Genomic DNA, 264236 nt, shown 5'->3' on the forward strand with positions numbered 1-264236 from the left:
CATCCATCCTGTGAGTTTAGCGCCAATTTGTAAATTTTGGAATGCTAACATGCTAAACTAAGATAGTGATTATGGTAAGCCTGGTATAAATCATCATGTTAGCCTCTTAGCATTTAGCTCAAAGAACCACTATGCCTAAACACACCACAGAGCTAAACTATTGCTCAGTGCTTTTGTAGTGATCTGTGTTTTAATGGAGGGCTTCACATACTTTGTTTTGAACTGTAGTAAATATTCACTCTGTTGCATTTATAATTTGCTCTAAAACAGTGAATTAATTAAGAGCGAGTCTGACAGTGCTCTGAAGTTAGTTGAGTATTGAATTGCTTCTGTAAAGTGGCACTTGGCAAACATTATGCCAGCAGACTGTGAGGTCGCCCGTGGTCGAACATGGTCATGAAGGTTTTTGGAAGGACAATGTGACAGCGGTGGTTAAGAACATCCGCATGTGCAGTCTTGTTATTAAGAAAATCAATGATATCTTTTCAGCTTCATGAGCCGAAACTACCAGCAACATGATTCAAAGCATGCAAGCTGACGCCATCTTGCTATTGTGTGGCCTGTTTGTTTAATCCAGCTTCTATGTCTGTCAGAAAAGTGGGCAATTTTCAAGCTGCAAGTGCTCTTAATATAAAATGTTGAAGTAGGGTGGCTCATTCCCAAATTGCATCCCCACCTTTCCTCCTTCTCTCCCACTTTTGCCTGTTTGAAGGGCTGGTTGGAGAGCTGTAACAGGAGTATCATTCACTGTAATGGTGGAGCGTCCTCCTCCACAGCCCTCACTTGGATCACTTAATCCACTTCAACAGTCCAGCGCTGTGCTCTGCGTGAACACAGCACGTTCACAATAGGAGGTTAGACAGAGACTGGCGCTGACCCATCAGCTTGCACTAAAATGCCACACTAAAACACTTGAAACCCTTGTTTCTCACAGCTCATTTAATATGGATTTGGAGTATGCCTACTGCAAACTACAAGTCAAAATCTAAAGCTTATTTGGCAACAAAAAGGTTGCCACACCATACTTCAACGTGAACAGATGATTTATTGTTATAATTATTGTGATGTTAGGGTTGTCCATACCATCCACCAGGGGTACAGCTTACTGTATTTAATTACTGTTTAATACAAGGGTTTAGGCGTTTAACAGTTGTTGTAGCAGTCTGTAGTGAATGTAGACAAAGAGAACGTTTGGGTGAAAATACCAGTCATGTTCTTAAATGTTCTCAATTGGAGTTCAGCCTTAGAAGATACAATGAGGATACTTCAGACAAGTATCTGCTTTTTGCTTGAGCAAAAAGAAAGAAAGAGATTCAGAAACACTGTGCAGGTTAAAAAGTTCAAAAGTAGGTTAGAGGCACCACAGAGAAGGATTTAGTCTTCAGTCCAGAGCTGGAACATAAACAAATCAAAGGACAAACTAGAAGCTGTGGTAGTTTTGCAACAAAACACTGCAAAGTTCCTCTCAAGGGCAGAGCATCTTGAAGAGATATAAAGAGTTATAAAGAGTTATAAAGAACCAGAGCTCAATAGGATAACCCATAATAGAGAATTAATGTCGGCTTGTAGCTGCCTTTTTCCAAGGTACTAGTGTAGTAACAATGTTCGATTGTCAAGGAGAGCTTTAGAATATTAATGCCCTAGATAGGCACAGAAAAGAGGCTGAGGCACAGAAAGAGGCTGACAATGAATCCATTAACTGGTTGCCATAAACAGATGTGTGAATGAAGTAATGAAATGTGTGGAGATCAGTGTACAAGTCAAGTGTTCTGTCATGAATCTGTCTCACAAGTCCATCACAGCCTCACTCCATTTTTCATTTCTTCTATATATAATCAAATGTCATGGGTACACTTCAAAAATATAGAAAATCCGTCTTTGCGGCATGCTGTAACAACATGGAGGAGAAACAAGGTCATTTTCTTCAGCTGTGCAAGTAGAAAACCGTTAAAAGATACTTAAAAAATGTTCTTCAATTGATGTTGCCTGTTCCATAGTAAGGCAGACATAAGTATCTTCAACATCTGGACACACTGTCATTGTGACAGAACTTTGTTGTAACGTGCGGCAATGAATCTCTCCACTTGCTCTGATGGGTTTGTGATGCAACCAGTGTTTGGTTTATTTCAGTGTTTTCATTGTAATTAATTGCACTGGACTATTCTTTAATAACATAAATACTAAATGGTGAAAATCGAGTACAAAGATCTTAGAGATTATCAGTTTGAACAGTGAATGAGGCCCAGACAAAATACTCCACACAATAATTTAATAAAATCAACCACAGACTAGAAAAAAGAGAGCAAAGGCATTTTGTATTAAAGAAAAAAAGCTCAACTAGCAACAGGAAGTTTCACTGTAAGCTTGAATTATTACATGTTTACAGTAAATTTATAATACCTTCATGAGTCCAGTCAAGCTAAATGCTCAACACATCATTACTGTACATAACATTATTTCTGTAACGGGTCATGTTAGCCAGCTAACTTGTAGCATTCAGATGAGACAAGTGACATTCAGGTTTGACTCTTGACATGAGCACGAGTACAACCAAAATGCTTTTTTTCCATTACTAGTGGGGACGAAAGTTTCAGGATATCAGATACAGTGCAAGAAGGTGTCACCAGATGTTATGACTCACTCTAGAGCAGAAAGCACAGCAGAGCAGAAGTGTATGAATGGTCATTTGAATTAGAAAGCAGAGCTGACTGCAGCAAACACAGAAATGTTTTAGGTTTAGAAAGAAAGCACAACATAAGGCAAACACTGTGAAAAACAAGCAACAATCATGACCAATGTACAGTGTCTCTATGTGATCACATAAATATCAGTTGTCCCTCAAGTTTCTCTTAAGAGGTGACTACACTGCAAAATGTCCCTTTGCATTCACTCCAGTGCAGTAACTATCAGTAGTCTCTTCAACTGTGTCTCATACTGCACATATTTGTACTTGTCTATCATGTCCCATGAAACTGAATAAATGTACAAAGACATCTCTAGCCTGCGATCTGAACCCTTCGTACAGATCTGTCTTTGTCACAGCTGCAAAAGAAAAAAAAAAACGTGCTCAGAAGAGGAGTTCATAATTGCATGAGAGTGGCTCAGGCTGACACAAATTCATCTTTTTCAGATCTTAATATCTATATTTTAGTAAAATTAGGCAGGCAAATTAGTACTGAGCGCGTCTGTTTTACCTTGTAAACCATTAAGCATTTTTTGGGTCATGGCTCTCATCACTTTTATCTTTTCTAAGACAGTCATTACTATCAGAAGGTGTCTTTATTCAAGGCAAGAGAAAGGAAGAAACTGAGTTCATGGAATAGTTTATGGGCTATATCACATATACTTCAAACGGCAAAAGGTGACATTATCAATGTTACAGGACAGGCCTGAGTAACATGACAATAACATGTTCTAGTACATAAGAGAGGAGCTATAGAGCTATAATATTTTCAATTTTTATAGACACTAGATCTACTGGAAACCTCCCTCTGTTTAGTTATAGCTTCTTTTCTTTCTTAATTTGCCATCTGAACACATCTTTTTCCATTCGACAGGTGAAGTAATGTAAGTTAAAGTTGAAATACGCAAGTTGTGGGACTGAAATAGCAATACACACGATATCAGTCTGTCTGTTTTTACATTTCTAAATCACTCAGTCTAAAAAAAAAACCCCAAACTGATAAACAATCAAAAAAAGCAGACTTTTAGCGATGTAAAATTATGAATCACACAATGGTTATGGGTATTAGCTAAACCAGGAGGTTGGGTTTAGGCATGTATATATTTTAAAATTATTATTTTTAAGACTGAGTCTCCAGGCAGTAATAAAGTTTAAAAGGGCTATGAGTTATTGATAAAATTAGAATCTAAAAGAGTCTTAAATCTCTGTTAATAATTACTGACTACTGTGTTTTTGGATGTACAGTATATATGTACTTATGGATGAGAGTCATGTGGGTGTAGTGTTGTAGCAATGCAAAAGAATTGCAGCGGCAAAGAGAACAAAATTTGAAAGCACAAAAAAGTTAGAGTGAGGAATAACGTAGCTCTAAAAACGTTAACAGCACCATGCTTCAAACAATCCCACTGAAGCAGAAGTAGCCATGAATAGCGTATTTCACATGTTCAGCAAAGCAGGTGAAACAAAGAGAAATTTGGTCCAGATTTTTTTTCAAAGAGGACAAAAGACATCTGATACAAACCCAGCTGGATAATATGGCGTGTCATTTGTGTTACTTTGCTGATTACTAATCCTTTTTTTTTTTTTTTTTTTTTTTTAATAAAATCAATCCTAAAATGCTGCAAGATTTACAGTAACTGTTGAAAACCACTCCAACAAAGTCCATCACGTTTCAGCTCTTGGTGTAGTTGAACACTCAGCAGGACAAAATGGAGTCAGAAGCGTAGCAGTATAAAGGCACTGGGTTATTTCTACAAGCCAACAGAATTAAAATCCAAGAGAAATCACAACCATGTCCGCTGACCACTTGTTTTTCAAATAAATGTCCAAAAGTCTTAACAGAAAATCCAGGCAGGAAATGTAGGGCCGGCTGACCTCCAAACACCAAACAGTTTTACTGAAATCTATCAGACAGAATCCAGTGAGCATCCAGCGGAATCTGAACTTAAGAGGCAGAACCAAGTGCAAAGGTCAGTCCGTAGTGAGGGCACTGAGGGCAATCTTGTTAGCTTGTTTGCTCAACGCCCACATGGTCAAAACACACACACACACACACACAGATAAACTGCGCTCACACACTCCCTCACAAGCTCAAATATGAGAAGATAACAAAAATGAATTAAAAAAAATTAAGGTTCACAGGTAGAAAATAAATGTTGGAGGCAACAGACACAAACTGTACTTTGGGAAATACACCTTTTAGCTTTCTTGTCAAGATTTAGATGAGAAGCTCACTCTCAAGTTTGTTCATTAGATATGAAGCGACAGCCAGTGCAGTGTATTTGGTTCTTCAGCTCTGCTTGCCTATCTGTAAAAGACACCACACGCCAATTGCCTATCAGCACCTTCAAAGCTCACCAATTAACACGTTATATCTTGTTTGTTTAATCATACAAAAACCATAGAGTAAAAATGACAAGTTGTGGTTTTACACACAGTTATGTGCCAGACTATTTCTTGACCAGCAGCAGTAACTACTGGAGTCACTGCTGGTTGCCCTGCAACTTCACAGGAATGACAAGACAACAAGCTGCTAATGGGCACATTTTGTTTTTTGGACAGAGCAAAGCTACCTCTGCCTCTTTCCAGTCTTCCAGTCGAAGCTGAGCTAAGTGTAGCTTCATATTTAATGTACAGACACGAGAGTGGCATGGGTATCCTAATTCCCTTCTGGACAATGCCACTGATTTCATCATGTGGGCTCTTTTCGTCAGTCCTTGTATGAGATGAATGTTATTAGTCAACAACCTTGTCAAGGTGAAGAGAGACATTAAGCAACCTTTTCTAGATAGGTATGTTCCACATAAAAAAAGAAAACCAAAAATGTCAGTCAACAAGACAAATTTTGTATGAGGCAGTAGCATCCTGAGCATGAAGGCAAGGCATAATCAACAAAAAAAGATTATACACAAGACACAAATATCCACAGTAAGCTGTTAACGAAACCTCTTTTATATTTGTTTTCAACAACACGTTCACATGTGCATAATGGTGTATCCTGCATCTTTTGGAGCACTGTGCCATCCTCACAAATTAACGCTACACGTCTGCAAGATGCTATTAGGCTCAGAAACAAGGGGGGCACACAGGCTGTCAGGATGTGAATTAGAGTCAGCAGCAGACTCTGAATAGTCGGCAACAACAACGGTGTGAAGTTTTGAGATTTGTGCCATGACCTTAATATTAACATTGTAGTCATCCCCTCATTTTTAGTTATGGTTACCCAGAGCAAAATCAGATGTTCTGGTGTCAGTCAGGAGTGGTTTGGCCTTGATCTGCCACCTAGTTTATATAATTTTTAAGTCTCCAGATATACACAAAGCACAAAGGCAAAGTACTGTATATGAACAATGATGCTTGTGTCACAGCTGCTTGTGTAAAAAAAAAAAAAAAGTAAGATGCTTACATAAAAGGGTTACATAAAGGAATGAAATCTGCCCAATACTGTAACAACAGCATCCATTCCAGATTTAGTGCACGTATACATTCACTCATCCTCACAACAACATAAAGCCACTCTTTGAAAACAACACCTCTGTGCTTGGTTCTGCTTGTTCGCTTTGATCCACGACCGGCCAGGAGGTCAAAAGGTTAAGGTCAGAGAAAGACGTAAAGTGTTTGGTTTGTTCCGTCTAAATCCATTTTATACATCAAAAATTGTACATGGGTGATGGAGATATCACAGAGTGTCTGTATGGAAGGGTGGCCTTGTTATTTAATGACCGCAGCCCTCTTAGTAGATGACCTCGTAGACTGTCGCTTTCTTATCTCCCGAGCCCGTCACAATGTACTTATCATCTATGGAGATGTCGCAGCTCAGCACTGAGGACGACTCCTTTGACTGTAAGGGGAATAAAAGATGTGTGAAAATGTAAAAAAAAAAAAAAAAGAAAGAAAAAATGTGCTTGACACTGAGAAAAAGCCAAAAGGGATGAAGGCCGTCTGTGTGACAGACAGGTGTTTGAACAGAAGACTTGATATGATTTGTCTTTTATTTTCAAGACCCTGATGAAGGCTTCTGGCTTAAATATTTGTGTTCTTGATGAATAGTAGTGTCCCAGAATGAAAGCTGAATGTGTGGTTACACTTTTACTTTTTAAGGTTTCTGATTCTGGTTAGGCTCTGGGTCTCTGTAAAGCGCTTTGAGACAATTTTGATTGTGGAAGGTGCTATATAAATAAAATTGAATTGAATTGATTTTGCTGTATTCAGCTCCCCCAGTTATGTGTACACCCTTACCAACTTTCCAATCTGTAATTAAACATTTAACTTTTTTTTTAATTGAATTTCTTTCCCAGCTTACAATCAGTGAGTAGAAAGGTGTTTGATATCTTGCTTAGAGATATTTCCATAAAATCTGTATTTGGCCTCTCAGTTGCCTGTTACACATGTTTATGTTCTTGTTCTATGTTCTTCCACACTTACCTGGAATATGCTGGCTCCATATGGGGTTCTCCATGCATTGAGCAGATTGTCTTTTCCTGTGCTCACAAACCACTTCCCTGCAGAGGATGGCAAACCACATTAGACCATCATCAAAAAAAAAAAAAAAGCATTTACAGCAGATTTTAAGCATTTCACTCAACAGTGATGCTAATGGATACAGATGCTAATGGACACTGACATATTAAAGCAGAATTATTATCTGGTTCCAAGGTCCGGCTGTTAATTCATTATTGTACTGTACTTTAGTACCTCAGTTATGGCAAGTAGATCATTTATATATAATGAAATGAAACTACACTTGCCATACATTTTGAAGAGCCAAATCATAGTGAGTAATAATGACTTATTATTTAAGAATACTTCTATCCAGGATACATTAGCTTCTGAAATTTAAGAAACTATGGAGATAAGTTAACAGACAGACACACCCTGAGATTCTCAGTGCAGTGACAGTTGTAGCAGAGTAGAAAACGTTGCATGTTGCGTTGAAAAAAAAAAAACATGACTATTAAAATCAGAGACAGAAGGAGGCTCTGGGGTTGAACCAAGAGAACCAGGGTGGAGTGTCTCAAATATACCTTGCGGGTGTGTAAAATGATTACAAAACAATGTTTTAAAATCCTCAAGCAGTGCTGCAACCCCAGCTTCTCATTTTAATCACTAGAGGGCGGATTTCTCCAGACTGAGCATGATAAATACGACAGCAGAATAACATGATCAAACACTAACAGTATGGACAGTACTTGTGTATTTTATGACTAAACTTTCTGTCAGATTTTAACAACTAGAAAACTCTAATTTTTTTTTTCAAAACCTTTGACTGATTTCACATTCATTATCTACAACAAAAGGGTGGCTTCAAAATTAAACAACTAGCTTGATGCACTTGCACCATTCATTTATACTGTAATGCTCTAATCATATTTGTGTTTTTATATCAGTCTCCTACACAAACCTACAAAACGTTGTCACATTTCCACATCCCTTGCTTGCCATGTAGCAACATAAACCTGCTACAAATTGTAATTTTCTCTGGTGCATAATATCACTCAGTAGTGAACTTAATGTAAAAGCAAGTCATCAACAGTCCTCATCAATTCACACATAATTTGATCAACAAGTAGCCAATTTCCCCAAGACTTGGTTCATGCATTCATTTCCTTCGATAATACTGTTTATCTTAATAGATTTGGTCATTCTTACCACAGTGAGCAAATCTGAGTGAGAGCACACAGCTTTCATGCAGGTGGAGCTGGTACTTGTCAGGTTTGGTGACATGCAGGACCTCCACATTACTGTTCTCCATCCCTACTGCCAGCCACTCTCCCGTTGGACAGTATCCCAGAGAGAAGATCTGTGACCAAGCCCAACAGTTATGGTTATGCCTCTTATAGTTTATATACATATACTACACCATCTCCTATATTAGTCTAGGAATGTTTGAGTGCACAAAGAATTTTCTTGTCTGTGGGGGCGGGCACTGAAATTAACATATCTACTGTATGAATATTGGCAAATGCCCACTGGATGCTTTTCTACACCATCATACATATTTCAGTCCCTGACATACTAATCTGTCAAAACAGATGGCTGTCTCACTTTCTGAAATCATATGCAACAATCTGTCCTGCAGGACTGTTGGAAAAAAGCAAAGGAATGAGGTGGGTGAATGATTCAGTCAATTCCCCATTGTTAAACAATTCTCTACAAAATTTCTTTCACATGATTAAAACCAAAAAACATACAGGGCATACATAAACATGATGGTTTGATAAAGCTGGTAAATAGAAATCTTTTTTTTTTGGCTAATACCTGTGATGTGAAGCTGTTTTTGGAGGTTTGAAAAGATATTATTGGAAAGCATGTGCTTTGAATCGGCTGTGTCTCTCCCTGTCTGCCCTGCCCTCTCTGAGCTCTCTTTAATGCACACTCACCTCCTCCTGTGCACACTGAGATTGTGAAATGGCTCTTTTCAGGAAAATTGCTGTAATGGTCTATTATTGCTGCTCTTCTCCTCACCTTAAAAAAAAAAAACCTAAATTCTAACTGCCAGTATTATTAGTGTTAAAGGCATTTGAGGACAGACCAGAAAACCAGGGCTCAGTCTGGCCTTTAGTGTGGGTTAAACGCTCTGAACTGAGTTTGTAAATTACTGCAATAAATCAAAGTCTAAGAGTGTAATCACACAAACTGCAAATAGCTGTGACTTGTCCTGTGACGCACGACTTTCATCAATCTGTGCATTTTAGTTTAATCACAAAATGGCAATAAAAACTAAATAAAGCTGTACAAAACGAAACCCTGTGGTCACATTACTTGCACCTGCAATCTACTGGTGGGACTGAACAAATCCTGCAACAACAAACAACAACAACAACACAACAACAACATGCCATAAAACAGGTAGTTTAAGTTAAGATAAATTATGTTATAATTGTACATTTAATAGGGTTAAAAGTGTGTGTTTGTGTGTGTGGAGTGTCCTGTGTACCTGGGAGGTGAAGTCATGCTGTTGCAGCTGCCGTCCCTCTCTTAGGTCCCAGGACCGGACAGTGTTATCCAGGCCTCCAGTCCACAGCTTGGTCCCATCATTAGAGATATCTATACAGCTGGCCCCATCGGTGTGACCCTGGAACTGCCTGCAGAAAAACACAGAGTCAGACAAACCCATATCCAACAACAGAGTGTTCATCAAATCAAAGAACGCATATGAATATCTGTAGCTTGTCTTAAAGAGAGGAGATGCTCTTGAAATGGCAAAAGGAAAGGAAGTGTCTTTACAGTTTTACTATGCAGGCCACAGGTTGCAAGATAAGAATACACAGAAATACACCCCGAGTACAGAGCATAGACAGATGATCAGTGACTGAGCGATAACCACACCTTCTGCCAGCAACAGGAGCCCTTATCAGTGATGCTGTGAGATGATTAAGTGGCTGGCTGAATTTAAAACCTACACACTTTCTGGCATACATCACACATGGATAAGAAACACTAGTGTAAGGATGCAAGGACCACAGTGGCCCACACCAACACTGTAGTAATTAATTACAGTAAGTAATTATATCATCAATCAACTTCCAAATTAAAATATTATAGACTGTGGGGTCTGTGGAAGATGGTCACATTTGTCAAGTTTGTAGGTTTACCTGTTTACCTCAGAGATTAAGAACAGGATTCAAGGAAGAGTTGTTTTTCTCATTACAGCTGCAAATCCAAACAGGTACCAAGTCAGCTAAGAGATAACTTTTGTGACAGACATTTTAACTCTGAAATGTGTTTTATTCATTTCATTTTCATCTATTTTTATTTTTTAGAAGGAAAAACAGAACAACAATAAAAAAAAAAAAACTACCAGCCTGACTCAGAAAAAAGCTGGTTTGCGGCAGGTTTCCTGTTGTTCCACACAATGAGAACAAAGAGGAATAAAAAAGCAAGAAGATGTAAAAGTGTAATAACTTACACAAAAGTATTATTCATGTATAAACAACGATTTGAGTTTTGATTTCTAGCAGTTAATCCTTTTTTCCAGTTTATGGCAACAGCTCAAGGCTCTTTGTTGCACATACAAAACACAATGTTTCATCTCAGCTTTGCACAAATGAAACTTGCTTGACTGATTATTTGATTGACTGATTTGATTGCTGAATTTGGAAAAATTACTTTGGCGTTTCAAGTGTATGTTTTCCTTAAGTTACGCAGACGTCACAGTGTATAATTGTTTGTCTTGCAGTAAGGTATGGCAGAATCAACTTTACTGTGATGCATTAGTGTAAGTATCAGATTGTGACTGTACTATGATCCCTACCCACACACACACACACCACACTCCCCGCTCCATACCTAACCAGAGTCTGGTTGTGAAGATCCCAGACAGCTATGTTTCCGTCGGAGCAGCAGGAAAAGCAGACCTTTGAGTCAGGGCTGATGGCCAGAGCGTAGCACGCAGGTGCTGACGAAGTTAGCTCTGCTTTTATCCGTGGAGTTGGTGTGGCCAAATCCCAGATTGACAGAGTACTCGCCTCGCCCCCGACAATGAGAGTCCGCCCGTCAGGAAGCAGTCGACAGGAACGGATGTAGTTATCTCTGTTCTGATGTGACAGACACACACAAGTGCTTTTCACTGTTGTTAAAAACGACAAATGCATAAACTAGTTGCTGGAAGCGTTAACTGCAGGTTGAACAATGAGAAATGCGTTGTATTTTCACCATATATGATGTTACATTGCAGTTTCATGTATGTAAGGGTCATTGTAGCTCACTCACAAGGCAGTCCAGCTGGGATACAGGGGTCTTGTTGCCCGGGTGACTGATGTCCCACACCTTGACGCAGCCCTTGCCTCCGGTGTAGACATGACGCGTCGGGTTACTGATGGTGACAGCACACACCACCTCCCCGTGGCTGAGAGTATTGATCTGTCGTGCGTGGCGCGGGATGCCAGGGCCGATCAGTGCATCCGGAGGGAAAGGCACAGGCTGCATTTGTCCATCAGCGCTCACGTGAAAGGAGTAGGCTCTGAAGGAAAGAAAAGGAACACAGAGAGGGATAAAGGATGGCGAGTAAATAAATGTTAATTTTGTGAACTTCCTTAGTGTAATTCTGACATTTGAGAATGAGGAGAGGAAACGTACGGTTTTCCCCCAGGGATGCCCGACAGGCTGGGAGGAAGGCCAGGGACACGTATGTGGTGGTGAGGATCAAATCCCACCTAAAGCGCATGAGAGGGTGACAAAGTTTAGAAGCAATTCAACAATACACAACTAATAAAGCAGCTAGAATTGAAATGATATCATAACAGAAGTGATTAATGTGTCTGTCTGTCACAGAGAAGTAAATCTGGTTGGTTGAAAAGTAGAAAGGTTTTTATACATTAAAGTTACATACAGTACACATAACTGTTGTTCCAGCAGCACTTAAATGATTGTGTTTCAGTGTAAATCAGATTCTATGTTTCACATCTAAAAAAAAAAGCCAAATTTAGCCTGGTTTTAATCTTGATATGTGGACGTTTATCTGCAAATCACACTACCTGATGAGATAATGCTACGCTCAGGGCACATTTTTCCATTTGTTTGCCATCTGAGGGTAGTTTTTCATTTCCTCTGATCACACACGGGGCATCAACAGTTGCAAATTCAGTCGTGAAAAATCACATCTTTCATTTTCCCAAATGAAACATCACATTATTGTGAACTAACTTGCCCTGTATAAGTTGTTACTGGCATTTTTTAAAAAACAAACTGTAATGTTTATTTTGGGCTTTGACTGAGTATGTAGGTATTAATGGTTACATATACAGAATTCGTGTGTTTGTGTGTATTCGAGTACCACTTGTGTACGTCCGTAAGCTGCAACTGCAGCAGCAGCCACCGCGCTCATCTGCGGGGAGATGTTATGCAGGCCGGTGTAGGCTGCACCCGCTCCACTAAGCTCTCCGTTCATGCCCGGGTGAGGAACCATACCGAACGGCCCAGGGTACGAGCAGGGTACTGCCAATGGCGTACGAAGACCAGGGGCTACGAGACAAAACACTGTCTGAGGTTAGAGTACCTACGTTATTTGTGTTGTGTTGTTTTAAAGAGGATTAATTTAAGATTTTCACCCCCACCATTCTCCTCTGTGCCCTTATTGAAGGATAACAAGTCGCAGACCTACTGCTGATGCAGCTTAAGCCAATCTACATCTACGTCTACTTTAAGATATATTATATTGTGTGCATAGGAAATTATATTCTCAATACAATCTATGAACAACACATGGCATTACTTGTTACATGGCCTTAAAAAGGTCTTTAACTCAGAGAGCCTATAAATTCAGGCCATGTTCTTGCATGCAGATGTTTTAACTGCACAAAGCAGCGGAAATCATGCAACACTCACCCAGTGTCTCGACACCTGTCGGTTTACCAGGTGCAGACCTCAGGCCGGGGGTGGAGGTGCTGCTGGGTGTTGGAGCATCCGAGCGGGACGTTGGGGTGCTGGACTTGGACACAGGTGTTGTGGATTTCTCATTCTATAAAAAGCAAAGTGATCAAAAGTTTCGAACACTAATCTAAACAGAGACTTCCGATGCAGCAGAGATCTCTTTCCATTGCGGTTTTAGAGCTAAACAACACAAACAGCTGCATCCACATTTAATAGCAGAGCAGACGCACTTAATAATACAAACACCAATGATGCTTTGACTGAGTTCATCACTCATAAAATTGATATTCTATAAAAAAATTTGTTACGTTTTCTGCATGTGATACAATATAATCCAGGATTTTTCACCTACGTGTCGCCCTTTATTTACATTTGACTTATAATTTATGGTCATCAAGAATTTTCCATTTTAAATACCAAACCTTCATTCTGTTCCAATGATTAGTTACAATTTTTACATTTTTCTAATGCCTAAATATAGAAAACTACCCTGAGAACTGATGAAAAAGAAGATCAGAAGGCTATAATTACCCAAATGACTCACCAAATTAATCTCTTTGGACTTGGATGAAGGTGTGCTGCTGGAGGAGGCAATGGAGGAAGGGCTCAGTGGAGCATCCTTCTTCAACAGACGACTTTTGTCCAATCCATTCTCCCGAGGAGAGTGGGCAGGACTTCCTCGAGGAGACACTGGATCCTTCGGTGGGTGAGCAGAGACGAAAATTAGATTTTTTTTTTTTTTAATGCAAAAGATGCCATGCTGTTAAAATGTTTTGTACCTCATTGGAGACATCCACCACCAAGTTGTCATCGCTCTTCTCTCCATCACTTTCCTGGCATGAACACACAGGAGAAGCATACTTTTACTTCTTTTCTCTGTGGTGAGATTTGTCTAAATTACACTGTAAATTACACAAAATCATATCCAAGTGTGTAGAGAAACTGCCCAGCCTGCCTATTGTTTCATTTTGGATAAAATAATGTCCACTTGCTAATATTTCACAGCAAAAAAAAATCATCCGCCTACATTAATTGTCTATAAAAACACAGATAATCCGTGCATTACCCAATACAACACCCTGTTAATCTGATATTAAATAAAATTATGCAAGTGGTAATGAGGGTTTTGATAAAATCAAGCATTTAATTAAGGTTATGAAAGAGGAGCATAAACTATTTTTATTCATTCCTCTGTCAATTTTCATGTGTTATTTTTTAACATTTGTTAGATAAAATAGTCAAAATGGCTCCAATGTCAAACGTTCACAGCGTTCAGTAATTTCAATACACAGTACAAGAACAGTGCTGTCTGTCAGGATGCCTGGATTACACTGAGTTTTATAATACAAAGTTGGAACTCTAAACTCTCTAAAATTGTGAATATTTCAGTTTAAACTCAATTTTGACAAAAAGTGTAGTTAATGCAGTTATAGCAGGACAGGGGCGATGCAGTCACACGAGAACCAAATAATTAATTTCCCCCTTTCCCTAATGTTTCTTTCAGAAAAACTGATGTTTAAATAATAAATCTTCTCTTCAACTCAGAAAAGACGAACTTCACCATCTTCACTCACATAGCGTGTGGAGGCCAACTCCTTATCATCTGTCTTCTGTTTCTTGCCATCGGAGGAGTAATCGCTTGAACTCCGGTGCTTATCTCCGGTCCGGAAACTGGCCGAGGGAGACACAGATGAGCTCTGGAAGAAACAAGAAACGTAAACTTAAAGGGAGCTGAAGAAAACATACTTATTTGTTCTAAAACACATCCGCTATGAACTGGACAGAACTCATCGTATAATAGTGGGGAAAACATGGTACAGAAAATTGTCTAAAAATATATGACATTTTATTGAGTTGAAGGCAGAAAACTAAAAGAAGAATAATTCAAAACCTGCTGAAATAATGAGCAGCTTAGACTGAGACATACAGTATATCTACATATATTTTATTGTGGACTGCGTGAACCGGCCTAAACGGACAATAGAACTTGTGGGTCGACTTAATAGTTTAAAAAGTCCTCCAATGGATTCCCAAGGCAAAACAAGCTGCTAAAGACCTTGATAGATTGAGTAAAATGGCTTATCTTACACCCTGAACAGGGTGAAAAGCAAAATGTAAGCTACAATTTATAGTCTACAAAGCTTCTGAATGTGTCAGGACTTTGCCAGTGCTGCTAAATAAGATCAAATCTGGCACTAAGAGTGCAGCCAGTCAGCAGTGTAAACATAAAGACAAAGATGGCCGATGCAGACACCAAATGACTTTTGTGATCCACTCCACGGCTGGATTTCCACATCACTTTAAAAACTCCTCTGCTTGTCAAAACCATTTCATTTTTACTGTATCACACAACACCAAAGCAGTGCTGCATCCTTGACAGCCTGACTACACCATCATGGCCTGAACTCAGCAGCATTATTTTATAACCGGGAGGAGGAGGGGGGCAGTTGGTCCATTGATGTCTCTCTTTTCTTTATCAAATATGGCATCCTTTAAATACCATTACTGAAGGATTAATCCTCTTTGAGAAGCAAAGATCAAAATAAGGTCAACTAAACATTTCCCCTCTTGCTCTGCCTGTCCCCGCTGATCTCTCTCTCTCATTGGGAGGCGCTCCTTACCCGGCAGACGACGGACAGAGAGAAGAAAAATAAAGCAGGACCTTTAACTCGACCTTTCCACTAACTCACGCTTGTAACCTTTCCACTGCCCTTTGCCGTGCTGCAAGTGTTGATGACAAAGATTCTGTGGGGGAGGAGTGAGGTTCAGTGTGTGTGCGAATTTATGTGTGTGTGTATGTATGTGCGCGTGCCCGGGCAGCCCTTGTACCTGTTTACATTTTAGTACTCCGTATGTGCAAACAATGTTGAGATGTCAGTGTGTATACAGGTGTGAGTCTCTTCTTGAGTGAGACAGAGCAGGTTGAGACCCTCTCTCTCCCTCTCCCTTTCCAGACTGATTAGATTAATTAGCCTGCAAATTAGCTCTTTCAAAAACATCAAGGCAAATTAATTTTGCTGCAGAGACAAATGAAGGCTCCGCCGGCAGCACAAGCATTGTGAGTGTGAAGAGCCGTGGGGTGTTGCTGGGTGAAAGTATTAATTTACAAGCACATCATAATTATATTTGCCTCCCATTTCAAATTGATTCTGCAAGTCCTGATAATGATACCTGTAACCTCCACTGTTGTACTTTTTTTTCCCCAGTTTTACAAACAGTTTGACTCCCTTGTGTCTCTCTAATAATTAGAGCTATGGAGGCAGATGGTGAGTAAACTAATTTTTATAAATAATAATAAAGTCATTTGGTATCATGAATTCAAGGTGGGCAAACTTTAAGTTGCCCACTGGGATTTTTAGGTTGTTTTATATATTAAGAAACAAAATAAAGGGGTGTACATTCAGTAAGGTAATTAGCTGAGTCTAAACCTGCAGCCATCACAGATGTTTTCAACATAATACACCATCATCACTATTATGTATATTTATTGTGAAGTTTTGTGTTATTTCTAATTACTTTTTTAAAGATTTAATTACTAATGCAAGTGTTACTGAAACCGATCCTCTTTTTTAGAATCACCCTGATCATAGTCACTTGTAGAGAAAAATTAAACTCAGAATGGTCACAAATGTGTATTATATGATCCACAAATGAAAAATAAGATTTAGAAATGTGTACAACAATTTGTGAGTATGTTCTGCTTTTCACAAGTGCGTGTTCCAATCCACACACGAATACCAAGCAATTTGAATGTATGTAAAACAATCTTACAAATGCACACATCACAACCTGAAAATAAATATTAATATTTTACTACAGATTTGAATCTTCAGCTTCACAGATCTGATCATTTGTGATACTGGGTTCAACTCAGATGGTCAAATCCATCACCTCTGATCCTCCTGTTTGTCTCAGTTTGTTTCTTATTCTGCAGACAATACAGCATGGAAGGCCAGAATATACACTGTATATGCATCCTACTATTTACAAGAGAAAAGAAGTCTGAGGGCCACTGCAGTGCAACAGCAACAGCATTTTAAAGGTCAGTCTTAATTTGAAAGCGTCCTCATTAGGAATTCATTTCTCCCCTTTTTCTAAACATACAGTAGTGCATAATCAAAGATGGAGACTTTGTTTAAGGGAGATTCTGCATGAGTGATTATATTTAAGGTCATTTAAAAAGAGAAGAATTTATTGCTTATTTGGGGGCACGTTTAGATGAAGGGAATTCATCAGATGGTGGACTGAAAGGGGAAAAATAAACCAAAAAAAACCCCAGGGAGCAAAAAGCAATGGCACTGATACAGTAACTGAACCAACAATTAGTTTCATTTGACAAGTGCACTCAGTCCTACCAACAACAACAACAACAGGCCTGAGGAGGCGCAGCCCTTGAACACACCATGACTACATAAGTGACTGCTTGTACTGGCAACAACGTCTACACCCACATACCTTTATCAGTGTGTGAGGTGCTAACGCCAAGGACATTAAGGCACAGATGTTCATGCAATTCAAAAGCACTATACCCTGTGGACTGTTGCCAAGGCAACTGTAGACCACTGACAAGGGGCTTATTGGTTTCATGAAGTGACTGTTGGCCGCCATGTCAAAGAGCAGCTCTGTGCGTGTGTTCTCACAGGGTGCTAATGAAGGGCATTCATCATTCTGGTCTCTCTATCTTTACCACTGATTTCTGACGACCTCACACACAAACACATGCGACACACATACACACACACGCACTGCTAATCGCTCCCATCATGGTGCCTACAGCTCCGAGTCTGTGTGTGCGTGGAGGAGGATATACTACATGGGGGGCAGGAGATAACATATTAAAACATTCCTCCTGTCCTGCTCCAAAACACCAGAGACCATAACCTGCTAAATGTGTGTGTGTGTGCGTGAAAGAGTGTGTGTGAGCTTGGGCAGCTGGAATAAAGAAATGCTAATCTGCTCATTGAGTATTCAACAAACCAAATGTTTGCCTTGGGAAAAAAAGCTCAGCTTAAGGGACTAATTACTACAAGCACTGGTTGTTAGGTTGATCCGTTGCGCTGCCTCTTTCTGCTCCCTCCTTCCTTCATTAACCAGACTTGCACTTTTTTTCTTTGCTCATCTTGGGGTTTCTCTTTCACCCAGGTTTTCCTTCCTATTTGATATATGATCAGATATTTTGAATACATAATTTTTTTTCTCCACAGCACAAGAGTAGAATACATAAATGACAAGTGGATCCGAAGATACTAAAGTTCTTATGGGAATTTATAGAAGATGGATGTTTTGTCTTCGCTTAATATCAGTGTGGTGAGATGGAGTCAAGATTTTTTAAAATATACAGTAGCATTTTAGAATGGATCATTTGTGTGAATATATTCAATTTAATTCAATGTTATTTATATAGCACCTTCCACAATCAAAATTGTCTCAAAGCGCTTTACAGAGACCCAGAGCCTGACCCCAGAGCAAGCACTTAAGGTGACAGTGGCAAGGAAAAACTCCCTTATATGAAGATGTGGAATCAGTTTCTTTACATCAAATATTTAATGTGCAAAAGTTAAAATGTAAGAATAATTTTCCACGTGAGACCTTTTTACCCAGTTTTACAGATGTTATGCAAAGAAATGATTGCCACACCATATTAACAGAGCATGTTTGTGCTCTCACAGTACAGGATATGTCAAACTTTGTGTGTTTAATTTTTCCCTCATTGTTGACACAGTTTTAAAGTAGGAGTTATGTCAGGTGTCATGTATCACTGTCACTTCATTCACTTCATGCCCTTTGCCGATTGTGCTTGATATTTAGTTGCAGCCACCAGCAGGTGTATTAAAAATCTGGTGGGGAATGTGGATGGAATGGGAAGCAACTGCTGTCTAATGTGTGAAAAATCAATTAATCAAACTACTTGTCTGGGTTTTTATTTATATTGCAGCATGTGTTATAAACAAACAGAAGCTCTAAAGTTGAGTGAGCAGAAACAAAACTATGCTCCAAACATGTCTTTTTGCAAACAGAAGAAATAAAGGACCGACTTACCTTGACTGAGTCTCTGTCTGAGAAGGTGACAGGAAAGAGACAAAAAACAAAATTACTGATTAAAGCATTTGTTGCCTGAAGAACAAGCACAAGAACGCGTACAAAGACACACACTAATTATCGGACAGATTTTGAAACACATATACACGCAGAACACCACCAGCAAAGGTGGATTTACAGTCTATTTACGAGTGTTAGGAGCAGCTCAAGGCTATGTTAGCCCTTACTACACCTAAATTTCCAAGTGAACTGATGGTGGTTGTGTTGCATTGTGGGTAAAGTAGGTGCCAGGTTTTGACAATTAAGAAGAAATAAAAGAGACAACATCTCTGGCTCTGCTGCATCAGTTTTTATCCTTTTTTTTAACTGTCCATTTTAATTACAATAATGTTATAGAAGCACAATGCTAAATCAGTGGAGTTAAAGATGCATCTGATGTCCTATTTCTACTAAAAGGTCCCTTTTAACCAAAGTGTCGCACAAACTGAGGGCAGTAAATCAAGAACTAGTAATAAATGAATAATTTTAACTTTAAATTAATAATCAGGAAGTAAAGGTAGTTTTAGTGCATTAAGTCATATTTGCTACAACACTCAGCTCTTAGCAGATAGAGGAGCTACACTTTTGCCATGTGCCACGTGCTGAGATTATCAGACCTGTTTAGATCAGGACTAGTAGCCTAAATAGATATGCCATGTACATATGATCAGCTGTTTGTCGGTCAGTCAACTCATCAACACGGATAATGGGAATACTGTCCAATGCTGTCCAATACTGTTGGTAAATTAAGGAGCCAAGTAAGTTACCAAATTTGCAACAGAATACATTACAGTAAATAAATGCATCTAAAACATCTTAAAAAATAAATAACAAAAAAACCTCTTCTTGTCCTGCATGTACGATCATATTCAGGAACTACAGCTAGAGATGGAATTACATTGTTATTGATTGCGCTCCTAATCGGGGTGAGTGTTACCTGGGTTAGCAGATGTTAGCTTTACTGCAGCTACAGGGCAAGGTTAAACACTCTGCTGCACTGTAAAAACCCTCACAGCCACACTGCAACAGAGTAATCAAGAGCTGGCACAGACTGTTTCGATCACACACACACACACACACACACACAGTCTCTATGTACGGTAATTAAATGCTTGAGCTCAAAGTCAGTGCTGAGAAGAATTAGAGAGGTTCTGTGTATACAAGAGGAAAGAGGCATCATGGTGGTTGTGTATCGCTCCCTATTAGGCCAATTAAAATGGCATAATGACAAATCAGTTTTTAATCACTGTAACTGCTGTTCATTCAGAGCACTAACAATTAAGCATCAGCCAGTACAAGTGGTGATATAATTCATAACTTTGACTGAATATTTTAGACGTGTAAAACTGGTTTGGGATCATTAACTGAACAAACGATAAAAGCTTCAGTATTTATTTCTATTAAACATATTTAGCATCCATTTATGAGCGAAACAAAACAGCAGTTTCTGCAAATTTGTATTAAATATGGCAGTTATATAGGGTTGCTACTGCATTTTAAAATATCTCAGAAAAACAAAATTATATTGCAACCTTTATCTAGATAAATAATCTGTTGCTGAACAATGAAAAATAGAAGATAAAATGCAACAATTTTGTTAAAATGTATTATCTTCTTTAAATTAATGCTTCTATTAAATAAAGATGGAGGAGGAGTATGTAACCAAACAAAAACAAAACTTCACGCAGACTGTTTGACACATAAACATACAGTGATGCATGCTAAGACTTTAGATATGAAGACGCCAACAGTTGCACAAAAATATCAACACCTACTGTACAATAAAGAGCAGTCCTTACCTCTCGGGTGTTCACTGTTGTTGTCGTGGTGTTTCCTCTCATCTTTGAGCGGCAGCTGGTGACTCAGGGCGGAGGAGAGCGCCAGCAGGCTGGCAGTACCGGCCCCGGGTGGCAGGGGGGGCTGGAGGCCAGCTGGGTGAGGCGTGAGCGGGACGGGGATGGCGTGGCCGTGGGAGAGGTGCTGAGCCTGGAGCTGCTGCTGCTGAAGCACACACAGAAACACAGATTAATGCTACATTTGGACTTGGCGGAAGACAAACAAGTAGCTGGGATGAGGAGGCAGACAAGATGAAAAACTGAGGAGAGAAAGAACAAATTAGCCATATGGTACGCAAAACATCTAGAGCCTCAACAGTGTTGCATTTCACAGGCTGATACCAATTTCTTCAAATTTAAAATATCTAAGTCTCTGTACACAAGTTCTAGACATTTGATTATGTGCTGGGTGAAAGCACAGCCTGAGTAAAAGTGAAACAAACTTTCTTACTGCAAGTTTATTTATTCATTTTCAACTTGTCAGGGTGCTCCTGATGAAGATCTGAGCAGACCAAAACATTAAAAATAAATGAATACACCAGAAGTAAGCAAGACAGAGTGTGGGAGCATTTAATAATTTTGTCATTTTTATTAGTTTTAAAAAATATATAGAACAGTATCATCAGCCCAAAGCTGTTTATTTTACTAAACATAAATTACTATTTCCAATAAACGTCTTTAATTTGACTTTAAATTTCATTATTGCAGTTGAAAAATGAACGTTTCACTGCCAAAACTGCTTCTAAATGACCTCAAACCTGCAGTTTCTTTGGACTTTCTGTACTGTAATTTCTTGTTACTTATTGGTTGATATGTACAGTGATAATCACATATCGATGATAAGCTAAATTCGGCTGATACTATCTGCCATGCCTTTGTAAATCACACAGATTTATGCTCCTTCTCAGGAACTGCATTTCTCTAAGGAACTTCACCTAGCATTGTCATCCCAATAAACAAGATAATCACAGTCCAGGCTGTTCTTGTTTGTGGTCTCCCAATGGCGGAAGAAGCTACCAAATGCTATCAGTGCAGGGGCATAATTCGCTATCTTCAAGAATCTCTTGAAGACTCATCTCTTGTGAGAGCACCTCCTCTCCTAACACCTCTAATACCCTAACATGTCTAACTAGCACTTACTGTGCACTTTCAGTTCATGTCTATAACTGATCTCCTTGTACTTTGTCTTATTGAATAGATTCAATGCTTAGTACTTACTTCAAAATCTCCAAGCGTTGTCTCTCACTTGTAAGTAACTTTGAATGAAAGCGTCTGACAAATGAGTAAATGTAAATGTAAATAAAAAGCTTTAAACCCTTGACACAAAGCATTTAACGGCTGGTTTTTGGAAATGGCACTAAAACCATTAAAAACATATTCTACTGTATTGATAATGACATTCTGCTGTGATGAACCAGTTTTTAAAAACCTCTTTTTCACTCTCATTGCAAATCTTTACAGCTAAAAATCGACCTTGTATCTTGACAACAGCTCCCTGAAGTTGAAAAATGTTGGTCAATTTATTAAACTTTGGTGAATGTATAAGGCAGAAATAGGTCAAAAAAACCTCACTCATCTTTGTTGTTGTAGATGCATTTGATCCATTCATGTCTTTCTCTTTAAGAGCATGCAACATACTGCATGTCCTTCATCATTATATACACTTTCTTCTTCATATTACTCTTTTTCTAGTACTCTCCCTGTACCTCTTTTTCAACATTTATCTCTGCTTGATCTGTCTCACAACATCTTCTGTTTCAGTGTGTGTGTGTGTGTGTGTGTGTGTGTGTGTGTGTGTGTGTGTGTGTGTGTGTGCGTGCAATACACCCACTCCTATGATGGCGTTGAGTTCAGCCATGGTGACCTGCTTGGCCCTCTCCACCGCCTGCACCACCTGCTGCTGGTGCTGAGAGAGACACACACACAGACAGAAACGATCAGAGGGAGTGAGATTCTGAAACTGAAACTCAGACTGGAAAAAAAGAAAGACTTGCTGAATTTGGACATCTGGATTTTAAAAAGGGGTTATGAAGATCACGTAATCTATGGACAAATAGAAGGAACAGCAACAACATTATTGCAAATGTATTCCTCCTATACAATTAAATAAAGATAGTGATGCAGTATATTTAAAAAAAAAAACAAAAAAACAAAAAAACCTCTGCACACCTGTGAATCACCGACCACCTCACATTTGTTTGTGGTTTTTAAGTGATACATTTTTCATTCAGACACATCAGTCTTCCTCTTTTCTAGCAAACATGAATCACAGTTAACTGGCAGTTTTAGCCAAGTAGCACATGGAAACTTGACATAGCCTAACACACCTGACAAACTGCTGTTTGGCCCATCACATCGTACTGTACTTTGAACCAGATTTTTTTTTTTTTTTTTAGCCTCTAGTTTCAGGACAAACACATCCACCACGCTGTTAAAATCCAGGGCTCTGACCAGACCCAGTTAAAATGCCATCAGACAAGAACCCGAGGCACCTCTGAGTCCTCACTGCAATTTGCTCTTTACTTGGTCAAACAAGTGCTCCTCCTCACAATATGATACTCACCGGTGCATTCACTAATGCTCAACGGACAGAGAAAATGAGCAGCTAATTAGGGTGTACTAGTTGATCAAGTGTAACTTGCACAGGCCAGTTAATTCCTCCTTTGGGGAGCAGAATTTGAAAACCAAACAGGTGGAGGTTCAAGGGAACGGTTCATGTTTGCTAATGAGTCCAAGATATACAGTAGTACAAGTGGCCAAACATCCTAATATCAACTACTACAATAATTAATGGAGAAACCTGGTGTGTAAGAGATCCTGAAAGCTTATAGAGTAAATCACTGTATGCATATAATTATAAACTATGTGCTCAAGGTGATGTTTCATTTTTGGGATAATGAAACATTTTCCATCCATCAGTTTTTCAATTAACATGTTTATGGCACAACAGCTGCAACCATAAATGCTATGCAATATACATCATATACATATATACACCAAAATGGTGTATATGCAAAAACTTCAACACAGGGAAACAGACATGTTTGACAGATAGACAGATAGATATCCAGAGAGACAGACATCTAACAGGGCAAAGTCATCCAGAGGGTACAGAGAAAGACAGATCCAGACAGTGAGAGAGAGCAGCAAGATTCATCCAGGAGAGCAAAACATCAAAGTAGGCCAGAGATGAAAGAGCTTATCAGGTGTGGAAATGAACCTGACCATCGAGTTCAGCTACACCTCTGCAGAGTCTAACCTGCCTGAACGTGACATACACACAAAAAGTTCCATCGGCCTGATGAATATCAGCAAAAAGCTTTTATACCGTTCTTACCAATAATTCTAAAAATTATAGACCTGGGACGGACGATACAAAAAGAATTTCCACAAACTGCAGTTTCTACAATCGCTGGGTAAGATGAGCACAAAGGACTTCAACTAAAATATAGAAAACAGGTGAGATTAAATTAGATATAACATCTAACATCCTTTTACACAGATAAGTGTAAAGTACACTTTTACACTCTTGCAAGAGAAAACAAGACTTTCAATATCCAAAGCTCCCTGCAATCATTAAAAAATATTTTAGAAAAACGCATATATGAAGATCCTAATTTGATGGATTTATTAAATGGCTAGTAATGTTCATATTTAACAGACATGACAGAAATGACCATCTGGCTAAATTATGCTGAACCTGAATTTTGACCTGGATACCAAAACTTTATTACTTCATTAAAAGAAAATTTTTTGAAATAGCCACAATCACCCAGGATTCAGTTCCAACTTTATTTACTAGTAGGTTTTTGATAGTTACTGTTATCAGTTTTTAAAGTTTAAGGCTCAAACCCATATGCACAATTATATGTATTATGCATAATTCTATGGTTGTGAATTTTATATCTGTAAAATATTTCTGAGCAATTATTTCTGGAGATAGTGGGTTGACTGACGCATCACCCTATTGGTGACAACAATGCTACTGTCAAAAAACATCTGAAAATGACAAAAATAAAAATGAAACAAAGAGCTCTCACAAACACAGTCGACATGATTTGCTGCACAATAATAATATGATTGTGTTACATTTCATATGCACACTCAGTAAATGAGGCTGTGCATCCAAACAAAGCAGTAAAAGCTGCTTCCTCTCCCTGCCTCCCCTCTCTGCGGGCCTCAGGGCTGTGTAGCAGCACCACAGTCTAATGCCATTATTCCTAATCCACCCTAAACCCTCCTAATCCATGGCTAATCTGGAGGAGAGCTTTGGCGTCCACACTCACTCCTTCCTGCTGTTCCCACCCCTCCATACACACACACACACAAACAGACACACACACTTTCAACTCCTCCAGAGGAAGGATTTATCAGCTAAACACACACGCACACACATACACACACTCACCTAAAGATTTCATAATAAACACACTGTATAAAACACACTTCTCACACCTACTACTGTATGTGCACATGTTTACTCACTTTAATGTGCATTCAGATGAACAAACACGCGCGCGCGCACACACACACAAAATAAACTCAAACACAAAAGAATTTTCTCACACATACTGGCTTCTGCATATGTTAGTGGGAGACATTTAATAAGTTCAGAGCATATCTGCCTATCCCGAGAAGGGAGGATTAGCCCGGGATAATCTGTGTGTGTGTGTGTGTACATACTAGTGTGTGTCCATATCTGTCTGTTTTGCCTCACAATCCACCACACACTTCTTCTCCTCCTTCTATGGTTCCTATCTGTCTTCTTTCCTTTCTCTCTCTCGCTCTCTCACCCACCTCCGTCTTAACTCACAGTGACAGGCATTTTTGAGTCTTACCTCTTGAGAGAGGAAGGGGATGACTTGGGCGCAGATTGCGTTCAGCCGTTTGACGATCTCCGCCTGTAAGACAGAAAGGTGGGCGCAGAAAACACATTCATCTTCAAATTCACTAACAGATGAGAAGACAGTCGTCCTCTGCAGTCAACCTACAACTGCTCACATCAATGCAGCTCAATGTGTGCTAAACTAAAGTAATAACCTACATTATTTTCACATAAATATCTGTAGGGCCAGTTCATACTAAACAGTAGTAATCTGACATATACACAATTGTTGAAAGGTTTTGCATTTGCTCTTAGAAACACTTAACATCTGGCGTGTTTTTCCTTAGCTCACGGGCAATTGTGCATTTTAAATTTCAGGAAGTTTAGCTAAGTAATTAACAAGGGAAGAACTGAGAGGATAACATGAGTAGAAATGGCCACAGAAAGAGCAAAACAAACAAACTAAAACTTCATCTGTTGAAAAATGCAGGAAAAGAAGGCTATCTGAGTACCACCCACACCGTTTGATGTAAAGATGATCTCTAGGAAGTGCAGTGTAGGAACACCACATTAATGAGCACCAATGTCACCAAAACAAACCCCACATTAGTTGTAAAGCAGGTTGTATTGGCCAAGAAATCTGACTAAAGAAGAGGACAAAGAGGTGCTGCAATCATGCTCTTATTTTTTCTCATTAACTACCCACACTTAAACAAAAATGGAAATGCTTTCATGTCAATCGGCAAGCAATTTATCATGTGAACAAAAAACTTCATAGAGATCACTCACACGTGGATGAAAATAATAACAGGTTAATTTTTAGTGATTAAGGTTTCAGGTTTTGATGATTCCCCCCAATCGACACATTTTTAGTAACTACACCTCCACAGACAAACACACATAAACCTTTTCACATTTCCCATGACAATAATACAAATCCACTTTGCAGCAGAGTAGGCTACAGCCAGCGTGCAGACTCCTTTATTGCTGTTGTCACTACAATTATTACTAGTCATTATGTTGTATTTGGAGCTGTAAAAGGCTTCAGGACTGGAATCTGTATCTGAACTACTCATAGAAATGCAAACAGAGATACTGCACAAACACACACACACCGGAGGATGAGGCTTTTTATGCCCCTGTCTACTAGTCATTATAGTTAAATATTTCATTTTCAAGTAGCTCTCACTTAGACTACATGATCAGCATTCTTGATGTAGAACATAACATCGGTAGATTTGCAATCTTGCAGTTGGTTGCTTGCAATGTCGTTGATCTTTATGTGATGTCTACACAATACACAGCATAAACGCCACACATTCCCATGACAGTTTCCAAAATGCTTTGAGTTGTTCAATTTTCATCCGACTGTTGCATCAGATAAATTTTAACAACTCTCATAAAAAGCAATCAACAGTGATTTTGTTAATTTGCTAAAGAAGAAAACACTTTAGATATCAACACTCAGCCATTCAGTCATTTCTCTCAAGATGCCAAAGACTTACTGTGTACCCTGCTGTCTAAACCATTCATGACAGAATAATAGAATAAAAATTATCGTGTCTGTCCAATGAAAAGCAGAAACAGAGAACAATAGGGTTGTTTCAAGCAAAGACAGCCAGCAGTGAATAGCTACCAGCAGACAAACTGTGTAGCATGGTATTAGGTTGTAACCGCTAGTTGCTGCCCTCATAGAGTGACCTATCAATTAATCATCCGTCATGACTCACCTGATCCATTTCCTTTGCTCTTTGCTGTCACGGAAATACTGGAAACCGCTATCAATGTATTGTTTAAAGACTCTGAGTAATAAAATACAACACATCTTCTTTGTAGCGTCCATGTTGTTTCACACATCAATGTTGGAGGAACAACTTCCCAGCTCAAGAAATGGGACCATTTGAGCAGCGTGTGAAAGTAACGTTACCACATTTCAATAAAATCTGTCTCAATGATAAGATTTGTGACTTTTTAAAGATATGCGAGAGACAATTTTGTCAGTAAGATTTAGCGCCAACTTCGGTTGAACTTCTGTACCCCACTTCCAGTGACTACACCACTTACTGCTAGGATGATTTGTGAATATAAACCCAGGACTTGGCTCACTTGAGAATTTGAAGGAGGAGAGGGAGATGGGTCCACTTAGACAGCTGAAGGAAAACATTAGCCACATGTAAGATTTTTGTAAACTTAAGCAGCTAAATTAAGAGGCAACTGGAAAAAACACAATCATGAACTGAGTTAATTCCTCTAAGTCCACCACAAATGCAGAAGAAGCCACATCTCTAACCTTGTCAGGAACTTGTTTCGTTTATGTAACCTTGACAGAGGTGAACTTTGCTCTGGTATCAGTGGTAACAGAAGGCCCCAGAGGCCATGAGAGCAAACCCACTGATACAAACCCCTCAGACAGAAGCACAAGCAACACTGCGGCAGAATCACACTCAAACACAACCATGTGCACACAGACACAAGCAGATACACACCTCCACAGCCTTCTCTGTATTCATCAGATGTTTTTACTGAACCCAAGGGTTGGCTTTTAAAGATTATACAGCACTCTCTCTCCCCACATCAGGTAGGAATTTTTTTTTTAAACAGGAAATTGCCTGATCCGCTGTCCCAAAGGGAGTGCTAGTAGTGCAACTCAAATCCAAACACAAACACAAGCAAAAGACACAGACTAGCACAGAAACACATACCAACAGGCGCACAGGGATGAACATCACCTCCTTTATTTGTAGGACTATATGCGTACAACTACATAACACAGTCTTTTCATTTGTGTGACACTGATGAACATTAGGGTAGCAATAAATAATTTTATGCATTTTTTTAATTACCATTTTTGTTTTGTGTGACCAACAGTCTAAAACCCACATCAGGTCATTGTCACATAACACAAAGGAACAAAGCAAAATCCTCACACTGAAGTGGCTGGAGCCATTCACCATTTGGCCCCTTGGCTTGAAATTTAACTAAAGCCAATAATCAATTATCATAATACCCGCTGATTAATTTCCTGTCAATCAACTAACCGATTAACCAACTAGTCATTTCAGCTCAAGACACTTGATTTTCAATAAAACATTTCAAAGTGCCCTCGGCTTTTAAGAACTGGAAGCAATAATATGTTTATTGGGTTTGCACTGAATACAGTTTGTAGGTTTGGAGAAAATGACACAAAATACTGGTGTAACTAGAAAAGGTAGCCAAGTTCTCCAAAAATGCGCTCAGCCAGAAAATACATATAACGGAAAACCAAACAAAAGGACATAAGCACTATTACAAACAAAGTCTTATTCACTCTTCAGACATTTTCAGTCAATCCCACAGACTTTAGAGGTAATGTACTCAAAAGGTTCCACTGACTACATTCATTCATTCAGTGTTCAAGCTTGATTTTTCACATACTGCTGCACAAACTATAATACTAAGTCAGGAAATACCCTAAGACATTTTTGACATCCGAGGGCTCTTAGTTTTTCTGATGTTTCTTTCCAGTGCTGAGTTTTTTAAGACAAGACTTTAGAGGCCATGAATGTTGAGAGTTTTGTAAGACACAGAATGAGGTCTAAGCACCAACTATCAGTAGAGTAAGGGAGCCATTTAGTGTTGGGGAGATGGGGAACTCGAGGGAGGGTTACAGTTCAGCCTACCTGTGATTACCTCAGAGCTGCAGCTGCACACACAAGCTAAAACACTGACATTTTCATTTTATATTTAACATTTATCCATGGAAGACTTGCAGTGCACACATGCCCTTTTTCAGCTCGGTTCTGCTTCACATTCATGCTCACCGGGGAGCTGACCAGTACATTTTAGCCTCTGAGAAACTCCACTGAAGCAGTTGGTTGCAGTTTGAGTGCCTTGCTAAACAGCACCTTAGTGTGAGGTCTTAAGGGAAAAGGAGGCCATGCTCAGTATTTTACAACAGGGGCATCAGCTGGCAATCCTCCATAAGGCTAACATCAACCCTGCAGTTGAAGAAGTGAATTACTTCTTCCCCTGGTCTGGAATAAAGAAACTGATTTTCAAGGAGACAATGCAATGATGGTATGACACCTACAGTGGTGAGGATCATGCTATATGAGTTGTTGTGGGCTGCCAGGCACCACCACAATTAGAACATCATCACCTATCAGGCTCCTAAAGTTTTAATGTACATGGACTGGTCAACAAAACATCTAACTTCACCATCAGAGACTGCTGTTCTTTTACCGCTTCAAACTGACAGTCAACGATTGTCACGACTGCTTCCTAACCGCAACCATGTTTAACCATGACAATCTCAAACCGTAATGTTTCCCTAAACCTAACCAAGTTGATTTTGTGACTAAACCCAACCAAACTTTAACCACAGCGTCATATCATGAAACATATTTATTTTTCCGAAACAGTTTTGGAAAGCACAGACAAAGAATGTCATCCTGCAAATAGGAGCGTCAGATCAGAAAACACGTCCATGTATTGTTCTAGAGGACGTTTGATGGGTTTTTTTGTTAGTGTTTAATTAGGAGGACTTGTTAGAGCACACACCGTAACTATCATCACTGATTTTGAAGTATTTTATGCCTCTTTTAGAAAGTAGAAGGTAGAGAGTTGACAGAAAATGTGGAGAGAGAGGAATGGGGAGTGACATGTCCCAAAGGTCTTTGGTAAGGCCAAACTGTGGACATTGCATTTATATAGTTAGAGCCTTGAGGCACTAGGGCAGCAGGGCACCCCAGCTCCAAATATTTAAGTGTATTAATGGCCTCACCCCTGACGTGATCTGTCAATAATAGTGAAAGAGTCAAGAAAAGAGGGGAAAAAAATTTGAAAAAAAAATGAGGTCAGAGGCATAGAACTACTTTTGGTCCATAATCATTTTCAGTAAAAGGCTCACATTTATTATCACAACTCACCACCAGATTTAATTCACAATCAGAACTTAGAGTTGTCACTACACAAGTGAAACAGCAGTTCAAATGAAAACATTCATGTGAATTGATTCGATTGTTAGATTCACCTGTCAAATTTATGTATATAGTATATTTAAACTATACTTAAAGTCATACATACCACCTATCACACGTAGATGTAAATGTTGACACGTATGTACAACATACATACATAGATACTACTACACTAGATCAGCCATAAAGATGCAGATGCTCCACAAACAACTCTACAACCTGAACCTCCAATCAATTCGTTTTGAAGAGCTGACCCTGAGATGTTGGCACAGAGGTAGGAACAAAAGCGCTGGAGCAGAAAAGGAAATGGAGATGCTTTTCCACGAGGCAACACAACCAATTTCAGGTGACATTTTACATCAATGGCAAACAGTCGTGACTGTCGGTCAGAGTGCAAGGATGTCAGCCTCTTTGGCAAACATGTCTGTTCACACTGCAGACACCAAAGCAAAAAAGCAGGGCTCTGTTTTTCCTCCAAAAGTGTCCTGTGGTTTGTGTAAACCTGGAGAGTTTGATTCTGCAGAGAACAGGCTTTAACTTTGACCTGGACCTGTCACCGTCTTGACAGTGTGTAAATAATAAGAAACGACTGGCCAGAGAGTCTTCTAAGGTTAGGACTCAAACCAGGTCGATCCATGGAGTTTATTGCTAGATTAGAGGACTCTGTGGTCACATAAAGCTCAGAAACCTCTGAGGTAATATCATGTGCAAGAATTTATCTTTGACCTTGTATGTGAGTGAGTAGAGAAATGTTCCTCAAGTTAAAAAAAAAAAAAGAAGAGAGAAATCAGTGAGCAGCAGCACCAGGTTAGTGAGAGCATGTAGAACATCAGACCTCCCATTTTATGGTTTACCCCTTGTGATCAGATCAACAACATGCAATAAATGGTGCGAACTGCCTGCGAACAGACCAGGAAAAGGCTAATGCAGAATTTACCATTGAATATGCTTTCATTATTCTCCTGAGAAAACCTACCTGTGATCTTTTAGCTTGTTGCACTACAATGATCTCTCTGAGATAACAGCATGTGTGAGCTTGTGCAGCAAAAACACCCCAGCTAAAACCACTTATCACTAAAGATGTTGCCCAAAAGAATGGAAAAACAGTTCAAATACTCCCACTTCAACTCCTAACAACAAAGAAATTAGATCAGGCAGGAGCCCTGGAGTCAGATTGGGTCAGATAGAAGATCAAATGTCCATCTCCCCTGTGGAGCTTTGTAAGCACCACATCAGCACCACTTTTCACCACCAGCTAATACACCTAATGGACCCCGCCATATAAAGGCTGTATTCCCTTGTGACTGTATGTGTGTGTGGGTGTGTGAAAGAGACAGCTAGATAGGTAAGGAGAGACAGGGAGGAAAAACAAAGGGGGCTATAAAGACTACAAACAGCTCAAGCTCAAGCAAAATGAGTGCTAAATGTAAAGATTAATGGAGGTTAATAAGATGCAACTTTTCTCAAAATTCGCAATTTCGTGAAACAGGCCCCCGGCACAAATTCTTTTTAAAATTATTCTCTGAATAAAATAAAAATTATTCTCTGAATAATTTTCAGAAATTACTATAGACTCACACAATCATTTAGGATAAGAAAAGCCAATGTTATATTAACAGCTGGGAAAGGAAATCAGCAGCGTTTCCAGGAAGTAACTGCACCCAGCTAATAGCTTGTCTGGTGCATAACATCACGCAAAACCCCAACTTGTCCTTTTTACACGTCAGTTTTTGTATGGCTTAATAGCTGAACAGGACAAGATGCAAACTGTTAATCAGTGAGCATCAGAGTTACTGGCAGGCAGTTTCTGTTACCTATAGAAGAAGCCAGTTTCCCCGTTTCCAGTCTTAATACTATGGTAAGCTAACCAGTTGCTGTAACGTTATATTTACCAAACAAATTCGGGAGCAGTATCAATTTTCTCCCTCTCAGCAAGGAAGAGAATAAGCATATTTTCTAAAATGTCTTCTCAGGACCACTCAAATTAATCTTAATATATATGAATGTAATAGACGGCCACTTTTTACCCAGCCTGCCACCATTTTCATATCATATGAGGAAATAATTACAAGAACATTGTTTAAAATCTCTATTTTAATTTTGTTCTAAATGCAACATTAGGTGACCAAAATCCACCAAATGAAACAAATGGCTCCTTATTTGCTGCAGTAAAATGAGTTGTCAGATCTCATCACAAACACTGCCAATCTTCAGTACCAAAATGTCTTATTACTTCCTTCTTTCACCACTTTCTCCTCCCTCCTCCTTCCCTTTTTCTCCCTATCCTTCACTTGCTTTATTCCTCTCTGTTTCGCTAATTTGCAATTGATTAGCTGTCCTCTCGCAGCTCAGTCCCATGCTCTACACCCCTTGTACCCTCCTCCCTTTTTATCCCTCCTCACCCCTCCCCGACCTCCCGCCTCCCCACCCGTCCTCTCCTCCGTCTACGAGTCAATTTCTCTTTAACGAGCGTTGGTACATTTCACTCCCTTGGCACCAGAGCCCTTCTGTGTAAATAAAACAGAGAGCAGAGCCAAAAATCAATGGGCCTATTACCCTCAGAAAATGCTAAACAAGCAATATTAGCAATTCGCTTGGTAGCGGTGGCCGACAGCCTTAATGGGACTGTAGCTCAACCACCCCCCCACCCCACCCGACAACATCACCTACACCCCCTCCACACCCGCCCCCCCACTCTTCAATCTCGGCATCCACTCAACAAGCCACACACGTTGTGTCATCATATTGAATGCTGTGGATAGAAAACACACATTAAGGCCCGTGCACGCTGGCACAAGAGTGCACAAACACAGCCTGCACATCGAAATCATTTGCTTCCAAGACTGACACACACACATAGACACAGATACACAGAAAACAAGAGCACATAGACAGCTGGCAGAAATTAGGGATTCACTCTCCAAAACTGTTTCCTAACAAAAATCATTGGGCACCACACAGAGCCCGCGTCCACATTTTATCTCTTATTTCTCCTCCCTTTTCCTCAATAAACACACACACACACACACACACACACACACACACACACACACACACACACAAACAGTAGCAGACAGCAGGATTTATAGTAGACACCCCATATTTCATCAGACAAGTCTGATTAGTGTGCCAGTAAAAAGCTGCGTGTGTGTGCACAAAAAACACACACAGACACACACACACACAACAGAAACAAACACAAAGACCAATACACACCTCCTAGTAAACATCTAAAATATATGAGCACATACACACACAAATAGCACACACAAAACTAAATAAACAACTACAGTCTGTGTACACCAGACAAACACACACACACACACACACACACACACACACACAGAGAGAGAGAGCAAGTAAACATGTACAGTCTACATACAGGCTGTTATACAGACACCCCACAACACACTCATACACACACAAAGCAAAGTAAACACGCAGTATAGATACACACAAACACAACATACACACAGCAAGACAAAGGCCAAGCATTTATCACATCCTCTCATACTTACAGGCACACACACACCCACACACACACTACACACACCATTTCTCTGGAAATGAATGTGTAGCTGGTTAGCTGTGGCCCATTTAGTCTGGCAGCTGATGTGTGGTTAACACAGACATTTATGCTAATGACCCTCCGTGTTTAAAAAAGGCAGCAGTAATGTAAAGGCTCGTTAAAGGCCAAATCCTCGTTCACTCAAGTCATTTTTCAGCCCATTTTCTCTTTCAATTAAACTGATGAAATTATTATTCACATGTGAAATTACTGCTCAACCTCACAAGGCAACAAAACGTGCAAAAATAGAACAAACGAGAAATGGGAGAAATTCTTAAGCGCTGCTCTTTTTTTTACCCCATAAATAAATAAATCTGATTTCCATTATGAAATATATCATCTTTAACATACATTCTGGGCTGTTTCTCCCTTAACAATAATGCTGTATCATTACAGTGAAGTCACGGCTAAGTATCTGATTTTCCTAAAAAATAATTACCCAGCAATTGAAAAACAAACCAAAAACAAAAAAACAAAAAAAAAAAGAAAAGAAAAGAAAGCAGAAGGCTGTTTAACAAAACTCAAAGCTGGTCTGAAGGTATTTCCAGAATCTTCCAATACTCAATTTTGTATGAAAATATCAAATACTGAAATTATTATCAATGTATACATACACTGATAATAGAGACCTCAAGAAGGGTTCATTATAACGGTGGTAAAAACCTATTAAAACATATGTAAAAACTACGAACATCAGTTTGTATAAAATGTGTGACCTTGAAAAACATGGTGGGATATTTGAAACTGACATCAGTTTGGCCTGCAGCAACTACAGGCTTTCAAAATTAAAATTTAAAACCAAAACCGCATGTTAATCTTATTTACCATCTGCATTCCTTTGACACCTAGCTAAGTGTGGAATCAGTTTTACTTCCTCTTGACACTGAAAAAACATTTCCTACCTGCTTGTGCATCTCGATGTTGAGCCCGTATGACATTTCGTAGTACTGTAAAAAACAAAGATCAAAGTAAGGTCAAACAAAGTGTTCTCTCTGTTCCTCTTTTTGCACGCACCGAAAATAAAAATGCAATCATGCACACACACACACACACACACATGCACAGAGGCAGTCAATGAAACTCACCATGACATAGTGTCTTTGCATCTCAGTTTTCTCACTGGCCAGTTTCTCACACTCCAATTTCAGACTGTGAGGCAGAAGGAAAATGTTATGTTAGTGTATCTCATGATCAAACCCAGGGAAATCTTCAAACACATTTTAAAGGAGAAAAAAAATCATTTATGACTAAATAAACTAAATAAATTATGATACTCTGCAAGGTTTCTTACATGTTTTGATGTTTCATCTCATGAAACAAATTTGCAAAATAGAACTGAAAAAATTAAAATGGAGATGTCACTTGTAGAACAGTGAGCCCTCTAAGTGACTACATCCTGTCACTTTAAATTTGCATTTCTAAATTTGAGTGCAACAAAGAAAGAAAGAAAAAAATAGTGTTGCTTGGATCGCACCAGTTTCCCCTGCAGACACAGACACTCAGGAGGTACAGTGCAGTAATTAATGGATCAATAGACGACCACACAAACCTCATCATATATTCTTACAGTGTGAGTGGAAGCCCCAAACTGCACCATCAACAAAAAAGCAACCATATAATGAGGATCCATTTTACAACTGTGGTTACACAAAAGCTTACAAACTCTTTCAGATGTTGTTTGTTTCTGGGTAGCTGTGATAAACAGAAAGCTTCTGCACATCTATTCATGAGAAAATCCTCAGGTGCATATTGTTATTAAATTGGTGCAGGTAAAGTTAGGATACCGACATACCAAATACAAACAAATGGAGAGATTTGAAGGACAGAGTCAATTATGGGTTATGGGTTATCAGTTTGGATAAACACTTTGAATCTCTTAAGTATTGTTTTTAAATAAGATGGATGTCAGTGCATTTTTGAGAGTGTCCAATTGGCTTAATCAGCTCATAAACTTGAATTTTTCTCAGTGAAAAGGCAAATCAGCAATATTTTAGACATGTTTCTACTTTTCAGAAGACATTTTACATTCTTCTAAATAAAGCCAGACATCCATAAAAACAGGAGGCCTTCAAAGAAAGTGATGTATATTCAGTGTGTATACCTGGCCCACCCTCACTCCCTTTTTGCTCAAATCAGTGTCTCCCTGCTGTTAGGGTTTCACTGGTATGCAGCAGTTTGATCATACACATGCAGCAGACACTATCCTTGGTTCAGCTCGTTCAACCCCAGGATTGGCCAAAGAACTGGACCACTGGTTCATCTCACCAAGTGATTGGGCAATAATTACAAGGTGGCCAGAGCTGAGCGATTATTATGCATTGGTATCGTGCTTATGGTTTTTCCCCGAGCTATGTATTTCACACTTCATCATGTCGGGTAAAAAAGTATTTCACACCACTTGCACTTGCAGAGAGAGGCGTGCATACCAAGGTTGATGAGGTTTACCTGTGGTTAGTCACCAGTGGGAGATGGACCAGAGACAAACGTGGACTACAGGAGTGTTAGCTCTATCCGCAGGAACTAAAGAGAATAATTTCATGGGATCTCCAGATGGATATTTACTTGACACTGAGCATGCTTTATGTCTCAATCAAATCCTTAACATAAATCACTTTCTGTCTTGTATTTCATGGCATTGCATCATGCGTTTCCCTGATATTTTGGTCATAATGTATGACTCATACATGACTAGTGCAAGGCAGGTCAACATCACAGACATTAACCTCCCTCTAACCTAAGCTGGGGGTTTCAGCTATGGGCTAAGGCCAACTGGCAGTGATTTTTACTATTGATTATTCTACTGATTATCTTCCCAATTAATCATTTGACCTATATAAGAGTTCATGATGACTTATTTAAAATGTCTGGCTTTCCCTGACCAACAGTCCAAAACCCAATGATATTATTTTATCTATTTTGTTTTATTTTTTTAAGAAAGAAAAACAGAAAATACTGACAATGAAGAATCTGGAACCACTTTAAGTTGCCCATTTGCGCCTGATAAATTTTCTGTTGATCAACTAATCGATTAAGCGACTGATGGCTGCAACTCTAAGGACCCAGAACAAAACACAGATCAGATTTACAATCACTCTTAAACCCAATGCGTAACGTTTCATTAACATTTTGTAAAGATATGGCCGATGATAAAAATGTTTCCATGCGGCATTAATGTCATGTTCCATCCATACTCTCACCTGTGATATTGGGCTTGCAGGAACTGGAACTCCTCCTTGATCCGGTCGCAGGACTCGGTAACAGTGAACTTGAACGGCTGCCCCGGCTGGTGGGGGACCTCAACCCAAACCAAACAGCATGTGCGGGAAGAGAGGAAAAACTGAGCCACCAAAGTTCAGTGTCATGACACACACACAGAGGCAAGACAGTAGATGACAATAGGCCTCTGTGATACGGATGGCCACTCAGTCTCCTTACACGTTAACCCACGCACACTCACAGACACACGCACATGCAGCTGCAGCAGTGTAACAATGAGCGCAATTGTCCGTGCGAGCGCGCAGTGGCACGGAAACTTGATCTAAACTGATTACGCATCAGGCGCGCGGCTGTTAATCTGCGCTGTTTTGACATACTGCCTTGGCTGCTACTGCTCTCTACTTACCGGATGCCGTGCCGGGGGGTACATCTTGCTCAGATCTCGAATCATTAAAAATGTATGGCAAAGTTCATCCACATAAACACGAAAACAAAATGCGTGAGCACGGATCTTTCCCCGTGCGTAAAAGGTCAGTCAGTGGTCGGTTTGCGGGCTATGTGCAGGTTCCGTGAAGAACGAAAACATCCTCGGACCTGTGGTTGGTCAAAGACAGTATTTCAAAAGTCCATTCAGTGTGATGATCAAACCAGGAGTTGCCTTAGTCTTCTCCAAAATCTCCAGCGCGTTTTTCTATGCGCACAAAGCTTTAAATTCTCCCCCTGAACTAACAACGAATCCTCTATTTTCTCTAAATTTCCCTACAAAGCATCGACTTCTGGCACATCATGACCCCGGTTGTCTGCGCCTGAGCTTCTCCACGGCGTCTCGTCGTCACGCATTTATCGGTTAATTTCCTACAGCTTCCGTTAATGTTGACATCCTCACACAGCACCGGAGGAGCGACCACCTCGCCGACTGTAGAAGCCTGCCCCTGCGAAGCCAAATTTAGAAGCAACCAGTCGTGCGAGCGCAATTACATATTCACAACAATTACAAGAGCCCGTACCGTGACGTCGGGACGTGTAGTTTAATTCATATTAGTCGATAATAAGCACTACAGATGTGCGTCCGCTGTAAAGAACTACAACTTCCCGGCTCCTCCGCGAAGTCCCCAAAGCCAATGGTGTGTGGTCTGAAGGAGGAGCGGCCATTAACGACAGCCAATACCGACAGAAACGGGCACATACTGCGCTCCACCCTCCTGCCAATCATCGATATGTTATCCAATCACCTCCAGCAGGGTGCGATTTATGCAGGCTCCCCACGTGGGGGCTCGGTCTGGTACTGAAAGATGTCACAGGGATTAATCTGGAAACTATCTGTTGACTTATGTGTTTTTTTTATAGAGACTTCCAGGCAGAGGCGAACATATGGCCCCTTGGTGTCTCGCGTTTTTCCTGTTTTTTTAATTGAATCGCCTATTACAACAACCTGCTATCAAGTCCACTTACAACCCTGCAATTGAACTCTCAGTCAGCTCCCCCACGTACCTCAGCCTGCTTGTATGGGATGTAGATCACATAGGGGGATGACAAAATAATGCAAACACCTAATTAAATTCAATTTAAATTATTGTTACTGCTACAAAGGCGGGGTTAATTAGGTTGCATGTGAAATAGATCTCTGTCAGTTCCCTTTATCCTGGTTCAGTGATGAATCCAACAGATGTTGGAAAGTGTTTACATGGTTTTCTAGCGTTTCCTTAGATATAAACAACTTTTCTCTCTTTTTTTCTTGACTGATGCACCTGCACTTTGGGTACAAATATTCTAGAAAATACAGTAGAGTACTAATCGGCAGAGCTCTCATAAATGCTACCAATTGCTATATAGTCTATTATGACTCATCAGCCACCTTTTGTGATTTTATGTTTTAGGTGTTTTTCTCTGAAACCATTTTGACGTATCACAGCAGCAAAAGCACAGATGTAAACAGTAACATTAACAATGGCTGAATTCCATTTAGCTGCTTCAGTTTCAGGGTCCTGGTGTTTCATGTCTGTACAAACTGTCCATCTCCATCAGTCTGCTGTTTTGTTGCACCTGTTAAGGCTGCACTTATACTGTTATGGTTCTGGAGTTCTAGAGTTGCAAATTGGGAGGAATCGCTGGTTTCAGAAGTGATGGTTCCCCATTTTCTATTCCCATTTTAACTTTGTCAGGGGATGGTCCCGGATAATGTAACAACCCTGCAGGTTGATGTTATGGCCACCTTTTTCCTTTAACGATTTCAGCTTTGTTAATGAGAAATCATGTTTTGGCTTCCTCATTTTGGTGTGATGGATGGGTCTAAATACTGCAATACCCAGGAGTTGCTGAGGAAAAGACACCAGATGCAAATCACGTCTCTGACTGGCAAATTCTCTTTTCAGTTTTCTAAACACTGTCGTCTTTGGCTCTCGCTTGTCATTTCTTGCCAAAATGCACATTGAGAGTCACAGTTAACTTCTCAGCCAAATTTTTATCGAACTGTGCTTTAACCATTTATAGCTTGTACTTTTTAATCAAAGTAGTTACTTGGTAACCTAGTTATTAATCGTTCAGACTGATTATTGAACCATAGAACTGCTCCAGCTGTGGGTCACATACAATGGCTGTTTATTAAGATGGAATGGACATGACCACTCCCCAAAAGTGAAGCCAAAACATCTTGATAGCCCCCTGGTGGCAAGCTACAGTATAGGTCATGAACCATGACCCCTCCATCTTAGCAGGTGGGACAAACTAAAAAATACATGTCAAATACATTTTTCCCAGGTTGGTTCCTGTCATTTTAGGAGTTCAAGTACCACGGCTCCACCCCCTGATCGCTGCTGCGCAGACTCGGCCTCCAAATGATGTCACCAGCACAAGACAGCAGAGCCTGCGTCCCAGGTTTTTTGGCTTCATTTTTATACTGTGGGAGGAAGTGGAGACGCATCGTCCATCTTTATATACATTATCTATTAAATTAATGGAACTTTTACTTCATAACCACGAGCAGCAGAAACAGCTCTGCCCACTTTGCAGCTCTATTAGTAAAAAGTGTTTGCTGATGTTACATAATTCCCAGCATTGTTCCACCTTATTTACACCCGGAGTCTGATCAACCAGAGTAACTGAAGACACCCGTGTATGTGTGGAGGGCCTTAAAATCATTTTACTATCCAATCAAAACACCTATTGCTCCGTTAACTGAAATACATCATCAGTGGGACTCAGTGCCTCAATCCACCTCCTGTAAGCACACACCCATTCAGCATGAGGGAATGAGTGTATACAGCACGTCAGCCTGCATTTACCGCTCTGAGTAGATGTTCAGTGTGTGTAGATGAAACACATGGTTGCTGGGTCAGCAGCTCGCCTAACCGCTGTGTTCAGTCGTTTAGCTGCACTAACTGCACTAAGTAACTGTCGAAAATCTTAATCACCTCATGCTGCATTACACTTCATTTCCTCTCTCTTTCTCTGAATTTGTTATCACCTCTTATACAGTAGCTATATTTCGGATTAGATTTGTGTGTGCCTAATTGTATATTAAAGCTGCTGTGCTGCTCTAACACGATAAAGCAGGGCATCTATCATCATTACGTTACCTTTTTTTTTTCCCTTGCTCAAATGCACACACAGGCGTACAAACGGTTATCCACAACGTGACACTACATCAATCCTCTCTCCTTGCCAGTCCGTCTGTCTCTCTGTCTTTCCTGTTGTCTCTGCCTCTCCCTCATACATACACGGGATTGTGCACACATACACACCGCCTCAGCCATTCAAATACACATCTCTATCTACCACACATACAAACTAATATCTCAGGTAAGCACAGGGTCTAAAGTGACCTGCTGTCGTGGTGCGTGAATCCACTAAGGCTCCGAAAAGGTAATATCGTGCCCTCCCTCTTTCCCCTCCAAGGGTTGAGCTGTGATGTGGGCGAGCAGGGGAGGTGCAGAGGTGAGGGAGGGGGGCAGGTGAGGAGGAATAAACAGATTTATTTGCCTGCGCCCCTCTCTGATTATTTTGCCCCTGCCTTTTGTTCCAGACCTTATGAAACCCAAATGTCAAGTGAGGCGAGGGCCTCATATCGAGCCCTGTCAATCACGACCCTCTGCGCACCTGAAGCCCTGACGCCGGATTATTGGCTTCAACACAAGGGCTGCCTTTGCCGCCAGCCACGATGCCTCAGACGATTCGACAGCCACATTTTTTTTTTTCTAAAGAGGAACTTCATTTGGCAGCTGATGCGCAGGAGATTGCACAGGAGCGTATTTTGAGGGTAGATGGGTAGCAGGCTGGATGTGTGTGGTTGTGTATGGGGGGCAGAGTGGCTTATTGTGGGAGGGGGGATTAAGGGGGAGGAGGTAGGCTTGTCGAGGGCTGTGGTGGGGAGAGGGTGGCGAGGAAACCCGGCCTTAACATCTTGCTCAGTGCACTGATCCCGACAAGCTATCAGCACCTGTACATATGTCTCGTAATCTCACTGCAGCGCTCTCTTTCTATCCCTCCCTCCATTTCCCTCTTTCACACACACACAAACACCCATACCTCACCTTTCTCCACCGTCTTCTTGTTTTTAATATTACTCCCTCCCTATCAATAACTTTAACATCCATGCATTCCAAGCACTGTCCACTGGTCATAGTATTTACCCTTTGCTGGGCTTCAGCTGCTGCTCATCAGAACCAGAATGCATCGATTTATCTGGCGAGCCGCATCCAATTCAAACGGTGCAGGAGGGGCAGCTTAGGTGAAAATGCATAACAGGTGCAGATAACAAATCATCAGCCGAGCTACATTCATTGCTGTGAACTCCCTCCTCACACCACAGCAGCACCAGTTGAAGAGGCAGAGTAAACATATAGGGCCTTGAGATTTTTTACTGAGAGGTTTTTTTTTTTGGTCTTTTTACTATTGTTTGACATTTTGTGAATGAAACATTTCGACAAACAGTGCAACATAAGTGCAACAGACAGCCTTATATCATTATTTTAGGGCGCTGATCATGCTAGTGATCAAATCTCACAAATGTGAATCTCCTCATAAACAGGTGGTATTCATCTGTCTGAGAAAAGCAAGTTATGACAAGTGGTGGATCCAAAACTTTAGGAAAGTCTGATGTGGCATGGCTCTACTCGATTGTTCGCTTTGCAAAATCCTCTCATCCATTTTACACAATACAGCAACTTCATTACACGTATGCACACACACACTGCTGCTTTAACTGAGAGGATACATACGTCTCGCTCACAAGCAAAAATATGTGTCCTGAGATGTTGTTATCACACATTGCAGGCTGATCAAATGCAGTGTTGTCTCACAAGTTTTAAACGTCATATCCTAACATGATAAATAAACTTTGAAACACTGTCAAAATCCAAAGAACAGAATCAAGGTGAGATGACCGGGCAGGTTCATTTCCATATAGCTCATTGTAAACACTGAGGCAAAACAAAGTGCTTTACATATTAAACAAACAATACAGTGTAAGACTTGAAACACAGTCACACACGTTTCCAACCGAATTCAAGATGTACACACTCTTCCTGGTTGTGACAATGATCCTGAAGGCTTTTGCTGTTGTCCTATAGGTCAGCAGGGTTACAGAGGTATATTTACTATAAGACAAGCACAGTGGTATTGTCCTTTCACCACCAAGCCATCCTCTGGGTATATAGAATAATAATATAGGACCTGTCTGTCATTGTCTGCGTATGTGTGTGTTTGCGTGTGTGTTGGGAGTTCAGTGTCTAACTAATCATACTTCAGTGAGCGCTAACCACTGGTCCGTGTTCTTAAATCTCCTGTCCTTACACCAAGCTGCGTCTAAATCCCCCATGGTGGCCCCTTTAACACGTCATTAATACCCGGCGGCCGCCCCTTTGAACAGGGAGCTTGTGTGAAGGGATAACCAGGCCTCCTCAGACACAGAGACAGAGAGAGGCGGGGGCAGCACAGTGCTAGATTTACTCTGCTACCAGCAGGTTAATCCTGCCTCCACACTGAGTGAGCGAGGGGAGGTGGTGTGTATGTGTGTGAGGAAGTATGTGTCTTTATCGGGGACAGTTAAGGATCGGCTCCATCACGGTAACGACTCTGGGGGAACATCAACATCTGGTGCTCAAAGTCATCCAGTCCCCCGAAAGGAACATACAGATTGCTGCCATTTCTTTATTAGATTACAAATGGATGAACGCAAGCTTTTGTACTGATAAAAACCGAAATAGCACGGAGCGTCCAGATGATAAACAGACCGAGACGCTGAAAGCAGAAAAAGGGAGACAGACAGAGAAGAAGAACAATTAATTACCAGGGAAGTGGTGACATCGAGAAGGGAGCTAATCAGAGCTACAACATCCCAAAACGTACATGACAGTAGTTTATGGCAGGCACTGTAGAAGAAGGTATCATGGATAACAGTTTACTTTAGGCCCCCTTATTCAGTATTAACAGTACATAAATTAAAAGTACATAAATGCTGGTTTACCACAAAATATAATGTATTTATGAGCAGACATAAGGAGATATTATTAAGGAACACCATTTATCAACAATTATTAATTGATTTGAGACAGCTTATTTTACATTATTACAACTATATTCATTCAACATGTGTTTATAGACCAGTCTTCATTTATGGGTGTCAACGGGAGGGGTTATAGTTGTTAACAATACATTAATAAACACTTATATCCGCTCACAACTACATTATAGTGGGTTTTAAACCTTTTTTTTTTTAAGTGTGTATATTTCTGATCAGTGTTGGCCTTAAAGCAAATTGTTGTGATGCTATACAAGACAATGGTTAAATATCTTTGAAAATGAAAATGAATACAGGGAAAATTAGAACTTTTATGCATCTCATAGCTGGACTAAAATGCATTAGTCCACCTCAACAACACCATATGAAATGTAATTATTGTTCAGTTTAGTGTATCACATTCACAAGGCAGCAATGAGGTTGCTAACTTTTCTTGCTGCTCTGAGGTAATTGTCCATAGAATTCACAGTGAGTGAGTGGGTGTGTTGATGATGTGTCTATCCTGCCTCCTATAGGACCAAGGCACCACCCCTCGCCTAAACCAAACGTAGTATTTCCAGTAGGTGAGAACGTGTCTGACACAGACAATCTCCTGTTGTGTACTACATGTCTGAAAGGGCAACTCTGGTCAGTGTTCGGACCTGATTATCCGGACATTGTCCAGAGTTCGTTTAAGAAAACGGCTTCAGATAGGCAGTTGGACTTTTAACATTCTGTCTCCTCTTCAGTCTAAAAGACTAATCAGCCACTCGGCAGGGCTCTGGCTGCTAACCAGGGCTAATTCTGCCTCCTGCTGGCTGGTGACACACACTGGGACAGCCATGATTGGCTGTTTAACACCAGGGGGTACACCTCTGATTGTCTGCTTAGCATATTTTCTCCCCTCATTCTGATGGCACATTCTCGCTCTTATCCTCATCGCATGGTGCAATGCAAAGGAAACAGGGAAATTATGTGGCGTATCTGCGAGTGTATGTGTGTTTTACATTGCATGTCACAGGATTGTGTTTGGGAAAACAAAAGGCCAAATTCATCACCATGCCAAACCTCCCTCCTCCCCTTTCCTTTCTCCTTTATTGTTCCCCCTCTTTTTTTTCTTCTTTTCCAAGACGGCACAGATCAGATAGAATGTCACCTCTACAAACTGCCGCGAGCTAATTAGCTGTTAGCCATGTTTGTGTTCTTGACTGATGACAGGATCATTTACTCTGGTCTCCAGCTGGCTCTGTTTGTCGGAGCCATCTCATTAGCATGGCAAATTAGTCCCACTCAGTCAGGGTTCTGCCTCGCCCAATGAGAAATGATTGGAATGCAAATCAATCAAGAGGGTGGGGAAATGAAAATCACTAAATTGTGGTGAAGAGGGAGGGATGAGAATATTGTGTATTTTGGAGGAGATAAAAAGTCAGCTTGCTTGCTGGAAATTATAGTCAAAAGTAGGAAGGGTCAAGATTGAACTAATTTGGGATGGGTCTGTTCCTTGCAGATGTGGGGTCTGAAGAGTGTGTTTGGCCAGTATCATTTGCCTTCACCTGAGCAAAAAAAAAAAACAAAAAAAAAAAAAACATTCAAGGACAGTGATTGCACTGCTGCATGTGATTGTTATTATTCTGAGGGAATTGACTGTAAATTGTAGGAACATTACTTTGAATTTGTGAGTTTAATTCCCCTAAAAGCTCAGCTTCATTCCCAATATCAAAACCCAGATTTAATCAACAGCAGCCATACATCAAATCAGTGCCAGGCCAACCAGGTACAGTAAGTCTCTGAATGAAATAAAATCCTGGAGGAAAAAAAAAAATCTATCAATAAATAAACAAGGTTCAGCATATTAACAAGCAGCATTGCCTGGCAAAGGAACCCTGTTTGTCATCATTGCTTCATAATTCTGCTAAGTGAGCCGTTAATACATTCCCAGCGTAAAACAATCTCTTTAATTTAATATTCTGTCATCAGGTTTTTCTCCTTATCAGCAGGAAGTTATTGATCACGCTCAGGGCTGCTTTCACAACAAGACAGCTGCATTTTCTCTGCGTGTCAGTCAAATCAGTAGCTGCATTTACATTTTCCTGCTCCTATCACTGTGATTGATTATGCGTCTGAAGTGGAGGAAAGTTTGCGAAGAGCATGTAGCACATGTCAGAACTCACACAGGGGCTTTTTTTTATGTCCAGCACAGAACAATAGATGACCAAGCCACTGGGGTTTTCTAGGTACATTTATGTTGTTAGAGGTACAGGAGGTCTTTGTCTGTCTCGCTTTCTCTTTTCTGTGTGTGTTTTACTCCTTCAAGTCAATCTCTGTGAAGCTGCCGCTATCTCCAGTTTCATTTGTCGACAGGCCTGGCAGCCAGGAGGGAGGGAGGGAGGAGCGGAGGGAGCCTGGTGGTGGAGAGAAGGAAGGAGGTGGAGAGAAGGAGGGGGAGCAGTAATGTAAGAAAATTGGAGGATTAGACGGCGAGCCCTCTTCCTGTCTGCTGCAATTCCCCCTCCTCCTCCACCTCCTCCTCTTCCTCCTGCTTCTCATGCCTCCATCCAACCCTCAGACTATAATAACACAGCCTGACATACTGACGACTAGCCCCCCTCCCTCTCTCGCCCTTATCCCTAACAGATCTGTCATTCCTCTTCCTTCTCCCTGGCTTCGTTTTCCTCTTCTTTTTGCAGATCCGAAACCTGGACTTCTTACTGTGTCTTTTTCAGTTAAAAGCAGGATTACACTCTATTAGTGTCTGTCCTTGCTCTATCTTTCTCGCTGTCATTCTCAATTACTTTGCTCACCTCCTGTCATCATCAGCCTCTCTAATCTCTACCAAGACCTGGTCTATGCTGTAAAGGATGTGTGAGATCTTCAAAACTAAGTTGGAGGCAGATTTTCATTGTCACTGTGTTTCTGCATGCGAGTAACAGGGTGAACAGATGTGGTGCTGACATGACACAAAGCGAGGAGGCAGTGGTGGTGGTGGTGGTGGAGGTGGATATGAGCAATGAGCGAGAGTTTCAGAGTGTACATGACGGGGTCTGAAAGGGCCTAAATGGATCTGCGATTGGACTCTCTGAGGTCGTCATCAGCCCAGATTGGAGGCCATTAGGGCCTATTTAAAAGAATTACTTCCAGGATGCAATCAAAAACCCTGATAGGTAATCAATGGCAACTAGATCAGGGCACAAAGGCAGTCCATGTGTCTCAATCAGCCACCATTCAGCAGGACAGGGGGATCAGTACTGGCCAGAAACTGCATTCACTTTTTGTAGTGCTTGCATGCATGCACACACACACACACTACACATACTATACAATCACAAACATCCGAGATACATGTACATATGCGTGCACACAAATACACACTGTTATAAAAGAGTACAATCTCTGGGACAACACTATTGCTAGAATATCTGCACACACACACACACACTCACGACAGTAAGGTGATCTGCAGATGGCCATGTTACCCTGCTCTGCTCGCAGACAGTGATTTATCAGGAGGCACGTAATGCCTCCAACACCATCCCCTGAGCTTTAAAAGAAGAATTGCAGGACATAAAGGAGAGAGATGGAAAGAACGATGGAGGAAGAAAGAGAGAAAGAGGGAGAAAAAAGATGAGTATGGAGGAAAGAGGGAGGAGGAGTAACGGGGGCATAGGTATGAGCGAAGGAAGGGAGGAGGTTGTAGACAGACAGGTTGATTTATTAGACCTTCTAGTTAACAGAGCCCTACACAGGCGCATAGTGTACACACGTACACATGCACACACATACAAACACACACACACACACACACACCTGCAGCTTCCATTGAGAGTGATGAGTGGGGAGAGGTTGGTAATGCTGCTCAATGATGCGAATGGCGTTTAGTTCAGTCTGAGTGCGCCCGTTTCTCCAGCCATGCAGGCTCACAATATGCCCCAGCAGGTGGACAGAGAGAGAGAGAGAGAGAGAGAGAGAGAGGGAGAGAGAGAGAGAGGGAGGAACAGAAGAGAGACAGGGAGAGAGAGAGGGAGAGAGAGAGAGAGAGAGAGAGAGAGAGAGAGAGAGAGAGAGAGAGAGAGAGAGAGAGAGAAAGCGCCAAGGACACAAATTGGGTCAATATGCCTGGTTCATAAACGGAGCAGAACCCTCAGAGCAGCCCGGCACACTGCGGGGCAAAATTAGCACCCACACCCGAGCTGGTGGGACTTCTGGGTGCACGCAAACATGCACACATACATATGCAAACAGAGACAGACGCTCAAGAATGTGCAATAACTCGATTTATTAGGTTATATACACCAGCACATATAAATGCAGAAACACATATACCAATAGGAACAATAATAGTCCTGACATGATAAAACACCATCAAGAAGGGGATATGAAACACACAGCGCTCCCTGCAATAAGATTACAGGCTATCAGCCCTCAGTAGATTTGCCAGCGGGAGTCCCCAGTATAATAAAATCAGATTAAAGGACAATCATATTTATTTCTAGTATATACAATATATCAAGGTTGCTCAGTAGCTGTTATTGTGATAGGCTGTGAAAAGGCGAGCCTCTGTGTACTCTCCTTCTTCTAAGTTGACGTTAGGCTGTGTTTAATGAGCTTCAGGTGTCAAGGAGTCGGGAATGTAACAGGATATGTTGGGGAGGCTTATTGATTTATTGTTTTTCAAGGAAGCTTTGGTACTTTTGTTATTGCCTGGCTGTCACTGGTAATGTCATTTCACCATCATTTCAGGTGAATAAAAGTTGAGGGACAATGTGTAAATGTGAGCCTATGATTGCTCTGCAGGTGGATAAAATATTATTAAGTAAGATGACTTGGAGAGGTTAAAATGACTTCTGACACATACACCTAACTCCTGTTCTGGGAATAGGAAAAGGTACAGTAATCTATGCAACGATTTTAATCAGAATAGACCCAAAGGAGAAAAAAATGAAATGGAACTTTGAAATAACAAATCCTAATTAGTTGGTTTCACCTCCATTATTTCCACCAGTAAAACCAGTTCTGTTTCTGCTGCTACTACTGCTTCCACGTCAGTTCACATAGCACACAAATATGGATGATAACAAATCATACCACAAGTCTACTTGTAAAGAAATAAATTGTCACGTCTGTCAGACAAGAGCTGAAAGTGAGAAGTCATTTAGCAGCCTACATTTTTATGATTTCTTCACAGTTGATTGTGCAAATGTTCCAGAGTTAAACAGTTTTTGGCCCAGATGCTCTCCAGTGGGAGGTCAAACAGTCTGTGCAGGTGTCCTTCCTCATTAATTAAAACCTCAGAAGGTTACCAAACCAAAGTAAGCTACATTGGCAGGAGACATACACAAACCAAAGTGATTGTTTACTAAAGTGTCAGCTCACAGCCTTGCAAACCCAAAGGTTCTGCTCGTATATGTTGCTCCATAATAAGAAAAATCTTTATCCTGAAATTATCCTGTTGTGAGTTTGAGAGCTATGTTTGTTCGATCGTTTTAACTTTAAATGTTGGAATCCTGTCTCACTGGACAAACAAGCTCTACAATTAAGTCACTAAACTACACATTACCACATCACATTCCAGAGACATTAAAATAAAAAACAATAGGTTTCTCTGAATGTACTGTTCTGCATTGTAAATTGCATTTTCCAGCCAGACCTTTAATAAGAATGTGAAAGTCTAAGTTACAACAAATGAAATAAACATACTAAAATCTAGAATGTGTGCATAAAGGTTTGCCTTTAGTAAACATGCTTCATTATTCTTTCAATATTGTGTATCCATAATAAAGCTCAACTACAAGAATAACCAGTAAGTATGCAGTGTTAGTTCATCCCTCTCATTCTGCACCGCAGGGTTTGAGGTCACTTTGCACCATTGCATACCTACAGGCACACAGAGATGCTCTTTTCCCTCCATACTTTTGCCTCCTCTGAGTAAAGGAGGCTCCATGCACGCTGCCCCCAGCCAGCTTTGTGCTTATGATGTGCTTAAGCTGTTTGTCTGCTTTGCTCATCCTGTCCAGGGAAAGCAACTGTCTAAACATCACTTGTGTCATTGGATCGTAAAGGTTGTTATCTGAGCCTGATAACACAAAAAAGGTTAAAAGCCCAAACAGATTTGATTGATTCCACCAGAGGTAGGACTGCTTTTTGTGCTGCGTTTAAGGTTAAAAGAAGAACAATCTCTGCAGTGACCACAGCATCCTCCAGCATCTTCAGATATTACTGTCTGTCTATAGGACCCCAACAAACATGGACTGAAACAATTTTTTAAGACAACTACTAAGATCGCTTCAACAAAACCGTGAGATAGAATGAACTTGTGGTAGTCCAGGGTTTACACACTTGAATCAAATCTCGTCAATCCACCAAATGTAGTAAAAATGTATTGCAGTCTATCATGTTGTTAAGTTACTTGGTAAATTAGAGGGCGCTGAACAAATTCTAATACGCATCTCTCAATTGCCATATGTATGAATCTCAAACTTAAATCTCTCTAACATGATCCCATTGGCAAGATCAAAGTTTGTCTCCAGACATGGACAAACATTACCTTTAATTTGGAGTCATGTTTCTGGTTAGGCAATGTACGGTGAGTTTTAGAAAGGTGAACCAAAACCAAATTAAAGCTGTGGGCTGTAAAACCAAACCAGTGAGCTAAAAGATGTTAAAATTTTAAAAAACCCTTTCATTACATGTATTAACTTGCTCTATTGTTGATGTAAAATTAATGACAAGAGCATAAAACGTGCATCATCAACCCAGGAGTTCTATAGCTACTTACTGTAATAAACCTCAAGATTACTTACAATTACAATTATTTTTATTTATTTATTTTGCTTAAATCAAGTACCAAATTTCCATTTTCTAAACATTCCAAAACATAAAGGTGTTGTATTAATCTAAAAACATACAAGCTCTAACCAAGCCTGCATTAACATTTGTAGTCCACTATTTTTAAACTCACAAAAATTGCAACTGTGCTTAATCATTCTCAAATAACAGCCTAACACGTAGAGCTGGGAGGCTCAGACATTTCAGTGGTCCACTCGCCCACACGACTAGAATGTCCCTCTCCTCTGCCTAAATGCCACACAATTATGAGTGGCTCCAGGTTTGGCAGGCCAAGATGGTTGGGGGGGTTGTTGAGGAGCGAGATTGCATGTGTGAGTGCATAAGTGTGTGTGTGTTTGTGCGCGTGTACACTGTGTGAACAGAGAAGTCATCTTATTTACCCACCTTGGTGTTAGGGGTGGCCATTGCCCGCCCAGCTAAATGCCATGCAAATGCTGCTGCTGCCGTCAAGCTGCCAATCACGCCAGTGTTGGCATTCACGGCATGCTGCCGGAGCATTTAGAGCTCCTGTGATCTTTACTAAATGAGAAATAACCCTAGCCTGTCCAAGCTGGCCGCGACGTTTAAACAACGCTATCCCCAAATTCCCACTGGAAAAATGCTGTGAAGTGAAGACAACGTATTGTGTCAGAGGAATGATAAAGAAAACAAAGCAGGAAGAGGGGAGGTGGGTGAATGTGTGGGTGGTAAGGGAGGTGTCTTACTCCCACAGTACAGCCTCATTATGATGATGTGATTTGCTGGAATGGCAGCAGTGGCTCTCGTCACTAATACCAGCTCCCCTGAGCCACGAAACAGCGCTTTATTAAACTTTATGAAAGGCTTAGCTGTCCAATTTATGAGCCTGCCTGCTGAGGACATGAGCATGCAGAGACAGAGGAAACACTGCAGCACTACATCAGATGAGATTACACAGAACAAAAAGTTTTACCCCTGACAGTACTTTTTCTCTTGCTTTATTCAGAAATGTAAACACAAGACATTGTGTTAGATTGTTCTTACAAGAAGCGAAAGGAATTGTATCAGCTTGCTTACTAAAATACACCCCACATCATACAGTTATGAAAACATTGATACTGAAGCTCTAATAAAAAGTATTTTAATATGTTTTTTAATAGTAGGACTATATTATCATAATTTCTGCCATCCAGTGATGATGATATTGTGTGTTAAAGACAGGTTTTACAAAAAAAAACTCACTATTCAAGAGATAGGTTTAAACATGAATTGCAATATACAGCTAACAATGAAGAGAAGGCAAAGTCAAGGTCACAATTAGTTTTCATCTTAATTACACAAACAAGAATTGAGATTGGGGGTCAGTGTGTTTACTAGTGTAAACAAAGGCTAAAACATTCAAGTTTTAGGAGGTTATCAGATAGCAAAGACGCTTAAATGAAGAATATTCCCACTCTTCCTTCCTCTCATTAAAAGTCTCATTGCAACATGAAGGTGTGATCTTAACAAGTTAGGAATGAATACAAGAAATTATAGAATTCAATATGTGAGGTAAGTATCTGAGTTACATAACTTTCAAAACTTAAATTAGGGTCGCATTACTTTGAGATTTTTTGCAAACACTGAGTTAGTAAGTTAGTGAGATTAACCCAAGTGTAAGTTAATATTTGTGCACAGATATTTACTTACTTACTTCTTGATGTCAGCTACACAAATTTAAACATAAATGTAAACAGAAGGGGATACTGAACACTGAGAAACCCCATATTTTACCTCTGCATGTAAACAGTCAACAGAAAAAGCGTTAGTTAGGTGGGAAGTGAACACTCTCTCTGATGCACCTGAACAGGGCCTTGAGCAATCGTTTAAAATTTTATGGTCAGTGGTGTCCAAGGAGCACGGTAAGGTTTTCTCATTGATGTTGAGAAATGGAGCAACTTCTCACCGAGGTTGTGTGAATTCATACAGGTATGTTCAGCAAGTTACTCATACACAGCTTTTTACTACACTTCACTTTGCAGGAATCAGAGTTTAGATGAGAGTCAGTGAGTGAGAGACAAGGGACCTATAGAGTAAATAAGCATAATTTTTACTTCCCTAAAGCACAATTAACAATACAATGTTTTCATTCGCACTAAAGACTGAAGAGTGATTTTATCAGGTGCAGAGATTTACTTTTTAATGTTAGTTAACTCTGGACTGGAACTTCTACGGTCCAATGCGATCACAGTTTTCTAAAATCTTGTTTACTCCCTACGCCTTATCTTGTTCAATGCTCTTCAGCAGTGGAGTGCAGTTACAACAAACACTTCAATTGCAGACTACGAAGCTTTTTCTCTCAAAAAAAGCAGATGATTACTCCCTATTATCCTCCCTTACACACCTAAGAAATAAAGATGGTGATGATTGCTTAATCCTCGTAAGTGGAGGCTTATACCATTCTTGGGTTTTCTGAAGGACTGGGTGTCTGGGGATGGCAAAATCGTCTAAATCGTCTAAATCGTCTATGTTTGGCGAATGAATTGACAGTTTACTGTACCGATAATGAATTTGATTATCCGTTCTGATACTCTGCACAGATTACACGCATGACAGTCATGATTATACGCAGAAAAAATGCCGACAGAGCTGGATGCACCCTGCTCAATCCACACCTGGTTGCCAAAAAAAAAGGCCTCATTAACTCCTCTGTCTTTGCTGACATTCTGTTATCACACACTGACAGGCACACACAGATAAACACTTGCATTAAATATTCACTAAAGTGTTTATGTTGGCAGAGATACAGTCGGGGAAAAACACAGTACACACACATGCACACACATGAGCACAGATCCCCAGGCGGTAATTAGTCTTGCCCCACAAGAGTTCCCTCCCTCATCTCACTTAGCTGTAGGTGCAAGTGAACTTCATCCTAATGCGCCGTCACTGGTCTCTCATCATACAAGAACATGTCAGGGTCACACAGAGGTAGAGACAGGTGCACTCACTCACACTCACATGCACACTTACACACTGAAAACACATAATTACAGAGCATTCTTTTATTTCCTGCTGTGAAAGGTAGAATCTCAAGACAAGAGGTGCCGTTTTACTTCGGTCTCTGTGTGATGAGAGCTGAAAACAGCGTCAGATTAATGACACATCCGAGATTTTAGTAAAGCTATTATTTGCTTGTTGTCAGATAGATTCAAAGCATGATTATAGAAAATATATTATACATAAAATATTTTTACTCAAAGAACTGAAATCTCTTCAAGATGAAAGCAGCTCATTAAATGTATAAATTTAGCTGTAAAGCAGATGCTTACTTTATCTCATCACTTCTCATCACTTCTACAGTTAAGGAGAATTTTACTTCTTTTGACAGTAATTATTTTTGAAGGTGTTATTGTACATTTGTGAAATGGAGAGTGGATCCATCATACAGTATCTTAGAAAGACACTACTGCATTAAAGGTTAATCTCATTTCATCATCTCATTTAGTTTACAGCCTTGTCTGTCATGCTGTTAGGCTGTAATTTTAAGGTGATGATCTCAATACATAATTTAACTAACGGTGTTAAATTAGTATTTAACATCGTCTTAACACCGTGTTAGTATTTAACACCGTCTCTACTGTCTCTTTAATTACTGCCAAATCACACTGTTCTTTTCAAGGAAACTTTTTGCAGATTGAAAGGAAATCATGTTGAAATAACATACCTGTAAAATAAATGTTGCTTAAGCAGAACTGAACTGATTCCAAAGTCATGAATTATTTTTTCATTCCTCTGAAAATGAGAAATTAGCATATTTTGAGACAAAACCTGCATGACAGCATCTGATCACAGTGTTTACAAACTCTTAAGTAATTTGATTATTCAAGGCATCTGGGATTAAGCAGACTTCTAAAATGTCAAACACTTAATGGTTTGCTTCTTAACAAGAGTTGACAAAAGCAAAGGAGAAAAAAACACTTCTTAAAAAAAATCTGACAGCAATGAGATGGTTGGCTCAAAGAGGCTGTGGCAAAGAAACTCTGGTTGAAGCTAAAAATGTGAATGCCCTCATTCAGCTGACTGAGTTGGAAGTGGGAAAGGAAAGCAATTGCTGACTTTAATTTCAATCAAGAGAGACTAACTGAAAGAAGAGTTTGAAGAGATTAGAAGAAATGAACTTATATGATATATTGTGAAAATTTGTATGTGATAAGTCTTGGAAGGGTTAGACCCCAGCGTGACATCAGATGGGGTCTAATCCATTTGAGTTTAGGATTTAGAGAAATCTGATTACCACAGGTAGATTTCTACTAGAGAAACTTGATTATTTGATGACAGGGGTTTTAGAGTAACCAGAATAAAATATGCGATGCAAATATAAACGCACTCCCAGATTTCTCTCATTACTATAACCTGATTTATCACAGTGATCTGGTTTGTGAAAGTAGTTAGTGACTCAGCAAAACCATAAAAAACAAGTGTGCAGTGATTCCATGCCATGACTTTGCCACCTGAGTAAGTTAAGCATACTTGTACCACAGTGCTGAATGAATGAGTGGCAAAATGACAACATAACACTCAAATCAATGGCACTCTGCTGCTAATGAATGACAGGGCTAATTGTGAGAACGGCTTGTTGCTCTTTGGTTTAGATAAATACTCCGACAAGTGAAGTGCTTTAATTATCCCCAGTGTGTTTGCGCCTGAGCGCCGTCGCCAGTGCTTCACTCGAGATGCCTGCAGAATGAGACAAGCTAATTAAGAGTGATTTCCCCGCTCCCCACTCATTAATAACACAACAGCAATTAAGAGGAGCTAGCGGAACATGGTGCATTTGGTGCTAACAAGATTAGCCTCATAGAGCAATGAGTTTATGAGGGAGACAGACACACATACACACATACACACACACAGTCACACAGGGAAAGGTAAAACTGGGAAAAGAGATTCATTTGAGGGAGAAAGATATTAGAAGGTGTTGGACAGAAGGAGAGAGATAGTGTGAATGAAAGTAATTGAAAAGAGAGTGAGGAGAAATGAGACTAAAATGAGACGAGGAGGAAAGAAAATAGCAGCAAGGAAAAGGCAAATGAAGTTAAATGAGTAAGACAAGGACAACGAAGGTGCAGAGACGGAGAGGGAAAGGGACAGAAGAAAGGATAGTAAAAAAAAAGAGAGAAATTCAAACAGAAGCTTTTTTTTTCCATTTTCCTGCATGAATCACCAGAGTGGCCTTTAAATGAGCTGTTGCATAAAGGACATTCAGTTTCATGAGCTCAGTGAATAATAACAGAGGCAGGGAAGAGACTTTGCACCACTGATCGTGACAGCATTTACCAACAATATTTCAGCCTGTGTGAGAGAGATTAGAGAGGTAATAAATAAATTCAGGATATAAAAATGCAGTATGTAGGTTCTGGTTACAATTAGGCACCTTTTTTTCTTTCATGTAAGTACAAGAATCAGTACATGGAATTAGATTGCCCCCTACATGAGTCACATGGATGTGGCTGGCTGTAAAAAGCAGACTCACCAGGCTTCATGGGATTCCTTTGCTACTAAATTAAGTCATGGGGTAAGTTAAATTAGGAGTTTGAGTGATTGGGAGGAGGACACAACTGCTGATGTCTGTCAATTTAACTGAGTCTACAGCCATGATAATTTTTCTGTGAGGCTGTACTTATTCATACTGGTGCTTTGAGTCATATGCTAATGACAGCACACTAACATGTTCCTAATGGCAATGCTAAAATGTTAAGCAGGTACAATGGTTACAACATTCACCACCTTTGTTTAGTAAATATAACATGCTTATATTTGGTAAGTAGCACTAAACACAAAGCACTAAACATACAGTTGCATTGGCTTTGCAAGTATTTTATCAGAAATCAAAGCACAGAACAAGTTTAAATTTTGACCTGATGGTGGTGCTAGAGGAAACTTTAAGGGGGTCACCAAAGTCATTAAAATTGAGGAGAGCATGTTAACGAACAAGTTAAAGCTGAATTAATAAATATTTTAATATCAAAAATTGATCAAGTGACCACTTTACTGTTTTGATTCACACTTTTCTCTAATCAGTAGGCCTACTGTTTTCAATAATAGCAATAGGCAGCTATTTTCAGCCATAAAGCTCTGATAAACTAATTGTAGGCTACCTTCCCAGTACCAAACAGCAAACAAGACAAAATCAGAGCGACCAGCTGGTGAACATACTGGAGCAGTTAACAGAGCCCAATATTTTCCTCAAGCGATGGTGGAAAACTGAGCTAGGTTGAGAGTGGATATTGGGCCTATATTCAGCAAGTGGACACTAACGTGACTCCAAATAAATGCTAATGTTGCTCTGTGCCTGCTAGTTGTGTGAATAGGCAACCACAAATTTTGGATAACTGATCTGTAGCAGCTAACATGTCAAACAGGGTACACTTAATGCACATGAAGTCACCATTTTCCACTTAAAGCTTTGCGTTTTCCTGTGAAGCTACTGCATTCAGTAGATTTTGGGTTGAAACACAATCATTCTTTTTTCTTTTTTTTTTGGAAAAGAAAATGTTGTGTAATGCACATTGAACTGTTCCAGGTATAAGGAGTAAACTAGTACAAGGATAAATTTGGGATTCAGTGATCTTCCTCTTAAAGCATACAGCATACAGTATCTATAGAAAACAGACCTCAAGGCCATGCAAACTGTGTGTGTGTGTCTGTCTGAAATACAGTGTAAAGGATGTCAGTCACAGTAACTTTTCATGCAGCAAGCATGGAGCTCTTGACAAGAGACTCAATCAGCAGCACTAAAGCCTGCCTCTGCCTCCTCTGCCTCTGCCACCCTACTTTTTGTGTCGACTAATCTCCACTGTAGGATGTAGAGGAGCCATTTGATATTGTCTTCCCCGGTGTTTTTCATTATCACCGCCTTACTGCAGCCTGCCGGTGGCATTACCTCGACATTAGTGGGCTTGACAGGACGAGAATCACCACACAATCCTGTCACAACCTCCCATCTCTGCTGTAACCCCACTCGCATTTCAAAGCCCCTCTGCCTCTTCTTATCTTTCACTTGCTTTTTCTCTGCTTTGAGGTGGATCTGCAGCAGGGTCATGGACAATACTTTTAGGAAAATTACTGAGAGGTTAGGCGTTTTGTCGGAATCCAAATTGCATTTAGGCAGAGAGCAGAGTATAAAGAACATGTCACTGTGCACCTGATAGAGACACAAGAGCAAAATCTTCATTGGAAAGACTGAAAATACAATGCCGAAAGCTACATACTATTTTCTCATATCCCCTTTACTTATATCCCTCTACTCAGATTGTTGAAATTAATTAACGACTGTAATAACTTCATGTAACAAGGATTTCTCTAAGAACGTGATCCATTTTGTAAAGTGTGTTTTTTGCCTCATTTATTATTTTTTGGCTGTCAATTATCACACTTCACAGTTCATTTCAGAGCCACAAGCAGCAATGTTCATGCATTGCAAACATGCACAAATCGTTAACCTGCTTGTTCCAATTAATGCATGACTGCTATTGATTCTTGCACCCTCCAGTGGCTGTTGTAACCTACAGCAGCATATTTTTTTTAAATGGACTGCACATCAACACAATCTTAAATCTGTACTTGTCATAAGAGCTTCATGCATTTGCATCTCTCTTTCTTCCAGTCCCTTTCTCCAGTATTAGTTCCATGGGCTTTTTGGGTTTAAAGATTTCTTGGAGTTGCAGTAAGGCATCCTTTTCAGTTTTTCATTCCTGAAACATACCTTGTGGTGTAGAGATAGAGATATGAGAAGAAATATATATCACACTAATCCTTTTGCATCATTTACTGTACCTCAGTTGCCTCAGGCAGCAGTGAATCTTATTGTATTTCAGCCTTAACTGGAGGTCCCCACCCAGCCACACAGACTTTCAAAGTTATCACCAGGGGCTCGTGTAACAGTATTCCCAGATTTCCTTTCCTAAGCCAGATCAGCAACAAAACAAAACAAAAAACCCTATAGAAAATACATGATTACTATAAGCTATTACTATAAGCTTGATATACTTGTACTTTAGGTGTTTAACTGTGTTGTTGCCTCAGTTCACACCTGATCTCATTTTTAACCATGCTACTGCCATGGCTCAATGGTTAGCAGTTGGTCAGTCCACCACTTTGGTTTTGACTGAAATATCTGTGAAATATTGTGTTTAGTGCTAAATAGTAAAGGTTAGCATTTTAATACACCAAGTTAAACATATTAAACTTGCATGTTAGCATGCTGATTTTAGCATTTGGCCCAAGGGATCACTGTGGTAAAGTTCAGCTTCTGAGAGCAGCTAGCATGGTGATGGACTTTTAATCTTGTTTCAAAATCCAAAGTTGCACCTTGATCCAAACATAGAATCACAAATTTTCAAGTTTCTATCTTGGACATTGTGACAGCAGGCGTCCTCTTCCTATGTTGCCAACCACAGTGGCTGTGAATTGTGTCAGACAATGTAAGTACAACTAGGAGCAGAGCCAAAAACACACAAGAAATAAACTGAAATAGCACAGCCATCTGCAGAGATGCAGTTGCTGAATTTGCAGAGAGCCTTGAGTCTTGGTACACTACAGATGAGCCACCAAATCAATCTACAGTAAATATGGAAGTAAAGGAGCTCAGATATGTGCTTATGCCCCTGTGGCTTTAATACAAAATTGCAAAGACTGATGACTGGACTAAAACGAGCATGATGCCAAAGCTCCTGCAGATGATGGGAGCATGAAGGCTTTCAAGGCTACAGTTACAGATGACCATGAACCGAGACAAGCTGTTACCGAGAGACTTGAGCCTCAGAAAGCTGCAGGTATAAATGTAAAGAAAATGATGAGGCAGTGTCTTTTTGTTCTGACAGAAAACTCATCTAGCTTAGAGCAATACCTCACTGGCAGAACATTTTTAACTTTCAGCACACAAACCTTCGCAGCAGGTCCAACATCTCCCGCTCAAGGGATCCACAGTCAACACCAGCACGCGGAGTTTCTCCCCTGCTCTTGGTATTGATATTTGCTAACAGCCAAAATTACTTTTTGGGAAGAATCATCAGGGATGTTATATAAAATAATAACTCCTGGATCAACTTTACCTTGTGTTTCATTACATTTCAAAATGAAAGTAAGAAAATAGTGAGTCGCTTTTTTTCCTGTGGTCACCAGCTAGTCGCTGAAACCAACTCAAACAGTGTCACTTTCAGAGGTTACACTTCATGATCATCTACCATCTAGATAGTTTATAAAAGATATTGTATATCAGGGAGAAAGAGAACTTTATGGGAAATGTCTTGCTTCTAGAAAAGTGGACTGCAACACAATACAGATACTAATATGCTGAGAGGCTACATACTTAACAGTTCAATTCCCACTTATTCCACCAATACAGCCATTCATGCTCTGATAGTTGTAAAGCACACAAGATGAAAGCACTAACAAAAGGATCCATCTCATGCTCTATTAACATCATGCCCACTGCACACTAATAGACTCTTTACAGAGGTCTGCATCAGGATGACAGTCATCTAGAGAGGAGTTAATCACCTAAAATGTCCAGCTCCTGGATATGATGAGCCTACAACAACAGCAGTAAATAGTATACTTTGTCTAATATATACATATTTTCAGTACTTCATTTATAGATTTGATTGTATTTGTTTATTTATTTATCTGTCACAGCGTTGACGCTGAGATGTGCATTTTCAGAGAGGAAACAGATTTAACTCTTTAGTTGAAGGGCTCTTGCCTGCGGTGGTGAGTTGAACTTATCAGAGAAACCACACAAATGAGTGTTCACGCAGGCGTGAGAGTGAGAATACAACACACTGAATCTTCTTTTTTTCAAGTGAGTAATTATCAGTAATTAGTAGTTTCAATACATGTTGTGATTGTCATTTTATGTGGGCAATAACAGGGATCCTTATAGAAGGAGTCAGATATTAATTTCATCACTTGAGTCCTTTGAAAACATACGTTTCTTGATAAACACTTCCACCTAGAGGTCATCTGCAGTAACTTGTGCTATCATATGTGGTGAAGCTCAAACGTGCTAGAAACCCCTCCCTCCCCCAGTGGACTGTGGGTTTTTTCTTTCCTGGGAGTCTTTAAAAAGGTTTTAAAAGCTACACAGGCCCAACATTGTAATTTCTCATAAATAAGGTGATGAATCAGACAGTGAGGAACTGCAAAGGAGCTGATGGCAGGCTTAGGGTTGTTTGTGACACTCGCATGCAAGGTAGGAAAGAGTCACAAAAACAAAGCAAATACACTCAAAACCGCTCACACAAATCCCACACTATACACATTTCAGGCTTTGTGGATCAAACTTACCTCTTCCCGCTGTTGCTTCCCCTCCAGGGAGGCCAAAGGTCAGAGTCAGACACAGTCCGTGACCATGGAGCTGGTACAGCTGCAGTGTCATGCAGAAGAACACCCTCAGCAGGGCTAATGCAGCAGGGAACTGGCCTCTGGACATCCAGATGGAGGACCATCCTGCCAATGTGCTGATGAAAGCTGACCTGTTCACTCCTACGTACAGAGGTTTTTCCTGTCAGCAGGCAGTGAAATAGTGGGAGGTGATTGCTTAACCTCACGGGCAAAAGAACAACTGTGATTGTAAAGCAGTTGTGCTGCATAATATTATTTAAGAGTACCTTGATACAAAGCTACAAAGAAAATGTTCCCTGCCCTCTGGCTCAAAGTTTCACTGCACACTGCATCAGACTTGTTAGACTTGTTGCTGCACCTATCAGTCACACAACTACTTTCAAGCACATCTTGTGGCCTTCCTCAGTGGATGAAATTGTTCAACAACAAGGAACATGCTCCTCACTCGGAGGAGGTTAGTAAGTCCTTGGGGTTTGTAAGTCCTGTTGTCCACAACAAAGGACATTGAATCAAAATAAGTTTTGAACAGGTTAAAATTATTGTGCAAGATGGCGCCAGTGTGTGTGGCCCACCGTCTATCACTGCAAACTTTATCTGTGTTTTTGCTGTTTTTAACAATTGTCATTCATTCAAAAAAGCAGACTGCATTTTGGTGTACGATCGTCAGACTATTCTGGATCTGCGTCTTTATGCCGATATTTCGGCTGAGTTTTATCGGGATGATCATAATACGCTGCCCCTATTTCTTTCCGGGATCCCAGCTCACTTTTGCCGCACCCCAGGGTAGTGATGGTCCTCTGACACCCGAGGCTCCGGCACATGCGCGGTAGCTCATGAAGCAGTTGTATCGAACCACTGTGCCGAGGTGTGGTTTGGTCACGTGAGTACTGACGTTTGAAGCACTTGAGTGACGTTCGAAGCAGGTGAGTGCTTCGAACGTCATGCGAAGTGCCTGATTGGTTCGGTTTGTCATGTGAATCAGGTAGCGGGATTGAGTGTGTTCAGGGATAGGATAGCTCTATGAAGTAGCGGTCATTTGAATTTTTCTTTGCAGAGTAGGTCGGTTTGTTGCGGTTGTTAGGTGTTAGTAGTAGTAGTGTTGATAACGTATTTTTGGAGAATCAGTGTACATAGAGCAATAGATATATAATATAAATTAGATAGATAGAGAGATAGAGAGTTATATAGATAGGTTTATAGATATATAGTCCTACGGGTTTTTTCCAAGGCTGGGGAAAAAACTTTAGAAAAAGTGTTATTTCTTAATAAAAACTCATAAACAGTTACACAAGCACACCCACTGCCCTGTTCTTTGAGCAAACAGTTACACAAGCACACCCACTATTTCTACCACTTATGAGAAAGGCCACACTCTCGATTTGGTTTTCTCTTTAGGCCTGAGTATTGACCAGATTTATGTTAAGGACAGCCTTGTGAGTGATCACTGCTGTATATTGTTTAATGCACTTTTTCCATGGCAAAAATGAATTGCTGTGTCTCAGGAGGATATACATATGCATCCACAGGGGTGCCTGCTGGGAAATGGGGTGGCTCCCACACTCACCCGACCCAGCCACCCCCCTGAGTCAGGGTGCCATTTATACACATGCATGCACAGGAGTGCATGCTGGGAGATGGGACTGATGACAAGAAATTACACTGCAAAATGTAAGTATTGTCAAGTTAGATTTATTGGAATGTAAATATATTTTGAACAAGTAACAAGAATTACCTACAGTATGCATATCAAAGTACTGTTAGTAAATTCATAAGAATAGTAACTCTGTGAAACACAGATGTACTCAAGACATTACTGGCAACAGTAGTGGTTAAAGCTTATTAGGAACAAACAATAGGTATTACAAAACAGGCATCTAAAGGTGCACCTTCCTGATCCAACATGGATCTCAACATGGGGTAAACTTTTTTTTTTTAACTGTACTGATGTAAGGAAATGCCCCTGTGTGACATGAGGCCTGTTTTATTGGTGCTCTTTGAGGAACTCCTTCATATAGGCAGCCAGGGCTTCAGTGTCCTCCAGTGTTACTGCGTTGTACAGAGATGCACGGATTCCTCCAACTGACCTGCAGAGGGAGACAAATTAAACCCTAACTTTGCATAACCTTACATGTGGAAAAAATTCAGGGCCCAGTATTCTTTCCAGTAATCCATGTAAATATTAATGGAACAGCAAGAAGAGGCATGTGTTTGACAAACTCACCTGTGTCCCTTCAGTGATATCATTCCATGTTTGGATGCTCCGTCCAGAAACTCCTTTTCCAAGGCATCATCTCCCTCTTTCTTCCCCACACGAAATGGTACATTCATGCGGCTCCGACAAGCCACGTCCACGGGACACCTGAAATAATAATAACAATTAATTATTATTATTAATGTAAACTGTAAACTGCAAAAAATTATGATAAAATAAAAAAAGGATTCAATGGGAGGGGGGACAGAGAGTTCTAACAGTGGTGTTTCATATAAAGAATGTTTAGTTTGGTCGGGAAATCTATACTCAAGTAACTTGTTTTTAATTCCTGTGTATGCATTACATAGATATGACTGTGTTTTGTTATGGTTATCTTGATTATAGCTAAATGATGATCATTTCATTTTAAAGATGCTGGCCTGTAGCCCTCTATCACAGCTTGACATTTTGTCAGGTTTAAGAGTGGTGATTCATGACTGAAATATAAATGAGAATTAATCAAGAGTCTGAGGTTTATGATTAAAGATCTGTGAACTAATGTCACTTGTTTTTCTTCTTAGCTCTTGGAGCCACAGTATGATGTATTTATTTTGTGAACCATCAGCTGGAGAGTTAGACTCAGCCAGGAATGCTCTGCAGTATTTCAAGCTGATACGGTTTTAAATCTTGACATTGAGTGACACTGACTGTGGACCTGGACTGCCGCTGATGGTTCTGAGTGAATAAAAGTCAGAGAAAAAGTTTTGACCTTCAGCCAATTTCCTGTTTTAACATCCCCCACTGAGGTTTTTTGATACTCACACATAAAAGCCATTAGAAGCGTTGATAATGTCATAAATCATGGAAGATTTCTGTTTGTTGAGACTTTCCATGGCAGCGCTGCCACCGTTGTTTTTAATCCACTCCAGCACCAGACCCATGATGTAGATACTGAACCGAAAAAATGATGAGGCAGATTAAAAAGCAGTCACACACAACAAAAGTGGTAAAAAGTAGTTACTACTTCTTTCTCACGTCAAAATTAAGTCACAAAATTTTACATTAGGATTGTGAAATATTTCTAAATATCCTTAAAGGAATAGTTTGATATTTTGGGAAATGGGCTTATTTGCTTCCTTGCAGAGAGTACTTTGTCAGGCTGCAGCCAGCAGCTGTTTAGCTTGGCTTACCATAAGGACAAGGGGAAACAGCTATCCTGGCTCTGTCCTTTTGACACATTATATGTGTTTTGTTTCATCCACTATGGTACTAAGACACCCTAAATCCACTGAGGAGAACTGGTGCTGTTTTCACACCAAATACTGATTTGTTTACTGCACTTTGTATGAAGTTAAGTGATAAATAAAAACTATTCATGCATTATTTTTGAAAGCACCCTACAGTGCCTAAATTTTTTACACAGTACTATAGATTTTACAAATGCCTGTGTTTTACCTAGTTGATAGTAATAAATCTCAATTTGTAGGAAACAGAGGAGCTTCTTATGTTAAAACCAGAGCTGAGTCTGTACCTGAAACATGGCGGTGTGTTGTAGAGAGAATTCATTTCAGCCTGCACCTTGTAGTCCAGGACAATGGGACACTCTTTCAGAGCGTGGCCTAACAAGTCCTCTCGCACGATGACCACAGTTACCCCGGCACAGCCGACATTCTTCTGAGCTCCAGCGAAAATCAGCCCAAACTATACAACGCAAGAGAACACATTACACAAGAAATATGACTTTGTATAAAACCAAGCTATCGACTCGTTGGGTGAAATAGTTCAGTTTGGCTTGCGGGGATCACAAGAGGATCCCAGGAAGTCAAAAGGTATTATCATCTGTACAGTGGCTATTTTAGGACATCTCAGACTCAGACATTGTCAGGCTTGGCTCAGCTTTATTCAGTCTAAGCTGTATGCACTTCGTCAGGCTCAGTTGTACAAAGGCTCAAATGTTGCTTAGCACTAAATGATGATCTTAGCATGTTTCTATGCTACCTTTGTTGTGTTAACATAGGGCTATCTAATAACATGCTGAACTTTATGGGTGCTGTTGTTGCCAAATCAAAGTCTCCCAATAGTTTAGGGATGATAAAAGTTTCCTGGGATGTTGATACAGTCAGTATGGAAATTTAGGGAAAAAGGACCCAGAAGAGAAAGAGTTGAACATTTTATTCAGTATCACTCTTTGTCCTCACCTTCGACACATCCACCGGTCGGGACAGAAAGTTGGAGGACATGTCGCTGACTAGGACCACACCGTTTGTTTCAGGTGTGAAGTTGTATTCCACACCGTGGACAGTCTCGTTGCAGCAGTAGTACACATAGGAGGCCGAGGGGTTCAGGGTCCAGCTGCTGGGGTCGGGGATTTCTGGAGAGAGCAACAGAAGAACACAATAAAACAGGAGTCTACAGCCATGATTGGAGCTCTGTGAGACTGAGCTGTCTTAAAATGAACATGCTCACAATGACAATGCTCACATGCTGATGTTTAGCAGGTATAATGCTCACCATGTTCACTACATGGTGAGGGATATAGGGTGTTAGCATGGTAACATTTGCTAATTAGCAGCTAAGACAAATTACAGCTGAGGTATGTTGACTGGTGTTGCATCTGGTGTGATCCCATCACAAGATGGTCTGTAGTTTTACCTACTGTCTTAGAGTGGATGGGATTGACTGAAACTGGGATACAGTGTCTAGAGAACACTGTGAAGTCGGGGGGCCAATAGCCTCTTCCCCACTTCCTACCCCCCTTATTCTGGTGCCCTTGCTCAAACCTTATCCATCTTCTAACTCTAATCTTGCATGGTGACAAACACAGATAGAGACCTGCCGAAGTACTCAAACCCAGCTCTGTGGTAGTGGGAGCCTCCAAACGTCAACCCCACTGAAAATCCCTATCAGACACAACCATGTGGAAGAGGCTGCTTGCATACCAGAGTCTTTCACTGGTAGTCGGCTCTATTTGTTTATTACGTAACAGTCTGGACTCACAGCCAATTTTTGAGAGGGACTGGCCTAATGTGGCATGAATGACAATGGCCAGCTCATAAGAGATGAAACTATTTTTTGATGTGGTGATGGTAACTGAAAAAAACATTTAATAGTCTGCCACTGCAGTCCCACAAAACACAGACTTACTCGTATAACTATCCAGCTTTGGGTGTACAACATTGATTTTGCCGTATTTTTCCGCTTCTTTCGCTGCTTTTGCCGACCACGTGCCGGTCACCAGGTAATCGGCACACTTGTCCTCTTTGAGGCCAATCAGGTTGAGAGGAACAGCACTGAACTGTCCAGACCCGCCGCCCTGCAGAAACATCACCTTGTAGTTGTCTGGGATATTTCTGTGAAGACAAAGGTCACTGATTGTTAAACTGGTTCATACTCAACAGAGATACAGTTTGCACAACATCAACAACAGATAAAGGATCTACATCCACTGGTGTGGATGAAATGTTATGATAGAAACACGCAGCTGTGTCTTGTGTCTCCATAGTTAAACTTTATGGTGAAGTAAATATTATTATATAACCAAGATTATTGACACCATTTAGTAAAAAGTAGATTAAAACAGACTGAATGGTGTCGGTTTCTTTAAGAATAACAGGAGAAAACAAACAAACAAAAAGAAAGCACCTGCTTGTACTGGTTCACTTGCCAACAGCATTGGCATACATAAAACCATAAGAAGTCTCCCTAACATTAAAGGTAGAATTTCTAAAACTCAACCTGTCTATTTTGATCATTTCTGAGATAAATATTGACTTTGGAATCAGTGAAATTTTAGCATAAAAGAACTCATTTTAAAACTGACATCCCTAAAAATATGAATATAAAAACCAAAACCACAAACATCTGAATATCAGATTAACACAACAGTATGTGCAAAGTTCAGCTCTTCCACATGAATCTTATGTGAACCGTGTGAAGAAACACACCTACTTGACTGACAAACATCTTAGCACAGCCAAGCCCTAAATCTTTCTGGCTTTTAACCATCAACAGTCTGACATGTATACACAAGAGAGTCTGAGGAGAAAATGATAATATTAATACAGAAGCCGAGAACTTGAACAGCACGGGAGAAAACACACAATTATTAAAGTGACAATTTTATTGTTCCTATTATTCTACTTGTCATCAATCAGATTTTATTATGATACTCTCCTGTATGCCTGGGTGTGCAGGTATTATGGAAGTGTTGCTCAAACTAAACATGAAATAAAAAGAAGTCACCTTAGATGCCCTGGGTAAGATGGTGCTGTCTCTAAAAAAAATGTAATACCAACATATTGTGAGCTGAAGTTGCAAGAGAATATGAATAAACACCTTAGTTTGGAAGTTTTACATGGTGCTGCAGCACAACATGAGGAGAGAAGTGAAAGAGGAGGATAATAGAGAAGAAGCGAAAGACACTTACAGCAACTCTCGCAGGAGACTCTCTGTTTTGTTGAGGATTTTGCTGAAGTCTGATGATCGATGACTCATCTCTGGTTTGAATGCAATCAAAAACATTTGAATTTAATTTCACTGTCATATAATGAAATCTATATCCACTGCAGCACAAACTACATCCTCAAAAGTGACCACACAATTGAATCAACACCTCACTAAACAAGTTTCAACAAAATCAGAACATAAGCTTCATGAGGGGAGGATTTATTGTCCCTAATTAACTGGCCACTGGGTGTATGTATTGATATCATTAAAAAAAATGCAATACTTTTCTTTCACAGTAACTTAAATTCAACCCATCTGGAGGTTCTACTCACCAAGAACGCTAATGCCAATGCCACTGTAGTCCAGGAGCTCCTTCTGTGCCTGGAGCAGCACCTGCAACAGGTCAAATATAAAAGTATTTCTGCAAACACTATCAGGAATGATGATGGGTTGTTTTTAAGAACCAGGTCACATTTAAATCAGTCAAGTAACTTCATTAAATTAAAATTGTTTCTCTAATTTTACACTTATGTCAGTGACAGTAATCTAATCTGTTTGTGAAGTGAGTGAGAGATGTGATTTACTCTTCTGTGTTTTCCTGCCATCTAGAGGCTGTTTCTGCTGCTGCCAGTGAAGCAACAAAGGAGCAGGTTTCCACATGAATGAATGAGGCTGATGCAACTCAACGCACTGTTTTCAGTCTGTTTGAGCCGCTGACAAATACCAAGCGACAACGGCACTGAAACCAGCAGCTGTTCTCTCACACGGCTGAAAGCCAGTCTCTGTCACAGCGAGGGGGGAAACCGGGCCGACGGATTCGCAGCGAATGTGCAAATGCTGAGTTTTGAATGTTGCTTTAATTCACCTCATTAGACAGCTCCTTTCCCGTGCTACTAACGTTACACAAGTAAAAATAAGGATCTGAACTTACGGACTGGGGGAGCTTTGCAGGGCCAGCGCCAAAGTTGATGGTTTGTTTCTGCTCCATGATGCGAACGATTTCCTGCGTCCAGCTGGTGGATGTTGTCTGATTTCAGAGCTGTGGACGATCTCTCCCCTCAGCCTCGGTTGCACCTCTGCTGTTCTCCTCCTGCTCTGGTCGGCGTGGATACCAATTACCGAGTTGGGAAAAACGTTGCGTTCAGGTGCTGCCTCGCAAACGCGCCAGTTCGACTTACAAAACGAGGCAGATATATTATCATGTGCGTGTCTGTGCTGTAACGATTAGTTGATAAATCAATTAGTCGTTCGAAAGAAAATTAATCCGCAGCACATTTGATATCCGATTTATCTCTTCTGTAATTTTAAGCATTTGTGTGCTTATTTAGATAATGTAGGACCGATCTTTGATATTGTACGTTAGTGGTACAAATTCTCTAACATATGTAGATAAAAATAAAATGATCAGATATATAATTTAATGGGACTTTTATGGTCCCTGGGGGTCTGTGGCAGTCGCTTTATGTAAACTCTGTGAACATACAAATATTTTCGGGATCACCTGAAGGTAGCACAAGGATGCCCCGAGAGCTGAGCCAGCTATGCCATTGGCTGGTGTCACGTGTCTGTTTGGTAAACGGCTGTCATTGGTGAATGTCGATTGAGAAGGGAAGTGATTGGCTCCGCTGACACGCCACAAAAAAGTCAGTGCGCACCAGAGACGCACAAATCAGGGAGACGCACGCAGCTTTAGTGTTAAACAGGTTTTAATTTCAGCTGTTAGTATAATAGTTAACATTATAGTATCATGAAAGAATCTTCAATAAACTGCCACCTCTCTGTAGCTGTACTAAAATAAACTTACTGCCAAATAAGTGAACTGAACGGTATTGATGTTTGCCTGCAGCAGATGTAACAACTACGGAAAACCTGTTTAAAATATGTGGCTGAGTTTGTTTCTTTGTAGTGTCCTATTGTGTAAGATGAAAGCTTCCTTTCTCTGACAAGTCATTTAGGTAACATACAGTAGCAGTAACCTTTGGCTGCTCTTTGATAATTTCACGTGTCAGTCACCAATAACCTCCTGAGAGGAAAAAAGGTTTTGCCTTTTTTTTTTATGATAATTTAAGTGTTGTGGGTGAAAGAATCATGTTGCATTTTTTTTCAAACACATTGTTTGTTTTTATCAGCTGTCCCTTGTAGTGGACATGGGGTCTTGCCTAGCAGTGACATCACCTGATGAGGAAGTGTATAAAAGCAAAACCCCGACAGAGGGAGGCTTGGACACCCTCACAGCCCCCCTTAGCCTGACTCCATTCACAGTCACCATGCTCTTCGCTCGTGGGTTTGACTCAGGCACACGCCTAACAAAACAGTTATATGAACAATACAATAAACTCTCATCAATGTACTGTTGATGTACTGTTCTGTTGAATTCTGAAACTTAAGCAATAAAGACAGGAGACATATAAGTTTAAGCAGGGCTGGACTGGGACAAAAAAACGGCCCTGGCATTTTTGGCTTAGACCGGCCCCTCATAATTAGCGATGCACAACGAACTAATTTATGTATGTGTTCCCCGAAGCAATGTATTTTACTATTGTTACGTCTTGGCCTAGGGGAAACCATGGCACAACATTTAAAGGAAAAATCCCAGCTCCCAAAAACCACCAGCAAACTCGCAGTATCTACACATTCAATGGTTTATTTTAAATGCATCTTGCACACAAGGTCAGGAGGGCCGGTCTCTAAGTTTAAAAAAAAACAAAACAAAAAAAACAAACAGCATCGGCCCCTAGGACTGTCGGCCTAGGAAAATGCCCGGTATGCCCGATTACCAGTCCAGGCCTGATGTATCATATTACTGTGTGTGGAATTGGCAAATTGGCGCCGTCCCCATGTCCCAGCATGCACCACCAGCATATGCATGTAGAAACAGCACCCTGACTCAGGATGGTGGTTAGGTTGGAAGAGTGTGGGAGTCGTCCCTAGTGATTGTCCTCTAACACTCGAGGCTCCGACACATGCGCGGTAGCTCATGAGGCAGTTGTATTGAACCACTGTACCGAGGTGTGGTTTGGTCACTGACGTTTGAAGCAGGTGAGTGCTTCGAACGTCATATGAATCACCTGATTGGTTCGGTTTGTCATGTGAATCAGGTGGCGGGATTGAGTGTGTTCAGAGAAAAAGTATCTCTGTATAGTGGCGGTCATTTGAATTTTTCTTTGCAGAGTAGGTCGGCCAGGGTGCCTCATTGTATGGCTGTAGAAGGCGGCACCCTGACCAGAGGCCAGGGTGCCTCATTGTATGGCTGTAGAAGGCGGCACCCTGACCAGAGGCCAGGGTGCCTCATTGTATGGCTGTAGAAGGCGGCACCCTGACCAGAGGCCAGGGTGCCTCATTGTATGGCTGTAGAAGGCGGCACCCTGACCAGAGGCCAGGGTGCCTCATTGTATGGCTGTAGAAGGCGGCACCCTGACCAGAGGCCAGGGTGCCTCATTGTATGGCTGTAGAAGGCGGCACCCTGACCAGAGGCCAGGGTGCCTCATTGTATGGCTGTAGAAGGCGGCACCCTGACCAGAGGCCAGGGTGCCTCATTGTATGGCTGTAGAAGGCGGCACCCTGACCAGAGGCCAGGGTGCCTCATTGTATGGCTGTAGAAGGCGGCACCCTGACCAGAGGCCAGGGTGCCTCATTGTATGGCTGTAGAAGGCGGCACCCTGACCAGAGGCCAGGGTGCCTCATTGTATGGCTGTAGAAGGCGGCACCCTGACCAGAGGCCAGGGTGCCTCATTGTATGGCTGTAGAAGGCGGCACCCTGACCAGAGGCCAGGGTGCCTCATTGTATGGCTGTAGAAGGCGGCACCCTGACCAGAGGCCAGGGTGCCTCATTGTATGGCTGTAGAAGGCGGCACCCTGACCAGAGGCCAGGGTGCCTCATTGTATGGCTGTAGAAGGCGGCACCCTGACCAGAGGCCAGGGTGCCTCATTGTATGGCTGTAGAAGGCGGCACCCTGACCAGAGGCCAGGGTGCCTCATTGTATGGCTGTAGAAGGCGGCACCCTGACCAGAGGCCAGGGTGCCTCATTGTATGGCTGTAGAAGGCGGCACCCTGACCAGAGGCCAGGGTGCCTCATTGTATGGCTGTAGAAGGCGGCACCCTGACCAGAGGCCAGGGTGCCTCATTGTATGGCTGTAGAAGGCGGCACCCTGACCAGAGGCCAGGGTGCCTCATTGTATGGCTGTAGAAGGCGGCACCCTGACCAGAGGCCAGGGTGCCTCATTGTATGGCTGTAGAAGGCGGCACCCTGACCAGAGGCCAGGGTGCCTCATTGTATGGCTGTAGAAGGCGGCACCCTGACCAGAGGCCAGGGTGCCTCATTGTATGGCTGTAGAAGGCGGCACCCTGACCAGAGGCCAGGGTGCCTCATTGTATGGCTGTAGAAGGCGGCACCCTGACCAGAGGCCAGGGTGCCTCATTGTATGGCTGTAGAAGGCGGCACCCTGACCAGAGGCCAGGGTGTCTGAATTTCCGCAAGGGATTATGGAAAAATTACTTTTCTACAGTTTGATTTGCGGAAATGCTCGTAGGGATTCTTATTTTGCTATGTATTAAAAAGGGACATGTTAATTTTAATGTCATTCAGTAAGTGCTCGGAATTTTACTAAAAAGTAGCATTACCATATACTGACAATTATTCTGTTGGAACTGTTCTGTTAAAAAAGACTCAGGTGGGTGGCAGGGTTGGGAGAGTGTGGGAGCCGTGCCCTCTCCCAGCATGTGAATGCATTGAGGTATGGGTCTGCATATACTGTAGGTAAACCTACAGTGTGCTTCTATGTGTTTCTGCACCCAGCACTAAAGCAAACAAAAAAGTGGACAAATATACACTCTTAACATCATTTATTTTCTGATTCATTTCTATGAAAATTTTCACCTTATAAATATTCTAGTGTGTAAATGTGACACTGCGTCCTATTGCACATAATAACGACAGGAACAAGTAGCCTGGCTGACATCTAAGTATATTACCTGCATAAGTGCAGACTGACAGATAAAAAGACATTTTTTGGCTTTATAAGATAATCAACCGTATCTCACTGTTGTACATGTTTGTTCGTTCGTTCGTTCGTTTGCACAAGCTTTTGCACCTTTTGCAGTTGGTCACCACCTTTCCAGACTGGATTTTCACAAAGGATATTTTAGCTGAATTAAGTTGAATTCAACTAACAAAAACTGTGTTGCTAGAGGAGCCAGTATGATCTGTACAAAGACAAAGCTCCACTAATGGTCCTAAAACACAACTTGCTGACACTCAGAAAACAAAGTAACAGGACACAGCAGAAAAAGAACCAAATGAAAGAAACAGGAGATAACAGTGAACCTTTGAAACGTCAACAAAACAGAATAAGCGTCTCTGAACCCAGTATCTTATCATAGCACTTTTAAATAATCATATTAAACAAGGGTGTTGTCCACAAAGGATGCAGTCAGGAACAGTTGAAATTGTTGTCCTATACAATTTTCTTCACTTCCTCCAGAAATTGTGAAGAAGACTAAACCAAGAGCTCAAACATTTTGGCACCGCGTAAACTGACTGCATCAGTCCAGCTAAGCCTGAAAAATGTGACAAAGATAATTGTATTTCAGCAGCTCGTGAAGGTCACGAGAGGCATCTGACTGGCTTGTCCTTTTTAAGAGATCACATGGCAAGAATTGCTTGTATACGTGTGTGTGTGTGTGTGTGTGTGTGTGTGTCATCTCCAGAACAAACTATAAATAAACAATGAGTGCACAGTGTCCAAATGCCCAACGTGGCCTTTAGGACCCAGATGAAAGAAAGTGCATCTCTGCTTCTCCTTTGGGTGCCTGGCGATCCATTTCTCCCCCTTCCTCTGCGTCCATGTTTCCCACCCTGACTCTCCCCCTGGTGCGCCACATAAAGATGGCAGGGAAGGCGTGCTTGAAGGCCTTTCTGAAGTTGTTGCCCATGAAGGCATAAACCAGGGGGTTGACAGAAGAGTTGGAGTAAGACATGCAGTGACCCCAAATCTTCAGCTGTGGATGAAAAAAACGATTCAGACATTTTTCCCCATTCTGTGTTCCCTTTTCAGTTTTTTCTTTAAATGTTATCCACACAAAACAATATGATATTTTAACAGGATGATGTCTGTGTGTTTAGATTTGACTGAGCTATGACTGTGAGAAGAGTGTGTAAAAAATTAAGATGAGGATCATTTAATCAGTCATCACAGAGTGTAAGTTACCTTGTATAGAACGTAACTGCGGAGGCCAAAAGCTTGCAGGAGGATGCAGACCTGGATGGGCCCCCAGCAGATGAGGAACAGGGCCACCATCACCACCACCATCCGGGAGACTCGCCCCCGCACTGCTGCCGCTCGCTGGGCCTGAGCCTGAAGCTGGAGTTAAGGAAGCTTTGTAATGTCTTTGTAATGATCAGAAACAATTTCTGTAATCTGTGGATTTAATACGTGAGAAATAAGTTTTGCAAGTGAACGTAACTCCACATCTTTCTCTTACTTGGTAGCTACTATCGATGGGATTCACGCTGGGTTGGCCCATGCGCTTGAGCATGAAGGCATAACAGGCAGTGATAGTGAGCAGTGGCAGCAGGTAAACAGCCAAGAAGCTGTAGATGATGAAGGCTTTCTGGAGGCGGGCCGAGGGGAAGACCTCGCTGCAGTATGTCTGAGGACCAAACCAGTATCCTGTCTCTAGACGCTGGTACACAGCCACAGGGGTTGACAACAGCAAGGAGCCTGGAGAGGACAGGGGACATGACTGTGTGGCTCAGAGGGTGATGTTCAAAGTAAATTTAATTTACTGCCACGAGATGCTGGCTCCAAACTCCAAACTATGTGGATAGCAATTGAAAAATCCCCTACTGCTCTCGAGAATTACAAAGTCATTGCCTTTTCTTTCCACAACAGTAAGGGCATGTTTTTGTGATTGATAGGCATCTCAGCCTGTGACACTGGGCTGCAGAATGGTGGTTGCTGCTTGTGTGTGTGTGTGTTTTGTTTTGTTTTTTAATGATACCTATCCATATAGACAACGAGATGGCCAGAGCCATGCGCGGGGTGCGGTGTCGCAGTGACTGCAGAGGATAGACAGTGACGTAGCAGCGGTCCACACTCATCGCTGACAGAGTGATACATGTTGCCTGAGCTGTCACCTACAACACACACAGACACACACGCACACACACACATACACACAAAGGCAGACTTGTTTCTGTTTGACACTTTATTTTAAGCGTATGTGCTGCAGGAAAGACACACAAACATAAACAAGGCATTGTTATTACATTAAACACAACCTCTTTATGTCATTCACCTAATCTACATTAGACTATTTTAGGCAGATTAGTACATCATGAGTTTTTACTACATCTTTATGAAATTATATGCAATTAATTTATCATCACTGTCTATTTGCTTTTCAGCTATCAATCAATCCATCAGTCAAACTTCTTTTTAAAAAGCTCTTTTCATGCAAATTTTTTTAGCAATCCCATGCCTGTTTATTTGCTTGTTTAAGTGTTTGTATCTCACCTGCTGAAGGTAGTTCACCAGTCGACACATAAACTCTCCAAAGATCCAGCTGGGCAGTGGGTACAGTGTGGCAGTGAAAGGCACGCAGCAGACCAGAAACAAGATATCAGTCGTAGCCAGGTTTACTAGAGGAGAACAAGAACAGTAATTTCTAAAGAGATAAATGGAATTCAAGGTGTGTCAACATGAGATGAATTCAAGGGGTCAAGAATACCTTAAGTAAGTGTATCAGTACCTATAACGGTGGTGGGTGCTGAGGTTTCTGTCTTTCAAAATTAAATTTGGGACTACTCATCCATTCTAAGTTTTTATTCAAAATGTGACTTTATTTTTATGTGAATTACAAGCCAACATTACTGTCAATGTCATTTGATATGTTTTAATCACCTTATTCTGTGTTTTTTATTATGTGTACCTGGGAATTCTTCAAAAGCTGTACTACTACTGGGTAGTGGATTTATCCTGGTGAAATACCTGGTGAAATTAAACTAATCAAGAGGCGATCCCTCAGCTATGTTTTCTCTTTTGATCATGGAAAGTCACAAACTCTTAGGAATTTCCTTTTTGCATCCCATTACTACGTATTGTGCTTCAGAAATGTTACCTATGTAAAAGTTGGTGACGGTCTTCATCTGCTGGTGTTTGGTGACCACATGGATGACCAGTGAGTTCCCGACCAGGCCTACCAACATGATGAGGCTGAAGAAAGTGGGGACCAGCCAGGCGTCGACCAACATTGGTGGACCCCGTCCCTCCAGAGCTACAGACTCGTTACATGCCGACCCACAGTCTGGACCATGACTGGCTGCTGAATCCACTCTCATCTTCACAAGTTGAGTTTGTAGTGTCTGCTCCCATGCAAGTGTATCACCAAAAAAATGCAATAAAAACTGGTACATTTAAATATGTGCATAGTTTCATCATTTCATCTTGAAGTTATTTGAATGAACACTTGCTAATGACATAAGACAAAGCCAAGCTAAATGTTTAAACATATTAAATAAGCCTTTTTTTTGTATAATAATTTCTCTCACCTGCGTTCCGCCTGTTTGCTTTCGCAGTGCTCCCGTCTCTGCTCTGTAAAGCAAGGTTTAGTCCTGTGCTGGTCCGTGATGGGCTGTTGTTCTGTTCTCTGCAGGTCTGAGATGAAAGCACTGTTATAGACCCCCATAACTGGGGAGGGGAGGGGTTGTTTGGGGAGAGAGGCTGAGGTCATAGGAGCTTTTAAACAAAAACTCCATCATCATCTGTAATTACCCAGGACTGGCTGCCCTGTAAAATGACTGCAGTTGGACTCGAATAAAGTTATTTTATTTCTTCTTCAAGATAACATGCAGAAGTTGTAGTCTGTGTCAGCTTCAGCTCAAACTGCAGCTATACCTAAACCATTAATTTCCTCCAAATGTTATTCCACCACCATTTTATTTTACTATGTTAAAACAGGGAAAGCATAACCTGCAAACGAATATGAAAATGAATCATGGTGGCAGCTGCTGGTCGTGGTGACAGTACACCTTGATCTCCCACCGCTTCCAGCACAACAAACACTTTTTCTAAAGCTGTCATTACATCCTTTATGACCGTGTCTGCAAACGAGCAGCAAGTGGCAAACCCTGCCAGTTTCACAGAGTGATACAAGAGGAGAAGTGTTTGAGTACAAAGGGGATGTTTGTTATTTTTGCAGTTGCTGTTTGACATATTATTCAGGCCATCAGTGTGTTTGATGTAAACATTGGTTGTAGAAGCTCCTTTCCATGTGCTGCTCTATATACACTGATTCTCCAAAAATATCAACACCACTAACTCTCAAAACACCTAACAACCGCAACAAACTGACCTATTCTGCAAAGAAAAATTCAAATGACCGCCCCTATACAGAGCCATTCTATCTCTGAACACACTCGATCCCGCCACGTGATTCACATGACAAACCGAACCAATCAGGTGATTAGTTTGACGTCCAAAGCACTCACCTGTTTCAAATGTCAGTGACCAAACCACACCTCGGCACAGTGGTTCAGTACAACTGCCTCGTGAGCTACCGCGCATGTGTCAGAGCCTCGAGTATTAGAGGACCATCACTAGGGACGACTCCCACACTCTTCCAACCTAGCCACCACCCTGAGTCAGGGTGCCGTTTCTACACACAAATGCTGGTGGTGCATGCTGGGAGATGGGGACAATGCCAATTTGCCAATTCCCCACACAGTAATATGATAGATAATAGAAAACAGCTTAGCGGTGCAGATGATTTTTTTTCACGTGGTTGTGCCGCCCCCCATTTGATGCTGTCCCCGGCGGCTGCCCGGTTCGCCCGTGCCAAAAACCGCCACTGGCAACAATGATCACTCTGTCACAACTGTCTTTGCTGGTCTCAGTTCAATTTTATCTTTTCTGTGTCCCTAACTGTGACTAACTGGGTGGTAAAGAGGTGGATTCTGATGAGTTGCGATGAGTTTTTTTCCCAGGCATCTGAGAGTGTCTGGGAACTCCATGTTTCTTTGAGGCACCTAAAAAAAGCTTCCTCTGCAGGTCAGTCAGGTTCTCAAAGAACCATTCATTGGTTGGCCCTGGATCAGGATCAGACATTAAACAATCAGTGAATGATCCAGCATCATTCTACTAATCAGTATGACCATCAGTATTACTAACATGATAACTCTAAACCAATTATCCAACTAACTGACCAGTTTGGGGAGACACTGTGTTTGGCATCCACTGTGGACAGGACAGCTGTTTGGTCCAAGCCTGCACACCCAGGATGTGTGGATGTATCTCTTGCTTTTTAAGCCGTTCTCCAATAGAGAACAATGAATCACAGGGCAGCATCTTAGACTTTTCCACCAGGTGAGCAAGGATGACTGGATTTGAGAATGGAAAGCTAGGTTGCAGTTGTCCTTCCTGATATGACGACACTGCAGTGCTGGAGACAGGAACATGGACTGGGGCAGGTAAGCGCTCACTAAGGTGATCCCACCTTTTAAAGTGACACGTGGACAACTGGCTGAGATTTTCAGGGATGACAGCTCTGGATCTAAACGTCCCATGGGTGTTACCAGTGCCTGTACCTTCATTGCTGAAGATGGAGAGGGTGGGTCCGATGTTTCCAGGGTCAATATGTGTCATGTCACGAGATGGTGGTTTCCTTTCAGCCAAAGCTCTTAATAACTCTGAAACCTGAGAAAAGTAGCACTAGTTTAGGGGTTTGACAATTACACAGAAATCAAACACATTTTCAAAAGTGCTAATAAAAAACACATCCTTCAGTGACTCACAGTTGCTTCTGTGAACCATACACATCATGAAAAGAATCCAGATTGATTGTATTCCCTTGAGCTGCACGTGGCCTTACATTCTATGTAAATACCCTGTACCTGTACTTCATAAACAAAATAAAATCAAAAGGAAGTAACCTACAGGAGGAAAATGCTGATGATGATTCACAGGGAAGCAGCATGTTCTGTGGGTAAAATGTGACTATTCACTAAGAGTCATCAGGGTTGGTTAAAACCTGTAACCTTCCCAAGGTCAATACATTTAAAGCTGCACTAATAAACATTTTTACATTAGCAAAGGATCCAAGGGAAATGCGTAATGTGGAAGGGGTAGCTTAGTGATGAACCCACAGAGAATTATCACCTAACTCTGCAGCTCTCCTCAGTTCTACACAGTATTTTATCGTCTTTGTGCTCAGTTTTACTACATCAAGTGGCAAATGTTGTCACTTAATTCCAAATTAATGTTAATATTGCTCAGTTGCTTGTTCTACCCGAAACTGCCCCCAAAAATCAATTTGAACAATTTCAATGTTTTTTTTAATTACTAATTTGTTTTTTTTTAAATAGATAACTATCATCACCACAAAAGTCATAGTTTATATGGTTTCAAAATACAATGTGGAAACAAATTGACAACTGCCCTGTTAAATACTATTGGTAAATCTAACAATAATTATTGTATTATTTCCACTACCTTAAGCCCACAGGACTCTCTGCTGTCAGAATCTCCATCTTTGCTTTCCCTGTCCATGACCCCAAAACACTTTAAAAAATAACAAATGCTGACTATGGATTTAGCTATTTATTATTTCTTATATACACAGACATATTGCACAGGTTACAAATCTTAAGAGCGCACAGTCTATACAAACACAAGTTCCTGGCTTTGATCAAGCAAAAAAAAAAAACCCAACATAAACCTCATGTACACTGTGAGGGATACATGTTTTGTGCGTTTTTTTTTGTGCGTTTGTGTGGTTCAAGGGAGATTTACATTCTTTATATTTACACAGAGATAAATATATATTTTAACTTTTCAAAGACTATACAAACTGATAAAGCAGTTTCAAGACACTCAAACTCCTCCACTTTTGCATACTGCCGGTACATGACACTGGATAATGGTGTACTGTCTTACAGTGTGATCATCAAGGTAATGCTGGCCTTAACATCTGTCAATTCAGGGATAGTTTCATTGTTCATCCTCTTAGCTTTACCAAGTTACACCTTATCAACTCTCTGCTTTAGTGAATATGTCCTTGGGCTTTGTTGTTTCCTCCTGCATACAGGTCATGGTGAGAGTTGACTTAATTCAGGAAAATAATGTGCGTATACATGTAAAATGGCAGACAGTCACTAAATTAACACCTTGTTTTTGAGGTCATTCCATTTTTTTTAAAAGCAGAGCCCAGAATGAATAAAAGCAGTTGTCGACAGTCAGAGGTTTCTGAACCTAAAATTGATTATGCTGAGATGGTTTTGACTACACAGATTGTGGTTAAACCTTCCTCTAAGCGTGAACATGTATGCTCCAAGAGTGTATGTATGTGTGTGGTCGTCAGGAAGAGCAGTGGAAGGAAAGGAGGCACATCCACATCTCAAAGATTTCTTTATGCCCTACTTCCGCCTCAGCATTCAGTCTTTATGGATGGGACAAGGTTTGGAGCAGGAATGGTGTGGGAGGATGCAGGCTCCACGATGCTCAGATGTTGAAGCTCTCACCACAGCCACATGTGCCCTTGATGTTGGGATTGTTGAAGACAAATTCACTGGACAGCTTTGTCTCCACAAAGTCCATCTCAGTTCCCAAAAGGGTTAGCTGAGCTTTCTTCTCTATGAACACCCTCACGCCTGCAAGAGTTAGTAGAAGGGTCACTACTCACAAATTATATTGGCATCAGTGCTCAGCCAGAATGTTGTAAGCTTGATTATATGTTGCTAAAAACAAAGCAGAAAATAATCTGAAAATATTAAAACTTCACAGTGACACACAGCAATGCATTCGGTGAATAATCTTCACAAAACTATTTGAACTTTGTCCATATGTCCTCATAACCCAAATAATTCGAAACCTTTCACTATAAAGGAATACAAAACAACAGCATGTAATTTACCATCCTGCAACACTTCCTCATCAGATTTGTCTTTCTCCTTGGTGTAATCCAGTGTGTAAGTCAGTCCATTACAGCCACGTGTTCTCACTCCGACCTTCAAGCCAATCTAGAAAGAACCAGACAGACATACAAAAAGTTAATTGTGTGGTCCTATATCAACAATGACCTATTCCGTAAAGATAAAAGGTAGAAAAAGACTTTAAATATTGCTAAAAGTTAACTTTTTAACAACCCAAAGCAGAGGAAGATAAATTCTTTTGAGAAGAACAACCAAATTTATTGAAAATTGAAGACTCAAAACAAAACAGCGTCATGCTGCCGTTACATAACAAGTAGAGAAGCACAGCGTGCTCAATGATATGATGTTTCAGTTTTTGTTTGTCGTATCAATTACTCACATATTCTGGCTTGTTCTGCAACAACAACCTAACCTTGTTCACAGCTGCTGGAGTCTAAAGAAGAGAACAGAAGATAAAATGTTACTACAGACAGCTCCAATATACATGACATTCAGATAAAAGCTGTGTATTTTGGCAAAACTGTGAGTTTTTCAAACACACTGAACAGAAGAATAACAATATAGAAACAGACTGTGGTGCTGGCTTAGGATTCTTTCAGTTATTTTGATACTGCGTTCCCCACTGTGACAAGTTTCTGCTGTAGGGACTAACACGCCAACCTGCCTGAAATAAGCAAGTACCTACAGTATAATAAAATAACCTGCAACCCTGTAGCTTCTCCTGTAAGGGAGTAGATGTAGGTGCAGAAAAGAGGGAACTCAGTGTTTGGGCTTACTTGTGGAGGCGTTTGGGAGACTACACTTGTCATATGGTGCTAATCCCTTAAAGCTGGTGTGTTCACCTATGTGCCACTGTGCTGCCAAATGTACAGTACATCCCAACTGTGTCACAGCCTGGAGCTGTTTCATAACTATACTGTAAATCAAGTGCCAATGATAATGTCCAAAACTTGTAGCTCCTTGTAGAGTATGTACTCTGTATCAAGTATTTTTTATCATTATTGTTCTAAATTCCCTAATAGACTATACATATTACTAGAGTATGTTAGGATTTGTTTATGATTTGATTCCAGTTGTGATATTTGGTCAGGCATTTTTAGTTCACGTGTTATTAGATCAGGCTGTTAGGGGACAGCTATGTCTGGGCGAGAGAGAGTTTTTGAAGAGAAAATAAGGGGTAAGCTCAGTGTGTTTTTTTTTCCTCCTGGTTCTCTGGCTCGGCTACGAGTGTACCTGACTGTTCATTATTAAAACGCTTAGAAAACGTCATCGGAGTCCCCCGTATTCTTTAACCGGAATATGCACACGGGTGAAGAATAACCCCAGCGTTATATCGTTGCATTGAGAGTTTCTAATATTGGTCCTTCGAGCCGGATCCTTCACTCGTGACGGCAAAATGGACACGCCGACGAGAATAGAGATAGAAAGCTGCGGACTCGGAGTGAGACAACGACAGCTTCCAACTCACCTAGAGAGCTACCAAGTTAGCCTGCCACAGTCCCTCATTCCTCGCGGTGGCCACTTCAGAGACCGAAGAGAAAGCGTCGGCGCACAGCAGCTGCAGTCACTCAGCCTACAGACCGAGTCTGTGCACATAGCGGACCAGCCGCACGGTGCGCACGCTATCCCCGATCGTTTCTACGTACGAGGAACAGCCGGCATGATGAGTGAGTGGAGCACGACGATGCACGGCAAAGATTCGCCTAGCCAGCTAGCAGGCTATATGAGCCCAGAACAGTGCTATCCAAGCAGCCCAAGTTCTCCAGTGCTGTCCGAGCAGCCACCAGTTAACCACAAAGTGAACATCCCACCATATCAGTTACCCTGGTCAGGCTCTCCTAACCACAGCAGCACCCCTCTGCCACAAACATCCACCCTTCAGCTTAGATCAGCTAGCATACTTCAACATGAGTCACAACTGTCTATGCTGCCACATTCCACTTCTGCCGTACTAAAATTCCAAGCCACACTGACTCCTACATCGGGTAGTAGACAAGAGGACTACACACTCACTCGGTCTCTGCCATCAACTGTGACGACTGCATGGACGCAGCCTCCCCCCACCACCCTGCAGGTGACTATGTTACCGCCAACTCCTCAAGCATCACAAGCAGTGAGTTATGCAAGTTCACAGATGCCAATTACATCTGGCTATCAGCTCAACCAGCCGTATATACAGCCGGTGAACAATGCACACGGCAGAGTGCCACCCGCTGCACAGCTTCAATACCAACCCATGCCTGCAGCAGCAGTAAATTTTGTATCAGTGCCACAACACCCTCCACTCATGTCTGCACAACCAGTGTATCAGTCTGCCCAGATAACAACAGTTCCATATCCACCATCCCAACCGCAGAACCTCCATGTGCAACAGTATCAGCCTCAACTTGCCTCCTCAACTCAGCCAGCTTATCAACTAGTGCCTGCACAACCGACTTTCACCCCGCATCAGCCCACAGCAGCTCTCCGTAGTGAGTCCAGCCCCCAGTCCCACTACACATCACTGCAGGTACCATACACCATCCAGTTCCCCAAGCAGCCGGTTCCAGTACCTGAACTGCCTAAGCTGGTACATGACAGTGAGAGAGAATTTGCTGACCTAAAAATGGCCTTGGACCACCTGCTCGATCCACATACAGAACTTTCTGAACATTATAAATACCGTGTGCTTATGGAACAGTTGGTCTTGGATGAAGCAAAGTTAATAGCTCAGTCATGCAGGCATTATGTACAACCCTACACAGCCGCCATGCAAGCTTTACAGAGGCAGTACGGACAGCCACACCAGTTGGCACAAAGTGAGATTGCAGCCATCCTGAACTCTCCCGATCTCAAACCAGGGGACCCAAAGGGCTTTCAGAGCTTCGCCCTCAACGTTGATCTACTGGTAGGAATGCTGACTTCATTAGAGGGACCAAATGGGACAGAAATTATGTCTACTGGCCATGTTGACCGGCTACTTAGTAAACTCCCCAGACACATGAGAGACAACTTTGTGGAACATCTGCAAGTTCGAGGCCGCCTTAGCACCAGCAGCCTAAACCCATACAACCTCAGAGACCTTGCAGAGTGGCTCAAGGTGAAGGCGGAGGCTCAGAGACTGTCTGCAAAAATGGCGCAACGCTATCGAGCTGAAGGAGCACAGCCTACCAAGAGAGACAAACCCATCCCTAATCCTCGACCTCGGACTCAGCCTGTCTCTGTGTACCATGGCGCTGACCAGTCCAGACCTGCAGAAATGCCACGACAAGCATTTAAACAACAAAGGTTTAAGAGAATGTGTATTTTTTGCAAGAGTACAGAGCACTATTTGTCACAGTGTCCAGACATTACTCAACGCTCAACACAGGATATTGAGAAGTGGATAGTAGATGGCAAGCGCTGTCGGAACTGCGGCCGCACTAACCACGACCAAGAGAGCTGCACCTTAAAGAAACCATGTAGCGAGTGTCAAGAGGTTCACTTGAGAGTGCTGCATGATGTTGCTGGACCAGGTCCCCGTGTCTATCTCATAACACCAAAGGACTACAGCTCTGCTGCTAGCTCTATGGGAGGAGGGAAAGTATATCTCAAGGTGGTGCCAATCATCATCAGTCATGGAGCCAAATCACTGCAGACCTATGCAATCCTCGACGATGGGGCTGAACGCACCATAATTCTGCCAGCTGCCGTCCGTGACCTGGGGCTCAGAGGCAGAGCTGAATCCCTCAACCTGCGGACTGTTCGCCAGGATGTCATTCACCTCACTGGAGCATCAGTGGATTTTCATGTCGCCTCTCCGGCAACACCATCAGAACGACATCTGGTCGAGAGAGCCTACACAGCGGGTCGACTCACCCTGACAGAGCAGTCCTACCCAATCGCTGCGCTTCAGAGACGCTACCATCACCTGAAGGGGTTGCAAATACAGGGCTTCAGTAAAGTACAACCACTGCTGCTTATTGGTGCGGATCATACTCACCTGATCACTGCCACTGAACCAGTCAGGTTTGGTCCAAAGGGAGGACCTGTAGCCATTCACACCGCACTTGGCTGGACGCTACAGGGTCCAGATGGTTCACAATCCTCCAGTGCTTCATGCTATTACACCACCTTCAAGCCAGCACCAGATGATATCTACCAACACGTCGAACGCCTCTGGCAGCTTGACGTGCTTCCATTCCGTAGTGAGCGGTTAGCAGTGCGGTCCCGCCTGGACCAGGAGGCAGTGCACATTTTGGAAGCACGTACCAAGAAGGTGAAGGTTGGTGACATACACCGCTATGCGACACCTCTGCTCCGGGTGAAGGGTGCACCACTGCTTAAGGCAAATGTTGAAGCAGTTATGCCAAAGCTACGCAGCACAGAGAGGCAGCTGCTGAAAGACCCTATCAAGGCCAAGGTGTTTGAAGCAGAGATCCAGAAACTTATTGATGGCGGGTGTGTCACCAAGCTCCAGGAGGAAGAGGTAATGAACTCCAGCGAATCATGGTTCATTCCCCATCATCTCGTCTATCACAATGGGAAACATCGCCTGGTGTTCGACTGCTCCTTTAAACATGGCGGTCTCTCTCTCAATGAGCAGCTGCTTCCTGGTCCAACCCTTGGACCATCTCTCATCGGGGTCCTGCTGCGGTTCCGCCAGCATGCTGTTGCCATCAGCGGAGACATCCGAGCCATGTTCCACCAGGTTCAGCTTCTACCCGAGGACCAGCCGTTACTGAGGTTTGTTTGGAGGAATCTGCAAAGAGAAAAACAGCCTGATGTCTACCAATGGCAAGTCTTGCCATTCGGTACCACAAGCAGCCCATGCTGTGCAACATTTGCTCTCCAAAGACATGTCAAAGAGAATGCTCCAGGGAATGAGGACGTCCTGCAGTCTGTCGAACAGTCCTTTTACGTGGACAATTGTCTTCAGAGTCTGTCAACGGCTGAGTCAGCCAAGCTGCTTGTGGACAAAATGCGACAGTGCCTGGCTTCAGGAGGCTTCGAGGTCCGTCAGTGGGCGAGTAATTCTCCATCAGTTGTCTCCCATTTACCTTCCACTGCCAGATCTGAGAGCACAGAGCTGTGGCTCACCGAGAAGAGCAACGATCCACAGGAGCCAGCTCTCGGCCTGCTGTGGCATTGTCCGACTGATCAGCTCAGTTACAAGCCAAAGCCTCCAGAGAGTGAGACCCCCACTATGCGCTACATATATAAGGTGCTCGCCCGCCAGTATGATCCGCTTGGGATCATTATCCCGTACACTACTCGGGCCAAGGTTCTGGTCCAGAAACTGTGGGCAAAGAAGAGGAGCTGGGACGATCCGAACCTCCCTCCTGACATTCTTCAGGCCTGGTCTAGCTGGGAGAGGGAGCTCCCCGAGCTAGCCAATATCTCCATCCCTCGAACCTATGCACCATTGGAGTCTGCTACTGATACCACCGAGTACACTCTTCACGTCTTCTGTGACTCCTCAGAGCAAGCATATGGGTCAGTAGCATACCTCACCTCCACAAGTGATGATAAGACTCATGTCTCATTTGTCATGGCAAGGTCCAGGGTGGCCCCAAAACGTCAGCAGTCAATGCCACGGTTAGAGCTCTGTGCAGCGCTGACAGGAGCCCAGCTGTCCTCCCTCATTCACAAAGAGCTCACCTTGTGTATCTCCCAGACCATCTTATGGACTGACTCCACAACAGTTCTTACCTGGCTGACATCTCCATCATGCAGGTTTAAGGTCTTTGTGGGAACCCGAGTTTCTGAGATCCAAGAGTTGACTGCTGCACACACCTGGAGGTACGTGGATACCACTAATAATCCAGCCGACGATCTCACACGCGGCAAGGCTTTAGCTGAGTTAACCCCATCAAGTCGTTGGATCCAGGGACCAGCATTCCTACGACGCCCGCTGGATGAATGGCCATCAGGTCCTGGCACTGCGGGGCCTGAAGACAGTAGTGAGTTAAAGCAGAGTGTGTTTTGTGGCCTCACACAGACGAGCTCACCACTCAAGATGCCAGACATCACCCAGTTCAGCAGCTGGAGGGAACTGGTAAAGGCTACGCAGCAGTCTCTTCATGGGGCGGCAGCTGACCCTGCATCGCCTCTCTGTAGTTTTCGAGATGCAGAACTTCATCTGTTAAGGAACAGCCAAGCAGACTGCTTCTCTGAAGAAGTTAGATGCCTCAAAGTAGGCAAACCAGTACCCCCCAGCAGTAGGCTGAGTACGCTCGCTCCAGAGTTAGACCCCGACATGGGCCTTATGCGGGTTGGGGGACGCCTGCGCCGCCTTGACAGTTCTGACCCCGCTGGCATTCACCCGATAGTGTTGGATCCCTACCACGCAACCACCAAACTCCTCATTAAGGACACAGACGCCCAATTACACCACCCCGGGCCTGACAGGGTGTTTGCGGAGATGAGGCGTCATTACTGGATTCTGCGGGGACGGCAGGCTATTAAGAAGTATCAGCGAGCCTGTACTGGTTGCATGAAGTGGAGAGGAAAGCCAGTAGTGCCAAGAATGGCAGATTTGCCATCGGCTCGCCTGCGGCTGCTCAAGCCCCCATTCTACTCTACTGGCGTGGACTGCTTCGGGCCGTACATGGTCAAGGCTGGGAGGCGTAGTGAAAAGCGCTGGGGAATCGTCTTTAAATGCATGACAACGCGATGCATACATCTGGATCTGCTCACCAGCCTTGACACTGATGCCTTCCTCCTAGCACTAAGGCGGTTCATTGCACGTAGAGGTACCCCTTTTGAGGTCCTTTCAGACCAGGGGACCAACTTCAGAGGGGCCGATAAGGAGCTGAAGGAGGCCTTTGCAGCAATGGAGTCACAGCTGCAGGAGGTACTAGCAGAAAAACAGATTAAGTTCTGTTTTAACCCACCAGCATCTCCCCACTTCGGAGGCGCCTGGGAGCGAGAGATTCGATCAGTTAAGAAGTCCCTGCAAGCAGTCATAGGTACGCAAGCACTCCAAGAAGAGGTTCTGCTCACACTTCTCATTGAGGTGGAAGGCATCCTCAATGCCAAGCCTCTAGGATACGTATCCTCGGACTTGGCCGATCCAGACCCAGTGACGCCCAGTATGTTGTTGATGGGGCGGCGTGATGCTTCTCTTCCCCAAGTCACTTATGCTGCCGACACCCTAAACAGGAGGCGCTGGCGTCATTGCCAGATGATGACTGACCACTTCTGGAAACAGTTCATCAGGAACTACTTACCTACTCTTCAGACACGCCAGAGGTGGCGACAACACACAGATCGTCTCCCTCTGGACTCAGTTGTGATGATTGTTGACCCCCAGCTTCCACGTGCTCATTGGCCAATTGGAAGGGTGGTGCAGCTGAATGCAAGTGACGATGGGTGCATCAGAACAGCTGAGGTTAGAGTTGGCAAGAAGACTTACTTGAGACCGGTGGCGCGACTGGTCCAGCTGCCAGCTCTTCCTGAAGATAATCCTGTTTAAAGGACTGTTGTGGGAATTTATGTTTGTTTCTAAATAGCTATGCTATTTAGGGGGCGGCTGTTCTAAATTCCCTAATAGACTATACATATTACTAGAGTATGTTAGGATTTGTTTATGATTTGATTCCAGTTGTGATATTTGGTCAGGCATTTTTAGTTCACGTGTTATTAGATCAGGCTGTTAGGGGACAGCTATGTCTGGGCGAGAGAGAGTTTTTGAAGAGAAAATAAGGGGTAAGCTCAGTGTGTTTTTTTTTCCTCCTGGTTCTCTGGCTCGGCTACGAGTGTACCTGACTGTTCATTATTAAAACGCTTAGAAAACGTCATCGGAGTCCCCCGTATTCTTTAACCGGAATATGCACACGGGTGAAGAATAACCCCAGCGTTATATCGTTGCATTGAGAGTTTCTAATAATTATCATTAGTATTATTATTATTATTCTTACATTAAGCTGTTAAATTATATCACATTTGGTAACATTTATGTTTATCAATGGCCTTTATCCCGGTAAAGAAAAACCACAACATAACTCTTTAACAGAACATCGCCTGCAGTTGCCTTAGTTTTGAGAGACTTGAGCGCACTACTGTTATCAGCTCAGACCACCATACAAACACATTATCTTTAAACAGCACTGCTAGCAGAGCTTGTCAGGCTGATATTCACCATCATCCCACCCATAACAACAAACCATGACTCTGCACTGGCAGCTTGCTACACTCAGAGTGTGTTTAATTTACACTAATATCCCACTGAGTACTTCTCCACTAATTACTGATTATTTTTCTGGTATGCTTCCTCCTATTAAACAGGGCTGCAGCTATTTAAGATTAATTTGCAGAGTAATTGTTCAGTCTGTAAAATAAGCCTTTTGAATTCACAGTGATGTCTAAATTTGTCCAGTTATTGTCCAAAACAACACTCTTAACAAGTTAAGAGTGCGTGTTTGGACTTTGGACCGGCCTGAGATCGGAGGGTCGTGGGTTCGATCTCTCGACCAAGCGCAAAAAAACGTCTACGGTGGTGATGAAGGAGACGCGCCTCCCCTGCCTCTGCGACCGATCCACCCCACTGGGCAGCCCCCTGCCCCAGCGTCTCCAGTGCATGCGCATGCTTGTATGTGTGTTTCGTTCACTTGGTGTGGGTAAAATGCAGAGAGTAATTTCCCCCAGGAGGGATCAATAAAGTAATTAAAACGGGGGAAAAAAGCAAATCAGACAATCCTCATACCTGAGAAGCTGTAAACAGAAGAAATCTGGCATTTTTATTTGAAAAATGACTGAAATATAACTAGTTGTCGATTCATTTTCTCTCAAGTAATTAATCGATTAATCTTTGAAGTTATACTTCTGTGAATTGCTAATATTCTGCTAACGATTGCTGTTGACGAACAGAAGAGCTGGTGGCACATACTTAGCTTAACTTAGCATAACTTACTTAGATTAGTTTAGCAATCAATCGTTGCCTTGCCTGGGAATAACGCGAACATCTGGTTAAGCCCTGACCCATTATGATTTTACGATCTCATGTCATATTTGTAGAACCGCGTTAGTGTGTACCCCAGGTAACACAAACTCACCCACACGGTCAAAAGTGAAATGTTTCGGGAAAGTTTTTCTGCCTTTAACGTTCAAGCCACCGATAGTTAGCTAGCTTAGCTAACTTCGGATCACGTAACGTTGGCCAACGGTCGCTGGTGTTAATACGTCCTGAATTATCGCATACTGACCGGGTAGAAAACGGCTCTATATCAGATCAACCACAGTTTACCACTTACCAGTGTCAGAGCGGCTCTTGTGGCGACCATCTTCCTTTTGTTGACCGCTCGGACGGTTGCTCGCACCACGGAGGCAGACATGTTGCTGCAGCTAAAATCACAACATTGACTTGCGCAGGCGTGAGAAAACTTGGAACCCGCCCCAAATGAACTGCCTGTTCAATTATTGGCTGATGATATGACCAACGGGCGCGACAGCCAATCGGCTCACGGATTTAAAGCACCACGAAGACGTTCACAACTCCTGTTGTGTAACCGCCCTGTAGTATTATGAAAGCAGCATAATTCTAACAAAAAGAAAGAAATAAACAAAAACAAACTGTAGATTCCCAGAGTCAACACTGAAATTCCATGCTCTACTGTCCAATATTTAGAGTGGCATACAAGTCTTCTTCAAAAGGTTTTTATAAAACAACATTCAGTGACCAGGGTGGACTAACACTAGAAATTATTATTCAGGTGGTTAATAATGTGTAATCCATTGAGTTCGTTTTCTAGTACAACACTATATTCATTCTACAGTTGTTTTTACTGGCTAGCTATAAATGTGTGAAAGACAAAGAGAAAAATAGTTCATCTATCGATAATTTCAGCTTTGTCACACCTCACTAATGCCACTTACACTGCCAAGAACACACCTAAAGGTCTTTAAGTGTGTAATGTGCCATGAAGAGTATACACAGTTTTGAAAAGCAAAACAAAATGAACAAACAAAACTTCTTCAAGGACATATTCCACACCAGGATTTGATATCAGTTTAATGAATACTGAGACACAACTTGGATTGCAAGCCAACCTTTCCTGGCAGGACTGGGGTTCCTGAATAACAAACTAAACCTCCCATTTGAGAACAACAAAAGAAACGCAATAAGGCTGGCATTAAAACAAAGCTACTTTAAAATGAGAAATTCCATTACAATACCATAATTTTTTTTAATAAAATTTAGCCATATTAGGACAACAACAAAGCCAGACAGTCCATATTCAAAGTTGAATGATAAGCAGGTCTTTGAGACATTAACTTAGCAGCAACATAATACAAGGGCGTGGACCCTCACAGTGCAGCTACCAATCTGTGGCACCATTACTACAAAATGAAGCCTCTGTGGAAAATAAATATACTTATCTCTTCACTGAACTGAGATTACCTCTAGTTTACGAGTGAACACAGCATTTGCAGCAGTGTATGCCATCAGCTAGTCCACTTTATTGTTTTTTTTTTTAAAACCTTAACCACTGTGTAAGCAGAAGACCTTCTCAACTTTGTGTTCTTAGAGTTACAACACTTCCTAGCATGTGTGGCGACACATGCAGGCCAGGGTTAGCAGAGGAAGTACAGTTTTAACACAATTTTCCCTTCCATTCACACTTACAGGCAATTGAGGGGCAGTATGTATCCATGAAACAGGAGTGGATCAGCAGTCTTAAAAAAATAAAACCATGACCCTGAAAAAAATAACTACAGGGTGTTTTCTCTAACACAGAGACACAAAAACACACAGAGACATACTGCACAGAGGGCTGCTTTCAAAGCTGAGGGAGAGACAGACTGCTGGGCATCAGTGCAGATAACAAATTAAACAAGATTTAAAAATAAATTCCATTAAAAAAAAAAAAATTGGTTGGTTAACTCTCAAAGATGATTGGATAATTAAAAACCTTAAACCTTACTATAAGAAAATAAGGAATAAGTGAACTGATGAGTGAGTTTCTAGTTTAATTTGAAATGGCCTTAATCTCGATGACTCTTAACTGACCTCAAGTCACTTTAAGTAGCAGACAAATACCATACCACCGTCGTGTCCATTTGTCGTACAGCTGAAGCAGTGTTTACAAGCACTAGATCTTACTTGTGAGGACTGTTGAGCCTATACAGAGTCAAGAAGTGTTAGCATCAATTACAAGACAAATATATGGTGTGTTGTCTGCAAAAGATACCTTGTTGTGGTGATCAAGATCTAGGAAATCAGAATCAGTCATATAATAGACACTTCTCAATTACTTACATTTTCTAATTTGAGCAATTTCACACTGAATCTGCAATGACACTGCTTGAAATGTAATGTGTATTTAAAAAAAAAAAAACTTGGCTGGCAGTGTAGGTAAACAAACACGAGGTGCATGCATAATGGCTTGTCTTGTTAAAATGAAAGCTTTAAAAAAAGCTCCTCTGAGGAGGAGCACTTTAGGGGAGAGAAAACAACACATAAAAAGGCCCTATTTGGCTTCAAGTCAAGGCGTCCTGGCTTTGGCTTTTAATGGGCTCCCATTTGCCCAACAGTCCCATACAGATTTATGGGTTTCTGGACTTTCTTTCTGCCTGGACAAGAGTAGACCCTTGTGGTTTGGGTAGCCACAGCTGCTGCTCATTCCACTGGACTCTTCCTCTGACCAGAGCGACCCAAATTTCGGCAGGCTAAACTACCTGAAACAAACCAGAATACAACTGTCAACATTCATTCCAAAATATTTTTAACCTACACGGTCATTTTTATAATGTAAAAATGCACCTGTCTTATCAGGCTAAATGATCAGGGTAAACAGACCACATTGTCTCATCTTTGAACAAAATTGTTTCATGTTATAAGTATGGTAACTCAACCAACAGATAAAAACAAGAGCAAAATGCTAAGCTTTAGCCTTGCTCTCAGTTTCTCTCCTCACCAGCTCTAAAAAAATTCGCAAACCCCCCACCCCAAAAAACACCATCAACAGTTTTTACTAAGGCTACGCCCTATGTAGAGAGTATACAGTGCACATTGTCTCCACAAATTATAAACATATTCTTGGTTCAAACAAGATGTTGGGGTTTGGCATGCAAAAAAAAAACCTGTTCATACAGTGGCTGACAATGTACGCTGAAGGCAGAGCTTGATGTAAAAATGTGTGTTAGTAAGTGAGGTGGGATATTTTATATTAATTTCTTCCTATATTTTACAAAGTAATTTAAAAACAAAAAAAAACCTTTTCAGTTAAATTCAATGTTAAATTAGCTACACAATGACTATGACGAGTAGTCAAAAAAAAAAACAAAAAACAAAAAAAAAAAAAACCTCATTGTGAAAGTTTAACTCTACATACCTGCTTGTGGACCTAATATCACATTTTGTTGCTTTCTCTTCTTCTTTTCTTCTTGTACAGGTGAACCCTGAAAAAGTAAGGTAAATGAGGGCACAGGTGTAGCAGTGTTCAAAGCTGTCTACCAATTTCAAGGAATATTTTTCAGTGACTGAGATCATACCTGTTTCTCCTTTTCTCTCAAATTCCTCAGGTGGGCTGAAGAGGAGTAGGTAAAGCTCTCCATCTTCACATTACCTGCCAAATGAAAAATGAAAGTTTAAAAGAAAGCAACTGACTTTTCCCATCTATTTTATGAGTTACATTAATGCATCATAACTTCCTGAACTTTATATTTCTGATGCAATAAGAAGTACAGGAAACTAAACGGCCAGTTCTACTAAACGGTCAGTTCTACTATACAGTTAAGAAATATGTCTTGGAAGGGCTCAGAAGCGCAAATGAAAAAACATTTAATTAAAATGTGAATCCAAACTTTGTATGAACCTGCAGGGCTTCTGTATAGCTGGCAGTCCTTCTTGATGTGGGCAGTAGATCCACACAGGTAGCAGCAGCGCATTTCCAGTGCATCTCTCTTCCTCCAGTTCTCGCTCTTGTGTCTGACCTGATCCCTGGTGTCCTCTGATGTATCCATTTTGTCTCTCATGTACTCTGGCCTTTTCTCTGAGTCCCTTCTATGTTTGGACCTGGGGCAAAATTGTCCACAATAATTATGTAATCCTGCGGCTTGACATATGGTGAGGGTAGACATTTATGTGCAAGTTAACACTGACTATACCTACTTCTTACGCATGGGGCAGTCTTTCATGAAGTGGCCGATTTTGCCACAGATTCGGCAGCAGCGGTCATTGGGAGCCACTTCTCCCTCAGTGAGAACTTCAGGATCAAAGAAATACTCCTGGGACAGATGGGGACAAATCACAGTGTCAGTGCTTAGATAATAGCACCACAATATGCAAATATGGTGTTTAGACAGCAAATACTTACCATTGGACTCGGGCAGATGGCAGGTAAGGTTTTGATGGGTGTGCCAAACACTGTTCTGCCGTTGATGAACGCCTTCATGATGAAGTTAGTCACTTTGGATGGGACAAGACAAGAAAATAGATTTTGAAAAGAGAAAAACAAAGGACAGCAGAAGACAGATAAACCAGAGACAGAAAAGAAGTAACAATCATACTTTTCCTGGACAGACCGGCACCCAAGTTATGATTCAGGTCAAATGGATCTGTAATATGGACACAGAGGAGAAAGTAACACAGCTTAACAATCAGAAATACTGACAAACAGCCACACACAGTCATTTCAATACAGCAAACTCTCAAACAATAAAACTCATTCATAACAATATCTAGTCTGGACCCTGAGACTGTCACACATGCTGACCTTCAATGACAATGTATTTGGATGTCCACTGTTTGTTGAAGGTGGTGAGGCGGCATTGCTGACGGATACAGACTACGTGCTCTCTGAAGTCAAAGTCTTCTGTATAAAAGCGGAGCAGGCCGAGCCACAGCTCCCCCACCGTCTCAGCGTTCTTCCCATACTGTGGCCAACTGCTAGGCTGCAGGTGGACGAAGGCAAGATTGACGTGTTATTAAGACACAGTGTGACATGCTTATTCACAAAAACGTTTACAGGGGACGCTCACACTAATACTTACTAGTGTTTTTAAGTCGTCAAAGAAGTACACATTCCAGCCATCAACTAGCACTTCTGGTTTTTTCTTTCCATCATAGATCTGCAACAAACATTTCAGTGAAGTCAGAAAAGTTTGCAATCATTAACATACACAATTGAGATAATTGTAAGCTTAGGAATATAATATGGTAAGTCTAGATAGTGAGATGTTTCACAATAACTCAACATCAAAAGAGCAAAACTGTGTGACTAATAATTTAATCTTTATAGCTCTGAAATGGCCCGCAGTTATGTCAATCTTAGTTTGCTTACCATAAAATTATTCCAAGGCAACACTACTTAGGTATTTAGTATCATTCAAAAACTAAGGTGGTTTATTCAAATTGGCGTCTTCCACAAACCTTAATTTGAATGAAAAATTTAAAAGCCAGTTTGAACCTTTTTACAAACATGTCATTTGTACCTCTTGCAGCACAGGGATAACTGGTGGGTTTCTCTGCTGAAGGAAGAACAGCACCATGAGCGTGTAAGCGTAGGATGAAAGGCTGCCACGAGAGGCATCGCCAATGTCACACATCTGTAATGGGTCGAAAATAAATATGGTGATGATACAGTAACACAGAAGAAAATGACCAAACAATATAATACTACAAAAACATCAAGGCTTCACACATTGCAATGACGCCTTGGCTGCAAATGTTGAAAGAATATTCACCTTGGCGAAAACCTTCATGACATAACAGAGGATCTTCACTCTCCTGTCAATGGCAGCATATGAAGCTAGCAGGCGTGTGTTGTGCAGGGCCTGAAAAGGAAAATTTAGAAAAAAAGAAAAAGCAAATTTTAAATGATTAAATGTTTTTACACTGACTCTTGTCTCAGGTGAGGGAGAATGAGCCCTACCAGTGTGTTGTAGAGGCTGATGTCTCCCTCCAGGCCAGTGCGAACATGGTAGAACTTCACAATGGGTACTTTAGCCGTAGTGATGGGTAGGATGTTCTTCAGACCTGGTGACGGGGTGCAGATGAGGAGACAGGTCAGTCATCAGTGTTACACTGATGTTTTTTGTTGGCTGATCCTGATGAACAACCAATGGAAAAAAAAAAAATAACACAAGAAGTGCCAGTAATCCAGGTCTACTATGCCTTACCTGGGTGTTTCTTTAGCAATCTTGCCAGGCTTTCTATGATATTGATGCAGTCAATATCCTGCAGAAAAAAAAAAAATCAGCTCAAGCCATGATGACAGACAGAGAGCCTCTGATCAGCAAGAAAGGTAAAACCAATACAGTTGTTTGGAAATCGCATCGGTTTTCAAGTCTGACGAGGGACAACAACAAATAATGTGTAAGATTTGTTTCACAGTGGTGTCAACAATTTGGTGTCAGCAATAACCAATTTGTCTAATCCTCTGAAATTCAATTGCATCATCTATGACTAAACAATAAATATTTCATCTAATTTATTTTTATATAAGTTTAGCAATTTTCAGTAGGCTGTGGAAGTGCACTACAACTCAGCTGAGTTTATTTATGTGTATATAAATGTATGGTGTTTCCAAGGTAAATGTGCAATTGTGTTAAATAATCATGATCTCAATATTGACTAAACTAATGGTGAATAATAGTGATTCTGGATAACTGAGCAGCACTACTTACATCTATGGTCTCCTGTCCCTCCAACACCATACAAATGTCTAGGTCACTCTGCCTGAAGCCAAAGCCATTTTTAGATGATCCAAATAGTTGTAGCCGAGCTCCTGCACATCAAAAAACATCTGTGAGTTTCATCCTATATATGCTCTCTGTTCTACATCTTGTAGTTAATGGGGAAATCAAAAAAATGCATTATCATGCTAGTTTATGTCTGGAAAAACTGAAGATGCTAAATAGTGAATATGGTGGTTTACGTCACCAGTAAACTGTCGTCTGACAAATGTCTCCAGGTCTTGGAGGATGTGCTCTCTCACACCCACTTCCAGTTCATCTGGGGCAAAGTCAACTAAAAAGAAAACGGACCAATACTCAGATTTGGCTGGTGAACACACATTGAACCAACATGAACCATTGTGCTTTAAGCAATCCTGCAATGTCCAACTACTTCTGAGCAGGTGGCACTGATCAAGTTGAAATTAGCACTTTACACAAGGTTGTGCAATTAAGGGAGTTCGCTAAATCCAACTTAGACCACTTGCAAATCTCACGGGTATTTAGGATGAGAATCCGAAAAAAATACTTGTAATCACATGATACTCACTGTAGCACTGCTCGCAGACTTTGTCAAGGACACTGAGAAACTCTGGTGTTATTGGGGGCAAAGGGTCCAGCTGCACTTTCTTGAAATCTTCTGGGCAGTCTTTTTTCAGATGTCCATCACGCTTGCACAAGCTGCACACGACCATGTGTGACTAAGAGACATTGAAAGGAGTTCAACTGACATGATGGACACAAGCTTATTTTCCACAGTGTCGTGTAGTAGTTTAACTATCAGTCACCTGGTAGTTGATTATCACACAGCTTTAAAAAATGTTCACTTAAGTTTGAAATTAGCTTTTATGTTTTTTGTTGTCTTACACATTAAGATTAAGAACCTTGCTTTCCAGAGAGTCATTCATAAATACTGTATGTAAAGTGAAAAACTTACTTTTCCTCGAGTGAAAGCTTGCCTGGTGAACTCATAAAGTCTGCTCTGTTTTTGGTTTTTATTTTCTGGGACCTCATCTTTAACTGCATCCTCTAAAGGTGGAGGTGACAGACTGAAAGGTGCCAGCTCGACCTCTTCCTCCTCCTCCTCCTCATCCACTGAACCAGGTGTGTCCAGATCTGGACCCTCCTCATCAGACAAAAGCTCCTCCCCTGAAATCTCATCCACTGCGAAAATCTCCTCATCCTCTGTGGTGAAGCTGTCCAAGTGTTGCCTGGCATGTGCATCCCCATCAGTATCTACATCCTCATCCTGCTCCTCCTCATCCTCCGAGAGACTACTTTTGCCCACATCCACCTTTTCTTTCTCTCTTTCTTCCTCTGAGTCACTGTATTCTTCAACCTCCTCTTCTTCCTCAATAATGCAGTCAGAGTCTTCAGGACCATTTTCTACAGCTTTAAGTTGGCTTGCATGCTGTGACTGAACGGTGAGCTGACTGAAATCTGACAAAATCTCTTCATTTAAAGCCTTAGCATTGGCCCCCTGGGCCACAGGTCCACGTCGTGCTTCTGTCTTATGATTAGCAGCTGATGTGTTGAGTGGCAGTGCAAAGTACTTGTATGTGGTTTTGAGGCAGTGGAGGATGTACTCGTACATTTGCTGGCTGTTCACTGTGCGGGCAACATTTCTCTTCACAGCAAATGGATCTGAACACAGAAACATAGACATTAGTTAGAGATAAACTATGTACAAGTAAAGAGTAATCGAACTCTATGTATACTACAAACATGTAGATTATGTTCATCCTTTAAAATGCTAGCAGACATATATAAACAAATCTAGGGTTGGGTAGAATTTCAGTGCCACAGCCTATCAACAACATCCCCAAATGCCACTGACAACATCAAGTGAGTAGCAAAAGTGGCATTCCATTACACTGGAGCTTGTTTGTTTCAACCTGGGCATTACTATCGTAAAAACAATGCTAGTCAAAACTGACCAAGAAATGAGTGACAATTACATGGATTTTCCCTGAGATCATTTTCACTTACAAAAACACCAATGCATGAAAGCATCTGTGTGATTTTTACAGTGCCCAAAAGCAAAAACTTTCAAAATTCACACTACACATTACAAAGCCTCTAACCTTCCACAGCGATGCGTTTCTTTGGCCAGTCTTTGATCTCTCGGGAGAGGACAGCACTGGTCCGCACACTTATTACATTGTCAGCCATGTTGAACTCCAGTGAGTAGAAGCGAAGCATTTCAACCCAGAGAAGCCCAACTTCCACTGGTGGGTGAGGGCTCTGAAACACCAGCGGAACCTGCACGAAAACACATCATGCAACACATACAGCCCAGACCATAAGTATTTGGACAATTACACTTTTTGTTCTTCAGGTTCTGTGTTTCTGTGTCTAACGAAGGCATCTCATCCTCAAGTATATAAAATGAATACTGCAAACTGTCAAAAAAGAAACCAAAATACTCATAAAAAAAACCCAACAAAAAAACAAAAACATTTGCGTCTTTATGATTACCTTGCCCTTTATAGAGGAGCCCTCTGCTGGCTGTGATGATTCTCTGGAGGAAGGGGTGTAAGCCCAATGTAAATATCCATCCTCTGTATGCATGAGGTTGAAGTCTGACAACCTGCTGAGTGAAAACACCTTAATCTAAAAATAAGATGATTAGATTAGTTTCCACTGAAATATACATATATATATATATATGTATATATATGTATATCTAATTTCAGGGCCAAGATGAAAAGAAACACGCACCTCTTGGTTCAGGTAAGTAGGCAAGAGAGGCTCTTTGCGCTTTTGTAAAAAGTAGATGACCATGAGGGCGAAGACATATGGTGGCAGCCCACCTTCCTCTGCACGGTCAATCTCACAGATCTAAGCCAGAAAGAACACGTTAAAAACAAAATGTGATGTTTAAAAAAAAAAAAAGAGGCATTTTGAACCTCTTTTCTCAGTTGCCTGGCTAATGGGAGCAACAGATTGGGGTCTCAACTGGAAACCTACCCGGGCCCATTGTCTGAGTCCCAAAACCAGTGGGAGGAGGAGATGCTCCTGACTTGCTAGAGCAGAGAGATAGGAGGTGGTCTGGAATGCGTTTTCATTCCCTGCACTCACTCTGCAGATCAGGCCACTGTTGAGAAAAAAACAAAACTGTTGAACCCTCTTATGAGCAGTTTTTTTCTCTCTCTCTCTCCATGTGCTAAATTCCATTCTGGTAACATTTTAATTTTATTCAATTATGGTCAACCTTAATATCTTAAAGATCATGACTTCAGAATTCATCTAAATCACAGAATTTGATTCATCAATTTGACTTGCAAATAAGGTAGTGAACTGTGAACATATTGGAGATACCCACCTCTTTTTCTCTTTGCAGATGACAACAGGCACCCTGGCATGAAAATCAGCTTCCAGGTCAACAAAGAGAGCTGAAGACAAACACGTCATGCTAAATTTAAGACTTCCATGACAGCCTAGCACCTTACTGACTTTCCTATGGCAGAATATCTTCACGAGGAAAAATTTTGCAGTTATATGAATAAGAGGTGACTCACGGCTCTCAGAGAGGCTCTCCTTGACCAACAACAAGACGTCTGGCTGATGCATCTGTGAATACATTCCATTTCAAATCCTTTATACAACATAAATACAATACAGAAAAAGGCATATGAATGTGGCGTGCCTTTCAAATAAAGCATCCACAAATCACAATAAAATGTGAACTGTATCTTAAAACAGTATTCACACAATCAAACTCACACTGGTCTACTCACGTGAGGTGGATACTGAATGTCAATGTTGACATCAGAATCCTTAAATCCAAACTTAGTGCAAGATGATCCATATAGCCTGAGTTTGATCTCTACAGATGAGCAAAACAGAGAGGGAAAAATGTTACCATTAATTACTGACAGATTAACAGAAAAATGAAATGATATAAAGTGCAGCATCCAGAAGCCTGTTTGCTACAAAGCAGTATCACTATCAGGATGAATTTAGGTCATGTCTCTGTCACTAAACAAATATTTTGTCCTCAGATGACTCACCAGGCAGGACGGATACAAGTAGTTCTTGCATTATGGAGACTACACACTGTCTCCTCTCAACATCCTGGTCATTCATCCCATGTTCCCGGACAACCGTCTCTAGTGCAGTACTCACTGCACTGATCTGCTCTGGGCCTGGAGGCAGAATCTCAGTCAGTGTCACCTGTTCTTGCCTCTCCTGTAAACACAAGCACACACAAGCAAAAATTTGTATATTAATGCTTAGAGGCAAGGACAGTATAGTAGGATCATCTGTCCACAAATGTTTACGGTAATCATGCAAATGGTGATTTGCATAATAAAACAATTTCTGACCCTTGTCCTTTTCTTGTGCCGTTTGTCTCTGATGTGCCTGTAAGCATCTGACACAGATTCCAAGAGAACATCACATAAAGCGCAAGTGTACAGTGCACCGGGGTTACTGTGGGACCTCTGAAACAATTTAAAAGGAGGAAAGTAATGACATCAGACAACAGTTGCAAAAAAAAACAATGCTTTTATGGATGTTTTTAACTCAGCTATTCCTCATAAAATATCAAATACTGAAGCAGGTTTACAACTAATATAGAGTTTTCAAAGCAAATATACTCAAAGATGTACATCTGTGCAACCACAATGAAAGTCTGTACCTTCTTTAGGCAGTAGATCTCATCTTTGTTAAGTCGCCTCTCTGCTTGCCGTAGGCTGTGCAGCTCTTTTGCTGATAGTGTGGAGTCTTCGTTCACAAGGCCCCTGTTTTCTTCAGCAAAAGTTTTGTTCTTGTTTCTATTTCTCCTTCTTCTGCCTTTGGATGGAAGAAATCTATGAGTCACAAATGTCTGTGTTTTTGTGGAGATGTTAATCAGTAATGTGTGATAAAGTATAGCCAGTTCTTACACTCACACTCAAGCTAAAATTTAATAAACGGCATATATACATCACTGTGATCAAAAATCAGAGTTGTGGGGTAATAAAGAATTATGATGAACCCTGTTTTAAAAGGTGTTAGATTACTGCCTAAAGCAGACTGTCTCAGATTTATTTTTTTTGCTGGGGAGAAAACTGAAAGTATTCCACTCTTTCCCCAAGATCCGATTTTGAAATGCTCACCTGATTTATGTGCACTGCCATCTGTGGTCTCTCTGTTCCCCTGCTCCCTGTCCTCCTTTGGACCCTCTCCCTGGTTACTTCTCCTCCAGTGCTGCTGCTGCTGCTGCGAGCGCTCTCTCCACTTATCTTCTCGACTCTCACCAGTACTCTCGGGACCTGAGAACCAACGGACATCGTCCTTCTGCAAGGGGCTGTGACCACCTCTGAATCCACCAGGGGAGTAGCTAAGAGGTCCCAGTGCTCCCTTCTTGGGGCTGGCCCGGTAGGGCCCACTCTGATTCTTCTTGCCCTGCTGACCTCCCTCTGGTCTGAAGTTCTGTCCTCGACACTGGTCCTGGATCCTCCAGCTTTCTGCCTTGTCTGCTCCAGCTCCCCTCTCCCAACCGCCTTGCCTAGCCCGGTAAGGCCTGCCCGAGTTTTCCATGGTTCACTTATGCTAAAACTGCGGGATGACAAGTTCAGTTAATATGGAAACAGTTTGTATCAAAACACTTTTGATACAAATTGTATGCCAAGTCGATCTGCCAAAGTTTTGACTTTGTTAAGTGTCCTTTCTTTGAAACAGAAGCATGCTATTTTAGTTGAGTTTATATTTTTTTTTGTGCAGAAAGTATCATTGGCTGCAGCTGGTATCAGCTTTCACAATCGGACATTTAATTCAGAGCAGAGTGTAGAAGAACTTCGCAGCTAGATACATGACAGCCACAATTTTACCTCAGTGCCTGCTTAAATAAGCTGAACCTACGGATACGATAAACTGTGATGTTACTTCTGACTTGTCTTACTAATGCAAGCTAAGGGTAACTGATAACAGACTTTTAGCAATGAACTTTGACAGTTTTAAATTGAAACCCGACCCCCGTGGGAAAATTAACGTAAACACCTATGCTTTTCGTGTTACCACAACTATCATTAATATAACATAAAGGGTAATTCTGGTGACTGCGTACCCACAAATGTAACGTTAACCAACAGCTCAAGGCTAACTGTAACGTTAGCCACCTTACCTAACGTTAGCTGACTTTGTTATGGAACGGTGTTAACATAAGCTAGCTTACAAGCTTCTGAAGTCTCCTTTTCCTCTAACATTACATCTTCATCTTCCGCGAGCTAAAGGCATACCCTTATCACGCGTGTATCTAACACACAACCAGCAACCTAGCGTTAGTCACCAAATCTAATGTTAGCTAACTTGCCACATATAGCCTAGCTAACGTCCCTATATAGCTTGTTAGCTTACGTTACGACACCAAACAACTAGCGTTCCAGCTAGCAACAGCTATCGTTCCTGAGTATTTTACAATTTTCAAACTGTTCAATCTGCTGCTGAGGTAAAAACAGCCAATTGTAAAACGCCAGCGATAGTTCTCTATTAAAGAAAGAGTCATTAAAATACCTGTCGTACGTCCACAGTGGGCATACTTCAAGCCTTGTTTAGGTCTGACTGGGCATGATCGTTTGTCTTGCACTGGAGTTTGAAAGGTAAAGTCCGGACTGTCTGTTTTGTAGCCGTCAGCATTAAAGTTCCGCCCTATTCCATAAAATCAGGACAGGACAAAATTATATTGTAAGAGAATAAAATATTATTATATTATTATAAACTGCAGCTAGGGAGCGACGTGAAATAAAGTCAGCTGAGAAAACCTTTGAAAATTGGTATTGGTAAGCTGAAAAAATAACAACCTCAGTCTCCACCCATCTCCAATGACGCTAATATTATACTACAACTACCACTACTGCTACTACTACTACTACTACTACTACTAATAATAATAATAATAATGCTAAAAAATATTTAAAAAAAAACAGAAGTGAAAGCCATTTACGTTTGATGAGTTCACATTTTAGCGCACGTGGTTTTGGGCATTTACATGTAAAATGTAGCGTAATAGCCAATAGCACATGTGAAATTCATGTTTCATTAGGCTACATTTCATGTGGAAACATAGCCACATTCTTTTTTAAGGATAGTTTTACTATTTATTCAGACCTATTCATGTTTTCCCATGAAATAGGCCTATACAGACAGCAAGAGAAATGACATATGGTTCAGGGTTTTGGATAATTACTTGCTACATGGGGCAAGTGATTGTTTAACCTCGGTTGCCCGGGGCGACGGGAGAAAGGTGTGCTGCAGGAGCGGGGAAGACCCCGGGAAAACTGACGTCAGCAGACGGAACTCCCCTCACCATGGCACAGCCAGCACTGAGGACACTGCTGCTGACCTGGCCTCAGTAACACACAGCCAGTGGACTGGCTGCGATAGATAGCAGAGATGGTGTCATTCGTGAACGGTGACAGCGGATACGAGACTGTTTACAAACGGAGACGGATGAACGGCGCATCGCCTCTCGCAGAAGCGCTCGCATCGGCTCATCAGCGGCAGACAGCCAGGCACAGGAAACAGAAACTCATGTCCAAACTGAGCGACTCCGGGTTCGAGGAAGATTTGGGATTCTCCCCGATTTCATCCCCGGCTCGGACAAATGTGTCCCCGCTCCGTTTGAATGCACCGGAGCCTCCTGCAGAACAACTGTCCAACTGGTACCTTCAGTACGGAGACATCGGTTACAACATCCAGAGGGAGAAAGAGGCGCAGTTTCATCCTTGCAAAAGCTTGGCACGCCAGCCACAAGTAGGCTATGAGACTCTTTATACAGTGTTGGCTCAGGTTGATCACACAGAAATGTGGCCAGTTGGTGAATGGAAGTCACATTAAATAGAAAAGGCTATGAAATTGTGTGTAAATGTTTGTATGTATTTATGTATGTATTCAACCGTTTTGAATGATCTTTCTTTACTACCAAAAAATGTTGCCTACTGTTCACATTTTACTCTAATGATGATGAATGACTCTGTTTACTTGCAGCTCACTGCAGAGGCACGGTGTAAACTTGTCAGCTGGCTCATCCCTGTCCACAAACATCTCCGTCTGTCCTTTGAGTGCTGCTGCCTGGCAGTGAACATCATGGACAGGTTCCTAGCATCCACAGCGGTGGCCGCAGACTGCTTCCAGCTGTTGGGTGTCACTGCACTTCTTCTAGCCAGTAAGCAGGTGCGTCTTTGAGTAAGGCAAATGCTTGGGGAACAGATAGTTTCTATCTTTGGATTTCATTCAATATGAGTCGCTCCTTTTCTCTGTGTCACCAAGGTGGAGGTTTGCTCACCACGGATCAGCCATCTCTTGTCATTGTGCTGTGGTGCCTTCAACAAGGAGCAGCTCTGCAACCTGGAGTGTCTCATCCTCCTTCGTCTCAACTTCAGGCTCGCTGCACCCACCCTGGCCTTTTTCCTGGACTATTACACCAACTGCATTGAGGCTTCCCAGCTTGTGACTGAGAGCACAGGTTACAGGTTTGCAAGAATGAACCCAGACATAAACAGACCCAGGCAGTGCAGCAATCTCGCACAAAAGATGTGTGAGTTGAGCCTGGCAGACTATGCTTTCAACAAATACCCACCATCTCTGACAGCTAGCTGTGCACTGAGGCTAGCCAATGAGCTACTGGAAACTGAACAAGGACTTGTTGAGCATGCAACCATCCATTCACAGGAAGACCAGTGGGACAGTTTTGAGGATGAAATATGCACCCAACCAGCTTCTGCCCAACCACCTGAGAGCCCTGAGGGGAACTCTCTGATAGTAAAGGACCACTTACTGCCTTTAGGTCAGGTGAGCCACAACCACAGTCTGGCTCAGGAATGCAAAGACAACCTGAAGCTGTTGGTATCATTAAACCAGGAGACACTGGAAGTGATGTCCACTATGTGACTGCAGTGTGCCACCACTCAGATGATGAACAAAATGCCAAAATTATTTAAACAAATACAGAAGTGAGGATAAAATGCCTCATTTATATGTGTTAAGATGAAGGTGATGTGACGGTGATGAGAAGTAAAGACTGGGGTTCATCCAGTCTTGTCCACTAAACCTCATGTACTGTATATCTCACAGGCAATCAGCCACTGAATGTTTTACAGCCCAGCATTATTGTTTTATATTTATTGATAGTAGGTTATTGTTTATCAATGAAGTATGTTAACAGAGCTATTATTTTTATTTTTAATTAATTATATATCAGAATCATTATTTACTATATGCACTGACTTACTGCAGGTTTATAAGTTATGCTACAGTTGCAGCCCCTTAATGAAGGACCTGAAAAAAATGTACTGTAATGAATTGACTGATATTATGAAATAAATGATCAATAAATGAATCTGTGTTCTTCTGAATTTGTGATGAAAAATGAAGTTGGTTTCAGCTGTTTAATGATCACATGACATTTGAAATGAGTGTGTGTCAGGATGTCTTGATGACATAACTATGAAATCATAACATTGAAGTCTCACTATTACAATGCTCACTTTGGCATAAATGACTGCCCTATTAGACTGCTGAAAAACAGTAGATAAGCAAGTAGATAATAAAAACATTCAAGAAAATTACCATTAAGAATGATATAAATCTCACAAACCACTCCACAGTGAGCGGTATCAAAGTGCTGTAAACATGAGGTTACAGAGCCCCTTTCAGGGATAATAGCAGAAATAAATACTTTTCTCAAAGCGTTATTGATTTTTGTGTTTTTATGGCTATTGTGGATGTTTGCCTGGAGGTCAGTTTACCCACGTTTTTATTTAACGTTGCATCACTGGCTGTGCTATTTGAAACCAAACTGTGCCCACACAGCCTAGTCAATTGAGGGGCTTTATCTGATAATCCATTACACGTGTCATCTCGACCTGCTGACACAGTGTCGACCACACAGGTGCATTCAGCGTGAAGGGCCGAGTAGACTTACTCTTGTTTGTTTACTAATAGAGGCATTTGTCACGAGTGTTTACTGAGCTGTCCGCTATAATTACCCTTTTCCTTTTCCACTTGTCTTTCAATGTGGCAACAGGCATTGACCTAATTTAGGTAGATATTTTACGCACAATTGAATAGAAATCACGCAGTGACTGCTGTGGCCATGCACTACATTTTATGAAGCAGTATTGATAATAAAACAGAATGACATATTAAAAATAATAAATTAACAAATACATTAGATGCCCTGTGTCCATCTATTAAAAAAAAATAAGGTAACTAAGGTGGGTGTTTCTGTAAGTTGCTTTTAAGTTGTTAATCAATATTCACAAACTGTGTCGGCTGTTCTAATTGTCGTGGTTTATGTGGACCGTGACAATAAAAGTAAAGTTTTCTTTAAAGATATAACATCGACATGGTTGGAAGAGGTCATGGCAGACTCGTCGTGCACCTCCGGCAGGGCGCGGGGAATATTTGGCCGCAGGCGGAGGGAGGGCAGATTTGACGCACAGAACACCTGCTGCAAGGGCGCCGTTATGCGCGGTACCACTTTACACTTCAGACCAGAAAACGGTTAGTCTGCACCAATTTAATCTCCGAGGACGCTGTCACTCCCTGGAGACTAAATAAGTGCATTTGATTGGGCCAAAAGTATGAAACCGCGGCATGGAGAGATACAAACCGGGAGAAAGTCGACTATATCAGCTCTGTGTCAAATCATGTCCCCTCAGTTCTGCAGTACGAGCTGAAGTGATGGAGATGCCGAGGGACAGAAAAGTGTTTGGTGCCATCTGCCACAATCAAATGACCCAAACTGCGATGAGAACTGCAGTAAATAAAAAGGTATGAGATCTTTCTCTTTGTAATGATACACACAACACAGCTCCGTGTAGTTGAAAAGACTGTTAAAATACTTCCTGCCTGCAGGGTAAAGCGCTGGTGCCACGGAGCAGCAGTCCAGTCACTATGTACGTCGAGCTCCCCTGCATCATTGAACAAGGTATGCGCATCTCTGACATGGTTGAACGCCACGCACTTAATGAGTGTAAGCAAAAAGAAAGTGCATATAACCAAATAAATTCCGGGGCTTGACTCACTCAGTCAAACTATTCTTGTATTGCAGCTTTTTCAACTATTGCATGGGATGATTTAGAGGACTGCGCCTCTGCAGTGAGACGGGAAAGCGATCCCCTCAGCTCTCAGGTGAGATAGTACATGAAGTAAATGTCTCTTTTTTTCATCTAATGTTGTTGTGCATCCGGATTTCCCGTAGAAATCCATGCACCTCCAACATTTCACATTTACCAGAGAGAGAGAAAAAAAAATCTGGTGGCAGATCTGCAGCTCTGCATCACTCCCAGGCTGTTAATGTTTGACACCGTGTGCTGGAATCCTGGGCGAATTGCATTGTAGTTTACTCATGGCTACCGCTAATTGGCTGGACCTCACATGTTTTGTCCACAAACTGCCTCTTTGGGACAGATCACCGTGCGCCCATAACGCATTAGGCTTCTGCACACTCACTGAAATGACCACCAGTACATGTTCTGCTATAAAGCCACATTACACTGCTTGGTGGGATTTTCAGGTAGAACCGATTTATTCACAGACTGTTTATTTCAAAATATACCCATATATGTGTTAATCTTCGGTTTTATTTTTCAACAGGTGAATGAATCTGATACAGATGACCAAGACTTTGGAGATTATGCGCTGGATTTCATGGCAGGTAAGAAAAACATATTTTTTACTGTATAGAGATGCCACATTACAAATGCAGCACTAAATGTGTATGCAGTGTATGCCACTATTACTACAATATCATCAACATCATCATCATCATCTGAGGAGACCCTCTGAAAGACATGTTGACTGAATCCTTGGATGTTTGTCCCCTCTGTCAGAGTCTCCTGCCACACTTGAGAGCAGCCTGTCTCCGGCTGAACTGGTGCCATTTCAGGGATGTGTCATACCTCCCCTCACCCCCCAACGAGATTTCTCTCCAGAGGACAATCTTATTAATTCATCCACTGAAGCAAGCAACCCACATGCCCAGGATGGATCTCTCTGGACAGGCATCACCCAGTGTCATGTCAGGGCACTGGGACATTCTGTGGAAGTCAACAATCAGGTAAATCTTTACTGTGAGATTTTTGACATTGACATTTTTGACCAGTGAGAAACCCAAGTCTATTTTTTTTTAAAATCTGGAGTTGATGACTGGAGCGCACATGACAAGGCCATGTTTATATATGATTTGTGTTGTGATGGATCTAGATTATGCATTGCTAATATTTTCTTATTATGTTAGCAAGAAATCCCAAAGCCCTGCTAATGACCTTTGCCACATTAACTGACATTTATTTAACCGAGTATGTCTATGTATATTCATTCAGTAATTAAATCCAAAGATTTTCATAAATTGATTGTGTAAAGGTAAAAGGGAGAATTCTGAAACCTGAGAAGCATGACTGAACAGCTTTTTGCTTTTTGCGTTTTGCGTCTGCAGCTCCATGAGACTCTTCAAAGACGACAGGAAGAGATTGACTCCCTCCAGGAGAGAAACCTTCACCTCAGGCAGCTGGCCAGTCGAGCAAAGCACCTGGCCTCAGTGCTCGAAGTGAGTACATGACAAAGACAAGCACAGCTAAATGCACACACACAGTTTCATCCTGTATAACCTCTCATGCCGATACTGTCATAAATTACGTCTAATATTTATTTCTGTTGGTCTTGTACTTCTACCATTTTCCTTCAGAAACTGATGACAGTCAGAGAGCCAAATGTGAGAGAACCAGTGGTGGCTTGTGGTGATAAATCTTCACTGAGTCCCTGTAAGCGGCAGAGACTGGATGAAGGATATGAAACAGAATCCTCTGACTCAGTGGAGGAGATGCTGAGGGACATCAGCACACGCTGCAATGCTGTCCTGCATAGCACTGCTACTGGAACAAGAATACAGCAGGAATCAGAGACTATACGTATGTTCGGTGCATTCTCAGGCCTACAGACGTCTATTTCCAAAGATGGCAGCATGAGGGTTGACGAAGCAGAGACTGAAGAGAATGTCTCATCTTTCAGAACTTCTGTTAGAGAACACGGCACCATAAGGACTCAGGTGTTTCCTCACGGCCATGCCTTTACCTCGAGGACTCAGGAAGGCGGATATCGCTTTCGCTGGGTTCCCAACCACAGCTGAAACCAGGGTTAACAAATGCAAAATTTGATCCATTATGTGCTTCTAATCAGTGATTTGAAGGTGCTGTAAAACTGTTTAAGACTGAAAGGAAGTGTGGGTGGGCAATGACTGTTAATGCTTAACTAATAATCAACAGTGATATCTGTAAATGATTAAATTATGTCTTCCTCAGGTAGCTTCTAAGCTAATCAGTCAGAGGTGGTGCTTAACAAAGGAAATAATACTGCCCGAACTGTTGTTTACATTGTGTTTCTGTTTACATGCCTCAATGTCATGTTTAGTTTTGCACCAAAAATGTTTTTGTCTTGGAAAATGCAAATGGTTTTACAAGTTTGGGAATAAAAGTTATGTTTTATAAAGCTGACTTGGAGAGAAATTTATTATGAAAAGAACATAATTACATGTGATGAACAGTTTTCCTTGTTTGCGCAGTGAAACAAATGTGACCCTATGACCCTCTTAAAGAAACACAGACTTCCTTCCCTTTTGTCTCTTTCTGAGTGACTGTGTGGTCTGAAAAAGTCCTGAGTCCTGAGTCATGATGTATTGCATCCAGCATCCTTGTTTATATCCTTCTTTGTAGGAATTAAAAAAATATATTTTTTCCAGATTACTTATTTGTTGGTAGCAGTTTAGATGGATAAACAGCAGTGGAAAAAGATTCTGTGTTGATGTTGTCACATCTTCCCAAAAATTCATATTTTTTAAACTTGAATTTAAAAAAAAATGAAGGAAATCAAAAACAAGAAGAAGATACAAACTTATCTTAAGAGGATGTGACCCTCTGACCTTTGGGTATCAGTGAGGCCATCTTCCTTTAACCTCACTGCTGAGGGTTTTAGCTGTAAAAAGTGGGTTTGTGTGAGGGAGAGTGATCCAGAGGACAATGCAGCACCTCAGACACCTGTTTAAACTCCCCAGACCTGAGCCTGTTTACTTTACAGCCGTGAAGGCAACACTGCAGCTCCTGGGCAGGGGGACAGTTTACAGAACTGCTGCTGCTGCCATGACCACTGGATCTAACAGCACAAATGAAGCCTGACAGTGATGCGGGGGTCTGCCTGACATTTCATTTTAAGATGATGGAGGGGTGCATTACATTTGTGTTTACTAATGAACTATATGGATTGTGACTTTAAAACTCCCCAAACAACCTCATGTATTCATGTTATGTTCATCATTTATCAAGTCTGATTTATTCAAGTTTATCTTTAGAACAGTACAACAGTACGAATAATATGTACAATTCGTTACTTGTGATGGTGCGGAAATAAAATATTTACACTCTTTCACATGCATGTAAAAGGGAGTTTTACATCGTACAGTATATAACATTATATATTTAATTTTTATGAATGAGTTCTGGATGCAGTCTGAATTTTTAGACATAGCCTTGACCTCCAAGTATTTTTGGTTTTAACTGAGTAAAAGGTTTAACATTCAACTACAGATGTGAGAAGAAAGTTGTGATAGTTGACTGACTGCTTTATGAGGACATGCAGCAAGTAATTTGGCATTTTACTTACAATCTATATCATTTTCCAAAAAGAAGGACATAAACAAGAATGAGCAATAAGGCAAATTATTGGGAGATTGGAGATGCAAATATACACAAAGTGAGTAAAAATAGATGCAAAATGACCAAAAAGAATCACAAATCAACTGCAAAGAGACACAGAGACACAAAAGGAGCATGACTTGACGCAAAATTATTACAAGGAGATGCAAAACAACCTTGAAGGGACTTGTATCTTGTACCTTTTTCACTTGTGGCTCTTGCTCTTATGTAGATGTGTGGTACCTTTTACATATCTGTGTCCTGTTGTTTCATGCTGAAAACCTATTAATTATATCAAATGATCCTATAGGCCAATTTAAATTTTTACACAAAAAGGACAAACAGAATATAATGTCTCTGCAGAGAAGCAAATACTTAAGACTCCTTTTGCATTTGGGATACCATGCATCTAGGTGCCCTATCTGACTAACCCTGACCCCACTGGTTGACCAAAGACTCGGTCACCGTTAACAATTTTCCTGCTGCCAACGAAAAGCAAACAAGACGCTTGTTGTCAAACCTCAGACCCTCATTTAACCGCACAAACCTTCACGTCAGCTTTGCTCGACACCTAGACGCGCCTGGAGCCACTTTTACTGCAAACAAATCCGTTTGTCGTTGAGCTGCAGCGCTGGTGAGAGCAGGGGGGCGAAGCTTTGTTTAAGCTGGCTGTGACACATTTGACCGGTTAAGCTACCGCCAAACTGCGGGGGACAGTGCGGGAGGGGAAAGGGAAATACAGACACAATGAGTCTCTAAGGTGACTGAAGCCAAAACCTGGATGGAGGCTACAAACCAGACAGAGTCCCGCGGGAAAGAGGGCGGAGAAAAAAAAATCATTTATGTTTCCTGTGGCGCGATGCTGAGGATGCTGGGCAGAATTACAGAGGTGCAAGGCCACGGGGCAAATACAACCTGCACAAGGATTTTTTAAAAATCATTTTCTGATGCAAGTGAAGCGTTACCAAAGCATACTGCACATTTTAAAGCACGCCACAACACTCTGACATGGGCCAATTAAATGAGGAAAACAAGAGACATAAGTACAATTTTTCCCCAAAATGTTAATTTACCTGTAATGATGTATTTAGATAGAAAATGATAACTAATTATCACAAGATAAATATACCTATATGACCTTTCAGGGGTCATAAGTAAACTGATTTTTGTTGATGATGGATAAATTGAAGGTTGGAGTACCCGGCTCTTTACTGTTAATACACGGCTGCAGGGGTACATGGCCGCCTGCTGGCTGCACACTGATGGAGCTGCTCTGTTCCGTGTCATTGAGAGCACGCACCTGTCGCTCTGTGACAGGCTCGAGCTCGCGGTGTGAGCGCATATGGAAGTGGCAGGTGGCGAGAACGTGCGCCCGCCTCGCGCCGTTCAGCCCACTTAGCGCCAGAGCAGCTCTTCATTAAACAGTGTGGCCCGCGGGTGCAGGGCCTGTTAGAGAGGAGCTGTAACCAGGTGTATAATCCTGACGTGACTACATTTACAAGAGCGGATCCAAAACATTTATAAAAATTAAACGTATTTTAGTTCAATGGTGTTAACGTGTGTTGATTTTATTGAGAAAATGTACTGACATTTTTAAATTATTCTCTTTTTTATGTTTGTTTCCTGAAAGACTAAAATAAGAAAAAAAAACCTTTTTTTTTCATAAACCCTTGTATTTTTGTTTTTTGTTTAACTTTAGCTGTTAAGAAAAAAAAAATCATATATTAACTAAAATAAAATATAAAACATGTTTGCATAAACCCTATGTTTTAATTATATTTTTTAGTTAAGTTACTAATGAAATGAAAGTAAAATATTACTTTACTAAACTCAGTTGCTAAATTCTTGTATGATTTGGACTGCGAGTTTTTCTACGACAGTATTATTGTTGTTATTGTTTGTCTATTTTTCTGCCTATTGACAATGTTATTGTTGAAGAAAAGATTAATTAATAGTAAAGATTTTCCTTCTCATTTCCCTTTAAATGGTTTAACATGCGATTCTTTGCTTTTAATTGCCTGTTTACCTATCCCCTTGCCTTTCCTAATAACAATACTAACTAATCATCACCACTAATGTTTTTAGAATGATGACTTCCTCAGCCAAACGACGCAGGGTAGATAATGGGCTGAGTCTGATGGAGTATATGACAAATAAACGTGTTATTGACTGATAATACCCTACCGCCTCCGCCTTTAAAACATTACCGCGTTGCTCTTTTTATTGTGTATATTTGTTTCCAGGAGAAACCAGGACGCGGAGGGAATCCCTGAATTGGTGTACTTAAGTGAAAAAAAAACTCGACCTAACCGCCAATAGCGGAGTAGAGGACGGTGCTTCCCGCTCCGTCGTCCGCCCGGGGAGAGTATTTAAGAGCAGAGCTCGTCCAGGAGAGGAGACAACAGGTGCGCCAGGCATGACCGGGTCAGCCTCCTCATACAGGCTGAGAGGGAAGGAAACAAGATTAATGGGACCAGAAGATGCGTCTGAAACTCTGGAGGTCCAGATGAATGGGTGAGTGTTATGTTTCTAAAATAATATAAGAACAGTCTAATAGCTGGATACAATATTTACCTGCTTTAACTTGTGGCCTGTTGCTGTTGCTACCAGGCAACCACTTCAAACCCTAAACACATGACTGTCCCTCTTTGCTTTAAAGTTGGGTTAACCATAGCATATAGCAAAATATATTAATGATCCTCAACTTGCTGAATAATTACTTGAAAGTAGAAATTCCAGTTTTGATTAAGTTGTAGTTGTATGTGATGGAGTTTTCCCTGATGAAGATGAGCATCACCTTGACTGAATCTTTTGTTCTTTGTTTTTGTGAACAGGACAGTTTGAGGGAAATGTTCAGAGATTTTGTAGGAAAGAGGAGGCAGTGCCCCTTCAAGGTAAGAGGGGAAATATCTAAAGAAAAAAACAACATCACTTAATGTTAATTGTGCTGACTGCATCCCTCCCACCCCCCACACTCCTGAGCTGGTGGTGACAGTGTGGCAGTGTACTGCTGCTGGCTGTGCTGCTATCTGACTGACAGCTGCCAGCTGCACTCCTCACTGCTGCTCCCAACTGACCTCAAAGAAACGCTGCCGACGCCGCCATGTATTCCACTTCACGCACCTGTAAAGTAAAATGTCGACAGTGGAATAAATTTGGCGAGGAATGGATGAGAAAACCTTAAATTTTACATTTAACACAATGATAAACATCCAGATCGACATAGTCAAATCCTTGCATTTGCATATACAGCAGGCCTGTGAGCTGTGACCGGTTGGGAGGCAGTGTAATGTTAGCTGACGTTTTCTTTTGCCAGCTCACACTGCTCTGCTACCTCAACAGTTGCATTCGACTACACTTTTGTGTTTATTACTCTGGAAGCTCACACTCGTGCACTTTGAGAAAATGTTGAAGGATCAAGAAGAGATACAAGCATCCTGATTCCCACAGGACACCGAACAGGAGAGAACGTGCTTTGAGGCAGAGGGTGTCCAATTAGATGCTTATTTTCAATGTTTGAGCTTCCAGTGTCACAGAGAGCTAAAAGAGAACAGTTTCGAAAGATAATCTCACCTGATGTCACAAAGATGTCATTCTTTTTCAGCTCTCTTGTTGTGGGTGGTTGGTAGGCAGTGTCTTGTTAGCTGGTTGATTGTTTGTGTGCCAGCTTACCTGCTGCTGCCCTCCAACTGTCCATTTAAATCAACACCAACAACCCAGTGAACTTCTGCAATTAACATTCACTTCTGTAAGTTTAAAACAGTGGGTTACAATTCAGACCTCATGTTGTGCATCTGATTATGGATTATCGGTTAATTAAATAATTCTAAGCATTTTTCTCGCTTTTAAAACTCAAAAGATCCTAGGCCCCATTAGATAAATCAAATAATCATGAAATACTTTTATTGCTGGGAGGCTGTTTCACAAGCTAATGGGCTCAAATCAGTCAAAACAGCATAAAATTGTGTGCTTCACCTTAAGAAATAGATTTTAATGTAAACATTAGAAAGTACACACAACGACTACGCCAAACTAAACGTAAACATCCAACACTTCAAAGCCTAAAACAATCCTTCAGCCGCAGCAGTGGTCATTATAAGGAATGTTCATCATCATTGTCATGATTAACCACAGGATGGTCCGTATCACACACAAAACTCAAACACACACACTCACACACAGTCTGGCTAGCCTTGCATGCCTTTCTTCGCCTTTGTGGCTAAAACTAGTGGATTTTTTTCATCTTGCACGTGCCTGGAGCGAGATGTCACCCAACCACTCTCACTGTAACAGTTCATAGTCCACCACTTGTTATTCCCGGCTGTCAAAGCACAGGAAACACAGACATAACACAGCGGTGTGTCCAGTATTTGTCAATTAGCTCCATCATAGCTCCACCCGTTTCTTTAGGATGATTTCTCGCACCAGCGCAGTGGCTTCTTGTCGAACGCTTTCCATGGGCTCGTCGGCTCTCCAGAACCGGACTACTTTCCCCTCTGGATTCACCAGGAACTTCCAGAAGTTCCACTTTGGAATTTTCTGCACAGAATCTGAAAAAAACAAAACAAAACAAAACAACCACATTAATGGTCCATCTCAGAGCCTAAATTTAGCTATAAACCCTGATGATGCTCTGATTGTTTCCACAGACAAATACCAATTATAAAACAACTTATAAATATGATATATATTAAATATACCTAATCACACTGATGTAAAAAAAAAAATCAATATTAAATTGACAGCTATAATATAAACAATATGTCAAAGAGTCAGATATATTATTATACGGTTTACAAAAGATAAGAGAAAATTCTTAAATTTCTTAATCACTCAGATGTACGATAAGCAGCTGCTTCAGTAGAATAAAATGGCCTGTGGTCCTAACTGAAGTGTCACACTCAAATTAGGTACTCAAGAAATTCTAACAAATTTAAATCCTATTTAGGTGCGAGAACTACACACGAGTCCATTCAGTATGTATAAATAAGTACCAGATTTCACATTCCAATAACCTCAGGAGTTCAAAGACTAGTTCTCCATGTGTCCATTTGGATGCATGTCCATAAATATTAATTTACCTATTTTGGAAAAGTGAACTTTTAGAGTGGATTATACTCCCTTCTCCACTTACCTGTATAAGTATAAAAGTTTGTATATAAGTATGCATAAGCTTTTTTCTCTGAGGCAGGTGTTAATGAAAACATTTTTTAGGTTTATCTGTGCAGTCATGATATTTTGTAAACTGCACTGTTAAAGAGACATATGTGGTTAGATGTCTTTCTGCCAACCTGTGAGGAATTTGAAGGCAGGGTCCGCCTCTGAGCCCATTATTTTGATCTTGCTGAAGAACGGGAAGGTAACACCGTAGGTGGACTTGGCGAAAGCCTCGATGTCTCGGCTGAACCCGGTCTCGGTGTCCCCGAACTGGCCGCAGGGAAAGGCCAGGACGTTAAAGTGAGAGGTGCCCAGCTCCCTGTGGAGCTCCTGCAGAAACCTGTAGTTTGCCTCCGTGTGCTCGCTGTGACTCGCCACGTTTACAACCAAGGACGCCTGCAGAGGAGGGGGGAAACATGTAAATCCTTTTTAAATGCTATAAGAAAAACGTGTTATGCGATGAAACCCGAACTCATCTCACAGTGAATAACTGGGACAAAGTCTGGACAGATTTCTTCTCAAAGTGAAATGACTGGTGATGATGATGTGGACTTACTTTTCCTCGGTACTTCTCCAGGGAAACCGACCTCCCCTTCGCGTCTTTGACCTCGAAAGAATAAAAATTCTTCGGTTTTCTCGGCTTCACCAGCTGAGTCTGCAGGAGGAATAAACACCCCACACCGACTGTCATGCTCAGCAGCACCGTTATTTTTTTAGCTTTCGGGCTGGAGGACTTGGCAGGGTAGCCCCCTAAGGCCTCCATCTTGGAGGGGGAAGAACAGGCAGCGGTCGGTGTGTGGGGAGCTCCTGCCAAAACTTTTGGGGCGGTCCGGAGGAGTTAGCTGCGTTAATCCCACTAAGGAAAACTAGGACACAACCGGAAGCTTAGTGCTGATTCTTTCAAAACAAGATGATTATTGTGACTATTGAGCTCAGTCCCTCGGTACAATATGCACTGACAAAGCACTGGACCGATGGATCATCAGCATGAAAACAGGCTAAAGCAAAACAGCCACTGTTTTGAATCCTCAACTCAGGATTCAAAACTAAATTTTAATTAAACTGTAGGAGTATCCAATCTCTGTGGAGAAAAGAGCGTCACAGCAAAAATGTCCTGCACTCCTTTAAAACATATAAACATAGAATAGTATCACTCAATTAACTTTTGCAGCTGCAACTCCATTAGCTTTCTAATCCTCATGTAACCGGATAGTGTTGTCAAACTCACAGAGGTGTGTATAAAAGTATAAAAGCCACAGCAACCAGCTCGAACATCATAGCAACCCATTGGCAACCAGTTAGCAACATTGTACCAACCACTCAAAGCAACATAGCGACCCCATAACAACACTTGCAACCACCTAGCAACAATCCTAAACACCTTAAGAAGTGCTGAACCAACACAAATGTCCTAATGACCCTTTTTAGCGCTTAGTTACTATGGCAACATCTTATTTACTGTGGGCTACCTATCCACCTAGGAAGTTATCTGCAATAATCTATAGTGACTTTTGACAGTTGAGAAAGTACATTTATCTTCAGAAAACATTTGCTTTCTGTAGCTGTTCAGTATAGCACACATTAGTTGATTTATCAGTTAAATAACTAATCACTTTAGCCATTTAGCCATTTCCCAAGCAAAAGTGCCCCACCAGATTTCTGGCTTTGACCTGTGGGAAACATCAAAGGAATTTTTGTCACTATTTTCTGACATTGGCAAAATGATTAATTGAGAGATTAATCATTGAGAGAGAGAATAATAAGCATGTTAATAATTGTTAATATAATAATAATTGTTAATAGCCCTAGCCCATAGAACATGAAATCTTTAGATATTTGGTTGTATCTTAAAGATGGAAATAGGTCAGATCTTAACGTTGGTGCTTTTGTTTTGAAAGTTTTAACTGGAAATTGTTCTCTTCCTGTGGCTTACTTGACTCTGGTAAAGTTGTACTAACGGTTTGACGTTTGCAGTTAGGAAGTTTGTCAGTTTTCAGTACTCTAAGACTATTGAGGCTAACCGTACTTATTTATTTTAATTAATTATTGTTGTTTTTTTCTTTCTCTCAGGGACAAAACGACGCTCATCACGTGTCATACAAGCGTTTCAGGAGGCGGATCATCCAGAGGAGCAGCAGAGATGCTCCAGCTGTGAGTACACCTCTGGCCACTGCGGGGCAGTGTGAGCAAAGCTTTGAGTTGGATACAGTCTGTCAGAGGCTGGAACTGGATTCTCCACCGAGACGCCATGAACCAGCACGGGGAGTCCCACATGGAAACCTTCAAGGTGTTTTAACAACACACCACATCTTTAAATGACTTTGTTATTTCTGAGAAGGAGAGCGAGGAATAGAAAAAAAAAAAAAAATTAAAACTCAGGCTTGCATGAAAACATTTTAAAACTTATTTTAAACTATTAATTTAATTAAAGTTTTGCTCTTTGATACAGTCCTGCTGTGTAAACACACCGACTGCCTGCCACTGTTTTCCCAGCTTTTCATCATCACATTTTTTAAACAGAATCCCCCAGAAATATTTATACATCTTTAATTTAACTATATTTCTATTTTAAGTGGCATAAAGAAACACTTAACTAAAGTTCCAGCCGCTGTATGTGTAAGAGGCGTGATAACTGCTTATCACACAAATGATCTTTTACTGCATTGTACAATTCTTTTGGTTGATAATCAAAAACACACTAATTCTCCAAAATGCTTTAGTGAAAATGCTGTAAATGTTTAGGTAGTTTATGTGTCAATACATTGTGTGCCCTGTAGCTTGATTCAAATGTTAGATTCAACCACAATTTGCATCAATGTGGACAACACCTACCTCCCAGTGTTGCATATCACAACTGAGCAGGCGTTGTTGCAGAGTAGCACAGTAGCTGGTACCATGCCACCCCCCCCCCCCCCCCCACAAACTATATCTTGATCTTAACTTTTATATTATCACACCTGAGGACTGATTGCCAAAATATACATATATTTTTAATCTCCTATAATGGATCAGCAGTGACCCCATTTTTGTTTTGTTGTTAGGAAACACATAATTTGTAAATGCTCTTCATTACTAAAGAACTGTAGGGCCATAGCCACCAACCCTCATGCATCTATTATATCTTGCTATCTTTACTATTAAGTCCAGCTGTCTCACCATACAGACACATTATTCATTCCATAATTGTTTTGTGGTGGATGTGAATGTCATTTTTTCTGTGATATTTTTTTCTGTCCTAAACAGAGACAGCGTTTGAGGGAGGCATTTCTCACGGTGGGCCTGTTACACCCCCAGACATGCCACACACCATGTCTGCCAGTGAACTACCTGCCACAGGAAATGCCCCAGAGCAGGTTTGTTCAAGAAACCTGTGTTGCTGCAGTTTGACTTTTATGTGTGTGTGTGTGTTGCATTCCCACAACTAAGGATGTGCTGAGAGATGAAAAAGTTTGAAGGGGGGTGTTTCTTAAGTATCTAGTTTCTTAAGGGTCTTAAGAACATTTTTTTTTTTTTGCAGGGATGGATGTGGAGACCTGCAGGTCAAGAACATGGAAATGCACATCAAACAGGTACAGTATGAATGTTTCTTTTTTCCATCACTGCATCCTTACAGTCCTTCAAGACATACACACACGCGTGCGCGCGCACACACACACGCGCGCGCAAACAGAAATGACAAGCAATACTACATGATGTCACACCAGGAAACGAGAACAAATGGCTAAAACAATCTGCAAAAACTGCTGGAGCAATGAGGAAGATCTATGTTCACGTTTGCTCATATGATTGAATTATGACGTTATCTCTGGCTGAACAATCAGATATTCATCTTGTGAAGCTTATAGAGGTATGGAAAAATTTAGCGCAAAAAAACAAACAAACATGACATTTGAACAGCATAAGATATGAAGGTTTGATAGAAATCAATGTTTAAGTCTCTGTAAGAGAGGACAGCTCTTTTTCCAAGACACATGACACACACACGGGCTGGGATCAACCCTATGTGTGTTATATGCTAAATAATTATTAATTCACCATGCCAAATGTTTAATGTGGTTTGCTACATGTTTTACACAGCAGAGTGCTTTCATTTGAAATCCACAAGAGAAAAATAATGTAATTGACACCATTAACAGTAAAGCAAAGATGTACTAATGTGTACTTTGTCCTCACGTGAATGTGATGTATGTGTTTTGCGTTCATGATATTTTTCCATTGTAGATTCTGATGAGAGAAGACGTGATTTGCAGCCATTTGCTGTTCTATACAGAGCTACTGTCAGTCTGCAGGGAAAGTCAGCGATGAAGTTGGCAGCACCGTCACTGATGAACGACTACTGTAAGTGACAATACAAAGCCTGAACTGTACTTACAAATACACGAAGACAAAAACAAAGTCTTTGTGCCTCTGCTTTGTGTATTATTGTGGCATAGCCAACAGCAAGGGACAGTAACATCCAACAGTTGGGCACAGTATGGCCTCTGTAGTCTCTCTCTCTTTTCCATCTCTTCCCTTTCAGACACTAATGTTCTCGACTGCAGTTGTAATGGTATGATTGCATTAGCACTGGGATCTTCTGTTTACCTTTGGAATTCAGAAACCCATGCTCTGGTGGGATATTTGGACCCAAGCCTACATACAGAACGGGCATACCATCAGTCTGTCTCATCTCTGTGCTGGAGCAGAGATGGCAGAGCTCTCTGCATTGGGACCAGGCGAGGGGAGATACAGGTAAACACTTAGCAGCTTCAAGTAATGAGTACATAGAGGGTGGAAAATGATTGAGTCAAACTGTGGTAAGTGGGCATGTGCAAGGGGAAGGATAGCAACTATTTGAATCATCAGACTGACGGTTTGTAGTGTCTCTCTGACTCCTCAGTTGTGGGATGTTGAGAACAAGCAGAAAATGAGGTGTCTACCACCACACCTGTCTGTGGTCGGAGGGCTTTCCTGGAAACAGCAGTTACTCAGCAGGTACTGGTGCGTGTATGTGTTGTCAGCATACCATTACATACTGTCGCACAAAATAGGACTTATTAAAACAATATTCAGTATCATTTTGAACAAGCAAAAGGAATGGAGCTCAATTAGCAACATAAAGTACCTATTGAATGCAGTACTAATGTTGGGAAATAACAGTGTCCACAATCTAACAGCGGCTCTGTCCTGGGACGTATCCATCACCTTGACCCTCGGGCTCCTGCACCTCTGGTAGGTGCAGCCGTCCAGAGGGAGGGGATCTGCAGCCTTCAGTGGTCACCAGGAGAAGAATGGCTGGCCAGCGGCTCCACAGGTGGTCACCTTCATATATGGGATAGTGACATTGCAGGGCCCACAAGGTCAAAACAGCCAATGACTACAATGAAACAGCCAAGTGCTGTTAAGGTCAGTGTACTCAAAACTGGGACTAGAAATTGTTTTGTTTTGTGTCTGTGTGTTTGTGTCAGTTTGTCAAATGTTATACAAATAGATGAAGATAAATGTCCTCTTTGACTCTGTTGTGGAGTAATAAAACATGAAAACATGGTGAATAATGTTTATAGAAATGTAGCTTGGACTCAACTGGTCTGACTTTAATGAAATAAGTACGGAAGACTCGGTTGTAGTATGTAGCCTTCATTAAAGCTAATAATCTACAGCCACACTGAGGCTCAGTCAGCCTGTGATGGTTTACTTTGTGGTGCTTAAAGCTAAACGCTAATGTCACCATGTTAACATGTTCAAAATGACAATGTAAACATGCTGATGTTTAGCAGGTATTGTTTCCCATGGTTTCCATCTTAATTTAGCATGTTTCCTAATATTTGCAGGTATTTGGTCATTTGGTATTGAACAAATTGAAAATGTGGCGTGATGGTGGTGCTGAATGAACTGTCAGGGGTTCACCAAAGTTATTACAATTTATCCTGAGGAGACTCGTGCAGATTTGTGTAGCATGATTCTAGTTGGTGAAATACTGTTAGTTGATCCTGTAACCATTCATTACATGGCCTGTTTTAAACAGTCATACAATCTTCTGACCATTGTGTGTATGCTTGTGCATTCATTGTGTTTGTGTGTTTAGGCAATGGGATGGTGTCCATGGCAGAGAAAGATGATCGCTACAGGAGGGGGGTGGAAAGATGGGGAGCTGAGAATCTGGGACACACAGGCAGGGACTTGTGTGACTTCTGCCAACACAAACTCACAGGTACTTAATCCACAAATTATAGCAGAGGTGATTTTGCTATGTAAAAATGTGGGATAGACTCCTAACTCCTAATGACTCCAATTACAGATCTGTTCTCTACGATGGGCTGAAAAGAAGAGATATCTGGTCACAGGTCATGGCCTTCCTCATAACCAAGTCATTTGCTGGACCTGGGAGTTTCCCTCCCTCAATCCAATCAACCAGCTCACAGGTTAGAGAACCAAAATTATGACTAATTATTTAACAATCTGTCATCTGCCTCCCAGAAATAAATGTATTAGATCGTTATGCTGAGTAATGTTAGGTGTGACAGTTGGTCGCTGTAGCTCTGTCATCTGTCACAGAGGCTCCCAGCGAGTGTGAAACTATAAATGAAACATGTCAAAAATCATATCACATTTGATATGAGATGTCATAGTTTCCTGAGGTATTATGAGTCGCTGGGGGCAGAAAAGACCTTAGAACCTCCTGTCAAAGACAGTCTTTAAAAGACATTTGTGATGTTTCAAATGTTATGCAACTGTGTTATTAGCCATTTTGTTTCACTTCATTATTCAGTGTGACATTGTGTTCATCTTGGCTGTTTTCTGTTATTTTTTTCTGGTGTTTTTGTTTGAAGTGAACAGAGATAAAAAATAAACATTAAGACAGTTTTGTTTTATATGGGGAACAAGCTATTAAAATGTAAAAAAATTGTGTTCTAATATGCTTTTGCTGTTTTTGCAGGTCATTCTCATCGAGTCCTGCACTTGGCCTCAAACCCTGATGATACTCAGATTTTCTCCGCTGGAGTGGACCAGTGCTTTCATATCTGGAATCTTTAACTGCCAGCATCACACAGCATGGACAGTGAATGTTGCTGGCTTCTAGTCAGACCTATGTTAAACATGTTCATGTACATGTTGTCTTTCTTGGTAATGTCACTGTGTAGACTTTGCACATTTCCTGTCCCCTGCTCTGACCTAACCACATTGTCAAGCCATCTTACCGTCAAGTCATCTTACCATCAAGCCAAACCCACTATCGTGCTAAGATAGGTCACATACCACAATGTAACCACTTCTGTTGCTCCTTTAGAGTAAAATAATAAGTTGACTGATTAATAATTATGTTATTTAAATAGCACTTTACATTCCAGGGCTGAGAAAGGATAAGAAACAATCACACCTATAAAAACAACAGCATAAAAAGACAGTTACATGTATATGAAACCATCCATAATGGAAAAATACAAATAAGGACAAAAACAAACAAAACTGGTGGTAACACAATCGAACCTTATAATGCAAACAAATATGTCTATAGTGATCAGACAAGGTGGCGAGTCTGTAAAAATGTGTCTTAAAGCATGATTCAGAGGCTCAAAATTAGTTGTGGCTCCCACCTTACTGGGCTTATGTGAATGTACTTGACATTTGGTGATGTGTGTCCCTTTCCACAGTGAGCTGAGTGTGCCTGAATTGCCAGATCTGTGTGTTGAAAGATGTCTCACTTGCTATTATGCAATCAAATAAAACTTGAGAGAACACTTTGTACAAAAATGCTTGTGGTGAAGACTTCCTTTGAGAAAAAAGCAAGACCCCTGTCTATTGTGACTATGTCTATTGCTGTATGTCTTGTGGGTAACATGTTTACTGACACTCGTGTAGGTCAGTGCAATATGTTAGACTTTGTCACCTCAGACATTTGTCACTCAGACTACACCACATCATAAAGATAAAGGCTGATGGTTAGATTCTCAGTCATCCAGGTCATGGTATTTTCAAAAGCTATTGAAAGCTATCGACTTGCTTGCTTGCAAGCAAGACCAGTTGGCTTTTGATTTTGGAAACATGATATGAGAAATGCAACTTTTCAGAAACAAGAGAATAGAATAGAAAACACAAAACACCAAGCGGCATCATCCCTCCAGCAGAATAACATACTATACAATATCTAGTCTGGCTAAAATATAGATTTTATACTGCAAAAACTTTAGTCCCAAGGCCAATAAGTCTTTTTTGATCTCACATATACAGATAATGACATGTCATAAGAGTGCTTTATGGACACAGAGTGAAAAATAGTAATTTCAGTTGTCTCTACTTCTGAATTGTTAACTACTTAGCTACCTGTGCCAAAGTGCAGCCTCTCTACACCACAACACAGAGCTGCCACCTAGGCTGTAGACTCTTAGCCTTGTTAAATATTTAACTGGGCTGATTGAGGAGAAAGAAATATCCAACAATATCCAATATGTTGTCTGTAAGTTCAGATAACATATAAGCAAAACTGAAATCATGACTGAAATGAAAACACTTTGAGAGGCCTACAGCAGCTTCCAAATTCCAATTGGTGCATGAGTATCTGCTGCAGCCCAAAATCTGAAACACAAACTCCTGAACTTCTGCCTTTATCATTATCTAAGCATACAGTTTATAAACTAAACACAGAGTAATTTACCATCAGTGCCAAGTCCTCAGAAACACTGTGCATCAGGTCCTGGATAAACCGGCTAAACAAGAACTAAACAAAGGTTTGTCCTTTCTGCTGCTGTTTAGAGTCTAGATATCACATCACTTTTAAGACCCTACCCTGCATATACACCTGTGATGAGAGGTGAACAAATCATAACTCTGATAAGTTAATTGTTCTTCCTGTAAATACTTCTCTTTCACATTCAAACCTGTTCTCGAACTGTCATTTCAGTAAACAGAGAGCAGAGAGTAAGATCACCTCACTCTCCTTTATAGACAAATCATGCATTTTAGAGGCTGTGGTAGCAGCATTGCATTTCAAGGTGACAAAGTACACTCAAACTTACATTATCCAAACTGCTAGCTCTTAAAATAGACTGCAGGGTGGAGCTACATGACAGTATTTTTAGCACCTCCTATAAAAGCTCAGCACCTTTCTCCTGGTGTTCAGTTACAGTTACGTTCAGCCTGTACACTTGGTTTGCAAAACTACACAATCAGTTTTTTCCATTCACCACTATTATCAGGAAGTGAAGTTTTGTTTTTCTTCAAACATGGCTCAAAGGTCTAATGATAGAATTATTGTTCTGCAGTGGCATTAGAGAAATATTTCAGGAAAGTGGAATCATCGCAAGGTAATGGGCAGGGATTGAGTATTTCAGGAGTAAAGTAAGTGAGTGGACACAGAATGTCTGAAATCTCCATTTGAGACAACATCATGAGACAGGTGAGCCGTCAACATAGCCACTCCCCCTTCTCCACTTCTTGCATCACCCCACATTGAGAGCCAGTTTTATAAACTTCCCAAGCAGAAGGAGTCTCAGGCAGACGAGGGGGAGAGATAATAGGTTGCATATTGCAGAGAATCTGCATAATCAGCACGATTTGGGATTGAATAAACTGTTGGATGGAACAGGAGAGAAAAAATAAATCACACCTTCCAGGAAAAAACACAGATTCTACTGCATGTTTGCCTATGAGACGCAGATTTTACAGAGACTGGCTGTTCTGGGTAACTGTTTCCAAACATTCTTTAACTTAAGCTTTGACATTGCACGTTGTAAGATTACTGGACTTTGTCATTGTGTTTCATAATTTAGAGAAATCCTGTACAATTTAATGCCAAGTGTAACAGCTGACATGTGTCAGTTATGTGTTATTTTTGAGTTAGAGCAACGTAATAAATCAGAGCACACCTGACAGACTGTTAATGTTTTCTGAAAATCTGTCATAATTGCAAGAACTTTAATATGACAATACCACCTGCAGCACATTACTAGAATCTTTATATTGATCTATTGTACTGGAAAAAAAATTAACCAAAAGAGTATCAGTCTGATAGCAACTGTATAGCTAAAGACAGAATGAGGTGAACTTATGGACAGATAATGAGACACGGTCCTGTGCATACACATTTTAAAAGGCCCCTATCTATCTTATATATGAGCAAATCTGAAAGAGAAACAAAACGTTTTGTGCCTCTTTGTGGCCATTACCATTTTGTCTTTGTAGTTGTTCTGCATCTCTTTGAGGTTATACTGTATATCTTTCTTTTAGTCATTATGCATTTCATTGTATTTGTGATTTGCATGTAGTCTTTTTTTTGTGTTTGTGTCTCTTAATGGTAATTTTGTGTATACTAAATATTACTGCACGTTTTGCAAACTAAGTATTTCAAAAGAAAAAAAAATGTAAAAACTCATTTTGGACTGGACTTTTTTTGGCAGATATGCAGTGTTAAACGTCAGGCTCAGTAATCCATTCATGGAATCACAGCCATTCAATAAGGTCGGAAACACAACACTGTTAATTACTCACCCATTTCCTCTCTGTCATATCCCTTGACTCAGTGGTGTGCCATGGCTTGGCAATGGGTCAGACCACCTCACAGCACTTCCTGGTGCAGCGATCCATGTCCTGGTCCAAAGCCCGGGAGTTCTGTAAGAGGCACTATGTGGACCTCGCTGTCCTAAACACAGAAGAGCAATATTTCACTCTCCTCAATGCCACCATTACAAACAAAGTCAGCTTTTGGCTTGGTCTGCAGCGCCAGAGCATCTTCAGTGGCTGGAGCTGGGTGAATGGGGAAGAGCTGAGCTACAAACTCTGGTACAGGAGAAATTATGAAGGCCGCTGCGCAAGTTTGGAGGCCATGTTGGAGGGAGACAAGAAGTTGCTGGCTCGCTATTGTGATGAGCAGCATATGTTTGCCTGTCAAGGTGAGTAATGTTTCATTGCAGCCACCATTGGACATGATCATAACAGTTTTAGATTACATAGCATGCCACAGAGAATCTAGCCCAGGGGTTGGCAACTTTAAATACTTAAATACTGGACCGTCTCCCACAAGAAGAGAAAACATCCGGAGCCACAAAACCCTTTTGACATCTAAAATGAGGATAACACTGTATATATCTTTTTTTTTACCTGTATGCTATGTATAAAAAACTATAGTGTGTTGCATTTATTAAATCAGTGAACTGATACAGAGATAACGAAATTTTATTTCTGTATGCAACAAAAACATTTTGAACTCCGAACAAAAGACGCTTGGTTGATGCTACCTTTCAAATAAAATACTCAATGTCTATTTGAGTCCTCCTCGTATTTATGAAATAAAAATCCTAACTTAAATTATCCACCTGCAGCGAACATAGACTGTATAAGACGTGGACGTAGCACCCGTGACGTCACCCATTGGTTTCGGGGAGTCGGTTTTGTGACCAAACCATGGGCAGTTGAGCTGCACCATCTTGGATTTTACTTTCCATATTTGGCGGAGAGGCGGTTACTCTGCGGGTCAGCCGGCCGAGAACCCGGCCACTTAGCTCGGAGCAACCGAGCTAGCCTAAGGCTAATCAGCTATTTACCGGCTTTCACCGCCACTATCCACTGGGCTATATATCCACAGTTACAGCAGCACACAAACAACAGCAGCCGCTTACTGACGGAGCTGGTCTGTCCATGCAATGTCGGACTTTTTAAACAGAAAAATGAGACGAAATAAAATTGTAGCCTAGTATTCCCACAATAAACGGACTCTGAGAGTACGGAACACACCGCAACGGCGTTCGTAACATTAGCTAGGTCCTCTATCTGTAACAGCAGCGACTATACATCGGCTATGAAGTCATAAGCTAGCGGCAAAATATGCTAATACATGCTAATTAGCGCAAACATCCAGGTAAAATAGTGAGAAATTTACTTACCGAAAAAACTGCAACACAGACTCCTTCGACGGTCGGTTAGTACAGTCTACACCACACCAAGCCATACTGTCACAAAAACCTATCCGAACATTGGTAAACAAACACGAACACTGCAGCCCCTGTCAACTACTGGAGGTAGCCGCCTAGCTCAGCCGTCAGCTGTCAACCTGAAAATGTTGCCGCCGGGTCTCGCACATCGGTGGTTGTGACGCATATTTTGAGCGACAAAAAATTAAAAACGTTTTATTTTAATGTTACAAGATCACTATAATCTTTTTTTAAAATTTAGAATTACATTAAACGAACTAAAATAAAAATAGATAAATACATTAAAATACTCATTCTTTATTTTCCAAAGTCACAGGGAGCCACAGCAGAGGGATGAAAGAGCCACATGCGGCTCCGGAGCCTCGGGTTGCCGACCCCTGATCTAGCCCATCCCACAACTTATGGTACAATGTTTGCCTGTCCCATCATTATGTGTTGTGATTGATGAGGTAGGTAGTAGTAGGAAAGGACAGGTGAAAATGATAAAATGAATGATGGCTGAATTCCATTTTTTGTGTTCTTGTATTATGCATGCTTACTCACTGTCACACTTTCATGGCCTACTGGAATAATTGAGTTGAACAGAACCATTACTGATGTTATTAAGAACACCTGTGTTTGTTTCCTCCTACCTGCTTAGAGCCAACCGCAGCCTAAACCCTAACCATTTGTTTATTGTGATGCTGGATCTTAACAGAGCCATACCCTAACCCCAACCAGTTATATGTGCGATGTCTAACAACAACAATGTAACGTAAGACCTAACCACAATCATGGGAGGCAATGCAACAAAGGGGAAACAGACTTTCACGCAAAACCTACTCAGGTGAACTGGACTGGTGTGAAAGTGATCTGATTGACTTGTCAATTCTCATTCACAGGTCCAGTTTCCCCACAACAAGTTATGGTGGACTCAGTGGGCGCTGATCAGTTAAATCTCAGCTGGAACCTGTCTGCCTTTATGCAAATGACACCACACAGTTATAACGTGACAACATGCACAAGCACATGTGACACGCACTTTTACTCCTCCACCAATGGCTCCACCTTCATGAACATCAGCATCTCCAACTTAACTTCAACCACTAAGTACTTCATCAAGATCGTTGCCTTTGTTTTTCGGCCTGACAGTGTTACTGGTGGAAATACTCTCCTTCAGAGCGACCCCATAACTCTACAAGTCAAAAGAGGTAGGAGGGACTTAAATGTAATTTATGTACTAGGAATTTTGTGTGGACCAGTCTGTTTTGTGTTGCTGCAGGTTTCTTACATTATGATATATTTGATCATCAACAGTTTAAATAATGAATTCGCTGTTCATAGTTTTTAGTCAAACAAAAAAATGGCATACACTTGTGACGTGATTACAAACTGAATCATTCGAGTTTTTTTATTGATCTAAAGAATCTTGGTTTAATCAATAAAATTAATCACTATTAGCTGCCGCCCAGCCTACAGTATATGGGAGAGGGCTTTGAGATTTGATTTTAAAAGAAAAGTTCACTATAAATAAAATTTATTGTTATTATAAACTCTTATTTGTGTGTAATGCATCTTTGTCTTTTCTCCTCCATAGCGGATTCTTATGAGCAGGACAAAGTCATCACTGTCACTTTGAAGTTGCTCAAGCTTGTGTATCTGGCTCTTCCTCTGTTGATTCTTTTTTGTATCCTGAAAAAAGACAAGCCTCCTGTCTTGTGTAAGAAAATTAATATACTAAAATACTCCTCATGGCAAACAAGCATGGCAAACACGCATCCTTGATGTGCTCTTTTTTCTTTTTCAGATGGTGATGCTGATTTTGAGTCAGATCATGATGTCTCATCAGTGGAAACAATTATTGATGTGATCCCTGAGAAAACCAGAAGAATGGGCTGAAGGTTGGGGTGGGGGGTGGGGTGTCTGCACCTCCACTGAAAAATCCATGAGATTTGGGTCTAGAATCTATATGGTTTCATCTAGACTTTGTATTGATTTACTATCATCTTATCGTCTCTTCCACTGAAACCGACAGACTACCTGCATCAATTTATTATTCAGTCATTTTTAAGATAATGTAAACATAGCATAAGCTAATGTGTTAGCACGATTGATCTACAGTGGACACATGGATGACTGTGGTGTCAACAAAAAGGTTTACTTCAGGCTGGGAAGCATGTGATCTCTATTATGAGGCCCTCTTTCTGTCTAGATTAAGTTAAGATTAGTATTGTAAATTCAACAAAGGAAACCACAAACATGTTCTCTAGTTATTAGTAGTGTAGTTTTATTATTAAACCGTAGGTGGCACCAGCCTTTCTGTGACTTCATGTGAGTGCAGATGTGAAAGAAGAATTCCTAAAGTATTAGCTACAATTTTTGTATTTCATTTTTTTTTTTTTTGGGGCTTTTGTTCTTTACAGATAATGTGACAATTAAAACTTCACAAAGGGATTATGTTAGTTGGTTTATTTCAAAAGGCAAAATGTCAATAAATGTAAAATCGTCCAGTGTTAGTTGAGAAGGGTAAACTTCATCTGGTATCCCCAGCCAGAATTTATAAAGAACCCTAGGAACTGATGTGAACTCTTTCAGTGAAACTATATAGCCTATGAGAAGATTTTATTCCAAATCAAGGCTTAAAGTGAAACATTAGTGCATTAACATGCACTGTTACGTTATTTGTATTAGTTTTTGTTTGTTTTGTGTTCTTTGCTATCAGTGCAGACTACATAATATAAAATTTTATATATTTACTAACATCATTTTTAAGAGACAGTGTCAATAAGCCACACTTACTATGTCAAATGTTTTGAAGCTTTTTGGGGTATTGAATTTATTTGGATGTTTTGGATCGAAAGCAAAAATTCACATTTTAAAGCAGTAAAACAACATTTACACAATACTCTTAATCTAAGCTAAGCATTCAGAACAGTTGTGACAATTAAGGAAATGGACATGAACTGCATAAAGAAATCTTGCCGTTCTCATGTGTCTCAGGCCTTTAGGCTTGGTCTTTTTGAGCTCTGAGTACATTTGGGATATTATGTAATATTCTGTTTGGGATACTGAACAACACTTTACTTAACAGTAGAAATGTACTGTACAGGGTTCCTATTAAATTAGAGTTTCTAAGACCTGTCAATGTGTAAAAGTATGATGGAAAGCCAGTGGGGACAATAGGGCTTAGAATAATCTCCCAAGGAGAGATACCAAAAAATTTTAAAACTCGCATTACTGCCTGCAGCAGGCAAGAGAAAGTATTCAAGACTTTGAAATATGACTTTGAAATCAAAGACTTCTTAATACTTTATAAGGTCTTTTTTTTTTTTTTTTGACCTGCAGATGCCCTTATTGTAAGCAGCTTGTTGCTGTCTTTGATTTAACCAAGGGGCATATGAATAAATGAATGTACAACAACTGATGTGAGGACTCTTTTTCTTTTCCTTTGGGCGCATTTGAAGAAAATGAAACCAAAACTCCACATTTTGGTTTCTGGCAGAGGGTTAATGGGAGAATCTTATAATTACTCTCATACCTGTATGATACATGTGAAACACACACTCAGCAGATAACTATCTTAGTATAAAGAGAAGAAATGAGTGGAAACAGCTAGCCTGGCTCTGTCCATAGATAAAAAACTGCTAGCACCACGAACATCTCATCTTAACACATTGTCCCTTGTTGAATTTATTCCTAAGTCAAGCTGTTTTAAGGGGTGTTTTGTGCTTTTAATTGATTAAATGAAGCAGATATGATTCATGATTTTGTGAGATATAGAGGTGTTGGTAGGGTGGATTTTATTTACCCTCTGGACTGAGCAAGCTGAAAGCTGAGCTAACCAGCTATGGGCTGAAGCTTCATTTTTAGTGCACAGACATGAGAGTGGTATTGATCTGACTCTGCTAAAGGTCAAATATGCTTATTTTCCAAAATGTAAACTATTTATTTTTAGATAACATAGTATCCAATCTTTCCAACAATAAAACCCACTGAGTTTTTCTTCTTCTTCTTTTTTTTTTGCCCTTCATATTTTCCTTCCAGTCGCCTGGTTTCACGTTAGCTTTCCTCTGAGTCATAACATAACATAATTAAAAACACTCATTAAAGTATCTGATCTGAAAAGGTCAATAACAGCAACCTGTTCTGTTCACATAAATGTGTGAACCCTGATAACATGAGCTGCATCACGTAACTAAAAAAAAAAAACAAAAAAAAAACAAAACCCAAGCCCCCACCGCAAAACCTGTGAATACAATGGGTATGATGACGGGAATAATTACCACAGGCTTCCATTTAGAGTTTTTACACATCATCATCATTTACACATCAGTTCTCATGCTTGTCATGCTTGCGTCCATTCTGCTGACTCGTGTTTCCATGGTCAGACCACATCCTTTGAGCTTAACACATAAAGACAAGTGTGTGCATCAAGGTGGGTTTCAGTGAATTTCACCATCACATCAAAGAGAGGGGTAAAAAGAAATGTTCTGCTTGAGGGATTTTACCGTTTCTTTGTCTTGCATGGTCCTCCTCTTTGTCTGGTCAAGTGAGTAATTACTGATTCCTTTGTCTGCTTTTGTTTTTGTTTGTTCTGTTTTGTTATTAAATGACTTGTCTGAATATTTTCTCTCTTAGGTCATGGCTCTGAGATTATTGGTGGGAAAGAAGTGCAGCCTCACTCGTTGCCTTTCATGGCTCTGCTGCAGACCAACAGTCCAGTCTGTGGAGGGATACTGATCGATCCATCATGGGTCCTGACTGCTGCCCACTGCAAAGAGTAAGAATAAGATATATATGTTCCTATATACATGTATATATGTTCCTTCGTGTCCTTCAAAACATATTTGTTGTTGCAAATTAGTTGTATTTGAACAGAATTTCTTGGAGACAGGGCTAAATATTTGATCTTTCATCAATGGTTTAAAAGTTAAAAGTTCTCACTAATGAGTTACACAAGTATGTAAGATACACTCCCCTACTATTGGATATGAAAGCAGATCTATAAATGAAAAAAATCTGCCTGTATGAATTTAGTGAGAGTGAAAATAAACATTACAGTTTTGTTTCAGTCCACACCTGACGACTACCACACAGTCATATCAGCTCTGTCACGGGGCAAACTCTCCATTCAACACTCAACATCACATCAATCCATTCAACACTTGTCAGCCACCGCTGAAGCCACAGCTCTTACTAACACTGTGAAAACACAATGCTTTGGGCCCACGTGTTTCTCTGGGGCTCAGTGAAAGCTGCATCTTGACCTTATGACCATGACCTTATTAGATCATGTGACAGTGGCAATTGTGATAAAGTCATCATTTTATCATTGCCTTATCCACTCCTGGCATGTTAACCTTTTGTTATGTGGAGTCTAACATAGTACTGTGTTTTTGGTCTTGCAGCATTAAGACGGTGTTGCTGGGGGTGCACTCCATCGAAGCTAAGGAAAGTGATTCCAGGCAGGTCACAAAGGTGAAGAAGCATTTTCCTCATCCCTGCTATGACAGTGAAGAGAATGTCAATGACCTCATGTTGCTCAAGGTAAGGTACCATTACCGTAACCAATATGAATTCCCACCTAGATGAAGCATAGATGTAACAATTTGCATAGTGTGGAAAAGTGGTTCAGGATGATTGAGAATCATATTTGGAGCAAGTTTGAAGTTTGAAATCAGTATTTGCTTGTTTAGTTTGTTTAGGCGGGAGACACCGTGGAAACTATATTTAATCCAAATGGAGTAAGTGCCAGTGCACAGTCAGACAGTCACTTATCTTAAAATGCTCGTCTTCGACTAATGTTACTCAAACACTGAATGATACGAGCAGTAATCTAGTAAACCTCTCATCTCCAATATTTTTATGTCCATTCATCAATCCATTTAGCTATCCATTTATGTATGAAGACAACTTAAAGATTGCCACAGTCAATAAGCAATGATCCTTTATTTTTTTATTTTACATTTCAGCTAAGCAAATCAGTGAAGCAAACGCAGACAGTAAAATGTCTCCAGTTGGATAACACTGTCCAAGACCCAGCAGCTGGCACCAACTGTCTGGTGGCTGGATGGGGGAAAACAAAAAACAATGTCAAGCAAATGTCAGACGTCCTGAGGTCTGTCAATGTGACTGTGATCGACAGAGTGAAGTGCAACTCTCCTGAGTATTACAACTACAAACCAGTTATCACCCATGGCATGATATGTGCTGGTTCAAATGGCAAAAACTATGCTGATACCTGTCAGGTAGGTATGATTTTAATTTCTTGTGCAGGAAGCAGACTGCCACAGTCCACATCAGTGCCTGAGTTGCCTAGAAATAACCATCATGCATTTATTGTCTTTGTAGGGTGATTCAGGAGGTCCACTGCTGTGCAATGGAAGGCTAGTTGGAGTCACTTCTTTCGGATTTAAGTGTGGCCAGATTAAAAAGCCTGGAGTGTACTCTTTTATCTCAGAAAAACAACTCAACTGGATCAAAAAGACAATGAAGAAATCTGAAATATAATAAGCCCCCACTGATTTTGTGTTTGCAACCATGTTAACCACTTCTGTCTTTGGCCCTTTTTTTATGCTACACTCTCCGTATCCTAATTAGATGCACACCAGGAGGATTTATATCATAGATGTTTGCTTCTGCTGCAATAAAACAAAGCAAAAGAGATTTTTTTTTCATCTAACCAATGGCCCATCAGATGGGCCATTGGTTAGATGAAAAAAAAATGGGCCCCATCTTGTGACATTCATTCTGTTCAGTGGTAAATCTGTTCACAGATTAATCACTTCCTGCATCAAAGGCAGAGACAGAACCATAAAAAGGCTCCTTGTCTTCCTTTCTCTCTTTCCTAGTTTTATTTTGATATTTATTCCACCATGTCACATTCAAAATGCATTCTCATTACAGTAGCTCCTAATTACACATCTTTCAAATTAAAAACAGAGCCTTTTCTATGTTGTGTTTTCTCTCCTCCTAATCTTTCAGTGGAGGTGCTGCTAAAACTGTTCACTGCATGAGACAATTATAGTAATGTCAACACAGAGAACACAAAGTTCTCAACCACAAAAAACTGCATATTAAGACCCCACACAGGAAACATGCAAAGTGTTGCAGTGGTGCAAAGGTGATTTGATTCAAATACTGAAGAACAAATTAAGACTAGACACTTATCGAACACATCCACTTCCCGTAAAGGGAAATGTTTGCTAATGTCATCAAAGCTGGTACAGTAACACTTTTGAAAGGATTATTCATCATTTCTTTTGTCTTCCTTATCTTAAATTCATGTGAGCTGACAATGGCCCATTTGTCTCTCTGTAATATTTGCTCTCCACTTTAAATTCTTGTGGCTTTGTCAGGTGGCACAGAAGTGAGCTTAGCCCACAAGTCATTTCTATGCACCCTGTCTTTAAGACAGCTGTAATGTGGCACTGCCGCTCAGTTTTCAAGCTACATCAGTAGGTGGTGCTCTCTACTGGAGTACAAAAAGGAGATTTCACTCAGTTCAGGTTCATAAGACAGATACATTTTCTGTTCTCCTTATCTCTCAAAGAAAAAGCAATGTTTTCAGTAAAGCAACTTACATACCTCAGTCATCTAGCTGCTCTATTTTTTGTTTAAACATGTTCTATTACTTTCTACCAAATAGTTGCCTTGATCTTTATCTGTCATAAAAAATGAAGAAGAATAAATATTTTCCTTTACTTCTCAATAGAACTGGGTGTGATTGCAGTTGTATTTCTTATTGAAGCACGCTAACATTTGATTAATGCTAATCCTGGTCCACAGCTGACTACTGCTCATGAGAATATTTTAGCAGGTATTAAGATAGTTTTGCAGGTATTTGTTCATAAATCAGAGTATTGTATAAATTTAAATTTTGACCTGATGATGGAACCAGAGGAAAGGTAAAGGGATCACCAGAGATATTACAATTCATCCTGAGGGGAACAGGACTGTCCATCAAATATTTGTTGAGATGGACTACAAATCTCAACCTCATTGTGCCACAGGTGGAAAGGTCAGGGGATCACCAAAGTATGCAGGAATCATCATCTGGGGATCATGAATGTCTGTAGGAGATCTGACAGCTATCCACCCAAGAGCTGTGGAGATATTTTAGCCTGGACCAAAGTGGACCATCCGTAGAGCCACACCACAAGCATGGATGCAAATTATCTGCTAAACGATCTCTGTCATTTTGCTAAAATTGAAGCCCATGTAAGAAACTGTGTAAAAACTGTATAAAAACAAAAAGAAAAGAAAAAAAAACACTTTCCTTGGCAGGTGACCTGCTCCTTTGTAAAGGAGAAGGAAAAAAATGTCACCACACCCAGGAAATTCCAGCATGTCCTTTATTTGAGCTCTAAGTGAATTATCACTGACCAACCATCTGCCTGTGTGTTTACTCTGTTTCCATGGTCACCCACAAAAGCTCACGGGCCCACCTCAGTGCCACCGAAACTATCAAAACCCACCACACCCATATAATTTTTTTTTTTCAAATGGATGAATGCAGGAGTATGCATGAATGTTTTTGGCATTTAAATAGCCATTTCTGCCATGGTGATCACTGTCTCTCTCTCTCTCTCTCTCTCTCTCTCTCTCTCTCTCTCTCTCTCTCTCTCTCTCTCACACACACACACACACATACACACACACACACACACACACACACACAAGAGTAAATGTTTACCTGGAATTGCATCACCTGTGTGTGAGCTGCCCACCTTGCCTCACCTTTCCCTCACAAGTGACGCAGCACCATACGCGCACAGTGAAATCTTGTTTTATGAAGGCAACTGGAAATTGCTGAAGCCTGGTGGGTGAGTCTTTATACAACTGAATGACAAATACATGTCTCAAATCACACTGTCCCAAATATAAGATTGAAAGGCAACTGTCAATTTTGCAACATTTGTTTTCAGATAAAGACTTAAAGGAAATTTTCCTACTTTTAAAGCAACTGTTACCCAAAGAGTAAAGAAAAAAAATCTCTAGTCCATCTTACAATACAGTGCTCATGCATATGTAAACTGAAAGTTTTTGGTCAAAGTAATCATTCCTCTCCTTTCCGTGCAGGTCATGAAACAATCCTTTCTGAGTGCAACTGCGTTGGGAAACATGGGACAAAATCCACAGTCCTCAGTCTGTACAATAATGCACAAAAAGTTCAACTGTAGCTGATGTCAGACTTTATCAGTCCAGATTAACCAATGTTCCAAATGTAATCTTTTTAGTATGCAGTTCCCCCATTGTGTTTCCTTGCTGAGCTGCCACGGATGTATACAACCTCATCGTAGCATGATTTTTTTTTCATGCCAAAACTCAAGCAATCAACCTGCAATCTTAAATTCTTATCAATATCAAAAGTTGCCTCTTTCTGCTCAGATTAACTGCACGTGTGCCGATTTTTGAGGACTATATTGTCAACGAAGACGTTAAAATTATGAGTCTTGTGTTGCTACAATGTTTGTTTTGTTATTTTCTCCAAAGTCAATTGCAAAAGTTCTGCAGAAATCTCTTGGACTCTTTGCAAGTGGTGGAGGAAGATAGAAGCTAATAACAATTCTAGGTAAATCGTTTCTGAGAATTATGAAGATCGTGTCTTCGTAAGACTTCTGAGAATAAAGTCTGAACGGTGAATTCACAGAACTCACTAGATCAGTCTGACTTCAGTCTCTCGGTACCTATATCAGCATGTGAAGTCAGGATTGTGATGTTTCAGAAACCTGACTTAGAGTTGTTCTCTTATTCTTGACGTGTGAAACCTCAAGAATAAGAGTTGTTCTCTTATTCTTGAGGTTTCACACGTCTCAGTTTTCTTAACCTTCATTCTGTTGATGGCGAATCATTTAAACTCATGCTGTGCAGCCAAGCTTTGTTCAGACCCACAAAACTTAAATTTGAATGCCAATGGGAATCCAGAGGTTCCCAAAGACACCAAATATGTCGGGTCAACCTTTGAGCAAACATGTATCAAATGATGCACAAGGCATTTAAAATATTCTAATTTTATGTAGTGATGCAGCCATAAAGTGTGTAAACATCATACAGCTTAAATAAAGAGCTTAAACAAGCTGCTACAGAACTTAAATGATATTGTCAGACAGTGTGAGACAAGCTAATGTCTATGATATCCAAGCTCCTAACAGACTATCTAACACATATATACAATCTACAAATGATTTTTTCCAGAATAAGCATTAGACTATGAACATGCAGGGGACTTCATGAATACTGTGTGTAAACTATGCATTTTAGAGACACCCATCAGGCATCTTTGGAGCTGAATATTTTCTCACTTCCATACAGTTCCAAGAATAGAGTTCAGTGAGGCCATCAAAGGGGTGGCCAGGAGTTTGTTTGGCTGTTAACACCCTTCATTTAAGATCAGCATTAAGCTTGACATCTAGTTGTCATCTTCTTGTGGTTATGTTGTTGTATTTTTCTTTCTTCCTTTTTCTTTTTTTTTTAAATCAGTGTCTCCTGAGTTCTGTGCTGCACTTTGTAAGAAACCTGTGAAACTGCGCTGCCTTCTTTGTGCACAGTCTATTCTAAGCTCCTTTGTTCTGAACCGTCTAATTATGTTCAAGTGTTTGTTTGCATTTGTGTCAAAGAACTTCAAGTTACCTGGATCTTCCCAAAATAGCTCAGACCAGACACGCCCCTGCTTCTTCTCCCAGTCTACCTGTGCAGCAGCACATCATCTACCCATTCACAGGCTCTGAACGTCACTCCGCTGTCAAAAACACTCCAGTGCCATAGCAACACAAATACTGGTGGGTTTGTGAGTGCGGTTTAATGCCAGTGTAAGGCATATATCTGTGTGTTTTTCCTCAAAATAAGTTGGTTTATCTTCCAACTCTCAAACACTGAATTGGTACAAATTCATTTGATGGTCCAGCTTGTCACGCAGACACTCAGAAAGATTTTCCAGTCTCTCATGCTTTTGTGTTGCTCTTATGATTCTCTGAATTCCTCAGTGATGTCAGTGAGTTTTCTGAGAGCCTCACTCAGGGTTATTCTTGTCTGTTGAATCTGTGTTTGGCTAAAAGGCTGAGGTGTTTGTGTGAGCAGGGGGCTGAGGTATGGGATGCATCCAGAGATGGGAATGTAAACACAAAAGTCAGGCAGAGATGCATGAACAAATAACACTTTCACATAACACTGACACACTTTATTGGCAATCAAATTCCATCCCTTTTCCAGACTGAGATGAAGAGCGTTTCTCTGACCTAAAACAACAGCAGTGCAATAAATAAAACCGAACCTACAGATCATCAAAGGACTGAATGCTCAGCATTCACACATAATGGACATCATAACAATAGTCCAACGTACAAACAATCATATAGTTGTTAGCAATAAATAATGACACTAAATAAATTACATTCTAACAAGTCCTGGACAGTGGGTTTTTTTTTTTTACACAGCATCTAATGAAGCAGTCTATCAATTCCACTTCTTTGTCAGGTCCTGATACTCCTCTGGTCTGTTTCGTCTTTGAATCGTGCAGCTGGCTGAGGGAAAGACAGAGAGAAACCAAGGATCAGAAAATGCAGAAACGTAGAAACAACGAGCATTTTAAAAGAAAAACAACCATGCAACATTTAGTTCAAAACAACTTCAAATAACTGCACAGACCATGTCATTGAAAGTAAAAATCAAGAATTCTGGTTGGCTTTGCACAAAGGGAAGTTAGCCAAAAGGTATTTGGAAGAAAAAATCAAAGGCAAGCGGTAAAATTATTACTCAAACTGCTCATTGTTTAAGGACCTATTGCACAGTACGACTTTGACGTATTGTACGTGCCATGGCAAGATTATTAGGAACATTTTGGGCGTGCACCATTTTTGTTTTAACTCCAAATTAAGTGGTTTAAATATTCCGGCTAACAACTTCCATTTTATATCCCATATCTCAGCGACTGGTTTGGTGTCATGAAAATTATGAAAACAAGTCCAAAAAAAAAAAATTATCCTTTAAATACACAAATAAAACAATTTATCGCCCACAAACTAATAAACATAATGTGATTATGATTTTAACTGCCTCTTACTGTAGCCTATGTGTGAGTCAGACTTGCTTTTCTCTGGGTTGACAGTGAGCGGCGTGCAGGCTATGAGGAGAATGCTGCACAGCCGCATTGTTTGTCTCAAGGGTAAAATTTCTGTGTGTGTCTAAACATGTGAAGTCTGGATATGTGTGTGCGTGTGTTGCTCAGTGAGATCTGACCACATGTAAATGGAGTAATTAAGCTCTTACAGCAAGGTCATCACGTGTAGTTAGTGTGTCAGTAATGTTATTGTTTGGACGCACAGGTGAATGTGTACGACTGAGCGTGTGGTTTTTCTTTACGCTGGTATGCAGCGCAGAGATGGGACAGGCTTAGACAACCCTGGCTAATCCTGACTAATTCTTCTAGTGGGGATTCCTCTTTGCATGATGCAACTCGCTGCATTCAATAACAACAACAACAAGCGTACGGGCTGTTCTGTCACTCTCTGAGCCCACTCTTTCCTGTTTGGCTTAAGATTCACGTGAGCAGAGTCCAGACCCCACCCTGGGAGGACTTAAGCAAGACTTTTGGAAGAAATACATCACCAAAATATACACCACCGGAAATAAAGGAGGCCTTGATTGCATGTCCTGCTTCTATGGCAGAAATCAGCCAGCACACCTATCCATTAGCTGAAGCCTATCCCAGCTGACACTGGGTAGGGCAGGGTACACCTGTCCAGGGTGGACAAGACGCTAGTCTATCCCAGGGCCCAACCAGTACAGTTGAAATAACTATGTACAGTATTCTTAAGATGGAACTGAGTTTTCTGTGTGTTGATAACTTGACACAGTAAAATGTCAAGCAATTTTAAAAATACAGTGAGCATGTGCTTCTGTGTAAGTCAGTCAAACGCTCAGCGACACGACACCTACCTCATCGTAGCCTGGTGCTCTCACACCACAACGTCACCAGCAGGTTTCTGTAGCTTCTCCTGCTCCGGCCCAGTTCCCAGGTAGGACGCCAGGTAGTTTTTCTGTGACCTGTAACTGCAAAACATATTCAACATGAGCATAAAAGCTCATAAAAGCAGACCATAAAGTATAATGATTATTAAAGTGAACAATTTTTAAACACTGCTCTGATCACTCTGATCACTCTGATCAGAAATTAAATTGCTAGTAGTTTTGCTTTCACTGAGTTCAACTTTCTCATCACCCTCCTGCTTCCGTATTTCTGGCTCAACTGGCTGTAAAGATTTAATTGCGCTGCTGCCAGTTATATTTGCACCCTCTTGGACTATTGACTTTGTCCCACATTCAAACAACAGCTGTGATTCAGTTTCATACTGATAACGAATATGTGATTGTACTTTTAGTGAGTTGCCACACTATTGCAGTAAAGTTATAATAAAGTTTGACTAATACATGCAATCATTGATGTGCCACTATTTATGCTGATTTCAATACCAGTCTACAATAAAAGTAATATGAAACATGAAATTTATAGAGGATATTGAGTCTTTTGAAGGTGGTGAGCAATACCTGTATAGTGTGGGTGTGTTTGGGTGTGTTATGTGTCTTCTGGTGTGTCAGTGTGTCTGGATGCCAGGAAGTGTTTCTGGGCAGGATGTGTGGATTGTAATGTGTGTTGGGATTTGCTGGGGTGTGGATGGTTGCCCTCATGCGTGTTTGCTTAAAGCTTCAATAATCTGCCCTATAACAGTTTTAAAGGATAAAGAAGAATAAGACGACTTTAGCTCCAAACCACTGGCATCAGGTCTTGTCTTAGTATAGTTCCAGCTGTTGTGAAAAGTAGTACCAAAGCAAAGGAGAACCCCAGGAGTTCAAGATGCCTTATACAAAAGGGGTGAGATGGCCAAAACATATAACGTTGGTAAATCCAGCTTTCCCTGGACAAATTTGTCACCGTCTCTCACTTCTTGTTAGGACACAGTTTGCACTTTTCTCTAAATGTAAGGACATTTCTCTCTTCCTCATAAAGATACACATTCTGGGAAAAGCGTAGTGGAGCACTGGAGCATTTCAGTCCCCATGTAAAATTATATATACATAAGAACAGATAATGTTGCTTGAGGAAGAAATAGATAAATGTGTTCTGTGTTTATCGCTGTAACCTCTGTTGGCTTAAGCAGGGTTTAGACTGCCATTAAGGTACAGTTTTCACCAGTTTTACCATAAGATCCCAAACTGGCTTCCCACCTACTAACACTACTGTTCCTTGCAGCCAGGGAATGAGGCCAGGTTACTGCAGGGTGTCTTTTTTGTCTGTGTTACCTCAGCCTTTAGAACAGCTTTAAAATCAAAATGTGTGCCTCTGTGTGACACATGCATACTCACTGAGCACAGGTCATGAGCAGGATGGCAGTGCAGCTGATGACCGACAGGACCACAGCAATGATCACTAAGACCGTCTGCACCAGCTCAGTATCACTGTTCTCCCTGGACTTGGTTTTGATTGTCTCCAGAGTCTGGATCCCACAGCGCTCCCCATCATAACCCTTCATACATCTGCAGAGAGGGAGTTAACAGAACAAACTGATTTCGTTAGTGATGAAGAACAGGGTAACTGCAGCAAATAGATATACTGTAGGCGCTCATATTCACCCACATACAAACACTCAAAGTAAACTGATGCTACACTCACATGCACACTGGTTCCGGCAGGCCCTCTATGTGCTTGCAGTAACCATGAATACAGTAACCCAGGTGGGTGGAGGTGCAGGGATCCTCCGTGGTGCTGAAAGTCGAAGTGTATCCGTTGGTGAAGACCGTGTGCTCGGGGTTCAAAGGAGTCGTGGCTTTGCCCCTCTGCCTGCTCTTCCTTTTGCTTTTGCCTTTCCTTTTCTTCTTCTCATCTTTACTGGGGTGCAACTCTGTAGCAGGAGAAATTTCAAGTGAAGCTGTAACTAAGGTTTATGGTATCATTTTGACTGATGAATTTTTAATCATGGCAAAAATTTTGGTCATCTTACCGTGAAGGCTGACATTTTCATTGTCCCCTCCTGAAAGCTCCTCGCCTATCTCCAGATCGTCATCGTCGCTCAGCAAACTCTGGAGGCCCTCCCCGGAGGCCGGACCCCCAGTTACTCCAGCTAGTTCACTGGAGTATATGGCCTCGGATCCCTGAGCACCTAGAGCACTGCAGACTACTGTAAAACCGACATGACAAAAAAAAAGAATTAGGATTGAGATCACATCAAATGCTCGTAGAGCTATGAAAACGATAAAGAGCAATTAGGGTCACGGTTCACATCATGTGATGGAGTTGAAACTGTGATGACTTCAGTGTTTTATATCTACACTCAGTATTTGGGATAAGATAAGGAACGTCAGTCAGAAAGTCAGTTCTTTTAGTGTTCTTTTTTATGGTCACCTGCAGCCTAAGGTTTCTTAGTTACTTTCCATTGACATTGTATTCAGAAATCTTGGCCCTTTATCAACTGACTCATCCATTCATCTTAAAATATTGAGGGCAATCTGAGCTCTCAAATTAGATACACGCTTTATAAACACTAAAACCAGTACAACCAGTCCACATCCAGAACAGTTCTGTGTAGCCTTGTGTGAATGAATGAACAAAGGCATCATTCACACAAAGTAAGAACAATGATGAATAACACTCAAAGACTCGTGAAGTATTTGAAAAATGTTGACCTTTTGCAGCATCTACCATTGTACAATGATTTGGCCTGATAATGATTCAGAGACATCTTGACAACCAGAGGCGCTGCACTTCTGAAACGATTTTTTTTAAACATCTGAATATCTCTCTCCTGCCTGACAAGTCCTCGCTTGCAGAGACATTTCTTCTTTTCTTTGATTTACAGGCTCCTCTGCACACACACACACACACACACACACACACACACACACACACACACACACACACCTACACACACACAAAGCACACAGAAAATAGGTACAAGTCCAGACTTACCGAAGCACAGGAGACAGGTGAGGATGAGAGGGTTCATATCCCAGGAAGAGTGTGTTTAGTGTATGATAGTCCTGCGCAAATCTCTGTGTGTTTCTGAGTGTGAGGTGTCTGTTTGTCCCCTGCTGATAGAGATTGTGCTTTGCTCTCTTTACCTCTACTGGGCGCAGCTTTTATAGACCAACGCCTGCCTCTCAAGTCCAAGGAGAAAGAAGGGTGTGTGTGTGTGTGTGTGAGTGAGTGTGTGTGTGTGTGTGTGTGTGTGTGTGTGTCTAGTGATTAATCTGCCTTGGGGCAACACATTTTGCACCTCATGTCCTCACACATGACAAAGCTTCTGTTGGAGAATAATTAGTCTGAACGAGACTGAGACAGAAAACAGTTTGATGTATTCTGACTTGTTTCTCGTTGCCATTAAAACACACAGAAACATTTGTTCCTGTTTCTTTAATTGTTATTGCTTCCTCGCTTTTCCCTCTATGGTCACGAAGGAGGCCGTAATTACAGCTTCAGTTTATTAGTCACACACACACGCACGCACACACGCACGGATACCAACACACTCATACCACCGGGTGTAAATATTTTATATATTTTATATCCAAAGTTTCTTTTTGTTTCAATTGTTTATTTGGGGATTTGAAAGAATCATTGGGGTGTGTTGGACAGTGATCTTAAATAGATGAAAACATGCAATTGTAATAGAGACACAAGTTCCTCACTGGCAACAATGATACACAGGTTTTGTACCAGACCAGTACCTGGACCAGCTGCACTTTACTTGAGGTACAAAGAGAAAGTTATAAAGGTGTTATATGACAGTGTGCGTGACAGTGTGTGAAACTCATATTTGGTATCATCTACAGATAAGGGAAAGGAGGTCTGAAAATGATTATATGACTTCATGAACAAATTCACCTCTGAATTGTGTTTTTTTTACTGAGAGATAAGTCACATTTTACTGGATAAACCACCTGTTGATTGTCTGTTTTACGGCAAACAGCAGGCAGAACAACTTCTGCTCTTAAGTAAATATTGTTTGAGTAACTAGTTAAAAGGCACCAAATCTGTTATGTTATTTTAATATTAGATGTATGTTTTGTATTGTTCAGCAGGGTGTTGTTCTGTGTCTGAATTGCCATGTATGTGGTTTGATTAAATGATGGCGAGTGTTACTATTTTAGTACACTGTAACCAAGAGGAGACCTTATGGCTTGGGTGGAGATGCTGTACGGAAGGGTGTGATAGTTATGTTGTTGTGTCTGCAGACAGAGGTTGTCCCACCATTCGTGATCAGGTGGAATCCAGAAGAGGCCTGCTAGGAATGCTGGGAACTTTTGCATCTCATTCCTGGGCCTCAACAACGAACAGAAGCTCCTGACACATTTTGTTTATAACAGCCGTGGAATTAAATTGTTTGGATTATGTGTAATGGCACGGAGGATATGTGATATGAATGTGTGGAAAGTCTGACACAAGCCTGGAGAGAAGCACCTCATAACAGCCGCCCACTGTAAACACACTGCTGTCTAGCTAACAGCTTGAAGGGTGAAAACTGTCTGACACACAAATACAGCCGTATCTATTTGGATAAAACTTTGAATCATGCATTTTTACACAAGCTCAGTAGCTGTTATGATTACACCGCCTCCACCACCTCTCAGGAGAAGGGATAATTGCCCACATGAAGCACAAACCGAGATGTACAAACTTGCAGGTACAGAATAACTGCAAACACTAGCAGCTCTGTGAGGCTGCACTTAAGCGCATTGAGGCTTTAGGAGAAGTGTTATTGTATTCATCTGGTTTGAGCCTGTTGATTTTATTTTGATTATATGGACTCATTAAACTCTGAGGTTGATTATCCTGGTTTGTAGCACCTGTTTGAGTTTGAGTTTGGGGTCATTTTCATTAGCAGGTGTTACAAATGTGCAGCTTTCCCATTCAGCTGAGGCTGATGAGAATGACAAACCAAAGAATTAGGCAAACAGAAATAATGCCATGACGGTGCGAGAGGAAAAATCAGGGAATCATCAAAGTTATTACAATTCATCCTGAGGGGTACTCGAATGGCTGTTCCAAATTTCATGAAAAATTTTTTAACAGTTATTGAAATATTTCCTTCAAAGCCAAAAATTATGATGAATCACAATATGATACTAGACAAAAAAAAAACAAAACAAAACAAAACAAAAAAACAAAACAAAACAAAGGGAGCAGAGTCATTAGGATTCGCCCCACTGCAAACCATGAATGTCTGTGTAAAACTTTGCGCCAATTCATGTGGTACATATTGAGACATCTCATAGGATACGTTGAAACTTTGATCTACAGGGAGCATTAGAGGAAAAATTCAGGGATTCACCATAGCCAGTAGGATTCATCCTCTGGGAAGCATGAATGTCTGTAAACAATCATGCATTTTCATCCAATAGTTGTTGAGATATTTCAGTCCGGACCAAACGACAGGCCGACATTGACACCCCTACAGCCATGCCGCCAGCGTAACAAAAATAACACTGAAAATGAAGCAGCTCTGTGCAGCTAATGTGTACGAGGAACACGTGGACATTTTGTTTTGTTAAAGTACACGCGAGGATGAAGCTTAGTGGGGCTCCCACCAACCACTGTTCTTACTCACTCTCTGCATGAGCAACCTACTATAAGTTATGCAATACTTAGGTAATAGCAGTTACCTATAATAAGCACACTGTGGAGATTATAGCAGCATTTCCTGATTTATCCACAGGTTTTATATTTAGAACAAAAGGGACACCACTAAGTGGGTGTGTTTGTGGGTCTTTGTGTGTGTAAGTGCATACTGATGTGTTTTTACATCTGCCTTAAACAGAGCAGTACCTGCAGCTGAGTTAATGTTTACGTGTGATCACTGCTGTTCAGTAGCCCACAGAACCTATAATGATGCTTCAGTCAGGTGTTGAAAATTACTCATTGAAGCACTAATGAGGCTGCAGAGGCAGTTACTGATTAACTTGGCACCGAACTCTGCACTCAGTGGGTCAGATGACGGCTGTCATACTACAAATGCATTTCTTTGCATCATATAAGCTTAGAACAACCACACAACTTTACATTTTTAGATTTTGTCACATTTAAACTTAAGAAGAATTGGCAAGAATTGAAGTGACAACACTTTGTGTTCCCCTTTTTAGAATTTACAAGCAGCACCTAAACACCTAAATGGTTTATAACACATAAAACTCAGCTGAAAGCAAATGCAGGTGTTTATCAATGTACTGTCAACGCCTCTAACTCCTCCTGGGGTTTCTCATACATGGAGGCTGGTATATTAACAGACAATAATGACATAAAACACAGTAATAATATAAAATATGTCTTCATAGGGAAAATTTACAATTGTTGACAAATACTGTACTTTAATAAAATGTCTTTAAACCATGTTTGTATGCTGCTTATCAGTGTTAAACAGGGGCACTCAAAAGTAAAGTGATACTAAAAGTTCCTCTGAACCTTGGAAAAAGTCAAGTGCCACCTGGGTTGTAAAAGAGATAAACACAAAAATAAAGAGTCACAAAGCAAGATAGTTTTCATTTTATAATCCTACAGGGTCATTAGTCTTTAATCAGAGGGATCAAGGTATCTGCCATGCTTTTTGTTTTGCACACAGTCTCTGTGCACCACTCTCGTGTGAAACAAGACAAACAAAAGTACCACCATGAATCACCGATCCTCACAATGTAATTGTATCTAGGGGTCAGTAAAGCTGACTCTGTTGTTTTTATAATTTTCACAGGTTCTTCCATCCATCCATCCTGGCATCACACAGAAGTTCGTGACAGTTTTGAGTGTGTACAGGAACACGCGTGTTTGCACAATGTAAGGACAGTGCAACAGTTAGAACCCACTGTTGTTGAATTTTTTTGAGTCATTAAACGTGTTAAACACTTAAACCTGCTACTAGCAAAACATCTGGTGCCAAACCTCAAAGTAGAGCATTTACCAAATGCACCAGCCTCCAAGGGAATGTGACTTTGTTAACCTTATTTCTGGTGACTACCAAACGAACTCCTGATCTCTGTTTTTCATCATAATTTTACAAACTATAAGATTTTGTTATGATGCACCTAGGTTGCGGTATAATATGTGCTACATTTACCACTGTTTCCACCATGTCTCCTTCTTCTTCACTACTAACATTTTGACTTAGCAGGAAAAACACAGGTCTAGCTTACATTAATAATAATATAATATAATATAATATAATATAATATAATATAATATAATATAATATAATATAATATAATATAATATAATATAATGATGGCTCAATTGTGTTGAGTGACGGTGAGTCTGCATGTGCGATACCAGGGTCCTGGAACTGTGAATAAAATGGAGCTGTCGTTAACTTTATGAACAATGTCTGCTCTGAAACAGATCTATAGATGCTGTTAGAATTTAGTATGTATATCTTCATTATGTGCCTTTAAGCTATGCTCTAAAAAAAGGAGCCACAGTTTGAGAAAACAGATACTGTTCCCCAGTAACCTACATTCAGAAACTTGCCTTACTTACCAGATGATTCACTTTTACTCACTGTAACATGTAACTTACTAATACAACTTCAAAATAAGATTCACACCTGTCTGTGTAAGTTCTCATTTATCCAGGTCATTGTTATCCTATGGGTTGACTTGAAGGCAACTGGACTTTTTGTTTGAAGCTTTGAAGACGTTTTGCCTCTCATACCAGAACTGAAGGAGCCTCTTGGATGAGAGGCGACACGGCTTCAAAGCTTCAAACAAGAAGTCCAGTTGCCTTCAAGTCAACCCATAGGATAATATTCACATTTGTGTCCTAAATCTGAAGTCCAGAAAAGATTTACAGAGTTAAAAGTAATTAAATGAAAGAAGTATGAGCTGCCAGTTTGAAATGTATTTGCTTTAATTTGTGTTTTATTACACAAGTTTTCCTGGTGAATGAATGTACCAGGAATACTGCTATTGCAAAAAATGTCATGTAGTCTTTGTGCATCTGTGTGGGTTTGCTTTTTTCACGTTGGTAAAGAGAAATATTTTCTAATGATCACATGAAAGGAAAATGTGAAAACTGCTTCAAGACATGAGAAGAATGTGAAGACTCTCAGCTGTACCCTTCAGACAGCACTAGCATATGAAGTGTGACTTAAGGCATTCAAACATAAATAGAAATTCATACAGGAGTTTAAAAAAAAATCAAGCAATAACAGCCTCCAAAAGTACTTTCTAATAAATTATCAAGCTGAAAACACTTTCTGACTAAACAAAAAGATTAATAAGATTCAAATAATAAAACACAGAACGGTTACACTCAGTAGCTGGTTTAAGGGCAACAGTGGCTTGTATTAATATTTGTAAATGTTAATATTAGGTAAAAGGGCAAAAAAGCAACAATAAATAAAAGCTAAACCATGCTGAAATACTACGTATAACTTAAAAACAGGGTTTAACAAACAACAGCGTAAATTAACTAAAGAAGATGGTGAAGACTTGATCATTTTTATTTTCAGTCTGTTTTATTTTTGTTTCTCTGAGGCAAATTTAAAAGATATTACAAGATCTGCAAAAAACTGAAGCATGATAATATGATTATGGTAAATATTTTGTCATTCTGTGTCAGTTAACTTCAATAAAATCTGGAGCTAAACTGTGACTTTCTAACTGGGAAGACAAAAAAGGACATGGGGAAGTTGAGCACTTATAGACCCAGGTCTAAGTTTCTGAAAGCATCAATTACTAGAAGGGATTAGAGATGTTCAGTAGTTGCACTGGTCCACTCCTACCCCTCTTATTTGTTCATTTTCTATGAATTTCCCATGACCCACCATCATCGTGGGTGGAAACTGCTTCGCACTATTCATCTTTTCACATTTGAGGACAGCAGGTGCTGAAACATCAGAGCCAGTTGCCGCTGAAAACGATATTGTCACCGCCAACAAAGCAGTTTCTTTTTGAAAGTTGTAATCTCTTTGTGTAAATCTACCTGCTTTACAAAGCCATGTGACGTACGAGTAGGTACAATCCAGTAAGCCAGCCACTGAGTGTGGGCTAATGTAGCATATCAGGTAACATCATGGTATGTTGAAATTTTAAGTTAGAAAACTAGGGAGAGATCCTGGGCTGCCTTCTCCGCGGATGCAGTAGGTATGTGTGTGGCACTCTTAAGCAGTCTGGACTCCTTTGTAACCCTGCCGCTTCTGGTGACGTGCGAATCTGTTTTTCTTATACCTGTAGAAATAACACAGCATATCATTTATTCTAGCTCAAAAGACACTAACCAACATACTAACTCTGTTCCCTGCAATTCTTAAAATAAATAAATAAATAAAAACTTTAAAAGCCCTTTAATAAAACCAAAACTGTATGTTTCTGGAATTTCAGTGTCCAGAGAAATGGCTTTGAGATCATTATCACCCTCTGTGGTTTGACGAGTCTCTGCACGAAACAGGATGTTGGAGGCGGACTGTATGTCATGAGGGGCACAAGGTATACCTGCAGGTTTTACGTAATGAAAGGTCTGAGTCTGAGTCACCCTAAAATCTACGATCAAAAGTGGGAACAAAGCCAGGGATCCAGATTTAGAAAAGGCCAATGGATTATTATTACCTGTGCATCAATATGTGATCAGCACCTGAATTTTTGACTAGTTTATATAAGATCTGATAGGATATGATTGAACATTCATGTCACTAAGTTATTTATGATAAGAAATTTGTCAGACTAGGTGGATCAACCTGTTTCTGTTTATGGTCTCTACTTACTCCTGAAGGAAATGTCTGTCGCTTTAACTGCTAAATGTTCACCAGCTTGTTGCTAACTGTGTCTGAAGGAGTTAAAGGAGGAAACAAAACTAACGTCCCACATTTGGAAAACGCCGGTTCAACATTTTTTGGGATTTTGCATCAAAAAAAGTTCGACCTAGCACATCATTATCTGTGTTAACACTAATAGGTGTTATTTCCCTTCATATATCAGACACACACACACATTCAGTCACAGACTAAAGCCTTACCATTTGCAGAAGAAGTACAGAGCTCCAGCCAGACCTATAATCAGCAGAGTCACACAGAAAATGGTGACAATTATCTGCTCTTCTCCCACTGGCCGAGCGACAAGCTCTGTGTTGGCACACCTGGGGCCATAAAAGCCTCTCTCGCACCTGCAACACAAAGAGGCGAGTCATACATAATCACGCATGATGATTAAAAGTAACAGACACACACTCTCACACAGACAGGATCTTACTTGCAGTGGTGCTCCTCAATGTCCACCAGCAGCATGCACTGGCCATTGTTCAGGCAGTAGTTGTCAAATGTGCTGTCGCAATTCTGAGTTGACCGCTTCACCACATGAGGGCGCTCTTCTCCCTGCCCTGAAATTTTGCAGTAACAAAAGTGATCTCATTAGGATCTGAGGCTTGGATCTTTATTGTTTGCCCATTTTTTTTATATCTTTCATTTGTTTCAGAGCTGCGTTAATTAGTCAATTAATCAGTTAGCCAAACAAAAGTGACTCAAACAATTAATCATTTATTAGAATAGTCGCCTACTTTTCTATTGACGGACTGACCTAAGAACTGGCTCTTTGTTGGAGGCCACCAGCACCTTACCCTCACAGCCAATTTTCCATTTCAAATTCAGTGTGTTATTGAACATCGTCAAAAGAGCAAACAGTGTATGGAAGTCCATAAACTGTACTTATGAGCTGCACTTTAACAGTGATCTAAAGGCTCCACGCTGAGTTTAAAAAAGCCTCTTAAATGCCTCATTTATTTTGAAGTACTGCAGGGATCATCACTGTTACAACACACACTTCTTTGCCATGCTACACTGAAAACAAAATACATGATAGTGAATGCATATGACAGTGTCTACAGTTAATAAGAACATGACGTCCCATGTGATTTACAGCACTTCGAATTATGGGTTTGCACTTCTTATACTTGACAAATAAAGTGATTTGTTATCCTAGAAACAGTTGTCAGGGTGATACCTGCAGATAGAGAGGCGCTGTCTGCACTTTGCAGTCTGGATGAGACACTCTTGGTGAGGACATATGGCCAAAGCAGCAGAACACCTGTTGAACAGAGAATATTTGTCTAATTAATTACACTGGGCATAAGGTCAGTTTTTTATGGACGTTGAGTTTTACCAGCCCCGCGACAGTTCTTGTCATGCCCCTGCAGAATCCCATCCAAACCTTTTTTTTTATTGCCGGACTTCAGCAATCCCATAAAGATCTGGTTTCCAACCTTTTTGACACGTGTTCCCTTAAAATGAAACCAGGTCTATGAGTGACTGATCTTAAGATGACTTAAATTCTAAAATAAAGGACCTAAACACAGTTTGAACCTACTGTTGCCATTACAGAGGGCTATATTTGTTGTTAATATGAAAAGCAAACAGAAAACCTATTCAGGTGTAAATGGCATTTTTTACATGACAAGAAAAAAATGGACATATTTAGAATGAACACCAACATGTTGAAAAAATTCCACCTGCTTAGTAAGATGATGTTGTAAGTGAGCAAGTGAGTAAGGAAAGATAGTGATCGTCATCATTTAGCCCACAGCACTCCAAAATGATTAGACACTGCACTTTTTATGTGTAAACTATCCCAACTAAGACACGGTGTGGTGTGGCTCCTGTTGCCTGGCCCACATGCCTGTACCAGCCTGCACAACTTTATAATACGCAGCCTTTGCAGACGCCCACATTCTTGCAGGCAGGACAGAAAAACACATGAATCTGGATGCAAGATGTGTCGAGTTATGGCTGGTTATGAATCTGGTTATACTCGCTGTAAAACCCTGGCCTCTGGGTTTCTGTTCCAGTCCGTTGTTATGGCTGCAGATTTATTTTCTTCTGTGTTGTCAGTGAAAGGGACGCATGCTGGTTGTTGGGTGTTTTTCTGACGTGGCTGATTGGTGTAAAGTACACAATACATTTGAGATGAAAGTGTTGAACAAGCAACTTTTCTGTATTACTAATTAATCACTGTTCAATCAGCCCATTTACATCATTAGCCACTGACTCACTCTAGGAAGGAATGCTATCTCCTCAGTACCAAAGGCAGATATCCTCATCACATTAACTGAGATGAGAATCAAACTTGTATTTTTCCATCATTTTGCTCAATTAGTTAATGCACACAAATAAAAACACTTAAGTCTGTGTTTTTTTTTTTTAAGGGTAAAGGTAAGCAGGACAAACTTACTGTATCTGACCCATATGATTGAGAACAGTAAAAGGAGGAAAGGTTGTCAGTGGTAAAGTGTTATCATGATGGATTACCTATTAATCACTCAAAACTCAGTCAAAATAAACAGAGAGAAGGATAAAAGTGGAATTTGCGCTCAATTACTACAAAACTCTGAAGGGGTTTATTAGAGGAGTTGTTTCTGGATTGGTATTAGTTCTACTTGTACTTCATTTAAATGTTTCCATTATGTGTGACTTTACCAAAATGAAAGCAAAGATTAGTTGTGTTTACTTGTTTATGCTGTTGTATTGGTTGTCATGTAAAAGAACTGAGTGTCATAGTTTGTTCTCTGACTTTTTGCCGATAAAAATTAACCTGAAAAACAAGTAAACGACATATTCAATTAGACCGCATGTGCTTTTGAATGATAAATCTTCTATTCATGGTTTAATTGCCAACATCCTTCAGCATCCCTCAGGCTCTGGGCTCAGCAAGGGCGTCAGCTCATTAACACAGGTATGTGGCCTCAAGTCCTTCATCTGACTCTTCCACTCATCTGAAATTACTTCTGAAGAAAGAAACCTCAAAGTTAACAAGTGGTAGAAGAGGAAATCAAAAACTTTACGCTGTAAAATCCCATGTAAAATACTTAAGAAGTACTTAAAAAAAAAAATCAATCAGCAGCAAAATTCATTTTGAAGCTTGAAATTTTAAAGTAATCTCCTAAATATAGATGTGTTCACGCTTCTAGATAAAAGATTAGACGTAGAGGTTAAGAAATTATGACATTTCAGATGTTTTCATTCAACAGTAGCTACTTTTTGCAAAAAGGAAAGCAAACTGCAAGGTGATGAGTAAGCACTGCTGTCAGTTAAATGTAATGGAGTAAAACGCAGGTGAGTAAAAGTATAATGTCGACCCTTCATTTAAGTACAAGTAGTACTGCTACAATAATCCGGTACAAGTAAAAATCCTACATTCAAAATATTACTTTGGCTAATTAGCAAAATAATTAAACATAGGAGTACCATCAGCTGAATGTACTTATATAAAACCTTGTGAGTGTAATAATTGAGTATTATAATCAACCTTGTTAATGTCATAGTATTACATTATTATACTGAATATTTCCACTGATGCATTAATGTTGAACTAGAAGGAGAAAGTTTCATCACCATTTCAAGACGAAGATAATTTTAACTATTTTATTTACTTCAGCCTACTTTATATACTGTTGGATAGTTTAATTACAGCAATGCATTGGTTTTTTTATATGATGATTTTGTGTTTAGAAAAATCTTAATCTGAAAAGTAACGAGTAACTAAAGCTGTTAAATAAATGTAACGCTGAGAAAAGTACTGCAGTATTTCCCCCTGAAACGTAGAGAATCACGTCAGATCACAACGGTGTCAAACTAAAATATTTTTATATATATACTAAATATTTGACATTGACTTCATCCTGTCAAACACTGAAAAAAAAACTACACACACACACACACACACACAAAAACAAACAAACAAAAAAAAACTTACTGATAAGTGAGAGGAGCGCTGAAGGTTTGCTGTTCCCCATTTCAGAGCGGGCAGGTCGCGGACAGGATAGAGGCTCGGTGGGCGCTCAGGTACAGTATGAGCCAGTGTGGATCGGAAACGCTTCCGACGTAGACAAAATAACTATTGGGTAAAGGGGCAGGCGATGCCTCTCCCAGCAGATACAAACTGGAAACAATGCGCTCAATCCTGTGGTCTGGGTGTGGTGACAGACTCCTGTAATTTAGGCAATTTCACGCTTTGGAGGTCCCAAATTAAAAAAGAAAAAAAAAAAAAAAAGAAAAGAAAACAGACACCGCAGGCAACACAAAAACTCAAGCAGGAGCTGCTTCTATTAACCTCATCCTTTTATTGCTGACAGAAATTCAGATGGACGTCCAGCCTTTACTTAGTACTCAGTACGAAAACGTAGATGTTGAAATTCTCCAGCTTAAATAAAAGTACAGAAGCGTTATCAACTAAACTTTACTTAAAGCATCAAAAGTAAAAGTGGTTATTATATAACAAGATGGCTCATGTCAGATTTGTGTTGTTGAATATTACATTTAAAATATGTAAGAAGCAGAGTATGTTTAACAATGCAAACACATGAACTTATATATATATATATATATATATATATATATATATATATATATATATATATATATATATACATACATACATACATACATATACATACATACATATACATATACATATATAAGTTCATGTGTTTTGTTTGAAAAAAAAACTTACAACTTAGTACAATATTCCCACCTGAAATGCAATGGAGTCAAAGTATTTCAAAAATATTGAAATTCAGTATTTTGTAAATGTACTTAATCATTTTGTAACATTGCAGATAGATGTGGTTTAAGCCTATAACCTTTAAGTTATTATGAATAAGAATGTCAAAGGACTTAATAACTCTTTAGTTTTTCTAGTTTAATACTATTTCCTTATTATTTTAAAAACATAGAGGACTTCTCAAATAGAAAGAATTGTTCCCTGATGTGATTTTTTATTGTTGCATGATATGTCCTCTGTTTATATTGTTTAATTATTTTCATGTATGTTTTAACTGAATTTATTCTTATTTTCAAAGTGCATCTTCAACACTAACTAACTAGTTGTGTGAGCAGATCAAAATTGCATTATCGTTCCATTCTCTGTTTTATAGGTTGGCTGCCTACAGACCTCATGTGTCACATCAGAGACATGACTATTTAATTTTTAAATTTATTTTTAAGTAAGTATTCCAAAATGGTATCTACAGTATGTCCTGCCAAAACTAATTGTTTCTTGAAAATGTTTCTTGAACCTCACAATTTGACAACCAGTTAATAATAAAAACTCTTACCGACAGAAATTCAAACATGTAAACATTCATTTTCATAAATTTATTACAAAACTTTAAATAAAGAACACTTTCAATAACTTAATTGCAATATTTCAATAAATAGGAATATTTTCTCGCCCTCAGTCTTTAAAGGACAATGAAATTATTCACATCTGACCCTGTTATACAGAAAAGGCCCCAGTCAGGTCTGACACAGTTTAGTCTTTCTTTGTCCAGATCTCTTCATTTCTCAGCATCTGCTTGTTTTAAATCATGATGTCAGACTGAACAGAGGCCTTCTTTACGCACATTAAATGAAAAGTTCAATACAGTACAAAAAGCTTTTACAGTCCCATAACTGCTTTGAGTGTCAGTACTGACAAAGGCGATAACAGTGACGACGATGATGATGATGATGAAGAGGAGGAGGAGCAACAGTGAGCCGTAGAAGTCACACTGATATGTTAGATGGTGCAGATTTTATTAGTGGAGCTGATTTTACACACCTAGAAAAAAAGGAGCAAAGAAAGTGTTGGAACTTTGAGAAGATGCAAAAAAAAAAATGTAAACTTATAACTGTAAATACAACAAACAGACTATTATCAAAACTGTAACAACTGTAACTGTAACAACTGTAAAGCACAAAACTGGAAATCCATCATTTTGTTTGACGTAAAAACAAAACTCAGATAGACTTGATAACTGATTCCCAGAAAGATTCTAAGTCTAAATATGCAAGATCAAAATGAAACAGAATCATGGCTGGAGGAATGGTTGCCAAACGTCAAAACTGTTAGTTTGTGGACAGTGGATACTCACCTCCTAGAGGTAAAGCAGTAAATCATGATGGCCAGGATAAAGATGAGCATCACAGCACCAAAACTGATGCCAATCACTTGCTCTAACTCAGGCAGGGTGTGAGTGGGCTCACTGAAGAAAAGGCAGCGAGGCCCACTGTACGAGGACTTGCAGCTGCAGAACAGAGAAATATGTGAGTGCATTCCAGAGGTGAACACGAACCAACATGTGCAAATGACGCAGTTTGATGAGGGGTTTTTTTTTGATCATAACAAAAAAGTGTGTGTGGCATAACACTTAATATCTTACATGCAAAAGGGTTTGTCACTGTCTTGGGGGTACATGCACTCGCCACCGTTTTCACAGTACTTGTCATGTTCACTTCCACATGATCTGTGTAAGCTCAGAACCAGAGGCTCCTCCACAGTGCCTGCAGAGAGAAAGAGGGGTATTATTATCAATTATCACATTGTAACACAAAAGTATGTGGGACCATTTGTGCAACTAATTAATCAGCTGATAAATGAAGTGCCAGTCAATCAATGAGTAAATTAGAAGTGCAAAATTAATGGATTAAAAAAAAAAGAATTTAAAAATGGTATTTTTCAACAATTATCTTATTTGCTCAAGATGGATCTTAAACCTTCTACATGCAAGATAAAAGCAGCATCGTTTTTTGTTTAGTCTTTAGCTCCCTAGATTTCAGTTAAGTCAGTCATCAAACATTTTTCAGCAGCTCAATGTGACGCTGTTAGATTTCAGCCACTGAAGGCACTTACTGTTGTTGAGCTGTGTGGTCAGAGATGAATTTGTCACAGGAGGAGTTGCTGTGGTCTGGACGCTGTCAGTCAGAACTGCCGATTGTCCTGTTGTGGTCAGGAGAAGCAGCACTGCCGCTGCTGAGAAGCAGGCTGGAAAACATGGAGGGAAATGACAGGAAACATTAATATAGATGATTAGATCTTGGTGTAAAAAGCATTTATTTTGCTCCCTTGTGCTACAAAGCATATTGATTTTTAGTCAATATTCTTCTCTTACAAATGCAGTGGTTCTACATAGTGTGTTTACAAATCTATTTTTATGAAAAGTGCATTATCACAAAAATAATCTCAATTGCTTTGGTACAATCAAGGACAATAGGTAGTTATAAAATCTGACGGAATAAACAAGACACTTACCCTTCTCCAGGTATGTCTGTCTTAGTGTAAACATCTTGTCTTGTTGCAGTGTGATGTCTGATGTTATCACCTGAGCTCCTTCTGCCTGAGCACTGTGATCAAGAACGGGTTTTTGCTGAGCTTATATAAAGTCTATTTGCATCATTTCCTTTATGCCCTGCATGCAGAGACAAAGACTGAAGGCTGAGAATGGTGGTGGGGGCATGTAACTACCCAGAGGCTCTTTAAACATGTTTTTTTTTTCTTTGGAAGCCTTTGAGCCCACGCACATCCTTGGCAGATTGATAGTTTCACTCAAATACCTCTTTTGCACTTTGAGAGGTTGCTTCATTTACAGTTACATGTGTTGTGAAAGCCTCAATTTTCCCAGAGGTGTGATTAAACAAGGAAGTTTTTATCAAGATTTTTTTCTTTTAATTTTGTGGATACCTTTATATATGACAGGTGACAAGAGGACGTATAGAGACATAACAAATAGGATGAAGTGTAGTGTTCTTTAGTGGTTGGCAGCAAAAGGCAGAGTCAGGTTTACCAATCGGTGTTCACCATGAGTGCCTGGCCAACAGTGATCACGTTTGCACCAGTAGTTACATCGCAATCTTCAAAAATGCTTAATCTGAAAAAAACTTTCAAGTATTTTTGATCTTCACACAACCAACTCCGTGATCATACGACCTTCCTGAGTTTTTATGCTTATTTTACAGTGTTAGCATGCTAACATTTGCTAATTACAGCAAAACAGAAGGTAGAGCTGAGGCTGATGGAAACTCTCTAGACTTTTGGATGTATTTGGTTAGAAAGCAAATTATTGTGATTCATCCTGTGTGGTCCATGGCAATCCATCCAAAAGTACGTGAGATGTCAGTAAAAATTGTCATGGTCACTGTTTTGTTTACCCACTTTCCCCTGAGTCATCTGCACTGACTGAGATGGCGCAAGTAGCTTCAGCTTAGCTTTGCAATGCACTTTTACATAGAAGGACTGTGGAATTTGTCCCAAATGGGCACGTGAGTATTATTTTAAGACAGACTTAAAAAATGTGAACCTATCCTTTAAACACATAAATAAAGTGAGATTCTAGTATCGGCACAGCATTGTTTTTTTATTTTATATTCCCTTCTCAGTGAAACTGGAATGTTCAAAAATGAACCAAAACGACTTCAGTAGAAAAAATATGAATCTAAATTCTCAAAAAGTGAAATCTGAAATAAATAACTTAAATAAATAAATGAAAAAATTCACAATATAAACAAAGTACATATCAAGTAAGTTTCCCAGCAGGTATGGAGGCTTGAGCTCATGGATTTTTAAATAAAAGTGTGTTAGATGTTTGGCAATGTGTGTGTGTATGTGTATACCCAATTAAATGAATGTGTCTACATATGTGTGCATGTATGTATATACTGTTTGTACCACATAGCATTCATTAAAATGAATGGCTTCATACTGTGTCAGTGTTTAATGCATCAGTGCATTTCTGGCAGCAGTCACAGTGTTCTTCATAAGCATGGCGACTGTCATCGGACCCACACCTCCAGGTACAGGAGTGATGAAACCTGCTTTCTCCTTCACTCCTACAAAAAGTCAAATGGTTACATGGTTAATGGTTAAAATAACATTTTTCATTCCAAGAACCAGATCTAAGATTGACAGGTGTATCTCCGTTCAATCTTTTATTTCTTTGGAAAACCTTTGCATGTTGTAAACTGAATCCCGATATCCAATCCTAAAAAGTGTGTGTCAATCAAATTGATATATTTTTTCACAGAGTCAGTATTTTCACACGGATAAAAAGATAAAACAAAAATTCACCAGTTGCGTAAAATCAAATCCTTAGAAGGGAATTGATAAAACAGCATATATGCTTATACAGCATGTTTATTTAACTGCTGTTAGAAATTATATTAAAAAAGGTACATCTTTTATTCTAATGTACTTTTTGATTATTTACCCTCAAAGTCCACGTCCCCGATGAGTCGGAGTTTTCCCGTGTTCGGATCCTGGATACGATTTATGCCCACGTCAATGACTGCTGCGCCCTCTTTAACCATATCTGCTGTGATCAGCCCAGGAACACCTATGAAAAGAACCCATGGAGGGGTTTATAGATAGAATATAATGTGATGCCGCATATATTGTTTCAGAAATTTGTGAACATTACTACCAGAGAATTACATGACCCCATACCTTAAGCACATTGCGTGCAAAATATCTGCTGAAAAAATTCTTAAAACTAGATTGTGACACAGGGACCTTTTCTCAGACCGCATTCCAAGATCAGATAACAAGGCAGGGAGCAATCTAACGCCTTTAACCTTATTTGATGACATTGTGGTTTAGTGTTGCACATTCCCAAAGTTAAAATAGATCAAATTACCAAAAACTGCCAGATCATATGAAACATGAGGTTGTGGAGGCACCTGGAGTCAGTTGGCTGCTTTGCCCAGTTGGTAACTCAGGCTTGGTGTACATGGTTAAGAACATTAGATTTTTCAAAAGAACTGATGGTTACCAACCACAGATTTGCGTCACTTTGTTGAAGGATGGGCTCTTGCTGCTGGTCAAGCTGAACATGTTGATGTGACTCAGATAACCTGACATTAAAGTTTAAAACCACAAAAATAATTTCAGAACTGTTAATAGTTGTGGTTGAAAGGCATCTGCAGCCACCATGACGTTCCCATTCCAACCACCATACCAGTGTAAATGACCCATATTAAGAACAAAAAAACAAAACAATACAGTGCTGCAGGTTCCATTAAAGTAGGATACCAAGGTCTCTGAACAGCAAAATGTCTTTTCTTTTCTGCAGTGATGTTTGTCATCTCCTTTTAATGACTGGTTCCAGTAGAACATCATGACAAGTACCACTTCACCTTGAACTTAAAAGGCAACAGGGCAGAAGAAGATGTAACCTCAGCTGACTGTCTATAAGGAAGAAGATAATTAAGCATTGTTTATTTATTTTGATAACCACACCACTTGAAAATTGTCAATTTGAACTCTGCAGGCTGCAATTAAAGCTGCTCAACAACAGGATCTGATCCAAATATCAATTAAATACCAGGTTTAAAGGCAGAAAATACCACAGCTCATATATATATATATATATATATATATATATATATATATATATATATATATATAGCACAGGAGTGACACGCTAACACCACACTACCCCCTGAGTCTAATTGCTTACTAAGTGGAATTAAAACCGGTTCCACAACAATTTAATCCTCGACACACACTTGATTTTCAATGCTAAACCCAAACACGCGATGATTCCCAAGTGACATTAAAGCAGTTCAATGGTTTGGACTCACTTAAAAATTGAAACCAAATGAGGAAATGAAAATGAGATGCCCTTCCTGGAGAGCTGCGTTTAGTCATCAGGAATAACACATTTATCAGAAATGGAAGCCAACAAGGCATTGTGTTACTTAAGAATTTTTTAATATCGTTGCTAAGATTGCTTCAAGTAAGGACTGGTAAGCACTTTCACAATCTTTCCTCCTTCTTACACATAATCCCCTGTATGGCATTTCCAGGATAATGAAAAGACATCTAACAGTGGTTTAAGGAGTGTACTCTTGAAGCTACAGCCACTTCAGCAACATTAGAAAAAGCAGAATCAGTTCCCTTGAAGTTTCTTCATTTATAATACAAAGTTAATAAGAAAGTGAATTAAAAAGCTTTTAGAGGAAAATAACTCACCAGTTTAACAATATAAGCTAATCCAGAAAGTGAGAACAAAGAAAACAGTGCAGTATATTGAGCGATGGGCATCATTTTAGTTTCGGCCCCAAATACCAAACTCATCAGAAGGAATTACTTCCAAATATAATAATTTATTAGTTGATCAAAATAGTTAATCAGCAGCTAGTTTTAAAACAGATTAATGATTTAAGGAATTTTGTTAAACACAAATGCCAGACATCCATTGGCTCTACAATCTCAGTTATGAGATTTTCCAGCTGTTCTTTATCTTTCGTGATAATAAACTGAATATCTTTCAGGTTTTGACTGTTAGTTGGGGAAAAAAACAGGACATGAGATATGTCACTTTGGTCCTTTAAGTGTAAAAGAATAGACATGAAATATTCCTTACTGGTGTCTGGGTTGTAATTACCTGCAGCTGCAATAATGATATCAGCCAGGCTGGTTAGCTCTTTCAGCTGCTCCCTCGGTGTACATCTGTGGGCAATGGTCACTGTGGCGTCACCTGAAACCAGTTTACCCACATCAAACAAAAAAGATTTTCTCAGAGGTATCTAAGCCTGCAGATAACGTTTATGTGCCAAGGTTTTGAGAAATGTGGGCGAAACCATGTGGGTGCATTCAAAGTCATACCTGGTGCTTAAAGCAGTGAAAAACTATAAATCAAAAACGCAACAGAAATATTGTTACTCAGGAAAATTCACAGACATTACAATGAAAGGTGTCTTTTGGAATTACTACTGACAGTGTGACTAACAGTCCCTCTGAAAACAGCTGACAGTAACATTTGTCCTAATATACAATGACATTTTCTTCAGGGTTTTCCGAGGTGTCCCTCATCTAAAACAAAGACTGCTCCTCCTGTCAGAAAACCGTACTGCACTTCCATAAACTACAATATTAACCTTCAGAGGAAAAGAGCAGAGACACTATATCACACAAAAAGGACTCTTATATCATCAGTAAGGGCAGTCATCTATGTACCTGAGGTTAATCAACTACTTCAGTATTTCTACACTTGATGAGCACCAGTTTATAAAATAACTGACTACTATCAATACATGTTTTAAAGTGCCAGAAGAGAGCAGTCCTTTATTTCAACTGAAACACTAACATTCATATATTGGTGCTCTACTATACACAGTATATGTTATTTGATCTGTCAGTTAATCAGGAGTAAATAGTGATTGACTGATCACATTTTATGTTCACTTTGCAGTAAACTGTCTGAGAATGAAATGCGATTCACCTCTATTGTATCAAGTGGGCAGGACTTTGGAAGTTTCCAAAGACGATATCTGAAAACCTGAACATGTTAAACCTACACTTCTTGTGTGGATCAACAATGTGGAAAAAAAATGTGAAGTGACTCTTATTATATATTATATTAATCCTGGCAGGCTGTTTTTTGGCCCATATCTAAACGTAAATATTCATGTCTTTTAAAATATTACTGTTCAGTCAGGCTCTGGTCTTGTAGCTCCCAATCAAAACACTGACATATTCTCCAGTGCTCTAAGTGGCAGGTGGTGGGGAAGTAAGGATATTTCAATCAGTCCGCAATTGCACAATGAGGATACATGACGACAGTAACTCTAGTCTTTATCTAAGATGTGTGAGGACATCCTGCATTGTCATAACTCAACTGTGACCAGGAACAGAGGTGTGGAGCGAGAGAAAGAGGATCACACAAGGAGGGCCTCTAAGAAGATAAGAATGAGAGGGAAGGAAAGGCAAGTCACAGCACAGCAAACCTGTAGATTACATACCTAGTGGGATGTGTGTGTGTGTGTGTAAGAGACAGAATAAAAGAGGAGAACTGACCGCAAAATGAAAACAATATCACTGAAATGCCATACAATTAAAAACTAAAATTATTTTTTTTAATAAATATAAGTTTGGCAAAGTCCAAATTTTGTAGTGTATTAAACCACAGTTAAACCAGGTGTTTGTTTTCAGCTTCATCAGCTTTGAATCCTTGCTGCTGTGTGTTGGTGCACTTACTCTCTTACACAGCCTTGTCTGTTGAGAATCAGTAGAGCGTAACAGGTCAAGTTTCCAACATGCACAAAATTCCACTTCAGTGACAGAATCTGATGTAAAATGCAAATAAGTACTACAATCTTTAATAGTCAAAGTTCAACATATTTTAATACGTATCTGGGTTATATTTTGATTTGCTTTATTTGTTGGGTTTTCAGGTCAATAAAATGCAAAACGAAAGGTTTGAGTATTAAGGTGACTGAGTATTAAGATGACATTATCTAACTAAACTTTGTTAACAACTGGCTTTGTAAATATATTCTAACCTAAGCTGCTGGATACTCAGTGTGTAGAATCTTAACAGTGCAAGTTAAGTTTTTTAAAACCCTCAAAGGAAAGTTTTTTTTAGTATGGATTTTTTTTTTTTTTTAAATGTCAGATATGTTACTCTGAATCCTTGTTGGCCCACGAGTCTTTGATATATAACATACACTATGACCACAAAATCCCCACTTCAGTTCCAGCCAGCGACTCATTCATACAAATATTTCATCCCACCTTCACTTACCACGTGTGTACTATCAAAAGTTTTACAAAGAGGAAATGCCACATTAAGAACATGAAAATACATTAAACACAATAAACAGGGAAGGCAGAAGCAGTGTTTTAGATATGTCCTCAACAGCTATTGTCAGATTTTTTGGTTGTTGATTTATGCTAGGTTGTTTGACTTGCGTGACTCGTATCTGCAACACATTCATGGTATATCATGTGTGTCAAAACACCAACACTTGTTTCGCTGGTAAGCCTTCACACTGGCAGCCTTATGCCACGATGCATCAGGATACGCCACTGCTCTTTTTCCAACTACAAATCAACATTCCAGAAAAGCCTAAATTTTATCGCATTCGGTGGATTTACACGTCTTGACTTCCACACGCTGACTAATTTTTCTGTCTGTGTGACGTGTCTGGTGTGCGCTACAGGCGTGTGTTGCCCTTGACTGAGTAATAAAGGCTGGGAAGGCCGTGAGCTGAGTGCACCAGCTATTCAAAAGTTCAAACTTAGCCTAGTTTTGCAGTAAATGTTTACTGGGTGGAATTTTACGCATAACTCAATTAAAAAGGGTTGTTACACACAAACTAGTTCTGACATAGAGATTAGTTGTTACTAAACGTTTATATCCAGTAACTGCCAGGTGAAATTGAGGGTGTAGCTAACTGGACCAACACCAAAAACTAACGTTAGCTTGCTAACCTGTTTCGTGTGAAGAGTAAAAGAGGGACTACCCACAGTGATTAAAGAGTTTTAAAGTCAATTGTTAATCTATTACCAGGTGTGAAACTTAACCGACCCCACGATGGTCTTTTTAATTAATCATAAATGCTTTCCCCAGTGGCACATCTCATATCTACACAGCAGAAATTTCTATACTTTTAGTAGCATTTACTCAGCTTGTAATACGGGGGCAGATATTACACAGAATTTTAACTTAAGAGAAGTTATATATTAATATAATATATATATATTAATATTAACTTATTTGTGCACAGCTGTATGTTGTTGTTAATTACACTTTTAATTAGTGTTAATCTGACCTGTAATACTGCCATACCTTGATAGGTCAAACTTGTTGCTTCATCTAAGCGGCAAATTCCATTAAATGCCTTTACAAACCCCCTCCCTTCCTCCCACACCCTTACAAGGAAAGCTGTCCTCCAATAGTGCACAATGCCAAAAGTCTCGCCCTATGCTTTTACTTCATACTTCATTTTTTTTTTCCTCTTTGAACTCCTCCAGCAGGACATGCATCAGCATTTTTTGTTGGATTTCATAGGTGAGGAGTCATTAAAGCCTTCATTTATTGATCACTTCCTGACAAAAGTACAAAGCATCAAGTATCCTTCAGGGAAAGCCGAGATGGTGTAACATCAATGCTGGCTGATCTTCCTACTCGCAGGTAACCACAAACGCGTGCACTTACCTCCGGGGCGTTCATGGTTGCGATCGGTGTGCAGCAACATTGCGATGGGCATTCCAACATTTTTGGAGCGACCAGCGACCAGTACATTCTTTCCTACCGTCTCAATACCTGCACAAACACATTTACAGGCGAAAATATTTTTAATAAATTATGTCTGATAAACTGCACCGCTCAGCAGAGACAAAGAGAACTTAAACAGGGAGCCTGGGGTAGCATTTCACCTTTAGCTGATCATACAAGCATGTGGGAGGAAGGTTATTCTGCCAACTGCACCACAGCCTGGCACCACAATGTCGCACATTTGACAACTACTACATTCATTATCAAGCTAGAGTCATAAAAAGTCATTAAAGTGACTAATAGTGGGAGGGTAGGAATGTCTGCAATAGGCAGATATCTCCCTTTGCTGATTCATTTGCTGATTTGTATTGCATATATGGATGTTGGCCATGCAAGGCTCTTATATGGTCACAGCTAAACAACATAAGTCTCTAATATCTACCATTTTACTTACTTATTTGCTTCTTTAATTGTGTTTGTGTACGTTGACTGTTTGTGCAATGGCAGTTTTACATCTGAGAGTTTCAGCTGTATTTCAGCTACTGATGATGCATTTAATATGAAATATAATCCAGGAAGACCAGTTTGAGTAATATCTATTCACAGGAATTTATGACTCTTGGATGTTATCACAGTGGCAATAATTTTATCTTTCGCTGTCACAATAGCAAGGTAAACAGCTGAAATACAACATTTATGTAGAAAGGTAAGCCACCAAAATGTGCATTTTCGTCAATATGATTGGCCACTGCAGCCCCCGCTAGATGACACTGCTTTGTGGTCAAGAAAGATTTGAGCCAGGTCTGCTTTTGTGCCCCGTTTAGCCCCATTCCAATGAATGAGGGGGCTACAGTGTTTCATAGTGGATAGTCTGAACACAACCTCTTCAAGATGAAAAAGCTGGCATTCTTCAAAAACATCCTTCAAGCAATCTTGTGTAGTGCAAGTAGGAAAGGTCCATTATTTAGTTAGTCTGTCATATTAAATTTTCTGATCGCTTGCTAAACCCTTTTTTCAGTTGTAGTAGGACAGATCACCTTTTGAATGGACAGTGCTTAAGTAGGTTTTGCTGATTTATTTGCTTTGCTGGAGTGAACATAACAAAGCATCTAAACTTGACAATCACAACTACCTCTATTCCTCCTTGTCCAAAAAGCCCAGAGCAGTGCAGGGACAGGAGAGAAAACCCTTCACCCTCTTCATCACATTCTACAAAAGGTATTGTAGAAAGCTGCTTCAACACTGTCTGGTATGGGAATTTTAAAAATTCTGACAGCTGATAGTGAAAACAGCCATCAGGGTCACACAGAGGGCATTTATCATTAACACCATCATGATCATCATAAACACTGCGTTGAGAAAAGCCTCCACGATTACCAAGGACCCTCGTTGCCATCTCATGGTCTCAGAATCCCTGCTTTCTGGCAGGGGGGTGCCAGTAGTTGGATTTCTCAGCAACAACAGTTAACTGAACTGAGCTAACCAGATCAGTCAACTCTGGCTAATACTTTAAAGCTGCTTGTACATGAACAACAGCACCCTCTGCTGGGTTTGACCAGTAAGGCAACCAAGATGTTACCTCCTGAAGCAGCCAGTTTTCTAATATTTTTAGGGCCCGAGCACCGAGTGGTGTGAAAGCCCTATTGTTTATTTTTATTACTGTATGTAGCACTTCCAAGTACAGCCAGTACTGCCAAAATCTAAATCCCACATTCAATCACAAAGCAGAGAGAAGAGTTCTTTCTTAACAAATGACTTTGAAAATGTTTGTTTCTGTATCATAAGTTCTTTTTTATGTAACCTTGGATGCCAAATTTGAATAAAAAATTCACCACACTTAATTTTCCTACCCATTTGCATGTAGTCTTAAGTGACTAAACATTTACATGCTCCACTTGGTCAAGAGGATGACTGACTGGTCCAGAACATCAGGACAGTGGACAAATTTTAGGTTGAAAACTGATTGTTAGGCACCATCTAGTGGGCCCTGCTTGGTACAACATTTAATAGATCTTAATTGCCTTCTAAAGGATTAACTATTTGTGGCAAAGTTAACATGAAAAAAAGCAAAGAACAATATAAATACAACATGAAAACCATGGCAAAACAACATTAAAAACTGTAATTTAAAAAAATTGGTCCTCAGTAATGGAGCTGAAGAGGTTCTGGCAGTTTACCTGCTCTTTTGATGATCTCCCAGACAGCTGCAGGTGTCGCGGGCACCATAGATCTCTGATCCAGACACAGTTTCCCAATATTCACAATATGGAAACCATCCACATCCTTCTCTGGAGCGATGGCATTACACACTGCTCGCTCATTTATGTGCTCTAATGAGGGGAGGGGGTTAGACAGATACTCAATGACATTACGTATAATAAAACACACAAGACAAATTGTTGATTATTACACTCTACACTTGCATTACATGCTGCTCTAAACGCATATTATGGGTATGTTTTCAACTTTCCTTTAACAGCCACATTTCTTAACTCAGTGAAAATAAAGTTGACAAAACTAATTTAAGACTGAAAACAGTATCTGAACTTATCCTAAACACAATAAGGCACAAAACGGGTTAAGTGAAACTTGCCTCCCATTTATTGCGAACTGTATGTGTTGTGTATTGTATAGTTGTGTTAAAGTTTGTTAGTAAACAGTTAAAGTCCACTAGCTTATTGTAATCTGTTTTACAGTGACACGTGCTACAATAGGTTTATGTCCCTCAGGCAAATTTAAAAGAGACCTTCATGTTTGCTGAACAGCAAAGACCAGTTAATGTTGGGTAACTTTGCTGTCAGTGAGAAAAACTCATGTGCAGCTGTGACCCGTGTTTACCTGGAAGTGGTAGCTGCACCAACAGGCCGCTGACCCTCCAGTCACGGTTCATCTTGTCAATCAGCTCCAATAACTCCTCCTGGGACACCGAACTGGGCCGCACCACTGTATCACTGGAAATACCTGGAGAGCACATACACATCACACATACTCCATGTTCAGAATGTTATCATTTGCATGTTAGTTTGCAGTTCATAGTTATGAAAAATGTGTTCATCCATGTGTAACTATATGTCCATGCATGCCTGAATAAGTGAAATGAATAAGGTTCATCTTCGTTGTGGTTGTTGATCTGTCACATTATGTTCCTGCACAGTGTTCAGGAATGTGTGCGATGCTCATATCTGACCCAGGATGCTGGCTGCTCGGGTCTTGTTCCTAACATAGGTACGACTGGCTGGGTCGTCCCCCACCAAGACCACTCCTAGGTGGGGTCTCATGTTGCCTTGAGCCACCAGCTCTTCCACATCCCGCTGGATTTCTCTGTGGAGCTGACGAGCCAGCTCTATCCCCGAAATCACCACAGCAGCATGCCTGGGGAGGTAGTTCAGACAGACAGCCCATACCACATCACAAGTAGACACAATGTAAAGAATGTCACATTATTCTAAATAATTGATTAGTTAATTGACAAAAAATTAGTCGATGACAATTCTTAAGATAAAGTCATTTTAAATTAAAAAAAAAAAAAGCCTTTCATTATTCGCCGAAGTTCAGGTTAGCGTTAGACGCTTTTGCTGTTTGACCAGCGGTAAAAAAAATTCATTTGTCACATAGCGTGTTGTATTATGTTGATAGAGTGATAGAGGCTGAGGCTAGTGACTGACAAAGCTCCACCAGACTCCTTGTCTTTCCAACAAAGACACAGAGTCTGACAGCAGTCTCTCATGGTTGGCTTGCTAACTATGAGCTCCACGTCCTCCTGTCCCAGTTACAACGGTGGTCTGTGAGTCTGCCTCATGTGTTGCCTATTACGTCAAACACTATGTACCCATGAGGCAATGACTCCTACTGTTGTCACTATTTCATACAGAAAAACATGTAAATGAAAACAGCTTTTTGGAGAAATTGGCTTTATTAAATTACTGTACACATAAGCACTAAGTTTTGACCTAGTCTCGTTTAAATATAAAGGAGGCTTCTAGATGAATCTGACAGTGCAGTTACAGCGGGGGTCAACAGGGGGCCCAACTACAAATGTTTGCCCCGCGGCCTTGTAGGAGGTTAATCCGACCATGGTAATGGAAACGACTGAGACTAATGCTTAAAATTACAAACCAGAGTAACGAATTAACGTTACTCTTCTCATGTCTTCCGGGTGGAGTAACGATTTATGCGTTTGTTTTTTTTAAATAGCGGCGGTTAACGACACACTTGTGTGTTAAGGAACATAAATTCCTATTGTACAGGGTAAGTAGTAGCCACGGTTATTCATATCAAAAGCTTAACTGCAGCTAACCGTCCACTTGCAGCAGCAGCCAACATTATACAAATGCAGTGGATTCTACAACAGGCGAAACATTTTATATGCAAAGTTAACAGCAATTTTCACTTAATGAGACCAGTAATTGACCTTCCCAGCTTTAATATATATCCGCTAAACCTGCCCTCTCTACCGTGAACGGTGAAACCTACTGTCAATCACCATCCGTTGACACGTGACGGTACACACGCCTTCACCGGTGATGCTAAAGCGTCGCTCGTCCATCCCTCTGCAAAAATAATGCCGCGCGTTAAAAGAAAATGTGTTTTTAAACGTGTTGCCGTTTACCTCGTCGCCGACTGATGTAGATGTCTCCTTTGACTCTCGCATTTTCTGTGCATCCGCAGTTTGGCCCGGCAGCAGTGATGGTGTAACGTTAACGGGCTACAAATCCTGAAGGAGGAGCGTAGCGGTGAAACAGAGGCCGCCATGTTTGTGTGCGTGTGTCGTAGAGCGCATGTACGTCGTGCGTGTGGGCGTGCGTGCGTGAGAGGGAGGGCATGTACACAATACATCTGATGAATAATAGGCTGTGCTGTTCACCCTCCATATACTGAACGTACTGTATGTTTTTAAGCTATTTGTAGTGAATTCTTTAGTATTCATTATATATGAAATAAAATAAGACTCTGGGGCTCAAAAAGCCAAGCACCATTGGTTCTACATAATTTGATTAGGTCCTCCATCCTTCACTTTGTCTTGTAGAGGGACTCGGCGTCAACCTCTAGTTAAAAACCCTTTACCAGTTTTATGTATATGGACCTAATTTTTTGTATTGAATTGCTTCATTTTTTCCCCCTCTGTACTAAGTAATTAACCTACAGAAAACCATGGCCAAGGTTGTATTATTCCATCTTAGAGGTGATTTATGCCTATAACCAATAATTACCTTCATCAGCAGCACATCTGACTACATTTTTTAGTAAATGGTAGGTTGCCCAGTGAAGAGAATGTCAGAAAATAGTGAAAAAGGTCATTATGTCCTGAAGTCCAAGTGAACGTTTTCAAATTGCTATTTTTCTGACCAAAAATATTGAGTTTACTGTCATACAAGGAGAAACTAGTATGATAATTACAAACCAGAGTAACTAAACATTCACATTTAAGAGGCTGGTACCGCTGTAGTCTGTTATCTTAGTTTCACATAAACACAGGAAATACAGGAAAATTGTTAGCTTGGCTCTATCCAATGGTAACAACATCCGCCTACTAGCATATCTAATGCTCACTGATTAAGCTCAAGAAGTCACTGACACGTAACCCCTGTAAAACCACAAAAAGTTTTGTAGAGATTAAACAATATATAGCCTGTTAATTATGTGTATACTGTATACACATAATAACAAACAAGATACATTTTACTGTGATCATCACATTTGATAAAATTCTATGACTAGTATTGGAGGATTTGTGTGCGTATTTGGGTTCATATTTAAAAGCCACATACTTCAGAGCAAATCAAAGTGAAGCCATATAAATATTACAGTACATGAGACAATGACGACAATGAAAAGCAGTGAGTGTAACAGCTGTGTTCTGTTTTGCCACAAGATGGCAGCAAATATTTGTTGCATTAACTGAATAGTGCAGGGTATGTTTAAAATGCTTGAAATTTCAGGAAGAGGAAAATGAGCATCAGGTGTCCACTCAGAATATGCTGTACAAATGACATGTATGTAAAATATCTGACAGGATGTTGATCCTTTAGCCCACATTATCTTGTGTAAAAATAGGTCCATAGTGGTATGATTCATCAAGAGACGATGATGGGCATCCACAGTCCATAGAGGCCCAGAAGGGAGCTACACAGTGGGCTTTTACCCATATCCAATGGTTTCCTGGAGAATGTGTTCACAAATTATTCAACAGTTCAGACTGAAAGAAAAAGAACCAGGACTATGGCCAAAAAGCTTGCTGGTTTAACCAGTCCAGTTAAAAAAAATAGGGGCAGGGTAAACAATATGGGTCACTTATACAAGCCATTGAAATGCAGCTGAAGACAAACAGAAAGGCGCTTGCTGGATGCATGGGTGAATACACAAAACACATGACTGCAACACTTAACTGGAATTCATATTCTCATTCATTTCAATATTTAATCAAGACTGCAGTCAGTTCTCTGTTAGTTCTGTAAATATAAACATAAAAAACTGAAAAGTTGATATTGTTGATAGTGTTTAATATGTACAATGTGACTATTTTGGCATTATATCGATAAAAATCTAAACAGGAAGGACAAACTTGGGTAGAACATAAGAGGCTTTGCAGTACAGATGCACCAAATAATCACATATGAAATTCATGTTGTCAGTGCAAATGTCCGGACTGACAGGTTATCAACAAGGTCTTTGCACACCATTAGCCAACAGGTATGTAGGAGAAAAAGCAATCACCGCAAAACAAAATCTACAAACAAAATTGTTCTTGTGTCACATAAGTTCAGGACAAGTGAAATGTCCAAAAACCAAATGTGTGTTTTCTGTTTTCTTGTGCTGCCACCCATGGCCAAAAATTCAATACATGCAGTGTGTGAGAAAGTAAAAGTAATATGAGCCGACTATCTTTACAGTCACCACTGTAGGCAAGATATATACAGCAGATAACACCATGGCAACTGCTCAAATATGGACTAAATAATGTGTCTTATAGTAGTGCTGGTTATGTAATTTAATTTCAGCATGTTGGTGTTAAAAAGTTCAAGAAAAGAAAGTGAGAGGCATTTTTAAAGAAAGGCAGTGAAGAATGAGATTAAAGAACATAAAACATGTCACTGCAGCATGAATGTAAGTATGTAAGCTGTTGATTTTAGGAGGCTGTAAAGATTACGGCACACATTTAGACTAAAGGTTTATTTGAGTGGTGGGAGTGTATTCAGAAAATCTGGTAAACACCACACCCAACCAGGCTTGCCTGGACACGAGACAAATAGAGAATGTATCCTTTATCCTGCGTGACAAAAGCTAAGCTGAAGTTTACTTAATTAATAGCTTTTACATTCATGGTCTGTTTGCCAACCCATGGATTATTTACATTACTCCAAAAACTTTCCATTTTCTTTTTTTTATATAGAACCACGACGATGCTTCCTCTGCGTTCCATTTGACAATGTTGATTTAACAGATGCAAAACAGTCATAGTGCACATTTGATTGTCACTGAGAACATAGTAATATGCATGTGATCTGCTGCCAAACAACTGTATTTCAATTTTATTTATTAAATGTTTGTTCCAGCAACAAAAGCTGTACAGTGAATTGTACAGTTGCCAACCAGAACTCAACATGGCATGAGAAGACTCCAGGAAAGCAAGAACAAAGGCAATCAATTTCCTGTAACTGTGATGAAGCTGTGATATTTGTGATGTTACTGTTAGAGAGCAGACAGTACATCTGAGGTACAAGATGTTGACCTCTCAGTATTTGGTTTGTGCTACTGTGAAAAAAATTACATCTACGAGCCTCTGAAAAAAACTGAATTTACATGACTCTTTACATTAAATTTTCATATCTGTAGCTCAGATGGTTAGAGAGTTTGAAGGAAGCATCCTAAAGAAATGGATGATGATGGAGCGAGTAGGATGCAGGAACTTTGGGCTTTGAAATCATATGTAAATGTTTGAAAACCCAATAATCCCCATTGAAAAAACCCCATTGGATTTGTTGTTTGGAGTATACGATATGTAAGGAAAGTTGGCCAACAGGCTAAATGCAGCTTGGGTTTGCCTGGTAATATGTTACAGCTGTGACTTTGTGTAGGTTAAAATTGATATGACTGTTGAGTCCAATGTGGAATAATAATGTAGGCCCAGCAAGGCGTGGGTAAAACTCTGTATAGAGTCAGTTGTTCCACTCCACCACTGGCGGAATGGAGCAGAGTCATGTCTCAACAAGACCCAGCATTTATACAGGGAAAGGGAAATAATTTCTCTGATCAAACTCACCAGTGCTCCATAATATAATTCAGTTTTCAATGTTATGTTTCCAACTCTGTTTTTTTTTTTTTAATTATTAAACTTTGATGCCACTTCAGGAAAAGAAATCCAAAGTGAAACTGGAAACAGTTGTTAGAAGAGATTACTGGGTTTCTTTTTTTTTTTGTGAAACTAACAAATCTCTGCTTTAGCTCTCAGCGGTATACACTGTAAATTTAAATCATAAAGTTGAGGTTGGTTTAACGACCCCTCCTCCCTCTCCCCCACCCACTGTTGTTGACTGGCTCCGCCGGTTACGTAACACATTTATGCCTTGCGCACGTGGCCACAGCCATAATAGATGGCAATATTTAGACGGATTAAACATTACCATCGACCCAGTGATCGTAACGCTCCACACGCAACCCACATTTCACCTTTGAGGCGTACAATAGGGTCAAGGTCGAAATTCTGGTAAAATAAAGGATTTTTTTTTCCCCAACAAAATGACAGACTCTCAAAGACGGATTCCTCTGCTCCGCACGGGCCCCTCCCGTCTCAACCATTAAAATAATCCACAATGAAAGCAGACTATGGGAAGGGAACGGGACAATGTGTTTGCTCATAACTAGATCTGAAGGCGCACTCATTTCACATTCACCTCAGAGTAGCCAGATGCACATATGAGCAGCACTAAGTTACAACAAATGATATTAACCAAATATAAATATTCCTTCTAAAGGCTACTGTCAACATTTTCTTCATGATATGATAACCACTCGAATATATTCTGAATAATAAAATCAAATCAAGATCCATGTTAACGGCACAGTGCAAACGCCTGAATGTGCTTTAACCCTTTTTTGTACATTTATGAACACATTAATGCTATTAGGTAATTTTTTTTTCCTCTCGCCCCCTATATGGTGTCACCATGCCCTCAACAGACTGACCACTACTCCTCTCCCTCTCCCCCTCTCTCTCCTTCCCTGTCTCACGCTATTCCACCCCCCCTCCTTCACCCCCCCAAGCTGTCATCCTGAGCAGCGTTGAGACGACGGTTCAATCCCTAAACGCCCGGATGAGAGCAGCAGGCGACATTCAGGGCAACATGGTCGCATGAGTCGGCCGACTCGAGGACAACCATTCTGGGGGGACGACAGCCACTGCTGGAATCTGAGACATTTTCGACGCTACCCACGGAGAACGGTTCTGGGAAAATACAGGCAGTGATAGAGGCGTGGAGGCGAGGAAGAACAGCACATTTCCCCCTTGCGGTGTCCTATTTCCTTGGTAAGTACATTTTGTCTGGCAAGGGGAAAAAACCGCTGCCTCTGTGTCTTTTACCCGTCGACTGGGTTTTTTTTTTTTTTTTAAATCTTGTTTAGCCACTTTCCTTGCGCATTTCTTTGTGGCGAGCGTCTGTGCGGGATGCATTTAAAGAGGAACGGGCCTGGTAAGTGTGAATACAGCGTGAAGTAGAAATGTCTGTGTACTGAAATCAGCTGCTGCAGCCAATTACCGCGCAGTCTTCTCCCTCGTGTTCATGTAGCTTTGACAAACATCACTGTAAATGTTGCTTTTCACCAGAGGTGGTTACAATTATGTTTTTGCGTGCTCGTAATAATGTTGCCAGTGGTCGCACGCAACTAAATGAGTGAGCGGAGCTGCTACACGTGTGTGACTCCTCATCCGACAAGGGTCTCACAATAGCACCGATTCAGACCCGCTGCCTGGTGGCCTGTCCGCCGGCCCGAACCGGTGAAGGAAATTGGATGGGCTGAGCAAAGGCGAGCGCATGGCCCAGTGCGCCCCTTTCAACGGGACTCTAATCATTTGGACTGCTAATCACTCGTGTTGATTTCACTCAGTTGAGCTTTCCGTACGCACAGCAGATAGTGTTTGACGACAAAGTCGGGCTGACAACTGGGCATGCGCAGCGTGTACAACCACTACAGCCCCATTGCCCAACAATAATAAGAAGTCGGTTCTTGTCTATCCCAGAAATCTCTGAAGTGCTTAAGGTCAGTTTCCTGGTCTCCAACAAGACCTAAAGAGTCCAGGTTTTTATTGTCACTTTTCTGGCGTGTCTACCTTGATGTATACCTGTGGGTGATTCAGTTATGATTATGTGGCACAGTCAGCCATGCAACACAGGCAAATACACCTGACCTGCTCATCTACCGATAAGTATCTTGCGATGGCAAGCCAGACAATTGTTGCGAGATGCACTCTGTTCCTGCTTACTGAGGCCCCATCAGCTTTTGCAGGTCGAGCCTCCTCCTTTGTCACCGTGACAGATTTTTCAACAAGAAAAATCACAGTGTGCGACAAATGCACAGTGAACATTCAGGCAGGAGAGAAGAGTAACAGGAACACCGTGCAAAATAATTCAGCAGTGGTGGAGGAAGTAATCACATGGTTTACTTCAGTAAAAGTAGAAATTCAGCACAGTGAAATGCTTCTTGATAAACTGTAATCCTGTAGTGAAAATGCTACTGAAGTCAAAGTATGTAAATATAATTTGCAAAATATACTTAAAGTCTCAAAGGTGAGGGTAGTCAGTGTAAGAATGTGGCTCCTGTGAGTGGTATGTTATTTTATATTTCATTATTAGATTATTAATACAGATAATGTATAAGTTTTATTTAACTGGTGTTGCTGATGGAGCACTGTTGAGTGGTTTAATCTATAACAATGTAAAATAACTACAGCTGTGAAATGTAGTGGAGTGAGAAGTGCAAGACTTCCTTTGAAAATGTGATGTAGTTGAGGTACAAAAAAATATAAAACAGAATTAATCACATAAAGCACAAGTACCTCATATTTTAGTATAGTACTGAAGTAAATATCTTTGTTACCTTTCACTGCTTGCTGACCAGAGCTGAGTTAAAACAGTCTGTAAACAACAGAATCAAAGCTTAGTTTTTCAGGTAATTATTATAAGGATTTCTAATTATTGTCATGTGTTCCTGTTATTTTTTCCCTGTAATTCCAACTAGAATTTGCCAAACACAGCGCTCATACTGTTTATATTTCACATACCCCACACTAAAGATACCTTATCCTATTCCCTACATAGGCAGTGGAAGTACATAGCATCCAAGTGGCCAGAATGGGGGTTGTGAGTTAATGATTGATCTCCATACTATGATAAGAAAGAGTGTGAAAGAAGAAGAATGCTGGGGTCTGTTTCTCCCTGACATTTTCTTTAAGTTGTTTTTCCAGCATAAAATCTTTGTTGAGAAAATGTAGCAACAGTGTTTTTTACACAGCAGGGACTCGTAAACTGGAACAGCCAAATGCACTGATTGCTGTATCTTGTCTAGCCATAAAGGTTATAAGACTGATAGGAAAGCATATTGTGATAAGATAGGCAGATTAATGACTTCCCTCTTTTTTACACACCTTAACGCTTTGTATGAACATAAGTACACAGTCTTCAGCTTCTGTCATTAATTCAGTGTTAAGAACAATGTCTCAGTCCAACCTTTCCCATCCCTCATTTGTTTAAAAACATGCCCACCTATCTATGAAGTGTGTTTAAGTAATAATAAAATGGAGTTAGAATTTATTTGCAGCGCCTCACACCCTTCACTTCATGTTTATACCTTAGATGCACTATTTGTAGTAACTCTTGACGAGTAGCCAGTCAGCCTAGAAATGGCCTCTGAGCTTACTCCACTGGTTTTAACACGGTCATGCAGGGATTTATAAAAATTTAAAGTTCTTGCTCCCACACAGTTTAATCTGCTGTTTTGCATTTGAAGCCATCTGACTTGCCAAGGGAACCTACTTTCCAAGAAATATTTCAGTTAAAATTCGGTGTTGAACCCCAGCGTGTCTCTCTGCAGTGATACTGTCTCATCAGACAGAAAAGCTCACACTTGTTGTCGCCCTTTTGACCGAGCCTTAATTAAATTTTTCTGTCACTATCTTGTGGAATTAAGGTGGGTTCAAAGAAGCATTAAGGACAGATTCAGTTTATATTTTGACTGTACTTTGACCTTCCCTTTGGGAGTGTAATCCTTTTGGGAAAAAAAAAACAACAACAAGAAAACAATCGAGGCAGAATGATTCACACCAAATTGCCAGTTCCGTGGCGACAGGGTGCAGCCACAGCTTAGACCACACTGTCAATAGAGTCTCTCTTTTATGCTAACCCTTAAGTCCAAATGCTTCATAACAGACACAGAGCGGTGCATATTTAAACAGTAGTTAAGTCAGACAGCTTAAGCTTGTGTTTTGGAAGTTCTGTGTTGAAGTTGGCTGTCAGTGGGGGAGGGGAGGACGAGGTGTTTGTATGGATGGAAGAAGTATGTGAACATTGTGTAATGTTTTTATGTTCAACAAGATGCTAAGAAAGCTGTGTCTGACCAGTTTTCAGGAAGGTGTGCTGTCTCACAACACGTGCCCCTGCAGTTTACAGTTTCTAAGAACTGTCTGTCATCCATGACTTCACCTTTAGTTCAGGTCAGTGTTAAATTCACCTGAGACCTCTCACTCAGTGACAAGCATGCCCTCCATGGATGGACAGGTCACACCACATTACTTCACAGCCTCCCTTTGTGCAGTGTGCAGCTTTTTCTCCTAGACTCTATTTGCTCTGTTAAGTGGGGTAGGATTAATGTACATTTTAATGTAAATTTTTTAAAGCTATAACACATATTTAGATTTACAGAGCTTTATTGTGAGTTTCTGCTCATGGTTTAGTGGCCCACAGCTTTACTGTGGTAGAGACCAAAAACAGAGCTCACAAAGAGTGAATATTGTAGGTTTGTTTATCAGGGGGCCAGAAACACGATTCCAAATGAAGGATGTTGAGCCATGATTGCTAGGTTTGAAAATAAGCAATGGTTTATTAACATATTTGCCATATTTATTTCAAGGTTGATGGTGTGTCAGTGGTTTCTTCACAACTTTTTTCTGCTTGTTCAGTTCGTGCTTGTTTAAATCATTTAATCAAGCAGAAATGGCTAATACTGCTTGTTAGCCTGTGAGCTAGTCATAGTGACATCTTCCAGCCGCTAATACTAGCTATCAGCCTCAGTGCATTTGGAGAACTAGACCAGAAGCGTGTTCACATAATGTTTGACAGCCATAAGCTCCCACCACTGACTTGGGCCCTCTCTCACTGGTTAGAAAGGTGAGGCTTGCTCAAAAACCTCAGCTGAGAATATCTCTGCACTACTGCCAGGCTGCCCTATAAGCCCCTGCATCTCTCTACATTAAGTTATTTTTTGGAGCATATTTGAACTAAAACATATTACAAAAAGTTACATACTGTAGCTTTAAGTACAGAGGGCATTCAGAATATCAAGTAATGTAGAAGTGAATTTTCGACCATAAAGAGGAAACTATGTTGGACTTGAGGATGGTCATGAGAGGGAATAAAGAAAAGGAAATGTATGGAAAAGGCACTGGGGTCCATTCTGGTTTCCATGACGGTAGGGCCCCGTGAAGGCTTGCCCTTCTGCCAGTGGGTGTGTCTGTATCTCTGTGGGCGGAAGGGCAGTTGGCACCGGGGCTGGCAGTGTCACAGTCAGAGAACAGTCTGTCTCTCTGATCGGCCCACCTCGCCCTCAGAGCACAATCACACTGTTATGTCTGAGCCCTCCTTCGCCATGGCAACATCACATGATAGCACTGAAAGAGTGGAATCTTCAAGCTGTGTGTGTGTGTGTGTGTGTGTGTGCGCGCGCGCATGTGTGAGTGTGGGCATTGCTTAATCCATGTTATTCCTGAAAACCTGGTTAAGCATGTCATCGATCAAGTGGAGCTGATAACATGTCTTTTCATTTTTTATTAACAAAGGTCAAAGCAAGCACAGCGGACAGAAAAGAGCAGGAAAGGTCGGCATGCGAGGGCTGTTGTTGTTGTCGCTGTTAAAGGAAACTGAGAAGAGAGCACACTAAGCAAGCTGCTAGCTGTCAGTGATGGAGAAGGACGCTGGAAACAAATGGAAGAAACTTCAGAATGGCCGTTTTTCAGTTCCGTGAGTCTCTTGATGATTTAATTTCAGCATTGCTTCAGGGTCAGGGCACCATTAAAGCTTGGGAAAATAATTAAAACCATTACAGCTCTTAATTAGACTACTTTACAACCACTGGTTGAGTTGTGCTCCAGCACTTAACCAGATCTAAGTTGTCTGGACACAAAAATACTTGAGGCTGCCTTTATATACTTAAATATTTGTGGTTTGTACACATGTATATGTATGCAGCTGGTTTCACGGAACTCTGCCATCCCATAATTTTTGTCTGTCCTCCTGTTGCCGATGTCACGTAAGCCTGCATTCTTCTTTGACCCAAAGTGAGCCTTAATAGCTCATAATACTCCGATTTTTTACAGACATGTCCTCGCAGAATGATTGCGGTGTGTTTTACGGTTTCTTCTGTCTTCTTCACAACTATCAGCATTTACAGTTAGCACTGACTCAGTTATTTAATCATGCTGGCGGCTGTAGGCTTCCTGTTAGTTTTCCTGTCTTGCTTTGAAGGAGGAGACCCTCATTTAAATTGAGGAGGGTGACGCATACAAGAAAACCTCTCTTCTTTAAGTTATGGCCTACTTAAAGACAAAACCTCTAGATTTTTTCCCATGCAAAAGGAAACCCATGCCGTCTAACATGTAAACAATTACGCATTTATTACCCTGGCTAGCGTGTGACTGCCTCTGCTAGTTGCATCGCTTTCTCTGACCTGTTGTGTGATTTTGGCCTCGTTTGTGCTCTCCACTCGGGCCATGAGAGCCGTTTTGTAGTGTCTCTGGTGGCCTTCTGTACGCGGCAGGGTCTGTATCAAAGCGCTGTCACACAGAGCGTCTCTTGTTTGGGTGCTGGCCTGGTGTTAACTATGCTAATGACAGGCTTACTGCTGAACCGTGAGGCATTGTGGTTTTATTTATGGAAGGTAGAATAGACATTATTTTCCTTTTCTCCTCATTCAAGTACATTTGTCCAGGAGCACACAGGGCTTGCTTGGTTTAATGAGTCATAATTTTGCCACTAAAGCCTTGGGTCAGTTTGAGGTTTTGGAAAATGTTTAACGGCAAAGCACTTGAAGAAATACTGAAAGAATCACATGGGAAAAGTTATTCTTGGCATTTGGGATGATGTCATGTCATGTCAATGGCACATTTAGTCATTTTTGTCCCTTGTGGATACAGATCTATGCCCCTGTCCCCTTTCTGTTGCTTGATTTTTAGTGAGAAGTTTGGCGTAAACAAGGCATCACTGACTGTTTCTTTAGTCTGGTAATTCTGCATGATCTGGAAAAACATGCACTTTCATGGAGACTGGTGGACGCAGTTTTTTGATTTCAGTGTAAATATTTTCCCAATTAATTGTGCAGACTTAACTTTAAAAACAAAGCATGTGTTTTTTGTTTTCTCTCATGGGAAAACGGGGCTCCGGGGTTTCTTTTGTACATGTGAGAGTTCTTCTGAGTTTGTAGAAATATTGATGTTTGAACAGGTGTGAGCTCACGTGTCCATCTTAACTCTGCTCTCATAGTTGTACACCAGACTGTAGTGAAGGGTGTGACAAGCCTCAGAGATGAGTGATGGACCTGTCTGCGCTGGTCTGTGCTGTTATGTTGATAATGTTACTGCCTATTTGCATTTGATTGTACGGATGGGGCCGGGCTCCATGTAAGGACGAGCAGCTGGCTGACTGGTCACTGCACACACTCATGTGACACTGCTATTTCTAGCCAAATCATTCCTCCTCCCCACCGCCTTTAGCAACAAGAGCGAATGGTGGATATGTGACACCTCAGAAAGCAGCGGGCCTGGAAGTTGGTGGCAGTTTGTCAGCTAGAATCTGGTGGTATCCATCCAGAGATCACCTTGCGGGGTTGGGATAAGCGATGTAGAACAATGGCATGCTGGGCAATTGAAATGATTGTGTTCAAGATAAGAGTGAAATGAAGGTATGTGTTGTGAGAAGTAACGAAATAATGATTGAAATAATAAGAAATAATGTTTGCACATTTTTTAGTAGACACAAACACATGCACTGTTGGCTGGCACACATTCATTGTTGGTGCTGACAGGATGTGAAAAGATGAGATGATATCAATGCACTAGAGTTTCTCTGAGTTCTGGCTTGGCTGTTTGCAACAAACCATTTAATAATCCAAATTTTTCAATTGTTTGCTGTCATGTTTCTCCTCTCAAATGGCACTTTAATGCTTTAATATAGTCACTGTAACATATCATTTGATGGTCCAGCTGGCGTTCAGACAATCAAGTCTACAACCCTAAGTACCCTCAGCTCACCAGTATGTCCACGCTGTAATTGAAGATCCTTGCTGGTATGCGTGCAGTTTTTATAACTTCAGGTATTGATAACCCAGGTTTCTCTCGGTGTGCTGATCAGCAACACAACCTAATTTGGTTAACAGGGCAGAGGTAGCATAGCATTGAACTTCCAATCAGTGCTATCAGTTAAAGTGTCAGCTCACGTTTACATAACATCTCTGACCAAACTGATCCATAACATATTCGCAATGTAAACAATATTTTTATTCACTGTTGTTGTTTAACACAATGATTTGTCCAACAGTGCGAAAGTTGAAAAGGTAATGTACTGCAAGCTGTAGCACTTTTAAGTGAAATATGTCCTTAATTGCACTTACTTGACATATAATTGTATAGGGTTGAGGAAATACTATTGTGATCAGATATGATGGTTGCACTGAATCATGCCCTTAAGCCCTTAAGCAAACTGAGGCTTACACATAATTTTTTTTTTCTTTTTAAAGAAGAATTAATCAGGGTTTTCAAACTGAGTGGAGGGTTGTATAATTGGTAAATTGTATAATTGGTCCTCTTTAGATCTGTGATATTCCAAACGTATAACCATTTTGGAACGGAGTCTGGAAAATGCACTGGCACCAAAAATACTCCTGTACTACAAGAATCCCTGGGGAAAACACTGAAAGTGGAGTGTGTGCAGAATAAACAGCACCTATCCTTGAGCAAAGATGCTTTTCTAGGGTAATGTCAGGCCAGTAAACTATGGGTGACAGGGATTAAATGTCTTTGAAAATCTCCAGGGTTCCCTTTACTGAACAGGTGATGACATCTTCATAATGTTTCACACATTCCAGTCCCACTATGGCTCTACAGTGAGTGCCCCCCCCCAACCCCAGTAATGCTAAGAAGGCTTCAGCTTCAGTATGAACTGCCGTCACAAAACCTGTCAACATGCTCTTTACACATAAACACTTCTGTTTGTGACTTGCAAGTTATATGTTTTTTTTTCCTGTTGCCGAGGGCTGAACTGTTTATCGTTTCTATATTGAAATTTCGATTTTGTGGGAGTGCAATTTTCAAATCATAAGCTGCGATTTTAATTATAACTTACATAATTAACCGTGTCTGGATATGCTGTGAAGTGAAAGTTTAAGATGGTTACAAAAAGTTTAAGGCTAAAGAAAGTGTGTTTTTTCGCTGTTCAAAAAAAGACCAGCACCATAGTGTGTCTTTTAAATAAAGTTAGCAGGTAGCTGGGCAGTTGTAGCAGGAGACAGCTGATGGACAGAGATGTCTGAATGTCATAGTTTTATGCTCAGCATCTTAACGGGGCTCTCAAGTTTTGAATGCAGACAAGAGTGCAACTTTGCAGCTTCTGCAAAGTGCAGATCTGTCAGCATTAGGTGGCTTACCAACTGTTTGTCATGATACCTGTAAGTGGCCAAATATGTAACTTTTATCAGCCAATTTAAAGCAAATTTTTCTGGTGGTCCTCAGCAACAAACAACTGCATCAATTTTATCTAATAATGTAGAATCACGTAAGTTTGTGGTAGTTCTGGGTACAGCCAGCCCTTGTTGACGTAAACCTCAACAATGCAGGTTTGTTGGTTGTTTTTTGAATCACAATCACAACATTGGTCAGAAAAATGGCAGATAGATATTTTCCTCAAATTGCCATGTCTAAATTGCTATGTCTATGAAGAGGCTAAAATCTGCTGATATGTTTGCCAGTCTGAAGCTCTTCCTGTTTGTCCTAATGCATCTTTATCTTGCTTCTTATTATTTTCTAATGTGTGGCAATGAAGAGGAAAATTGAAACATGGAATAGAGAAGGTGCATCTAGCTGGAGACACAAAGTGATCACTTCACGTTCAATTCTGCTGTTAATAGAGCCATGTTTCACGCTGCGGCAATGACTGCATCGTTATAAACTCGTGTGATGGAAGGAATAAAATATATTTCAAGTGGTGGATCACTTTAGTACAGGCAGTTCTATATCAGCGAGTTCTTAATGAAAACAACCGTAGCCTACAGCTTGCAGGAGGTGCAGTAAGACAAACTAAAAGAGACGGCAGTAATTTCGTGCTGAGGCAAATCCAGAACAGGATGTCTTTAGATTTTAAATGGTATATACAGCATAGCAGAGGAAATACTTTACTCCATGTGTATATAATTCTAGTGCTATATGAGGCAAAACGAGGGGGATTTGAGCTCCATTGTGCTTCCTCCTGGTGGGACAAGATGATGTTCTGATTTGAGGCGATGGATGGAAAAGTCTCAAGGAAATGATTTATTCCAACAGGATTAGAGGTGACCCACGAAAATCCTCCCTCCTCCCCATGTACCCTCTATCACCGGAACACCAGCAGACCACTTGTCACAATGAGTTTTCTTCAGCATTGAGCATGCTGCGACAGCACTCAGACACAAAGAAAGTAGCACATGTCGCACACAGCCTCAAACGATGCTGTCCCCAAAAATATCTCTCTCTGGGGTCAGTACAACGTCTGTACTAAAACACTTTGTCTAATAGTCTGACATGGTGGCGTTTTGTAGGCAAGCATTTTATTTAACGGACAGAACTAGAGTATTGACGTTTTGTCCGTAAAGACAATTTATTTAAAGTTGTTCAGTTTATCAACTTTGATTACAGGTACCGAATTTGTTGCGTGTCAAAGGACAAACCTGCTGGATTTAGTTTTACAGCACATGTAAAATAAGGTGTGTCTAGGTGTAGCCTGATTTGCAAACGTGCCCCACAAATGCAAAAATGAGCACCACTCCTTAAAGTTGAATAGCACACTCTGTTAGAGTGCACAACCTGCAAACATGTGATAGATAACACTGGTCACACAGTGTGCACGGAGTGATTAACTCATTCATGCTTCAGCAGATGCAGTAGCAGATGTGTCAGTGTAGATCTCCGTCTCCTGCCATGCAATATTTTTGCTGAACTGACAGTCCTGGATTCAAGATTGTGATTTTTGTTGGTGCACACATTTGTTCATAGGTTGTTGTTGTTGTTGTTGTTGTTGTCAGGAACCTGCCTGTTGACTGCTGAGTTTCTATCTGTATCTACCTTTTGGGAGTACTTGTAGTTCAGAAATCTCTCAGCTAGAATAGATGCAGCTGTGCCACAAGACAATATCATTGGTGGCTTATAAAGTCAACTTGATAAATCTCTGTTCTCTGGCTAATTCCCTTAATTGGCCACAGAGAATTTCAACTTGGAAGACTGTCTCTAGTTTGTCATACTTGTGGTGATGTATTCTGTGGTTTATCTTCATTACTTTTGCTTGAGGATTCATTGTTAAACAAACATTCTAAGGACAGAAATATCTTCCCCAGAGGGAATACAACCTACAGTTCATCTCCCATGGTGAAGGCATGCTGTGCTGAATTCCCCAACAGTTTTCTCTGGGCAGTATTATTTTCAAATCTGATCAGCTCCATTTCCCTTTCTTTTTCATGATATTGTAAGTTACTAAAACACTGCCTCTACTTTACTGAGGATAAACTTTGTGTTAATATAGTACAAAAGAAACAAAATTAAGATTTAAACCAGGAAATCAGATCACAAATTCAGTCCCAACTCTGATATTTGGTGATATGGATACCGTTCAGTATTGAATTTTAACACCAAGCTCTAATTTTAAGGTTGTTTTTCCATCAGTTGCAAACTTAAACATAAGTCTATTGTTTTTTTTTTCTCCTATCAGTTCATAAACTTAAAAATAAATGTCTCCCTTGCGAGATCACTTGATGCAATTAAGGCCTGCTGCTGAAGTCGTCATGTGAAATTCCCCTCCCGAAGTGCCATTCTTGCAACTCATTCTATAGCCTATCATCCGCGGCTAATGCTAGCAGCACGTTTTTGAGCATTACTCTTAGTTTTCAACCAGAATAACAGTGTCGGGGTAATCCGCTGACTCACTGACTTGCAGGCCTAATCCAGCCAGCCTCGTGTCTTTTCTTCCGCTGTGTGTAGGCTGTGTGCACAGAGGTTAAATGCTGGTTAATGCTTTATGTGTGTGTGTGTGTGTACATGCATATGTGTCTGTACAGAGGCCTGGCATTCCTGCGAAGAGGTGGCAGAGCACAGGACCCCATGTTCCCCCACCACCGCCACGTCTACCGCTACGTGCGCACAGCAGCAGGTCTAATCAAAGCGCTCCATAATACTGTTAGCTGGGTCATGTGCTGGAAGCCAGGATTAAGAGCAGGAGGGCACAGGCCACTAGATCCAGCTTAGGGAGGGAGCGTTCTCTCCCTCTTTCTCTCTCTCTGTCTGTCTGCCTCTCTCCCTCTCTTTCCTTCTGTGCTCATCATTTAACCTCACATGTGGGGACACAGCCATCCAAGGTCACAAATGCCCATTATACTGTAGTTACCCACAGACTGAAGAGGAGCAAATTCATCTTCATACTATGCTACAATTGATGCAAATCCACAGCTGGTGTATCAGTTTGTTTTTTCCTCACCCAATGAATTAGCTTCTTTTTTCTGGAAATCTGTCCACAATACTGCAACATAGCTGAGGACAATCAATTCAGGTAGTTAAAACTCTGTTTATGTAACTAAATGTGTCCTTCCTTAACCTTTTACCACATGCTGTTCCACTGGCAGGACACTAGCACTATGTAGAACTTTCCCAGACAGCTAGCACTTGTTTTCAGTCATTGTGATCGTTTTCAAAGAGAAAGACTTGTCATCAAAATGAACCAAGTACAATACACAGCAGAGTAATGTATTTGGAAACTTATTCTGTATTTTATATTTATTCAGATCCCTTTGTAGAGATCTGTTTTAATTTTAATAGCAAAGGGCCCTTTTTTCCAATACTTTGAGACAATAAAACACGACATGGAAATTGATCAATTCAGTAAGTACAACAGTACTGAGTATCTGAAACTTTTAAACCTTTCAAAATATGGTGGTGAGATGTTTAAAGGGTTATTTAAATGTTAATCATTTCAGCTGAAAGTTCACAGACACACAGAAGAACGAAAACAAAGGAAAGAAATCACCTTACGTGTTCTCTTGGGTATGAACAGACATCTTGAGCTAGGAGCTTTGTGATGTCTCCGACAAATGTGTTTCTGCCATTTTTAGACCCTGTTTTTCCAAGGCTAGTCCAATTTGTCAAATGGATCCTGTGACACTGAGGTGCATGAAATCACATGACAGTCATATGTCAGCATTTGAAAAGGCCTGGCATTTTCAGATCTCCACTTTGGAGAACACTTTGATTAAGATGTCATTGGTTGGTTGGCGATCAAGTGTGGATGGAGAACCAAAGGGGAGATGACAAGATGTATTTATTCCCATTAGTTTGGACGTAGCCTAAAACATCATTAATCATGTCGGTACCTCTCCTTTCTCACGGAGTCTCTTGCCCTTTTTTCACTGCATTTTCAGCACTCGCTAATACCGGCACCCACTTTGCCCCAGTAACACAATTTAATACCACAGGGCATGCCAACAGTAGATTACCAGTCTCAGTGGTCGAGAAAGAGGTAGGTAGGTTGGAGGTCCTGGCAGTGCTTTGTGAGTACAGAGCCAGATCAACATTTCTCCATTTCCTCACCTAAGACAAGGAGAGACTGGGAGGGGTAGGCAGGGGAGTAGAGAAGAGGAAGGACAGGGGTTAAAGAGACTTGTCTCGTTTTGCTATTGGGTACCTATGCTGATTCGTGGAAGAGAACTGGAACTGTCTGGCCTGAGCTGAGTGTGGGAGGGGGGCGAGAGAGGAGAGGAAAACAGAGAGAGGGTCAAGGGTAAGATGACTCCTACTCTCAGGAACATGGAGACAGATGGCCGAAAGAGAAGAAAGCCGGACTGCAACCTTAAAAAGCCACAATTGTTGGTAGGTACCAAACCTAATTGTGTCAGTAGTCATATGATAGGAAGCCTAGCCAACAAAACCAGCCCCCTTACTGTTGGTAATAAAATAGTTGGCTCTATATTCGTCTTTGAGGCACATTTTGATTGGTCAATTAGAATCCCTGTTGTGAGCATGGTTTATTCTCAGAGGTGACTAATAGTTTCTGCCAGTCTGAAAGCATTATTTTGAGCACTGCATCCTTTGTGCTGCTGCTGCTGCTTTGGCCTTTGTGGTTTTTTTGCATTGTGTGTGTGTATGTGTGTGTATGTGTTTGTGTGGGCTCAGCTGGACGTTTCTAGGGAATAATTTGAAATCCCATATTAACTGACGTACAATAAAAATAGCTACTCATTGAAATCATGAATTATTTCAAATGTTCCATCAGTTCCACCTGTGTATGTTTCTTGTTTGTGTTTATTTCACCTGTTGCTCAAAATGAGTGTCTTTTTTGGACCCTATTGAAACCACCACAACACGGTGTAGGGACAGTAAAGTGTGTCTGTCTCAATTACTTAAAACAGTTGTACAGGCACTCAGATAGGGAGGAGTCACCACAGTCACTTTGCCATTTCAGGGTGGGGGAGTCAAACCCTTGCACAGTCTCCACTGAAACCAGAGAGAGCTGACCTTAAGAGTATTTAAACATAAGACTTACCCAACACTGAAAGTCAGAGGGGGGCTCGATTGTTTGCTGTTGTAATGTGGCCTGCTTGAGTGTTGCTAAAGGCTCGGATACTTGTTCAGTCTATGTAGTGTGAGACTGACATTTCTCTGAATTCGTCAGCCTTTTGTAACTGGATTTAAGACGATAGCTTGGTGTATAAATCCACAGAGGAAGGAGTGAAGACAACCAAGTGAAAGTCTTTCATGTAATAGACAGTGAACATTGGAGTGACAGAAGTCTCCTTAGAAACACTGATAAAAATGTATTCAGTGGGCAATGCATTGGCAATTTTTAAAGTTAATAAGCCATGTGATACTTAAAGGGCAAGAGCTCTGATTTTACACATCAAAGTGCGTATGGGTCTTGGGGTGCAATACCACATGCGTGGTGTCGGAAAAAGTTGTATGTAGCCTCTTGTAACCCCAGAGGGAGCTGTGTCAAGTCACATGAGGCAACGTTGTTGTGGCTGAAGACAGCATGTAGAAAGCTAAAATTATGTAGATAGTTAAACACTGAGTGATATATTACTGTTGGATGCTGTTTATCTTTGTCATTGGTGGTTGCAGAATGCCAGTGACAGAAAATCCATTCATGAGTCTATTTTATCACCGACGGAATGTTTACAGTACAGTGGGGTCCAAAAGTCAGACGTTTGAACTCCACTGTATGTTCAGATGTTCCTTGTGAATTTGCAAATTAGCTTTTGAGCCCACCCCGGCACATTTCCGTGGATGTTGTTAATGTCAGTCTTGATTAATGTTCACTGTCCTGTATATAAGAATAAATGAACCTAAATAAACTATGAAGGTAAAATGAATCTTTATAAAAAAATGAACTAAAGAGTGGATTTTGTTTCAAGGCAGGGATTGTGCTGTGAGATGTATTACCGCTGCCTTGGGACTTTAGTGATAGCAAGGAGACAGTAGGATGATGATCACTCATCTCTACCAAGGTAAATCAGCCAAAAAAGTGTAAAAAGTGTACTGAAAACTATTGATTTACCTGCAGGCCCACATGAATTCTTGACAGATTGCCTGCGCGCTTGTAATGGCCGTCAGAAGCAATCTGAAGGATTACCAGAGTTACTTGCTTCTTGACAACCTGTCTTAGTGCTGCAATGCAGACCCACGGCGGTGGAGAGAAAATAGAATGTGTGAGAGGATTTATGGAAATGTGTGTGTGTGTGTGTGTGAGAGAGGAGCCTTTGAAGATGGTGTTGAGAGCGACATGCTCTTTGCAGTCATATGCGCTGTTGTTGTCATTCTTAAGCGACCCCCCTCCTGCCCATGGAGGCTGACTGATCTTAACACTGTACGGAGTGTGTGTATGTGTGTGTTTGGGTTCTAGGAGACAGTGCCTCCCTGCTGTGAAGCACAGAGTCAGAGGCAGCAGGTGCAGCTGACGCAGATAGGCTTTTTAGCAGGCAGGGCCAGTTGGGGGACAGAAAGGGAGAGAATGAGAGAGAGACCACAGAGGAAAAAGCCGCAGGAACTCAAACAAACACAAGATCAGACCTCTGAACAGTACCGGACAAATGAATTTTATCGCTCTTATTCTAGTCCTCGCACAGTATGTGAGAACGAAGGGAACACGACCTGAATTGCACCAGACATTGCCTAAGCTTCAATGGTGTACGTGAGTAGTGAGTGTTTTTAAGTGTATGCAAAGTACGGGACAGAATTTGTGTGAGGGTTAGGGTTGAGCTTGAGCCAAATCTCTGGTAAATTTTTCCAAAGTTTGAAAAGCATGTAAAAAGATGTCATAACCATTTAAAAAGCGCAGAGTGTTATGCCTCAGTCAGAGTGTTGAACAAAAACCTCCCAGAAAGCTCCAGTTCTTTTGCTTTTCTTGCCTGATGTCTCATTGACAAGTTCATTAAAAATACTTGATAACATGTCATGGTAGTCAGCATGTATGATTTTCCTTTCCATGCTTCTTGTAGCATTATCAGTGAGTGCCGAGGAACTGCGTAAGAGACGTGTACGCTTGACCCTGCTTTGTATTTTGTCAGTGATGAGCCTGCAGTGACTCTGGTCCGCACTCTTCATTGTGTCGACGAGAGCCTCTGCCTTCTGAAACCAAGTCACATAAAGGCATACTGTTCAGCGTGTCTTTTGAAAGGGACAATTGTGGCAGAGAGAGAGAAAGGCAGAGAAAGTGACGGGTGGCTCGTAGCCAATCACCGGTATTGAGATAGTGTGTGTTCTTCTGTGATGGGCCCCCGTGTCACCAAGAAAAATGGTCCAAACTGGCCGATCTCATTTCATCATACTGAATTCTTTGTAGTAACAATCACCTTGTCACGCTGTTGCTTTCCCTCTGATCGTGTATTAGTATTAGGTACCAAAATGTGCATATTCTATTGATCTGTCTACATCTTGTACTGTGTTGTGCCCAGAGTAACAAGGGAAGGCTAGTGCTCTGAATGCCCTTGATCCGCCTGCATGCTTTCCACTGGCTGTAAAACACATCCACGCACAGGTTCACCTCCTCTCCCTCTCATCTCCCCCTCTATGGTTATCCTCCTCAGCAGTCATTGGCTGCCTCGCCTCTATCTGTCCGCCCTCTCTGCGCATAGCCAGCCAGTCAAAGGTACACCTCGGCCTCTCTGACGTCTGTCATTGGCTGGCGTGTGCTGTGAATGCGGATACTTTCCTTTAAGAGGCAGTCTAGACTCAGCTGGTTACGCTCTGTCTCTCTCTCTCTCCTTCCGTTGCTCTCTCTCTTTAGCTCGCTCGCTCTCTCCTTCTCCCTCCTGCAACACCACCACAACCTGCTGATTTCTCACTAAATCTCTCCTGCTCCTTCCCTCCTTCCTTTTACTCCTCCTCTCCTCTCCTGTCATCACATCAGCTGTTCTCTTCCACTCGCTCCTCATAATTTTATTTCCCGTCAGTCACATGCTCACCCCCATTTTATTCTGTCCAATATTTTAAAATTACTTTTTCAACCTACCATTTCTCTCTGTCTGTTTCTTCCCAAATACTGTCATTTTGTCTTTGTCATTCACAAATCTCCACCACTTTCCCACTTTCTGCTGATGTAAGGAGACATGAAGGTGAGTGGAGTTGATTTCCAGGCTTTTAGGCTCCTCTGCTTGCCTGCTTGTTTGTCTTAATTTTTTATCTTAACCACGTCTCTCTCTTATTTAACTTAGTAAGCCATCTGGTAGATGTGAGAATCCTGTGTCCTTGGGGGTACGGGCTGCAGTTGCGTATGCTTCAGGTGTAACAATTAGCCAGCACTGGTAGGATGCTGTTGTGAGTCATTATCTGACGCTGCATGTATGTTCCAGTTCTGCTCCTTTCAGCGTGCGCCTAGAGAAGAAGGGTTAGCTGATGAGAGGAGGGGGACGAGGGGGAGTTGAATCATTGCGTGGATAGTGCAGCCGCGTGTCAATGCAGACTGTAGCTCGTGACACAGTGTTTTGCACCAGCTGTGGCTGTGGTGCAGTGGCATCTCAGGCAGATTAATGAGCATTGTACAGCAACAACAGCAAACAGTTAGAGAAGTGATCGCAGTAAGTGGTTTGCACACAGGTTTCATGGAGCAACAACACACGCCTCCAGAGGCTGACGCTGTACCAGGTAAAACGCTCTGTTCAGCTTGTGATGTAGCTGGCTAGTTGAGATTTAAGTCAATTGTCAAAGAAAAAAATGATATTCTCCAGTATTAAACTGTTTTTTTTTTTTTTTTAATCTTGAATTTGTCCTCTAGACGTCCCGATAAATCATTCCAGCACAGACAACATGAAGACCTAATTTTGTCTTGTCTCCCCACGTTGTGTTTTTTTTGTGTCAGTGCCCTCATTATGTGTACTGTTTGCCACCTGGCACCCACAGGAAGAAAATGTGTCTGGCAGTAATAATCCTCAAGAGCATGTCACCTCACAGACTGTGTCACTTTTATTCTGGGTTGCTTTTTTTAGATGGGACAGCAGTTTATTTCAAGCTGAGCATGAGGAGGTAAATGGACTGCACTTACACAGTGCTTTTCTACTTTGGCGGACAAAATGCTTTATTACAAGCAGTATTAATTTGGCTCTCACACACACACACACTGCTGCCATGCAAGGTACTGGCTTGCCAGTTGGGAGCAATTTGGGGGTCAGTGTCTTGCTCAAGAACAGTTCTGTATGTGGACAGAAAGAATCAGGGATTGAGCGACCAATGATTAGTGGACACTCTACCTCCTGAGCCACATCTGCCCCCAGAAAAACTTAAAAAACACTTATATTCTTTGGTAAATGAAACCTTTAACTTGCTATACTTTTCTCTATCGGTTGCCAATCTCCCATTTTCTGGAGTTACAATAGATAGAGGATGGATTTTCCAAAAAGCACATAGTAACCACAGTTCTGACTGTAGTGGATGTGATTTTCAGAACAGCAAAACAATATCATAATAAAACTCTAATTAAAATTGTTAGAAATGTCTGAAATTTCTTAAACAGTATAATCCACAGTAACCACTGGTGTGTTCAATATGTCCCAAGTGCATGAATCATAGCTACGATATTGCCAGGCATAGTTCTCACATAGAGTCCTTGTGGAAATCTCCTGGCGTCATGATGTATATCAAAGTGTGAAAAAACAGCAGTCACCTCAGACAGCTCCCGCATCCCTGGTGGTCCCAGGATCAGCACCTTGGACAACGGCCGTGGCACACTTTGCGCTCAACGTTATAAACGATCCACCTGAGCTGAATAGGGAAGCAGGATGTTACGTCCTGAAACTGGTCTATTGACGGTTTGCAGCGTTCAGCAAACTTTTATCAGCGCTTAGCATTACGTCAGTTAGGTTAGCGTTTTCATTCACAAAAGCCTTATTATGACCCAGAAACCTCCAGACAGATTAGGTCACATTAACGTGAGCAACTGGCCCATCTTATAAAAATGAGCAGGGCTCTGAAACAGCTTGAAATTAACTCATTAACAGTATTTTAGGTCCACTGTGGTCCTTTAATCAATATGTGCAGGTCTAAATGATTACTACATGTTACCTTCCCTAACCTATCAAGTCGTACTCCCTGTTGCCAATGTTGCCGGTTTTCATATTAAATTCAGAATGTTACTGTTTCATCTCATGTTTATTATTTTTCGCATCGCAGCGACCAGCACAGCTGCAACATAACCCTGCAGTGCATTCTTACCCAGGTAGCACAGAGTGATTGTGACCACTGCTGGTGAATCTGCATTATGGTACTTCTGCTGATTTTCTTTTTGCCAGTCTTCTCTCTGTTCTGTGCTTCTAATTCTGAGTGGTTTTTACCAAATTACATTTTTGGGTGTTAATATTCTTTAAAGTTACATTACAGATATATCTGGTGGACAGTTGACTCTTGACATGTTAAATAACTCTTCTTGTTGTGGAGTTGTTTTTATAAGGAGACTATTCTCTGTGTGGAAAAATAAAATAGAAAAGTGAAAGGATAACCTTCAGATAGGTTGCGTAACACTTTATGCAACTTATTATTAAATTGATTTATAAAGGAAAAAAACTCTTCATAGTTTTGAGGTCCTGATGACTCCTTCACTGGAGCAGTGTAAACAAGTCACACAACTTGACCATGTAGCCTGAGATGTTGAGGGTTTGTGTAGCATACTGAAGGACATATTGCCAGTCTGTTAGCTAGAAAGCTATTTCATATGAGCTCTGTTTAGCTTGCATCACATACATGAATCTGTAACTCAATCTCTGGCAGATAATGTATTCTGAATGCTGGCTGTATGTACAGAACAATGTGGAAAGGTATGGCGAGTTTGTTGAATTACTAGTCAAGGTCATATACGTCTTCATCTGTGGGAATGTGTAAATATTTCCAGGCCAGGTTTTTGATGATCAAAGACAGGTGTGGTGCACCTTTGACCACAGTTTTTAGGAGGCATTTCTGACCGAGGTTGCCGAGTATCAGCCTTTCGCTGACACTGTCTCACAGCTTGGATAGTAATGCAGCCTGCTTGTGCTTATATTTGGCACCCATATCCATAGGTTGGTGGTCTGCAGATGACAGGGATGTCCAGGACAGAGTACAGAAGTACTTGCTCTATCTCTGCAGTCACCACATTTGGAGGAGGTGCTGCTACTTTTGTCCTGAGGTGTAGCTGTGGATTATGGCAGAGCAGGGGTCAAGGCCGAAGTTTTTGCCTTTCATTATTTATGTTTCATTTGTTTTATGTGAACATCAGAAGTATTAATCCAATGATCTGTGCTATATACAGAAGATCTAAATACAATAGATTTCAAGAGCAAGATGGTCCTGGATGGCACCAGAGTTGGCCCCCGATGCACTGTGCTGTGGCTGCTGTTAAATGGTTAAGATAGGTCCAATACAGGGAGCAAAACTCCCTGCAGTCGTTAGGTTTAACGTAATATCATCAGCACTTTGTAAGCCACAGCAGAGCTACATTAAAAAAAACGTATTAAACGCTATATTTCTGCTAACAGAGAGAGGGAGCTACTGTAGAGTTTCGAAGTTGGATGAGCTGCTGGCTCCATAACTGTTTTTTCCCGTCCTGCATTCCTATTGGTTTTTCTTTTAATGGGACTTTCCTGATAAATGCAATGATCATGTAGGTTTATGTTGTGACAGAGGTGTGAACCAGAGCTGTAGAGAATTCAGAATGTTTATTGTTAAATTTGTGAACCTAATTTGGTGCCATAGTTGCTGAATTGATTCAAAATTCTTTCAGAAGCCACTGCTGAAATGAAGCAGACTTGTACCTTAAACTTATTATCAAAGAACCAAATATTTTCTAACGCAATTGTTCATCTTTTATACTGGTGGTTTAACTGGGAGAGATGAATGGAGTTATATTGCCATAATCAGGAGTGTTTGAAATAATTCCCCCATCTTCAAAGTGCCATTAAACCATGGTGTTCCACTTTATTAGGGTAAAGGTTGACGTGTAATTCATATGGTTTTCTGACTGATCTCTGGGCCCTCAGGCAGTCATTTTGGATTTCACTGAATATGCCAACTATATCCCATAATGCTTTTAAACTGGAGGACAGTGTTTTTCCATTTCCCCTCAGATTAGTTCACTCTTGTAACATTCTTATAAGACTGAGGAACTGGAGCCAATGGGAAGACTACACAGATTACCACTCGACTAGTCTACTGTACCTGAAGGACAGGTTTTAACCCTGGACATAATAGATTTTATGTGCACAACTGGGAGTGGCGGTATGTGGACTAGTGTTCATGTGTTACAGCAGGACGGGGTCTTTAAAATTAACCATGTGTCAGCTGCTGCTGTCATGTTGAGTTTCCCTGTTTAGAAAATTGTAGACCTGATTAAAAAGGCCTGGTACTTGTGTGCCCGCCCACACTCAAGTCACTCATGCTCATCTTTCTGCTCATCCTTCCCACATTCGCACACACAGTCAAAGGATGTACTGTCCGCTTTCCCCGGTGACGTGTCTGACCATTGCACAGACCATTTCCTCTGTGGAGTCTCGGGTTCTGCTTGGAGGAGGGCCATGTTTGACTGTGTGGTCCTCTTGTGGCGGTGGTGTTCCACAGATTAAACATTTATACAGCATCTTATTAGTCCTTCAAACTCTGCTACTGTCTGTGCATTGACTATAAAACATATTATTTATTCTCCCTTTTTCAACGTGTGAAAGAAGTTGTCAAACAAACTTGAATGAAATTCAATGAATGGATTTTGAATTTACGAGTAAAAAAGCAGTTTGAGGTAACTGAAGTGTCTCAAAAGCCGTTAAATGTCTGCATTTTGGTTCAGAGTTAATAAAATAGCACTTTAATGTTCCTGATAAACCAATATACTTGTAAGGGACAACGATACTTGATACAAAGCACTTCAGATAAGGGAGACATCCTACCTAGGAATGTATTGTTATGTTAAGTCATGAATTATTAACTTGGTTTACCTTTTAGTAGCAATTATCTTGATGGACACAAGTTCATGACTTCAGTTTATCGACTTTCCATCCAAAGAGTCTCAAACCTCTGTGTCTGAGACTATAGATCTTTAGGTCCGGGGGCACTGATCCTTTGCTCTGATTCTGCACTCTGGTCTCTCTCTGGAGGGAAGCAGGTGAAAGAGACCTCCCCCTCAGGGATCAGTGAAGCATCAAATAATTTCACTTTGTCTTTTTGAGATGTGGCCACCTCTGAGCTCACTCTCCCTCTATTTAAAAAAAAAAAAAAAAAAAGAACTGGCCTGCGATCCTTTGAGATACTGTGCTAAAAACAAACGTCGGATTTCCTCTTAGATTTTTAGCTATTAACCACGTTGAGATACTAGAGCCTGATTCAGGGAGGTCTTGTACGGACCTGATCAAGAGACAAATTATTATCATGTCTTTACGAGTGTGTTGTGGTTCAACAAAGGATAAAGGGATAGCAGTACGTGACCTCAACTGTTCCAGATGGAGCTCTTGGTCGGGAGGAGGGAGCCATAACTGGCCGCAGGCTATTTAGAAAGGAGCTGTCTGCCCCCACACGACGAGGAGCACACAGTCGGTTCATGCCGAGAGAATGTAGTCGTCTGGCCTTCAAGCTGTTTACATTTAATGCTCCCCATTAACAATTGGCTTAACCATAGAAGGAAATGCGCTGCCATTAACCCCTATGAAATGACTTTGATTATGTGGCATAGACAAAAGAAAAAGAGGAGAAAGAGCCCAGACCAAGTCATTTGTGGCCTAGAGGTTTCTCAGGGACCACCAGAGGCTTCAGTGTTGGTGGCCTCACCATCCGTTTCAAAAGCATGTTGTCATTGTTGCGATTTAAATAAGCCTTGTGGAACTTTACAGGGACGAGGGGAGTTGTTTTCCTGTTGTTCTACTGGAACCAGTATGATTAACTTTCTGATAGATGAACTCAACAAGTGCACCTCTAGAGCCTGACACGAGATCGTCTGACAGCCACAGCTCTAAAGAAATTATTTTTAACAGCTGACACTTTTCATTTTTGTTAAATGTGTTGATTTTTTTTAATCTATATATTTTGGGACATTTAACAGTTGTAATTTACAGTTATTTGCATCTGAATAATTCTCTTGCCACCCCTTTATTTTTGAGGTTACCTTTTAATTACTTAATGTCACAGCTGTTTAGGTTGGTGAACACAAGCAGGAGGCTCGTTGATTTACATAGAAGTGTCCCCTTCATAGAGATCTATGTGATTAAGCCTTGAAACTAGCTGTCTGTTTCAGACATTTAACAAACAACAAATAACATATTTTAACACTGTAAACTATAACATCCATGGAAACGCGTTGAATTTTGTAAAACAGAGAATGTCACTCTTCGAGATTTCTAAGTGTTGCTTTCATGGTCATTGTCCCTGAAAAATAAAATGCTGAAAGTAGACAAGAAAGTTTTTGTTTTTTTTTTCTAGAGAGATTTTCTTTACTGCGCTATCGCTTTATTTACCTGACCCCCAGAGGTGCAGTTTTTTGAACTGTTCCCACCTCGAGTAGCAGTAACTGCTGATGCTCTTACTGCATTGCAGTGTGGACTTAAATCCATGCACTGTTTTTTTTTATTTTTTTATTTTGTGCTGCAGCAAAGCCTTCGATTTTGTTTGAACTTGTACTTGTGCTTGTTGCAAAACTTGTGTGAACCTTTGACTGTCACCCAGTGAGCACGGTAACAGTCATGCTGCGGCTGAAAGAGCAAAGATTAGAGGGGTGACTGCGACGTAATATGCCATGCAAGCATCCACCAGGCTGTCAGTTCAACTATCTTGTGGTGTACATTTGTATTTTAATAAGATCAGCTTGATCAAACTTCTTCAAGACATTTCATGAAGTGCCACAATATTGTGATGCAAAACATTTAATGTCCTTGGCAATTCTGTTTATTATCACATTTAGCATCACTGTGTTTATATAAATGTATTAATATTGTGTTATATGTTTGTATTATAAGTTCTTTCCAAAGGCTCTCTGGATGTGTGGCAAAGGCAAAAACCTGTGAAATAAAAGGAGGTTTGGCAGAAACGTCAGCTGCCCTGTTGTGTGGGGATAAGGTGTTAACAGTCCACTAATGTTGGGAGCACTGCTCACATCTCACTCTGGATACTGTGGTCTTTTTTTAGTCTCAGCACTGACAGCAAGCCCTCTGAACAGTCTGATTTGATTTCTTTGAAGTGCAGACTGCGATTTCCTATTGCGGCTATCTGAGATGTCCTCAGCTTTGCCCAGTGGAGTGCACTGGAGTGTTCTCCCCGTTTCACCAGTGTCAGTTCGTCATCCATCCTGAATCCTCCAATTTTTCTGTCGTTTGTCTTCTGCTCTCATAAGTTCTCCTCCTCCTTTGTCTCTCTCTTAGTCCCTCCCCCCCTTTGTTTTAGGTTTTCTGAGGAAGTCACAGGGAGGTGTTGTCAGATCGTAGCTGCTGTTGAAAACGAGTAATCATGGCTTATGACACTAATCTGTTTCTGTGTCTGCTCTCTCTCATTTCTCTTGCAGGTGAAGGAACGTGCAGACAGGCTGTCTCACACTAAGCTATGGAATGCTCCCTGCACCCACCATCACTAGTCTCCAATCTTTGGACTGAGCTCCAAACGCTTAGTTAGCGGCTGTGCTTCTCCCCTCGAACTCTTTACAACCAGGGGACGAAGAAAAGGAGTGGGCTTACCAAGTCCTCCGCTAAAAACGCACAGAGCACTTCTCTTTTTGTAGATTATTTAAGCTAATTTTTTTGTTTTTCTCCACTTGGATTTTTTTTGGGTGAAATCATATCAAGATGGATATGGATTCGTATTTGTGGATGGTGATTCTTGGCTTCATCATTGCCTTCATCCTGGCCTTTTCAGTGGGCGCCAATGATGTGGCCAATTCATTCGGCACAGCTGTGGGGTCCGGCGTGGTCACACTGAAGCAGGCCTGCATCCTGGCATCCATCTTTGAGACACTGGGCTCAATGCTACTGGGGGCCAAAGTGGGTGAGACGATTCGGAAGGGCATCATAGATGTCAGCCTGTACAATGAGACCGTGCCCGTGCTCATGGCAGGGGAGGTCAGCGCCATGGTCGGTAAGTAGGACCAAGCTCGGGTGCTTTTCATGTCTGAATAAGCACTCGAGTCACTTTTACATAAAAGTTGCTGGCAGTCTTTCGAGGTCAGGCCCAGTAACATGGCTTTTTCCATAAGTGCCCTCCCGTATCTGAATGAAGCCACAAGGAACATTAAAGTAGAAAAAGGCATCACTTTGACAGACAACATGAAGCCAGTTTTACTTTTTGACGGCATCACAGCTGAGTTATTGCTCCATCTCGGCTCAACTGTTTAGAGAAACTGACTGAAATAATACATTAGGTCTGAGGCGATGAGCTGATCAATGGTTCAATCAATAGTTTTTCTTGGCAGAAAAATTGAAAACAGATCTGTTGTTAAAGTCTGCTTTTCAAGGAAACACTAACTGTTTACAGGTTTTTAAATGTGAGGATTTGCTGCTCTTTTATTGTTTTGAAAACTGAATATCTTTGGATTGTTGTTTGGACAAAATGAGACTTTTGACTATGCCGACATTGACTCTGGGAAACTATGATGAACATTTTCTCTTATTTTCTGTCACATTATAGACTAAACAATTAATTAATTGTAAGAATAACAAAAACAAATGAATCTGCTAACAATGATTGTTAGTTGCACCCCTAATAACATACAAAAAAACCCCTATGATTGCCACTGTGTTGATACAAAATGTTTTAGCAGGGTGACATTTTCCTCCAGGGTACTGTTCCTGTTGAAGTTGTTGTCGAAATTAGTTACAAGAGTTTATGTGTTGATGAGTGACCCTCAATCCCTAGCCCCTAACCTGTGATGTTAGAGTAGAGCCAGGATGGTGCTTATCTAGCTTCAACTACTTTTCAATAAACCATTTGCTCTATAAAAAAAAAAAAAATATATAGTGAAAAATTATTATCACAATTCAGTACAGCCCAAGCTGACATTTTCCAGTTGCTCGTTTTTGTCTGATCAACAGTCCAAAACCCAAAAATATTAAATTTACAGTGATATAGAACAGATGAAAGCAGAAAGTCCTCACATTTTAGAGGCTAGAAGCAGCAAGCAAGCCCCCGCATATAACTGTAAATATTTGAACGTATTTAATTTAACATTTATTATGAAGCAGGCTCTATTATTCTCTCTGCTTTTTTTTACCTGGAAGTAAAAAAACTGAGTTACTCTACGCACGGACTTTACAAACAGCTCTGGGATGATGTCTGCAGCTGAGATCAGAGTCCATGCTGCTATCACACTGCCCTCTGTATGTCCATAGACCTGGTAGACAGAGGAGAGACATCACACAGCTTATTATATTTCTGAGCATGTTTGAACTTTGACCATTTCCCAATCTGTAAAAAAGCTTCTATACCTCTTTGTCTAACCCGTGCATGGCTCCACCTGTTTTTCATTGTTGTTCACAAACCAAAAACTACTAAATTACATAACTCTAGCAGCATTTTTTTTTCTGTCCAATTGGTAAAAATTTATAATTGTTCATTTGAGGAACATCTGCTCTTGTTTTCCAAACCACTTTTTTTTTTGGACTGGTTTTATGAGAAATGTTGTAAAAATTTGTTTTGCAAAGTTTCACAGCAACTTCCTGAGAAACAGTGAAAAAATGTATAAATCTATAAAGCTTAACATGGTAACAAGCTTAACAAGGTAACATGAATTACCTCACAGCTTTTCACTGAAAACTCTGTCCAATACCTTCACATAAAAACACATTCACAGTGAAGCACAAGCAGCAGCAGTTGTTGAGTGTCACTAGTAGCTTTACACATCAGCTTTTGATTACCTCTGAGTAAATGAATGGTGCAGAACAAAAAACAATGGGGCTCCTGTTGAGACAATGCCAGTTTAATGACAGCGAGTGCTGGGAAACTGTGATAAATAAGGCAATATTAGGCACAGGGGATTCCCGTGTCGCTGAAAATTCAGGTGTGGCAAACTGTCACAAGTGAACGTTGGGGAAACACTGAACAGTTTTTTTTTTTAAATATCAGACAGGAAACTTTTTTTTTCACTGCCGTATTGTTCACACAGAATTCGAAGAATTTTTGACTACTCGATTTAATTTGATAATGGCAGGGAAATACTTTGTGTATATGTGTAATACTATTGTGTCCAACAGGTTTTGATGTTTCACGGCAGTTCACAGAAACAATACAATACACCGCAGTATATGCTTGTCAGTGTCTAATTTAGGACTTTGAAAGAAATATCCGACCCTGACAATGAGACACTGAGGACTTATTATTGAAATAATGGACTTTATTCCCAAAGAGAAACAAAAATAAATGTACCAGGGGGAAATGATTGTGTTAACAGAACTGATTTTTATCTGGATAAATGAAATATTATTCTCTGTTGTTTGTTATTACAAGTACCTGTGTTCAGATTCTGAGTATATGTTCATCAACAATGCTTAATCTCACATGTTAAAAGCTCTGCAGTTACTGTATCTCATTTAGCAATTTTTTTTAACTTTTTGAATACTTGTCTGTGAAAATGTGTGTGCAGTTTTCAGTTTTTACAGGTTCATTTGTGCCAACTTTTGCAAACAATGCAAATTTAGAGTAATACATTTTCATTTGTCTTCATATCAGTGAAGTAAACCACAAACTACAAGCAGCCTCGCTGCTTTACATAGCTGAGCACAAAAATTATGCATGTGGTATTATTTTCTTTAGACAGCTTTTACAGCTTAAACTTCCCTTTGTTCCACATGACTATATTTTTGATGGAAAACAGTGGCCAATTAAGTATGAAAAATGTCTGAAATTTGTGTCTATTTGATCACAGGGTCAGCAGTCTGGCAGCTAATCGCCTCCTTCCTCAAACTGCCCATCTCTGGAACTCACTGCATTGTTGGTGCCACCATCGGTTTCTCCATGGTGGCCATCGGCACCAGGGGTGTACAGTGGATGCAGCTCGTTAAGATTGGTAATGACTAAGGGTCGTTTGAGACCAGTTTATGTGTATTTACAATACTTATATCCTCATGTCTGCTAATGTGCATCCACAGCACACACATCCAGTACACTGTTTTTACATAATATTACTCATACTTGCATAACTGCCACTTTCCCATTGAAAACTGACTAAATAATACCACACTGAGATATTGCCAGTGCAGCAGCAGTGGAGTTTGACTTCAGAAAGGTTTTTAGCTCTGTGAAACATAAACAGTAATCATCAGATTTTGTTGTCGCTGAGGGTGACTCCCATGGCCATTTAACGCCGTAAGTAATCTATTTTAGAAGAGGCAGAGATACCAGTTTCTCCCCCATTAGGAGCCTCAGTAGACCAGCATGCAGTGCAGCCGCCCAACACATTTTAAAATACCTGTAAACTAAAAGAGTAAGCTATCACCTCTTCTCAGATAGAGAAAGTAACTTCTTCTATTTCAACCACCTATATAAACCCCAGCTGAATCTTAAACATTTAAACCTTTTCCAATTACTCATTGAGGTGGCTGAAGTACAGAAGATGAGCCATGCTGTAAAAATGGGGAATGGGAAAAAAAAGCCACAATCATAATACTATCAGTATCAGTAAGTAATTTTCATTGTTCTTTTCTGATGACATTTTCTCCTCCCTCTTCAGTGGCATCATGGTTCATCTCCCCCTTGCTCTCTGGACTCATGTCTGGACTCCTCTTCGTGCTCATCAGACACTTCATCCTCAACAAGGTGGGCTCACGTCACTGTGCAGTTACACAGTACTTACTCGCCCACACTCTGAGACAAGGACAGTTCCTCCTCATGGAATTCCTCCTTTCATATTTGTATTTAATGTGTTTCAGGCTTAATAATATTTTAACCTTAGAAAATTTTAGTTTTAGGCCTTAAAACCTGGGTACTGGAATTCTAGCTCTCCACATACAGAGTTGTTTGTCCACGAGTTGAAATTCTAGACACAGACATACACGTCTACACACAAACTTGTCGAAAAAACTTCAGCACAGATAAAATCCTCTCCGATTTGGCAACACTCGCAGATCTGTTGTTACATAACAGGCAATCTCTGACAGACTAGGAAGAGAAAAGTGTTCTAGATCATCCTAAGGTCACAACTGCAGGATTATGTATGAATGACTCACAGGATGATTTGTCAGTTGGTCTGGAGTTACTGTATAGCTGGGTCAAATTCAGGATGAGTTCATCTCTGTCTCTGCAGGCTGTTTGCATCAGCTAAGTCAGAATACTTGATCTTTCTATTATATCTGTGCTGTGTTGAAATTTGTTACTTTGGCCAAATCCACAGTTTACAGGTTTAGTTTTGTTTTCACCATTTCCACACCTTTGGACTGACCTGTGTTAAAGTCTGACATCAACAGTAAATTGTGTTTGTATTAGTTGTCAGCTGATGCAGCACACCATTAAGTAATTTAAAATCCGAATGAAAATCACAATAAAGGAATCACAGCAGCGAATCAGTGATCGGTCTGCAGAGGTATTTCACCTTTGTATTTTCCTATCATGCTGCAGGAGTTCTGAAGTGAGCCTGTTAATCAGTGTTCCTGTCCCACACCCAATATTCATTTTTTTTAATTATTAAAAATTTACATTTATTTATTGATCAGCAAGATTTTGTAAAACAAAAACAGAATTTAATCACAACTCTGTGAAATTCAACTCAAGTTAATTAACAATAATAATGACTTATCATTGAAGCATATGTTTGTGTGTCTTCTCTTTAGGATGACTCTGTCCCTAACGGCCTGCGTGCGCTGCCCCTCTTTTACGCCTCCACCATCGGGATCAACACATTTTCCATCATGTACACTGGAGCCCCACGTAAGTGCTGGGTAGCAGTTATTGCTAATAAAGACATTGTGTCTATTTATTTAGTCTGGCACCAGTGTATGATCTAATTATCATCTCAGTCTCAGGTATAGTGCCAGTATGGTTAGCTTGTTCAAAATTCCTTCTGAAGGTGTGACGAGAGTATAAGTACATTTTAACACTTCAAAACTACTCGCAAGATGTTATATTCTTGTAACTGGTTTGTGTGCTCATTAATTGCAGTGCTTGGGTTAGAGATGCTACCGGTGTGGGCCATCTTTCTAATAACTTTAGCCGGGTCGCTGGTCTGTGCAGCTCTGGTGTGGATATTCGTGTGTCCTTGGATGAGGAGGAAAATAGCAAGTAGGTATCTGTGTGTGTGTGTGTGTGTTTGTGTGTTTCTGTTTGTGTGTCTGTGTTTTTGTTTGTGTGTGTCCAGTCTTTCTCACGCCATGTGAAAGCCCAGCATTCTGACCGGGGCCAAACAACAGAGCTTCAGCCTCTGCTTGCACACTCTGTGCTGTGACACCAAACATTGGATGCCAGCGGATGTGTTTTCTCATTGGCCTCTGCCAAAGCCACTAAAGCCACCAGAAAAACCCTGTGAACTCTGTGTAGTACTCCAGTTGCTTTGCTCAGACACTTAGCTTTTTGGTCAGATGCAAGTTTAGATCATAGCCTGAAGTGTAGAGAGCTTTCAGATCAAGGTTAGGAATTGTTTTACCTAATGGGAAAATCAGCCTGCAGTGGAAAGAACAGTAAGAGAAATATCTGAGAGAATGGTGGACATAAACAAGGCAGCCAGTCTGTTAAATTCAACTTATGTCATGTAGGATAAATAAGGACTTCTGTTGTTTACTGCAACAATCCAAAGACAAATCTACGTACTCCTAAGCCCCAAGTCTGAGAGTCTGAGATGCCTGAGATGCTTTGCACTGATATGAAAATAAAAATCAGGGCTAAATTTAAACAGTTTTTTTCCTGGATTCATAGACCTTAAAACTAAATAAAGAAGTGCTGTTATTGAAGTGATAAAGTCCGTGTTGAGACTTAAAATAGAAGGATTCTTTTCTCGAACTTTCCTTCAACCCTGCACACGAGTGAGGCCAACTTGACCTGTTGCTTAACGTGTCATGACCGCTGAATGCCTGTGAGGATTATAGGTGATATTATCGGTCTTAATCTGGATATTACTGCATCCATCAAAATGAAACAGGCGGTGACTGAGTTTGTTTATGTGTTTATACTGAGGGCTGTTTTGAGGAGTAGGGGGGCATCAAGTCTATCAGCCCTGGGATTAGTTTGGATCAGCTGATGGCTATACTTGTTTTTGTGGAATGTTGCCTCATAGCTTTCTCTTGACCTGAAATTATTGATGTTAGTGCAGAGTAACAATATATTTTCAACATAAACATGCATGAAAAACACAATGTGTCAGTGATTCACTTATCAAACTCCTGATTTTTAAGCCTGGCATGTAAATTAAGTTGTGGTATTTTCCTCATAATTAGTATATAAGCCCCATGTAAACACTGTTAGCATTGCTTTGAGGATTCAGAGTTTTATCTGGTGGGGATATTTTGTTTTTCCAGAACACATTTAACTGAACCTTCCATCACTTGTTTTCCTTCAGGTCGTCTAAAGAAGGAGCAGGCTCTGTCCAGGATCTCTGATGAGAGCCTGGACAAGATACCTGAAGAGGAGGAGGAGAGTCCCGTCTTTAAGGAGCTTCCAGGGGCCAAGGGAACAGATGAGGCTGTGTTGCCGCTTACCGGGGGCAGCAGTGACCGGGGCACCCGTGACTCCAGTGGAGAGCTCACCAACCTGGCTAATGGAGGCACCGTCCTGCCTAATGGCAGGGTCTATGGTACAACAGAAATATCATGTTTTTTTTTTTTTTGTTTGTTTTAGTATTTTTCAAAGACTGAAACTGTGTTCATTGTGTAATCTTTGTGGACAAGGAGATTACTTGTTGCTCTGTTGCTGCATTAATAGGACTTTTGAGACGTCAAGATATTAAAAAGAAACAAAAACTAGGGCTTAACAAAACTTACATTTATTATGGCTTCAACAGGGTGATATGTTAGGCTATATCTGGTTTCTTTTATATAAAATCAATCAATAGTTTTGTGAGAGAAATATAAATTATAATGAATATAAAACATACAAGACAACACAATATAATTTTTACACTGAAGACAAACATTGCACCCATCAGTTGGTAAAAAAAAAAAAAAAAAAAAAAAAAAATCCATTTCATCCTAAATAGGACGCATACTTTTTCAGAACAGTGTGCCCACCTCTCTTCCATCCCTTTACATTTATAGAGAGCCCTAAGAGCTACTTTAATACATCCATCCATTAACTGAAATTCATGTTATTTAAAAAAAAAAAAAAAAACGTTTTTTGTAAATGGCTTGTAGTCGCTCATGTATCTCTCTTGAACTTAAAACGCCAAATTTAAAAATCTGACATGCCTCCTTTTTAAGGTGCAGCTTCACTCAAGTCCCCCTCTCTCTTTGATAAAGACACCTTTTCAATTTTCATAAACTTTATGCGCCCACACCTTGTTTTCCATCTCGTCTCCTTCAGGTCGGACCCACTCAATGACCAACGGTTGCCTCAAGTCACCCGTCTCTAATGGCAGCTTCAGCTTCGATGGCCACATGCGTAGCGATGGCCAGGTGTACCACACAGTACATAAGGACTCAGGTCTCTATAAAGACCTGCTTCACAAAATCCACCTGGGCCGCATGGATGACAACGAGCGTTCAGGCTCCAACGCCGGCCCGCCTGACAACAACTACCGCCTGCTGCGCCGCAACAACAGCTACACTTGCTACACAGCAGCGATATGCGGCATGCCCGTCCAGCCGCTCATACGCACAGAGTCACGTGAGGACAGTGAAAAGCTGGTAGGTGAGGGAGGCGGCAGGAGCAACAGTGTGTCCTACTCGAAGAAGAGGGTACGCTATGATAGCTACTCATCGTACTGTAACGCTGTGGCTGAGGCTGAAATTGAGGCAGAGGAGGGTGGGGTGGAGATGAAGCTGGCCACAGAGCTGGAGGGGGTGGAGGAAGAAGGGGCTCCAGCTCCAGGACCTCTGGACGACTTGACGGAAGAGGATCACGAGGAGAAGGACAAGCCTGAGGTGTTCCAGCTTTTCCACTTCCTGCAGATCCTCACCGCCTGCTTCGGGTCCTTTGCCCACGGAGGCAATGATGTCAGGTGCTGCCTCCTGCTGTTTACGTGACATATATTTAGTTATCTCCTGAAGCTTTTTCCCAATTAAATTACATTCTGGTAATTTTTAAGTAACAATAAAAGGAGAAATCAGCTTCAATGTGCTGCTTTGACATCATTTAATCTCAGGCTAGTATAGATACTAGAGGAGCTGAATGAGGTTTTAATCTATTTCCTCACCTTTGCAGTAATGCCATTGGGCCTCTGGTGGCGCTGTGGATGATCTACGACCAGGGAGGTGTTATGCAAGATGCGGCCACTCCCATCTGGCTGCTGTTTTACGGTGGTGTAGGCATCTGCGCCGGCCTGTGGGTGTGGGGCCGCCGCGTCATCCAGACCATGGGGAAAGACCTGACTCCCATCACCCCTTCAAGGTGAGATCTCCACCATGTGGGGGAGAGAGAGTGGACGGGTGTGTGTTTGAAGATGTTGGTGGGTGTGTTTGAAAGAGAGAAGAGGAGTTTCTGTGGCAGAGGTGAACTCTCCAACATGCTTGGTTTCACTCGCCTCAAAGAGTCTCAACATGCTGACACACACAAGTCCATCCAGGGTTACAGCTTCTTTGGTAAGTACTTATGTGCACAAAGCCATATTAGAATGCACACATGCAATGTATTTAATGAGGCTGTTTATTGAACAGGTAATTGCCATTCAACTTGCACTCAGAAATTCCCACTATTCTGACAGTAAAATACATAAACCTAAGGCAACACAATAACTTTTAGAGTGTCCACTCTGTTGCCTCAAGTGCTCCGTATTTACAGGTGCAATAAACTTTCCTGACTAATCAAGGACATTTGTCTAGAGTATGCTCTGATTAACCACTCTCTACTTCCCAAACAGAGCTGCTGCTGCTGCTGCAGGCAAAATACATTTTTACTACACAAACAACCTGCAAGTGCAGTGTTTTGTTTGCTGAATGAACGTGATTCCATTATTCATGGCAATTTGAATGCATATTATTTGAGTTTGTAAAGTACAGCACAAAAGTAAAAGGACATTTTAACAATTTGATGGTAAATAATCACGATCTCAATACTGAGCAAAGTAGCTGTCGTTTTGGAGATTCTCCTGCACCCTTACACGAACTTTAACTTTGCTGGAAATAATTTTTCACCACTTTGGAACACATTCAGAAATCAGCTGTGATAATTGCCTCTGTAGTGCCTCTTTGCATAGGCAATGAAAAAGAAATGGTACGCTCTCTCTATTTTTCCTCTGCCCTTTGACTTATTACATAATGATTATGAATAAATAAGTAGTCTTTTGGACCACAGCACATAAAGCCCAGGGGCTCACTTCATCCCACAACCTAAGCAATGGACATCACGCATCCTTAACCTCTTATGCTGCTCCTCTGACCTTGAAATCTCTTTCTCTCTCTGTCTCTCTCTCTGTCTCTCTCTCTGTCTTTCTCTGTCTTTCTCTTGCTGTCCTCCCGTCTTCCCACGCAGTAGCTGAAGAGTGTGTATGTGTGTGTGTACCTTGAGGATGTTTGTGTGTATTGTGTCAGCTTAAGGATGCCAGGCTCTTTGCCTGCAGGTCGTTGCGTGGTGAATATACTGTATTTGTGTGAGCATGCATGCATGTTAAGGTCTAATTGCTCCAGCAAATTCTCGCGTGTGTGTGTGTGTGCTATGCCGACTGGCAGGAACATCAGACAGGGTTACAGAAAGTTGTTTGGCATTCTGGCTGAAGAGAAGTAGAGCGGGGGGGGTTGAGGGAGGGGCAAAGCCACAGTGGGAACCCTGGCCTCTCTTCTCCAACCACAGCGAGGGACACCAGCCTGACTCCTCTAGCACTTTTCTTTTCCCCGTCTGTCCTCCTCCTTTTCATATCCCCTCCTTCTCTCCTGTAAATCTCTGTTTCTTTGCGGTTAACCCTCTTCTTCCCTCACTTCTTCCTTTTCTTCATTCCTGTGCAATTTTCCTTTCCTCACTGCATTTTTTTGTCTTGTTTTTTTTTTATAGGCACCTCACCTCTAAATCTCTCTGTCTTTTCCCCAGTTCTCACGCTCACTCCATCTAATTAATTTTTCCCTCTTTCTTCATTTCTCCTCTTTTTTTGGCCCTTCCTCCCCCCTGTGTGCCTTCTTTCTTTCTTCATCTCTCCCTTTCCAACACCGGCTTAGTTTTTTGCCAGCACTCAAAGACAAATTTGCTCTGCTTCAGTGTTCTAAAGGCTCTCTTTCCTCTAGTGTCTGTTTCCATGCATCAGTCTGACAAAGAAGTCTGTTTGGGACTAGGACAGGAAAGTGTGCTCTATGTGTGTAGGTGTAGTTGTGTGTGTGTATAGCATAGTCTAAAAGCCACAGTGAACACTTGAACACTGCTGTGTATCACAGCAGCAAAAAAAAAAAAAAAAATGTTTTCACACTTGAAATATGGATATTCATCATTCTGGACAGCTCTCCTGTTTAACCACCACAGGGATGGATTCCTGCAGATCTAACTGGGTTTGGCTTTGACACTGAGAAACACAAGCAGTCCTGTCTGTTTGTGGTCAACATCTGTTCTTTTCCTACTCTGTGGCAAAAAAACAAAACTATTGGAAAATCAAGAGCTGTAGTCAGTCTCTGATCACACAGAACTCTATTTAAATTAGACGTTAGTGTATTACTGAAGCCTTTTTTGGGGGGGATGGGGAGACAGGGGACGACAATCAATCAAGGTCCCCCGACCAGACTCGAACCTGGGTACATTGGAATCACTTGGTCAGCTTAAACCCCTTGGCCACTGGGCCCCCCCCTCACCCATACCTATGCAGTCTGACATATTTCTACATACATCTTTAGGCAATCGTCCATTTATGGATGGGTTCCAGTTATGTTCTAGATTGGCTCAAGTCAAATCATTAGAACACTGCTGTGAAAGAGATTGGCTCCCGCTGTTCATGAGCGCCACAATGGCGACTGGAGTGACATGTTGCTGATTTTCTCACTTTGGCCAATCAGATTTCTACAGTGTCTGTTCACAGGACCTGACCTGAGTGTATTTTGTATTTGAAAATGAAAGAAGTACAAGCTATTGATTCAGTTTCAAGCTGCTTTCTCACTCACCCAGTTTCTTGGAGACATTTCTTTGGGAGTGACTTTCTCTTCCAATGCGCCCACTGGTTTGGTGTCAGCGTTTGAATAATGTTCTGGAAACGGGACATGGCTTCAGACAAAGTCTCTCCTAGTCAGCACAAGGCAATGCAGAAACACACTCGCACAACACCTTGTCTGTGTGTACCTCATGCAACCATGCTCTTTATGATTTACCTACCAACATTTACAACCTGATAGAAATGCTGTCTTTATTGTGTGTGTGTGTTCTTCAGAGAGAGTGTGTGACTACAATGCATTTTTCCTTTGTGTGTGTGTGTGTGTGTATGTTAACCGTACTTTAACGAGCTGTTGAATGTCCTACTGTGGTTAAAGTGGATGCTGGAATATGGTGAGACGTTGCCATCAGCAGCACATCCCAGACATTACAATGAAGGATGTCTCTTTACCCCCCCCACCCCCTCCTCCTCCTCCTCCTCCTCTCCCCTCCCTCCTCCTCTTCCCTCCACAGTGGATTCACTATTGAACTGGCTTCTGCACTCACAGTCGTGTTGGCTTCCAATATCGGAATCCCTGTCAGTACCACACACTGCAAGGTATGACTGAGTGGACCGCCAACTGGTCTCTCAACTCTCCTCCAGGCATCTCCAGGGGACAGGGAGCTCACACTGCCTCCGGGGGGGGGAGCACCGGGCTGGAATCACACACTCAAAACATTTCAGTTTTTCAGTCAGATACTGTCTGTAGATTTAGTGTCTGTTATCCACATTATGACCACTTTCATCAGCCAATGTGTGTCCATCTCTTCTTCCCAGTTGTGTTTGCAAGGATGACCTGATAAAATGTATTTCATCAGAAACGCCAAAGTTCAGGTACCTGTGCCATAAAGGGATAATTCCAGTTTATTACAACTTTTCGGTCATCATTTCTGTCAGTTAGTATAACGTACTCACCGAAGTAACTGCGGAGATCTGGCAAGATGGCGACATTGCTACAGAGTCAGACGGGGCAAGAACAACAGTTGGTCCTGCAATCAGGCATGTTGTTAAACAAGGAAGGGTGTGATTTCCCCTGGGAATAGGAGGAACGTGTCCACCTTTCTTTTCAACATGTAATTTTTTTCCCCTCTGCTTTTACGGTGTCAGTTTGATTTCCTGAGTAAAATCTCTGTAATTGGTGCCCTCGGACTGTTCAGCTGCCAAAATCCAAAGGAGAAAAACAAGGTGCAGGGTAAAACGTTGATACGCTAATCTGAGTCACCTTTAATTTTTACTGTGCACTCGTAGTAGTAAGGTTCACAAAGTATTCATGTGTATCTAGCATTCTATTTCATAAAGTATCAGGTCTCAGAAACTAAGCATGATTTTTAATAGAGTTAGTGCAATAAAAATGGAAAAATTTAGAGCTCTCTATGCAATGACAGTATTTTTCCAGATCCTAGCGATTGACTTGGTGAGTACAATAGTATTATTACTGAGAATGATTTTTAAAAACTGCGAAAAAATGACCCAAATTGTCGTAAATCAGAATTATTCTTTAATTCCCTGCACTCACTACAATCAATGCACTAATGAGTGCATTAAAAGACAAACAATTCAATCTGTTTCCAGCCCACCACAGACATCCCCAGGCAGCAGTGTGCAGCCCCTCTCCCCTGTTCTTTTCAGGAACATCAGATCCAGGCTGGAAGACGTAGCGGACCCCAACCCTGCCCCCCCCCCCCACATCAACATGGTGTCTCATCCTCTGTTTCATTTCCACCAATTCTCTTCCATTTTGCCCTCTCAGCACTGGCATGGTTTGGTATGTGGGTCCTCCACCCCCCTGTGCTTGGCTGCAAGCAGACTGTCCCCTCCACCCACCAGCCTCCTCCCCCAGCCCCACCTGTTACACTTGTTTTCCACTTTTTTACCTCTCCCTCTCCATCTTTCTCTGTGTCTCTCCACTCATCTGTCTTCACAGCGGATTTTGCATTGAAGTAATGAGTGCGCTAACAGTGCTTGTTGCATCAAATGTGGGCATCCCAATAAGCTCCACCCACTGCAAGGTATTGGAGTCATTGGTAGTGAAGCTGTGTTAGAGAGCCCGAACCAGAGCTCCACTTCATCGCTTCACCTGTAGCTGTCAATCGCCAAAGCCAATCACAACTCCCGCAGTTGAAGTTTTGACCTCTCGTGCAGTTTTCCTCTGGCAGCAAAATCTCTCAAGTTTGCCCATAAAGGGAGCTTTGTAACATTAAGGAAAAGCTTGAGGAAATTCGATGCAAGTTTATTAGAAATAGAGCTGAGACAGCAGAGAAAAGGTAGAGAGACTCATGAGCGTTTATCATCCTGAGATGTTTTATCTGATATTGTTTATTTCCATTTTAGTTTTTATTTCCATTTTTTCTTTTTTTATTTTGATCGACTTCACATTTTCTTTTGTTCTTTAAAGTATCACATTTTTCTGCTGTTAGTCTTTTATTTATTTATTTTCAATTGAACAGAAGTTTGATCATGGAGATGTCAAACCTGAGTTTGTGTTCCTGTAACATAAGCAAAGATATTTAAAGGAATAGGTCGACAGTTTGGGAAAATATTGAGCAATAGCCTTTAATTGTGCAGCCTCCAATTTGATGGGGGAACACGTTAAGCCTAAACATGGGATAGTATTTTAGTGGATAACTGCTGCACTACTGAAAACATAAAAGTAACATATCATATAACATATGTATTTTTTATTTAGATAAACACTTTTTAAAAAATGTCAAGTCTGCTTATGGGAAACTGCACAAGACTCAAAACTGGTATTTAATTACTGATGATCAATTTGTCTAAACATCAACATCGCCATCCATACCTTATTTTATTTCTCACCTCCAAACACCTTTGTCTCTTCTTTAAACCATGGATAATCCACTGCTATGCAAAAATGCTAAATCTACTGATGGTTAGAGTCAATCATGGTGGTGATTTGATTGATTTAGTGACTGTGTCTGAGGGGGTCCACAGATGTTGTTGGACAAAATCATCATTTTAAAGATATAAATCAAATTTCAATACAGCTTTTCATTTTAAAGCTTTTTTCTTGATTTAAAGATTTTTAAAATTAAAATTTTCAGAAAATAGCCCACAACATCTGTCAACATCTCCCAGACGGCTGTGAGGAAGTGTGTATGCGTGTGTGAATGAGACTCAGTGGGCATCCATTTAGTTTGGTCTCTGATCAGTCAGTGCGGCTTGACCCTTATCTTTACGCATTTTATAGTTTTTTTTTTCATTTCTGTGGAGGTTAAACTGAATTGATGCCCAGCCCTGATGTGTGGGGCAGTATTGTGCGATTATGTACAGTGACTCGTTGTTTCAAAAGCTCTGCAGGCAGTCGGCAGCATAAACACTGAGGTCACACTGAGTTCAGGCTTTGTAGCTGCATGCCTGAAATACTACATATTGCAAATGTACATATTCTTCCGCACAGGCTCTCTGCTTCTCAAAGGCTGCCTGTAGAATAACGCTAATTATCCAAAATGAGTTTTTTTATGTTGTCTAGCACTAGTGTAACCTTTGGTAGGACTGACCTGTGGACTACAAACATGACTGGTCTCCGCTGACCTTCCACATTTAGTTGTGAGTGTGACAGAGCATGTATCATGTTTCTCTGGCCGTATAAGAGCAGGCAAACACAGTTTAATTCCCGCCCAACTGCGGTGTGAACAGAGCTGAAACCAGTCACTGCACATGCTGCTCCAGCACACTGAAGTGTCTGAAATGTGTTTGTGTGTCTTCTCCAAAATTAATTCACATTCAGTGGTATTCTGATTTGATTTCTTTCATAAAGGTGAGTGAAGAAAGCATCAGTGGAAGTCTGACATTTGCAGATAGATTTGCATTATTTTTTCTTTGAGACTTACAGCCTAATGAAGAGGATAATATTTGATATATGATAGACTAGACCTGCTAGTTTCAGACTTCCACACCCACAAATTGAATTTAGGTAGTCATAACTATTATAATTGGCTTGCTCAAACTAACACAGACATTTTGGACCGAGCTGGTCTTGAAGAGCTGAAGGCTGTGTACAGGCTTTTCTGTTCAGATGCTAGTATTGTGTGTTGCCACCTTTTGTGTGTGTGTGTGTGTGTGTGTGTGTGTGTTTTGGGTCAGCTCGACTGTTAACACTTGTAGTCAAGTGCTGTACATAAGAACAATTTCAAGGTACTTGGATATTTCACTTTTCTTCTACTTTATTTATTCATTCAAGTGAAGTAATGTATTTTTTAGTCCTTTAATTTACTTAGTTGGTTTGCAGATATGCCTGAGCCCAAACATACCGTATCATTTCCACCAGTCGCCACTGGCAGTTTATTCATCAGCTGCTGTTGTTTAGGTCCATTAGAGCTAGACAGACAAATAATGGCTCAACATGGCGTAATATCCAAACTGGGCAGGGAAACAGATGCCTGATAAAAGAAGCAGGCATTATCTGAACACAAAACGATCAGTTGCTCTTGAAAACCGTCCATCACAAGGAAAGCCTGGACAACCTGCAGCTCTTCAGTGTCTTTGACTTTACCACTTTAACAACATTTCTGCCGCTGATTGTTTTGTTTTCTTCTCATCTGGCTGTGGCCTCCAGGTGGGCTCAGTCGTGGCCGTGGGTTGGATCCGCTCCCAGAAAGCGGTGGACTGGCGCCTCTTCAGGAACATCTTCCTGGCGTGGTTCGTCACGGTGCCCGTGGCCGGCCTGTTCAGCGCTGCCATCATGGCCCTGTTTGTCTATGGCATCCTGCCCTTCGTCTGAGGGCACACAGCTGGGAGGGAGAACAGAGGAGGAAAGAAAGAGTCAGAGAAAGAGAGAGAGAGGGAAACTTGGGTAAAAATCATAGCTCGAGCATCAGGGGTGCAGATAAAGGAGAAGGAAATGAAGAGAGGAAGAGGGCAATGGTTACGGAGAAGAGGGGGAGGGAGCTGCAGAGGTTTTACAGATGGACTTGGTTGTACTGTGGATGTGAGGAGGGTTGGTTCACATGCTGCCTGGCTCCATAGTCCAGAGATCTTTTTGACTCATTTGAGTTTCTGATCGGTTTTTATTTATTCTCTTTTTGGGTGCATAAAAAAAAAGTGTGTAACCAACGTGTTCACCGTACCATTCAATCTGCTGTACATATGACAATAGTAGTGAGACTTCCAGTAACTTTTAACAAGAATTATGGTTGTTGAGGAAACAGCGGCAGTCATTATCTGTCTCTTCATCAAAAAAATCATGACGTTAAAAAAATATAGACTGCACATGACTAAAAATGATTAAAAAAGACAGTTAAGTCTGCACATCTAAACTAACAAAACATGCCTGCAGTAAAACTATATCTTTCTGCCTGCAACACCAGGTAGCATAGTTGGTCAAGTGCTTATTATTATTATTATTATTATTAATATTATTATTGTTCCAAAATGCCAGGAAAAAAACTGTACATATTGTTGTATTGGATTGAGTGTGATTTGTTGTATTGCAGCTTGCTTTAAAGTTAAAACAAAAAACAAAAAAAAAAGAAAAAAAGACATGCGTGTGGTCAACCAACCCATCCGTCATCTCACTTTGAACATGCTAGCCAGGTACAACTGGGGCCAAATGGAAAGGATGCCTCAGAGAGGGGTGGTGGGACTGTCACTCTTCTTTTTTTTATTTTCCACGATACCATAGAAACCTGATTTGCTAAAGAGTTGATTTTTGTCAAAAGCTCCTGTATGTTTTTAGAGATGGATCTCATATTTTTTAATGATGTATTATACTGTAATTTGTACTGTAAATACTGTCCTTAAAGAGTTTGGGGGCGGGATGGGGGGATCATGGTTTGTATTTAATGTCGAAGGGGGTCCTCTTCACCTCTTCATGATGTCATATCATACAGTGTGTTTCATCCCGGAGGCTAACACTAGAGTACACACACACACACACTGTGTGTGTGTGTACAGAAAACAGGCTGCTGTTTTTTGGCGGTTGGCGGATGTATATTGATTGGAAAACAGTATTTAAAATCAAAGCAATGATTCGAACCATTTGTCAATTGAGGAAATTGGAGATATTCCATTCCTTTTGTTTTATATCACATCAGTAAATTCAACAGTATTGACAGAGTGTTCTTTAGTTAAACATTTCCTCCTTGAGGAAATGTTCTGATGGCGATATTCAAGGGAGGTCGCTCTTTTGAGAGCAGCACCATGCCAAAGCAAGCTGTGTTGTCAGCATGCCAATTTAAAGTAGAATAATGAGGTTTAGGTGCAGCAGAAGCCAAAAAAAACTAAAAATGAAAACACACTGAGAAGGTCCCATAAAATGTTCACATATCTTCATCTGTATGCCTTTATTTTCATACATAAAGCTACAGGAGCTATTTCCTCATATTGAAGGCTCCCTGCCAATGATGGACCTCTACACTGTCCATGCTCGGGTCATTTCGGATCTCCCGCCCTGTTTGCCAGTCAGATTACATGTGTTATCTGTTCCAGTAGCCCTGAACCTCAGTCTCATACCCTTCATGTGACAAATCTGAGGTATGTCTCTCAAGATGCCTCCAAAAGTTAAAGCCTTGTCGTGTCAGACGACGATTACGTGTCATATCAAACACTAAAAAGTCAAACTGTTGTATTATAACTCAGCCAGTTATACAGTGGTGGAAGGAAAGGGGGATTCAACCCCAGCCACACTTGTAGCTCCTCAAAATTAGCTGGTGGTGTTTGAAGTGTAGACGCATTTAGTCTATTGATCACCTGTGTTTCAATCTAAGTGCTAAAGGTTAGTTAAACATCATAGTGTCAAGTTGAGGGCTGAATCGAAGCCCGGCCTGGGTTTTAAGGCCGCTCATTTCACGAAAATATCACAAGACTTTTGTCTTAGGATCATTATGGTTGAATGAGATGGTATCAGGGGGGATAGTACTGATCATCACCAGCTTTTTAACAGGGTCACCTGACCTGTAGATGAACAAAGTCTAAAGCTTTTTTTATTTGAACAAACTCGATGCCAGGTGTTGCTTCTTTTTGTTCTTGTGGTGTGTTTCCTAATTTCATTTTTTTTTCTCATGAACAAATCTATGCTTAAGTAGCCACTTGCCTTGTAACATTGTGTTTTATTTTGTGCAGATACAGTAAAATAATTAAGTACTGTGGTGTTTACATCGTAACCATATTGTAGAGTATCTGAAAAAAAAAAACTGTTGCCTAATGATGCCAATGAAAGACAAACTATTAACCATGAATTTATAAGTGCAAGTAAAAAAAAAAATAATAATAATAATAACCAGAAGTGTCTAGAGAGAAAGAGAGCAAGTGTGCACGTGGTGACCTGTTTTTTTGTTTTGTTTTTTGTTGTAGTAGTAGTGCTAATCATGATCCCTGTCACTTTACACTGCTACTACAATGCGTTAACACTACATGTATGGGTGCAATTCAGTAATGAAGAGAATAACTAGAGAAATTTCATCAAGACTATATATTTTTCTACCATATCTGAGTTTTAACCTGGGTGAGCTTCCAGACACTTTGGGGGACACACTGTGGTTTTGATGGGAAATTGGTAAACGGGGGCTGGTTCACAGTGATGGTCTTATTACTGGGTGTCACACCTTGCCGGTGTCCATGTGCCGCGCTCCCTCTAAGCCCGGTGTGTTCTCCTAACATGTAGATTGATGTGTCGGTTGCCAGTAGATCAGATTTTTAAATTACCATTTTTATTTTTGAATTTTAGATGAAAACACTTTGTAATTTTGTTTCCCTACTGCTTCGATCATGAGCTGTGAGAGCAGGACAGCATCTTGCTAAAACCAGGACATCTGCTCACTGAATGCGAAAATCTAGAAGCAAAATTTGTGCAGTTGAGAAACGTAAATATTAAACTTGGTAACGGAAAACTGGACTGTGAGGACATTTGTTTCCTTGTTTTGGCAGGTTACCACTCTTGAAGCTCACACCCTTTTACTCTTCCAGGCTGTGTGTTAACACGGGGGGCTGCACAGAGCAGGTGTGTTCAAATTCTCTTTGTACTCTTGTAAGGGTGCCTGGAGGAAGTTTAAAAAAAGGAAAAAAAAAATCATGATGCACAAGAGGTCTGGCCTTGTTTCCCAAAACATCAAAGATCTACAGCTTGTAGAAGATCAGTTTTTTTTCCCCACTGTCTGTAAAGCGAGCCAACTGCTAACTTCTTATACTGAACAACAGCCACTGTGGCCACAAGTGACAGCTATGAGATAATAATAAATGTGCTAAGGCATACTGTAACAGAAGCACAAGAAGAAAAGAGTTGCTAAGTACTGTCAGTTGCACAGTAAAATCCTGTGTGTTTTATGGCTCAAGATCTCGATGTTACGTAGTCCTGCTTCACTTGGCAAATTATTTGCGCTTCAAGGCTAAGCCCAGTCCATGTCCTTTGATTTGGACAGAGTCATCCAGACATGGCCGCAATTAAGAGCAATTTTTTAGAAAACTGATGAAAAAAAACTTTCTATGCCCAAATTCACTGTCTGACCGAGGCCGTGGAAGTTTGTTGCTCTTGTGTGAGTTTAAGTAAACAGGGAAATGAATGACTGAATCCATTATGAGGTTTATTTGTAAATGGTCTGAGGTCAGCCAACTCCAGATATCTGGTTTATGCATCACCACCATGCTCTGCGGGCCCCCTTTGTAACTCACACTTACATTTCCTTGTTTTTTTTTTTCCCATGCATTCTCAGTCCTGATAGGCCAAAAGGGATGCACTGCTCAAGATGGGGAGGGAAACTGAAAATCGCCCTCTGGTGGCAGTGTTGAGTGTTTTTAAGAAAAATCTCACAAACTCAAAATTTGGCTCAAAATTTTATGCAAAACAACCCGAGCTACAGGGGAGATACAGTGAAAGAAAGAAAACCGAGTTTAACACTGAGCTGCTTTATCAGAACTGTGTGGGTGTTGTTTAATCATACGTAGGAAAATAACCCTGCAACCATCATCAGATGTTGATTCAAACGTTTCCAGATTCTGATTGGTGCACAAAAAATACTCAGCATCTGTTATTGTTAGTGGCATTGACTTCAAAGCAGTGAGAAGAGCACAGACAAAAACACAGATACGGAAATTATTGTAAAATAACCTGAAGTGTTTTAATGTTAGCAAAAAAAATGTGTGCTGATGGACACTGATTTCAGGGCCTTTAAATGAGTCAGACTTTACCGAGTCCAAGTATCTTATCAATTATAGACTTAACTAAAATTTCTCTTGATACATTTGTGGTCCATATTGTATCCCCAGAAGCCAACAGTTATTGTAACTCTGCAGGTCTGAATTTGCTATGATCGTTTTTAAAATAAATTAATTTAAAAAATTGACTAGGTATGAACGCAGCCACTAGGTGGCGTAGTCTGACACTTTCCCTCCCCGTAGAGAGGGACAGCATTTTAGACCAGTCTGTTTCAACTGATCAGTATAAATCACTGAGTGGTGTGATTGCCATTGAGGGAGTTCCTGTGCTTCTTCTGCATTGTGACTGTTTTGTAACCTTTCTTTCGTAGAGAAAAACTAGAGAAACAGAATGTGCCATTTCTTTCTCCCTGAATGTGCAATACAAGCTGTTTCTTGTGAAGGTGCAACTACATTGCTGTCACTCTGTGGTCGTGTAGCTCCACCTGCCCTGGTGTAATAGCGCCCTCTCCTGTTTGTTTGGAACTAGCACCACCTCGCAGAGGTGGAGGGGCATCAGTTCAGACCTTCATCTGGATGTGGTGTGCTGTCTCTAGTTTTCTGGTCTGTTTTGTAATAGAATGTGCTCCTTGGCTGGCCTGCAGGCTTTACAGCTCTGTGTTGTCTTTTTACTGTTTACTGCTATTTAACTGTCCGGTCCTTCAAAAGTAAAAGAAGAAATAATAATAAACGAATAAAAAAAAAAATCAAAAGAAACTGTAGCCTGCTTCTACAAAATCTTAAAGCTCTTCTGATTTGCATATATCGTACTGTAATGTTTTATTTAAGATTTTAGTGAAAAAATGTCTGCATTTAAACTAAATTATGGGAATTAAAATTACAAAGAATACCTAAATTCAACTGAGTTGTGTCTTGTTTTTGGAAAGATGTGTATGAGTTGAGGACAAGATATAATAACATGTTTTTATTACCGTCCTTACTACTGAAATGATTTTGTTTAATAATGCTTGGTAGTCTTTTCAGATATCTGAGACATAGCGACTTTATTTTTGGTTTTCTAATTGTGTATCTGCAATATATTGTGCCCTAAAACATTTAACATTGTGGTTGTGTCTTTGCTCATTTCCTCCCACTTTGCATGCATTTGGTTTCCTACGGCAACCGACCTCTTTAAAGACTGAAAGAATCTGCCAGATCTTTTCAGGCTGCTGTTATTTAGGGTTTTGAGCTCAGATAATAATTCAGTGACTTGGCACAGATTGCACTTTAAGTTCCCAGCACTGTGGCTCTCTGTGCTGGGTTTAATTTAAGAAGTCTCTACAGTAACGCTGAAAAATGTTGGTTTGATGCTGGCACACAGCGAGTGACACCATTCAGATTCAACAGGATAAATGGTTTCTATTTCGTGATGGTTAAATCAGTAACTAGTAAGAAATGGAAACCATTAGCTCCCTGCTGTCAGGGCTTTGAGGAAGGCATCTGTTCATCTTGATTTCTTTATTTGTGGCTCTTTTGTTCATCTTAATTGACAACAGAAAGTCCTTCGCCTGTGATAAAGTGCAGCTCTTGAACACTATCAAAAGTCTCATGAGGGATTAGGCTGGATGTCCACTTAACATCAGCTCGAGGTCTGGAGTGATTTTTAAAAAAACTTTAAGATGTAAATTATCAAAAATCTTAAATAGGGAGAAGCTTCTTTTTTCATTCATTTCATTCATTAATCCTCCTCTCTTGCCTTCAGCAACTTTTTGGTTTTTTTAGGTGGATGCTGAATATTTTTGACTGTGGCTTCTCCTTCAAGTCCATTTACATGAGAAGTCCAGTGTCTTTATAATCTGTATTACCCATCGACAACTATTTTTAGATACTTTTTTCCTCATGTTTTAATAAATGTAATAGTTCATGCCACTGTTTTCTTGACATGCTACGAAAAATCAGCTTAATGTTGTGCAAAATCCTGGCTTAATGTTGTTTTATGTGGGCTAAATGCTTCTTAAAAACTTTACTTCCCACATAGGGTCACCTGTGTCAGTGAGTGTGTGATGTTGAGAGACACTTCAAATGTCCCATGAGCCATCTCACAGAGGATTTGTGCCAGAGACAAGGGAAAAACGCCTTTCGGATGAAGTCGACTCTGGGGTTTTAGGCTTCAAAAACCAAGTAAGTGGATCATTTTTCCTCAATTACTGTGTTACACACTGTTCCTGGTGGTGGGGACAGCATGTGTTGTTACTCCAGTCATATTGTGGACTTGTTCTTCTAATGTCTTAGACTCAGTGGCCCTGTCTGTTTCCACGACCCAGCTAAGGCAGACTGAATTCACTGTTTGAATGGAAAAGATGGATATTTTTGTACCCTTTAGACATTTTATATAGTGTATGTGACTGATCAGATTTGCATTAATGACTATATGTCCACAGCTGGGTTCATGTCTTACGAGCTGTCATCTACTTACTTTAGTCCAGCGTGTTAATCTCTCCTTGCACTGCTGCTTTGAATGTGGACATGCATTAGGAGATGACAAGACTAACTGAGATTGAACGTGACCTGTAAGATAGGTGTTTATTTTTACCATATGCTGTACATGCTCACCAGGAAGTTAGCAAAAAAAAAAAAAAAGAAATAAAGTAAAAACACAAACCAGAGAGCAGGATTGGGTTAGTTCATTTCCATCCAAAACATTTTTATTGTCCTCCAAACTGAAAGGTTTACCCTGTGATTTGGCTTGTTCGCTGAGCCAAAAACATACATTGCATTTCTTCAGGTAGCAGTGGAGGCATACAAAGATCTTGTTGACTGAGAGAAATTAATGGAAAGAGCAATACAGGATTCTCTCCTTCAAGTCACATGATGAGTAATCTTTGCATTCATGAGTAATGGAGAGAAGATTAATTTCAGATCATGGGAAGCTTGAAAAAGTAGCATCTGGTCTTCCGTAAAAGAGAGGGAGAAAGAGAGGGGGAAAAAACAAAACAAGAAACAACCATATGAAGACCAGGGTTGTTGTGTTTCTTCCATGTTAGAAAAGGCCCGAAAATGGTCACACTGAAGAGACTGTCTCATCTCTGTTTGCCTCCGAGTTGTGTATCGCCTTTATGTAGAGCAACTGTAGTGTACACGAATGGACACTGGATATGCAATTCAAAACCAAAGTGCCCACAGTCGATATAAAGCAAGGTCACATGACCCAAAACAGGTGATGTCACATAAGAGGGAGGGGTCGAGACTGGACATGAATGTAACCTGTAACGCAGTCCTCAGTCTGTTGTGTATGTGTGTGAATGTGTGTGTGTGTGGTGCAGAAAAACGCCAGTGATGTGGCACTCAGCACCGTTAATTTACAGTTACTCAGGTGTCTGAACAAAAGAGAACGACCTCTCCGTCTGGTGACTGTGCAGTTAAAAATGGGCACATGGTGATTTAAGCTCATGCTTAAGTTGTGGTAAACCATCCAAGCACTTCTTTAATTAATAACTATAAATACACAGCAGCGTTTTTACTGGAGAGGTTTCTGTCGGCCTCCTCTCCCTTGGGTGAGTGTGTGACGAGTTTGTCTCTTAAACGGCTAACTACGCTTTGCTCATCTGCTAGAGGAGACACGGGTTATGTGGAATTGATTATCAACTTTCATATAGATTTTTTTCTATAATATATTTATATAGTTATTTTTCTTTCTCTCACGCACCCACCACGCTTGCTTGCTTTCACATTCTCTCGTCTCACTACTTTTATTCAATGTACACAACTTAATAAACACGGGGTTGAGTGGGGAGCGACAGAGCTGAAATGACAATCACTGAGAAAAAAAAAAAATTAAAACAAAGCCAAAAAGAACTGCAGTCTTTTTTTGTCATCCATTGGCAGTTGGACTGACTCAGCAGTCAGCCAGTTACAATGGTGGTTTGAGGGGAGGGAGTGGCCATGTCATCAAAGGGGCGGCGCAGGAGGCTCTTTCTTCGTTGGTGCTGTTTTAGGCGTCGTTTTCGTCGTCTTGGTAGCCGGGGTCGTCTCCTTGAGGTTGAGGTTCTCCAGTGCCACGTCCAAGGTCATGACCTCAACACAGCCCATGGCCTCGAAGTCAGCGAAATTCCGCAACGAGCCGTGACAGTCGTCCTCGTCCTCGGAGGAGGAGGCCGAGGCGTCCTCGTCGGGCAGCAGTGTGGACAGCAGCAGCTCCGTCACGAACAGGCTCCTGTCGGCCCACTGGGCCTCGCACGCCTGCCGCTCGGCCTCAGACAGCCGCGGTTCGCTCAGCCTGTGGCCAAGAGATTGAACAGTAATGAGGCAAAGGTTAGTGGAGCATGTTAAAACAGACAGGTTGATGACAAATCAGGTGACAGAAGAGAATTTCAAAATAAAGAACAGCATACACTATCCCTTATGTTTTAAGACATAAAAATATTCTTTTAATTACATCTAACATTCCTCAATAAATGAAAAAATCATTGTCTCTGAATATTGTTCATTTAATTAGTTTAACTGCTAGACACAAGATGTCTCCTACTTTATTGAAAAACATAAGGCCGTTAAAGTAAATGCAAAAAATAAAAGTGACAGCCCCACCTGCTGAGTAGAAACTGGGAGCTATGTGCAGTATGCTGTGTGTTAGACTCAGGTGGGCCCGGGTTGGGACTGGGATTGGTATTGTGGTTGGCGCTGGGGTTGGGGTTTGCGGCTGCTGAATTTGTATTCAGGATTGCATTGGCTCGGCCTCCACCCCGGGTGGCGTTTCGGGCCGTCTCCAGCTGCTGACGCGCCGCCTGGGCCTGCTGGCGCTCCAACTGGAGTTGCATCTGAAGCTGTTGTAGCTGAGAGGCCGAGGGGCCCGAGCTGAGCTGGCCGCCCGCCGAACGCCGCACCCCCGACAACTGGGACAGAAGCTCTGGAGGAACAGGATGGAGAAGAGACAGGCGTAATGTCAGTAATGATCAGAAAGTCAGTACAACAGTTTACCAGACGACAGGTTATGATGCATACTGATGATAGTTCAAATAATGCAACCATTATGTAAATATGTAAGATTGCCCACATTGTTTTCCCTGTACACTGGGATTTATGCGCGATACTGTCACAGAGCTAAAACCCAGAAAATAGTCTAATAAGACCACTGTACAGCCTCTGATCCACGAACAGAAGTACAAGACACACAAGCACAGTATGATAAAACCCTCAGCAGTGAGGTTCAGTCAGAGCAACGGCCCCAGCGGGTATCGCAGGTCATTCAAAAGAAGGCTAGTGCCCTGTTTGTGATGCAGACTGAGCAGGAGCCCTCATTATGGCACAGCTGGAGCTGACATGGCGAATGCCAAGCGCTGAACCGCATTAAAATTGGGAACAGGATAAACAAGAATTTGCCACAGCTACAACTCTGCCCACACATTTGCAGTATTACCCAGACTACCTTTAAGTGGACACTGAAACACAGAGTAGGCATGTATAATATCCACGCTGCTGCAGATCATTTATGTGTATGTGTGAGAAACAATTTATAGTAAGAAATTTTATTAAATGAGGGCCATACACCTGATTCATTATTATTACTGGACATGAGTATTTTGTGTGTCAGGCCTCCTGCAGCTGCAGCTGGGTGACAACAAATTTAACAATAACTAATAATTGTTTTCTGCCTGGCTGTGCTAATAAGATTTTTTTTTGTCTGTCCTCCATCAGGCTACACAGTTTCTTGTTCTGCAACTACGTGCCTCAGAGGGAGAGTATACCATCTGCCATACATGTCAGCATGAGTTCACCATGTAAGCATGACTTTTCCGTGTGTGTGTGAGTGTGTGCGTGTACACCTTGTGTGACTAACCTGCTATGGGGTCCATGGCCTCTCTGCTGTAATTGGAGCTCTGTGAGGAGCTCTGACTGGTGGAGAGCCCCCCTGTGGTGCTGCTGGTGAAGTGCATGTTAGACCTGCGGGCTCGCGGACCTCCCAGCCCGCGCCCTGGGTGAAACATCCTCCTCACATGCCGCACCCCACTGGACTCATCGTGAAACTCGCCGTTAAGGAACATATCGAGTGCATAATAGTGCTATAACTCTTTGCAATTTTAATAACTGACATCTTCTTCGTCCCACTGTTAGCCCCCCAATCTTGCTTGTTTTGTACGACCAATAGTCCAAAAGATGTGTATGTAACACTCTGCTAAATACTCGCTTTGCTGAGACCTCCTGAACCAGTTGCTAACACATTTGCATGATGCTCATTATGAACCCATACACAAGGCACCGCACTGGGTGCACCCACACACAAACGCTGCGGCTCTATTTTGCCGAATTTAAGATGCACCCATTCTGTCTGTGTTTCATTTAACTACATTTTTGCATCTTTTGTCTTCTCCACAGCACATATTCAAATACTCTATAAATAGACGGCTGTCATCAGTCCTCTTGAGTCTGTCAGAGTGCAACTCACACAGAGTATTTCTGCTGGTTCCTGACAGGCAAAAGCAGCTAATGCCATTTCAACCCTTCACACAGTCTGATATTGAAAAAAGAATGTAATGCTCACTGTCTCACAACTTCTTGAAAAGTGATCCTTTCTCTGGCTCTCCAGAGAAAAAAGTGTTGATTCCAGCTGAATCCCGTGTGAATGTGTGATCGCTTTAAAACACCCCATCTTGTTTTTTGCTGCATTGTTGACATTGTTTGTCGTCTTTACTTTTGTTGGCACATTACTACTTTTTTGCCCCCCCCACCTTTACTGCCTTCTGCATTTGAGAGAAATGTGCGTCACCTCACTGCAGTGTTTGGCGCATGCCAGCTGGCAGGTGATAAAAACAATGCAAACCATCAGGGATGCAGCAATTCAGCTTTTTCTCCGCAGATAATGATAACGATAACGACTCAGAGCATCTGTCAATACCAAGTACCATTCCAATACCAGTACTCTCTTTTCCCTTAATCTAAAATCCATATTCATCACAAGGTAAAACTCGCTGGAAACAATTTAATGTAAAGTAACATGAGGCCGGGGATTGTTGTGGCTCTACAGACTTGGTTAGTTGGTGGCCCAGTACGTCTATTATTTATTTAAGACAAAGACAGTGTATGACGTTTGTAATCCTCAGATCATCAGATGATGCCTGGTTCACTTTACCAGCTAATATCAACGTCAGTATCAATCCAGACTGGACTGGTACGTCCATAAACTACAAAGCTATTTGGGGTCAAAACATCCCGTAGGGGCCTTTATCACCTTGGGAGTAGCCCCAAAATATGAAAAGCAGCATTGAACTGCATTTGATCTGCTGTTTAGAAACACTCAACATCCCATTTCATATTACTCTTAATTTACCACTACCTCTCATGGCTTTCTCTTTTAGGGAGCCACTCTCAAAGGAGGAGAATAAGGACAAGGCCACTTAAGCAAGTCTGAAGGAAAACACGCGGATGAGTGGCTTGGACTACACTTCCTCCTAATACACCAAACCAGCGGCAAACAGTGTGTAACCAACTGATCAATCTGAAGCCTCCTTAATTGATTATGTCACAATGACGTGAGACACATAATTTAGTTTACAACAGCAGAACAGCCATGAATTTGTTACTGCACATATTTTGATTTTTTTTTTTTTTCCCCATCCAGGTTACGGTCATTTCTGTGGAGGTGGGACTACTACTTAAAAAGGATATTAAGTCTCTGGGTGCTCTGTGTTCAAGTGTGAGATGAGCAGCAAAGTCATCTGTCACATGATTTGGGTCGCCACCTGGCAGCGCTGCACATATGGGGCAGATCTGGAGGACAGGGAGAGAGAGCATACATGTAATTATCAACACACTTCACAGCACAATCAACATTTGCCAGCTGGCACCGAGTCCTCTTGAACAAACCCTGAGTTTGGTAAGTATCTACCACGCAAATGCTGTGTTTAAACACATAGGGGTGCAGTCTCCGGAAAGTCCCAGCTCTGGGATGAGTGTGTCAAAACTCCAAATGATACTAAGCTGCATTAACGGCACAGATTTATTTTAAATGTTTGACAGTTTGGGAAGTTGATTGGCTGGTGGAAGTGCCATCCGCAAAAAGTTGATAGTCCGCTGCCAGTAACAGTTGAGCTGTACTGTTGTAGCATGGACACTGTGGAAAAACATCATGTGACTGTGTTCAGTTCTTGTATTTAAAAGGCTGAAAGTCAAAATTGGCCAAGTTACTCTCCAGTTGATTTAGTCAAAACAGGTAGTGAAGTATTTGCCAAACGTCCCTTTTTTTTAAATTATACCCTAAAGACTAACATAATGTAACAAAGCAAAAGAATATATATACATCGGAGACAAGTTCTTAATGAAGTTATTCACTCTTGAATATTAATTGGATACCCTGACAGGCATTTACTCATGAATAGTCAGCTTCAGATCAGCTAATGTGAGTTAAGACTGATGATGACTCACAGTCACAGATGCAGTGTGTTTGAAGATCAACACCTTATTCTTTTGAGCTCCTGAAATCACTTAACTAAGCCAATTAAATAACTAAGGATTTATTAAAAGTATTAGTCACACTGTGGGAAATTAATAAGCCTTGACTAACCAAAAATAATTTCAAAATGAACACCAATTTCAGAATATGGATGTCATTATTCCAATCTGTTTAACAGCACTCAAACGTGCCACTCTAACATACATCATTTTAATGACTTGAACCTCTCTCAAGTAAGTTTGAAGAAACTGCAAGTTATCAATGTATGGTTCTGAAATGAATGGAAATCAGACGTCGCCTGGAAGGAAAGAGAATCGCATCAAAAAATAAAAATAAAACAAATGTCATACATTGGAAAAAGGTCAGCTGTCATGTAAAGTGTTCCAGACATGAGCTAAGCTTCTTTAAAGTATTTCTCAGCAGTTCAAACCAGTGTTTTCTTGCTGGCAGAAGAAAAACAGCGATTATCTATAAATAGAGCTGCACAGTCTACCTGACATCACTTGCAGTTCAGTTTTTCTTGTAGAGCCAGACGCTGACTTCAGAACTGGGCTTTGACTGTGACATTGTGAAGCAAGATATAACATACAACAGCATACTTTTAAAACCTACAGTCTCCTCTGATGTGAAGAATATTCTAAAACACTGAAAACAATTTTCTCACTTGAGAAAAAATTCGGAGGCATGCAAGGAACGTCAGCACAAATGTAAATCTTTCCAGGTGTTAAGATTTGTGCAAACACCTAGTCTAGGTTTCATAGATGGCTGTGTGCGAGGCTCCAGCATCAACTTACCACTTCTGTGGAGGTCTCTGTGTGCTCTGCAGCCACGTGCTCCTGCAGCGAGATCTCTGTGTAGCCCATCCTGCCACAGTAGGGACATGTGAAGGCCTGGGGCTGCTCCACCGAGAACGCTTCTCCACCGTAGTACAGGTCTAGAGGAGAACCGAGAGGCATTCAGTCTGAGTATATTGCCATGCTTTATCTGGGAGTTAATTTAAGCTGCTGGATGAAGTGTTTCTCATACACAGGACCAAAGTTTTATCAAAGCTGCCACAGAATCATATATCATAAAAACTCAGGGAAAAAAGTCAGGAGCCATGGATGCTGGTGGAGGGAGCTTGGCAATAAAAACAGAAAGTTAAAGCTTTAAATGGCATATTTTACCAGGATGTCATAGTGTATAAAGTCATGTTAAAGCCCATTTGGACTAAAATAACCCTTAAGCTGGTTCACTTCAGACAGGTTTAGCTGATAAGAGATACCTCCTAGTTAACCAGAGCATTTTCTAGCTTTGCCACATTATGGGCTCACAATACAACATAAACTCAACTCACATAAATCCACCTGTAAGTAGGTTGTCTAAAGCCAGAGCTGACATTACAGCAGTCCATTAATGTCAGCGTAGCGTTTAGCTCTCATGACAGCTTTGCTTAAATGTGCATTAAGTGATTTTTTTTTTTTACCAAATGTGGGCAGTTGAAACAAGCTGTTCACACAACACTAACATATTATCACCTTATAAAAAGTTATTATGATTAATGTGTTCGTAAACAGTTGCCTATTTATACATCCAGCAGACACAGAGCATCATTGGCATTCATCAGAGTGATGTTTGTGTCCACCTGATGAGCTCCAATTTTCACTTTCTTACTAGCTCTGTTTTGGTCTGTGGGACAGAGGTGAGACAAACAAAAGTGCACCACTTGCAGGCCGTGAAACTGAAACAGTGAGCTAAAACACAAAACCAACTATAAGAAGCCTGTCTACAGCAAGAGCTTGTCTGCAGCTGTTATTACACAGTTTATTTTTAAAAAGGTGCAGCATATTTTAATTTCTACCATTCTACCAACTAAGGGGTGTGTAAATACTGGGATACACCATAAAAACAGTTGGTTCAGTTGGTGGAACAAGCTAACTGAAAATACACAAAACCACAACCACAAAAATGAGCACATATTTGTGAGTTAGCACCTTCTGCTGTGTTTTCGGCAACAGTTTGTATTTATTTTCCAGCAAACTGTAAAACAGCATCTCCAGTTTGTGAAAGGTTGAACACCAACATATTTCACAGTGCCAATGCATAAAAAAAATAAATACTTGAAGTGAGCAGCCAAAAGCAAGAAATCGGTCCATCAATCAAATTAATAACCTTCCTATTGTTCTACATCTGAGGTAACACCACACCTACTGCCAAGCTGATTCTATATTAATAGTAACTGAATTTAGAATAATAATGGTATAACTAGGATTGTATTCTTTTAATCGACATCATTGCTTCTACAAAATTGTAAAAGTTCTATATATGTGGAGATAAAACAAGCTGAGAACCCCAATAACACACTCTTAGAAACTCCTCAGGCAGTCTGGGTCAAATCAATCCCTGCTAAGCCAGTTGGGAGCAGCCTTCATGTCAGAAAGCAAAAGCCAGTGCCAGCAGAAGATAAACGAATCTGTAACAGTTTTACTTGTGTACGCTCATTAAAGCCACAGAAGGGAAGTTTCCAAAGACCGCACGTATTAGGGGCTCATCCTAATTATAATATAACCATGACATAAACGTGCGCAGTGCACAATCATTGTACCAAATTTAACGACCATGTTTAAAAATTCCAGACTGTGTTTTTATGAAGACATTCACTCTCTTTGTTCATGTCATTCTAGTCCTGCGACTGGTCCTATTGCCCACTGCACCGACTGCAAGTGGACTGCAGTGGAGAACCAGCTTCGACATACTGTGAGTTTGGTTTGTGGTTAATTGCAGAACTGAACTGTAAAGGTGCAGCAAATGTTCCTTCCTTGTGGTCAACATCTGTATTTTCTAGCAAGGTTGTCAGTTGGTTATCAGCATCTGCCAATCCAGATAAAGTGTGACTAAACATTATTAATCACAACAACAAATACTGTGATACTGAATGACAAACAGCACATATGGCTCAAATTCACACTTTCCATATTTTCTCAACCTGAGTAAGCACATTCTGCTTATAATTAGCCCGATGTGAATATCAGCTGTACTTACCAAAGTCGACTCGGGTTAATATACACTGCATGGGATGCTCTGTGGTGTGTCTGGTAGTAGTTGCACCGCTCTCATAGCACGATGCGCACAGATCGTAGTCGTAGCAAATTAAACATTTGTATCGTCGACCTCTAAAGTTGCCTTTTAAACATGCATCACAGCTCACACCTGAGGGAAGAAAGAGAAGGCATGACAAGAGAAAGGAGAAAAGAAACGTTAGTTGTTGAATATTAATGTCAACTTAATTTGGATTGCTCAACACAGCATATTTAGCAGGAACAGTAACTACATGATTGTAAATACAGAGATATCAAAAAGATAAATGATCGTAACAACATCGTAACATGGAGTCTGGTTGGATTTCCAGCTAAAGGCCAAACGAATGATGCAAATGCCTCGCATTTTTCTATTTTGAGCTGACTGCTCCACAGTTTTGTGTTAGAACATTCCAGATCACAACTGGATGAAAGTTCCTCAAAGGTATGATACGCACGTGGTTCACATAACAACACAACCACCTGCAAAATATAATGCAATTTAATCAGATACTTAACCCATACTTTTTGTGCTGTGGCGTTTTTCTGGTTCTGTGGTTGTGTACTGGATTGTGTTTCAATGAAGTGTTTCATTTTGCTGTACTTTTTCTATTTTATTGCCTTAGCTGCATTTTGTTTTTAAATTGTTAGGACGTGTGATGTGGATTGGCTGTCTGTGTTGTCTCACGTTTACAGATTGATTGATAAAAAAAAAGGAAGTCTGTGTTCAAAAATGCTTTCAGATGAAATGCCTTCACAATCAGCAAGCTTAAGTGTGACTCTGATGTGTATTTATTATACAGAGATATTGTACTCATCATATATTACAAGCATGTTACTGTGTCCACCACCTGTGGTAAACCTCTAACTCCCAATAGACTTATAGACCAGTGCCTGCTTCATTCACCTTTTAATAAAACTACACTCACAACACCCAGTTCATTCATAAAGGCATGTCTATCACTAAATTCTTTCCAACACTATGTAGAAAAGGTTTTACTTCATGTGTCACATGGGACAAACGGGACCTTCTGTCCAGGCATCTCTTGATTGACTAGGACAGTCGTGCAGCCTCGGTGTATTGTATGACACCAGGCTGCCGAAACTCCCTCATATTTCCATTCATAGCTAGCAAGCATTGAAAGCTCACTGCAAACCGGATCCTGCTGTGCAGCGGCTGACGACTTGCTGTAACGGAAACGTAAACGACAGTAACAACGCTAACCTCTTCGTGTTACATCTCGGAGAGGAATAACTTGATCACTGCTGACAGTAAAGTTGACAACAACACAGGCATGGAAAATAAAGGCCGCTCAGGCCTTACTAACCTTCGCTGTTGGCCAGCCATTTAACAAATAAACCATCTACCGTTAGCTTAAGTGTTAGCTGACAAGCTAGTCAGCTGTGGTAGACCTGTCCTAACTCAACTTTTTACCGGCTGATGAGCTGAAACATCTACTACCAATGTTAAGTGGTGTCTACTTGACACTAACAGCGAACTTCAAGTCCAACAAGGTTGGCCACAAGGACGAGGTGAATGTTGGTTTGCTAATTGTTAGCTTGCGAAACTGGGGTCCACGGGCCAACTTTTACCAGGAAAGAAGCTAAAACTAGCTAATGTTAACATTGACCATATGACAAGCTGGGCCATCTGGGATCCGCTGCTCCCTTATGTTTCCTATTCTCGGCACTCCCCCTTGCTCCACAGCTCCTTACCGTTAACCTACATAACCTATCACCAGTTAGCTTGCAGGCTGGCTAGCACAGTTAGCTAACGTTAACTGGCTTCTTCCGCTCCTATGTCACCTATGTTTTGGACAACTACCGCTGACTATTGTACGTTTTCGGAGACTTACATGTCAACTGCAAGGCCCGTTTGATCCGACACACAATTTGTGGGCACCGTAATGCGTCCCCACGAAATTAACTTACACTGCAATCTTTGCTGCTAACCCCAGTCAGCGTTAGCTAGGATGAGCTGCAAAACAAGAAATTCTCGGCTAGCTAACGTTAGCTGGCGATGCTCTGTCAACGTTTTTTAATCACAAATCCTTGCTTGCTCACACCTCCGTGTTCAGGTGTATTCTTACCTTCATGACGGGACATCCTACGAACACTGACGCAGCCCCCTGCTCGGGCTCCGGGGCTTGCAATACAGAATAATATTTGTGAAGAGAAGAGAAGCCGGGGCTGGCTGGCTGTCCCTGGCCTCTTCCCTCATGAAGGATCCGGTCTGGCTCACTGCCCCCCCTCCGCCTCCTGCTGTGTCACTGTCCGATGCGCTGCTCCCTTGTCCACACGGTGGCGCTGCTGTCCCATTTTTGGTTTGAGGGTGCCTCGGCTGGTGGGTGGATGAGTAACACCTTCCCCATATTTGTTAACAGACTATCTCTTCCTGTGTGTGTGCCCCTGTCGCCTGGTGGGGCTCCATCACTGCAAATACACACTTAGTTGTCAGGTTTTTTTTTAGGTACACTTAGCTGAAAATAATGTAGTGTAACACAACAATCCTGCAGTCCTGCCTTTCCTATGTGAAGGTCATAATATTCAGTTTTTGTTGAAACTGTGTTAAAGATGTGTTGATTCAGCTGTGTGATCATTTTGGAGGCTGCAGTTTGTGGTGCTGTTGAACTGCATTGTATTATACAAAGAGGTGTGTCTGCTGTTTAGCCTAGTTATCCCAAAGTAATAGGAACACCTGTCAGCATAACACAGGAGGACTGATTTGAAAGCAGTATTAACTGAAATAAGATAAATTTAATTAGCATAAGACAGGCTGTATAAGACAAAAATACCCGAATATCAGTCAGTACCTGAAGTTTCTGACAGTAACTGCAAGAATGAGTCAGAACAAGGTTACACTGGATAAAGATGTTTAAATTATGCTCTTTCTGCTGTGCCCACAGAGCAGCCTGCGTAGGTCAACTTGATTGTTTTAGTACAGACCAGGTCAGCACAGTGCAGAATCAAACAGGCACTGAGACTGGGCTGCTGGCTGTGGATTGTGGATGGAAAGAATAACAGTTCTCCTGCATCAGAAGATACTTTTACTTTGAATTAAATATAACATCCAAGGTCTGACACCAGTTCAGTCAAACAGACTGATTCTTGGAAGGCCTTGAACTTCTATTGAAAAGCTACAGACTTTCTGTCACTCTGATGTTCCAATAAAGAACAAATATAAATGGAGGGGGGGGTGACGTAAATTCAAACTCCAGAAACAAGGCTATCAACCTAAAATATGTTGGTCTCAAAACAGAATCTAAGTCTATTGAACAAAGTGATTATTCTCCATGTCTACCCCAGACTGGAAGCTTGTAATCATTAGTCAATATTTATGATTTTATGTTTGTCTTCAAGCAGTGCCATCTGGGGTGTTCTGTCTCATGGTCACTTTTGTACTTTGTCTGCCCTTTGCTCTATTTTCTGCTAAGAGTTCAACAACTTGCAAGTCAAGAGGACAGTGTCCAATTTGGCACAGATATCAGACAGATGTGATGAACCAACCCATGACTTTTCCTCTCTTTTCCCCAGTGAAATTGTCTGCGTGGAGACACTCTGATCCCCAGCGGCCCTGTGAGCCCCTGAAGGAAACGGATAACCAGATGAATTACAACTGAGTTTGCACAAAAGGGCTGGTTCAGTACAACGTATATCCTCAAATATCTTCCAGTGTTTCATAATTCTGACACAACACATCCTGAGATACAGCAATGACAGCCACCCTTCAGACATCACTGATGCCCATGAAGAAATCATAAGAGTGACTGACCCGGGTGGATTTTATGCAGCACTGCATCATCTCATCATATGAACTCGAGTGCCCCCTCGAGATGCAGTATCATGCACCTTCTGCTATGTTCTCACAAGCATATGGTTATTTATACATGGATGCTTGACCCGGTGCTAAAAATAGGACAAGTTATTTTGGACGCTCCTGTATCACGCACAGTCTCACACTCCTCCTTTGAAAAATAGAATATTTTAATATTACTGCAGGTTTCAAAAAAGATGAATAAAAACGTGCTTATTTCTGGTCCTGTCAGTCCAAGTCACAGTTTGGACTGGACTTTATCAGTAAGATGACAATGTGACACATTTCACAAGGGGTGTGACACTGTTGTACCTGCATGTGGCCGCTCTGTGGATTAGTTTTGGCCAGAAAATTTCTTAAGGAACAAAATAATACAGAAAATAAAGAAAAGCATTCATGATTTGTGGCAAATTCAATAAAACAGCTAATTATAGAGATACAAGTGTACAGCAATCTAGAGGGTGGTGTTTGTGGCTTTTAAATGTCTTCATGGCTTGTAGAGCTTGCAGTGAGCCGGCAAACGCACTGACCTAGTGTTCATTGTAACCACCAGCATGGCTTTGTTTTGAAAGATGCGTAAAAGCTGGTCAGATTCAAGGTACCAGGGGCTGCTGGGGTGGCAGGTGACACTTCCCTGTGGTGCGTGCTGATGTATGAACACAAAACAGTGGCGTTATTGTGGCAGAGACCCTTGCGTGAGTGCGCCCATTCTTCGCCTCATCAATTGAAATTGGTCGGTGAGCTAAACTGATGGCTTGGCAGCGCGCCAGGCAGCGGGGATGATGCTTTCATGGGGGAGGGACTCTCGCCATTCTTCCCCCAACACGGGTCGGATCCTTTTAAATCTTTCCACAGACATGCAGAGGGATTGTTGAGGGTTTCCCACGTATGATAATGGGCAGAGAAAGGGTTTCTTTTATTTCTTTCTACATCTGGAAGGTTAAAAATAAAATCATAGCGTGCACACCGGGTCTGATTCTCCAGAAACATATCCTCCTGTCAGTGCTTGTCTTTAGGATCATTGTTTGTTGATAAATATACGCATTGTTTGAGTCCGGTTAGGCAGCAGAGGTTAAATGAGCTTCATACCAATTCTAAGCCACCGGATACGCTATTAGACTGCTTGCGTCAGACCTACACACCCCACAAGGACTGAAACGCGCAATGTGAGAAGCCTACTACGACTTCATTCAGCTATGCCACGCCTTTCAACGTAAACAAATGGGGGCTTGACCAATAAGATCCACGATAGATCAGCCGATGATCAGATGACTGAAAAGGAGAAACTATTTAAAACTCTAATGACACACTAATGCAAGTTTACGCATCTCTAGAGCAGTGCTTTCATAGGCGCGCACCATAACGCACAACAGGCTCCCTTGCTCTTTGTCAATACAGGACCTAAACTCATTCACCTAACCTACCTACCGCGCTACCACCAGCAATAGGCTACACAAAGACATTTTATATTCTCTGGGAGCTTTTAATTCCTCCACACTCGTCTGTGACTGAGAAATGAATCACAAAGCCCGTTTACTATGGATTTTCCTCCAGTGTGCTGCTGTGCTCTTCTCCTCTGCTCTTGGGGAAAACGCTGTTCTTAAAGGTAAGAAATGTCTTTGTGCCTATTGTTCATTCATTATATTCATTTATTTCTTTCCCAGTCTCAATGGAAAGTGTCAGAATCCAACATCGAATATGTGAATCAGGTCCAACATGTGCTTGAAATTAAATGATTAGTAGCCCGAACCCCAACTTTCCCGGTATCTATGCTTAATTAATTTTTCGGCTATTAGGCTAAATTCTAAATATGAACAAGTGTGGCGGGTTTGAGTGAACCAGAAAAACGGGGATGGATTCAAAACGCAAGACTGCGACGTGTCCTTTTTGGGAGAGCTGGCAGCAGGAGTCTTGAAGCAAAGCTCCATGTGGAGGGCACACAACGCCACGTCTGTGTGAACTATTTGGAAGGATGTTCTGCTGAATCCGCGTTTTACCACGGACCGCTCACCAGCGTTTTTACTACCCAGCTGAAGTCATTTTGGTCTGTGTGGCCCATTACCAAAGGGTGTTGAGTTCATCATTTAAAACCAGATCTGAAATTTCTGCTCTGCGCGGCGGGGTTAAACCAGTCCGTCTTTAATTCACTCACCCCCATTCATCAAGAATCAAACACAAGGAGACCAGATGTTTCATGTAAAGCATGAATTTGGGCTGCGCTGTCTTAAAATAATCCTTTATTAGCAAAGTTTCCAAAATATATTTTTTTCCTGTAAAATCTGTGGATAAACTGTGAGCAACCTCTGTGTTCTTCCTAAGGCGTCTTGCATCAGTTAAATGCTTAAATTGTACCTTTTTAACCTCACGCCCGGGAGCACAGTGCGTTCAAGTGAGATATAATTATATGAGCTCTGGCTGCAGCTGTGTGAAAGAGGATGAAATAAAAGAAGAGACGGGTGGCGGTGACGGTGACATTTTGGCTCTGCGCCTGCGTCTCCGGTACAACTCGCACCCACCCGGGATTATTGTAGCAGATGTTGGCCACAAAAGCAAGTTGATTGGCTGCCTCAGTGGCTCCCCGCGAGTGTGAAGGATGATTATCTGAATGGTTTCTGAAATGTGTCTGAAACTGAGTGAGTCATTTGGGGAGATTAGTGTTTTTGTTTTTCTTTTTTTTTTCTTGTTTAAAATATCGATAATCGTCAGATAGGCGGGATAAATGTAAGAAAATACATTTAAACTGTGCATTTCCTCAATTTTATCTAACATCCTTGGTAATTCTCTCTCAGGTGAAGACAGTGGATTGGATGAATTGTCTACAGACAGCAAGGTTCTCAATGGCATCATCAAGTACAACTTGAGAAAGAGCTTAGATCTGGACCAGGAGGGCTGCTACCTGCAGGCTGGAAAGACAGAGGGACTAGAGGAGTGTGGCTTCAATGCTACAGCCAAGACCATCTTCATCATCCATGGCTGGACGGTACATAGGATTTTTTTTCTTTTTTTTATTATTATTTTTATTACTATCTTTATCTAGCTGCAGTCTACCTCCATCTCTCTCTGGGTCACTCTTTACAAACCACAACCTCACCTCACAGAGCAAAGGAAGCTTCAGTGTTGAACTAACAGAAGTGTTTCTCCATCCAGAGGCTTTTGATTGTTGGAATTTATCATGTGAATGTGAAATAGCTGAGTGCAGTCTGTCAGAGAGAGGACACCAGATTAAAGCCGTTTGCATGAATGAATCACTCACTATCCTTGTTTCTTTTTGGGGTTTTTTTCCTCACTCTCTCAGATGAGCGGGATGTTCGAAAACTGGATGCACAAGCTGGTCTCTGCAGTGATACAGCGTGAAAGTGAGGCCAACGTTGTGGTTGTTGATTGGCTCTTGCTGGCTCAGCAATTGTACCCCGATGCGGTCAATCACACCCGCACCGTCGGCCTCGATATTGCCACCATGCTAAACTGGCTTCAGGTATGTATTCATTTGTACTCCATTTGTGAAAACAATGTGGTTTCCTCTTGTGAGTCATGTTTGAGCGTTCTGATGAAACTATTCAAATCATGCAAATACATCACTGGGTTTCTATTTAGGTTTTTGAGAAAGATAACTGTCTCCTGCAATGGCTCAGAACCAGTTAATGGCAACGCTCCACTGAGCACCACATTACCATTGTACTCGCTCACCCGTGGCATAGCTTGGTCTTATAAAGGCAAGGTGTCTTTAGTATATAGGGCAGATGTATATATGGATCTCCTAAATTCTCATTTTGGGATATGTTGTACAAATGATTTATAGTGTAGTGCATGATCTGAGCTGTCTTGGCAGTTCAGTCAGTAATGCTGAGTGACAGAAGAGCAGATGAATTCCTGCAGATCCATAAAACTTGTCCCCCTTATGTCTTTTCATTGGAGTGATTTAAAAGATCTCAGTCTTTTGTGAGCATAGCAGAACTGTCATAACGTGCTTGAACAAGTGAAATGGTATGCTCCATATCTATTTTTGTTGTTTGTTTTTGAAGCTCCCAAGTTTACCCCAAGGCAATAGCTTGATTTCTTTCTGGTGTTGTCTTCACAGCTTAGCATACCTGATACTTTGCTTCTTTAAGTACCATTAGACCAATGCTCATCACAGAATCTAATAAGGATCACAGTCTATTTAGCACTTCTGTGGCAAAGACAACAATTCCCATTCAGCAGGACTGTCACAAAATTGGACCGGTGCACACATGGCAAGTGAGGAAGGATACAGGCATCCTGCCACGTAGTTGTAAACACAGACAAAGAGTTTTTCACGGAGACAAACCGAGACAGATGGTGGAGGTGCTGTTGCATGGAAGGGACTGTCAGTAGATTCGGTCCGGGTTAACTGAGCTTGGCTCAGCTGCAGGCACGACTGATCATCGCTGGCTGAAATCCAGGATTCATTCAATGTGAGTTGGTGTTCATGGTTGCAGCTGCTGATTTGAGTGTAACTTTTCTCCAACAGGATGAGCACCATCTGCCTCTAGAAAATGTGCACCTGATTGGCTACAGTTTAGGTGCTCATGTAGCTGGCTATGCAGGAACGTATGTAGAAGGGACCATTGGCAGAATTACTGGTAAGCTTAGTGCAACATAAATCTGCAGTAATCACAACCTCAAGGGTGGTGCTTTGTCATTTTCCTGACCGTACGTCTCCTTTATTTCTAACAGGTCTAGACCCAGCAGGACCAATGTTTGAGGGTGTAGAGAAAGAGAGGCGCCTCTCCCCAGATGATGCTGACTTTGTGGACGTTCTGCACACATACACCAGAGAGGCTCTGGGTGTGAGCATTGGGATCCAACAGCCTATTGGGGACATTGATATCTACCCCAATGGTGGCGATGTGCAGCCTGGCTGTGCGCTGGGTGACGTGCTGGCAGTAGCTGGAAGTAAGTACTTAAGAAATGGCTGTTGACTCTTTATTTAGAAACCCCTCCTGTCCACAACAAGACTCATCAACTAAACCACATCTCCCAAAATTAGTTTTGCACTCATGTTTTTAGTTTATGTTTAGCTCATTGCCATCTGCTGTCAAATTGTTCAGTTACCATGGGTATGTTCTATATATGATTGCATACAGCATACCATCTAGCAAAGGTATGAATGATACTGTATCTTAGTCTATATTGTAGCTGATATTAATCTGTTAACCTGCCCTCTTCTTTTTCTGCAGATTTCATGGAGGTGATGAAGTGTGAGCATGAGCGTGCTGTGCACTTGTTTGTGGACTCCTTGATGAACAAGCAGCACATGAGCTTTGCCTTCCAGTGCACAGGCCCCGATCGCTTCAAGAAGGGCATCTGCCTCAGCTGCCGCAAAAATCGTTGCAACAACATTGGCTACAACGCTAGAAAGATGCGCAAGAGGCGCAACAGTAAAATGTACCTGAAGACACGTGCTGACACTCCCTTTGGAGGTGAGTTACTATATGGACACAGCCTACAAACGCCCTGCAGTCAGTTTTATCTTTTACTACTGTGCTTACTTCCAAGAGTAAAACTGATAAGAAACTGGATTGAGATACAACTCCGTAGTGGATCAAACATTAACTGATTTTATGTTTTCCTTTAAGGCTACCACTACCAGATGAAGATGCACGTGTTCAACAGGAAACAGTCAGACAATGCAGATCCCACCTTCCATGTCAAGTTGTATGGCGCCCATAATGATACAACAAACATGTTTGTCGATGTGTAAGTACAAAATCTAAAGCCCGCAAAACCAGTCTTTTCTCACAACTCTTCACCATGACAGTGCATTAAACCACTGTGCACTGAACTGAACAATGTCCTAATGTCGTCCAATATGTGCAGCCTGTTATGTGCTGTCTGTGGAGAAGCAAATTTGGAATTTGAACTTGAACCTTGTTTGTACTGACCTTTTCAAAATGCCAGTCACATAGATTTGTGATGTACAGCAAGCTCAGACTGGAAGAGGAACTTTGGTAACTTCCAGTTCAAGTTTCCATCGATACTAAAGCTAATTTAAAGTCATCCTGGCAGGCATCTGAGCAGCTAAGACTGTTAAGCATGTGACTATCTTATTTAGTCACACTTTAGTTAGTTTGCTTTAGTCACTTTTTTTTTTCTTTTTAAATAATTTGTTTAATAAATGCAGAATTAAAATGGGTGATTTGAACAAACATCTGCTAGAACTTTGGTCTTCAGTTTTCTGGACACCTGACTTAACCTCATTTCTCCTGCTTTTGTCCAGCCATGAGGACACTATTGGTCTGAACCTGACCAACACCTTCTTGGTTTTTACTGAGGAGGATATTGGTGACCTGCTGAAGATCCGTCTGAGCTGGGAGGGAGAATCTGAATCCTGGAACTCCGTCTGGAAGAACATCAAGAAGACATTCTGGGCCTGGAACACCAAGCCTCCCAAACCTGTGCTGGAAGTTCGGCGGATTCGTGTGAAAGCTGGAGAAACACAGAAGAAGTAAGTTAAAGGGAGAAACTGAGTTGTCATCACATATGTCACTGTGAAAATTAGGTTTTATTAAACTGGTTGAATATTTATTAAGGTTACTTTTTTTTTTTTTTTTTAATTTGTGACAGGTTTACTTTCTGCGCCCAAGACCCCTCGAAAACTGAAATTTCACCAGGAGAATCCATAACTTTTGTCAAATGTCGTGATGGTTGGGAAGTGAAACCAAGAAAACGGTATGAAACATGATGAAAAGCTTGTAAAATGTTGGAGAGCGTGTCAAAACAATTTTGCATTAAATATCTGATTCCTGTAAAAAAAACATAGTAAGGCATGTGTGATTATTCTACTGTTTTTATTGATAGGCTGCCCATGTAACAACTCGACACTTCCAGCAACCAATGCACCGTCACCATGGGGGACCCTACATCAGTGAGAAGCACTGCTTTCCCTTTATTTGAGCACTTTTCATAAGAGGAGGATTTATCAGTGCACGGTGGGCAGGAGCTATCAGGCTCCAGAGGATTTCCAGTGGTTTCTGGTAGCAAGGACCCTGGAATCTGTCCAGCATACAAGACAGCTGGAAAGCGGCTTGCAGGCTGGAAGTGAAGGCAGTCCTATATGTGTTGATTGCCTGAGAAGTTGCAGAACGTTCCTTTTGTGTGGACTAGTGAAGTAGAATACAGATATGTGCCAGTGGACATAAACCAGCAATTGTTGTCTCTGTACTGTAAATTTTTAAATATATTTTTTTTTATTTATGAAGAAATGGAAGCACTGCAAGACCAACATTATTTATAAGAACACATCCCATAATGAAGCTGTTGAATGCATTTCTCCTAGATGCAGTGTGTGTTTGTGTTTCTGTGTGTGTGGGTGATTGTTCGTGTCTGTTGACCCCAAGAAATGTGCCTTTCTGCTGAGAGATTACTGATACACTGTATAACTGAAGGAGATACCTGATCTCATTGCGCACAATCTTTCCAAGGCTTTCTGCATAGTGTTACTGTTACTGTGTGGCTCATTTTGTGGGTGTGTTTATGTATATAATGTAAATAACTTTTTGGAAAAAATTAAATTCACCTGTTATTTGTAGAAACTGTTGCCCTTGTCTTTCTTTTTTTTTTAACCATCACATCTGTCTTCAAAGACTTCTTTAGAGTCTTTGTCATTGGCCTCGGTGGGGTTTTAATAATGGTCTTCAGATATTCACATAAACTGTTGTTTGCAAATTATGATTTGCAACATGACACCATTTCCTGTCCTGTTAGTTTCGGCATTTCCCAATTCTGAACAAGCTGCATACTTGTTACCCATGCATCAGAGCCCCGTAGGACTTGAATTTACCTGAAATTTGTAAGTGGCAATCATTTGTGAAATGGACCGCTTTCACCATTTGCAATCACTTTGCAAATCATTTTTGCGAAACCTATCCCTGAGCATCAGACAGGTTTACTGACTGATCCAACTCCTGTCAGGACAAAGGTTTGTAATGGAAAACTTAAGCCATGTAAATGTGAAACACAAAATCTGTGCACTTATAACAGAGAGAGTTTGCCAACATGCAGCGCCAAGAAACATGTCCCAACAATCATGTCTCAGTAAACAAAGTTATTGATGCATGTTAACTTCTTTGAAAGTTTTACCAGAATAAGGAAGGATAAAAAATAGCTTTTTCTTTGATTCCTTATTAGGATGGTAACTTTTAAATGTCCAACATCAATTGGTTTTGTTTTCTATTCTGCTTGAATTATGTGCCAACTTGGAAATTACTTTATTTGGCCTCCTTAGGCCTTGTCAGGTCCCATTTACCAGAAGCTCTGCAGCCTCAACATTGCTCCCTCTAAACTGGAGAGCTTATGACTAAATACACCAAGTTACAACACTGTCAGGCTAAGCCATAAATCTACTGAGTAAGTATATCTTTTGATTTGTATAGTATTTGTCACCACACACGTTAGCGCATGTTCACTAGTGATCCTATCTTTCGACATAAAGTAAAACCTCCGTTTGGATCGTGAGTAGCAATAAATGAGGAATGCCACAAACATTCCTAAGCCGTAATGACACATTAGCATGCGTTGCTGAACGAAGCAGTAAAGGGGCAACATTTTCCCGCTCACATTCCTCTTGAACTTCATGCCAGAAAAACTGGATCACAGAATCTCAGATATTTTATGTCACACCATCCTATTCACAGTCTGAACATGGAGCTGTCATGTCCCCCACTCTAACCAACATGCCACTCAGTGTTTGGTGACTCACTTCAGTTTGAGTATCCTATCCCCCTTGATACGATCTGCCTCCAAAATATAACAAACCACAGACTCTTTAGTCACTGTCTGGTCATCCAGTAAAGTTTCTTTTAAGTCTATAGCTGGAACATCTGTGTGTCTTGCATTAGCCAGACATACTTTAATAAATACACATCACTGGTTTGACCCACCAGAGTGCCAAACTTGTAAGCACTTCAGCGCCTGCAGAGTGTTTGTTTTTAAAGCTTTAGATGGTTGTCCGTGTTAATTTTTTTTTTCTTTCTTTATTTTTTACAGAACTTCAACTGAGAGTTCTCAGAGTCTACATTTACAGATGGTTTGCTCAGTTTCATCACGTGACTTAAATGTGGGACTTTGGTCAAGTGATAACAGGTCGTCCTTGAGGAGTGGGTGGCGGGGTCATATCCTGTGTCTCTGTGCACTTTTGGTTTTTGGAGTTGGATTCCATTTCCTGGTTGATGGCTTTGTCCCCTTCCCAGTCCATGCTGTGATTACTTTTGGTCTGGTGTTCACAGACAAATGATGTTGTCTTTTTTAGGTGTTTTTTCAATCTCTTGTTCAGGGCTGTTGTCACCTAACCAGCTAACTTAGCTTAGCATAAAGTTTGAAAACAGTGCAGTTCTTAGGCTCAGCAATTAAGCTGTGGCTGATGATCTAATTAAGTGTCTGACAGAAGGGTGTTTACATTGGTAGCGTAGTTTACAATAAAACAGCCCTTTATTTCAATGATTTCAAATACTATGCCGAACTCCAATGTATTTCAGATATCTGATGTCAAACACTCTTAAATCACTACAATGACTGTTGTGGTTTTTACTGATAAGATAAATATACAGTGTTCACATGTATAAATCATCCCAACCATGACATTGTTGCCACGTGCTCCTCTCAAACGTTTGCCAAAATTCAGGGGAATTCCACTCAAAAAAAGAATGAAAAGTGAAACCTGGCACACATAAACAAACTGTATTTTGTTTGCCCACTAACACAACTTATACAGAAAGGTTCCATTTGAAAAGGAACAAGGAATTCACAGTCTGTTCCATGTAGTGTGATTTTTGATAATTTTTTTAGACCTACTGCAGCACTGCTAAGGATAGGCTCTTGATCCAGACTGTTACCACAAAGCCTCTGAAGCAGAATCACATGATGAAAGATATTTAAGACAAACTTGTCCCACATTTGCAATCCAACTGTAAATTCCTCTGTGCATGCCCTGTGAGAGAGGAAAACAAATTTGAATAAGATTGCAAATCTAAATATTTTTGTTTCAAGGTCCTTCATGTAGAGCTGGAGTTGCTCTGTTAGTGTTTCCAGATCATTTGGCACAGCATGCCATGTGCCTGTGTTGCTGGTTACCCCACGTGCCACGTGTCTTGCAGATTAAAGGGTGATGGTGCACACATTGCCACATGTTGGGATGTTGGCTCAAGCAACACACCAGCCGCTGCCCTGCAGATCAACAGCAGAGAGAGGGGTGGAGAGGCGAGGGAGGTCACCTCACATGATCCTGGCGATCCATGCGCGCGCTGATGTAAGTCAGAGTGAGGAACCACTTGAAGGTTGTTTCTGAAATGTCTCATGACATCACAGTGGTTACAGTGGAAACACTTTCAGCAGAGCTGGCCGTTCACCCCCCCCCCACACCCATGGCATGTACTGTACTCAGTGTGATGCCAGTTGAGTGGTTGTGGCATGCCAGCCAGGGTCTGGCTGAAGTTGAAAGCGCTGAGGTCATATGGTCTCTGTGTTTCCAAGTAAGACGTCCTGCAAATTTTCTAGGAATGTAAGTTGTGAGAAGGACAAAGGTGGATCTGACTTTTGTTTTCAAGGAATTTGTTCTTTCACATGATCATTTGAACAAATAATCCACTGGAAATTTGAACTGAGAATAATGTTTTTGTTGATAATGTTGAGATAATGAAAGCCTGGAGCAATGGAGGGTTACGCTGCATATGTCAGCCGTGTTTTGCTTCTACTATGAGAAGCTTGACGATCTTTTTTTCCTTTTAGTAGTAAAGAAGCCAAACTGAGTCATCTATTTGGCTTTTCATTAGTCTGTCTTGGATGTTTGTCACACAATTTTGTTTTAAGGGGAACTGGCAGACATAAATGCTAATTAATAAGGAGATGAAAGGAAATTTCCTTTTCTTATGCGGCTGTTTCCACCACTGCAAAAAGAAAAAAACAAAACTAAGGCCAAGTTCAGATCAGCAGTATCCCTGTGTGAACACATGCAGCCCTTTCATTCATTTCACTTAAAGGTAGTTTGATGGCACAGCAGAAGTGCCAAAGCAAGGGGGCCCAGCAAAAGAGATGAACCAAGCTCAATTTTTACCACAATGCAACATCATTTGGCAAAGTGCTGTGTTGAAAAGTTAAGGAATCACCAAATGTATTGCAGCTCATCTTGTGGGGAACACAAGTGTGTGTAAAACAATTAATGACAATCCATTCATTAGGTGTAGCTTGTACCAAAATATTGGACTGACTAACCCACTGCCATCACTGCATCTTCATCATCTGCTCTTAAATGTGAAATTAGCCTACCACTAGATCAAGAGCAGTAGGCTTTAAATTTGAACTTACCTGTTCTACATAGTTTCCAAATATCTTCCTGTCTTATTTATTGTCATGCCCTTGTACGCTGCTATATGTTACATATCTGGGGGACATCATGACGTCAAAAGCAAAGCAGAGAACAGTGTTCACATGCAAGAGAACACCGCCGTTTCTAGGTGGGAGGGAGAGTATCATTATTAACCTATCATGAAGTAGCCAGTCAAAATGAATATCCAATCAGAGATCACATGCTTTGAGTTCTATGTTTATGTTTTGACAGTACACGCTATGTTTGTTTACAGACAGCTATAATTACACTGTCCTCTGTATGTGCATGTTTCTGTATGTATGAGGGCGGCCAATTTTCCACAGGTCTCCTCAGCTCCTGTTGGTGCACATGTCAAAACTTGACACCACTGTTATGGTGTCACATTTGTTTCCTTGTTACCTCAACCGTCCACAGTATGTGTGGACGTAGTGCTGTGTGACACTACATTGTGACTGGCTGAGAGGTTCTTCAGAGTCTCAGCTGCTGTTAGAGGCATCAAGTCATGTTTGACGACTTCCAAGGAAGAATTCCTGAGGTCAAGTTCTCAATCTGAGGGCTAAGGTGAAACATCCTTTATGTTTTGGTACAATGAAGGACACTGAAGTCTTAAAATAAACTAAATGATCATTTGAACTAATATGTTATGGAGATTGATGTTCTGAAGTGACCGTTTTTTGGGGGGTCCGGCTTGTGTTTTGATGCTATAATTGGATGAGATCCACTTCAGATTCTCAGCTCTTAACATTATGTCTTGGTTAATAACATTTAGCACATTCATCTGGAGAATGATACGTTTCCAGAAGTATCATGAAAATGCAAGTGGACAAAAATCAGTAAAAAATGTTGACGTGGGTTTCATAAACAGACATATTGTCAAATGTTCTGAGAAACTTCTACTTTAAACCTTGTTAAGGCACCTCTCTCATTTTTTCTTCTTATATTTGGAGATCCTTTAACTGACTAACTGGAAGATAGAATACACTTATAGAGGTTGTACTGAAAGAAAGGATACAATGAAACTGTTAACTGGTTAAACTGGTTAAAAATAATATACTACACACTAAATCAAGGCAAAATAATACACAGGGCAGCAGCAGTGAACCTAAATTAGCCTGAAATTCTTAAAATCATTCACATCTTCCATGGAAGAAGTGACACACTTCTAAAACAGTGGGTGGAGAGTGAAAAGAACTTGGACTCATTTCAAACATTGTTGTACACAATTTTTTTTACTTTTGGGCATTAATGGCCGGAAATGAGGCAGAGTTATCGGTACAAGGCTATGGTTCAGTCATCATGTGTTTTCATAGAAAAGCTTTATTTCCTGAACTCGAGGCTCATTTCTCAAACACAAAGGGCAGAGGTCAGGTAAGGCCAGAACAGTCGCTGACCTTCTGGAACTCTGCCTATCCCTGAGCTGCCCACTCCTTGTTGTACTGAAGTGTCTCTTCTATCTATCACAAAACTGTGGGTGGTTAGCTGGCCAGAGTAAACCCAGATGACCCAGATGATCCAGTGAGCTACGCAAATTAGTATCAGTTCTCATCACTTTCTCTCCTGGAATTCCCCAAGTAAGAGGAAAATTGCTGGGTGTCTGAATACATGAGATTTAGACACAGCCAGCAATTTTCCTCTTAATGCCACGACTTTTGCCTGGAAATGTCAAATGGCATTTACAGAATTATCTTACGAACAGGAACTTAGATAATGCTAACAAGTAGGATATTGTAAAACATGGAAAAAAAACAGATTTGTCACTGAAGAAAAACATGTATCAGTTTCATTTTCCATTTCCCCAAAATCTGATGCCATTTACATGCATAGCTCTGTTGAAACCAACTCCTTTCAATGACTTTGACAAAGTAGGTTGTGGTAGTTTCAGGGGCTGTGTTTTGTTCATCACAGATCTCATCTAATGGGTTCATGGGTTGCCTTTTTTGACGTTGTACAAATGTTCATGTGAGTAGTGTTGAACCTTTTGAAGGAATAGTTCTACATTTTAGGAAATTATCTTATTCACTTTATTTCCAAGAGTTAGATGAGATTAGTACCACTCTCTTGCTAGGTTCAGGAGTTAATTAGCCCAGCTTAGGATAAAGACTGAAAACAAGGGAAAGCAGGTAGCCTGGCAATCTCCAAAGTCCAAAAATATGCTTACTAGCATCTCTTAATCTCACAAATCAATGTGTTGTATCTTGTTTGTTTAATTTGCACGTGGGGAGTTGCATGCTGTAACTATGAACAACAGTTCACTCGTTTGCCCACCACCCAAGGAACCAGCTGTTTGCCAGCACCACACTCTCGTTAAAATCACAGTGTTGTGGTTGTGAAGTTTTAGATAAGTTTAAACATGTATTTCCAAACTGGGGAGAAAACCAGGCTTGTTATGATCAGCCCTTAGGGTGGCTGTTTTGAACTCTTTTTGGACCTTGCTGAACTTCTGTTGAATTCTTTATGGACTATTTTGGACTCGCTGAAGACACTTGTTTTGGATTCTTGAGTTTGTTCTGTATTTTCTGTTTTATTTTGAAGTCCTGCTGCTGGTACCTGTTCCTGGTTTTGTTTTATATTCTCTGTTCTTTATATTGAAGGTCATGTTATTCTGGTTTGCCTTCTTGAGTCTTGGTTTCAGCATTTCCTGTTTTATTTTTGTAGTCCTGGCCCTTGTGTGTCTATTTCTAGTTCACTTCCTGTCTTTGTCTTGTTTCCCACCTCTGCTGATAAAGTAATGTGAATCACCTGTTGCCAGTTTACCTGAGTGTGTAACAGTTTCACTGTTCGCCCATCTCTTGGTCAGTTTGTCTCCCGTCTTGCTGAGTTTGTTTCAGCTGTATTCCTGCCCAAGTCTGTTCCTGTTGCTGTTTGTATCTGTTGACATCCCTGTGTTCCTGAGCTCCTGTCTGCACCGTTGATCCTGCCTGTGTTTTGCCTCCTGCTTTTGTCTCCTGTGTTGATCCTTGTCTTCCCCTTTGGACTTACCTCTGTGCCTGGTTCGCCTCTCCCAGTAAGGACTTTTGAGTTGTTGAGTTGCTTGAGTTTTGCTTCCTGGCCAAAGACTTTGCTGCTGTGTTCCCAGCGACAGCAACAGCCTTCATAACAGTACGAAATGAGCAATTATGGACCCCGCAGACCTGAAGTTTGCGGGTGAGTTGGAGGAGTTCAAGGGCACCCTCATGCTCTTATGCCTAAAGATATACAGAAACATTTGTAAGGAATATACTCAGGCTGTCTACCGCAGGTTGTGCAAGGAGGCCGCTAAGAAGCCCTGACTAAGGAGTCACTTACCAGAGCGGCTCTAAAACTTTGTGTACAATATTGAGCTCCATCTGGTCACCCAGTCATCCCCAAGCCAGCCCCCCAGTCAGCTAGCCTTCGGTCTGCCAGCCACAGACACCAGTATCCTGACGCCTCAGGGAGCATCCACTGCCCAGCGCTCCCAAGCTTCCTTTGTGCCTGGTTTGCCCTCCACCCACCCCCACGTAAGCACTTCTGACTTTTTTACTTGAGTTTGTGTTTCTGGTGTTTGTTTTTTTTTTCTCCCCTTGTGGATGATTTTCTGTTGCTTGAGTTTTGCTTCCTGGCCATGGACTTTATGCCAGTGATTCTTTAGACATTGTCACTATCCATCCACCTTGGGTGTCAGCGTGTGGGTCCTCTCCCTTGTGTTCCCAGCAACAGCTCGTATAACAAGACTAGCTGTTTCCACCTGCTTCCAGTCTTTCTGTTAAGTTAAAAATTAGTGTATTTCCCATAATGTTGAACTATCCCTTTAAGCTAACTATAACTTAAACTATTTATTCATGACAGATTGAAGAGGCTTGTGTGACAATTCAATCATATGTCCAGGAGTGGGCACAAAATAGTCATAGTTGGGTTTCAAGTCACCTGACAGTACGGGACAATGAGATGACTCATCAGACGATCAAAAAGAGTTTACTGTCATTGTGAGTAAAAGGTCACTGGAGCCCTGCTGTTCTCTTTTTTTTTATATCAAATAATCACAACAGCGGAGGGCATTTAATGTACTTTTATGAACCTTTGAGATTGCTACAGTTTTGTGAAGTAATCATTTAACTGCAAAATTACTCCAATTGGTTAAATTGTTGGATTAATCTGGCCAGGTGGCTTTTTCCATGTGCTGTTACAGTATGCCCGTTTATATGATTCGTCACATTGAGAACTAATAAACCAAATTCTAAAGTTTCCCTAAAACCGAGTGTTAACCCTCAAACGGCCACTTGAAGAAGTGAGGAACGGCCATCAATCGGTCCTCACAAAAGTGCAAGAACACAAAAACTGAAGCTCTCCCACAGAGTCACAGAGAACATCACTGTTGATGGGACAATATTGGATTGAACGCTGTGACTCACACTGCCCCAACACACACCCCCACACACAAACAGCCTCTGATGCTGGTCAGAGCATTGTCATTTCTTCTGTGGCTGTCTCATAGAATCCTGAGGCGTAGGCTGAGACTTTCTCATGGGAACAAGCCAGACGAGAACGAGGAATGCAAAGAAATACCCTTCTAGCTGAAAGAAAGTGGGGAAAAAAAAACTATAATCTGCTGTGAACGGGATTTATGTAATTCTCACATGTTACAAAAGGATACATTCAGGTCTCTGTCTACGTTTAATTTTTAAACCAGGCACGTTGATTTCTCAAAAGGTTCAGCTTGAAATCAGCTTATACATTTACAGTCACACAGTTCTTTTTGTAATGTTTTGGCTGTGTTTCAATTATTTTAACCTTTCTTGTGTTTTTACTTTTTTATTTCTGTGCTTATCCAGGAGTACCCAGGTTTTAAGACATATTTTAGTTTTAATTTTGTAGTGACAGTTATTTAGACTGGGCGAGACTCTGTGAAAAACTGATATGGCTTCAACTTGACATGTTTCCATGGGTGTGGATGCATCAATCAGCACTATCAGCCTTTTAACTGTTGGCTTTTCAAATCACAATACTACCCATATCATGAGTTTGCTACATACATACAGTGGGTGATTTGAAGCCAGTCACGTCTTTATAGCTGGTTTGTGCCTGACCAGTTTACTGCTCTCATGATTACGACACCTGTTTTGTTTGCATGCATAACACAGTAAGCTGCTTTACGATGAAGGCATACACCAAAACACCTACTATTGTTTCTAATTCAGTTTAATCTGCATGCTGTTCTTGGCTGGTTTTGTCAGTTGTCTGCAAATGTACATTGGTCTTTTATGGCATGGCTTCAGGTCAGAGACTCATTGTGCAGCTGCCAAAATCCATGAAATGCATATGAAGGTGTTTGTCTTTGAAGTCACATGGTTTGATTCATATGATCTGAAGATTTTAAGTAACTTTTACAGTAGATCAAACACAGTGGAGTGTCTATGGCTCGACTCACTACAGCAGCAGACAGATCCCACCTCAAAGGGAACTTCACTTTTCATCAGAGCTGCACTGGCGTGGAATGAGGATTTACTGTTAATCTTTTAATACCGACAGCTTGTTTCAAAGAGACATTATTTTTTCTTAGGGAAGACAGTGGGGAGGGGCAGTTGTAAGTGCATGGAGGGCGCACACTCATCACACATTTAAATCCTTTAAACATGGCAACTTAAAATAATAAATAACACTTTTTTAAGGGTCTAAAATTTCCTAGTAATTTCCAAGGAGAGGGTACTGAAATTAGGTTGTACATTGAACAGTATATAGAGTAATTTATACTAACTGTACAAAAAATATAAACCGTTGTGTTTCCATTCAGCCATTTTTAAGCACGTTTTCATTTGTGCACATTAAAACACCTGAGCGGAAATGCCTGAAACTCTGAAACATTTTCACACTTGACTGAGGCGGAAAAGTTGGTGTATTGACCAAAATGCGGCAAAGAGCAGTGGAAATTAACTTTGTAAATGATTGAACCTAAATGCTATATTTTCACAAGGTTAGTTTCCCACATGGTTTTCCATTATTTCACTTCTGCTCTTGTAATTACATCATGTTGCAACCTCTTCCTGTGCAATAGTTTAATAGTAGCCAGCTAGAGAATTAGCTCCACCAACTGCTAATATTTGCATCCACAGTAGTGGATGGAAATTAATTTACATTTCATTTTGTCTATGTTTTGGAACTTAAATTTAATTTCTGAACTACATTTGGATGGAAACTTCACTTGGTGAAGCTTAGTTCATTTGGTCCCATTCCATTTAGTTAATGCCAGTTAATTGGCAGCATAACCTAGAGAGACTTTTAGGACATTTTAAATCCTGCAGTGTTGTATTTAGTTGATTTGAATCAAACCCTGGTGCGTGTACCCTCCAGTTCAAACTTGGCCCAGTGAGTGTTGCTAAGAGGAGGTTTAGACATCAAAAATAAAACAGGTTGCACCTGTTGTGTAGCTAATTGAACGAACTGAGAAAACCAGCATTAGCTTGATATTAACATGGATTAACTGTATATTTTCTACACATTATAAACAGCATGAATACTACTGACTCTTAAACATATTATTCCATCTATACAGATAACAGCAAATCATAGCCAAGGATTAGCATTTACATTATATCGCTTTGTCTGCTACAGTCACTTGCTCTTTACACTGCAGCTTTTGATTGGATGCTGTTACAGACGTTTTCTAGCAACAGTTTTACGTTACCAAAATCTAGCGAAGACATCCCTTGAGTTTCCAACCCAATTTAGTAAATTGCCGATGTGAAACGAGCTAGCAGTTACAAAAAACTTGAAACTTTACACACTACCTGGGGCAAACCAATCCTGGTGAGTTTGTTTGGGTAAATATGAACCATAGTGCAGTTCATTTGCAGTGAGAATGCAATAAAAGGCAGATCAAACATAATTTGCCTCTGGCTTTAGAGCCTCCTCACTACTGGTATTTGTGCGTGCTCGTAAAACATTAACATTTCCTCGTTCAAAGTTCTGAACAATGAGAGAAAAGTTTTGCAGATGTGTTTTCCAGCCCTGCCCCTGAATACAGGTACACCATGGCTTGTTTTTCTTTAGTTTGTTTGCTATTGTTGCCGTAATATAAAACTAAGTCGCAAAAATAAAAAAAAAACAGATTTAGAGTGAAAGGGCCCTTAGTCAGTGTACAGCAGCTCAGCTCAATGGGAAATAAAACTAGCAACAATTAATAAATAACGAATAAATATTTGCTTGGACTAGTTTAGACAGAACTGCTCTGCCAACTGCTGCTCTGACAGCATCATGTAATACTTCATGAAATATTTTCTGTTCTAAACCAGTACAAATGACTAATCAATTACGCAAACATCTTCTGGCGCGCAGGAGGTGTCCTTTACAGAATTACTGGCAGTAATAACAGCTGTTTGTTTAAAAAGAAATTGTCATGAGCACGATTAATAATAAATGAGGATTCGCTGAGAGAATTCAAAGAAAATAATTCTTTCTTCTGAAACCTTTTAAGCAGAAAAAACAAAAACAAAACATAATAGAGGACAGCAGCGAGACAAAAAAAGGCACCACTTGTCTTTGGTCCAAAAGTACATCTGCTCTAGATTTTCAAGACAAAAACAAAACAATGAACCAAACAATGAAACGACATTGAAGAAAGAAGCAGAGAGACTATGTTTGCTTTAATTAGAAACAGGAGAACATGGAGGAACTTTATTGAGCTGCAGCCTCTTTGATCTGTCGCAAACATGTGTTAGTTGCACTACAGCAATTGTTATTTTTCAATTTTTAAAACTTCTATCTATTATAGTACTGGAGATTATTAAAACATGTTTGACATAACTGAGTTTAGTGCAGACCCTCTCTGGCTCACCATGATGTGACATTACGAAGCACCAATTTAAAACCTCTCTTCTTGGTATTTGCTTTCTGCCAGTTAGTGATGACTCTGGAACAACTGCTTCTACTGTCTGTACAAAGAAGTTCCACCCTATGTTGTGGTCTTAATTACTTATGTGAGGAATGAATTGTCAGTGTAAACCTGAGACACACCCTCCTGGCAGGGGAGACACACCAGGTGATGGATTTTGTTATACTAGGCGTGAGAACTCGATACATCATACAGAAACATTTTTTGGAGCTGGTGTTTTGACAGATATCAGAGAGTGGATTTCTGAAGTTGCAGTGGTTGTTTTTTTTTAGCCTCAGTAACCTTTATTCCTCTGCAGTGCCAAGTGGTTTCAACGCTGCATTGAACTTTTGTATTGATAATGCGCCAAATGACTATGTGAAAGTTGTCACCGCTGTGGACAGTTTAGCATATTTTAGCTCATTGTTTTGGTTTAATGGCCCACAAATTTACTACTTTGGTTTGGTCTCACTGCTCTCATCAACATTGTGTCTGTTTTCACTGCGCAGAACCAAACGGCTGACAAAGAATGTTAGCCTGTGGCTCAATGAACATAGCGGAGCATTTTCCAGCTATGGAGCCAGTTATTTCACTCAGGAGTCAGTGGAGACTAAAAGCAAAGCTAAAGGAGGGCTTATAGTAGACTTATATTGGTCAGGTGGCCAGAAACACAGATGGAAACTGATGTTATGTTATGTTATTCTGTGTCTGCTGGATTTGTAAATAAATAGCTGTTTGGCTAATGTTTAAGTGAATCAGTGAATTGTCTCAATCGCCCTTACAGACTCCAGTCTTTGTTTTACATTAAGAGGAAATCATTTCAAAATCAGATTTTTACTGAGTGTCCCAAGAAAATGTTGGAAATTGTGCAAATGCAAAGGTGGAGCTCCGTTTCACAAAGATCTGAGTGACGTAAATTAGACAGAAGTCAGAAAAATTTCAGAAAAAAACTGTTAAGGAAACTAGTAAGATCTGTCACAATTGTGGGTACCTTGCTCCGGCCACTACAATGTCACTTGTATGTTATATTGTCATTCTGTTTCTCCAAACTGTAATTTTTACATAGTTATCCCTGCTTACTTTGTATATGCAACAACAAATGCAGGCCCTTTAAGGAAGTGTTTTGGTATGAACTTGACTTCACTTGTATTACTGATATGCCTCCATATCAGATTAAAACTTTTCCTCCAAAAGCAGGTTTGGGTTACCTTCCTCCAGAGATCCCCTCCAAATAAAACAATGACTTGTTATCAAGACAAGCTCCACCTCAACCTTCCCATCCTCCTGATGTATGGGAACTCACCCCCTGAGCTTAACTGCATGTTATGGTATTCTGTGGGGAATCTGTGTTGAGTAAGAGAACAGGAACAGCCATGTCTTGGCTTGATATAGATTATGCAACCCCTGAAGGCAGATGACAGTGTTCCCATCTCAAATTACACTTGCAATGGGACATCTGCTTGCATAAATAAGTATACTCGTGCTCACACATGGCACTGAACCTGACCACAACCTCTAAAAGAGGAAAGGATTAAAGGTAACCATAAACAGGAGAAGCATTTCTATTCAGTGCAAACACAGACAGTCATGAGCAGACAGGACTCGGAGGTTGAGGGATTTCCCCCAGGACTGTGTATTTTGTGAATGAATGAGTGGCCCACAATGGTGTGGCAGAAGAGCTCAGGAGATACAAGGACGTGAGCTTTAGAAAAAAAAAACTGACTAGCACACACCGACAAATGGTTACTACCTCTTCCTGTGGCGGTTGGTTGTAATGAAATAGTATTTTGGAAAGAATGAAAAGGAGCCAGAGAAACTGAAAGAGCGAGTGGGGGAGAAAGAAGCACAAACGTGTGGATTGGCTCAGGGCTGGGTGCCTGATTCTAGGCCCATTGTGATTGGCTGAGAGGTATGGCCTCACCTTTAAAGAGGGTTACTCCAGTTCAATGACACAGAGATTTCCATATGAGTGTGCGTGTCTTGGCGTGGCTGAAAACTGACATTCAACACAAGGATATGTCTTACAAATCACCAGCATGTGCAGACATTGATCAGTGCATTCCTGATCACAATAAATCCAGGAGGAACAATCACACTTTTGTTCCATTAATCGTAAGGAAATCCCTGAAAGGTGTTGATGGAACAGCAAATGACCCAGGATTGTGTTTATAACACAAAACCCTGTTAATCCACAAATATTTTTAAATTGGAGCTCAAAGACCTGATTTAAAAAAAAAAAAAAATCAATAGTTTGATGCATCACATTAGCATGGTTTAACAAATAACTTCCTTCTCAGCAGCACCATTCAGGCATTCAAATGTGACAGGCAGTGTGTCAGCATAATCAGCAATGGCAAGGAAAGTAATCACTTGGAAAACCTCACAAGGCACCGTAAAATCTGAATTTAAACTAAATTCATTTGTAGGCATGTACACATTCCCACTCTGTGTAGTGGAGCCAACCCCCCCATGCCAATTCTAACCTTCACCCTGACCCTTTCCTCGCTTTCCTCCAGCAAACCTTTAAACTGACCCTAATCCCTGGACCGTGACCCTGTGCGCTCTTTGAATGTTAGGCATTGAATGTGTTGCACTTGGCTAGACAAAGGGACTTTGTGTCAAATCCAGCTTGAGCGCTTGGTGGGAAAGAGGCTATGATTAGTTATTTGCCCACCAAACCTACTTTTGATCCCAAATTTACTGCTTGGTCTTTTTTGGAGGAAAATTTGTAATGTGATTTTTTTTTTTCTTGAGCAATGACTTCAGCCATCATTTGTTCTAACTATACTTTTATATTTTAGTCCCTTGATTGCCACGACTGAACAAAACTAACTGGCTCATTTGTGACTATTTTTAATCTTTGGGTTGTTTTTTTTTTTTTTTTTTTTTTTTTTTTTCTTTTTTTCACCTGGGCCATTGCACACAGAGCAGTGCAGGATTACAGCAGGCCATGAACTTTTACAATCTGCATCTCAAATTCCACAAAACTGTATTTGAACCAGAGAAGTCTGATGTAAAGGGACGGCAGTGCGAAGCAAACCAGCACAACTCAAAATGCTCTTCCCTCAGTTCCCTGCTCCAAAGCTCTGTGGTGCTGAATGCTAACAAAGTCCAAGAAGCTGCTTTTGAACCAGACACTGACGTCACTTCCTCTGCTGCCTTTCACCGTAGCTGACAGCACTGTCAGCAGTAGCACAGGAATGCCTCCTCTGAACTATGAGCAGGAACCACTCTATTTCCTTGACTGTGTGAAAATCTGATGTCTAGACATCATAGATGACGAACAAAGACATTAAAACGTAGATAAAACCTGAGACTCAACACGTAGGCTGTCTAGTTTAATGTAGGTAGTGTGACTGAACACCCACTAACTGGGCAGCATACAAACAGGAGTTGCTAACTTTATTTGGTGTTGGGCAGGTAGAGTGCAGTAAATTTATCAAAGCTTTTTCACTGGAAGAACTGCCTGCTATAACTGAACACAAGCTTGATTTTGTATGTGTTCATGTTTACTTATCGTCCTGTCCTTGTTTTTTCTTGTGTGTCCTTGTGTATCTTCCAGAAAATTGTTAGTACTGTGTGTGAGAACACTTTGAGACACTAGAAACCACAGTCAAATTCCTTGTATGCTCAAACATACTTGGTCATTGAAGCTGATTCTGCCTCTGCTCATCAAAACCAGAACAGTAAATCTGGATGCCAGGAAACCAAATCAAAAAGTTAAAAGATGCTAATATTGCTAAAAGTGACCCTTTTCACATTGCACTCAATTTGATTTCTACTAAATTTCTACTAAACAATCTCCATAAAAAATATTGTTGGGGTGCACAGTGGGATTGACAGCATGACAGGGACACCCTCTCTTTAAGATATGTAGCTATTGGGTCTTTTCTCTCTCTCTCTCTCTCTCTCTCTCTCTCGCTCTCTCTCTCTCGCTCTCTCTCTCTCGCTCTCTCTCTCTCTCTCTCTCTGTTTCTTTCTTTCTTTTTCATTTCAATTTTGAATTTTTGGAGTTGTGGAATTTTTTTTTTTCAAACAAAGCCATAACTATCTGCATGGCTGAACTACACCAGTACTTTTCTGTAATTTGGGAGAGCCAACCCTTTAATTACATCATGAGATCCACACACAGAAAAACTGCTGCTTAGTGCAGATAAAGGCCATAAACTCCACAGGTTACCTTTACCTCAGTCATCTTTAAAAAAGATGTGTTATGGGAAACCTTCATATAAAGTGACATAGCCACGATTTCAGTAAAACCTGACTGCTTCTGCAAAAGATCGTCTTATTTTACCTGCCACAACTTTTAAGTGAACTGTGCATTTGAAACTCTAGAGGCCAGTCATTACAGGTTTCCTCCAAAATCCCCCATGTGACTTCACTACAGGAATGCTGGATGCTTATACACTGAATCTGAAATAACACGCTCTCCTTGGAGTTCTTAACACAAGCTAGATGTTGAAAACTGATTTACTTGCCAGCACTCATGATCTTAGCCATCGCTGTATAATATCAAAACTGAAAGTGAATATAAATGGGAACGTATGGGGTAGATGGGTGATTTACCCGAGATGAGTGTTAATCTTGTTTTCTCATAGTCATAACCTCATCAGAAGAGGCAATTTTGGGTATTTACATAAAGCCTAAGCTTTGGCAAACCAGTTGATGTGGCCTCCTTGTGTTTGTAGCATGAGACTTTTTTTTTGTTTGGTCTGTGCTGTAATTCACCCTTCACTTTCAAAAATATTTGTCAATTTTTATTTTACACATCTGGAAATTATGTCTTATTTTGTCTGGAGAAAAATCTGGGGTTTTTCCCAGAATACACTTGGAGGCCAAGTTGAGCCCACAGAATGATGAAATCAACATGCTGGGTATTTTTTTTTTTTTTTCCCCTTGTACTCAGAGTGCAGGCAGGTGAACATGGTCCTGCAGAGTTACATGTATACATACCTAGCGACTCACCCATCAAACACACCCATCTGTGAAGATGTGAAGATGAGAGGAGGGTGAGGAGCGTTTGATGTCAGTTAAGGGAAGTACAGACTGAGCTGCAGGGCTGTGACAAGACAGCTGGAGAACACATGAGCCTGCAGCTGTCCACCTCTGTATATGAATAATGCCTGTGCTTCAATACCATGCACACTCACCTCATTCCTTTCTGGACACATCTGGGCAGATGATGATAAAGCAAATATAACAAAGTATTAACTGTTTGTGTCTCTCGTTCCATGAGCCTTATGGACCATGGACAACGAGTCTCAATGTACAGAACACGGATCATCTAAACTGAAAGGAAACTTTCTTGGTAACACCAGACTCCAAAGTAAATCTCAAACCATGGTCCCTCAAAACACTGGAGCTTGTTGGCGATTAGAAATAAGGAATAAGCAATAAGTGTTTGTTACTTTAATTTGTTGTACCATGTAAGTACTGTATCTTAGAGTATCTGATGTTGGACTGCACAAACTCTCCTCCAAGTCAGTTTCTGACTGGCGAGACTATGTGCCCACATTGTGATCGAATCTCAATGTGCTGGCTGATTTGTCAACAAACAAGGAACTAGCTACATACCTGCTTCTACCACTTCCTTTGCCAGGCTTGCTTGAGTTCGCAGGAAGAGGTGGAGGTGGCCTTTAAACTTGCTGGGCTGATTTTTTTTTCTTAAGAATATGGTCATGCTGGTGACCGTATTTATACCTGGTGAAAATCTGATAGTGGCGCAATCAGATTTGGTCTGCGTTTGCATGCATTTACAATGATTTCAGCTGGACAGTTTAACTTTCATACCTGTATGCCCAAACATACAAACAAACTCATATTAAAGTAACTGTAAAAGTCCTATTCAGTGATGGCTTTGTCTGTCTTACCCCAAGATGATGCACTTTAATACCCTGTTGTGTTGGTGCTCGAATCCTGTTACACCTGCTTGCAAGTCTAGTTTTGTATTGTCGTTACTTATCCTTTGTTTTTAATATAAAACTTCAGGAACATGACACATGCCATATATTGAATTCATAGTGAGCTTCGAGAGTCAAAATACTCTTCATCCACCTCTTGTTGTGCTTCAAATCAAAGAGCACTTTTGTTACTAACATCCATGAAATGTAACCCATCAACTGTTTAGTGAATTTACCTAAGGGTTATTTGTGTGGTGTTTATGTAACTTTTTTTTATGTGACAAAGTATGTAACTGTATATCAGTTCATAAACACGTCACATAATGAAAGCAATGCCAATCACCTGAATAGAGAGCATGAACACAGATTTCACCTTCACTTTTTGTAAGATGCGAAGTTAATAACATAGGGACATAAAGATGATGAAAATGACCTGAGGCTTAACTACAACAAAAGGCCTTCTGCAGGCAGTTTGCAGAGTGATTAGTGCTGGATCTACACGTCTGGTAACTTCTTCTTTTACTTCTTACTTTTAGAAAAATTTAAATATTTTGTCCACATGTTTACTGAGTCATAAAGGAGGTAAACTTTTTCAAACCCTTCCGGACTTTCAAAACCTTGAGATGTGCTCTCACCAAGCAGGACAAGTCAAGTTTGGGTGCAACCACACACAGTTCTCTGACTTCATTAAACATAGTTAGAGGGTATAGAGGTGCAATATCATGTGTGGTATTTCTGTTTGAGAATTGCGTCATGTGCTATTATATGCTATCAGATCAACAGTACAATGCAAACATACAAAGAACATACCTAATTCACACTAATACTTGCACTGTGAGTGACTGGGGTTTGCCTGAGTGCTATAATAAGCAGGAGAGGCATTTCACAGTGATTACATGGTAAACACAACCTGTCTGTGTCTGCCTGAGGGTATGACTTTACATTTTAAATACTGTTGGATTGGCCAGAAAGGACAACTTCACGGCAATACAAAACCTCAATTATTAAACTGCTAAAAACACATATGAAATTTTGTCCTTGATTACACAACAAAGGCAAAATTTGAGCGGAAAGGAATGTGCTCATCAGATCGGACGGTCCAGAGAAAATTTGCCGTGCTTAACACCTTTGTTCTCCGTGACAAAAACTTTGGCTGCAGACGAGGGTTCCCAGCAGACTGGGCTTATCGCAGTGAGTGAGTGAGTGTGTTCAGCCATCTGAAAGATAGACTTGATATCACACCACTCTGTCTGTCTGTCATGTAATTCGCCACGCGAAGCCCCTCCGACACAACCCACCTACTCACAACCCAACACGCACGCACTCACACCACAGTCACCTCATACATATCACCCCACTTCTCACCAATTGGGTGTCAGGGAGTCTCCAGTAACAGGTGTTTGTGTTTGTGTGTGTGTGTGTGTGTTCATATTACAAAACCTGTTACTCTTCAGAGATGACTAGTATGGCTTGTTTGTTGTGTTATTAAAACATTTTTCTCGTCTTTGCTCATCCTCTCGCCTTCAGTTGTTGCATTGTTCATCATCCCCTTTGAGGTTTATGTAGTGCCAAATAACATCTGCCACCTCTTTTTCCAGCGTGTGTATTTTGAATGTGTTGAGCATGCCCTTTGGGAGTCTAAAATTACCACACCAGTACAAATGTGTACGTTGGAGGGGAATTGCAGGTTCAGACGTCTCAGGCAGTTGCACTCTTCAGCTCTCTGTTCTTGAGCTGTTACATATACCAGGGATTAACGATTTTGTTAAGTACTGATGTAAACATCTTAGTGGATTTACAGAAGGTCCCCCTGAATGGTGGATTTTTCTCCTTTGAATAACTTCTCTTTATTTTTATCTCTGTTATTTTAAATAGCTTTTCTTTTGGTTGAGGAAAGACCATTTTTGTGCTGACCTCTGTTAAAGTTGCAGAAATTGCTGCTGTGAAAACCTGATTGTTGTGTTGTTATCATCTTCAGTACGCAACATGAAGACTCTGCCTGACACCACATTCACAGACAACAATGCTACAATGGTCGTTAAGTGGCTGCAGACAATGGTGGCTGTCTGGATGGACAGAAAAGATTCCTACAGCATTTTAACTCTGTTAAAAATACATATGCTTATGCAAGTCTATGAGTATCTAGTCACATTTTGTTGTCTGGTGGTGGATCTTTCCTGTTCTGTTTGAAAACCATGCAAGGGTTCTAGTCAGACTCACTATTTTTCACTGATGTTGAAAAATAGTAGTTACTGTGACACTTCACAAATTCATCAAGTGTCACTAACTACATTGGGCCCAAAAAACAACCACAACAGCTTTGTGTTTTGAGTGAAGGGATCATTTGTGATCACGTCATAACTGGTTTACGAGTTAGAGGAACTCAAGGGATTGGACTCAATAGCAGACGTCACAGGCAGACTTAATGAAGTCAGTCATGGGTCAAAAACAACACAAGCAGTTCAGAAATAGGTAAACAAATCCAGAAAGGAGCAGGCAGAAATCCAAAGTCCAACAAAATGGACATAATGTCCAAATGCATGACCCAAGCTTACTTCTAGGGACTAGAAAGGGGACTGTTCAAGTTCTCCAGGGTCAGGAGCAGATGGAAGACTAGCAGGCTTATTGACAGGGACAGACAGGAGGCTAGCAAGCCTGATGCTAAACTAGAGGGCTGGGATGCAGACTGGTGGGTAGAAGGCTGGGAGACTGGTTGGTGCCTGGTTAAATAGGAGGCTGGCTGGGAATTGTAGCTGTTCAAAAAATCCATAAGCCACTCAGACAATAAACTCTTTAACCACTGCTTTTTGGACTCTTCCCTGTGTGCCATCCTCAAAGTTGCCTCTTTGTACAGGTGGCCAGAAGATACTGTCAGGGGCAGAACTCGGACTCAACTACAGATGCCAGATGTTCTAAATAAACAAAGTCAAACAACTGCTGATGAGAAGGTGAGACAGTCACAGGTCAAAAGCAGCGAGGTCAGTCCACCACAGGCAAACAAATCCAGAGAAGAGCAGGCAGAAATCCCAAATCAAAGAGAAATATTTAATATGTCCAGGTGCTCATAAAATCAGGCAAGAGACACAGAACAAAGGCAAGATGCACAATAAGACCAGGCTATATATACACAAATATACACATGATTAATGAGACACACGTGACACACACAACCAATGTGAAAAAACACAGAGGTAGTCAGTATGACAACAGGCACATAAGATGAGAAAAGTCCCAAGAGGGGAATCTCACAGATGGGCAGATCATGTCAAATCATAAAGGCATTAAGTAAATTTAATTCCGCCATACTTCAGCCATACTAACGGAAAACAGTCAGTCATTCTCTGAGGGGTTTTGAGGTAAATCCTTGAAAGGAAGTAAATGCAGTAGAGGGAAGTTGAGAGAAAGTGGATATACAAGCTGTAACTGGTGGGTCCACGTCATAAAACAACTGCTGGACTGCAATAAACATTACAAGCTGACTTACAGTCTAAGGGAAGTCATTTTGCCGGTGCAGTCAACACATATGAAGTTACTTTTGTGTTACCTGAGGCAATATATGGATAACCGTTCTAAATCTCTAAACCTACACATTTTAAAGTCTGGCTGAATGTTTTGGGCGATTAGACCAATGCAGGGTGTGCATTATGAAAGAGATGTTAGGGTGTTTCCTTTCACACCCTGCCCACATTTTACTAAAGGGATGTGAAATCTCACTGAATAGTTTCTTCT

The 264236-nt window shown here is 40.9% G+C and overlaps 18 protein-coding genes across 28 annotated transcripts; 7 read left to right on the top strand and 11 right to left on the bottom strand.

Moving 5' to 3' along the window:
- Positions 1 to 2255: 2255 nt before the first annotated feature.
- Positions 2256 to 38453, bottom strand: LOC121184530 (transducin-like enhancer protein 4). Of its 3 annotated transcripts, none has more exons than XM_041042260.1 (20): positions 37941 to 38453; positions 37516 to 37601; positions 35404 to 35467; positions 35221 to 35265; positions 25806 to 25868; positions 22799 to 22873; positions 20932 to 21133; positions 19094 to 19110; positions 14629 to 14751; positions 13834 to 13887; positions 13599 to 13751; positions 13010 to 13142; positions 12459 to 12646; positions 11762 to 11838; positions 11396 to 11645; positions 10973 to 11220; positions 9621 to 9768; positions 8333 to 8483; positions 7109 to 7185; positions 2256 to 6524 (listed from the first exon to the last, which is right to left on the bottom strand). In XM_041042260.1, the coding sequence occupies exons 1-20, from the start codon at positions 37983 to 37985 to the stop codon at positions 6417 to 6419; spliced, it is 2307 nt and encodes a 768-aa protein (XP_040898194.1). In that variant the 5' UTR covers positions 37986 to 38453; the 3' UTR covers positions 2256 to 6416. The 3 variants fall into 3 exon arrangements, with proteins under 3 accessions (XP_040898194.1, XP_040898193.1, XP_040898192.1); XM_041042259.1 differs by having other exon boundaries at positions 20932 to 21130; positions 37516 to 37613; XM_041042258.1 differs by having other exon boundaries at positions 37516 to 37613.
- A 24437-nt stretch (positions 38454 to 62890) lies between these two features.
- Positions 62891 to 68954, bottom strand: psat1 (phosphoserine aminotransferase 1). Its single transcript, XM_041042475.1, has 9 exons — positions 68786 to 68954; positions 68187 to 68247; positions 67835 to 67904; positions 66553 to 66758; positions 65607 to 65779; positions 64940 to 65109; positions 64231 to 64359; positions 63439 to 63576; positions 62891 to 63301 (listed from the first exon to the last, which is right to left on the bottom strand). The coding sequence occupies exons 1-9, from the start codon at positions 68840 to 68842 to the stop codon at positions 63199 to 63201; spliced, it is 1107 nt and encodes a 368-aa protein (XP_040898409.1). The 5' UTR covers positions 68843 to 68954; the 3' UTR covers positions 62891 to 63198.
- A 4520-nt stretch (positions 68955 to 73474) lies between these two features.
- On the bottom strand, positions 73475 to 76193 carry kiss1rb (KISS1 receptor b). The gene is made up of 6 exons (XM_041042266.1): positions 75974 to 76193; positions 75370 to 75494; positions 74855 to 74990; positions 74336 to 74574; positions 74062 to 74214; positions 73475 to 73852 (listed from the first exon to the last, which is right to left on the bottom strand). Exons 1-6 carry the CDS (start codon positions 76191 to 76193, stop codon positions 73616 to 73618), a joined length of 1110 nt encoding a protein of 369 aa, XP_040898200.1. The 3' UTR covers positions 73475 to 73615.
- Positions 76194 to 79434: 3241 nt separating this feature from the next.
- Positions 79435 to 90093, bottom strand: isca1 (iron-sulfur cluster assembly 1). The gene is made up of 4 exons (XM_041043269.1): positions 89993 to 90093; positions 81160 to 81213; positions 80762 to 80867; positions 79435 to 80498 (listed from the first exon to the last, which is right to left on the bottom strand). Exons 1-4 carry the CDS (start codon positions 90071 to 90073, stop codon positions 80350 to 80352), a joined length of 390 nt encoding a protein of 129 aa, XP_040899203.1. The 5' UTR covers positions 90074 to 90093; the 3' UTR covers positions 79435 to 80349.
- A 629-nt stretch (positions 90094 to 90722) lies between these two features.
- tut7 (terminal uridylyl transferase 7) lies at positions 90723 to 103076 on the bottom strand. Its single transcript, XM_041042588.1, has 29 exons — positions 102915 to 103076; positions 101519 to 101960; positions 101059 to 101213; positions 100745 to 100861; positions 100430 to 100607; positions 100157 to 100245; positions 99938 to 99989; positions 99742 to 99811; positions 99387 to 99513; positions 99138 to 99257; positions 98895 to 99029; positions 98501 to 98678; positions 97354 to 98060; positions 96967 to 97117; positions 96625 to 96711; positions 96369 to 96469; positions 95862 to 95919; positions 95615 to 95718; positions 95427 to 95516; positions 95175 to 95288; positions 94734 to 94811; positions 94457 to 94634; positions 94251 to 94298; positions 94058 to 94149; positions 93853 to 93968; positions 93557 to 93756; positions 93234 to 93307; positions 93074 to 93140; positions 90723 to 92417 (listed from the first exon to the last, which is right to left on the bottom strand). Exons 2-29 carry the CDS (start codon positions 101940 to 101942, stop codon positions 92359 to 92361), a joined length of 3969 nt encoding a protein of 1322 aa, XP_040898522.1. The 5' UTR covers positions 101943 to 101960; positions 102915 to 103076; the 3' UTR covers positions 90723 to 92358.
- A 717-nt stretch (positions 103077 to 103793) lies between these two features.
- LOC121185132 (cyclin-O) lies at positions 103794 to 105290 on the top strand. The gene is made up of 3 exons (XM_041043139.1): positions 103794 to 104153; positions 104388 to 104573; positions 104670 to 105290. Exons 1-3 carry the CDS (start codon positions 103794 to 103796, stop codon positions 105288 to 105290), a joined length of 1167 nt encoding a protein of 388 aa, XP_040899073.1.
- A 1794-nt stretch (positions 105291 to 107084) lies between these two features.
- Positions 107085 to 109530, top strand: LOC121185133 (multicilin). The gene is made up of 7 exons (XM_041043140.1): positions 107085 to 107174; positions 107259 to 107331; positions 107455 to 107534; positions 108000 to 108060; positions 108236 to 108462; positions 108841 to 108951; positions 109090 to 109530. Exons 1-7 carry the CDS (start codon positions 107085 to 107087, stop codon positions 109528 to 109530), a joined length of 1083 nt encoding a protein of 360 aa, XP_040899074.1.
- Positions 109531 to 114965: 5435 nt separating this feature from the next.
- Positions 114966 to 117049, bottom strand: gpx8 (glutathione peroxidase 8 (putative)). The gene is made up of 3 exons (XM_041043141.1): positions 116802 to 117049; positions 116380 to 116641; positions 114966 to 115638 (listed from the first exon to the last, which is right to left on the bottom strand). Exons 1-3 carry the CDS (start codon positions 117006 to 117008, stop codon positions 115475 to 115477), a joined length of 633 nt encoding a protein of 210 aa, XP_040899075.1. The 5' UTR covers positions 117009 to 117049; the 3' UTR covers positions 114966 to 115474.
- Positions 117050 to 117155: 106 nt separating this feature from the next.
- On the top strand, positions 117156 to 123962 carry LOC121184345 (cell division cycle protein 20 homolog B-like). Its single transcript, XM_041041961.1, is given in 11 exon segments — positions 117156 to 117188; positions 118316 to 118532; positions 119489 to 119598; positions 119763 to 119814; positions 120467 to 120583; positions 120765 to 120976; positions 121125 to 121219; positions 121402 to 121630; positions 122310 to 122435; positions 122523 to 122646; positions 123162 to 123962. Coding segments are annotated over 11 exon segments (1626 nt in total). The 3' UTR covers positions 123473 to 123962.
- Positions 123963 to 125534: 1572 nt separating this feature from the next.
- On the top strand, positions 125535 to 131472 carry LOC121184694. Of its 2 annotated transcripts, none has more exons than XM_041042516.1 (5): positions 125535 to 125618; positions 126742 to 127110; positions 129030 to 129338; positions 129725 to 129847; positions 129935 to 131472. In XM_041042516.1, exons 2-5 carry the CDS (start codon positions 126762 to 126764, stop codon positions 130024 to 130026), a joined length of 873 nt encoding a protein of 290 aa, XP_040898450.1. In that variant the 5' UTR covers positions 125535 to 125618; positions 126742 to 126761; the 3' UTR covers positions 130027 to 131472. The 2 variants fall into 2 exon arrangements, with proteins under 2 accessions (XP_040898450.1, XP_040898449.1); XM_041042515.1 differs by lacking the exon at positions 125535 to 125618 and adding an exon at positions 125730 to 125903.
- A 1020-nt stretch (positions 131473 to 132492) lies between these two features.
- On the top strand, positions 132493 to 134809 carry LOC121185182 (granzyme A-like). Of its 2 annotated transcripts, none has more exons than XM_041043218.1 (5): positions 132493 to 132562; positions 132766 to 132907; positions 133536 to 133674; positions 134100 to 134375; positions 134479 to 134809. In XM_041043218.1, the coding sequence occupies exons 1-5, from the start codon at positions 132508 to 132510 to the stop codon at positions 134635 to 134637; spliced, it is 771 nt and encodes a 256-aa protein (XP_040899152.1). In that variant the 5' UTR covers positions 132493 to 132507; the 3' UTR covers positions 134638 to 134809. The 2 variants fall into 2 exon arrangements, with proteins under 2 accessions (XP_040899152.1, XP_040899153.1); XM_041043219.1 differs by having other exon boundaries at positions 132532 to 132676.
- A 4669-nt stretch (positions 134810 to 139478) lies between these two features.
- areg (amphiregulin) lies at positions 139479 to 144231 on the bottom strand. Its single transcript, XM_041042630.1, has 6 exons — positions 144089 to 144231; positions 143124 to 143300; positions 142796 to 143024; positions 142489 to 142659; positions 141064 to 141177; positions 139479 to 139649 (listed from the first exon to the last, which is right to left on the bottom strand). Exons 1-5 carry the CDS (start codon positions 144123 to 144125, stop codon positions 141084 to 141086), a joined length of 708 nt encoding a protein of 235 aa, XP_040898564.1. The 5' UTR covers positions 144126 to 144231; the 3' UTR covers positions 139479 to 139649; positions 141064 to 141083.
- Positions 144232 to 148986: 4755 nt separating this feature from the next.
- LOC121184057 (proepiregulin-like) lies at positions 148987 to 154994 on the bottom strand. Its single transcript, XM_041041426.1, has 5 exons — positions 154840 to 154994; positions 152095 to 152178; positions 151348 to 151474; positions 151115 to 151261; positions 148987 to 150330 (listed from the first exon to the last, which is right to left on the bottom strand). The coding sequence occupies exons 1-5, from the start codon at positions 154877 to 154879 to the stop codon at positions 150264 to 150266; spliced, it is 465 nt and encodes a 154-aa protein (XP_040897360.1). The 5' UTR covers positions 154880 to 154994; the 3' UTR covers positions 148987 to 150263.
- Positions 154995 to 156224: 1230 nt separating this feature from the next.
- epgn (epithelial mitogen homolog (mouse)) lies at positions 156225 to 158295 on the bottom strand. Its single transcript, XM_041042660.1, has 5 exons — positions 158155 to 158295; positions 157756 to 157887; positions 157286 to 157406; positions 156998 to 157150; positions 156225 to 156684 (listed from the first exon to the last, which is right to left on the bottom strand). The coding sequence occupies exons 1-5, from the start codon at positions 158186 to 158188 to the stop codon at positions 156630 to 156632; spliced, it is 495 nt and encodes a 164-aa protein (XP_040898594.1). The 5' UTR covers positions 158189 to 158295; the 3' UTR covers positions 156225 to 156629.
- A 155-nt stretch (positions 158296 to 158450) lies between these two features.
- mthfd2l (methylenetetrahydrofolate dehydrogenase (NADP+ dependent) 2 like) lies at positions 158451 to 170681 on the bottom strand. Of its 4 annotated transcripts, none has more exons than XM_041042655.1 (9): positions 170508 to 170635; positions 169086 to 169270; positions 168737 to 168859; positions 168076 to 168228; positions 165839 to 165946; positions 162284 to 162376; positions 160671 to 160748; positions 160106 to 160231; positions 158451 to 159728 (listed from the first exon to the last, which is right to left on the bottom strand). In XM_041042655.1, the coding sequence occupies exons 1-9, from the start codon at positions 170558 to 170560 to the stop codon at positions 159613 to 159615; spliced, it is 1035 nt and encodes a 344-aa protein (XP_040898589.1). In that variant the 5' UTR covers positions 170561 to 170635; the 3' UTR covers positions 158451 to 159612. The 4 variants fall into 4 exon arrangements, with proteins under 4 accessions (XP_040898589.1, XP_040898592.1, XP_040898593.1 ...); XM_041042658.1 differs by having other exon boundaries at positions 170372 to 170541; XM_041042659.1 differs by lacking the exon at positions 160671 to 160748 and having other exon boundaries at positions 170508 to 170681.
- A 4484-nt stretch (positions 170682 to 175165) lies between these two features.
- Positions 175166 to 215946, top strand: slc20a2 (solute carrier family 20 member 2). Of its 4 annotated transcripts, none has more exons than XR_005894331.1 (11): positions 175166 to 175421; positions 199381 to 199946; positions 202729 to 202869; positions 203533 to 203618; positions 204629 to 204725; positions 204957 to 205076; positions 206347 to 206580; positions 207306 to 207942; positions 208146 to 208331; positions 212966 to 215131; positions 215185 to 215760. XR_005894331.1 is itself a non-coding variant. In XM_041043036.1 (11 exons), exons 2-11 carry the CDS (start codon positions 199658 to 199660, stop codon positions 215780 to 215782), a joined length of 2040 nt encoding a protein of 679 aa, XP_040898970.1. In that variant the 5' UTR covers positions 175166 to 175421; positions 199381 to 199657; the 3' UTR covers positions 215783 to 215946. The 4 variants fall into 4 exon arrangements, 2 of the variants coding, with proteins under 2 accessions (XP_040898970.1, XP_040898971.1); XR_005894332.1 differs by having other exon boundaries at positions 212966 to 214819; positions 215618 to 215738; XM_041043036.1 differs by lacking the exon at positions 212966 to 215131 and adding an exon at positions 211515 to 211599 and having other exon boundaries at positions 215618 to 215946.
- Positions 215947 to 222814: 6868 nt separating this feature from the next.
- LOC121185028 (E3 ubiquitin-protein ligase KCMF1-like) lies at positions 222815 to 233852 on the bottom strand. The gene is made up of 7 exons (XM_041042982.1): positions 233718 to 233852; positions 231593 to 231760; positions 229366 to 229505; positions 227788 to 227889; positions 225962 to 226142; positions 224713 to 225031; positions 222815 to 224404 (listed from the first exon to the last, which is right to left on the bottom strand). Exons 1-7 carry the CDS (start codon positions 233731 to 233733, stop codon positions 224077 to 224079), a joined length of 1254 nt encoding a protein of 417 aa, XP_040898916.1. The 5' UTR covers positions 233734 to 233852; the 3' UTR covers positions 222815 to 224076.
- A 2887-nt stretch (positions 233853 to 236739) lies between these two features.
- Positions 236740 to 242990, top strand: lipg (lipase, endothelial). Its single transcript, XM_041042137.1, has 10 exons — positions 236740 to 237047; positions 238231 to 238421; positions 238737 to 238916; positions 239931 to 240042; positions 240137 to 240355; positions 240640 to 240882; positions 241039 to 241159; positions 241680 to 241907; positions 242027 to 242131; positions 242261 to 242990. The coding sequence occupies exons 1-10, from the start codon at positions 236957 to 236959 to the stop codon at positions 242271 to 242273; spliced, it is 1503 nt and encodes a 500-aa protein (XP_040898071.1). The 5' UTR covers positions 236740 to 236956; the 3' UTR covers positions 242274 to 242990.
- The last annotated feature ends 21246 nt before the right edge of the window (positions 242991 to 264236 follow it).

This window comes from Toxotes jaculatrix, chromosome 7 (assembly GCF_017976425.1).
Source record: "Toxotes jaculatrix isolate fToxJac2 chromosome 7, fToxJac2.pri, whole genome shotgun sequence".
Classification (NCBI taxonomy): Eukaryota; Metazoa; Chordata; class Actinopteri; family Toxotidae; genus Toxotes; species Toxotes jaculatrix.

Coding starts and splice junctions, on each gene's coding strand:
- LOC121185028 (XM_041042982.1), bottom strand. Junction 229,506..231,592: donor ATTAACCCGAGTCGACTTTG/GTAAGTACAGCT, acceptor GTTCTCCTCTAG/ACCTGTACTACGGTGGAGAA. Junction 227,890..229,365: donor CAGAGACCTCCACAGAAGTG/GTAAGTTGATGC, acceptor CCTGTCCTCCAG/ATCTGCCCCATATGTGCAGC.
- LOC121184530 (XM_041042258.1), bottom strand. CDS start 37,985: ATGATTCGAGATCTGAGCAAGATGTACCCCCCGGCACGGCATCCG. Junction 35,468..37,515: donor CTGCAAGCCCAATATCACAG/GTGAGAGTATGG, acceptor TCTGCCTCACAG/TCTGAAATTGGAGTGTGAGA. Junction 9,769..10,972: donor CACAACCAGACTCTGGTTAG/GTATGGAGCGGG, acceptor GTTTTTCTGCAG/GCAGTTCCAGGGTCACACCG.
- slc20a2 (XM_041043036.1), top strand. CDS start 199,658: ATGGATATGGATTCGTATTTGTGGATGGTGATTCTTGGCTTCATCATT. Junction 199,947..202,728: donor GGAGGTCAGCGCCATGGTCG/GTAAGTAGGACC, acceptor ATTTGATCACAG/GGTCAGCAGTCTGGCAGCTA. Junction 211,600..215,617: donor TCAGTACCACACACTGCAAG/GTATGACTGAGT, acceptor TGTGGCCTCCAG/GTGGGCTCAGTCGTGGCCGT.
- LOC121184057 (XM_041041426.1), bottom strand. CDS start 154,879: ATGGGGAACAGCAAACCTTCAGCGCTCCTCTCACTTATCA. Junction 151,475..152,094: donor CAGCGCCTCTCTATCTGCAG/GTATCACCCTGA, acceptor GCAAAATTTCAG/GGCAGGGAGAAGAGCGCCCT. Junction 151,262..151,347: donor ATTGAGGAGCACCACTGCAA/GTAAGATCCTGT, acceptor TTTGTGTTGCAG/GTGCGAGAGAGGCTTTTATG.
- areg (XM_041042630.1), bottom strand. CDS start 144,125: ATGAACCCTCTCATCCTCACCTGTCTCCTGTGCTTCG. Junction 143,025..143,123: donor TGAAAATGTCAGCCTTCACG/GTAAGATGACCA, acceptor CTCCTGCTACAG/AGTTGCACCCCAGTAAAGAT. Junction 141,178..142,488: donor CTGCTCATGACCTGTGCTCA/GTGAGTATGCAT, acceptor TATGTTTTGCAG/TTACAGGTCACAGAAAAACT.
- tut7 (XM_041042588.1), bottom strand. CDS start 101,942: ATGGAAAACTCGGGCAGGCCTTACCGGGCTAGGCAAGGCGGTTGGGAG. Junction 99,030..99,137: donor CTACTTACCTGAACCAAGAG/GTGCGTGTTTCT, acceptor TCTTATTTTTAG/ATTAAGGTGTTTTCACTCAG. Junction 95,719..95,861: donor ATTGCTAAAGAAACACCCAG/GTAAGGCATAGT, acceptor CCCCGTCACCAG/GTCTGAAGAACATCCTACCC.
- gpx8 (XM_041043141.1), bottom strand. CDS start 117,008: ATGGAGGCCTTAGGGGGCTACCCTGCCAAGTCCTCCAGCCCGAAAGCT. Junction 116,642..116,801: donor TGGAGAAGTACCGAGGAAAA/GTAAGTCCACAT, acceptor CCTCCTCTGCAG/GCGTCCTTGGTTGTAAACGT. Junction 115,639..116,379: donor TGCCTTCAAATTCCTCACAG/GTTGGCAGAAAG, acceptor TGTTTTTTTCAG/ATTCTGTGCAGAAAATTCCA.
- LOC121185182 (XM_041043219.1), top strand. CDS start 132,613: ATGTTCTGCTTGAGGGATTTTACCGTTTCTTTGTCTTGCATGGTCCTC. Junction 133,675..134,099: donor ATGACCTCATGTTGCTCAAG/GTAAGGTACCAT, acceptor TTTACATTTCAG/CTAAGCAAATCAGTGAAGCA. Junction 134,376..134,478: donor ACTATGCTGATACCTGTCAG/GTAGGTATGATT, acceptor TTGTCTTTGTAG/GGTGATTCAGGAGGTCCACT.
- epgn (XM_041042660.1), bottom strand. CDS start 158,188: ATGTTTACACTAAGACAGACATACCTGGAGAAGG. Junction 157,888..158,154: donor ACAGACATACCTGGAGAAGG/GTAAGTGTCTTG, acceptor CATGTTTTCCAG/CCTGCTTCTCAGCAGCGGCA. Junction 156,685..156,997: donor TACTGCTTTACCTCTAGGAG/GTGAGTATCCAC, acceptor CTTTTTTTCTAG/GTGTGTAAAATCAGCTCCAC.
- LOC121185133 (XM_041043140.1), top strand. CDS start 107,085: ATGGAGATGCCGAGGGACAGAAAAGTGTTTGGTGCCATCTGCCACAAT. Junction 107,332..107,454: donor CCCCTGCATCATTGAACAAG/GTATGCGCATCT, acceptor CTTGTATTGCAG/CTTTTTCAACTATTGCATGG. Junction 107,535..107,999: donor GCGATCCCCTCAGCTCTCAG/GTGAGATAGTAC, acceptor ATTTTTCAACAG/GTGAATGAATCTGATACAGA.
- LOC121185132 (XM_041043139.1), top strand. CDS start 103,794: ATGGTGTCATTCGTGAACGGTGACAGCGGATACGAGACTGTTTACAAA. Junction 104,154..104,387: donor GCTTGGCACGCCAGCCACAA/GTAGGCTATGAG, acceptor GTTTACTTGCAG/CTCACTGCAGAGGCACGGTG. Junction 104,574..104,669: donor TTCTTCTAGCCAGTAAGCAG/GTGCGTCTTTGA, acceptor TGTGTCACCAAG/GTGGAGGTTTGCTCACCACG.
- LOC121184694 (XM_041042515.1), top strand. CDS start 125,858: ATGTTTGCCTATGAGACGCAGATTTTACAGAGACTGGCTGTTCTGG. Junction 125,904..126,741: donor ACAGAGACTGGCTGTTCTGG/GTAACTGTTTCC, acceptor CCCTTGACTCAG/TGGTGTGCCATGGCTTGGCA. Junction 129,339..129,724: donor AACTCTACAAGTCAAAAGAG/GTAGGAGGGACT, acceptor TCTCCTCCATAG/CGGATTCTTATGAGCAGGAC.
- kiss1rb (XM_041042266.1), bottom strand. CDS start 76,193: ATGAGAGTGGATTCAGCAGCCAGTCATGGTCCAGACTGTGGGTCGGCA. Junction 74,575..74,854: donor CTCGTTGTCTATATGGATAG/GTATCATTAAAA, acceptor TGTCCTCTCCAG/GCTCCTTGCTGTTGTCAACC. Junction 74,215..74,335: donor CCATCGATAGTAGCTACCAA/GTAAGAGAAAGA, acceptor CCTTAACTCCAG/CTTCAGGCTCAGGCCCAGCG.
- lipg (XM_041042137.1), top strand. CDS start 236,957: ATGAATCACAAAGCCCGTTTACTATGGATTTTCCTCCAGTGTGCTGCT. Junction 238,917..239,930: donor CCATGCTAAACTGGCTTCAG/GTATGTATTCAT, acceptor TTTCTCCAACAG/GATGAGCACCATCTGCCTCT. Junction 240,356..240,639: donor CGTGCTGGCAGTAGCTGGAA/GTAAGTACTTAA, acceptor CTTTTTCTGCAG/ATTTCATGGAGGTGATGAAG.
- mthfd2l (XM_041042659.1), bottom strand. CDS start 170,650: ATGGCGGCCTCTGTTTCACCGCTACGCTCCTCCTTCAGGATTTGTAGC. Junction 162,377..165,838: donor CAACCATGAACGCCCCGGAG/GTAAGTGCACGC, acceptor AACTGGTTTCAG/GTGACGCCACAGTGACCATT. Junction 160,232..162,283: donor TATCATTATTGCAGCTGCAG/GTAATTACAACC, acceptor TTCTTTTCATAG/GTGTTCCTGGGCTGATCACA.
- psat1 (XM_041042475.1), bottom strand. CDS start 68,842: ATGGAGCAGAAACAAACCATCAACTTTGGCGCTGGCCCTGCAAAGCTC. Junction 66,759..67,834: donor AGTCTCCTGCGAGAGTTGCT/GTAAGTGTCTTT, acceptor TTGTCTTCACAG/AAATATCCCAGACAACTACA. Junction 63,577..64,230: donor GCTTCTAATGGCTTTTATGT/GTGAGTATCAAA, acceptor TTATTATTTCAG/GTGTCCCGTGGACGTGGCTT.
- isca1 (XM_041043269.1), bottom strand. CDS start 90,073: ATGTCTGCCTCCGTGGTGCGAGCAACCGTCCGAGCGGTCAACAAAAGG. Junction 80,868..81,159: donor TGCAGAACAAGCCAGAATAT/GTGAGTAATTGA, acceptor GGTTCTTTCTAG/ATTGGCTTGAAGGTCGGAGT. Junction 80,499..80,761: donor TGAGGAAGTGTTGCAGGATG/GTAAATTACATG, acceptor TAACTCTTGCAG/GCGTGAGGGTGTTCATAGAG.